Here is a 288,358-nt window from a genome sequence, read left to right as displayed (position 1 = left end):
CTGGCGAGAGAGCCTTACGGAGATGCTAAACAAACTCCGCTGGCAGACGTTACAAGAGAGGCGTTGTGCGTCACGGAAAGATTTACTATTGAAATTCGGAACAGCACTTTTCAGAAGGAGTGACAATATATTTCTTCCCCCCCTCGCGTTCCGCCACGCTACGAGGAGAAAATTCGAGAAATTAGAGCCAATGCAGAGGCTTACAATCAATCATTCTTCCCACGCAATACTCGAGAGTAGAACTGGGTTGGAAGCATCAGATACTGGTAGCGAAAGTACTCTGCGTCACGCACCATTAGATGGCTTGCGGAGTATGAGGTAGATATAGGTGTCGCCTGAGTAATTAATCCATCAGGACAGTTCATCCCTAAAGCTGCCGAAGTCGGCTGTTGGTAACGTGACTGAGCTCTGGATACGCGAAGAAACACCCACAGCTAAACAAAGACCATCAGACCTCACGTACTGACGGCCGGGGTCCGTCGAGAATTGCGGAGGGTGGCTCTAAAAGTCGCAAGAAATCAGCACAAGGAACCACTTCTCAGACCCAAAGCGCTACCAGCTGTCCAGCTAGCACAATAACTGTCAACAAGAAGTTACAAAATAGAGTACAAAGCAGCGATAAATTCCGTAATCAGAGCTAAACGACGTTTTAGATATAAAGAGCGATACCACTGGACCGTCGTGGACTGGAAACGAGTTATTTGGATTGATGAATCACACGGTATAGCCTGTAGCAATCCGATGGAAGAGTTTGGGTTTGATGAATGCCTGGAGAACGTTACGTGCGATCATGTGTAGTGCCAACAGTCGAGTAAGGAGGTGGTTAGCCCGCCCGGCTAGCCGCGCGATCAAACGCGCAGCCTCCCGAGCGGGAGGCGGATTGGTGTCGAGGTCCGGTGTGCCGGCCAGCCTGTGGATAGTTTTTAAGGCGGTTTTCCATCTGCCTCGGCGAATGCGGGCTGGTTCCCTTCATTCCACCTCAGCTACACTGTGTCGGCGATTGCTGCGCAAACACTGTCTCCACATACACGTACACCATAATTAATCTACCACGCAAACATTGGGCTTCCACTGGTCTGGTATGAGACGTTCCCGGGGGATCCACTGGGGGGCCGAACCGCACAATAACATTGGGTTCGGTGTGTGTGTGTGTGGGGGGGGGGGGGGGGGGTGGACTGCTGTGGCCTATTGTGGTGTTGTGAACCACTGAGGACTATCGTGGGACGAAGCGTCTACGTCGTTTCTAGGTCCCTGGTTTAATACACGACACACACAATACAAGGAGTTGGTGGTACGGTATTGGTATTTTTTCGGGTAGGTTTTGGTTCCTTATTGCGGTCAGGAAAACACTATAAGCGAAGGAAATGAACACACATTACAGCATTGTGTACTTTGCACAGTAGAACAACAGTACGAAGACTGCGTCTTTCCACAAAGCAGTATCTGTGAGGCCGTGGTTTGTGGACAGTAAAATTTCTGAAATGAACTAGCTTGAGACCGGCGTCTGTGGCCGAGCGGTTCTAGGCGTTTGTCCGGAACCGCGCTGATGCTACAGTCGTAGGTTCGAGTCCTGCCTCAGACATGGTTGTGTGTGTTGTCCTTAGGTTAGTTAGGTTTAAGTAGTTCTAAGTCTAGGGAACTGATGACCTCAGGTGTTACGTGCCATGGAGCTTAGAGCCATATGAACTAGCTTGTCTGGAATCCCTTCCTCAGCTCTGTAAAACACCTATGGGACGAGTTAGAACGCCACTTTGCTTCAGACCCCAGCGTCAACATGACTATCTTATCTGGTCTCGGTTCTTGAGGAATAATGGGCTACCATTCCTCCAAAGATATCCTTACACCTCTTTGTAAGTGACCCAGTGGAGATAAAGTCGGTAGAAAAGCACATTCCATATTAATATCCAGTAAAAGATGCTCTACCGACTGAGCTACCCAACTCACAGGTCGTGAGTCGTTCTTGAGTAGCTTAGTCGGTGGAGCACTTGCCCGCGAAAGGCAAAGGTCCCGAGGTCGAGTCTCGGTCCGGCACACAGTTTTAATCTGCCAGGAAGTTTCATATCAGCGCACGCAGGAGTGAAAATTCGTTCTGGAAACAATCCCCTAAGCTGTGTGTAAGCTATGTCTCCCGCACTTTTACTTAAAAAAGTGCATCCATTATCGGAAATTTATAAGAGACACCGAAAAGTCGAATAAAAAAAGCCGCAACCAAGAATCGAACACAGACCAGCAGTTTGGTAATCTAACGCGTACGTCGCTCTAGCACGGACCTAGCTCTGCTGGACATTCAGCATGAGTACCCAAGCTACAGCATGAAAACGCAAAAACGCCAATAATTCTAAAATTATTAACTTTCCAACCTATGTTACAAAAATGTTTGTTTTTAGATATTTCTATGTATAATATTGAAAATACGATTTTCCGTCATCAACTTTGATCTCGATTTTCTGAAGAACTAAGGAGTGTCTAACAATAAACCGAAACATGTGTATCCTTCTTTTCAATCCTTTTAAAACTTTCCAAGTCGGCGGACCGCATGTCCGACACTCCACGTGTGAGCCCAGCTATTAGATTTGCTTAAACTAAAAATTTATTTCAATCGAAGTGTGGGTGTTTAATAGTTATTGTATATTCTCAGAGAATTCGCAGCCAGAAATTCTTATTCGACAACACATATATTTTTTCCTTAATTGGAACGTAACTGTTCGTGAATTTCAGAATAACTAATTCCCCAACCACTGAACAGAACACAACTTCCCAGCCCTCCCACTCCCCTCTCCCACACGTTCTCCGAGCGGGACCACTTCTAGGTTCTTATCGTTTATATCTGATTATATTTGCGCAGGGTCAATGGTGGTATTCGAAAAAACGTATAGCAATTAATGGATGAGAGACTGATCTAGCCATAAACGGTTCAGAAATGCAGGCGAACCCGAACGCCACCTACAAAATTTTGGCGTTTGGAGCTTGTTTAGGAATATTCTCAGAGCATTTTGGCAGAAGGGACACGTGGTCACCAGTGACATGTTACAGAGTAATTAAGATTTATTCAGAGTACCTCATACATCTTCTATGAAAAAACCTGTACTATGCAGTCATAAAAACGTACACCACAAATGGACAGTAAATGCAATAAACCCTGAATCAGATGCTAAAGTACTGTGATGTGGTTGCCGTCGCTGTTTAGCATATCACGTTGTGCTGCTGTCCCATTGTGTTGAGTGAACCTACACACGAAGTGCATATCGGCCAACGCTTCATCAGTAAATTTATGCATACTGCAATGTATCACTGTTAACACGAAAGTAAAATAGTCGAAAACCAAACCAAAGACAGGACCGAGCAGTACTGAATGCGAACTTCAGGGCGAAGAGTAAAGTCGGCATTACTGTTGTTCACAACTAGTATCGTGAGTGAATGGAATCATTTTGTTTCCAAACAAAATACAAAGCGCATGCTACCTAGATTTGCACTACTGTCCCGATATTTTCATTGTTACAGATATACAAAGATGGGGTAGGAGGTGGTGGTAAGAAAACAAATGAAGTGCCCAGACTACAGACCTGTCGAGGTGTATTGGAGGCGCAAAATAATTCGTAGAAAGGTTTTTCTCGCATTCTATGAGATTTGACTTCTCTCTCTGTAATAAAGTGGCGTGGTAGAAAGGGACACTAACTTCTTTAGTCATTCTTGGCTCCTATTCTTTTAAATTGACCAAATGTTTTTCCCAAGTAGTGTACATAGATGAGAGGTAACACCAGTTAGTCCAATCCATCTGTATACGCCATGTTCTGAAATCTGCAGTGGGAACTTCGTTCGTGGCGCAGTGCAGCGTACGCAACAATATCATGTCGAGGAGTTTGACACAATGCCGCCTGGCACGGGCGGCGCTAGTGTTCCGTGCCAGCCGCTCCGCGCCAACGGAACCGGAAGTCCTGATTTATCGCTCCCGGTTCCTTTGACGAGGACACCTCACAGAAACGTTTACGTATTTGCTTCCACGACGCTGATATCGCCGCCGCCTCCTCGCGAGATCGGACAGAGACTGTCTTGCAACGTTTATGGCAGTTTCTTAGGATTTTCTTAGACTGCTATTACTGAATCTATGAGGTATAATGGGAAAATGGCGAAATACAGAGATCTGTCGTTTTCTAGCAGATAGGTTTCTTGACTCAAACGCAGATGAAATTGTCACTGGGGCATTGTTAGATAGCGAGGAGCAGATTTTAGATTCTGGATGTTTTTATCAGTTCAGATTGCCTCTTGCCGGCAAGTTTTGATGTAGGGTATTTTCATTTAAGTTTTTGGCCTCATCACAAAGATTATAATCATAAATACAAAAGCAACTTGCTTAATGGGTCCAGTCGTTAATACGAAGAAAGAATCCCCCTTTTTCTTTTTGCTTGTCGAGGACCTAAATGCTAATGGAGGGCAAATGCTGCGTAGATTAACGAGTGAACATCGATCTCTTAAATATTATAGTGTACTTTTGCCGATCGATTATTTCGTTTAAATTACCTACAGCAGACGTAGTAAAAATAAGAGAAATCTGTACAACTTAGTAGTAATACACACAATCAGAATATTTTTGTGTCACACGGTAGACAATCCTTGCTGGGAAGGTTGAACTAAAACGAATAGTTCCTAGCATCCAAACCCCATCGTTTTGTCTGGTAAGACTAAGATAGTCGTATTGGCAGTGAGCAGTTCTTGCATGGTTTAATAAACGGTATAGGCTTTTTCATTACTTGTTAGTGACCTGAAAAAGGTCGCAGTATATCGTTCACACAACCATCAGAATCTGTTTTTTGGTGTGAAAATAGAATGTTTCGATATTCGGTTGCGCAAATTGCTCATCACACAACTGTTTTCATATCATGGAGAGGATTCTGAGGAGACTTGACAAGGATTTTCTATTTGTCCAATGTAGGCTGTTCTTTAGAGTTCACCTAGCCCATTAATGCCGTAATCCTTAATCACAAAAGCACGATCATTTACTCTAGTGCTATATAACAACGTTTCAGTTAGAATACTGGAGTTTACAAGATCAAAAGTATAAGGATGCCTATTACTCGACATTAATTTTCACCTTTACAACGGCTTGAACTCGGCTCAGATGACTTTCAATGATATGTCTGTGGAGGAATGGCAGCCCATTCCTTCCCGCGCACCGACACCCAAGAAGGTAGTGATGTTAGATGCTGGGGTCTGGAGTGAAGTCTACGTCCCGCAGGTATTATATTGCGTTCCAGTCGAGACTCTGGGCAAACTAGTCCATTTCAGGAACGTTACTGTCCAAAAGCTCTTGCGTCACAAATGCTGCTTTATGACATGATGGACTCGCATCAGTCATCGTCTCCGAACTGTTCGTCTCTTGTACACAATACACAATGCCGTAAGATGAGCTCCTTTCCCTCCGAATTTAGCGCCGTCTTAAGCGCAATAAGGGGACCACATCCCAACCATGAAAGAAACCCTCGTATCATAACACTGTATCATCCTCCGTACTTCAGTGTTCCGAAGACACATGATACAGGTAATGTTCTCCATACATTCACCAAACCGGTACCCTTCCATGTGCCACAGGGTATAGCGTGACTCATAATTAAAAATGGCTCGTTTCCGGTCATCCACTGCCCAGTGGCGTCTCTGTTTACACCAGCAAAGCGTAGCCACAAGAACTTGTGGCTTATGAGGAGCTGCTCGATCCTTCTACCCCAGGCATTTTAACTCACTACACACGGTCATTGTGCAGGTATCACTTCGAAACTCGCTAGTGGTTCCTTCGACTGACTTCATCTGCCTTTTTACAACCACTTTCCGCAGTGTTCGGCGGCCCCTGTTGCTTAGTACATGTTGTGTCTAGTCGTGGTTTAGCTACGATGGTTCCTTCGCGTTTTCACTTTAGTCATATTACTAACAGTCGAACTGCGTAGCTTTAGAAAGGTTGAAATGTCCCTCATTAACCAGGTGACATCCAATGACTCGTCCTCGCTCGAAGCCACTGAGCTCTCATGACCGACCCATTCTGCAATACATAGGGCTGTCCAGATACTTTGGATCAGATAGTGTATATACACTCCTGCTTATAAATTAAGGATAACTGCAGAATGTGGTGCCACACAACGTGGCACTACACAGAACTAATAGCATAGGCACATAGGGAACACACAGTATTGGTTACAAGTTGAGAAAACCGTCCCGAAACACGTGTGCTATAAAACGCCACTGTTTCCTGCGCATGTACCCCGACGTCAATATGGGATGTGATCACCATCCACACGAACACAAGCCCTACAACGGGTTGGCATACTCTGGATCAGGTGGTCGAGCAGCTGTTGGAGTACAGCCTCCTCCCATTCTTGCACCAGTGTCTGTCGGAGCTCCTGTAGTGTCGTAGGGGTTTGAAGACGTGCAGCGATACGTCGACCGAGAGCATCCCAGACGTGCTCGATGGGGTTTGTTTGGAGAACAGGCAGACCACTCCATTCGCCTGATATCTTCTGTTTCAAGGTACTCCTCCATGATGGCAGCTCGGTAGGACCGTGAGTTATCAACCATCATGAGGAAGGTAGGACCCACTGCACCCTTGAAAAGGCGGACATACTGGTGCAAAATGACATCCCGATACACCTGACCTGTTAGTTTCTCTGTCAACGACATACAGGGCTGTACGTGGACCAATCATAATCCCACCCCACACCATCAAACCACGACTTCCACACAGGTCCGTTTCAAGGACATTACGGGGTTAGTATCTGGCTTCTGGTTCACGCCAGATGAAAACCCGGTGAGAATCACTGTTCAGACTATACCTGGAGTCGTCCGTGTACATAACCTGGGACCACTGTTCCAGTGACCATGTACTCGACACCAGGCTTTACGGGCTCTCCTGTGACCAGGGGTCAGTGGAATGCACCTTGCAGGTCTCCGGGCGAATAAACCATGTCTGTTCAGTCGTCTGTTGACTGTGTCCGTAGAAAACTGTTCCAGTGGCTGCGGTAAGGTCCCGAGCAAGGCTATCTGCAGCTCTCCGTGGCCGTCTGCGGGCACTGATGGTGAGATATCGGTCTTCTTATTTTGTACACTGTGGACGTCCCGTGCTGTAGCGCCTGGACACGTTTCCTGTCTGTGAAATAGTTGCCATAATCTTGAGATCACACTTTGTGGCACACGGAGGGCCCGTGCTACGACCTGCTGTGTTTGACCACCCTCCAGTCGCCCTAGTATTCTACCCCTCATAACGTCATCAATATGTGTTCTTTGAGCCATTTTCGACACAGTCACGATTAGCACGTCTGAAAACGTCTGCACATTTACTCGCTGCACCATACTCTGACATGTACCAAAACACCTCTGCGTATTGGGACTGCTGCCGGCGCCACCGTGCGACGGCCGCAGGTCAAATGCACCGCAGGGTCATACCCCGAGGTGATTTAAATCCGCAAACCGCCCACCAGAGCGTTGTTTCACCATGTATCACCATTATACTTAATTTATGAGCATGATTATAGAATGCAAGCTCTTAACAATGAGCAGCAGAATTGGAATTAAAGTACTCGTCCATAATTCGTAAATCCAGCGTTATCTAAAAAACATCTGATAATGCAAATGTTATGGCGACAATGCAGCAGATGTATATCACAACACTCCCACACTCGTGATAGCTTGCTGCATTAACTACTATAGGTTAAGGGTTCGAACCTCGTAATTTTCAAAAGGGATGTTTAGATATTTTAATTCTAAGGTTTTTACAACTACAAAATGATGCGGCACTGAACAGTGGCTTACTATTCAGCAGCTAATATTCATGGCAATTGTGGCGTTCGCTGTGTTATTCGGTGGTTTGGTATTTAACTAATTTGTAAATGGAAATGATAATCTTATTTTATTACATTGAGTAATTACTAAATAATTTTTCTCCCGGCTAAAGATTTGGTCAAGTTGCTAAAGAACTCCAAGTTAACGTCGTGTTAAAGTGATGTCTGTAAGTTGTGTAAGTGTCACTAAATCACAGTTCATACAACAGATTCTATACAACTACGGATTATGATGGAAACAGTTATCTTCAGCAAAATGATCATTAAAACCACAGAATATCAGCCGCGCACAACACTGATGTATGTTACCTGAAACAATATTCTTCGCAACTAGTGCGTAATTAATTTCGGCTCCATACATCAGCTAGAAAAGTTTCTTATAAGGATCGTGCGATGAGCACTGTTTTTAAAGAACCAATCTGATTAATTATTTTCATTAAAATGAGTTCGGGACCACCGGTGCACATTTATTTTTACACATTTGTATTACGTTCAGCATTTATGTCTGCAGAGTTGCGTAATTTGAATTTGCCGCTGAGACAATTGTTAAGATGGCGGCAGACAATTGATAGACTTTCTATTGTTAGATCAAATAAGTAAGTATTTGAAATGATTATTAAATTCTATAAACTATACTTTCATATTGTGCACTATTTAGACCTCATCAAGCAAACATTTGATTTGTTTCTAAGGAAAACACACACACACGCGATACAAATCGCTATCATCAATGGCTGCGCTAGTTGCAGCAGAAAGAAATAATTAACACAGATAATACTTACTGAGAGAGGAGTTAAAGTTACAAATAATTATTCACTCATATTTATAATAATAATGAACTCTTTTCAAGTAATTAACAAATAATTACAATTTCTTAACAGACCTCAGTTTGATATGCGTCTTGCGTGCTGAACCTACAAAAGCCAACCAACAAAAGGTAAAAAACAAAGGAAGACAAACGCAGATCATAAAAGGAATTTACAATTATCATTGTCTTTGTATGATACACATCGATATGTCCAATTACATCATAGAATATTATATAAATAATTAATTCACTATTTTTTCATATGCCGAATAGATCTTGTTTATAACTGTTACAGGCATAATTTCCTCTCGTCGCACTGTAGCCAAAAATTTATCACGTGGATGTTACACAATGAATGCAGATTTCGCTAATGAGACCGTCAGCACAGAGCATGCGTCGCCTCGCCGAGTTTAATGACGATCGATTGATGCTGGGCAACACGTGTTCTTGTTTACAGCTACTTGCGTCTTTGGCGCCGCTTTTCTGTTGCATACGTTTAGACAAAAACAAGATTCCCACGTAGCTGCGTGCCTGGCTGCAAGATAGCAGGCGTTTCGAAAGAGTTTCTTTAGTGGGCGTTGGCGCGTATGTAAACACACACTTGGCAGTGACACCACACAAACAAACGTCACACGTCACTCTGTTTCGGAACTGCGTGTTCCACACGTCGGCTGCACTGTCAACAAAGTCTTGCCTGCAATGGACCTGGCGGTTACGTTCAGATATTTTATGCCAATGGCGCGCGTACACTTAGTTTTAGACCGAATTTTTGACATGGACAAAATATAGGAGAGGGAGAGATGTTCATCCTCCTACCATTCCATTGTTTGCAAGAGGATGCAACAAACCACTGCTTAAATACGCTCGAAGACAAAAAAGACTCATCACAAACGAGTTATGCAAATTAGTCACAAACTGATATTTACACAGATATCGACGGAAAACGCAAAATTGTAAACTTTGGCAGCCTATGGGTGAATGTGTGACGATGCAGCGCAATTTCACCGCGCGGCTTGCAAGGATAGTAAACAGGGGTCATGTCGATGCCAGGGCACCAGGTGTTTGCCAGTTTCATTCCGTCTGTCGTAACTACGCCTCGCAGACAGACTCAAATATCAGCATTTGAGAAAGGACGTGTAGTTGCGCTCAAAACAATGGTTGGAGTAATTGTTCAGCCATTGAACAGGGACAATGCCACTATTTGACAATGTTGGCAGCAATGGGTGAACAGTTGCCGAACACTCCTTCAAGAAGGAACCAGTCGACCTAGAGAGACGACGGGACGAGCGTACGGAGCAATCGTCAGAGGCACTAAGAGCCCGGGATTCATGATTATCATCGATCTGACGTGCAACTGGCGCTTCAGTGACCACAGCGTCAACACTGAAGAGCCAAAGGAACTGGTACACCTGCCTAAAACCACAACGCCGCGCGACCTGGCGCAGGCGCGTGTCGCGTCCCAGTCGCGTCCGCGATTTGCGCGGTCCCATTTGAACCTGTGACGTTACAAAAACGCGCGCTGCGCTGCGTCGCCCCACACGCGGTATACGAGTCTCAGTTTGCGCCTAGCCTAATATGGTGTAGGACCTCCGCGAGCACGCCCAAATGCCCCAACGCGTGTACGTGGCATGGACTCGACTAATTTCTGAATCAGTGCTGGAGGGAAGTGGCACCATGAATCCTGCAGGGCTGTCCAGAAATCTGAGTAAGAGATCTCCTCTGAACAGCACCTTGCAAAGCATGCCAGATATGCTCAATAATGTTCATTTCTGGGGGATTTGTTGGCCAGCGGAAGTGTTTAAACTCAAGAAAGTATTCCTGGAGCCACTCTGTAGCAATTCTGGACGTGCGGGGTGTCGCATTGTCCTCTTGGAATTGCCCATGTTCGTTGGCATTCACAATAGACAAGAATGCATGCAGGTGATCAGACAGGATTCTTACGCATGTGTCACTTGTCAGTCGTATCTAGATGTACGAGGGATCCCATATCACTCCAGCTGCACACACTCCACATCATTACAGAGCCTCCACGAGCTTGAACAGTCCCCTGCTGACATGAAGGTTACATGGATTCATGAGGTTGTCTCCATACCAGTACACGTCCATCCGTTCGATACAATTTGAAACGAGAATCGTCCTGCCAGGCAACTTGTTTCCAATCATGAAAGACCAATGTCGATGTTGACGCGTCCAGGCAAGGCGTAAGGCTTTGAGTCGCGCAGCCATAAAAGGGTACACGAGTGGGCCTTCGGCTCCGAAAGCCCATATCGATTGTTGTTGTTGTGGTCTTCAGTCCTGAGACTGGTTTGATGCAGCTCTCCATGCTACTCTATCCTGTGCAAGCTGCTTCATCTCCCAGTACGTACTGCAGCCTACATCCTTCTGAATCTACTTAGTGTATTCATCTCTTGGTCTCCCTCTACGATTTATACCCTCCACGCTGCCCTCCAGTACCAAATTGGTGATCCCTTGATGCCTCAGAACATGTCCTACCAACCGATCCCTTCTTCTAGTCAAATTGTGCCACAAACTCCTCTTCTCCCCAATTCTATTCAATACCTCTTCATTAGTTATGTGATCTACCCATCTAATCTTCAGCATTCATCTGTAGCACCACACTTCGAAAGCTTCTATTCTCTTCTTGTCTAAACTATTTATCGTCCATGTTTCACTTCCATACATGGCTACACTCCATACAAATACTTTCAGAAACAACTTCCTGACACTTAAATCTATACTCGATGTTAACAAATTTCTCTTCTTCAGAAACGATTTCCTTGCCATTACCAGTCTACATTTTATATCCTCTCTACTTCGACCATCATCAGTTATTTTACTCCCCAAATAGCAAAACTCCTTTACTACTTTAAGTGTCTCATTTCCTAATCTAATTCCCTCAGCATCACCCGATTTAATTCGACTACATTCCATTATCCTCGTTTTGCTTTTGTTGATTTTAATCTTATATCCTCCTTTCAAGACACTGTCCAGTCCGTTCAGCTGATCTTCCAAGTCCTTTGCTGTCTCTGACAGAATTACAATATCATCGGCGAACCTGATAGTTTTTAGTCTTCTCCACGGATTTTAATACCTACTCCGAATTTTTCTTTTGTTTCCTTTACTCAAAAGCCAAAATCGCTTAAATACTGTTTACTGGATAACCAGTTTCAACACACTAAAGGTGCCATCATCGGATCTGAATGTAGATTAACTTTTATAAACCTTTCAGATATAACGATACATGAGGCAGGCCAGCTGATATAAAATCGTCACCAAAAAATGAAAAACTACTCTCCTGGTCATACTTTTCCATAACATATGTTAAATTAGTCACAAGATCAAACTGTTTGGTGCATGACCGCTGCTCGACTAACAACGGTCTGTGTGATGCCGACCGTTGTGGCCCAGTAACGTGGCGCATGGTTAACAATAAAAATTAGATCGTCGTTTGGAAACATGATGTCCATGAATGGCTGCAGATGGTCTCAGAGTAGCCAATCCATTATGGTTCAGTTGGACCAGAGGACCGTTATGGAGTCACTATTACCCATCGCAGTCTCTTGTTCACAACCTGGATCCATGGCTTCGTGAGGTCTGCGACACACTTACCAACTGAAATCTGGACGCATCTGATCAGTTTCCCAGTTCTCTAGGATATGGTCACGAGCCCAGAAGAGGCGGTGCAGGAGAAACACCACATTTCTCCGCACTGTGCTAACGGATACGTTCGCCGTGTGACCCACGTTGCTTTCCGTGTTTATTTCAGGCTGGTCTATTCAGCGCTGACATCTCTAAGCAAACGCAGCTGCTCTCGATCGTTTAAGTGAAAGCCGTCGGTCACTGCGCAGTCAGTGGTGACGGATAGTAACTGAAATTTGGTATTCTCGACACACTCTTGACACTATGGATCTATGAATATTGAATTCACTAACGATGGAATGTCCCATGCGTCTAACTCTACCTTTCCGCGTTCAGTCTCTTAATTCCCGTCGAGCGGCCATAGTCACGTTGGTTCCTGCGGATGAGTTACCTGAATACAAATGACAGTTCCGCCACTGCACTACCCTTTTATACCTTGCATACGCGATACTATCGCCATATATGTGCATAATTGCTGTCCCATGACTTCTCACCTCAAGGTATATTTAGGGGCGGCTCGTTCTCACAGCCTTTAACACTGAGCCGCGTCTGACAATGACAATGATTGCCTAACTGCGAATGTAGTTCCTCGTACTTATTGAGCCGCGTGGCGCGGTCGCCATCCGGACGTCTTGTGCCAACCACCTTTGGCTTGAGCGGAGGCAGCAACGGCCGGGTCTTGCTCCGAGAAAGTGTTGTCGCTCGCGCCAGCTCTAAAAAAAGCTTCTTACCTGCGTGTTTGTCTAGAGACGAATCCGTGTGCCAGACGAAAACAAATTCACGTCTGCAGCTAACTGTTCGCTTCCCATTGTCTCGAGTGGTTGATCTCATTGGTACTTGGCAACGGGGTGCGCCTTGTCGTAATGAAGACGAGTGTCCTGGGCAGGCAGTGGGTGATTCTTAATTTCCAGAATGAAGAGCACTGTAGGCGTGACAGAACGCCAAGAATATGTCGTTACAAAAGGCATCGTTTTCTTGCTCATGGGTGGTACTTTTTTTTCACGATGAATACAAACTTTATAACTGAGACACACACAAAAATTATGCAATTACGGATTCCTCGTTCTTTGCAAGAATCGAAGTTTTCAGTGCCTGAGTCCGCAGCTCGTAGTCGTGCGGTAGCGTTCTCACTTCCCACTCCCGGGTTCCCGGGTTCGATTCCCGGCGGGGTCAGGGATTTTCTCTGCCTCGTGATGACTGGGTGTTGTGTGCTGTCCTTAGGTTAGTTAGGTTTAAGTAGTTCTAAAGTTCTAGGGGACTGATGACCATAGATGTTAAGTCCCATAGTGCTCAGATCCATTTGAACCATTTTAGTGCCTGAAAATCGTTTGTAAATGTCATCGCCCTCAACGTATAGATTCACCCATTCCAACGACGAGATTCTTTTTTGCCCGTCACGGTGTTTATAGAATTCAGCTAATTTCGGTGTGAATTTCTTGTTGGGGAAATAAGGCTCTTAGAAGAAGAAAACCAAAAGCGGATATATCTTGTGATCTCTGAGCCTAGAGGATGTCGGCTAATCTGAGTAATATTGTTATGATTTAGGCGTTGTATTAACAATAACGCTCATGTAGAATGAAGAGTGAAAAAACGACTTAACCGCAGTTCAATAGTTATTTGCAGAATGAGGCTCAGTTCAGCAGTAGGATCCTCGTCTTTGAATGAAAATTGCCGACTGTAGGTAAAGGTCGTGGTTAAAGTCCATTTGTGGTGCTCAGTTTTGGTATCCTGAAGTTCCACTCTGCACTGGAGTGTACACTATACGAAAGGTTTCATTCTGATCGGTAGAATTCCTCCTAATTTAACGCTCAGCATTGCTAAAATATTGTGTATAATCTGGAAGCTAGAAAACGTTGGAGCCAACTTCGTGGTATCGATTACACACTTAAGTTTATAGCATTTTTCGTGGAATAGGATCTGATCAGTAATTTTCTGGTTACTGTCTGTGCCGCAAGATTTGGTTGGAGTTTAACTTCCCGTGCAATAAATTGCTTAAAGTATGTTGTGAACCTGTGGCCAGTAACCCAGACATAGCAGGGTGAGGAAATTGTTCCTTGCTAGAATTATCTCTGTCTCATTCCAAGACATAACTTCTGCAGCAGAGGAAGAGGAAAAACTCGGAGCTATGTCAAAATTCTGAAAAAAGGACTCCTGCAGCATGAGAAATCGTAACTTTCATCCTCTTCCCAGTAGCATGTCAGGGCAATTGCTCCGTCATTTGGAACTTTATAGAGGGATTGGTGGAGTAAACCTTGTGGTTTCTGTATGTTTTTGGTATGTAAATGCACTATCAGTAATTCAGCTACTATGCTGGAAGCTGGTAGCAACTTTGAGTGATTATCAGGTGGTTAACGTCATAAGATTGTTTGCTATAAAAACTAAGGGAATAATGATTGGGCCACTCTCAGAATATTTGGTCTCGAGTTTTAAATGCCGGTGAAGACAAATACTTATATCACATAAGTTTTAAGATTTGCAGTACAGTAGCCTTCTCTGAAATCAGTAGTTACGTAAAGGCTTAGTACGAAGTAGTAGATAAAAAGCTAGTGTTAAGAGGAAGAGCAGTGAGTTTTTTCAAAATAAAGTAGCTGTTTCCCTTCAGTAATATCAATGATTTTTTTACGCCTGAATATCTTGCTACATCGCCCTTGGTAGTACGCCTAGATATAAATACAATTTGAATTTGGACTAAATATTTACCTTCCTATTCTGGACAGGCGACAAGAAGTTGATGTGTTTTAGAATTTCGTCCAGCAACCTCAGTACTTAGCCTATTAACTCGCCCCACTGCGTCTGTTTCAAATATTTTAATTCCAGCGTATGTTGTGAGGATGTTACAATGTTTCTCTTACTCAAAGATCTAAACATTCCATTCGATGTCTATACAGCGTCTGATTGTAGAGAACATTACGGAACGGTTGGCGCCAACGCGTCACGTTACTCATCTGTAGGCTTACTAATATTAAAAATACGAAAGCAACTCTGTTGCGTTTTCACGACTGAATCGCTGAACAGATTTTGATGAAATTGTGTATGGAGATAGTTTGAGCGCCGAGAAAGAACATAGGCAAAACTAGAAAGCGTGCAGTTACAGATATTTATTGATTTGAAAGAAATAACACGAAATATAGAATAATGATTACGCTTTGAAAAAAAAAGCGGTTTACTCTTTGATTTTAGAACTTTATCATGCTTGTGAAAATGCATTTATTGTTTGATATGTTCTACAAGATACGATTCAACGCAATGCATAAAATTAGTATACAATCCTCTACGTGTGTAATCCATAAACCATAGATAACATAGACTGTGTATGGCGTCATTTTACTGAAACCACCATCTCACGTAACTCGGGGCATGAAGCCGAGCATGTCACTGCGCATTTGTAGTGCACAATTTATGACACATTTGTTACAGATCAAATGTGCTTTTTAGTAGATGGGGAAGTAAAAGGTCTTCACATATGCCGAGGTTAGTTGTTTTGTAACATTCAGATTAGGTAAAGCGAAGAAAATCTCAGTTGTGTAAGTGAATTACTTCAAAATACTTGCTGAAGTATTTCCATAAGTTCAAAGTTAGTATGAATGTTGGTCCTTTGATCTAAAACGTCGTGAATGACTAAGATTTTGAGACGGCATATCTGTACTGGATTAAGCAAAAGTCAGAAAACATAAGTTTTTAATTTCGTGTAAATACCTGACGTTGTGCACCTAAACGAATTTCCTTTCTTACAAATGCTTAATAAAGCATTTCACACATATTCTTGTGGAACAGTAAGAAAACTAATGCTGCGTTCGAAATTGTTATTTTGTCTTCCACTTCTGTGGAAGCGGCGGCTAACTACAAGAATTCACTGTCTACGTTTTGCATAATTTGGCCGGTTATAGGCGTGCAGCTTCATGTGGCGCTGTGAACAATAGCCTTTTGCGAGGTACCCGATTCAAAATGGCCATTGCATACATTCTTTCTCAATGTTCGGTTGGAAACTGGTTAGGATGGACCTGCATTCGCTGACAGCAGCCGTACCTGTCGGGTTTGACAGACGCGTCACTCGTCTACACTCTGTTTGATAATATTTTTATCACCGCTGTTTTTGTGGCGTGTTACATGGCTGCGAGTAGTACACCATGCCTTCTGGACACGTTGGCTAGTCCGCGTTGATACACGAAGGAATCGTTCAACTTTACTGAGGATGTACTCATGAGCATCCGGCATGATAGCTCCGTTCCGCCACTCTACCACGGTGACCCATCTTACTGGGCTGATTCCGTAAAAGTCACTATCACATACGGGATTTGGGCAGAAATACTGACACTCCGCGAGAAATGCGTGCTTGAACAAAAATGCAGATGCTAGCCAACCGTGCAGGTGGCACTGTTGTATTTGACCACGCCTCCTGTTTTTACATATCCATTGCGTGCGCTTGCGGTGCTGCCTAGTTTAACGTAATCCAAAAGATGATCACATACGGCCGCTTTTTCAACGTTTTTTCGGTATGTGGGGACCCGTTAGCTTACCATACACTGGTACTCCTGGTATCACGAGAGCGTTCTAAGTTGTTTTATGCTGTTTCAAAATTGATATCCACTATATAGCGAAAAATTGCTGAACCTAACCTAGAACGCCAGGTCATTCTACTCTCTTTTTTCTCTCTCTCTTTCTTTTCTTTCTCTCTCTCTCTCTTTCTTTTCTTTCTCTCTCTCTCTCTCTTTCTTTTCTTTCTCTCTCTCTCTTTTTTTTCTTTTCTTTCTCTCTCTCTCTCTTTTTTTTCTTTTCTTTCTCTCTCTCTCTCTTTTTTTTCTTTCTCTCTCTCTCTCTCTCTCTCTCTCTCTCTCTCTCTCTCTCTCTCTCTCTATAACTTCATTTTATTGCTCGCACCTGAAGAGGCAGCTAAAATACTGCGAAACGGGCCGTGTTTACAAATAAAGTACTTACAGCTGACGCGCTTTGATCTTCAAAATGATATATCCAGGCTATGACTGCCCTGACTACAAAGTCTTCTGTATTATAATTAAAGTATTTTATACAATTAAAACGTTCAAAACCCAGAAATATTTTAATGGCCTGTTAGTGTTGTTGCTGTCAACCGTATTCACTGCTCTGCGAAAATGCAATGCATACATTAGATGCAATGGAACCATTTCGTGTTTATTTGGGGAGCAAAATAACTGATGATGGTCGAAGTAGAGAGGATATAAAATGTAGACTGGCAATGGGAAGGAAAGCGTTTCTGAAGAAGAGAAATTAAACATAGAGTTTGGATTGAAGTGTCAGAAAGTCGTTTCTGAAAGTATTTGTATGGAGTGTGGCCATGTGTGGAAGTGAATCATGGACAGTAAGTAGTTTGGACAGGAAGAGAATAGAATCTTTCGAAATGTGGTGCTACAGAAGAATGCTGAAGATTAGATGGGTAGATCACATAACTAATGAGGAGGTATTGAAAAGAATTGGGGAGAAGAGGAGCTTGTGGCACAACTTTACTAGGAGGAGGTATCAAGGGATCACCAGTTTAGTATTGGAGGGCAGCGTGGAGGGTAAAAATCGTAGAGGGAGACGAAGAGATGAATACACTAAGTAGATTCAGAAGGATGTAGGTTGCAGTAAGTACTGGGAGAAGAAGCAGCTTGCACAGTATAGTGTAGCATGGAGAGCTGCATCAAACCCGTCTCAGGACTGAAGGCAACAATAACAACAAGTTTGTGGTCTGGTCTGGCAAGTGGAAGCAACCCTGGAGTCCGTCTTGCATGTTGAAAAATATCCAGAACGCTGTGCTGTTTCGCCGTAACAGAATGCTGTGGACTCATTTTCTTGCTGCATTTTGTATATCGTTCGTAATAGCAAAGTGCGTGCAGCAGAAGATATGTTTGACAGTAGGATGTTGTTCACAGTTCTTAAGATATGCATTTTAGAGTTGACGTTTACTGGACATTTTTTGTCTTGTTTTGGTCCATAGTACCATCTGTCAAAATACGGAATGTATACCCGATCTACATACAGGGTGGCCCAAAAAGGATGGTCACATTTTAAATAACTATAACTCCATCAGTTTTACAAATTAATTTTATTCAATTACGTAACTAAATGCTCCCAGGCACCCAATTACAAGAACTAACCACAAAAAATCATGTACGGAAAATGACTTCCGGAAGATGGTGTCCTTCCTCGGTGATGCATTCCACAAGTCTTTCCTCGAAATTTTCCATCACTTTCACTACTGTTTCTTCTTGAATTGCCATAATTTCCGCACTGATTGCCTCCTTCAGATCAATTAAGTTTCGGGGCTTCTTTACGTAGACTTTTGACTTTAGGTATCCCCAAAGAAAAAAATCACAGGCTGAGAGGTCAGGTGATCTCGCGGGCCAGTGGACATCTCCAAAACGCGAGATGATGTGGTGGGGGAACATCCGCCTTAAAACACACATGGAGTCATTGGCTGTGTGGGCCGTGGCCCCGTCCTGTTGAAACCAAATTCGATCTCGACTTACATGTAACTCTCGCAGTTTCGGCACCAAAAAGCTACGTAGCATGTTAACGTAACGTTTCGAGTTCACTGTGACTGTAGCGTTGTTCTCCTCAAAAAAATAAGGACCAACAATCCCCAATCTTGAAATTCCACACCAGACTGTTACCTTAGCACTATGAAGAGGCTTTTGGTGCAATTCTCTGGGATTCTGCTGCCCAATACCCGCAGTTTTGTTTATTGACATAGCCGTCTAAATGGAAATGGGCTTCATCTGACATAAGAAGCACAACATCATTATTAGAGTACAAAATGTCAAGCATTGATTCACAAAATCGTCTTCGCTGCTCAAAATCACGATCATACAGCTTTTGCGTGATCATAATTTTGTATGAGTGAAACTGTAACTCACGGCTTAAAATACGCTGCAACGAACTACGGCTGAGGCCTAAAGTTTGAGCACGACGCCTAGTGGAACGACGCGGGCTTTGCAGCACTGATGCTCTAACATCATCAATGTTCTGTGGAGTAACTGCCGTACGTGTACGCCCTGTAGATTTACCACTTTTGACAGACCCTGTTGTCCGGAATGCAGTCACCCAACGTGATATGGATCTGCGATCTGGAATGGGTCCATCACGCGCTACACCAAAACGTTGTCGAAACAATCGTTGCACAGTAATAAACGATTCATCATTTCTGAAAAACTGTTCCACAGCAAAAACACGATGCTCGACCGTCCACTGCGCCATCTCGTGGCAAACTGGGTGTAATGGCCGACTTGCAGACGGCCGGCAGTGGTCCCCCCTCCTCACCTTTCAATGGTACTACGCAGTTCAAATCCGACCATCCTTTTTGGGCCACCCAGTACTTCCATCAGCGGTGGAAAGTCACATGGCAGTTTGGCACCAGTTCTACGCTGCACCAAAGCGGCCATTTTGTTCTTTTAAGGGAGTGACTAATATCTTCCTCAGTGAGCATATTTTCTTACGATACTATTTGCAAAGCAACAAACTCGCCGTGAAAGGGCGCCGACGTTATGCGTCTATTACGGAAGGTTATGAATCCATTGCATGTTGTCCGTATTTGAGATCGGTGTTGGCGGTTAAGTGGTTCGTGGCATGATCGCGTGCTGTGAATTAGGACACGCATGTCTGGTTCCCTACAGCGACCTCCTGCTGGATTTTCTTAGACGGAGATAAAATCTGCCTCAACAACACGACATCTAAAAGTTCTAGCAGGGAATGATAGGGGCGCAGAGCAGTCTTTCGATCATTGTAAGTGACCTGAATTCAGCACATCTGCTCCGTCGAACACGGGCTTATCGTGTCAGTGGTTTCGCTCTCCACTTACTTATAGACAAGGCAGGCAATGTTCCTAGCGATATCATCGGCAGTGCTGAAAGACCCTCCGCCACACACCGTATGGTGGCTTGCGGAATATAATGCCCTTAAGCAACAAAAATTTGATTTTCAATATTCTGCGTCAGTTTTGAGCGAGAGAGTTTAGAGAGATAATCTAAAGTGAAAATTTTAACACAATGAGACAAGTATTACTGTTAGAAAGTGTGTGCGTCTTAAGGTAGTGTAACTGACGATGTAGACTAAAATTACCTGGATTTCATTCATTCAGAATTTGAGAGTGAAAGCACTTAGCGAGTACCAACAAACTTTACGAATAATTTCTAACCGTTACGAAACTTCATTGACAACCCCACAATCTGATGAAAGGAAAAAAGTTAATTGCTTACTACATTTTCACTGTTCATGCAGTAAAATTCAGCTCAGATGTGTTTTAATGTATAGCATCTTTGCTACCCGCTCTATTGATAATACATTTTACAGACAGTCCACATATCACCGAATGCACCTGGAAAATTGTATCATTGTAGGACTCATAGTTCAGGCGATACGGCATCGTGAACTTCGAGAAGCGTCACACACTACCTTTTGCTACAACCGGAGCGCAATTACCGGTACTATATTCATCCAGCGTTTCTTAATGAAAACATTTGTCTTCCAACGAACTCAAGTAATTTCGAAACTTTCGTGCTAACATTAACGTCAGATATTAACACAATAACTCGTTTAAAACTAACCATAGGTTTGAAGCTGTTTTATACGTGGAAGCTAGATTCTTAATAAGCCACGGCTGCAAAATACTAACACGAATTCTTTACAGACGAATGAAAAAACTGGTAGAAGCCAACCTCGGGGAAGATCAATTTACATTCCGTAGAAATGTTGGAACACGTGAGACAATACTGACCCTACGTCTTATCTTAGAAAATAGATTAAGGAAAGGCAAACCTACGTTTCTGGCATTTGTAGATTTAGAAAAAGTTTTTAACGATGTTGACTGAAATACTCTATCAAATTCAGAAGGTGGCAGGGGCAAAATACGAAAAGCGAAAGGCTGTTTCTGATTTGTACATAAATCAGATGGCAGTTATGAGTCGAGGGGCATTAAAGGTAAGCAGCGGTTGGGAAGGGAATGAGACAGGGTTGTAGCCTCTCCCCGATGCTGTTGAATCTGTATATTGAGCAAGCAGTAAAGGAAACAAAAGAAAAATTCGGAGTAGGTATTAAAATCCATGGAGAAGAAATAAAAACTTTGAGGTTCGCCGATGACATTGTAATTCTGTCAGAGACCGCAAAGGACCTGGAAGAGCAGCTGAACAGAATGGACAGTGTCTTGAAAGGAGGATATAAGATGAACATCAACAAAAGCAAAACGAGGATAATGGAATGTAGTCAAATTAAATCGGGTGATGCTGAGGGAATTACATGAGGAAATGAGACGCGTAAAGTAGTAAATGATTTTTGGTATTTGGGGAGCAAAATAACTAATGACTGTCGAAGTAGAGACGATATAAAATGTAGACTGGCAAGGAAAGCGTTTCTGAAGAAGAGAAATTTGTTAACATCGAGTATAGATTTAAGTGTCAGGAAGTCGTTTCTGAAAGTATTTGTATGGAGTGTAGCCATGTATGGAAGTGAAATGTGGATGATGAATAGTTTGGACAATAAGAGAATGGCTTTCGAAATGTCGTGCTACAGAAGAATGCTGAAGATTAGATGGGTAGATCACATAACTAACGAGGAGGTTGTTGTTGTTGTTGTTCTGGTGGTCTTCAGTCCTGAGACTGGTTTGATGCAGCTCTCCATGCTTATCTATCCTGTGCAAGCTCCTTCATCTCCCAGTACCTACTGCAACCTACATCCTTCTGAATCTGCTTATTGTATTCTTCTCTTGGTCTCCCTCTACGATTTTTACCCTCCACACTGCCCTCCAATGCTAAATTTGTGATCCCTTGATGCCTCAGTACATGTCCTACCAACCGATTCCTTCTTCTAGTCAAGCTGTGCTACAAACTTCTCTTCTCCCCAATCCTATTCAATACCTTATCATTAGTTATGTGATCCACCCATCTAATCTTCAGCATTCTTCTGTAGCACCACATTTCAAAAGCTTCTACTCTGTTCTTGTCCAGACTATTTATTGTCCATGTTTCACTTCCATACATGGCTACACTCCATACACGTACTTTCAGAAACTACTTCCTGACACTTAAATCCATACTCGATGTTAACAAATTTCTCTTCTTCAGAAACGCTTTCCTTGCCATTGCCAGTCTACATTTTATATCCTCTCTACTTCGACCATCAATTATTTTGCTCCCCAAATAGCAAAACTTTTTTACTACTTTAAGTGTCTCATTTCCTAATCTAATTCCCTCAGCATCACCCGGCTTAATTCGACTACATTCCATTATCCTCGTTTTGCTTTTGTTGATGTTCATCTTATATCCTCCTTTCAAGACACTGTCCATTCCGTTCAACTGCTCTTCCAAGTCCTTTGCTGTCTCTGACAGAATTACAATGTCAACGGCGAACCTAAAAGTTTTTATTTCTTCTCCATGGATACCTACTCAGAACTTTTCTTTTGTTTCCTTTACTGCTTGCTCAATATACAGATTGAATAACATCGAGGAGAGGCTACAACCCTGTCTGACTCCCTTCCCAACCACTGCTTCCCTTTCATGTCCCTCGACTCTTATAACTGCCATCTGGTTTCTGTACAAATTGTAAATAGCCTTTCGCTCCCTGTATTTTACCCCTGCCACCTTTAGGATTTGAAAGAGAGTATTCCAGTCAACATCGTCAAAAGCATTTCTCTAAGTCTACAAATGCTAGAAACGTAGGTTTGACTTTCCTTAATCTTCATTCTAAGATAAGTCGTAAGGTCAGTATTGCCTCACGTGTTCTAACATTTCTACGGAATCGAAACTGATCTTCCCCGAGGTCGGCTTCTACCAGTTTTTCCATTCGTCTGGAAATTATTCGCGTTAGTATTTTGCAGCTGTGACTTATTAAACTGATAGTACGGTAATTTTCACACCCGTCAACACCTGCTTTCTTTGGGAATGGAATTATTATATTCTTCTTGAAGTCTGAGGTATTTCGCCTGTCTCGTACGTCTTGCTCACCAGATGTAGAGTTTTGTCAGGACTGGCTCTCGAGGTATTGAACAGAATTGGGGAGTAGAGGAGTTTGTGGCACAACTTGACCAGAAGAAGGGATCGGTTGGTAGGACATGTTCTGAGGCATGAAGGGATCACAAATTTAGCATTGGAGGGCAGCGTGGAGGGTAAAAATCGTAGAGGGGGAGACCAAGAGATGAATACACTAAGCAGATTCAGAAGGATGTAGGTTGCAGTAGGTACTGGGAGTTGAAGCAGCTTGCACAGGATAGAGTAGCATGGAGAGCTGCATCAAACCAGTCTCTGGACTGAAGACCACAACAACAGATTCTAAAAGAATTTTATTGATTTCTTTGTAATGTCGCTTCTTTGAATCTCTGTTATTTGAAGACTGAAGAAAAGCCTACACGCTACTACGAAAACAATCATAAGTGTTATCACCCTGTACACTATCGAAGCTCCCTTGTTCTGTATTTGCAGTCATAACAGTACAAAATGCAAGTCCTGTTGAAAGTCTGTGCCTAAAAAATGGTCGAAATTCAGCAAGAAAAGGAAACGATTATGGTTGTCCTAAAGTTACAGTGTCGAAACAAAATTAAAATACAAAGAGCAAAACGTGTTTGCACGTGTAACCAGCGTTACTGTACTAAAGAATGCTACAGCTAAAAAGTGCAAGTTCTATGCAGTCTCAGCGAAAGCAAGGCACAGCAGGTCGGGAAACTTAGATAAGGAAGGTCATAACGGCGATAAGACGCTCACGAAATAGTGCCAAAACCTCAAGTAATCTGCTATTATAGGCACATTCGATGCGCTACTTGTTGCGGTTGTATTTGAAGTTAAAAAGGAAATTATCACACTTAGCAGTGCTGATGTGGCGGAATATTCGAATAAACCACGTGCCACATAAACAGGAAACAAGGAACAATTAATCGATAACATATATTTAGGTGGTTCATGGTGTGGGTTCCTGTAGTCATGTCCTAGTTCATTAACCACGGGCAACGTATGAGTGGCCAAGTAAGTGGTCCCGACAGTCGGGATACCAGTTACTTTGGAATAAGGCTGGGCATCTTTGACATATTCTGAGTCGTGGTCACCTTTGTGCTCATACGGCAAAGACTACCAAATCCACCGGTTAGTCCCTCAGCCGTTAGGGGTAAAACCCAATGGGACTCGGGGCAAGTAAGGCCAGCAACCTGCTTCCCTGGTACTTTAAATATGATGCTGGCAACAATCAGAGCAAAATGCCTCGGACCTTTGGAGGTGACGGAGTCCCACCTCTAACTGACAAACCAGGGACTCCTGAGATACGACTTGGCAAACAAATGGTAATGAGATGGGGAGCTATTAATATCAATGGGGGCTACTCTGGGAAGAAGGTAGAGCTGGCGGAGGCTGCAAGTAAGATGGGGCTGGACGTTTTAGCTGTTAGTGACATTCGGGTAAGGGGTGAGAAAGAAGAAGTGGGAGAATACAAGGTCTACTTGTCAGGAGTCTAAGCAGGAATAGCACAATGGGGTGTAGGGCTTTACATGAGGAAAGAAATGGAACCCAGCGTAGTTGCAATAAGGTATGTAAACAAACGACTGATGTGGATAGATTTGCAGTGTCCAGCAAGAATATTAGGATTGTGTCAGTATATTCGCATTGTGAAGGGACTGATCAAGATAAGATGGATAGTTTTTATGAGGCACTCAGTGATGTAGCTGTTAGAGTAAAGGACAAGGACAGTGTTCTGCTCATGGGTGATTTTAACCCCAGGATTGGAAATCGAACAGAAGGGTATGAAAAGGTTATGGGTAAATTTGGAGAGGATATGGAGGCCAACAGGAACGGGCAGCAACTCTTGGATTTCTGTGCCAGTATGGGCTTAGTAATCACAAACTCCTTTTTTAAACATAAGAACATTCACCGATATACTTGGGAAAGCAGGGGAACCAGATCTGTCATTGACTATATAATAACAGATCAGGAATTCAGGAAGACGTGTATTCAGGGGATTCTTTGATGACACGGATCATTATTTAATCTGCAGTGAAATTGGGATTGCGAGGCCGAAAGTGCAGGAGGTCAGGTCCATATGTAGGAGGATAAGAGTGGAGAAACTTCAGGATAAGGAAATCAGGCACAAGTACATAACAGCGATCTCAGAAAGGTACCAGTTAGTTGAATGTAGTCAATTACAGTCATTGGAAAAGGAATGGACAAGGTACAGGGACACAGTACTACAAGTGGCTAAAGAATGTCTTGGAACAGTAGTGTGTAAAAGTAGGAGGAAGCAAACAGCTTGGTGGAATGATACAGTCAAGGCAGCCTGTAACAAGGAAAAAGAAGGCGTATAAAAAATGGCTAATACTAGAACTCAGGTAGACAGAGAAAGTTATGTTGAAGAAAGAAACAAAGCCAAACAGATAATTGCCGCATCCAAGAAGAAATCTTGGGGGAGACTTTGGAAACAGGTTGGAGACATTGGGTCAAGCTGCTGGAAAACCATTCTGGAGTGTAATTAGCAGTCTTCGAAAGGGAGGTAAGAAGGAAATGACAAGTATTTTGGACAGGTCAGGAAAACTGCTGGTGAATTCTGTGGATGCCTTGGGCAGATGGAGGGAATATTTTGAAGAGTTGCTCAATGTAGGTGAAAATGCGATCAGTAATGTCTCAGATTTCGAGGTAGAATGGGATAGGAATGATGATGGAAATAGGATCACATTTGAGGAAGTGGAAAAAATGGTCAATAGATTGCAGTGCAATAAAGCGGCTGGGGTGGATGAAATTAAGTCGGAATTCATCAAGTACAGTGGAATGTCAGGTCTTAAATGGCTACACAGGATAATTGAAATGGCCTGGGAGTCGGGACAGGTTCCATCAGACTAGACAAAAGCAGTAATCACACCAATCTTTAAACATGGAAACAGAAAAGATTGTAACAACTACAGAGGTATCTCTTTAATCAGCATTGTGGGTGAAATCTTCTCAGGTATTGTTGAAAGGAAAGTGCGAGTATTAGTTGAGGACCAATTGGATGAAAATCAGTGTGGGTTTAGGCCTCTTAGAGGTTGTCAGGACCAGATCTTTAGCTTACGGCAAATAATGGAGAAGTTATGAGTGGAACAGGGAATTGTATCTATGCTTTATAGATCTAGAAAAGGCATATGACCGGGTTCCTAGGAGGAAGTTATTGTCTGTTCTACGAGATTAAGGAATAGGAGGCAAACTTTTGCAAGCAATTAAGTCTTTACATGGATAGTCAGGCAGCAGTTAGAGTTGACGGTAAACTGAGTTCATGGTTCAGAGTAGTTTCAGGGGTAAGACAAGGCTGCAACCTGTCTCCACTGTTGTTCATATTATTTATGAATCATATGTTGAAAACAATAGACTGGCTGGGTGAGATTAAGATATGTGAACACAAAATAAGCAGTCTTGCATATGCGGATGACTTAGTTGTGATGGCAGATTCGATTGAAAGTTTGCAAAGTAATATTTCAGAGCTAGATCAGAAATGTAAGGACTATGGTATGAAGATTAGCATCTCCAAAACGAAAGTAATGTCAGTGGGAAAGAAATGTAAACGGATTGAGTGCCAAATAGGAGGAACAAAGTTAGAACAGGTGGACGGTTTCAAGTACTTAGGATGCATATTCTCACAGGATGGCAACATAGTGAAAGAACTGGAAGCGAGGTGTAGCAAGGCTAATGCAGTGAGCGCTCAGCTACGATCTACTCTCTTCTGCAAGAAGGAAGTCAGTACCAAGACTAAGTTATCTGTGCACCGTTCAATCTTTCGACCAACTTTGTTGTATGGGAGCGAAAGCTGGGTGGATTCAGGTTACCTTATCAATAAGGTTGAGGTTACGGATATGAAAGTAGCTAGGATGATTGCAGGTACTAGCAGATGGGAACAATGGCAGGAGGGTGTCCACAATGAGGAAATCAAAAAAAAAAAAAACTGGGAATGAACTCTATAGATGTAGCAGTCAGGGCGAACAGGCTTAGATGGTGGGGTCATGTTACACGCATGGGAGAAGCAAGGTTACCCAAGAGACTCATGGGTTCAGCAGTAGAGGGTAGGAGGAGTCGGGGCAGACCAAGGAGAAGGTACCTGGATTCGGTTAAGAATGATTTTGAAGTAATAGGTTTAACATCAGAAGAGGCACCAATGTTAGCACTGAATAGGGGATCATGGAGGAATTTTATAAGGGGGCTATGCTCCAGACTGAACGCTGAAAGGCATAATCAGTCTTAAATGATGATGATATATTTAGAATTCCGATTCGAGAATTACTGTCGCGCTACCGCAAGGAAATGTATGGGATGTGTGTGATTTCGGGTCACAGATTATTCATAGACAGATTCATTGAAACTACTATAGCTGCAATATATCGAATTATTCTAGATTTGGTTGGAATGCGTTATATGTGGTTATTTCACGTATCCATCGTGCTTTCTCAAAATCTTCCCAGTAGCATTCCACTCACCAACCCCATTATGGTTTTCAAATGCCAGACATTTCACCTTCGTGATAGGCCCCATAAATATAAAATTCTTTCAGTTATGGGTATTATTTTACAGTACACAAGATAAAACTGCTCAGAATAGTTCATTTTCTTAAAATCTGCCAGTGACAACATTTCGTTGTTAACTAAGGAAACGAGGACGACTAGTTCAGTGTCTCGTCCATATCGAAGTCATTAGTGCTGGTACTCTAGTTGCTTTGGACCGTGAATGGAAAAAATACACTTAAATTATAGTTGTTCTAGGAAGAGGGACCGTCCAACATTATCATGAACTGATGTAGACTTGCCGAACTAATGCCCCATAATTTGGGCTCTGCTCCTCTCGAATACAGAGATCAGAGTTAATGCAATGGCCAAGGCATTTGAAATGACGATTGGGAGCGGTGGTCCATCCATTCATATTTACGTCTTTCTTGGTTTTTCCAGATGTGTAAAGGCAAATGTCGGGATGTTTGAGTCGAAAAGGAAACATGGTTTTCCTTCCTCAATCTTGTCAAATCAGAGTTTGTCTTCCATATTTAATGATTTCTAATCTTCCGCTTTCATAATCACCAACACCAGCAGTTAATGGAACTCGTAGTTCAAGCAGCTGGTAATGGTATGAAGTTTCACGTGAACGATATCAAATAACTCTCATTGAACAGTATTTAATAGTATTTTATGAAGCTACAATTAGCTGAAGTAAACCCTCTACACTTCCCGGTTGAGATTGACACACGATTGATCAAAACTGTTGATCAAAACTGCATAACAGGCTGTAAAAACATGTCATAGACCCCAGTTCAGTGCTGCTTTCCACTTACGAGACACTGAGTATGGGAATATTTAGCCTGTGATAGAAAAGGTAAATGGCTTGGAGTAACGGATTACAAAACCACAGGCCTAAAGCTCAGTCCTCAGTCGGTCCTGAGATCCTTTTGTCACCTGCAACTTCTTTCACAACTTTCAATGACTTATATATGAGAAAAACGTCACATCAATTAAACCACGTTGAACTGCAGGTCTCCCTCCAACTGGCTGGATTAGCACTTCAGCGATCCGATGAAGGCAAGGGTACACCATCCACAGTAAGACAACGATGGGTAAGGCATTGTGGTATTCACCAACCAACCCCAAAACTGATGGGTCTTTACCTGTTCAGCCTATCAATGGCAGGACTGTCAAAGTGGGTAAACACAGAGAAAGCATTTGCTATTCGGCTGGACACAGTGGAGACATTCTGACAGCCATGTGGTTTGGCGTTGTCTTTCAGAATATCGCACCACCAGTGTATTATGCACGGGTTTTACGACAGCCAGTTAAGTACTACCGGTTCGTCAGAACTCTAGGGCAGCTTGTTGCAATGTCAGCTAGCTCTGACGGTATAATATGAACTACTAACATTACATCAGTCAGCTTGCAGTTCATGCATGTCTCGCATTGAGGTCTGGTAGCAAGCATCCTTCACAAAACCCCAAAGAAAAAATCTTCTGGGGGGGCTATGTCTGGAGACCTTGGGACCATTTCTGGACGTTCTCACGTAGCTGGATTGGCAAAGTCTTCCTAACGATAGATGTCAAGTAGGAGGGCCCAACCTGCTCCAGCATGATGTGAGGTTGTAGTTTCTCGATTTGTGGAAATGCAAACCCTTCAAGCATGTTCACATAAAGAGTCGAGTCTACTGATGCCTCTGCAAAGAAAAACGGTCCTATCACGAGCTTATGAAGCAGATCTTACCATAGGTTTATCTTTGCTATGTCGCGCGCAATTGATAGTGGGAGTCCTCAGATTCCCAAATCCTAACATTGTGTCGGATTACCTTATCGTACACAATGAACGCAACCTTCATTTGTGAACATCGCCATTCTCAGATAATCCGGGTCATGTCGATGGGACAATTTGCAAATGCTTTGCGGTTTGATCTGCAGTCAGGTTCAGTTTCTTGTGGAGCATCCTGTGCACCGTGGTCGGTGGTAGCTGCAATTGACGAGACGCTAGACGGATGGATTCGGTTGGGCTCGGGAGAATCCTGTTGCGCCCGTTCCACATCTGAATCACTCGTGCTCGGACACCCAGAACTCTTCCTCTTCTTGACGTTTCCGATTTCCTAGACCCCTGTCCCCTGAACTTCGCTCTCAGATTTGATCTGTATTAGCCATTCCACAGATCGTGCCATTTGCTGGTGAGGGCTGCCATCTTCGTCGATAACTACCCTAAAATAAGGGGAAAAAACTAGATGTGGGTGACCATTTCAACCCTTCTATTAACATTTCTGAATTATAAGTGATCGAAGTCGTAAAGATCATTTTGTAACATTTTATTTCCCGAGCAAATAAAACCTGTTTTGAAATGTTTGCATGACACTTCTATTCTTTGTTATCGGCAGTGTGGAGAATCTTATTGATAACATCCATTATGGATTTTGCTATGGTGATTAATAAATTGTATGATCATAGCAAGTTTCTTAATTCTGTTGCTATATTTATCCTTTCTGTAAAAAGGATGGTCATTCATACCCTCTATCTTCAGCCTTCGGGGGCCATACCGCACAGAAAACAGCTTAATTTTATGAAACCGTGTCTGATTACGGCACGTTAGCCTTAACATGTAGCATAGACGACGTGAGCCACGCGGCGACCGTTAATCGTGGTAGTCCTGCCAGTACGCATGTGCTGTTGCCCGCAGCGCGGCCGGCCACTCACAGCCCGCCTCCGGCTAGCGGCGGTGGGGGAAGGTGGCAGTGGCGTGATGCCCGACCTTGCGCCTGTGCGGCGCTGCCGCGTGTATTTATAATCCGCCGGCGCAGCTGGCGCCAGCGCAGGCGGCGTACGCACACTCACATTAGGCGCGGAGACACCACGACTGTTCCCCGGTGCACTGGTGGTTTCCCTCTCCCTTTCAGTGCTGCCTACTGAATTAAGGTGTTATCTTTAGAGGCGTCTCTAGTATGTCAACAATATTGTGCAACATTTCGTATTGTACAATACTATCGCCAGCCTAGGGGCAGCTTTACGTCGGCCTCGATTTCGTCTGCAGTCACGCAATACTTAATACATTTTACAGTAGTGACCGTAACTTCGAGCCAAGTGATCTGCAGTAGTTGTTATAGTACTGTATGTTCAGATTTATTAGGGTTTCCCTCTCGGGTGCACTCGGATACCGGTGTTTGTTTTACGCATCCTTGTAACGTGTTATTAGTCTACTTTTAGCTACGTAATCTCTCTAGGATCGTTTCATAGTGGGACCAAAGAATGTTAGTAGTTTCTCTAACGAAAGACTGTTAAGAGATTCGAAAGATAGCAATACCGGTAGTTCTTGATGTCTTTCAATTAAGATATTCCACCCGTTAAGTTACTCTCCCGGTACGGGACAAATTCGAGGTTCCTTTCTTTGAATAAACTTAACAAAAGTGTTTGCTGAACCATCTCCAAGAACAGAAAACAGATTAAGTGGAGAAACGCAAACAAATAAAATTAAACACGAAAGGAAGATTTAAAAACACCCGAAATAGTAAACGATGAACTTTAGCGCACGATAGGATAATAACCGCATTTTCCTATTTAAAAAATTTGCAACTAAACACGAGTGCTTTCCGTCGATTGTCCAACCATTTTTTTATTTGCTAGTCTTTACGTTTGGCATGATATGGCTTTGGTCATCTTGATTGTACTTTGACATTAGTACGTTGCAAAGGTAACTTTAATTTCCTGGAACTGCATAAAATATCTTAATGTGAAATTGCCTGCATTTCATCGGATCAGCTACAGTACAAAACACTCGGTAACACGTATTTTAATAGTACATTTCAGGAGATCTCTCAAATCATTAAAACTGTGCGTTCGTTCATACTAATTCACATAAAATCACTTCCCGATATAAACTCAAGGAGTGCTATTATAACGTTGTATTTGATACTGCTTGTAGACTGAACTGATATTTCCCCGGTACTGAACATGTAATATTCTAAGTTGCTGCATGAATCCTACACTCGGAAGTTTTTTTCTGCGTGCGTGAGAATATCATCAGTCACATCATGCCATTTCTTTGACGATAATTTTGTGTAGACGTGAGGGGGAAAATACCCATGACCAAAAAGATATCTTTGTTATTGACAAGGTACAATATCGTCGCTAGGCAATGAAAACCTCGTAACTGCATCTGACAATGAAATCCACGTAACTGCATTACCAAATGTAGAAAATTATGCCACATAGGCTGTTGAAACCTTCCTTCTTCGAGTTGAACGGTGTTGCCATCTAGCGGCAATAATGAAAAACTCACATCTCCAGCGATATGTAGTTTGTGCTGAAAACCTCGCATCTCCGATAATTGCCATTGTTAGTGTGCAGTGCGAACACATACTCAGAGATTAAAACGTTTTTTGATGTGATAGTAACTTTTTTGACTGACAGACCCAACACTGCTTTATTGCTACAGGTACGTGTTAGTATTTCTAGGTATTTATGTATTGTATTTTAATATACAGAATTAATAATGACCTCGTTAAATACAATGTTGACTTCGAGTTTTTCATCGCGCGTAAAACAGACTGCACTCGGTACATACGAGGTTCTAATTTCAGAACTGTACAGAATCCTATACATTCTACAGTAACAACTTTGTTTTCAGCTATGTGTAGAAAGAGTAAATTCACTCTTCACCTTGTGAAACAAGCCGACAACGGATCATATCGTATAAAATCACCGGAAGATGATTCTAGTCAGGTTCCTCCTTGTCCTGCACCAAAAGAAAGGGTAGACCTACAAAATGAAGGTAAACCGTAGTTTATATTGTTGTAACTTGAAGTAATATCCTTGTTTGGAAGCTGAGGTGATTCAATTATTTAAATGTTATTGATGACGTTATGGTTTACACTACAGATAATGCGGAAAAAGAAGCCAATAGAGGCGAATTCCACTTCTGAGTTTGGAAGTCTTTTCGAACACAGCAGCGTGGATGATATCTCCAGTGGCAATTGTGATGCGTACGATCCAGATAAAAACAAAAATGACCATAGCAGTAACAACAACACGGAAGAGGACGATTACGAAGTTGATGCGGGAGTAAAAAGTACTAAGCAGCGCCGTAAAAGGAAAAGCAATCAATCACTTCAAACTTTGCAGAAAGAAAAACGTATGAGGGGAAGGATTATTTAGGAATGCAAAAAGATGAGTTTGGCAAAAAGAGACCAACAATGAGCAGAAGTAGGAGGGAAATGAGACCCACGATGTACTTGTAAACATTCTTCCTTAAATCGGAACAGGAATTGCAAGGATATTACAGAAGAGCAGAGACAGCTAATATTTAATCATTTCTGGCAGGATATGTCTTGGGGTGAAAGAAAAATTTTTGTTAGAAGCCATGTCTACTACGTTCTAGTTAAGACGCAGAAATAATTCAGAATCCAATAAAGCTCGCCGTTCTGTCTGCACGACTATGTTTCTGAATAGTTTGTGCTTAGGCGAATGTAGTGTCAGAACATGGGTATCTAGTGCATCAGGAAGAACGCTTGCAGAAGGACCTCAAATGCAGGAGAGACCAACAAAAGTTTCAGGTGGACGACAATCAGCATCAGATTTTTTTGCAGAGTTGCCATAACTGGAATCGCATTACTGCCGTCGTTCTTCCACAAAACTCTATTTGGAACCTAACTGGCAGAGTAAATCAGAACTACATAGGGAATATATACAATTTTGCAAGAAAAGAGGACAAATCCCAGCTGCTTACAAACAGTTCTGCGAGGTATTCGATGAAAATAATCTTAACTTATTTTCCCCTAAAAAGGACCAGTGCGATCTTTGTTGTTCTCACTAGACAGGCAATCTCTCAGACAATGAATACTCTTTGCATATGGCCCGAAAACTGAGGAAAGAGAAGCGAAAAATTGTGATAAATTAATTAGCTAGTGTGTTTACAATGGACCTTCAAGCACTTCTGCTTTCTCCCAGACTAAAAGCCTCTGCACTGTACTATAAAAGCAAACTGAAGGTCCACAACTTTGCCATCTATGATTTAAAAAGTAACGATGGTTGTTACCTTTGGCACGAGAGTGAAGGTGGACTAACAGCTTCGGAATTTGCCAGTATACTCGTGCATTTCATAGAAACGTTCGTCCAAAATCATTCAGAAGCTATTTTCTACAGCGACGGATGCACGTACCAGAATCGAAACTGTCATGAGTAATGCACTGGCTAATCTCGCCAATCAGAAAGGCATTACAACAGTGCAAAAATTTCTGGAGAAAGGTCACATTCAAATGGAGTGTGATTCTATGCACTACACCATAGAAAGGAAGATAAACAGACACATACTCCTGCTGGCTATGTAGAAGTTTGTGCTACCACAAGACAAAGTCCTAGGCCTTATGTTGTCAATTATTTGGACCACACGTTTTGCAAGTCCTATGATAAACTCTCGTTGTATTCGTCTATTCGGCCAGGACCCAAAATTGGGGATCCAACAGTGACTGATATCCGGTGTCTAAAGTATGATCCCTCCGGAAAAATGGAATATAAATTGAAATTCAGCGATACATGGGAACCACTTCCAAGAAGGATGTCAAACATACCCAGCTCATTTACAGTGCCCCCTCTCAACAATTCACCACTAAAGATCAGCGCAGAAAAAGTTTGCGCATTTGCAACAACTAAAGCTGCTCCTTCCTAAGGATGTGCATTCATTTTATGACACACTGCATCACATTTGTACTGAGAGAACATGTCCGTGTCTAAAAAAATGCAGCCGAAAATAAACTTGTTTACAGCCACCTATGACTGTCAGTGTAACAGCAATAGTAACAATAATAAATGTTAATGAACTGCACAAATGTTTACAGTAATAAAAGGTTAATTAAAGCTAACAACATTGTTTCTATGTTTTTTAAACACTGTAATTTGTTAACATCCAGATTCGAATATTTTGATCAATGTGAAATTATTCATTTCACTTTACATCTGTAACAATGTATCGTTACAGATGTTTCATAATACACAAATAATGCAAAATTTAAGTAAGTTTTTTAAAATAAATTCATTTCAATTCTTAACCGTGCACTCGTTACATGCCTCTTATCTCCATCACTACCAAAAAAATAACTGTGAAAGCCTCGTAACTCCAAAAACCGGCAGACAATTTGACGTGCATAATAAAGTCTTATGTACCAATGACCGGATCCATATTGTGTAGAAGAAACCACTAAATTTGACTAATCAGGTCCTCATGTGATTTCTATAATTAGTTTTTTGCTTCTCCTGTAAAATTTGACCAATTTGAGTTACGAGGTTTTCATTGCCTAGCGACGATATTTAAACCACACACATTGCATATGTTTATAGAGTGTAGAACGGAAGCAGAAGCAGTTTTGCAAAGAAGATGATTAGTCGCTGTGTTTCCCTTCGTATCAATCACGCGCTGTAGTGTTTAATTCAGTCGTGAATGGATTTCGCTTATGCTGCAGTAAATGCAGCACGCCCTTTGCGGTCTGCGGTTGGCGCAGTTGGCCACAGCATTGCTGCCTGCCTGCGTTGCGGTTGGGAGCACTGCGACGTACGATGCGTCTCAGCTGCTGCGTCACGCGCGAATTACAAAAGATGGGCGTCATGGAGTTTCGGGCCGGCAGTCAGATAACCAAGATGGCTTAGAAACCACAGTGCTTTTCTAGACATACTGTCATTGTAATTGGTATGGTTCTGCCCGACTCCGACGGGGGAACTAGTTCATTCAGTTCACATATAGTTCATTCACCGTATCTACGCTCACTGTAGGTGATAATAGGCAGAAGTCTTCGGGAGAACGTGCCAGACTCTGCGATTTGCCAACTTTTCCGAAAAAGAATGGGGTTGCAGTAGCAATTTCATTACTAATACATGTGCGTGGGCTAACGCGGTCAGTCAGTTAACATAACGGATTTCCTAAGCACTGAGGCGCGTCATGTTGTAAAATAACTACGGTATCATTGTGTGAATAAAACCGAAATGTTGACTTTTTACCGTTCAGTGACAGTTATGTTAAATTATGACACCGTTCCATACACAGAAAACTTCTGTCAAGTTTAGTGCTGTCCTTGTTGAATGTTTCCTGTTTTTCGTATGTTCTCTCCGTGCAGGACAGTTTGAAAGTGGTGTAATAAAGAGCAAGGCACAATTCTCAGTTCTTGCATTAGATTTCTAACTAGCGTAAGAGGGGTGCGGGGTGTGGCTCTTATTTTGCTCTGCCCCCTTGCGTTTGCATGGGCAGTGACAGTATGGAGAAAAAAAAAATACTGAAATGAAGGCAATTTCTGATACACAAACAGTTATGCAGGATGAAACTTTCGCATTTACAGAACACTGAAATTAACATTTTGTGAAGGAAAATTTTAGGGGCGACTTAGGAGTAACAGTCGAATGCTTGGATTAGAAGTGAGGAAGAATGTAGGCAACGAGTAATGAAAGTTTTTTTTTTTTTTTTTTTTTTTTTTTTTTAAAGACAGAGGTGCTTCTTCATTCTTCTGTTAATGTGGCGAGTTTTTGACGCCCGCCCAGTTTACACATGCATCAGACAATAAAGATCTTTAAAATGCATCTAAGACCCTGCAGGGAACTTCCTCCTTTTTAGTATGTATACGCTGCAGTAATAGTAAATGTTACTGATATGTAATAATTTGTTCGTTACTCACAGATCTAGATTTCTAGATAAACTGCGCGGTTGGTTGAGAGGTCGAGCCTTTTTTGTCCTCGAATTACTCCTGGCACACAAGAAAAACTATTCTAAATTTCAAGCTGCAGTGAGATTTAAATTCCTAATTAAATGGTCACATTGACGCCATTAATGGAGTGCTTAAGGTGAGATCTTACCTCCTTCTAGCTCTTTGCACGCCTAGTAAATACGTACGTTGATTAAACCAAATTTAAAGTTACTAACCACAGAGTTCAGTGCTCTTAAACATATTGTATAATTTGTTCAATGCTGTAGTTCTGATACTTCACTAACTGCAAGAGCACTATCCCGATTCATGTGTGGTTGATATATTAAAAAAGTAACGTATTTACATGTCACCAGGGAGGTCATTTAAGATGCTACCTCTTCCACATCTGATGCCCCCTATGCTGGACTAGAGATATCTGAAATTAATCAGTGTCCACCATCACAAAATCCTTGAAAATTTACAAGCCACACTCCCTTCCCCCCTCCTTCCCCTTGCCTTCAAATATTCTTTCTTGATCATGAAATTTCAATTTGCAAACAGCTTCAAAATACCATTGTCAAAAATCAGCACCACAAAGGCCTTGGCAGCCTAACTGGATTAATTTGACTTTCAGTAGTTGAGCCCTGAAATTTGATTATATCAGTGATATCTTATACCAATCGCAGTTGCCCCATAATCTATACAATATGCTTGTCAAATACTGTGATGTTCCAAAAAGACCACTCCAGCTCATGGTTCCTAACCCTGCAGTTGTTCCTACTGTAAAATCTATCTTAGGCATCCAGCCATATCAAATACTCTGTTCAAATATGATGGAAAATTATGTGCATTAAAGGCATGGCCAAAACTGAAAGTACCTAAGTCATTTCACCAGCTGATATTTATTCACTGCACAGTTTGAGTCTTTGGGATGAGCACTACCAAACAGGCACTGCACACAAATGAAATGTATTTTTGAGACTCAGTATGCTATGCAGCATGACTAAAGGGTGAGCCTGTTACACACCACATAGGCTATTTGGATCCTCCTCCTAAGAGTTTCCCTGAATACAGATAGGGGAACACACTAGTAAACACATTCTCTCATCCTGCCACCTTCATGGGCATAATCTACATTAGTCTGTTTCCTCTTCCTTCTCATTCCTCTGTTGCTGTTGGTTAGAATATTTTCTTTCCTGGTATGTGCCCCTTTCATACTTTCGTTATTTAATCGTCATTAGTTTACATCCACTGCTAAATAAATGTCTCGTCCAGACTTCTCTAGGCATTATGGTTCCAGATGTATTCGTCCATGCTCCTTAACATTTTTTGCCAACAACCCAATTGCCCTGGTCTTAATTCATATTTTGGCATTTCATGACATATTCCCATGATCCATTTGCCTGGCTATTCACTGCCACTTCATTTTTGTTGCAGTCTTAATTACATCTTCAACTCCAGTTTGACCCCTCATCCATCTAAATTTTCTTCCATGTTTTAGTAAAACCAACATGCCTCTCTCGGCAGAGTAACCCTCAGTTTCATGTTCATTGTCCATGTCTTACTGCCATTAAGTTAAATCTGATAATACATATTGATAGTGAACACTGTTTCTTTCTTTCGCTGCCTGTGAAGTTATCAACTGACCCAGATAGAAAAAACTTTTTTACAATTATTCTATTATTTCACTGGTATTTAGATTCAAAGAACAAACCTATTGTTCAGAAAGTTTAAACACCATCATTTTTCAGTAAATGAAATTACTCTGAACCCTTTTAAACAAGAAATAAATGTACAGTGAAGTTCAGGAATTGGCTACTGGTAAATATTTTTGCTTAAAGTATACAGGTTTGAAACATTTACAGAATACCTTTCATGATAGCTTCATATTTAAACGTCTATCTTTTTCACTTTGCAGGATGGAGATTTCATGACTGTTGACCGTAGCACAGACTGGATTTGGGACTGGAGCAGTCGGCCTGACCAAGTACCCCCAAAGTAAGTAATTTATGTATTCAGTATATTCTCTCTCACTCACACACACACACACACACACACACACACACACACACACACACACAGTGTGTTTCAAAAACACTTTTACAATCTTTGAGGACAAGTGCCCTGCATCAAAACAAGGAAAAACCATACATATAAACACATGTCCAAAAATCCTTAGTTTTAGTCTAAGGAAAATCCAGGATGGAATGTAATGATATTATGAAACGGATAGTTGCTACTGACCATATAGTGCTTCAGCTGCCAGATACTGCAATCGCGTGTGCGTGTGCAGCAACTATTCTTTTCACAATATTGCTGCAATCCTTAGTTTTAGTTACTATTAAAAATTTACAATTTAGGTGACTGGAGCTCATCACACAATGTTTAATAAATATTCGAAATGTCCTCTTCTCACTTCTGAACACAAATGCATTCTTTGAATCGTGGATTGCTACATCCTTCCAAATACTCAGATGGAGTTGAATGGTAAATCAAAGGGTTGAAGTTGGGGAATTTGCAGGCCAAGGTATTGGTTTTCCTCTACCTATCCATGTCTCTTGGTAGATACCAGCCACTGCATCTCGAATGCTGAGACTGAAGTCTTCTGGAGTTCCACCATGCACAAACCACATGATTCTTCTTACTTGCAGGTCACACTTTCAAGTACGTCTTGGAGGGTGTTCTGAATAAAGTCCTTGTTGGCAGCTCCTGTAAAACATGCTGGGAGAACCTATGGCCATACCAGTCAGTCGCCTAGAATTCCTGACGCACATTAATCTTAAAGTGATGCTGATGTCTAACAAGAGGATTGTGATCAGCCCATATGTGTTGGTTGTGGACATTTGCTATTCTGTCTCTTCAAAATGTTGCCTCATCTGTAAACAAAACTGAAGAGACAAACAATGGACTGACACCAAAGTTCTCATGTGTTGGGTGATATAAATACAAAAGAGTTGCTCATGCTGAACTTGGAGGTGGGCTCTTCCTTGTCAGGCATATGAGCAACACTTGGTCTTCCTTGATACATGCCGGCCGAAGTGGCCGTGTGGTTCTAGGCACTGCAGTCTGGAGCCGAGTGACCGCTACGGTCACAGGTTCGAATCCTGCCTCGGGTATGGATGTGTGTGATGTCCTTAGGTTAGTTAGGTTTAATTAGTTCTAAGTTCTAGGCGACTGATGACCTCGGAAGTTAAGTCGCATAGTGCTCAGAGCCATTTGAACCTTGATACATAGTCCGGGGTGCTACAGATACTGTCTCAGTAGCACAGTGATATACAGCACCAAAGCTTGGATGATATGGCTGCCTTCTGTCTGGAAACACCATCTGACACAGCTGTGCAGCCTTGTGTCCACTATCATTTGTGCAACTGTTCATAAAAATGTGTGTCTGCTCATGAAATAAATATCTTACCAGTCTGAATGCACTTTTAGTTAACCCACTCATGTACCGTGCTACATGTACACAGCGGACATGTTGAAGACAAAGGTAAACAAGTCTCCATGGCAACACACGATCTACGATAAGAGTCAGTGGATGCACAGATGAGTCACTGAAGATCCACTTCAATTAATAACTTGACAATAAAGGATTTTTGGAAGTATGTTCATAACAAGTTTTTTTTGTTGTAGTCTAAGGAACCTGTCCCTATGTTTCTAGAAATTAGAAGTGTTTTACATGAGAGAGAGAGAGAGAGAGAGAGAGAGAGAGAGAGAGAGAGAGAGAGAGGGGGGGGGGGCTGTCATGATGTGTAAAACAGTCTCTGTGAATCTGTTAATAATAAATAGTGGAGGATATTCAAAATTTCAAATCCTCTGCCTATGAACAGGTGTGCGTGTGCGTGCAACATGTAAACTTCAGATGTAGTCATCAGTTTTTGATGGAAATAAAGTTGCGTCAAAATTTTCATTGATGAGTATGTTTGGGACTGATTAACTTAATCACTGGACCAGACAAGAAGAATGTATGTCAGTAGCTTTAGTGTAAGTGAATTACAAACAAACAAAATAAAAATAATATGTTACTTAAAAATGTGAATGGTGAATCATCTCCCCTATAATTATAATTACACACAAATATTTTATAGTGCATTGCTTCATAAACCAGTTACTTAAAACAATCAGTATCTAATCAACTCGGAGGCATTCAAAAATTTAATCTTAGAGAGACAACTTGTGTATTAAATGAGAAGTAACCTGGGCTCTTTCTTTTATACACATACTTGACAAACTAGTATAATATTATAGTCCAGATCTTGTCAGAGTTGAAGCTAAAAATGATAAAACTGCTTGTGTTCTAGGGACTGGAAATTTAAACATCCCAAGAGAAAAACTTACAGCATTCGCCATGCTAAGGTTGGCAAGAACAGCTTGTTTTCAAAAGAAGTTCTTTACACCCTCTTCCTTACAAACTTCATCTCACTCCTGCTGGGAACAGGTGTTGGGTAAGTACAGCTCTAATGTTATGAAGAGTATTAAACTGAGATGATAAAAGGGCCACAGCAGGAGCTGTGGCGGCTTTTATCAGAGTGAAAGTAATTTAGAACTTATAAGTAACCTCCAATGACTACTTCTACCTATTAATGTCTAACTTCACTCTTTCCACATCCCTGTTAGGGTTTATGGAAACTGATAGAATGAATAAAAAGTAATCCATCTGGAACACAACCTGTGTAACTTTGATTTGTTGTTCAAAGTAGAGTGCCTACTAAAAGTAAAGCTTTGTTTCATGGTTAATTACAGATATAAAGTGTCTTTTTCCAAAATGTTTGTTAAAAATTTGACTTTAATGTTTTAGTGTCTGGCTGAGTCGAAGAGGGATGTTTCTCCCGCGAATTAATTTTGAATGATGGTGCACCACGATGGCGTGTTGCTGCAGCCTGTACCAACAATGGGACCGTAAACTGTCGAGAAGACTGATGGAAATGAGGCATGCAGTTGACATTCTATTTGTGTTGTACGTCTTGTACATCCTCTGCATTCTGTATGTTGTAATTGTTATCAGGCATTACATGCAAGTAGGCTTTATACACAAATCTTTGTGACTAGGTTTTCTTCTCACCACCCATTTTATAAAAGGAGTAGAGATTTGTATAAGTGACACTTAGGCAGGCTATGTTGTTAGAAAGTATCATAAATGTATGTTAAATAGTGTCAGTGTTCTCTGTACTTGTATACATTCATTAAAGTATGCAGCAAATTAAGCAAAACAAAAAAAAAAAACAAAAAAAATCTTGGGAAAGGTGACATAAGCAGGAGTCTTTCAGGTTCATTTAAGTATTAATTACACTAACAACACTTTCTCGCCTGAACAAAAGTAGCATCAAGTGGATGGTTTCACCATATAATTTTCTTACCAAGTTTTTAATGATTGTTAAAGAATACGTGAACAATATTATGAAATAAATTCGATTTTTGTTTAATAATGTGAATTCTTATCACTGTTAACTTAAGTATCAGTAGCAATGTTACCTGAAGAATTGTTGCAACCTTAACAATAAGACCTGTTTCTCCAGACTCCATTTTATTATCTGTTAATGTACTAATATATTTTACGCACATTATATAATCTATATATGTTACAAATATTAGCATTTTAATATATGTGAGAGTTCTGTGATAAAGTAATTTGCAATCATTTCAGCATTTTTGTCCAGGCATCATGCTCATTTCCTTATTTCTCAAATGTTTGTACAGTTTGCATACAGACATTGATCCTACTTATTATTAACTTGTCTTTCTCAGAAAAGGGATCTTGTCAATTAAGTCTCAGTAATGTAAACACTGCTAAGCGAATATTACATTATCTTGGAATGTATGACAATCTGAGGAATGTAATAAAACATCTTGTATAATGTTAAAAACTGTTTCAGAGACATGTTAATGGATGCTGGAAAACAAATAAGTTTTAATAAGTGAATATTGCATCTTCCATTTGATAATTTGTGCAAGTGGTATAGAAATGCATGCCTTTTTATAGCTTTGAATTGGTCAGCATAGTGTTGATCCATATTTATTCATGAAGTTTTGTACACACTGTATCTGAATTGACCTGCAAGTTTAATATCACATAACTCTTTTCAATTTCATATGCAAATACTACCTTAGATATAAGGACACACATGTATATATGTGACAGATTTATAAATTGGCCATCAAAGTATACTCTGTGTGTGTGTGTGTGTGTGTGTGTGTGGGCGCGCAGAGATTATATGTGGAAAAATGATTGATTTAGCAAATGACATCTATAGATCAAACTTTCCATCCATGTTCTTTAAGAATGCATATGGTATTCAATTTAAATATAGTACCACATCCAAATAAAAAATAAAGAAGTCCAACCTTTATTAAAATGCTGATGGCACAATTGTAGAACTCTTTCTGAAGAGTTTCTTTAAATTATCGCTGAAGTTTTTTCATTTGAGACAGCACATTGTCAGTATCACTAGAGGAAAAAGGTGTCTAGTTTATCTGCGAGTAGCCCTCACACTGTACAATAGCTGAATCATATAGTGTGTGTCCTCAAACTTTTTATGCTGTGGTGCACCAGTAATTGAATACTGAACTTATTTGTACAATAACAGTTCAGTCGAGTGAGTTATGACAAAGTTCTACTTTAATTTGCTCTTGCACAGTTTATTCTGTTGGAATTTTCAGTAGAAGACTCATAAGTTGCTACAACTGAAAACATCTGTTTAGAAGTTACGTGCAAATTGATGTATAAAATGATCCAAAGGTGTTGAGATCTAATTAGAACCTGACACACTTCGATATTGACAACCGCAATCTATCTATATACTGTAATGCTAATAAATGAACCATGGGAGAAAGCTTTTTAAATTCACAAGTAAAAATCCTGTGTTTTGGGTAACTTCTGTTTGACGTGGATTTCTTAAGTGTGTGTGTTTTTTCTTTTATGACTGTGTTGCTCTTAATGTAATAGTTTACAGATGAATAAAAATATGAATTAATATTTTATTTGGTTTGTACGTATTCCTGTGATGAAAATAATTTATAGTTATCAATGCAAGCCTTAAATGCCCTTACCTTCAGGAAGACATGCCAAATTTGTTGAATTCTCTTTAATGGCTGCCAAAATAAAGAAACTGGCTCACAATGATGTAGGAACCCAATAAAAATCATGCAATTTGTTATTTAAAACCCACAAACTCAAGACAGAACCTTATACAGCTGAATTCTACATAAAAATTTATAGCTCCTAAAACTTAAAGGGTGTTGATACCTTAACAGCATTTCCAAGTATTTGGAAAACATAAATAAATAGCTAAGCAAATGATAAAATATGTTAACTGGTATGAAGATTTGTTATAATACGCTTCAAAGCAAACCAACTCAAACTCACTGACAAGCAATCAATTATGTCTGCTAAGGAATCAACATCTTGAATATGCTCACAGACTGACATTAACAAAAGTGCAATCAGTCACACGAATTAATTGGTAATGGGCAGAACATTGCCACACAGAATGAAGCCAAACTAAACTTTTTTTTACCAACACCTGCAGGAGCTTGTCATCCTTAAAATTATTTGCACTGGGGAAATTTGTTTCACTAATGTTTCCATTTGTCTTCTGACTTTACTCTGGTGGAATTTCTTGTCTTAGTATTTTATATTCTTTTTGCACCAGTAGCTTTTAGCTCTTCTGGAACATATTTTCTAGGAAGGGGATGGCCCATATGCAAGGTGCCTTCAACGTCCAAAACCAAAACTATGATATTCATTACTAGGCTCAGATTTTTAGGTGCTAATAATCAAAATTGTTTATTTTGTATGGCTTAAGAATACTTGAAGTATGTGACAAAGTAAAATATTCAATTATAATTCAGTTTATTTAAGTGAATATGAATAATATGCAGTACTACCAAATGCTGTGTGTGCTATGCCTCCCTCATTGCTGAAGACCTGCAATCAGTGGCAGCTCAGGCAAAATTTTACCAACGTGCTACAATGTGGTGGCCTCCAGCCTTGTGACTTTCAAGGATATTTATCATAACAGAATTGAGTATATTAATTTTATGTATAATTTTATAATTGAATCGCATACAAACACAACAAAAAGACTGTCACAAATAAGCTTTCAGCCAACAAGGCCTTTGTCAAAACTATGCACACACAGTCTGTTACATTCCATCCTGGATTTTCCATTGTTAAATTTTATAATTACTACTTTAACATTGCAAGGAATAAAATAAAATAACTCCGTGACAGTGGGAATTAAACCTGGGTCCACGAACTGCCAATCTCTGTGCATGTGCGTGTTCGGTATTGTTCATTGTATTTGGTCTGGGTGGATGTCACAAGACATCTGGTTAAGTTGATTGGTGAGTCCTTTACTCAGTTTTTTTATTGCAGAGAACAAGCAGCCCTCTGACCGAACACACTGAGCTACCGTGCCAGCAACCACTTGGCCACGACGCAGTTATGACAACAGCTCCATAAAAATCCCTTATGCTGTACACTTGCAAAATATGATACATGCAGTTTTAAAGAAAACTACTGTCTTGTTGCTGTGAGCAACATAGCACCCATAGTGCTGGATGGTTGACGTCACATGTCGGCATGCGCAGTCGGAAACAAAGCTACAGCCCTTGCCAATAGATTGTAGCATACCTGACCATCATTTCAGCACTCGATACTGGTTTCTAGTTATCGCAAAGAGAGAGCACTACAAAATAGGTTTTAGTCACTTTTATTTGTACACTAGCACACATTTGACAAGAGATGGCGAAATTTCAGTGTGGTTTTTGGCTTGCATTCGAAGAGAAATGGCATAAGTTTAGTGAGATACTTAGTGTGCTGTAGCACATGACTGGTCGCCACTCATTACAATACACAATGGGACCCGTCCTCTAGTTGCCCATTGCAGATGAGTGAAGTTTATCCCAAAATATTGTCTTATGCTGGAAAAATGAACATTCCATGACACCAGATGTTCGACTGGCGCATTTATAGCAGAGCACATTGCTCACATTCACATTAATATTATCTTCTTGATAGTCATCTAACACATTAGAAATTTTGCACATAGTTTGAAACCTACTTTTGTTTTCAAACATGTCTGAATTTAATTTGTAATGTTTATGCTGTAAATCCACTAAGACTGAACAAAATTAGAGCAAGCATGTGCACATTACAATACACTGTTCCAGTTTCTTCACATGGTCAGTGTAAATCATGAGCAACACGTGTAAAATGGATCATTTTAGCTAACAAGACCTATCGCTGCCTTCGTAAATGCTGCAGCGTCTGTTGTTAACACTAAAACATTGTCAAACTTCACACCACCTGGCCACAAAATTTGTATTACTTCATTAAATAATCTTACAACTGTCACACATGGTTCACAGTGGTTATTTCTTGGCTTTGCAGCAGACAATTTTTCTTGAAATTGCATAGTCATATATGAATACCCCAACAATAATATTCCTAACATTCCTGCCAGTAGAGTCAAATTGTTGGTAACAATTTGGAAGATTGTTGAGGAAAAAAAACTGACTCTTTGAATGTCAAGATTTGAATATTTGAAGAAAAACTTCCTTAACACTGGATTCTTTTTTTAGAAAGAGGTAGGTTGGCTGACACAAATGCCCTACATAAATCTTTACAATAAACTGAAAACGTGTCAGGGCCTGCTTGCCCTCCAAGTGTTGTATGACTTGGGATCGCCGTATATGTATTGCTTTCGCACGTCTTTGGCAGAACAGGACACAATTATCTGAACCAAAATTATCCTTAAATTCGGCAACATACTACTGGATACAATAACTTGTTGGTTTTACATGAGGCATTGTAGTGTAGCCTTGGAGTTCACAGCACCAGAAATTAACCACATGTGAGTGAACTGGGGGAAAGGTGAGACATAGTGCAATACAGCTATTGGCAAGGAATCCCCGCTCCTACGATGAGTGTGGCTGATATGATGATAAAAACACAGCTGGAAGTGGATGCAGAAATAGAATAACATACTCTGCATTTAGGGCAATGGATATTTATGTTAAGATTAAGAAGTTCAGGTTTTTCTACGTTTAAGTAACACAGAACAGAAATGAAATAAACTGAGATCCAGTACATTGATAAAAAATGCAAATATTATCTGCTAATATAGAAAAACAGAAATTAATTTAATCAATCAAAAATGTTTAAAATATGTATTTGCAGTAAATATTTATATATCTAAAAATCCAAGCACTAGGCATTACTGTTTAACTCTTCAGTGATGTCATTTGTTATCTGACTTGTATAGTTTTCTATTGAATTTCTTTCCCTCTTATAGCCAACCATTGCCTAATGATCCCTTGGAAAATCTTGGCAACCTCTAGTTCTTTAAATTTGTCCCAAACAGAACTGCCCTTTGTCAAAGCTGCTTATCTCAATGGAAAGGAATACTGCAGACAAATGAGTAGCTTTACAAGATGAAATGGTGAGAGCAGCAGAGGATCAAATAGGTAATAAACAAGGCCTAGTAGGAATCCTTGGATAACAGAACATAGATTGAATTTAATTGATGAAAGGAGAAAATATATAAAATGAAGCACGCAAAAGGGAATATAAACATTTTTAAAAAATCAGTGTGGCAGGAAGTGCAAAAAGGCTAAGCAGGAATGGCTAGGAGGCAAATGTAAAGATTTAGAAGCATATTTCACTTGGGGAAAGATATACCGCAAACAGGAAAATCAAAGAGGCCTTTGGGGAAGAGAGAAGTAGCTGTATGAGTATCAACAGCTCATAAGGAAAACAGTCCCAACCACAGAAGGGAAAACTGAAAGATGGAAGGAATACTCGTGAGCCAAAACATAATGACCACTGCCCACCGTGAAATTGGATGCTGCTTGGTGGCATTGTGGGCACATGATGCAATAACAAAAGTACTTAAGCGGAGCAGACAGACAGGGATCACCCTAGCAAAGATAGGGGGCTGCAAATGGGGAAATCCATTGAGATAAGAAACTCTGACAAAGGGCAGATTATTATTAAGCAGAGCCTGTGAAAGAGTATCTCAAAAATGCCGAAGCTGGTTGACTGTCCACATGCTACTGTTGTGAGCATCTATGGGAAGATGTAAGAGGACAGTGAAACTACCACTAGGTGCTAAATGGTTGGATGTCCATTACTCAAATAACATGGGGTTCAGAGGCTTGTTTGCTCTGTAAAGTAGGATAGATGGTGATCTGTGGCATCTCTGCCAAAAGAGAACAATATTGGTGTACACACAAGTGTATCGGAGCACACCATTCATCAAATATTGTAGAACATGAAGCCACTTAAACAGACTACCCTATGTGTTCACAAGTTGACCCAACGGCATCATAAATTATGATTGCAGTGGGTACAGGACCATTGGGATTTGAGTGTTGATCAATGGAAATGTGTCGGCTGTTTGGGGTGAATCTCATTTTTTGCTACATTAGGCCGATGGTCGTCTCCACAAATGCAGTCATCAAGGTGAATGGCTTAAAACGTGCAGCTTGTCATGGATGCCGACTGGTGGAAGTACTATTATGCAATGGGAGATGTAGGACTTGTGGCAGTAATCAAAGGCAAGCTGACAGCTGCGAACCACCTGCATTCCTTCATGCTTGATGTCTTCCCCAACAGTGATGTTATCCTTCAGTGGTATAACTGCCCACATCTCAGAGCCAGAACCATGCTACAGTGACTTGAGGAGCATTACAACGAACTCAAGTTGATGTCTCGGTTACCAAATTCGTTTACTGAACAAAGCCCATCTGAGTCACTATTGGGCACTATCATCACATACGCAAATCTGTGGCCCACTATTTACGTGTATTACATGACCGGTGAATAGAAATCTAATGCAACATATCTCCACAAACCTACAAATAAAATGTTGGATCTCTGATACACAGAATCAGTAAAGCATTTTGTTCCAAGGATGGACAAGCAGGCTATTAAGCATGTGGTCACAATGTTTTGGCTCACCAGCATATATAGAGGATCTATAAAAAGAGATGAACTTGCAGGGGACATTATAGAAATGGAAGAGGACATAGATGAAAATGAGATGGGAGATATGATACTGCAAGAATAATTTGACAGAGCAATGAAAGATCTAATTTGAAACATAGCCCTGGGAGTAGACGACATTTCACCAAAGCTACTGATAGCCAGCCATCTCTTGAGCAAGATAAATGAAACAGGCAAAATGCCCTCAGATTTCAAAAAGAATGTAATAATTCCAACTCCAAAGAAAGCAGGTGTTGACACATGGGAATATTACCGAACTATTAGTTTAATAAGTCATGGTTGCAAAGTATTGAAATGAATTCTTTACAGAAGAATGTAAAAACTGGCAGAAGCTGACCTTGGGGGGAGACCACTTTGGATTCTGGAGAAAGGTAGGGACATGTGAGGCAATTCTTCTAAGACAAGTTGTTGGGTCAGTAAGGTCAAGGAAAGGTAAACCTACGTTTATGGCATTTGTAGACTTAGAAAAGCTTTTGGTAATGTTTACTGAAATACTCTTTTTGAAATTCTAAGGTAGCAGAGGTAAAATACAGGGAGCGAAGGGTTATTTATAACTTGTACAGAAACCAGACGGCAGTAATAAGTCGAGGGGGCATGAGAGGGAAGCAGTGGTTGAGAAGGCCATGAGACAGGGTTGTAACCTATTCCCAATGTTGTTCAATCTGTACAGTGAGCAAGCAGTAAAGGCAACCAAAGAAAATTTTGGAGTAGGAATTAAAGTTCAGGGAGAAGAAACAAAAACTTTTAGGTCTGCCAATACATTGTAATTCTGTGAGAGACAGCAAAAGACTTGGAAGAGCAGTTGAACAGAATGGACAGTGTCTTGAAAGGAATCAATAACATGAACATCAACAAAAGCAAAACAAGGGTAATGGAATGTAGTCTAATTAAATCAGGTGATGCTGAGGTAATGAGATTAGGAAATGAGACTCTGAAAGTAGTAGATGAATTTTTGCACCAAAATAACTGACAATGGCTGAAGTAGAGGACGTAAAATGTAGACATCCAAAGACACGAAAAGTATTTGTATGGAGTGTAGCCGCATATGGATGTGAAACATGGATGATAAACAGTATAGAAAGATAGAGAGAATAGAAGCTTTTGAATTCAGGATGATGTAGGTTGCGCTAGTTATTCAGAGATAAGGCTCACACAGGATACAGTAACAGGGAGAGCTGCATCAAACCAGTCTTTGGACTGAAGACCACAACAAAAACATAGTATCCAAGATAGAGTGCACTTACTGTATGGGACAGCATACGCATTAGAGGCAAACATATTTGTTGAGATGCAGACCGAGTGTTGTCCTGTCTGCCGAGTGAGTCGTGGGCGCCTCCGCTCCACCTTTACTGTCTGTCTGTGTTTGCCTACTTGCAGCAGCGTCGGCCGCTCCGCTATGACTGCCATGGTTTCCACAAATATTCCACGAAAAGCTTGCAAGCTGCTGCACTGAATATTTTGTGCTCATCACTTCGAGAAGTACCAAGTTTCCATTGCCACAGGTAAGCCACATGAAAATTTGTTATGGCCAGTCACATTATAGTTAGCTTTGCTTTTCAGAGTTTATTATCAGAGTCAGTTTAGGTGAAGTTTATTTCAGATTTCATTTCATAAACAGATAGTTATTCTCAGAGTGCAGTGTTGCATTTGCGTGCATATTATTCTAGATCTGGAATTTTGTTCATTCAGATTCTGTACCTAAATTTTCAAAGCGTCTGTGTAGAAACATTTTTGTTATTTACTCTTTCAAAATTCAATTGGTAATTTTATACAGCATTTTCATTCTGTTAGGTTGTCTGTTAGAATGGCAAGTCAGACACTGTGACGACATGCGTCATAGCACTGCTCACTGTACCGCACAATATAGTTTGCTAATCACTTTAGCAAAGTAAATGAAAAAATACAGTTATAGTTTTGGCTCCTCATTTACTAAATAGTGTTTCCACAATTACACCATTTGTATTGTTCAGCTTTACAACACAGACATACATGAGTATCGAGAATAGCAGTTTAGTTTACTCTAGTTTGAATTCACAAAAGAGCCAGCCGGTGTGGCCGAACAGTTTTAGGCACTTCAGTCTGGAACTGCGTGACCGCTACGGTCGCAGGTTCGAATCCTGCCTCGGGCATGGATGTGTGTGATGTCCTTAGGTTAGTTAGGTTTAAGTAGTTCTAAGTTGTAGGGGACTGATGACCTCAGATGTTAAGTCCCATAGTGCTCAGAGCCATTTTTTTTTGAGATGCAGACTCTTTACAGCAGTACACCACCAATCTCCGAAGTGGCGTCAAATCGAAAGACCTGCACCAGGCGACCGGTCTACCCGACGGGAGGCCCTAGCCACACGACATTTCCATTTTATACCACAGCCTTGACTTTATGTAATTACCCCATCAGCCTAGTTCAAAAGCACATTTCCTGGGACATCACATCCAAATCCGGCACTGCTGATACCTCCAAAGGAAACAACTTAGGTGTACCCCTCTTGTCACTTGATATCATCCTGGTCATGAATCCATTAGTCAACTACTTCAACAAGGCTATCACTTTCTAAAACCACACCCTGAAAAGAGGTCCATTCTGTCAAACATTTTGCCCAACAAACCAAGCAGAGCTTTTTGTTGCTCTCCCAATCTCCGTGATAACCTTGTTGGACACTATGCTCCTTCTGCACCCATTTCCCAAGGCGATGAATCCTGCCCCTCTGACCCCCCTCCAAGGTACGAGGTGCATTCAAGTTCTAAGATATCTGATTTTTTTTCTAATTAACTACTCACCCGAAAACGATGAAACTGGCGTTACTTCTCGACGTAATCGCCCTGCAGACATACACATTTTTCACAGTGCTGACGCCATGATTCCATGGCAGCGGCGAAGGCTTCTTTAGGAGTCTGTTTTGACCACTGGAAAATCGCTGAGGCAATAGCAGCACGGCTGGTGAATGTGCGGCCACGGAGAGTGTCTTTCATTGTTGGAAAAAGCGAAAAGTCACTAGGAGCCAGGTCAGGTGAGTAGGGAGCATGAGGAATCACTTCAAAGTTGTTATCACGAAGAAACTGTTGCGTAACGTTAGCTCAATGTGCAGGTGCGTTGTCTTGGTGAAACAGCACACGCGCAGCCCTTCCCGGACATTTTTGTTGCAGTGCAGGAAGGAATTTGTTCTTCAAAACATTTTCGTAGGATGCACCTGTTACCGTAGTGCCCTTTGGAACGCAATGGGTAAGGATTACGCCCTCGCTGTCCCAGAACATGGACACCATCATTTTTTCAGTGGCGGTGAATCTGTGTGCTTCCATTGAGCTGACTGGCGCTTTGTTTCTAGATTGAAAAATGGCATCCACGTCTCATCCATTGTCACAACCAACGAAAAGAAAGTCCCACTCATGCTGTCGTTGTGTGTCAACATTGCTTGGCAACATGCCACACGGGTAGCCATGCGGTCGTCCGTTAGCATTCGTGGCACCCACCTGGATGACACTTTTCGCATTTTCAGGTCGTCATGCAGGATTGTGTGCACAGAACCCACAGAAATGCCAACTCTGGAGGAGATCTGTTCAACAGTCAATCGGCGATCCCCCAAAACAATTCTCTCCACTTTCTCGATCATGTCGTCAGACCGGCTTGTGCGAGCCCGAGGTTGTTTCGGTTTGTTGTCACATGATGTCCTGCCTTCATTAAACTTTCGCACCCACGAACCCACTTTCAACACATCCATAACTCCATCACCACATGTCTCCTTCAACTGTCGATGAATTTCAATTGGTTTCACACCACGCAAATTCAGAAAACGAATGATTGCACGCTGTTCAAGTAAGGAAAACGTCGCCATTTTAAGTATTTAAAACAGTTCTCATTCTCGCTGCTGGTGGTAAAATTCCATCTGCCGTATGGTGCTGCCATCTCTGAGACTTATTGACAATGAACGCAGCCTCATTTTAAAACAATGCGCATGTTTCTATCTCTTTCCAGTCCGGAGAAAAAAAATAGGAGGCCTTAGAACTTGAATGCACCTCGTACAACCTTCCCTATGCACCCTCCCACCACCATCTGTACCATCCCTGTAACTGGCAAAATATATACTATCAAAGGGAGAGCCACCTGTGAAATGACATGTCCTGTACTAGCTGTTATGTAAACACTGTTTAGCCTTTTACATCAGCATGGCTACTACTAGTTTATCAGTCAGGAGAATGGGCATAGGCGAAGGGTGTATACTGGTAAAGCACAATATCCTGTCGCAAAGCATCCTCTACAACGTGGCATTCATGACCTCCTCAGTATCTGTTTCACCACAAAAGCCATCTGGATTCTTCCACCAGACATCAGCTTCTCAGAAATCCACAGGTGGGAACTAGTGTTACATGTCGTCAGTTCTCGCCACCTGCTTGGCTTTAATTTATGTTAATTTCTTTGGTCTCAACATTTCTTCTATCTTTCATTTTCTGACTTGCCTGTTTTTCATTGCTCCTCCCTCCTCTTACCTCTGTCACATACAAAGCACTTAGCTTTCTGCTGTTATTAACTTGTGTACATTGTTTTGGCAGAAACCTCTGTCTTGGGTGCTATCTTGTCTTCTACCTTTCAGAACTCAGGTTTTCAAATCTTGTCCAGTGCAGTCCCCAACGATAAGTCTTTCCAGTTCATCCCGTCTGAGTCTCCACCAACCCAGAGTTCACAGCAACTTTTTCCAAACTCTCCCCATTTCCTAGACCGCAAGAGCCCTTTTCTTTAACCCCCTCTTCCTTCCTTTTCAATTCTTCTGCCAGAAGGAGCAGCCAATGGCTCCAAAATCTTGCAAATTTTGATACCTTGATATGTGTCTTCTTTCTGCTACCGCTTGGTGAATAGATGTTTTATCTATCCACCAGTTAGTAACAGCTTACTTCAATGTGAAAAATACAGGAGAACATTGAAACTGTGGGCAACTTTCCATCATGACTTTGAAAATGGATTAATGCTCCCATTATTTTAGCTACCAGCTGCAGCTGGCCTGTCTGGGACTGAGTGACCTACTTGGTCCATAAACACTGGGGTGGAGTTTTCATACTGGTTGAATCAGATTCTAGTTGTGCCAGAACTGCACCATTTCTATTCATGATCGAGTCATTGAAGGCAATATTTTGGGAACTTGCCTGTTAATAATAATAATAATAATAATAATAATAATAAAAGAATAGGCCTCCGGTATGTTCTGCCAGTTGTAAAAGGCGACGAAAAGAACAAACCACTAATAGGGCTAACCCCCCTTTTAGTGTGATTACTTGGTTCAGGACAGAACTAAAGAAGCCTCGGACAAGCGCCGTCATGGTCGGGGACGACGCTTGAACCCTATGCCCGCCCACAATGGTAACGACACTGCTAGCCAACTGGAAAATGATTTAAATCCAAATAGAGGTGTTTTGCAGGATATGCTTCCTGCAACCACCCAGAAGGAAAACAAAGACAGAGGATGAGATGGTCAGATGAAGTTAATCGACACCTCATGTTCTGTTATTACCAAGCAACAAACCTAGGAACCAACACAACTGGATACAGATCACAAGTATACACAACATTTATTACCAGATACCCGGAATTAAAATTTTTAACAGAACAACGACTAGCTGATCAGATCCGTGTAATAATAAAAAATAACAGGATACCCCAGTCAGAATTAGAAAACATCAAACAACAAGTACAACAAATACAGGAACAAAATAAAGTGCAATCAGAAGAAGAAGAAGAAGAAAATGCAGTAATGGACTCAAACATCCCAGAGCAAACAAACAAAGACCAACACGCATCAATTAAACAATCAGAGGAAAACGAAATCTTAAGACAGCCACCAGAACAAGCACAAATAGAACACGAAGAGACACACGTGTTAGATATAGAAGAGAAATTTCAGCTGACATATATAGAATACAAAGACACAAATACAGACATCAGACCATTCTTGCATAGACCGCCAAATAACCCACAAGTCGAAACAACAATAAAAACTATCAACACAATCATACACAACAAAATAAATGAAAATACAACTATGGAAGAGTTACAACTACTGGTTTATATAGGAGCACTCACTACACTAAATATACACACTAGGCAGAGATCAGAACCAACCAACACACAGAAGAAACCCACAAAACCAGCATGGCAACACAGGCTACAGATCAAAATAGAAAAACTGAGAAAAGACATCGGGCAGCTAACACAATTTATAAGAAATGAAATCTCAGAAAAAAAACGAAAAAGGTTAGGTAAAATCTCACAACAAGAAGCGACAGAGCAATTAAACGAAAAGGAGCAGAAATTACAAGCATTAGCCAAACGACTCAGAAGATACAAAAAAAGTGAAAATAGAAGGAAACAAAACCAAACATTCAACACAAACCAAAAGAGATTTTACCAAACAATAGATAACACACACATTAAAATAGACAATCCACCAAACATAACAGACATGGAACACTTCTGGAGCAACATATGGTCAAACCCGGTACAACATAACAGGCATGCACGGTGGATACAAGCAGAGACAGACACATACAAGATGATACCACAAATGCCTCAAGTGATAATTTTGCAACATGAAGTCACCCGAGCAATTAATTCTACACACAAATGGAAAGCCCCTGGAAATGATAAGATAGCAAATTACTGGCTAAAGAAGTTCACCTCAACACATTCACATCTAACTAAATTATTTAACAAAGATGAGGTGACTTACCGAACAAAAGCGCTGGCAGGTCGATAGACACACAAACATACACACAAAATTCAAGCTTTCGCGACAAACTGTTGCCTCATCAGGAAAGAGGAAAGGAGAGGGGAAGACGAAAGGAAGTGGGTTTTAAGGGAGAGGGTAAGGAGTCATTCCAATCCCGGGAGCGGAAAGACTTACCTTAGGGGGAAAAAAGGGACTGTCTGCTTGTGTCTATATGTGTGGATGGATATGTGCGTGTGTGCGAGTGTATACCTGTCCCTTTTTTCCCCCTAAGGTAAGTCTTTCCGCTCCCGGGATTGGAATGACTCCTTACCCTCTCCCTTAAAACCCACTTCCTTTCGTCTTCCCCTCTCCTTCCCTCTTTCCTGATGAGGCAACAGTTTGTCGCGAAAGCTTGAATTTTGTGTGTATGTTTGTGTTTGTTTGTGTGTCTATCGACCTGCCAGCGCTTTTGTTCGGTAAGTCACCTCATCTTTGTTTTTATATATAATTTTTCCCACGTGGAATGTTTCCTTCCATTATATAAATTATTTAACAGTTACATTGCAGACCCATACACATTCCCTGATACACTTGCACATGGAATAACCTATCTGAAACCTAAAGATCAAGCAGACACAGCAAACCCAGCTAAATATCGCCCCATAACATGCCTACCAACAATCTACAAAATATTAACTTCAGTCATTACACAGAAATTAATGACACATACAACACAGAACAAAATTATAAATGAAGAACAAAAAGGCTGCTGCAAAGGAGCACGAGGATGTAAAGAGCAACTGACAATAGATGCAGAGGTGACATATCAAGCTAAAACTAAACAAAGGTCGCTACACTACGCATACATTGATTACCAAAAAGCTTTTGATAGTGTACCCCACTCATGGTTATTACAAATATTGGAAATATACAAAGTAGATCCTAAATTGATACAGTTCCTAAACATAGTAATGAAAAATCGGAAAACCACACTTAATATCCAAACAAATTCAAATAATATCACATCACAGCCAATACAGATTAAGCATGGAATATACCAAGGAGACTCATTAAGTCCTTTCTGGTTCTGTCTTGCTCTGAACCCACTATCCAACATGCTAAATAATACAAATTATGAATATAATATTACTGGAACATACCCACACAAAATCACACATTTGCTATACATGGATGATCTAAAACTACTGGCAGCAACCAATCAACAACTCAACCAATTACTAAAGATAACAGAAGTATTCAGCAATGATATAAATATGGCTTTTGGAACAGACAAATGTAAGAAAAATAGCATAGTCAAGGGAAAACACACTAAACAAGAAGATTACATATTGAATAACCACAGTGACTCCATAGAAGCGATGGAAAAAACAGATGCCTATAAATATCTAGGAATAGATAATACAAATATTAAAGAAGAACTAAAAGAAAAATATAGACAAAGACTAACAAAAATACTGAAAACAGAATTGACAGCAAGAAACAACACAAAAGCTATAAATACTTACGCTATACCAATATTGACCTACTCATTTGGAGTAGTGAAATGGAGTAACACAGACCTAGAAGCACTCAATACACTTACACGTTCACAATGCCACAAATATAGAATACATCACATACATTCAGCAACAGAAAGATTCACATTAAGCAGAAAGGAAGGAGGAAGGGGATTCATCGACATAAAAAACCTACATTATGGACAGGTAGACAATTTAAGAAAATTCTTTCTAGAACGAGCAGAAACTAGCAAAATACACAAAGCAATCACTCATATAAATACATCGGCTACACCACTGCAATTTCATAACCACCTTTACAACCCTTTAGATCATGTAACATCAGCAGATACGAAGAAAGTAAATTGGAAAAAGAAAACACTGCATGGCAAGCACCCGTATCATCTAACACAGCCACACATCGATCAAGACGCATCCAACACATGGCTAAGAAAAGGCAATATATACAGTGAGACAGAAGGATTCATGATTGCAATACAGGATCAAACAATAAACACCAGGTATTACAGCAAGCATATTATTAAAGATCCCAATACCACAACGGATAAATGCAGACTTTGTAAACAACAAATAGAAACAGTAGATCACATCACAAGCGGATGTACAATACTAGCAAATACAGAATACCCCAGAAGACATGACAATGTCGCAAAAATAATACATCAACAGCTTGCCTTACAACATAAACTTTTAAAACAACACGTTCCTACATACAAGTATATACCACAAAATATACTGGAGAATGATGAATACAAATTATACTGGAACAGAACCATTATAACAGATAAAACAACGCCACATAACAAACCTGACATCATACTCACCAATAAAAAGAAGAAATTAACACAACTAATCGAAATATCCATACCCAATACAACAAATATACAAAAGAAAACAGGAGAAAAAATTGAAAAATACATCCAACTGGCTGAGGAAGTCAAAGACATGTGGCATCAGGATAAAGTTGACATCATACCAATTATACTATCAACTACAGGAGTCATACCACACAATATCCACCAGTACATCAATGCAATACAGCTACATCCAAACATATATATACAACTACAGAAATCCGTAATTATTGATACATGTTCAATTACCCGAAAGTTCCTAAATGCAATATAACACATGCCGTACAGTTAAAAGGAAGTGACGCTTGATCAAGGTCCGCGTCACTCCATTTTCAACCGGACTTAACGTCTGAGAAAGTGAAGATAATAATAATAGGCCTTAATGAAGCAGGCCTGTGGACATCTCCTCTCTCGGTAAATTCTAAATTACAACTATATATACTAAAATCAACCAACTCTGTACCCGAAGTCACTAATGCATGCATGCATGCTTGCCTAGTTTTAATCCTGATAGTGCAAAATTTTCACTGGCAGTATTTGGCCAATAAGGGGAGAATAGGTGACAAAAAGTTCCTGAAAATCAGTCTTTGTGCCAATATGCTGGATTAAATTTTTAACTTCACCACAGTGTCTCATGGAGTGAGGGCACATGACAATGCTGATGGTGACGTTAGTTTCAGGGAAACCCTTTATGCTATTAGAGAGGAGTAGCCTATGTGCCAGCATTGGGTTTCGCCTCTCCCTTCCCTTCATCCATAACAAGTGCTCATTGCAGTCATCCACATCACATCACATCATACAGATACACACCTCACACTTCATAACACGTCAGAGGAAGCCAACAGCAAACCATCTTCTACTAAGACCTTGTCTAGACGGCTCTTGTTCCTCGAGTATAGGACTACTTTAACTTTGATACAAATTCATGACTTTTGCTCAACAGTAACAGTTTCTCAATCCTTAATATGAGCAGAGATCTGTTTCATGTGATGATAAAGAGGATGTGATTGTGAAAAATAGCTACTTCTCCACACGTTGCAGGCAGTATTGTTCAGATAACTGAGGGTATATTTGCACGAATTTCAGCTACGCCTCACAGACTTGTTTATTCCTTCTTGTTAACTCCTCTATTAGTTTTTTTGTTTTTATAATACAAATTCTGAGCAGTGTTTTCCCTGTTGTTGCTGGCTATTAACCTATTGGAGCCAACGGACACACTAGATATGTTGACTACGTTTTAACCATAAAATCCAACAGACGTTTGTCATATGTTCTTCACTTCCGACTTATTTATTTATGGTTTAAATGTAAGTTTTACAATTGTAAGTGTGAGACGAATTGTTTGGCTTGTCGTAAGTGCATTGTTGATGGTTAGCACATGCCAGTCTCTCGTGAATGGTACCTGTGTTACGAGAACTGTGTGTGTGCGCTCGGAATATTGTTCAAGGTTGTTTTGTTTTATGTCGGCTGCCATGTTCTGCTGCTGTGTGGATCCTTCCCATGTGTAAAAACATATAAATAGTGGATATGGCTAACAAAGGTCACTTGTCAAACTTAGAAATTGAAGAACTCTTAAACAATGGCTCAGAACTTGACTATCTTTCGGACAGCATCGGCGATTTTTCAGAAGATGACGAAGACTCACTTGAACTGGAGAGAGAAACCTGTGCTGCTGATATAAATGATGGTAGTGAGTATGAAGAAGCTAATGCACAAGTTTCTATTAGTCAGGTTTGTCATTCAGTTCAGCAGCCTGCCCTCCATAATGAGTGGCATCATTTTGATGCACTCCCTGAATTACCTCTGTTTGAAGAAACGCGTGGAATTCAGGTTCCTGTTGATACATTAGCAGAACTAGACAGTTTGTTGCAATTTTTTGATCACAGCATGTTTCTGAATGTAAAGCCAGAGACAAACATATATGCTACTGATACTATTTTTGAATTTCACCAGCAGAACAGAAGCAAACCAAAATCTTAATGGAAGAAATTGAGAGCAGTGAGGATACATGAAGTATATCAATTTTTGCAATCGTTTTGCACGTGTGCATTGCAAAGAAACCTAAACTTAGGGATTATTGTCTGAAGACCCTGTGCTTGCTTCACTATTTGCTTCTCCATGTCACGAGACATATTTTTGCCATATTCAGGATGCTGCGTGTGAACAATGTGCTATGGATACCTCAACAAGAACCAGGCCATGACCTTCTGCATAAAATAAGACCTGTTTGGAATCTTTTCACAGAAAGATGCAGAAAAGTCCTTTATCCATCATGAAACCTGACAGTGGATGTAGCAATATGTTCTTTTTGAGGAAGAATTGGATTCCGTGTTTAGATGAAAGACAAACCAGAGAAATACGGGATAAAACTGTATGTTGTAAGTGATGCTCAAACAGGTTACATGTGCTATACTGAAGTTTATACTGGACAAAAAGGAAATTTTGACAATTCTGTCAAATCCCTACTGCTGAGGCTATGCTCCTCTTACTTGGGAAAAGGACATGTGGTATACATGGACAGATTTTATACAAGTTCTGCAGTCCTTGAAGAACTGTGATGAAGAACAAGATACGTTTGCCCTGAGACCTAATAAATCAAAAACTGAAGAAAGGAGAAATGACATTTCATTGCAAAGGACACCTTTTCTACTTGAAATGGAAAGACAAACGTGATGTACACATGTCATCAACACAGCATAAGATGACTACTTCGCATGTCAGTGTAAAATCCAGGAGTGGATATGCTGAGGTAGTAAAGCCAGACATATTGGACTACTACTTGTCTAAAACAGGTGTTGACAGAGGAGGCTAGCTGACGAGTTACTGTCCTTCCAACAAAAGACTGTAAAATCGTGGAAAAAGATTTTCTTCCATATTTTTGAGGGCAGTTTTGAATGTCAACATTATTAACAATATCAAAAAATTGTGCATTAGCAGATTTTATCTGTATCTGTAAATCAATTGGTTCAAAAAGGGGGGGTAGAACTAAATAAAGACACTCATTCTGCATCTGGAGTTGCAAGTACAAACAGATTCACAGCACGTCATTTTCCTGAGAAACTGCCACCAACAGAAAAGAAAACAAACTCGGCTAGAAGATGCAAGGTCTGTTGAGAACAAGGGAAAGCTGTAGCAAAGGTATCGAGGAAAGAGACTAGATACTACTGTAGGCCATGTAACACAGGCCTTTGTGTTCCCCAGTGTTTTGAAAGATTTCATATCTTAATGAAGTCCTCTATTTTGTAAAAATGAGAGAGAAAACATTTCACAGTAATACACTTTACCTATAAATGACACATTTAGTATTTCCTGCTGACAAGTGATTTTAAATCAATAGCCTACCATTCTCTATGACCTGACTTAAGAAAATTTTGAAAAACAGTATCTTTAGATCATACCTACAAACCCCTGTATAATTTATTTGTGCTAAACGTGTACATATTCATAAAGAGGAAGGATGGAAGATTAAGCTGATATACTGCCTAAAGAGGTAAGTGAATTAGTAAATTTTCTCAGGATCCGGGTATTCACTGGATTGCCGACCCGTTAGGCTCCAATGTGTTAAGAGCTGGTTCACTGCTTTCTGTGGTGTTAGTGCCTTTCTTGACACGTAATTCTTATTTTTGGAGCAGGCTGACATCTCCTATTTATCAATGTGTGCATGTAGTTTTATATATTTATGCTGTTACTTTACATTTGAAAACTTTCTTGGCACAAATAATTTATATGCTCTCTCTGGTAGGATGCCCTCATGACCACTATAGTGGTTGCTTGAAACACATCCACTATTGTCACTGTCCTTGGCTTATCTTCAGCAATTATGTATGGGTACTTTTAAAAAAAAAAAATGGTCCCATTTAACTTTTTTGATTAAAGTTTGACTATATGTTTACATGAAAATATGGGTTTAAATTGATTACTAGTATATGAGAGACTCTACTCATTACAGAATCTTCAGTCAGTGTTGTACTCTGTAACTCTTAACCTTTTTTTAATATTAAATAATAATTTTTAACCACAACAAAGCTTCTTGCAAGCCAAGAAACCCAACATCTAACTTAATCCCATTATATATAACTTTATGAGTGTTAAGCAGTGTGCTAGCTGATTTTTACTAGAATGCTGTTTAATACATCACATCACTAGTTACATTCCTACTGTTGTTGGAATATATTCTTGAGGAGTAATACTGAGAACAGATGACTCTGGGGGGAGCTGGATAGGCCAGACAACTACTTACATTATTTATTGCTTTGGAGCCTGGAAGGAAGCTGGATTGATTAGGGTTTAATATCCATTGCTCGAGCCTTGAGACAAATACAGATAAATCAATGAGACTGAATGATGTACGAAAGTGTGTAAAAAGCAAGACAAGTAAACACACAATTTTTAAACAGAAAAAAAAATTGGCTATTGGAAGTACAGGAAGCAGTTGTTGTGGTGGGTTCTTAATTATGCAGTTAAGCGTGACATCATAAACATCAACAGGAATAGTATTTTAATTTTTTGAAGCTATATGAAAGCTCTGGATATCATGTTTTGATAATTCTGTATAACTCTGGAAGTCCCTTACAATACCTATGTGAGTTGGACTAATAAACTACCCTTCAGATGATTGCAACATATTTACATCTGAATTATACAGTACTACGAAAATTGAGTGTAAACACAGCAGCAATGTATGCACAGTTTACTGTACTTTGCCTTTATTATGATGATTTTTCTGAGATTTGTTGACAACACAGTGCAGCCTGGAGAAGAATCATATTAATATTATTCAACCATCAGCATAGCACAAACAACATGGTAATCATCATAATGTTAAAAACGTTACTACTTTCAGATAGCTGTTGGAATACTACTTTCACAACATACTTTTATGTAGCTGATTTATTAAGTTTGTATCTATTGTTTGATATTATTTATGCTACACTGATCTTCTGTAATGAACAAACGATGCAGTGCCCTCAAACTTTTTCTTCTGAAAAGAAAAGAAGAGAAAAGAGAAAAGAAGATGAAAGAGAAAAGAGAAAAGAAAAGAAAACTTAAGTTTTAATTTGTCTATGAAAACAGTCACTGCTCTATTGTGCAAGGTCACATAGACTGCAGATCTATCTTATTTTTGTAATCATTCTTTACAACTGTTACACCTTCTTTATCATCATCTTATAGAAGCTCAACGAATGCTGCCTGGAGCAAACACTTTCACCTGCAAAAGAAAGAGAATACGGTTTAACATTATATTTAAAAAAGAAGCGTTAGTTAATGGTAAGGTCTTTGTTAGTCTTTCCTTGTCTCAGTGCTTTTGCCACATGTAAGTGGACAACAAAAAGGAAAGGAAATGTTCTTTACTTTAGACAGATATTTGTAAATTTACAGAAAATAAAAAGTTATATAAAAACTTTAATGATCAGAGGAGAATGTATATACACCATGGACTTATACCCAACATCAATGTGCCAAGGAGATAACTTGGTGACATTAGTATGTGTAAGCAGTCACCTTCCACGTAGTTACCATGAGAGAACTAGTTTCATCCCAACCTGGGAATGTGGTCAAATATCCATAAAATTCAATGACACTGGAGTTGGAAAATGAGGAGAAACAACTGCACAAGTCCTTCAGAGATATTTAAAGGTATCATTTCATTAAGAAAGAACTAATAGGTGTGAAGGCCAGGATAGTGTCTTGCAACAGCACTAAGAATGTTGTCTCCTGAAAGTAAGTTAAGCTTTTGTTACCATTTTTACTGCCCTTCTCTGTATGCACTTCTCCTTTTATAATCTTAACTGATATGTCCCCTATATCTAAGCAGTATTCAAGAATGGCTTGTATAAGTATTTTGTTCACAGTGATTTTCATTGAGACTCATTAACCCTGCAGTCTAAGGTTTCACAAAGCCAGGCTGGAATAATGGCAATATTGTGAAAGTGGTAGATTGCTACAGACCATGTAGAGGAGATGTTTAGTCACCGACAGGTACAACACAAGAACTGTTATACATTTGAACTTTCAGACAAAAGGCCATTTTTAAAGCAGAAAACACACACACACACACACACACACACACACACACACACACACACACATTGTGTTTTCTACTTTATAAGACCTTTTGCCTGAGAACTCATGAATAGAGTTTCATTACTGATACTTTTAGAATCCTCACTTATTTTCATGATAAGACTATTTTGCTCCAGGCAGATCACAATGTTTGAACTCTGGATATGTTGACGGTTTCTGCTAAAAATGGAAATGATATAGAACATTAGTTCTGCGGATCAATTCTGTTTCTTTTTTTTTTGTTGTTGTTGTTGTTGTTGTTGTTGATGATGATGAGTGTGACATTTGTTCTTTTCAAAAGTGGGAAGCATACATCTGCAGAAGGGATGTGTAGTAAATTATGATGATATAATCGAGAGTGAAGCTAACTTACTTGCAAATTCTATATAGAATCTGGGAGTGACTCAATAAGGCCAGGGAACCTTATTAAATTTTAACTATTTAATCATCTTTACTATGCCACTCATCCACACTAATAGTACAGCTATTAAATGATGGCAATATTGCTTAATTTTTCTTAATGAAGAAACATCTGCAGACAGAATTCAACATTTCTGCTTTTGTTGTACTACTTTTTATTTTGGTTCCTGTCTCATTCACAAGTGTTTAGACACTGATGTTTGTGCCACTGACAGACTTAACTTATGTCTAAAATTTCATACAGTTTTGAGATAGGTACTATGATACAGTGCAAAGGTACAGAGGGTTATAATCTAACATGGGTCACACATTATGAAAAATGTGACAGCACATACTACTTTCATCTTGTCACCTAAATTCATGGCAGATCAGCTGGCATGAATGAAATACACTTTGTTATAATGTTGCTTGGTACTCTCACTCCAGATAATACATAACCTAGTGGTGACTCCATGTCACATACATTCATCTGTAGTGTCACTTCCCTAAATTGTCAGGTATCCTAGTACTCAGCAAAACGAAATAACCTTCCTACACGTCTGTAGGTTAATACAGGAGTGCTGTGTTGCCTAAACTTGTGTATCTACTAAGTTCATACCATCGATAATCAGTAAGTGCATTTCAAATCCACTTACTGAGTCTGAGAGTTTTTCTAGAATTTTGGAGAAGGAACTTAACTGTGACACGGATTGGTAGTTTCATATTTTTTTCAGAAGAACCTTTTTCAGCAGTAGTGAAGCTTTTGCTATTTTAAAAATATCTGGAAATACACCATTTTTTAAAGAGAGGTTGAAAATTTTTTCCATGGGGTTTGCTACGTGGTGAGCACATGCTTTTAATATGAAATTAGGTACTTCATCAAGACCACTTGACATTTTATTGCTTAATGATTTAATTTTACTTATAATTTCATTGGGGTTATGTTCCATAAACATACATAGAAGCAGTCGAGATCACTGACTTGCTGGAGAAACTTGGGACTGGTCCTTGACAGTGTACTTGAATGAGGTCTTCAACTAGTGAAGTGAAGTATTCACTGAATTTTCCCACAACTGAATTTGGGTCTGTGGCTTTTGAGCCTTCTAGTGTTATGATACATTCTTTTTCTTTGGCGCTGAACCACAAGTTTCTTTCTTTATAACTCTCCGTGTGGATCTCACTTTGTTAGATGAGCAAATTGTCATTCTACATAATTTTTGCCTCTTTGACTACTCTACTACAGATTCTTTTGTAGGCTTTTGAATAAAATGCGAATTCTTGGGTTACTTTATATTTCTTACAACAGTACTGCCTCTCACTGGAAATTTGGGATGTACCCTCTGTCATGCACTCCACAGTGGTTTGCAGCATGTAGATATAGAAGGACCATATTCATGATAAATGTTATATGCAACATGTCAGCAAGCATGAAAAACACACACACACACACACACACACACACACACACACACCTATACTATGTTGGCTGAGTGAGCAGTGTCAGTGCTGCATTTTGCTGATAGTTGGTGTTAAGTCAGGTGGGGTGAGTAGAGCGAGAGGGATTCAGGATGGGCAGCTAGCAGCTCTGAAGGTGAAAGGCAGTTTGTTGGCTAGGAATGTGGGAGGGATGAGTGGCAGGTACGTGGGCCAAGCACGTGATGCACGGTTTCCGGAGCCAGTGCGATGCGACACATGCTGGAGTTGATGTGCGGATGTGAACTGGGAGGGGTGAGAGGATGGAGGAAGGGGAACCTGTTGGTTGGAGGGTATGGTTTACCAGAGACTGAGGTCAGAATGATTACGGGAGCAAAGGATGTGTTGCAAGGATAGCTCCCATTTGTGTAGTTCAGAGAAACTGGTGGTGGAGGGAAGATCCAGATGGCCAGGGTTGTGAAGCCACTACTGAAACTGAGTATGTTATGCCCAGGTGCATGCCGTGCCACCAGGTAGTCAACTTAGTCCTTGACAACAATTTGGCAGTGCACATTTGTCCAGTGGACATCTGGTTGAGTAGTCATGCCGATGCAAAAAACTTCACTGTTTGTGGCAGTGTTGGTAAATGACATAGCTGGCTGCTTTCAGAGATGTCCCAGCCTCTGGTGGAGTAGGACTGGAGCAGCAAGTGCTGGCTGCCTGGATTGGGCAAGTCTTGTACCTTGGTCTCTCACAAGGATATGATCCCTGTGGCAAAGACCTGGGAGTGGGAGTGGTATAGAGATGGTGTAGGTTGGGTGGGTGACTGCCTTTGTGGGAGAGGGGGAAGGATCTTGGATAGAATGTCCACCATTTCAAGGCATGATGAGAAATAATCAAAGCTAGGATGAAGAATATAGTTCAGTTATTCTAGTCCAGGGTAATACTGGCTGACAAGGGATGCACACCTTCGTACCTTATTCTTGAGGTAGTGGGTCAACTGGGGGTGTGTGGGATATAGCATGGGAAATCTTTTTGTGGACTAGATTTGGGGGGTAATGTCTGTATGTGAAGGCCTTTGTGGGCAAGGAAGTTCTCATTACTGTACATGCATCATCTATGGGTGGCTAGGCTGTATGGGAAGGATTTTTTGGTGTGAAAGGAATGGCAGTTGTCGAAATGCAGGTGCTGTTGGTAGTTAGAGGGTTTAATGTGGACAGAGGTGTGCACAGAGCCATGAGAGAGGTTGAGGTCAAGGTTGATGTCAATGCAAAGGAACATGGCACATTTGATTGAGGATGACCAGTTGAAGTGAATGGGAGGGAAGGTACTGATGTTGTGAAGTAATGAGGATAGGGCGTCTTGGCCGTGAGCCCAGGTCATGATGACATCATCGATGTACCTGAACTAAACTAGCAGTTGGGAGCTTCGGGAAGCTAGGAAGGTTTCCTCTAGATGGCCCATGGCTTTGCTGTGGATCTGTTTGTATACCTTCCCTTCAAAGGAGTTGTGAGTCAGGATATAGTTAGTAAGGTGCATTTTGTTACATATTTCATTATTTAATGTGTAATCTATTTTATCTACATTCAATAGTTTTTCATGCAATTTTCAATGTAATAATTCCTCTTGCCTTAGTCCTAAATCAAACATTAACAACTGCCATCTTTGGAAACAAACTGTGATACCCTGCACATGTACTAGTTCAAAATCTTTGATCCTACAAAAATTTCACACACACAGATATTTATCTTTCTATATGATGATGGTATAACAGTAAAAAACTGGTTCATAGAAGAAAATAATAACTGTTGTAAAATATTACAAAAGTTTGATGTGTTGTCATTCATAATGTTTAAAACATTCAGGACAGCAATCAATTCAATTGTTTTTCACATTTTTATGTAAATTTTGCCATTGTTTGCATAGGGGTATAGGGGGGGGGGGGGGGGGAGGCAGGGAGTGGTATTTCAGGAGGCATGATCACGATATACACAAGTTTTAAATCAGAGTACCAGTCAGTGCACATACACAAATAATCAGCCACACCCATCCTGTTGGTGAGCACTCTATGCAACAGAACATTAATAACTATGATATTTGTTTCACGTAGATCACTCCAATTAGGGTCAGAGTGTATGAAGTCCAAGGCCAGGCCCCTAAGTATTTGACCACCACATTGATGGATGTAGTCCCTGAGCCAGACACGGTTCCTACTTTACCCTGGGTGGCTGTTTTTGTTAACATAAGATTTCATAGGCTGTTTATTACCAAGCCTCCTGCTGCTGCCCCAGCATCTGGGGATGCCAGCTGCACGAATGTATGGTGTGCAGATCATGGTAATCGCAGCTGCAGTCATAGGCATGTGCATCCACACAGTCATGTGTACATGTGACACTGCTCCTGTATTCCTCCACAATGGGTACTTAGGTCACCATTGAGCCCCTTGACAGCCAGTTCCACTCCAGACCAACCGTCAACTCCTGTGAGTCTACACTTCGGGCAACAATGCCTGCCGCTGCTTCTGCACGACAGACAGCATCACCTCACATCTTTGTAGGATCATCAGCTGCTCCCGCACCTGGACTTGTGTCTTGATGGCCCACAAGCTCAAAGTCTCATGGTGCAGTGTCACTGATCATCCATGGTACCTCCTGGCTCATTACCACTTCCAATGATCATGATCCTTGCCATAGTGGGCACCCATTACACAGCATCAAGTAGGGCTTTTTATGCAGTTGTAGTAAAGTGTGGAATGCTGTCCTCTGAAGCTGTACTGAGTTTAGTTCAAGGTTAATAAACAAACAGTTGTTATTGCAATGTGTGAGTTTAGAGTCCATCAGTCACACCCCTCAGCTAAGGTTACTTCATTGTCACTTTGCAACACCCTTAATGTTACAATGAAACATCCTGCAGGTTAAAATTATGTGCCAATCAAACTTGCACATTTATGTCCTGGGACACAATTTTATTTTGTCATGAAGTTTCAAGCCATCTGCCTGATCTTAATGCACATTTATCTATCTTCCTCTTTTCCTCGGTGTTCTTTGTTACCTATCAGTCAATAAAAGGGATACATTCTGCCTTTTCCAAATTTCCTTTCTGTTATTATATGCAATATGTTTACCTATTTCCTCTCTCTTCATCTCTTTCCTTGCCATTAGTATTGTATGTGCACATATCAAAATTAAAGGTAAAAAAGATGATTGTGTTCAGTGATCAACTTGCATCTCTGGTACAGTATGCATACATCTACACAGATCCTCTGTAAATCAAACTTAAGTACCTGGCAGAGGGTTCATCGAACCACTTTCACAATAATTCTCTATTATTCCACTCTCGAACAAAGTGTGGAACAAACAAACACCTTTATCTTTCCGTACGAGGTCTCATTTCCTTTATTTTATTACGATGATCATTTTTCCCTATATCAGCTAGCATCATGAAAATATTTCTGCATTTGGAGTAAAAAGTTGGTGATTTAAATTTAGTGAGAAGATCACGCTGTAATCAGAATTGCCTACGTGTAAATGATGTCCACATCAAATCCTGTATCACGTCCATGAAACTCTCTCCCCTTTTCTCAATAATACAAAATATGCTGCCCTTCTCAAAGTACTCCTTTAACTATATCAGATAAGGATCCCATACCGCACAGCAGTACTTCGAAAGAGGACGGCCAAGCATAGTGTAGGCAGTCCCCTTAGTAGTAGATATGTTGCATCTTCCAAGCATTCTGCCAATAAAATGCAGTCTTTCGTTCACCTTATAATGGGACATTTTCCTTTAGCGTTACTTTTCCTCAACAGTAGTTGTCAATAACAGTATTATTTTTTGAATTTTGGGCAAGTCAATATTATTCAGTTCCTTTTCTGAAAACTTTCATATAATTTTATACACAGTATGTTATATTTCAAGCTAAAATTTATGAAAAGGAATTACTTTATAAAATATTTTAGTCCCGATGTTATAATCGATAAGTACTAGTTCTAAATGTGCAGTTAAAATTATTTTTTTAGTAACATTTAGAATTATGAATTACTGGCACACTTAAAATTTCTATTATTAATTAAACAATCCTGTACTGTTTACTATATTTATTTCTGGATTCATTTATGAAATAATAATCAAAATTAATAGTTTTAGAGAACTTAGTAGAAATTTATTTGTTAAAACAGTTTGTAAACCCTTTGGAATATTCTTATTTCCGCAGAGTGAGAGAGTCGTAAGCATGCCTCTGATGCGATTGGACGTATTTTTGTGCGAACAATGTAATTTTAGCTTCGTTAATGTGAAAAATCAAAATACTGTATGATATACTAATATGTGAAATAATATATTTACATGAAAAAAAAAAAAAAAAATGCTGCGACAACAATCTTCTGATTTATTTAGTTCAAACCAACTATGAGGACCTTACGTGAGATTTTTTAGCTTCAAGAATCAGACCCCGAAACAAGAACAAATGGAGTCACCTCAACATGACAAGCTAAGTAAACTAGAAAGTTTATTGTCATCTTTGCTCCCCTCATTGCTTAATATGGACAATAGATGGAAGTAGAAAGGAGGGGGGAGATTACAACCTTCCCACAACATTTTCTATGTATTATTTCCAATTTAAGTTGTTCATAATTGTAGTTCCTAGGCATTTAGTTGAATTTAAGGCCTTCAGATTTGACTGATTTTTCATGTAACCAAAGTTTAACGAACTCCTTTTAGGACTCATGTGGATACCACACACTTTTAATTATTTCTCTTTTTTGCTCTGTGAGATACTGAGTTAAAAGTCCCATGAAAATAAACTTGGACATTGTAAATAAATCAGGGTATGTAATTTTTTTCCCTTAGTTTCAGTGTAGGTTTTAGTTCCACAATATAAGATACCACATTCATAAACAGTGATCACATTCCAACACATAAAAATTGGCTGTTCAGAAAGTGACGCTCAAACCCCCCCCCCCCCCCCCCCCCCACACACACACACACACACTCACACACTGTGGCTCTGTAATTCTAACCATGGCAGACTCTCCTTAAACGACACGTACCTTTCGTTGTGGCACAACGATGTACAGCTTGTCCACGATAAGTTGACAATTCATGTGGCGGCTATTGAGAACAGTAGGTGGAATGCATTACCCCCACATTAGGATGACTGAGGGGAGAGAAGTGGTGAGGAGAAGGCAGTGTCAGCTGTTTCCCACAGGACTGGCAACATTACCCATAACAATACCTACAGTACTACTTTGTGTCTAGGGGAAGTGTAATGTTGGTAGCACTCTGAGACATATGAATATCTTTCAAACAGTGACAATTTTCTCTGCTTTTGGCAGCATCAGTAAAATCATCATGTTAGTGTGGACAAGCTGTACATTAACATCGTTGTGTTAAGTAAACAGAGTACAACATATTTTGCAGACTGAAGATGCCTAAACAATCACAAAAACCTCCAAAAATGAAATCTGTTAAACGCTGGAATTAAAGTCATAAGTGAGTTTCATAAAACTTCAACAATGTAATATCATACCTGCCTGTCCATAAGTCTGAAATGGAATGTCTGTGGGGTATCATTTGGTCGTTGTAGATGTCGTATAATTAATGTTCCTGAAACATCAGCACTCACACCAGTACTTAGAGGCAATACTGAAACTGCTGTATCTGATGAATGAATCAGGGCAGCTGCTAGAAGAGATGACAGTGTGTCTGCACCTGCAGCATGTGTGAGAACTGCCATGGATGCCAATTTTAGAGTACGAAGACGGCTCAAGAAACTTATTACTTGCTGCAAATCCCAGCCGACATCAAGCAGCACACTTACATCATCCAATATTAGGCTCAAGTGAGATATACCAGAAACTTGTGCCGCTGAAATGACCTTAATTACCTGTGAAGAAAAATACATGACTTCAGAACTAACTAAAAAAAATTATGATATGTTACCAATATCAATACCAATGTAAACAGAGTACCAGTGATCTTAAAAAGCAAAATCAATTTGAATGAAACTCATTTACGGGTCCAGTTTCTTTATTCTGTAATTTCTTGACTTAATGCTTATATGTCCTATGCTGTACCACAATTCCTGTAGTTAAAATGCTCCAAGTAAATAATGAGAATTTTCAGGATGCCAATGCAATACTGAAGTGCATTTGTCTGCTACCCACTGTTCAATACAAAAAAAATTATTAACTGTCTCTGTGTTACTGTTATTAGATTTTTCTTCTTCTGGTGAAGAATAACACTATTTGACATGGGTTCTATTTCTGATATTAAAGTATGTGCTTCTAGACCATTTTACCATGGGAAATTCAAATATGTAAACAAAATATCGTTGTCAGGGATACTTTTTATGTAATATGTATATACATGTATATTCACAATTCATGGCAAACACAGAGACGTTATGGAGAAATACGGGTATGATGCCGCATCCAGTAGTGATAGAACATGATAATTTCTTGTGCAACAGCAGGTGGGAAGAATCTGACATCATTAGGTTGCCCCCGCCACACCTATGTCATTAAGACAACCTGAAACATCTCATTAACTCGAATGACGACAGCCGGTCGCTGCCTCGGCAGTAAAGCTTCACGCCTCCTAGGGGCAGGTGCATCGAGTTTACAACAGTGGTGTCAGCCGCAATTTGTGTCAGTCTTAAGGAGTGGGTGTTTTGGCTGACATATTTCCAAGCACGGTTGAATTTTTTAGTTCCTGTGTGTAAACTGATTGAGCCTGGTGCTGAAGGTAAAACGACTGCTTGTTTTTACACATCAGCGTTCCTCTAGTTCCCTACTATTAATTTAATACAAGTGTATTACCAAAGTGGTATTTTTAAATTTGCAGGAATGCCACGTCGTCGTCGATGTCGATATAAGCCGGACAACTTCTGCTACATCTGTGGGAAGTTCACTTTTGCCAGAAATAGGAAGAAAATTTCTTCAGTCATAAAGAAAGCATACAAACATTACTTTGCAGTAGAGGTAGGAGACCAAGATAAAGAATGGGCACCACATTTCTGTTGTGCTACATGTTACTGCAAACTAATTCAGTGGTGCAAAGGTAAAGAGAATGCGGCATTGTTTGCTGTTCCCATGGTGTGGAGGGAGCCTAAGGACCATGTTACTGATTGTTATTTCGGTCTAACAAAAATTCAGGGTTTTACAAACAAAAAGTCGAAGAGGCACATTGTTTACCCAGATCTGCCTTCAGCGAGAAAACCAGTGCAGCATTCCAACAACCTTCCAGTTCCTTCAAGAGCTCGAGGTCAAATTCCGAGTGACAGTGAAATAAGTAGTACTGAAGAAATCACAGATGATGATTCAGTACTGAAGAAATCACAGATGATGATTCTTTATATCACTGCACAAGTGAGTCATCGCCACATTTGTTAACACAGGCAGATTTAAATGATTTAGTACGTGATCTAGGAATAAGTAAACAAAAGACGCAGCTGCTTGGTTCGAGACTACAAGAGTATAATCTACTGCACCAAAGTACTAAAATCAGTGTGTTCAGGCACAGAGAACATGCCTTTATTTCTTATTTTTCAACTGACGAAGCACTGACATTTTGCAATGACGTTGCTGGCCTGATGGAAGTGCTGAACTTCACTTATATTTCACAGGCGTGGAGACTTTTCATAGATGCATCGAAAACAAGTCTGAAGGGTGTTTTGCTCCATAACGGAAATAAAATACCCTCTGTTCCAGTAGCTTACGCTAGTTTGACAAAAGAGAATTACAAATTCGTACAAAGGATGCTAAATTCATTAAAATACAATGAACACAAATGGAAAATATGTGCAGATTTCAAGGTAATTGCTATGGTACTGGGAATGCAACAAGGCTACACAAAGTATGCCTGTTTTCTTTGTGAGTGGGATAATCGAGACCGAAATTCTCACTACGTGAAAAGGAAATGGCCTAGGCAAAGATGGAAAGTTGACGAAAAGAATGTACAACGTGAAAGTCTGGTAGCTCCTGAATATATACTACTTCCACTGCTTCACATCAAACTTTGCCCGATGAAAAAATTCGTGAAGGCCATGGATCCAACAGGCTGTGGGTTTGCATATCTAGCTACCAAATTCCCCCATCTTTCAGCTGCAAAAATAAAGGAAGATGTATTTGTGGGCCCACAAATCAGGGAGCTGCAGAAAGATGCATATTTTGAAGCATGTTTAACTGTGATAAAGAAAAAACCGTGTGGGACTGTTTCAAGATGGTGTCGGAAAACTTCCTCAGAAGAAGAAGAGCTACTAACTACAAAGCAATGGTGAAGGATATGATCAAAGCAAATCAGGATTTGGGGTGCAATATGTCTTTGAAGGTACATATGATGGACTCTCATCTGGACTACTTCACAGAGAGTTGTAGTGACGTATCGGATGAACAAAGGGAAAGATTCCATAACGACATTTCTACCATAGAAAGGCGCTATGAAGGGAAGTGGGTACCTTCTATGTTAGCAGATTATTGCTGGAATATCATTCGAGAGAAGAAAGATTCACAATACAAGAGAAAAAAGTGATGTGCATTACAAGGCAGTGCCTCATTGTTTGTCAATTTTCTGTAATTTCTCATGTCAAATAAATGATTCAAAGTGTATACACAAAGGTTACTGTGTTATATGTTAGATCCCACCCTTCATTAATGTGATGAACGTATAACATCATAAAGATGTGCATTTGTTTGTCGAATTTCACCTCACGTTTGCTGCACTATATCAGAAACTGAAAAGAGAAATAAAATTGCGATTACTCATAAACTATCCCTGACAGAAGAAAACCAAAAACAGTTTTCAATTCAGCTCTCAAAATACAACTAGGATCACAATATTTTTTATCAGAAATAGAAAAAAGTTTTTTTTTTTTGTAGAACAGTATCATTACTCCCATGCACTCTAGAATGTAAAAGGCCTAGAAGGGAAGAAGGAGGCACAATGAAACAAAATGACAGTTCCATGGGTTGAGAGGGTATTAATGTTATTTCAGTAATTACAAAATCAAGTCAGATTTACAAAGAATTTAGCACTTTGCATCCAAAAATTTCTACTATTTCCTCAAAAATTCTGTGTGTTGTTGTATTTCTCTCATCCTCCATTCTTCTTAATTGTCTATGAAGTACCTAGTCTGAAATGTACTTTTGACACATCTTCAATGATGATGATGATGATGATGATGATAAATAATGACAGAAAACATTGTATCCCTAGTAAAATGAACATATAGGAACAGTATGATGTATTTGATACCTGTGAGAAAAGGTCATCAGGAGAGCAACCTGAAATGCTGCCCAGCTGTGAAAGGGCATCAACGAAATATAAAGCTGCATGTGTTTCTGGTTTGGGGACACCAAGACGTGCCAACACATTACGGTGGTGCACTGGGGTATGCATCAAGCACACAAGGCAAACAGCACGATCTCCTGACAGCAAGTCTCGTGCAGCCAGACAGTCCAGTACTGTGCATCCTGATCCATCAGAGCCATGTTTCTCTACTACAGCTGTTAAACATTCAGAAACTTCTGGGCCTAGTACTGCACAGACATCAGCTGACATCTGCAAAGAATGAATACATTTGTCCATAAATCCTCCAAAAATGTGAATGAATTATATTTATAAGAGGTTAATAATATGTAACAATAATAGTCATAAAAAGCACTTTCTCACAAATGAACCTCATAAGGTAGTTACACATTATTTATGTCTTTGGTCTCTGAAATTCTCAGCTTTTATGACTCTTAACTGTCAGGTAACTCAGCAAGTGATAGAACACACAACATCGCAATGAGGCCAAAAACGTTCAAACCACTTACAATAAATCTGTAGTAACAAAATGGTTGTGTTAGATCAAGAGGCATTTTTTGCTGCCTGGAGCAGCATAACACAAGCTTTTAATGATGGTATCAATGAGAGCTGAATATAAGTTGCCTTCCACAGCTAGATTAGATTAGATTAGATTAATACTTGTTCCATAGATCATGAGTACGACACTTCGTAATGATGTGGAATGTGTCAGGTTAATAAAAGATGTCTGTACAATATATTACATTACACAAAATATTGCATGACACTAATGTTTAAGTTAGGTTTTTCCCCCTCCCTTAATTTATATCTAAAAATTCAGCCAATGAGTAGAAGGAGTTGTCATCTAGAAATTCTTTTAATTTATTTTTAAATGTTGGTTGACTATCTGTCAGGCTTTTGATGCTGTTTGGTAGGTGACCAAAGACTTTAGTGGCAGCATAAATTACCCCTTTCTGTGCCAAAGTCAGATTTAACCCTGCATAGTGAAGATCATCCTTTCTCCTGGTGTTATAGCTATGGACACTGCTATTACTTTTGAATTGGGTTGGATTATTAACAACAAATTTCAGAAGTGAATATATATACTGTGAGGATCCCTAGATTGTTAAATAGATGTCTGCAGGATGACCGTGGGTGGGCTCCAGCAATTATTCTGATTACACGTTTTTGAGCAATGAATACTTTTCTACTCAACGATGAATTACCCCAGAATATGATGCCATACGAAAGCAATGAATGAAAGTAGGCATAGTATGCTAACTTACTGAGATTCTTATCACCAAAATTTGCAATAACCCTAATAGCATACTTAGCTGAGCTAAGATGTTTCAGCAGACCATCAATGTGTTGCTTCCAGTTTAACCTCTCATCAATGGACACACCTAAAAATTTTGAAAATTCTACCTTAGCTACAGACTTCTGTTCAAAGTCTATATTTGTTACTGGAGTTGTGCCATTTACTGTATGGAACTTTATATACTGTGTTTTATCAAAATTTAAAGAGAGTCCGTTTGCTGAGAACCACTTAATAATTTTGTGAAAAACATCATTTACAATTACATCACTTAGTTCTTGGTTTTTGATTGTTATTACTATACTTGTATCATCAGCAAAAAGAACTAACTTTGCATCTTCATCAATGTGGAATGGTAAGTCATTAATGTATATCAAGAACAGTAAAGGACCTAAGACCGAACCCTGTGGGACCCCGTACTTGATAGTGAGTTTATTATTTTACTGATTTCAGAGGGAGAGGTTGGTGGAAATACAGTTGTTTCAAAATGCACAGGTATGGCCTCTTCTATTAAAAGCCTTGCCTCTTCTAGTGAAGATCTAGATCCTATTTTCTCCACAACATTTAAAAAATGATTATTGAAAATATTTTCAATTTCTGATTGTTTGTTAGGACACTTGTCATTCAGTTTTATGGCACTAAAGTCTTCCTGTGCTCTTGGTTGCCCTGTTTCTCTTTCAATAATATTCCAAATTGCTTTAATTTTATTATCAGAGTTACTGATCTCAGACATGATACACATGCTTCTGGACTTTTTAATAACTTTTCATAGTACCGCACAATAGTTTTTATAATACTGAACAATTTCGGGGTCAGTACTCCCTCTTGCTGTTAGATACAGTTCTCTTTTACGGTTGCAAGATATTCTTATTCCTTTAGTTAGCCAAGGTTTTTTATGTGTTTTCTTGGAATTATGTTTAACTATTTTCTTGGGAAAACAATTTTCAAATACCCTTAAAAATGTATCGTGAAATAAGTTATATTTCAAGTTTGCATCGGGTTCCATATACACTTCATCCCAGTCTAGCTGCTTTAGGCTTTCCCTAAAGTTTGCAATATTTATATTGTTAATTGAGCGCACTACTTTGAAATTCTGATTTGATATACTGCATGGAGCTATGTCATGTACTGTAACTAGCTGTGCACCATGATCTGAAAGACCATTCTCAACAGGATAAGCATTTATGTCATTAAACTTATCTTGGTCTATAAAAAAGTTATCTATCAATGTCCTGCTGTTCTTTGTTGTCCGAGTAGGAAAATCAATGACGGAACTCAAATTGAAAGAACTGAGTAATACTACAAGGTCATTCTTCCTATTACACTCTTTCAGGGAATCAACATTGAAATCCCCACAAATGATAATTTGCTTCCCCCTGTCTGACAGATAGCACAACAAAGCATCCAAGTTTTCTAGAAATAGCTGGAAATTCCCTGAGGGGGACCTATACACTGTTACAATTATGAAAGTGCCATCATTTAGTTTTAGTTCAGTGGCACATGCTTCCATATGTTGCTCTACACAAAAATTTTTAGTATCTAAATTTTTTACACTGTGGAAGCTTTTGACATATATGGCAAGTCCTCCTCTTATCATATTATCTCTACTTACATGTGCAGCTAACCTTTTGTATATCAGTGACAATGTGATGCTCAGACAGGCATAGTACATCTATTACATTCTCAGTTTCTATATCTTCTAAACAAAGCAGAAGCTCATCAATTTTATTCCTCAATCCCCCAATATTTTGATGAAGTATACTAACATTATTTTTCACTTTACTTTTGTGAGTATCTTGAACTTTTTTAACATCTTTAGTACTTGCCTGGCTGAGTTTCCCACTGGACACTGATCTTACACTAAAAAAGAGTTTCCACCATGAGATGTAGTTCCTCCCCCCCTTTAAATTTCCTGCTATCAGCCCAGCCAGTTTACCCTTCCCTTTCTTGTTGAGGTGTGGGCCATGTCTAGTATAGTTCCACCTACAGAGTGAATCAACAGGAACCACACCAATGTGTGACCCCGCACCAGATCCAAGTAGCCGTTCCAACTCCAAATTAACTCTCCTGACAGAAGAGCTCTAATGAGGCTGGTTGTGGCGCTCCAGAACCGACACAAACCCAACACTGGTATGACTCGATGCTGATGCAATCTTTGCCAGGTCACACTCTATGCTGTACCCCGGATCTCTGTCAATACTGTTGCCTGGCCCACCCACAATAACCATGGTATCTTCCTTAGTAAAGCCTCTACATAGTGAACCTAAATCCTCTGTAACCTGCCCCAGTCCAGCACTAGGTTTGAAAAAACTTGTGACCTGGTATTCTGACCCTAATTCATCCTGCAGAAGTTGGCGCACACCCCTAGCATGCGAACTACCTAGCAACAAGACTTTCTTTCTCTTTGCAGACTTCCCTACCTTCTTATTCAATTTGCTGCTGAAAGCTTGTTGAGCCCTGTCTACATCTACTTCTGTGAGAGGCTCATCAGTTTCTGACTGAGGCAACAGGTCAAACCTATTTTGTACATTAATAACAAAGCTGTCAGAAGAATTTCTTGGCCTGTTCCCCATGCCTGTTGCCACTTCCCACCCCTGTTTACCCTTCTCCCCCTTTAACCTGCCCAGTTCTCGCCTAGCCTCATCTAACTCAGACTGAAGGGCAGTGATTTCCCCCTCCTGTTCCACAATCTTTCTATCTCTACTGCATAGCCTACAGAACCACTGATGAGTCTCGCGCATTTTCCCAATTCCCACGCCACTACAATCGCCCCAACGAAAAAAGTTACTACATCCATCACACCAGACCCCGGAGCTAACGATTCTACGGCACTTTACACTCATGGTACAAATCGATTTTAGTGACAGAAAGACAATTAAGTTACTGGAAAACAATGAAAATACGTGTATGAAAAATTAGGCCTACTCGCGACAATGTAAACAATGGTTCAGAAGTTTATTACTGGAAATTACTTAAGAGATGACGATAGTCTACAGATATAAAGGGGCAGCAAACGTATTCAGCACACTAAACTATCAGTAAATGCACTTAAAATTGCGGTATGAAGTTTAATCTGAAAGCTCAAAAGTTTGGCCTGGCCGTGATATGTAAACAAAACAAACTTTACGTGATTACTGTGAAAATGCGCGAGTAAGACAAAAACTTTTAATGGTACGCTTGAAGAGCACTATAATTAATGTAATAAATTAGTTTAAAGTGTTAGAAACAGTTATTACTACTTAAATTACTTATCTTGTACGGGAGCTGTGACTCAAACGTCCGTATAGCAGGCGCAGGGCTATTGCCATTGGGTAAGAATATTGTGGAGGAAGAGTCCAAGCAACAACATGCCACCTGGGAATGTCCCAGTAATAAGCAAAAAATCAAGTATGGGGTCCAATAGGGCCAGTTCTGGGACCTGTCCTATGTCTGCTGTATGTAAATAACCTGGCTGATAAAATACATGATAGAACCACAGTACTCTTTGTAGATGACACTGGTATTCTAATTAAATCACACAATGAGGAAAATCTGCAGGAGACTGCAAAATTGGTTGTGGATAGTTTATTGCAGTGGTTCAGGACCAATAGGCTCATCATACATTCTGAAAAACTGTGATATTTAACATTCACATCACATAAAACCACCATCCTGCAAATCCTGTCTTCACCATTGAAGGAAAAAATGTCTTAAATGTGAGGCCTACAAAATTTTTAGGCATACATATTAAAGAGGATTTGAAATGGGAGACACACTTTAACAATCTAAATAAAAAAATTGAATACACTTAACATGTAATGTTAGAAGTCTCACTGTAAATACAAACTGTTCATGGTAGTATACAGTCACTCCTGATGTATAGAATAATTTTTGGAGGGAAGTGCTCAATTCATAAAAAAATTTAAAATACAGAAAAAGAATGTCTGAGTGATAAAGAAAGCTAAATGCAAGGATTCCTTAGACCCTATTTCCAAAGTCTTAGAATACTGCCCCTGCCTTGTTTGTATATATACGAAATAGTAGTTTTTAGAAAAGGAAGCAGCTTAAGAAAAGAAAAATCTTCAAATATCCTTGAGTTACACACATATGAAACTAAGCAGAAGCTTACCTACACACAAACACAGCAAGTAAGAACTTATACAAAAGATTACTGCACCATACAGGAATTATATTATACATACCACCTGTCTTCTTACTTAAAAACATGCTGACATGAAATACATTTAACGTAAAGTTGAAACAGTTCTTGCTTGACCACTGTTTCTACTCTGTACCTGAATTTCTGGAACAATATCATAAGTAAACTTCATTTGCAAAATATTGTTAATTATGTATTATGTCACTTTATATATTACTTTGATAATGTTGATCCCATTGTCTCACTTAATAATTACTGCAGTCACATGTGGAAGCAATGTAGTATGTTGATTTACGTTATTACATCATGCAGTCACAATGACTACTGTAATCATAAAGTAATTATATTTACTCCTTGTCATATATCATATGAACAAACAATATACTAAAAGATGATTTCATGAACCAAATAAACAAACATGCTCTACAGGATTCCAGCCCTGAGACTGAGTTGATCCCTTTATTCACCTCTTTCTTGGTTGTTTAAAGTATTCATCCGTCAGACAAACCCATGTGGTCAATTGTTGCTGTCTTGTGGCATAAGATTGTCATCTATTGTTTTACTATAAGATGTACCTAAGTACCATGGATGACATCAATGTAGTCCTATACACCAACAGTTCCATGTGGAAAGATATAAAAGTTTGTGAGCCTACCTAAAGATATGACAAACTATACAAAATTATGCTTTGTGTGAATGCCTCTCTTTCACAGATACTCGATGGATAGTAACAGGTTCCTATTTCTAATCACATCAAAGAATAGCTGCTGTTACTTGGGAAGCTAAATCAAGACTTATTTTTAAATAGGATATTTCCTTCCCTCAATTGATCTGCTGTCCAGTGTACATTTTTGGTTATCAACTGCAAATGCTCCTCCTGATGACCAAGCTGTAATATCTGTGATGACCAATCTGTAATACATACATGGCTGATCATTAGGGCTATGATTTTTATAACAAAAAAATCGCCATAATATGCACAAAAAATGTTATGACCAAAAATTGACACAAATATATGACCTAACAACATTAAAATGAGGTAAAATTTCTGTAGTAAAGTAAATTAGTATGTCAGTTTATGATAATGAACTACTTATTTAAGAATGAAATGTTTATGAGAAGCTAGCTAAACTATGGAATTTGACATTGTTGTAAGCTTTTTATAAATATTATCAGAACATAATTAGTCTATGATGTGTTTTCTTACATCCTCATTTTTATTTCAATTTTTGAGCTCTGAGTTATGATATACAATGAATACCTTGTGAAAATTTTCAAGTAAAAATCATTTCCTATTGTCTCCCAACAAAGCCTTGCACTTTCAAAAACATATTCTATAACAGGTGACACAAGAAGAGTGTATTCGAAATGGACAATATAATTTAACACTAAATCTATATGACTAAGACAGAGTTCTTCCCCAACAAAATCATCGAAATGGAACACAGTGGTTGATAACCTTCTTTTCTTTTAACATCTTTCCCATGTTCTTTTCTCACTTTAAGATGAACAGTTTCTAATTTACTCTCAATTTTTTTCATTTGCTCTACTAGAGGCTCATCTTACTGCTCCAAATCAGTTAAGCCAGCAGTAATAAATGGAAAATTTGATTTTATGTACAAAAGTTTGCCTGAAACTTCAGCATTAGAAAATGGTTCTTGGGCTAGTTCAACTGAAGAGTCTCCACTGCTATCAAACAAATCAATGATGATTTTCATGGCATTAAAAATTGGGTAATAATAGTTGCAGACATCAGTCCAGGACCTCCACCTTGTTAATATGGGAGATGGTGGTAAGAAACGCCTGAAACTAACAATTTAAATGCTGCAACGCATGATGGAGCTTTCAAAAATATCTTTTTGACACACCCACTAAATCTGTCAATATCACTGAACTTACTACGAACCATTCTGCAGCTCCATGTAAAGTGGGAGCTAAAAAAAAGTTACATGCACCATTTTACTGTATAATACACAACATAAGGCGCAGCATCCGTTACAAAGAGTAGTACATTGTCTTGCTGTGGACCATGTGGTACACTTATATCTGTCAAACAGTTTACTAATGGAGCAAAAATTTACTTTTTCTAAATGTTCACAGTTTCTTACAAACTTTTTTCTTGGATCATCTTCCAAAGTTCTCACAATGACACTTGAAATATACCTTCCCATGGAGTCTGTGGTTTCATCAGTTGATACCCACATTTTTTTATTTGCAAACCATTGTCTAATTTGTTGCATTGTTTTTTCACAGACTGATTGATGTAGTCCATTCTTAATGTGGAAGAATCATGAAGAGGTGGCTCTGAGCACTATGAGACTTAACATCTGAGGTCATCAGTCCCCAGTCGTGAAGATATTTGACTGTATTTTTCTAAGAATTTAGGATGCTTCAGTTTACTTAATAGAAAGTCGGCACATAGGAAAGCTGCACAAAGTTCTTCACTGGCCGAGATTCCCCTACTCCTACATCGTAAAGTTCACAGTACAGTATTTTACTATCAGTTGAAAATATTCTCTCACCATTTTGAGACAAACTGTTGTAATTTTACTTGAATATTTTGCTTCACTTTAGGTATTTTTTTTCTAAACTACACTGCACACAATTCCAACTTCAACAACATTGGGTAACACAATGAGACACTCGTATGCAGTCCAGGGTCCAGTTCTGCTTAAGTAACCACCTGCTCACAGAGTAACAATAGGCTACATAAACTCTCTGTTGTGTAGGAGTGAAGTTCTCGCTGTTGATTCAAATGAAATAGGGGAGCAAGGTAGATATTTGCCATTCTCCAGGAAACAAAATGAGAGGTGCAATTTGGAGAAATGTAAGACAGAAAACAGAAATTGTATGAGAAAAGCTCTTTACTTTTTGAAAGACTGAAAATATAACAAACATGCCCACTCAGGCTGCTTACTACAATGTACCCTATGCGAGATATATGGCAATATGCAAATATATGACTCAACAACTTGCTGTAATTCGTTTAGTTTTTTCATAACAAGAGTTTATATGTATTTAAGTAAGATGTTGATCTTACTGAAAAATATATACCCTATCACAAAAATCTTGGCCCTACTGATCACGAAGTGTATGTGCGACTACTCCCCCCCCCCCCCCCCCCCCCCCGATGTATGTGCGCACGCAGCCAGAACTTTTCTGTTAATGGTAGATCTGATGATTACATCATAACAGCATATATTCATAACTAGCAACCACTACAGTTATTTAAGATTAACAAGGAAAAAGGTGAAGAACACCGAAGCGATATTGTGACATAATCTCAGTCTCATTTTCTTTGTTATTTATTTGCGTGAAACATGTAATTACTTGCATAGCAATTGGTAGTACAATACGACAGTATACAATCTAATTTTACTTTATAATAGCAACTTAAGAATGTAGTCCAAATTATTTGACATAATAATACTTTATATTTTAGTTTCTACAGTAGGCTATAGAAGCACTGCTCAATGAGCCATGATTTTAGATGTTTTTTGAATGTCTCTCCAGTTCATTTGGCAGTGCATTGAAGTATTTTGCTCCATTAATATATGGACTGCTTGCAGTTTTTTTTTCAGTCTTCTGTGTATCATATGGTAATTTTGTGCTTGTCTAGTATTGTGATCATGAATTTCTGCATTACGACAGGTATATTTCTTATCTTCTACTGTTAATACTACTGTTTCAAACATATACGTCGAATAGATAGTCAGAATTTTAAATTCTATAAACAATCCCTTACATGATGTTCTAGCATCTTTTTTGCCTAATATTCTCAAGGCTCTTTTCTGGAGTTTAAATACTCGGTTTACATGAGTTTTGGAAGCCCCGCCCCCACAAAGCACAACCATATGCTAGAAATGGATGTATTAAACCATTGTTTGCATATTGACATATGGAGCTATCCTTCTTAAAACATATAGGTTAGATGATAGCCTTGCACATACATTGTCAGTTTGTTGTATCCATAGTAGTTTGCTATCTATGCATATACCTAGAAATTTACACTCACCGCAGATTTTCCCTGCAATATTACTATCTTGAGAATCAATAAAATTTGCAAATCACCAACATTGAAGGGGATTAAATTTGTTTTTTGTAAGTTGACATTTAGATTGTCATTTTCAAACTTTTCCTTTGCAATATCTATAAATTTTTTTACCTCTTTGCCGAGATTAAGAATATCATTTCCCCAACAAAGGCCTGAAGTGTCATCTGCATACATTGTAATGAAGGTATCACTTTTTACTATCTCTGGAAAGTCATTGACGTAACATATAAAAAGGAAGGGAACACTTATTGATCCCTGAGGCACACCAAATTTAATATTCCCGACCCTTGATGTATACCTTTTTAATGTTTCTCCATTATTGTGTGAGACTGAGGTACACTGTCTTCTGTTTTTTAAATATGATGTGATGAGGTGCAATAGTTTTCCACTTATGCCATCTATGGCCAGTTTTGACAGAAGTACCTTGATCAACCCTATCAAAAGCCTTTGATAGGTCTAGGAAAACTCCAGCTACTTGCATGCCTTCATCAATTTTGTCAAGAACTCTCAGAATAAATTGAATTGTTGCAGTCATGGTGTTACGACCACTTCTTTAGCAGATGATGCACTTATCTATGAGGAAATTTAATCAGGGAAAAGCTGTAGCCCTGTCTGAAAAGGATTGGAGGCAGAGAGGTGCAGAGATATATGTGGCACCAGATAAACAACCAGAAGTTCAAAAATATCTTTATTATGACTTCCTACTGTGGTTCAATACAGGCAATGGCAGCAATGCTGACGCATCCAGCAGCTTCCAGTGTGTGTCATCGAGCAATGCTAACAAACTGTGGCTTTGGGTGAGCAGTGGTGTGTGATGCAGCTGCCTCTATCAGCGATGACTCTGGCTATGGTGGCCATAGCTAGCTATGGCTGTGAGTGTTTTGGTGAAACAGCTCTGTCCAGCAGGTGGTGGGCAGGTGACGCAATTGCCATAACCCACTGCTCTGTGTGGATGACAGGCAAACTGTTTCCCAGGGCCACTACTGGCCTGATATGACTGGTCCGTGGTTTGTCGCAGAGTCGAACAGCATTCCGGATGGCACCTCATGTGTCACAGCTCCGTGGTTATCTACATCTAAGTGATTACTCTGCTATTCACAATAAAGTGCCTGGCAGAGGGTTCAATGAACAACCTTCATGCTGTCTCTCTACCGTTCCACTCTCGAACGGCACGTGGGAAAAACGAGCACTTAAATTTTTCTGTGCAGGCCCTGATTTCTCTTATTTTATCATGATGATCATTTGTCCCTATGTAGGTGTGTGCCAACAGAATGTTTTTGCAATCGGAGGAGAAAACTGATGATTGAAATTTCATGAGAAGATCCCATCACAACGAAAAACGCCTTTGTTTTAATGATTGCCACTGCAGTTCACGTATCATGTGCCTGCGACCCTATCTCCCCTATTTCGTGATAATACAAAACGAGCTGCCCTTCTTTGTACTTTTTTGATGTCATCCGTCAGTCCCACCTGATGCGGATCCCACACCGCACAGCAATACTCCAGAATAGGGCAGACAAGCGTAGTGTAAGCAGTCTCTTTACCTGTTGCACCTTCTAAGTCTTCTGCCAATGAATCGCAGTCTTTGGTTTGCTCTACTCACAATATTATCTATGTGATCATTCCAATTTAGGTTATTTGTAATTGTAATCCCTAAGTATTTAGTTGAATTTACAGCCCTCAGATTTGTGTGACTTATCACATAATTGAAATTTAGCTCATTTCTTTTAGTACTCATGTGAATAACTTCATACTTTTCTTTATTCAGGGTCAATTGCCACTTTTTGCACCATACAGATATCTTATCTAAATGACAGCATCATCTGCAAACAATCTAAGACAGCTACTCAGATTGTCTCCTATGTCGTTAATATACAGCTCTGGTCCATCTTTTCCCAAGATTAATCATTACATTCTCTTGAGCACTACTTCACCCAAGCTCCTTCCGCTCATTTTAGCTTAACTAACAGTTATAGTTCACTTTACTGCCGCCTAGCCTCTGGGAAACCAATCATTCTGGATCCACACTTCACTTCGTGTACATGTAGACAAGGGCTAAGCTTAGTAGAGTGAGTGTCACTGCAGTACCTGGTGTAATTATGGTCAATGTTGTTTCTCTTTGGTACTGGTTCTCCCTGTATTGATACACATGCTGTCAATGTCTCCACAGAGACTTGTCCTTCCCCCTTGTTAATGAGTTTGTCTATGGATTGAATTAACTCAGGTCCTAAGGTCTAGTTCAGTATTGTCAGATTCACAGCTGGTAACATGTCCATAGGTTTCTCTTACCAATACAATTGAGGCTGTGAAAGGCTCAGATGGGTTATTCACAAAATTGTGGCTGATAGAGGGTAAGTTGGACTCACCATTTCACATATGTCCCATTTATCTACAATCCTCTTCCATCTAGCTCTTACTTTTCACAGCTATGAGCTTCCCCTGTTTGAAACAAGTGGCTACTACTTTGATGACAATCAGTAGCATGGTTCTGGTCCACACTATCTTGTCTCCTGACAGACCTAACCTCCCCCTACAGTCCCCCACTGCCCCGAAGCATTTCATCTCGCCTGAGCTATACCTTATGCTATACTTATTTCTAACAAACACAAAACATAAATCTACTATTTTATTTAGTAAATACACTAGTGGTCACATATAAGTTGTTACTTTCTATTTTTAATTGACTGGTTTCAATATAGTACAGAGATCATCATCAGATCTACATTCCTTGGTGATAGTAGGAATTGCTGGCATGGAGCAGGCCTGTCCATGCTAGCATGGAGAGCGCACCAGCACAGATGGGACTTTATAATGTTACTTAAAATCCGTCTTGATTGCAAATTTTTTATTCATATAACCGGTTTCGGTTCATTCAGAACCATCTTCAGATCTGATATTTCACTTACAGGAGTAACCCGTCCAAATCTAGCAACTTTCACATGCTACGTCACATAAAATTGGTTGGCAGAGTGCACGTCATTTATATTAATTATAACACTATTACCGACAGGTGGTGTCTGGTACATTTGTTCCATTCCATTTGCACTTACTGTATTCAATAGATCTTTCTCATATTAAAAATACTTAATTAAAATATGTAGATGTCAAGGTTAAAATCTGCACTTATCCAAATTAAAAAACAGTAAAATTATCATTTTTATACGATCTAAAAAACATAGGGTAATTTATATATCTATGGTGCTAGTGTGAACTTGTTTTCCTCTACGGTCTGCTTCCGTGGTTCCCGCCATTTCGGTGTTGTGCCGCGGTCCGCTCAGTCGTCTGATGTCCAACGCCGCGGGCAAGAGGGCCGCACAGGAGGGCCCCGTCAACGACGCCAGGCGCTGCACGCGTCTTCCGGCTTCTCCACCGCGCACCATCTCTCATCCCTTGTCCTGGATCTCCACAAGCAACAGTTGTCATGTTAGTAGGTCGTCATAAATGCTAAAATAGGCGTTATGATTGAATTCGCTTTGCTCGTTGAGGATTAAATCTGGATCTTTATTTTTGTGGGTGTATATTTCAATTTCTTCCAAAATGTTAAGAAATCGTCCCTTATGAGCTCTATGCAGGATGTCTAAATTGTGTTCAATGTTCGTGACTGAGTGCTTTGTCGCAGCCATATGCATCCCAAAAGCTGTTTTGTTTTGAGAGTAGGTGTGCTCCCTGAATCTGGTTTCAAAGTTCCTACCAGTCTGCCCTATGTATTGTTTACAGCAGTCATTACATTTGATCTTATATACACCTGAATCCTGAAATTTATTCCTACTATTACATATTCTATGCCGGAGCTTCAATTTTAACGTGTTATTTGTTCGGAACCCTATTTTAACGTCAGATTTACAAAAGCATCTTTCAATTTTATCTGTAATTCTTCCATTGTAAGTGAGAGCTACATATTTTTTCTTGTTGTTCCTCTTAACTGCGACTTGACTTCCTTCTATTTGTTCCATTTGCATCTTCTTTATGTTCCTATAAATATTCATCACCTGCTTACACGTATATCCGTTCGCTACGGCCACTTGTTTTAAAATACTTAACTCCTTTTCTACTTCCTGTTGGCTTAGTGGCAATCTTAGTAGCCTGTATACCATCGAAGTAAAATATGCCCATTTGTATCGCGGTGGGTGACAAGAGCGCTTATTGATAACTAAATCTGTACACGTAGGTTTTCTGAATATGCTAAATTCATGCTTCCCATCTTTTTTCATTAGTGTTAAATCTAAGTAATCTATACGGTTGTTTTCTTCAAATTCCATGGTGAATCAAATTTTTGTGTGTTGAGAGCTCATTTTTTGTGCTAAGTTTTCGATATCATTTTTATCTCCTTTGTATAATAAAATGGAGTCATCAACATATCTCCAGTAATATACAATTTTCTCTGCGATATTAGGATTTTCATCAAAGAATTTGTTTTCTAAGTGATTTACAAAAATGTCAGCCAGGGTCCCAGCTAAACTGTTCCTCATTGCCAGCCCGTCTTTCTGTTGATAAATTTGACCATTGAAAATAAAGTAATTGGACGACAAGGCTTGTTCCAACATTTCCACTAGTTCAATCACTTCCCCCAGTGCCAATTTATCATGAGTGAGGAGATTGTTCTTAATGATCTCAATCGTTTCTTTTACGGGAGTGTTTGTGTACAGATTGGTGATATCCAATGAAGCTAGTGATGCATTCGGAGATATAAGTACATCTTAAACTTGCTCGGCAAATTTGTAGCTGTTGCTAATGTTGAAAGTCCGAAGATATGTCTATGCTGCCTTCAGTCTGTTATTTAGCTCTTTATTTAATTTATAACTTGGGCTGCTGGTATTATTAACGATTGGGCGAATCGATTTTTCAACTTTATGGAGCTTATTTGTGACCGTAATTCGGGGATTCGCGGATTCAATACTTTCAGTTTAAACTTTTCCTCCTCTGTGAATAGAAACACACTGTTATCTATTTGTTTCCTTATTTCTGTTTGAAATTTCTTGGTTGTATTTTTCTTGACTTCTACTATTTCGTTTTCCATAAAGAACTTTTCAGTTTTCTCTATATAGTCTGTATCATGTATTAAAACCATAGTGCCGCCCTTATCTGCCTTTGTGACGATAGCCTTGCAATCAAGACGTATTTTAAGTAACATTATAAAATCACTGATTGCCTTTATCCCATAAGACATTATGTCTGTTTTTGCAAAGTTTGTGCCACGTCAGGCTTCGGGATACATTACAAAGTTCTTACGTATTAGGACAAAGATAATGAAAGAAAACTTGAAAATAAAATTTAACAAAACATGCTTAGATGCAGGGATTACTCCTAATTACCCAAAAGTAAAAGTCAGGAATATGTCAAACATAGCACAAATAGTAAAATGTAAAAGTGAAGTATTATGGGTTAAAACTCAAATTCGAGAAGCATATAAAATGAAAGACAAGTTAAATAGAGAAGCTTTTAATCTTCACTTGATTTTAGGTGACATTTTATCTCCATTACAGTTCACATACGTAAGAGAGAGATTGAAAATAGAATTGACAGGGAGCGAGAATTAACTCTAAACAGACATCAGAAGAAGCTTTTTAACCTAGGTGTAGATTTTAATATTGATAACGAAACAGCGTATAAAAAGTTGCATACTTTTTGTGAGAGGGTCGTGAACTTAACTGAGATAGAATTAACAAAGGATGAGCAGAACCTTTTAAATAAAGGACTGCAATATAACCTAAATCCCGCAATTAACTCAAATACAATAAAAAAGACTGTCGCAGAAATGAAAATTGCATGTGATATCGCAAATATGAATAGATACGAACAGACCAACACGGCAGTTTATGTAAAGAAGTCGATTATAGATGAAATGCACTCTGCCCACAAGAACAGAAATGAACTACTAACTCTTAAGGGCTTGAATAAGAGTTAGAATCACGTAAGGCTATTGTCACAAAGGCAGATAAGGGCGGCACTATGGTTTTAATACATGATACAGACTACATAGAGAAAACTGAAAAGTTCTTTATGGAAAACGGAATAGTAGAAGTCAAGAAAGATCCAACCAAGAAATTTCAAACAGAAATAAGGAAACAAATAGGTAAGTGTGTTTCTATTCACAGAAGAGGAAAAGTTTAAACTGAAAGTAATGAATCCGCGAATCCCCGAATTACGGTCACAGATAAAGCTCCATAAAGTTGAAAAATCGATTCGCCCAATCGTTAATAATACCAGCAGCCCAAGTTATAAATTAAATAAAGAGCTAAATAACAGATTGAAGGCGGCACATACATATCGTCGGACTTTCAACATTAGCAACAGCTACGAATTTGCCGAGCAAATTAAAGATGTACTTATACCTCAGAATGCGTCACTAGCTTCATTGGATATCACCAATCTGTACACAAACACTCCCGTAAAAGAAACGATTGAGATCATTAAGAACAATCTCCTCACTCATGGTAAATTGGCACTGGGGGAAGTGATTGAATTAGTGGAAACATTGGAACAAGCCTTGTCGTTCAATTACTTTACTTTCAATGGTAAAATTTATCAACAGAAAGACGGGCTGGCAATGGGGAGCAGTTTAGCTGGGACCCTGGCTGACATTTTTGTAAATCACTTAGAAAACAAATTCTTTGATGAAAATCCTAATGTCGCAGAGAAAATTGTATATTACAGGAGATATGCTGATGACTCCATTTTATTATACAAAGGAGATAAAAATGATATCGAAAACTTAGCAGAAAAAATGAGCTCCTAACACCCGAAAATTTGATTCACCATGGAATTTGAAGAAAACAACCATATAGATTACTTAGATTTAACACTAATAAAGAAAGATGGGAAGCATGAATTTAGCATATTCAGAAAACCTACGTGTACAGATTTAGTTGTCAATAAGCGCTCTTGTCACCGACCGCGATACAAATGGGCATATTTTACTTCGATGGTACACAGGCTACTAAGATCGCCACTAAGCCAACAGGAAGTAGAAAAGGAGTTAAGTATTTTAAAACAAGTGGCCGTAGCGAATGGATATACGTGTAAGCAGGTGATGAATATTTATAGGAACATAAAGAAGAGGCAAATGGAACAAATAGAAGGAAGTAAAGTCGCAGTTAAGATGAACAACAAGAAAGAATATGTAGCTCTCACTTACAATGGAAGAATTACAGATAAAATTGAAAGATGCTTTTGTAAATCCGACGTTAAAATAGGGTTCCAAACAAATAACACGTTAAAATTGAAGCTCCGGCATAGAATATGTAATAGTAGGAATAAATTTCAGGATTCAGGTGTATATAAGATCAAATGTAATGACTGCTGTAAACAATATATAGGGCAGACTGGTAGGAACTTTGAAACCAAATTCAGGGGGCACACCTACTCTCAAAACAAAACAGCTTTTGGGGCGCATATGGCTGCGACAAAGCACTCAGTCACAAACATTGAACACAATTTAGACATCCTGCATAGTGCTCATAAGGGACGGTTTCTTAACATTTTGGAAAAAATTGAAATATACACCCACAAAAATAAAGATCCGGATTTAATCCTCAACGAGCAAAGCGAATTCAATCATAACGCCTATTTTAGCATTTATGATGACCTACTAAGATGACAACTGTTGCGTGTGGAGATCCAGGCCAAGGGATGAGAGATGGTGCGCGGTGGAGAAGCCGGAAGACGTGTGCAGCGCCTGGCGTCGTTGACGGGGCCCTCTTGTGCGGCCCTCTTGCCCGCGGCAATGGACATCGGACGACTGAGCGGACTGCGGCACAACACCAAAATGGCGGGAACCACGGAGGCAGACCGTAGAGGAAGACAAGTTCACACCAGCACCATAGATATATAAATTGCCCTATGTTTTTTAGATCGTATAAAAATAATAATTTTACTGTTTTTTAATTCGTATAAGTACAGATTTTAACCTTGACATCTACATATTTTAATTAAGTATTTTTAGTATAAAAAAGATCTACTGAATACAGTATGTGCAAATGGAATGGAACAAATGTACCAGACACCACCTGTCGGTAATAGTGTTATAAATTAATACAAATGATGTGCACTCTGCCAACCAATTTTATGTGACGTAGCATGTGAAAGTTGCTAGATTTGGACGGGTTACTCCTGTAACTGAAATATCAGATCTGAAGATGGTTCTGAATGAACCAAAACCAGTCATATGAATAAAAAATTTGCAATCAAGACGGATTTTAAGTAACATTATAAAATCACTGATTGCTGTTATCCCCTAAGACATTATGTCTGTTTTTGCACAGATGGGACTGCTCCACGCCAGCGATTCCTACTATCACCAAGAAATGTAGATCTGGTGATGAATTCTGCAGTATATCAAAACCAGTTATCCTAAAATAAAGTGACAACTTATATGCAGCCACAGCTGTGTTTAATAAATAAATTATAATATTATTAGATCCCTGTTTTCCTGGAACAAAGTTCCAAAAAATTTTTAAAATTATAAATCTAGTCTTATCTTCTAGGCCTTATTGCATATGGACTTCTTCTCATTGGTTCATCTAAACCTTCTCACTTGCTCTTCTGCACCTTCTTTTTCACTCTTCCCTTCTGGTCCAAATCCATAATTCATGGAATAACTTCAGGACCCCCTCAAAATGGTTTCAAATGTCTCACGTGTACAATTGTCATCCTCACTGGCAATTGAATCTTGATGTTCACTGGCGACATCATTTCCACAGCTTGATATGGCCCGACAATTTGCAAAATGTTGTTTTGTCTTCCCCTCTGGAGTATGATAAGTCGATAACATTACCTATCGGCCAACCTTGTATTGCACTATTTTCGCTGTATGGCTCAGTACTTCTTTTTGCTTTTCTAGCCCCTTGGTATTAGCCTTGGGCACTCTGTTCCATATGTCCATTATTACTCTCGCGAACTCTTAACAGATCCTCCTGTCATACCTTTCTTGTTTCTAACATGATGAATGGTGATGGTATCTTACAACCATATACTACCTCATATGGTGACTATTCATTGTGTGCTATTCTGAGTTGTATGCTGAGAGCACATACCTTAAATAAACATCTCAATTGGAACATGTGTGTTCACTTAGTATCCTAGCATCTTCCGTATAGGTCTATGCACTCTTTCTGTTCTTCCATAAGCTTACACAATTCCTCTCACAAATCCATCATAAAGCTGGTTCCCTGTTCCGTTGCTATAGTCTCGGGTATGCCAAAATTCAGTATCCAATTGTTTATTAGTGTTTGCACCACTGTTGCTGCCTATTGGTTGGGCATCACAACCATTTCCACTCGTCTAAAAAAGGTCAATAATTGTGAGTATGTACTTATTCCCTGCAAGTGTTTTATTGAAAGGACCTAAAACATCAATCTCAAGCAAATGAAATGGCGCTGATGCTTCAGGTAACCTCTGGAATGGTACTCTTGTCCAACACAAATCTGCTCTCTATGTGCACTGTATGCAACTCCGTACATATTGGCCCATGCTTGACTTCCTATTCTCCAACTATCTATCCACTACTCTCCTGCTGGTAGACCTACATCTCCTGTGACTTGTTAACATGTGTCTCCTGTAATACTCTAACCCTCAACTTAGCTAACACCATTACTTTCCTACTTAATACATCTGCATTCCCATGTTTTTTCCCTTCTTTAGGTTTGACCTCAAAATCAAACTCACTCAATCATACTGCCCATCGTGTCAACCTAGTACAACTTACTTCAACCCCAGCAACTATTTCAATGCTGCATTATTTGTTATCACTAAAAACTCTAAGCAGGTCATTCCATGGAAGAGGCTCAATCTTTTTCCCACTGTGGTGTAATTTTTCTTGATGTATTCATTTGCCTTGAAGAATTGCATACCAGGTGCCTTCTACCATCTATTCCTTGAGACAACACACAACCAAGTGCAAAGTTGGACACGTCACACAACAGAGTGAATTCCTTATTGAAATTTGGAAACACCAAGATCAGACTAGATGTCAAGGCTTCTTTCAGTTTCTTAAAACCACATTGACAATTCTTTGACCAAACAAAATTTGAACCTTTTTTTTGCCATTGTGTCAAGTGTCTAGCAACACCTCCAAATCCTGTTACAAATCTGCTCCAATAATTCGTAACTCCAAGAAATGATTGTACTTACTGTGCCAATTCAGAAACAGAAAATGTATGTATGGCTTTAACCAGACTCAGGTCTGTCCTGACTCCATCCTTAATAATTATGTGACCAAGGTATGCCACCTCTTCCAACACAAAATTACATTTCTCTGTAATCAAGGTTAAATTCACAGCTCCCAATCTCAGGAACACTTCTCTTAGACGTTGTATGTACTGCTCCTTATCACACACAAAAATTATTATATCATTAAGGTACACCATTATCTGATGTAGTTTCAGGGCTCTGAAAACTCCAACTGACAACCTTTGAAATGTCGCATGTGCATTCTTCAATCCGAAAGGCATCCTCCTGAACTGATAATGCCCCAAGGGTGAAGAAAAGGTTTTTTGGTCAGTACTTCAGCGCGACTTCTAGCTGACTGTAGACACTCCTCGAGTCCATAGTTGACAAATACTTGCACTGGCCTAAAGAGTCTCTGGTTTCCGTAATGTTCGGCAAAGGGTAGGCATCTGTTACAGTCATGGCTTTCAGGTGTTCATAATCTCTCAATTCCAACAATCATTCCCCTTTAGGCACTTCACTTTCCCTTGCATTGAAGTTTCAATGGTGTTTTGTGACTGTCTGTGTCTGACACCCTTTGTGCCCCACTCTTCCTCCTCCACGATATCTACATTAGTAATCAACAATCCCTTTGTTAACCTTAAACCCTTGGCACTAAGATTATCCACAAACACAGGTACCATTTTTCATTATTTACCTCCTGCATGCGTACAACACTTCTTTTCACTAAGCAACCCACCTGATCCAATACTTCATTCACTTCCATCAGTTATACCACACACAACATCCCTACCAATAAGTTAGACTCAAAATTAACCCAAAGTGATTTCCTAGTACACTTAGGTACACAACTGTTTGAAATGAATCTTAGTGTGATTGCTTGTGGTTTAAATGGTTTGTCACACTCGACAGACTCACCTCACAATAATGCTGCAATGGTAGAAGCCCCACCCAACTGAAACATATTTCCATCAAGCTCTCCACCTTGTGTTGCTTAAGACAGATTTTAGCACGCTGACACAAGAAATCCAATGCCAGAATCATGCCACAGCCCTCACTCATGTGGCATAGTCTCTACACATTATCTGAACAGAACTGTACCCAAGCAAAAATCTATGCCCACAAATCCTAACGATGAGACATGTCTATCCCCTACTCCACACAGTCTATACTGCGGTGGGCTTCGTTGCTTATGTTCCACCAGATCTACACTGTCAACCAACATGTGTCCATGTGTCCTAGAAATATCCTACAGTTCTCCTTCCACACTATTCCTCTGACAACACAACTCACCTGTAACATATAATTTTATGAGGAATGCCCATAGGTGAACCTCAGGTTCCCACTGACATTTAATGTCTGCCTCTTTCCCAGTGCCCTACCTCTGAAACTACCATTACCATTATGCTGACCTCTACCTCCTTTTCCACTGTTCTGTGGCTTGTGATACTGCTTCTGTACATGCTGTATCTATCCACATCTAAAACACTTTATATTGGCAGAAAACACCGTCTGTCTGGCTTGCAATTTGGTTGACACATCAAACTCCTCACATTCTACTGCCAATTTGATAGCTGTGCGTAAATCAATCAGAACTTGTCTGTACAGTCCTAGATGTTGTGCAACCCTCTTAAAAATGCTTCAAGTGCCCTCCGCTCAGCCTCCCGTGAAACCACTTCATTTTCCTTGGCGTTCTTCCCCTACTCACATGTACAGCCATTAATCTTTCTTATTCTATCTGAAAATTCTTCAATTGATGCTTCTTCATTACCATGCCCATCTGTTCCCTAAAATGTCTGTTTTGGTTAGTATATTTTTGGACCAATCCTTTCAAACTCTTGAAATGTTCCAGGCCCTTCCCGAGCCTCCGTATAACCAGTATAAGCTTTTGCTTCTCCAGTTAATTTTAATTTTGCCATCATCATAAGTTCTGTGTCACACCTCCCTTCCATCTCTGCCACATTCCTAAGATCCTCCACAAATGCTTGCACATCCCTGGTCGATTTATCTGAGAAGGAAGCAGCTAAACTTGCAGATGCCAAATCTATATTTCACTGTGGCGACTGTGTAACTCTATTATTTGCTGTCAATTATGCTACATTTTCCAATAATATATAAACTTCCTCCAATTCTGATGCTATCTGCATTCCTGACTCTGCCAAATGTTTGCCCTTCTTGGCACTCGTTCTGAAACACCAATAATTGCAAGAGACATAAAATAAAACACATTAACTTAATTCTCACTTTTAATCATGAACCAATTTGATTCTTGGCACTGTCTAGCCACATGACCATAACAATTAGACGTGAAACACATTACTCACACTGGTTCTGTACAAGGTGCTTAATGATCTTTCAAGTTACATTGTATACATCTGGTACGTACTACACAATTGCCCCCCCCCCCCCCCCCCCCAATTACCTCTAAAGTGCAACAAATCTACTGGCTCCTTCCTTTTAACAAAATTCACCATACAAAGAGCACAGCAATCAAGCTTCTATTCCAGACCAAGTCACTTTAATGACAACAATTAAACTTCTTGACTCACTGTACTGTAGGCTGTATGTTCAGATGCGGTGAAAAGGTGATGTCAATACTCTGACACCAGTTGTAATAGTGGGTGCCAAGAGGGGTAGGGGGATGCCATTCAGTACTAAACAAACAGCAAGACGTTCCAAAATGTCTTTTTATGGCTCCCCACTGTGTTTCAGTACAGGCACTGGCAGTGTGGCTGTGAAGTCCAACAGCTTCCTGTGTGTGTTCATCCACCAATGCTGACAGGGGGTGGCATTGGCCTAGCGGTGGTGTGTGACGCAACTGACTCTGGTCCCAGTGCCACAGCAAGCTAAGGCTGTGACTAGCATCCTCAGCGTGGTCCAGCAGGCAGTGGGTGGGTGACATAACAGCTGTGACCCACTCCTCTGTGTTGATGGCCAGTAAACTTTCCCCAAACCGGTGCTGGTCCAATGCGGCAGCAGCTTTAGCCCCCCCACAGTTTCAGAGCAGATTGCCCTCTTGTGATGTACAGATATTGTATTAGTATTAGTGTGTGTGTGTGGGGGGGGGGGGGGGGTGCAGTACCATTGTTAACTCATGATGCCTGATATACCTCTTGTATTAAACACTGCAAATTCCTAACAATGGAAAGAAGGTAGGAAGAACAGAGAGTAACATGCTCCAAATATATGAAATGGTCATTGATACTATGAGTTTATTAAGTGCACTAGTGAATCAATTTAGCTTCCACACTGTCATATTCCTGATGCAAGATTCTTAATTTGTAAAAAGAGAAAATCTACACGAGTTCTCTGTTTTGTATTTTTAATTTGATTTCTCCACATTTTAAGTATAGTTTCTTAGTACATTTTACATTGTCAAAATCCATCATTATTAACATTATACAGGAATAATAAATTGTTGAACAAAAAAGAGATGCAATGGAGTGATTTACAGTCAGCTTGTCCCTAGTTCATGCAGTAATTACTCCACAAATTCTAGCTTGGAAGTCTAAGCACACTTCCAGTTAATTTTGTGACATTTCTTTTAACAAACCTACACTTGTTTTCCTTTACTACACAGGGGTGAAAAAAGTCATAGTATTGTGCTATGCACATATACGGATGATGATAATACTGTGTGCACGAGACATAAAATGGCAGTGCACTGGCAGAGCTGTCATTTGTACTCAGGTGATTCACGTGAAAAGGTTTCTGATGTGAATATTGCTGCATGACAGAAATTAACAGACTCTGAACAAGGAATGGTACCTGAAGCTAGATATGTGGGACATTCTGTTTCAGTTATCATTAGGGAATTCAATATTCCCTGGTAAACAGTGTCAAGGGTGTGCTGAGAAGATCAAATTTCAGGCATTGCCTCTCACCAGGAACAACACACTTAACAACCGAGAGCAGCGATGTTTGTACAGAGCTGTCAGTGCTAACAGACAAACAACAATTTGTAAAATAGCCGCAGAATCAATTTGGGACATACGACTAATATATCCGATAGGACAGTGCAGCAAAATATGGCATTAATGGGCTATGGCAGCAGATGACCAATGTGAGTGCCTTTGTTAATAGCACATCACTGCAGGACCTCTTCTGGGCTCATGACCATATTGGTTGGACTAAATGATGGAAAACCATGGTCTGGTCAGGTGAGTCCTGATTTCAGTTGGTAAGAGCTGATGGTAGTGTTCAAATGTGGCACAGACCCAGAAAGCCATGAATCCAAGTTGCGAACAAAGCACTGTGCAAGCTGGTGAAAGCTCCATAATGGTGTGGGCTGTGTTTACAGGAAATGGACTGGGCCCCTGGCCCGATCATTGACTGGCAATTGTTGCGTTTGGCTACTTGGAGATTGTATGAAACCATTCATGAACAAACAAACGATGTGCCATGTCACTGGGCCACAACTGTTCATGACGGATCTGAAGAACATTCGCGACAATTTGAGCAAATGATCTGGCCACCCAAATCGCCTGTCATGAAACCTATAAAACATTTATGGGACACAATCGAGATGTCAATTTGTGCACAAAATCCTGCACCACCAATACTTTCACATTTATGAAAGACTATAGAGGCAACATGGCTCAGTATTTCTGCTGGGGACTTCCAACAACTTTTTGAGTCCATGTCACACTGAGCTGCTACACTACATCCAGCAAAAGGAGGTCCAACATGATACTAGGAGATATCCCATGACTCATCACTTCGGTGTATAATAGGTAAAACTGAACAATCTCTGTATTGCTAGCAACTTTGCTATCAATGAAGTATTAACCATTCCTGATCTCGGAATAACTGTACGGGGAGAAATACTGATCACTCATCACAGTCATAATGACAAAATCCTATTTGAAGCAGCAGTTACCAGCTATCAACAGGAAAATCTTTATAGTGTTGTAAAGTAACTCAACTGCATAAATCAGAATAATTAGGAATTTTCCAGAAGAAAATATGTCAATATGCACCTGCTGTGGTTAAGTAAGGGAGAATAAATGGAGACAGCAATAAATTAACTTGACTATGACATAATTTGACTACCAGATCTGGTACAATCTCCCCCATGCTCAATGCAAGTCCTCCAGCGCTTACAAAGTGCATAAATTCCTTTAGAAAAAAAATTCTTTTGGTAGTTTGCGCAACCACTCATGCACCGCGTGGTATACCTCTTCATCAGAATAGACCCATGGCTAATCTGTAAACATGCTGCAATGTCATTCAGTGTCACTCGGCGATTTTCCTTCACTATAGTTTCAACTGCTGCAATGTTCTGTGAAGTCACAACTCGTTGTGCCTGACCTGGGCGAGGAGCATCTACTCTAAAGTCACACCATTTGCAAACTTCCTACTCCATTCGTAGACTTTCTGCTGTGACAAACATGCATCACCGTACTGACCCTTCATTCGTCAATGAATTTCAATAGGTGTCACACCTTCACTACGCAAAAACCGAATAACAGAACGCTGTTCTTCCCTGGTGCAAGTCGCAAGTGGGGCGGCCATCTTTATACTGATATTGCGACGGTATGTGTGCATCTGCACTATGCTGCCACCTGCAGGCCATTCTTCATGCTGTTTGTAGCACACTTACCCACTTACAGGACAACGGCGCGAAATTTCGATTTGTTATTACAAATTTAAGGTTTTCATTTGACTCACCCTCGTAAATCAACACCATTACCTGTGGAGCCATTTTCATCACTAAGCAACTATCATCACCTCAATCAAAGAATGCGATTGCTACCCTACTTCTAGCAAGAATGCAAACTTATAAAACAGGTACTAGACATACACAGTCATCTGGATTACTCTGAGAACCCAGTAATAATAGGATACTAAAGATAACAAGAATGAACTATTTCATTGACCAAAAGAGGCATCATGTACACTCCTAAACTCCTAGCCATCGACAGAGCATTAAGTTATGGCGTGACCATCTTGTCATCTTCAGTGACTAGCTCTCCATGACGAAAAAACTTATTTAATTGGTAAGATAGAGGAGGGTGTTACCTTCCATAATGAACAGCTGCTTCTGTATTGGAGCTGTACTGAACCAATTAGGGAGTCACATTAGTGTGGATCAAACAACCATGCTGGGGTTGTGGGAAATGAAAAAGCAAATCAACTGGCTAAGGACATGATGATGACTAACACACAAGAGCAATGCATTCCTGCAGAAGATCTCATTGTTGTGGTTACAAGCTAGATCAAAAGTGAATGCAATGAGACATGGGAGACTGAAGTTCTACACTAGAGCCCCTAGTACAGGTGAATCCATCCATATTTACCAGTGACACAGTGATATGTTGCAAAAGGGGGTTCCTGAACTGCAACCTACTGTATAGGGATGGCAAGAGGATCATCGTCAGGTCGAAATTCAAGCGCGGCTGCCATGGAAAACATCTTTATAGGCTCTACTTCATACCATTGTCATATTGCGAGTATGGGAGGTCCACAACAATAATCACATCTTCATTGAGTGCCCTCGATACACAAGAGAATCCGACTGGCTGATTACGGAGCTGGTCCACCTGCCTCAACCTCTTCCTTGTCATGTGTAAATCCTCTTGTTTATGAATAGTTTATACATTTATAAGTTATTAGCAGCATTTGTTAAGTTGTTTGTGATGGAGGAGAGTGGAGAGCACCCCGACTGGTTATTTCCTTTCCTGTTCCACTCGCAATTAAAGCAAGGAAAAAAGACTATCTATATGACTTCTTAAGTGCCCTAATTTCTCTTGTCTTATCTTCATGGTCCTTACATGCAAGCAGTAGAATCATTCTGCAGTCAGCTTCAAATGCTGGTCCTCTAAATTTTCTCAATAGTATTTCATGAAAAGAACATCATCTTCCCTCCAGGGACGTCAATTCACAAAATATCTCTGTAATAATCACCTGTTGATTGAACTTATCGATAACATATCTGACCTGGTGGAGGATCCCAAATGCTCAAGCAGTACTCATGAACTGGTCACACTAGCATTCTGTAAGAAGTCTACTTTATAGAAGAGCTACATTTTACAAAAATTCTCCCAATAAAGCGAAGCTGACCATTCGCCTTCCCTACTATCACTCTTGCATGGTTGTTCATATCAAATCTCTTTACAACATCATGCCTGGAAATTTAATCACCATAACTGTGTCAAGCAGCACATTAACAATACTGTATTTAAAAATTATGAGATTGTTTTTCCAATTCAGCTGCAGTAACTTACATTTTTCTACATTCAGAGCGAGCTGCCATTCATCACACCAACTACAAATATTGCCTAAGTCATTCTGTATCCTCCTACAGCCACTCAACTATGACGCACCACAGCATCATCAGTAAACAGCCACAGATTGCTGCTCACAGAGTCCATCAGATCATTTTGTATACAGATGTATTGATTTCAGTATTATTCTAAGACAACACAAATTTGGACTGGCTGTATGGGTACAACCGAAAGGGGGGGGGGGGGGGGGGGGGGTTACTGATTCATATGTCCTCTTCTCTAAAACATTATTTAAGCATTACCATCCTTGTGGTTAATTGTGGAATGAACAAATAAAAGGTTTTAAAATTTTGAGACAGAATTGATGGACAGTATTTACCTTCAGGAGACAAAATTTCAGTACTGCTGACAGGCACACAGGAAAGTACATACACTGTCCTAGCTTTCAGAAGTAATAGTTCCTTCCTTGGTATGGAGACAGGGGTGGGAGGGGGGGGGGGGTGGCAGGGGTACAGGTTGGGGAAGGTTAAAAAATGGCCCCCCTAATACCGGGTTCTGAGTGACCTGCCCTTCCTTTTTAATCTTCTCCAACTTATCCCTCTCTCCTCCCGAGGAAAGAACTATTAGTTCCACAAGCTAGGATAGTGTGTCTACTTTTATTTGTATAGCTGTAGTACTAAAATATTGCCTCCTCAAGGTAAGCGTTGGCCAGTAAGTCTGTCTTGTAATTTTTTATATTTCTCTGGTGAATCTGTCTTCTAATATAAGCAAAAGGACTAGGTACTTAAGTGTGATATATGTAGTTCCTTCCCCATTGATTCTGTTTATATGGCTTGTGCAGATGAAGTGTATGTCTAACAATGGAGGTACCACTGTGCTGTGTTTTATTGTAAAATGTAAGACAGTGAGTTATTTTAAGTACTCAGTGCAAATCGAAAGTGGAACAGTAGCGATAATCTTTCACAGTTGGCATTATACTTCAATTAAAATTACTTTGTGATTTGAGGTTTCAGTGAGCCCAGTGGTTGTGGACAACTGCTGTCAAATTTTAATTCTTTCTAAAGCGCCATGTGATCACTGCGTTGCCTGTCTTGCAGATACACACAGACCCTTCTGTTCTGAAGCTTAGTTGGCTGTATGTTGGGAACACTGCCCTCCACATCCCCCCCCCCCCCCCCCCCCCCTACTGCATTGATAGTTGGTTGGTTTGTGGGGGTTGAAGGGACAAGACTACATAGGCCATCGGTCCCTTTTTCCCCAATCATGAAAACCCATAAGCAATAAAAATATCAATGGAGGTGACAAGGGATGACACAGAATAAGAAAGACACAGACAAAGACCAGAAAACAAGGAATTAAAAGCACACAGATTTTTACAGTGGTTGGCTGACCATGGAAACAAATAAGGAAAAGCCAACCTCCAAGAGACACATCAAAAACTCCAATCTAAAACCGAAGGCCAAGGGCCAGACTCAACACAAAAAAAAGGCACAAACCCTCAGATCGAGTGATAAAAGCCCCCTGCGCGAATAAAATGCAAAATTAAGCCTGCCATGGCAGCATCATCTGTTAAAAGTACAGGGAGCATATGAGGCAGTGAAAACTGCTGCCTGAGTGCAGTTAAAAGTTGACAGTCTAACAAGATGTGGACCACTGTCAACGCTGATCCACAGTGACACAGAGACGGGTCCTTGCAACGCAATAAATGCCCGTGCATCAGCCATGTACGGCCAATGCGCAGCCGGCAGGGCACAACTGAAAGAGGCTCACAAGGAGGAGCACCACACACCAGTAGTTTCCTTGATAACCTGAAGTTTGTTGGGTGAAGGTAGGGCGCGCCATTCATCACTCCAGGTACCAAGGACCTTCTGCTGCAAAACTGACTGGAGATCATACTCCGAAAGGCCAATCTCCAGGGTCGGTGCATCGACAGCCTGTTTTGCCAGCGTGTCAACCCGTTCATTACCCGGGATGTTGACATGACCCAGGCTCCACACAAAGACCACAGAGCAGCCGCAACGGACAAGAGTATGGAGGGACTCCTGGATAGCCATCACCAGACGAGAGCGAGAAAAACACTGGTCAATAGCTCGTAAACCACTGAGGGAGTCACTACAGATAACGAAGGACTCACCTGAGCAGTAGCGGATATACTCTATAGTGTGAGAGATGGTGATGAGCTCTGCAATGAAAACACTGCAGCCATCCAGCAATGAGCATTGTTCAGATTGTTCCCCAAGAGTAACAGATACCCAACTCCACCAGGAACCATCAAACCATTGGTGTAGACTATGGTAGAGCCGGGAAATGCGGCAAGGATGGAAAGAAAGCGTCGGCAGAGGGTCTCAGGAGGGCCTGAGTCTTTCGGGCCTTGTGCAAAATTCAGCTGAAGGCATGGACAGGGCACAAACCATGGGGGTAGATATAGATGGGTCCGGAAAAGAGGTGGGAGAGGGAAAAACTCAAGCCCAGAGAGAAGAGTCTGGACGCGAACCGCAATCGTACACCCTGACCGGGGCCACCATTCTGGAAGATGGACGACCGAGTTGAGGAACAGGAGGCGGTAATTTGGATGCCTGGGCAAGCTACAAACATGTACAGCATAAGCAGCCAGTAGTCATTGGCACTGGAATCCACAATGAAGGGACACCAGCCTCCACAAGGATGCTGTTTACAGGGCTTGTGCGGAAAGTGTCAGTCGTGAGTCGGATCCCGCATTGAAGAATGGGGTCAAGCAACCGCAACACGGAAGGCGATGCCAAATCGTTAGCCAAACTCTCATAATCGAGATGGGACTGAATCAATGCATGATAAAGCCGTAGAAGGGTAGACCGGTCGGCACCCCAGCTGGTGTGACTCAAGCGGCACCAGCACACTTGTTTAAGCTGTCAAATATGAGGGAGTCATGTCAAACGGGCATCAAAAAGCAATCCCAAAAACCGATGCATCTCCACCACAGCAAGAGGTTCACTGTCACGATAAAGCTGTGGGTGGCTCAGGGCGAACAGTGTGACGCTGGCAGAAATGCATGGTGCAAGTCTTGACGGCCGAAAACTGGAAGTTGCGCGATATGGCCCAAAACTGTGCCTGCGCCCTGCAGCTGCTGTTCAGCAACTGCAATGCCAGTGAAGCTGTAGTACAGGCAAAAGTCATCAGCATACAAAGATGCATTCCGACAGCTGCAGTGAGCCCATTGATAGCAACTAAAAAGACACAGACACTCAAGACAGAGCCTTGCAGGACCCCATTCTCCTGGACTCAGGAGGAACTATGGGAGGGGCCAACTTGCACGCAGAAGGAACGAATCAACAGAAAATTCTAAATAAAAATCGAGAGCGGGCCCCTAAGACCCCACCCATGAAGTGTGGTGAGGATGTGATGTTGCCATGTTGTATCATATGCCTTCCGCATGTCAAAAAAGACTGTAACCAGATGCTGTCGGCGGGCAAATGCCGTACGGATCGCAGACTCCAGGCAGACCAGATTATCGGTGGCAGAGCGGCCCTTACGGAACCCACCCTGGGATGGAGCCAGAAGGCCCCGCGACTCAAGTAGCCAACTCAACCTCCAGCTCACCATGCGTTCGAGCAATTTGCACAGAACGTTGGTGAGGCTACTGGGGCGGTAGGTGTCCACCTCCAGTGGGTTCTTACCAGGTTTCAACACGGGGAGGACGATGCTTTCCCGCCACTGTGACGGGAACCCACCCTCAACCCAGATACAATTGAAAAGGTCTAGGGGGCATCGCTGGCAGTTCACTGAGAGGTGTTTGAGCATCTGATAGTGGATGCGATCTGGCCCGGGAGCTGTATCAGGACAAGCAGCTAGGGCACTTTGGAATTCCCAATCACTGAATGGAGCATTATACGATTTAGGGTGGTGCATATGGAATGAAAGGCACCGATGTTCAGGGAGCAGAAGGCCTGTGGGTAATTCGTAGAAGCGTAACACAGGGCATCATGCTCTGCTAAGAGTTCTGCAATCATGTCATAGTCAGTACAGTCTGCTCCATTCAGGGAAAACCCAGGTAGGCCGACGGGGGTCCAATATCCATAGAGTCACCTAATCTTGGCCCAAGCCTGTGATGGAGAGGTACGGATGCCAATGGTGGAGACATACCTTTCCCAGCACACCTGCTTCCGTTGGTGAATAAGGCGTTGGGCTCGGACACGGAGCTGCTTAAATTTAATTGGGCAGTCCAGTGACTGGTGCTGCTTATGACATTGGAGGGGCCGCCTGCGATCACAAATCGCCTCGGCAATCTCTGGTGACTACCAAGGCACAGTCCTTCGCCGAGGAGACCCAGAAGAACAGAGAATTACAGATTCCGCTGCAGAAACAATGCCGATGGTGACTGTGTGAACCACCACATCAATGGCGTCATGAGAAAGAGGCTCAATAGTGGCAATGGAGGCGATCAAGTCCCAGTCAGCCTTATTCACAGCCCACCTGGGGAGGCACCCAGGTGAGTGACGCTGGGGCTGTGACAGAAAGATTGGAAAGTGGTCACTACCACACAAGTTGTCATGCACACTCCATTGGACAAACAGTAGAAGGCCAGGGCTGCCAACCGAAAGGTCTATGGTTGAGTACGTGCCATGCGCCACACTTAAATGTGTGGAGGCATCATCATTTAAAAGAGAAAGGTCGAGCTGTGCCAACACTTGCTCAACGTCAGTTGCCACCAATCCACCCCACAAAGGGTTATAGATGTTGAGGCTGCCAGTAACAGAAAAGGTAGCGGCAGTCGTGCTATCAGCGCAGCCAATACATCCTGTGGGTCATCACCATCTGGCAGAAGATATATATTGCAGGTGGTAACAGCCTGTGGCGTCCACACCCTAACAGCGACAGCATCTATAGGTGTTTGAAGAGGGACACACTCGCTGTAAAGAGAGTTAAGGGCGTAGACGCAGACTCCACCAGGTACCCTCTCACAAGCTGTCTGATTCTTATAATAGCCGGCCGTTGTGACCGAGCGGTTCTAGGTGCTTCAGTCTCGAACCGCGCGATCACAACGGTTGCAGGTTCGAATCCTGCCTCGGGCACGGATGTGTGTGATGTCCTTAGGTTAGTTAGGTTTAAGTAGTTCTAGGTTCTAGGGGACTGATGACCTCAGATGTTAAGTCCCATAGTGCTCAGAGCCATTCGAACCATTCTTATAATAACCCTGATAGCCACAGAAGGGGTGGGTTCGCAACGCTTGAAACCAAGTTTCCTGGAGAGCAATGCAAAAGAGAGGGTGAAGGCTGAGAAGTTGTCTGAGCTCAGCAAGGTGGTGGAAAAAACTGCTGCAATTCCACTGGAGAATGACATTGTCGGCGGCCGAAAAAGGTGTGAAGGGACCGAGGAGGCAGATTACACCACTGGGTCATCTACCGCCACCAACGGAGAGTCTGAATCGAGAACCACTGTGTCTGAGGAAGAGGTGAGATTGAGGTCTTTGGGGGATGTCAAAATCTGCAAATCATCCTCAGATTCAGAGCTGGTAGTAACAGGTGGCACAGAGGCAGCCTGAACCTCTTCCGCCATACCCATCTTTTTCTTCTTCTTCCTCTCCTCCTCCCGCTGTTCCTTAGGAGCAAACTGGGAGGGAGTCTCAGAAGGAGGGCCAGGGACAGACGAAGAGCAGGAAGCTCTGCGATCTGCTGCTCCCGGCGCCTTGAGCCACTGACTGATGTCAGCTGTCGTGCTGGAGAATGCCTTAGAAGGTAGACTTCCAAGGGACCCTTTCCGTGCGAGAGGAGGCTGGTGTGCCTGAGGGAGGAGGGGGGGGGGGGGGGGAGGGAGGTAGGAGGGGTCCGATATCCCTGTCAATTTGGTGGGTTGATCTTCCAAACGAGGTACCTTGGGAGCACCAGTAGAAGCAGTGTCCCCCATCACAGACAAGGGGTAAGAGCCAGGGCTGCCCGAAGGCCCACTGGAGGCTTAACAACCGCAGGGACAGCCATCACCATGGGGGGCAATGAAGTCGCAGTCACAGCGTACGAGGCAGTCATCTGCATAGGATGAAGCCATTCATATTTCTTCTTCGTATCCTGATAGATGAGCCTGTCCAGTGTTTTTATTTCCACAATTCACCGCTCCTTATGGAGAACAGGGCAGTCAGGTGAGCATGGGGAGTGGTGCTACCCACAATTAACACAAGTGGGAGGAGGCACACATTGAGCGCCCGGGTGCAGAGGACGACTGCAATCCCTCCATGTGGCGCTGGAGGTACAGTGAGATGACATGTGGCCAAACCTTCAGCACTTGAAGCACTGCATAGGAGGAGGGATGTATGGTTTCACATCACAACGGTAAACCACCACCTTGACCTTTTCAGGCAACGAGTCACCCTCAAAAGCCAAGATGAAAGCACTGGTAGCAACCCTGTTTTCTTTGGGTCCCCTATGCACGCACCGGATGAAGTTGGCATGTAGCTCCTCATCCGACTGCAAAAGGAGGTTGCAATGGAAAATAAGACCCTGGACCAAGTTAAGGCTTTTATTGGGCATAACTGAGACAGGGATGTCACCCAGCTTGTCACAGGCGAGCAACGCCAGCAACTGGGCTGGGGAGGCTGCCTGGATCAAAATCGCCACACCGCAGATTTTAGACAACGCCGCCACTTCGCCAAACCTATATTCGAGGTGGTCTACAAAAAACTGGGGCTTCATTGCCTGAAAGGTCTCTCCATCAGTCCTGCAGCAAACTAGGTACCAAGGTGAATATGAGACCGAGTCCTCCCAAGGCGTGTCCAGGGAGGGGAATGATTGGGAATCATAGGTCACAGCATCAAATTCATTTTGTATGCACTTAGAGACTGATTTGGTTTAACCTGTCTCATTGCGAGTCATCTGCCCTGATGCCACCCACTCTGACCAGGGACTCTCCCCATGGGTGCCATCAAACCTCAGCAAGGGCCACCTGGCGGGATGGCCATTGCCGGGAGTCCTGGCGCCCCAGAAGGATGGGCACCTACTCCTTGGCATACGTGGGGTGGTCTCAGCTTTGGCATCAGCAGTGCGATCCCTGTGTTGTAATGGGGTTACCACCAACAGGGTACATGACAACCCCACCAGGACGGACTGGCTACTGTGCTGGATTTCGGGTGCCAAAATGGTCCAGGACTGTCATGGGTGTGAAGGATGTTATGGCACAGGAGACGAGAAGTAGGCAACCCATAAGACATTGGGTGAAAAGCCCGCTACACAACAATAAGCAGCATGCAAATTCTTGGTGCAGGATGGACAAACAAAAAACACCATGTAAGGCGTCCTTCCCCAAATGGCATGCACTAGCAACAGAAATTTGGAAAGGATGAAGGTCAAAAGATTCTGTTTAGTCGCCTCTTACAACAGGCAGGAATACCATGGGCCTATTCTAACCCCCAGACCTACAGGGGTGCCACTGCATTGTGTCAATCATACCTGTCACTGCCTTCTGTCAATCACAAAGTAATTTTAATCGGCGTATGCAAGGCATGTCTGAAAAGTTATGTGAAAATAAAAGTTATGTGAAGGACCAAGTGTCACAAACAAAATATATTTATTGGCCCTCAAAGTAATCACCATTAGCTACAACACAGTTTGTAAGCTGTTGGAAACTGTCAGCAAATGCTCCTTGTGGCATCGCTTGAAGCACCATGGTACATGTTGTTGAATATTTGCATCGCCTGTGAATGTACATGAAGAGCAGTGCTTACATTGTCTTCACTTATCTTCAACTCTTGTGATATTATTCTCAAAGACAGCTGTCAATCATCTGCAAACATATGCCACACTCATTTGAAGATATCTGTGACTAAGTATGATGAAATGAACACGGCCATCCTTGACACCATCATTTCTGTCTCAAAAGTGTTTACACCACTCAAAGACACAATTTTTACTCACTTCTTCAAACCTTACACATGCACTAATATTCCATGAGTCTCCATTGCCTTTTTCCCTAATTTAAAGCAAAACTTCATTAACATGTTGCGCCATTTTGCAATGCCACAAGTGCAATGGCAGATGCTTGTGGACAATCAATGGCTGTCTTTAAGAATGAGACCAGATGGGATGAAGATAAGCAAAGACAGTGTAAGCACAACTGGTCATGAATATTCGCAAGCATTGCCAATATTCTATAACACGTGAGCATGGTGCTTTGAGCAATTCTACAAGAAGTGTTTGCTGACACTTTTCAACAGATTTAAAACTGATGTCTGAAGTGTGTAGCAGCTAAGAGTTATTACAACTGAAGAGTGAACAGGAATACAACTGAAGAGTGAACATTTACTTTTGGAATACTGAGGGCCGTGAAGAAATATTTTATGAACAAAATACACAGTAATAATAAAATAAGCTCTTTCATTCTTAACCCTTCAGCCGTGGGCAATGGAGATGTGTGCATTCAGTACTGCCATCTGCAGGCAGATTTGGGGGCCGGGGGCGCGCAATTATTGTGTCAGACGTCATTTCTGCTGTTTGCACAGTAATGGGGCAAAACTGGATGAGAAATTGGAGCAGAAGTCAGAGCCCACAACTGCAATGAGGCCGAAGGTAGACAGCATATCAGCCATGAGTGCCAAAATCAGACTATAAGTCATGGACATCGGCTGCAGCCGGCCATCGCTCCTGCTTCATCAATATCTCTCAATGGCAGCAAGACTTTCGTGACACCGTCCTGGGTGTCAATGCTCTGGGCCAGCCTTCAAAAAGCCACTCTGGCTCAACTGATTTCCACGTCATCGACAATTACGCCAGACCCCGATCATTGTCCTGTTCCAGATGGTTCGCTGTGGCCCACAAATGCAGCCCTTCCATCAATTCAGAGCCAGGAACCAGCATTTAAATGCTGACCTAGCCGAGTACAACATATTCGGCCACAACAGGCTGTGAACTCTGCCACCACTGGTCCGCAAAGGACGGACCCCTGCCTGTCTGCCAAGTCCGAACAGGCAATACTGTGCCATCTGCCTACCCCTGTTCCTCATTGTCTAGACTTTGACTCAGGGCACTGCCACTGCCATGCCACTGAAATGATTCAACCTTCCACATTTAGAGAAGATATGGTGGCCACTCGTGGCTGTAGTATGGCCACGTCCTGCTGTCACTGGCTTCCTTGCACACCAATCTCACCCTTTACCTTGGTGTCAGATGGACTGTTGAAGATGGACATGAAGACAGTCAACTTGGAAGAGAGGAGCTTTCCGAAGGGAAAAGGGAAGTCAATAGACAGAAGACAGAGTTCTTGAGAATATGGAACAGCAAGATATGTAAGTAATGGCACAAAACTTTTTTTCTTTCACTCATGGGATACCCCATACCTTTTGGTTTGACCTTTCCCTACTTTTTTCCATATTGTCAGTGTTGGATACCGTTTGGGAAAGGACCGAGGACTAAACCATTAACTCCAGTAATAAGCACCCAGTGCAATTTACCAGGGCATTCCGCCCCATGCACAGAGTCACATCCTGTAGTAGGTTGGGATCGTCATAAAAAAGGGCAATATGCCAGCTAGTGCAGAGTGTCCTTGCCTGAGGCTTGGATAACCTTGGGTACCACGTAAACTTCAGTGATTTTTTAAGGCGAAGCCAGAAGAGACGTAAGAATTATTGCAGTAAATACAGAATTGTATACAGTAAATGTTTTAGGATGAGAATGGATGGTAGGAGTAACATGTATACTAGTATTTAAAGATAGGCATAATGTAGGATTCAAGATCATGGCTAATTAGGAGATGTAATCGGGAGAATGTGATGCCCAAGGAAAACAGTTACCAGGTACCACTTAGTTTGTTGAGATAAGTTTAAGCCATGGTATAGTGCTGATGGATTCGAACTAGATTAATGAGTCGCAACAGTATTGTTTGCTTAGGTTTCACTGTCTTCATATCATACGGCAATCTCAAAACAGCCAAAGTGCTAAGATACCACACGGACACGAGATGTATCATTGGCCGTGATATCATCAGTTAAAGCACTCCTGGTCCCTTGAGAAACAATGTTTATATTAGCGGCAAAACCATTAGCAACAGCCCAGCAAGTGAAAGCAGTGACATAGCGGGAAAATCTGTCAGATGTTGTAAGAGATGTGCATGTAAAAGAATTAAAGGTTTTTTTATTCTATGACACAGGTGGGGTTGATATAGTGCCTGAGGCTAGGAAAATGTTAAGTTTGGGTACATCACAGGTGCACCTGTTATACCACCTGTAGCTGGGTCAGTGGGATCAGAGAGCTCTTGAAGCAAGGCCACTGGATTACTTGTTTTCTCTCAGAATGAGAGGTATTTGTTTGTGAAGTTATTGAGGTTTATTGTGCTGTATTGGAGAAGTTAGAATTATAAGTATCACCTAAGTATATTGACGTATTTTGAGGATGTAAGTTCAGATAGATTAGTGAACTAATGAGAACAGATGGACTCAGTGGTTGCTAGTAAAGGCAAATAATGCCCCATGAGCTACCATGAGTGGAGACTCTAAATATGAAATATAAAACTGTAAATTATCTAGTCTTTTCACTTCAGTAAAATTCGAGGGTGAAGTTTCTTTGCAAAGGCGAGGAGATTGTACCAGGAAAAAACTATAGGACAACTAGGAGCAGAAATCAGAGCACAGAAATGCAACGAGGCCGCAGCCAGACAACAGATGTTGGTCACTGAACTGCGTGATCAGCTCCCTTGTCATTGGAACATAAGTGCCGAAATCAGGCCACAAGCGATGGACATCGGCAACAGCCAGCTGTCACACCTGCTTCATTAGTGTCCCCCAGCAGCAGCAGCAGCAGCAGCAGCAAGACTTCCGTGACATTGTCCCGGGAGTCAACACCCTGGGTCAACCTTCAAGAAGCTACTCCGGCTTGGCTGACTTCCGGGTCATCAACAATTATGCCAGACCCCAGTCATTGTCCTGTTCCAGATGGTTTGCCATGGCCAAATTCAGCCTTTCCGCGAATTCACTGCCAGGAACCGGCATTTAAACACTGGCCCAGCCAAGTACGACTTTTGGGCATAGCAGGGCCACACCCGGCAACTGCTGTGTCAGCCAGGATTCCTTGCTGTGAGCTCTGCCACCACTGATCCATGAAGGAGGGACCACTGCCTACCTGCCTGGGCAGGCAACAGCATGCCATCCACCTGCCCTTAATCCTCATTATTGTTTCAGATTTTGACTCCGGGCACTGCCATCGTTGTGTCACTGGAACGACACGACCTTCCGCATTAGAGAATTAGAGAGGACCTAGTGCCTGCACGTGACTGTAGCAAGGTCGCATCTTGCTATCCCAACTCGCCTCGGATACCGGAGACGCCAGTGCAACACTCTGTCTCCTGAGCAGCGTGTGCACACTGCCGGCCATATGTCAACACTCACAGCTACAACATGGGAATGTTATGAAGGAACTCTGGACTATACCAGAGAATGGAGCACAATCAGAAGAGTGCCTAAACTGTATGAATTAGTGAAGACCTAATAAAGAATAGTATCTTTAACAGGACCCACCGCTGCTACTGCCCACATCTCCTATTCAACAGAGAACCCAGCCTACACCCAGACAGCCTCTCTTTCACCTTTACATTGGTGTACCTTTCGCCTTCACAGCACATCGGAAATCACAGTATTCCTTCCAAATACTTTGCTGTTGCTCTGGAATATCGTAGGCTGCTATTTTCCCATCAAATCTTTTTCTGTGCTCTGAAATATTGGAAAATTTCCTGCGGTCAGAGGGTTAAGCAAATCTATTTGGTGCATTGCGCTAGTTGATAATTTAACCCCAGAGGCAGAAAGTGTTCTGTTACTAGCACAGTTTTGTCACATAAGAACTTTTTTTCCTCTATTTGAAAACCCCTCCTCATTACTACTGCTTACAATTATTGATGCACTTGCTCATATCTTCTTTAGGTCTAATTATTTTGTTAACTGGAATTGGTGTACTTTCCTGGCATATGTGACACTTTCTATGTCACATTACTAATCTTGTAAATCATATTCCTAAGCATCACTAATTCAGTGAAACAAATTTCATAGCCTTGTGCAAAGGTACACCTAATTTGAGACAATTAGTCCATTGTTGGCATAAAGTTTTATTCATTGTGAGTGAATTGTCTTCCATTCTGAAAGCCACTGTCAAAACTATATTTCTATGTAAAGTTTTCTGTTTTGTGCATATTGATATAATTATTCATTGCTACTGATCAAATACCAGTAGCTGATAAAAAAATGTTATACTAGTAAAGTGGGAGTAATTGATTTAAAAAAATGAGCCATCATCACACCTGGCACACACATTGCTTTTCCAAGCTTTACAATCCAAGTCTCACTTTCCTGGACCTCAGACGTTCAAACTATGGGCAAACTATTTTACCTGTTTCACTATTTCCCAGCTTCTGTAACTAAAGTGTATTTCACCACATCATTGTTGACTATGTTTCATGTTATAAATTATCAGAAGAAAACTCTGTGTAAATCAAAGAACATTTTATAGCAGGTACCAATCAAAAGAGGTGGTGCAGCTGTTATGACAATGACCTCATATGCGAAATAATGGGGTTCACACTGTCTGGCCGTCTTGATCTGAGTCTTCTGTGGTTCTCTTACATCAGTTCAAGTATATGCCAAAATAGTTTCTTTGCCATGGTCATGGCTGACCATCTGTCCTATCCTTATAGAGCATACTTACGTGTTCTGTGTATATTGTGCTAACAAGTTTATTGTATTACCACAACAAGTCCTGTATCATTGTGGAACGATCCTAGCATAAATAAAAAATATCTCTAATTTTAGTTTCGTAAAGACTGATACACAGTATCAGTACAAACAGAACCGTATGTACAAAATTTCAACTTCAATTAGAGAAAAAACCATACGAAAAGGATACATTGCAGTATTTACAGCTCCATAATTTTTTTATTTTAGTTTTTACACTTTTCACAATGTGTGTGTAAAAGCCAGCAAGTTATACCTTTGTTTGGTTTCCACGTTAGACCTAGAAGTTCCCTTATGACTGGTTAGCGAAATCGGTTCATGAATGAATGAAGGCATGTGGATACCTCAGTCAAATTGGATCGTGTCTGGATTAGATCTACCTGTAGTATTTGATACAACTCAAAACCAAAACGTCAAACCGACCAAAACTTTGGGGTTCACTACAAATCAGTCTCTCACATTACCTCACCTTCCAAATTAATCCAGGATTCGCAATAGATCAGTCCGTCACAACAATCTACATTCCAAAAGCTAACAGAGGAGAAAAAATTGTTTCTGCGCTCGTTTCTCTGTTTGTGTGTCTATGACGCCAAACGCCACATCGGCATTACATTACGATTCGCAGAAGACAACCGTTATAGGTAGGTTCAGTTGAACTCATTCCTGGTACTTTGGTGTTAAAACAAATTTCTCGGCTGACAGCTGTATTTGCCGCAATCTTACCGTTTGTCAATGTTCCAAGCAAAGTGCATATTTACTGACTATAAACGGAAAAATCTTGCATAATGGGCTCATATATTTATGAAACCCCAGTTGATTCTGCAGACTGATGCAAGGGGAACTGAAATTATTAGTATTTCTAAGCGTGATTGATTTGTAACACATGTACCGGTACAAGGCATCTGAAAGTTAATTTTCGAGGTCATTTCTGTAGATTGTTGGTCGTTGATAATATTATCGAAAGTCTACGATAAATTATTTCACGCTTACTTTTAAGTTTCTGCGAGAATATTCACATTTTCACACTCTGCACTCTTCCTTTAACTTTGTAACGCGCAGTTATAAGTACTTTAAAAATGACAATCTGAGGTATTCATTTGCTCACCGTTCATCACATTAGCTGAATAATACATCGACACAATACATTACCTTAGATCCCTTTTCTTATTTTTTTCCTTTTTATTGGATTCTATCACACAAACTTTTTAGCCACTACAAATAAATGTACTGGCACACATAACAAGGTAATATTATTTCTTCGTAGTACATACTGTTTAGGGCATACATTCATATGTTTTCAGATCAAAATTATTGTAATCAGATTGCAAAACACAGTTGACTGCTAAAAATTTATTTATTAATTAAGTTCAATTCATTTCAGATTTTTGTTTTCTTTCGCTAGAAACCGGGATATGACATCGTCTGTTTATAATTAAAACGTAAACCGAATGAAAACTTACTATCTTTGATTTGCGTTCCCTCATTAACATCTCTGCACAAAGCAGTTAGTGAATTGTGACTGTACTGTAAGGTGGTTGTCATAACCTCCTTGCTGTACTGTCAAGGAAAACAAAAGCAATGCAATCTTGTCATGTTTTGCCTACATTTCAAGGATTCGTTTAATTCGGAGATATAACTGTCAGGTGGTACTTTCACAAGATTGATTGAACAGTTAAACCAGCGGAGACTTGTCTTTCTCAGCCAGTGAGCGCGAGGCATCTGCATGCAAGGTTATTGCTATTCCTAACGTCCTGTTTCACAAAGGCAATATACGCGTTGTTTAGTTTGTTTAAACGCATAGATAGGTCTAAAATAGCAGGCTAAAGCTTAACACTGATATTACGTATTTTTCACTGAGGACGGAGGCAAATATCGTTTTGTGGATTCGTGCCAGCAGTTTGATGTATGGAGGAAAAAAATTCCCATTTTTTACAATTGCGAAGGAATTATAATTTCCTTACTGTGTGGCAACAAGACAGAACGAATGTGCAACACCAGGTGCTTTGTGTACTAAATCTGTGTCTGTTGACATTGCCGTATAGTTCTCGCGAAAGTTTTACATTTGAGTCAAGTTCATTTCTGCTATCGTTAGAAAGAGTATTTCATTGTCCTGTGTGGTAAATATATTTATATGTATGATGTGCACACTCTCCTCCCTTTCTCCCCCACCCCATATGATGTCGTGAGAACTATGTTATATTTGAGACGTGATATCACTTACAGAATCTGCGATCATATTTGGCACTAATTAAATTAATCTTGTCTTGGTCACCAGTATTTGTGTTTTACTCCTTGTGATGCGTTTTACTCTCAGCATCATCAGCTCTGTGATAGAAAATATTACATGAGAAAAGATTGAAAACGATTTTGTGTACAATGACACAATATGCAAAACGTAATGTAAGACTAGGTGGGAAACAGTTGCCTGTACATGATGCAATGAGTTCAGTTACACACCTTAATGGATACACAGTATCAAGTCAGTTATAAATTTTCTTTCTTAACATGAGTGTCCAAGGTGGGATACACAGTATCAAGTCAGTTATAAATTTTCTTTCTTAACTTGAGTGTCCAAGGTGGTCCATACAATTAGGCATATCACAAATTAAACATCTTTTGCCAAAGATGGCATCAGAGACATCATCTGCACCGGACCACAGAATGTGTGTGACTTGTGAACACCTAATTACACTCAATTTGCGAGTCATTGTTATGTATTCTACAGTATTTAAATAATGGATCACATTTTTCAAGAGGTACATAGACATGTACATATGAATCTGTATGGATTATGTAGCTGTCATTGATATCAGATATTTAAAAAATACAGTGTTCCCCCTAAGACATCAAGATATACAAATTTAGTAATATTCAATAAAAAAAGAAGGAACCTTTATTAAAACAGTCTATATTGTTAGCCAAATAGTGAGGCAACAGGAACCTTTATGATGGTAACCTGTAAAGAAGGTGTTTTTTCTTTCTTTGTACCATTGTCAGTGCTAAACATAAATTATCATGTAGTCGCAGGGCAACTTTTGCTTTGTTCCATAGAAGAGGCATATTTTCGTAATGTTCTATCCAATAGACTTTTTGTATTACTGTTCATTACCACGGTTTTATTGTAATGCACATATTCATTACATGTGCTTGTTCATTTTATTTATTCATCCATAGACCATTTAGTACAATAGCATTGAACATGTCAGATACATTACAGAAGTAATATATGTGTATATGAATCATTAACAAAGTAAGATGGTATATGGAGAACCCAAGTCAGGATGGCTGGCAGAGAAATAAACCCCGCCTCCCGAATGCAAGTCCTCTACTTTAAGACTGGTGTAGCCACCTCACTCGATAAATCATTGGAAGGGGAATCACAAATACAAAGACTACATTGTGATTGCAACAAGCACAAGAAGTAAAACAGTGAACAAGAAATTTTGAAAATAAAAGCAATGCTTAAAAAATGAAAACACGTTAAACAACTCTGCTGAAAAGTACAACATGCATAATAAGTAAATCAGTGATGTAGCTAAATCATGAAACATCAATATAAAACACCCCTGAAAAAATAAAAACACATGAACACATTTTACAGTGCCATTGAAAAGTATAATGCATGAACAAATGGAAACGTGCCAACACTATATCCATACCAACTATGCTAGCATCACATCCCATCTCTGAGGGCATGTATTACACTGCATCTGAAATGGGAGAGACAGAAAACAAACAACAAACAATCTTTGCAATGAAAACACAGCATAGGTGGTACATCAGTTAATAGAATCAAAAGAACTCCACAAGTGAGAGCGTAGTATTCCTGTAAGCTAACATATTCGTTTATGTTGTTGAAACACCTCTCAACAAGAAATGATTTTAACATTGCTCTAAAAGCCACTTCTATCTCCAACCTCTTTATGTATATTGGTTTTGGCAGTGCATTTTAAAGAATGACATTAAAGTGGTTCACGTGTATTTCAGTTCAATCTATTCTAACTTGTACTATATGGAGGGATCCAAAGCTGTGAGTGTTATAACTGCAGTAATTGTGATAAATGTGTCCAATTGCTGGAAGAAAGAAGAGGTTGCACCCATTTACAATAAGGGTAATAACCACAAAACTACAAGGGACATATTCTGATATCAAACATAGTGAGGAGGTATCTCAGACAGAACAACTTCCTCTGTGCCACCCATCATGGATTCTGAAAACATCGATGATGTGAAACTCAACTCACACCTTTCTCGCACAAAAGCTTTATACTAAGGCAGTCAGATAGATGCAGAATTTCTTGATTTCTGAAAAGCATTTGACTCGCTACCACATCTATGCTTATTGTCAAAAGTATGATCATATTCATGTGAAATTTATGACATGACAGGATTTTTTGGTAGGTAGGGCACAGCAGGTTATCTTAGAAGGAAGGAAGTGTGTTGAGACCCTTGTATTGTATATTAATGACCTTGCAGACAATATTAATAATAAACTTGACTTTTTGCAGATGATGCTGTTATCTATAATGAAGTTCTGTCCAAAAGAAGCAGCATAAGTATTGAGTCAGATCTTGCTAAGATTTCAAAGTGGTGCAAAAATTGTTAACTTGCTTTAAATGTTCAGAAATCTAAAACTGTGCTCTTCACAAACAAAAACACTTAGTATCCTATGACTATAATATCAATAAGTCAGTGTTGGAATCGACCAACTCTCAAATACCTGGGTGTAACACTTTGTAGGTATATTATATGGAATGATCACTTAGGCTCATTCATGGGTATAGTAGGTGGTAGACTTTGGTTCATTGGTAGAATACTGGGGAATGGAGACAGTCTACAAAGGAAATACCTTACAAATAACTCGTGCGACCCATTCTAGAATGTTGCACAAGTGTGTAGGACCTGTACCAGATACGATTATTCTGGGATACTGAATGTATATAGGTTTGTCTAACCATGGAAGAGTGTCACAGAGATGCTGAAGAAACTGCAGGAAGATTTTTGATGGCAGATGTAATCTCTCTCGAGAAAGCATACACACAAAGTTTCAAGAATCATCTTTACTTGATGACTAGGAATATACTACAACCTCTATGTCTTTTTCTCATAGGGACCATGAGGACAAGATTACAATAATTATGGCACATACACAGGGGCATTTAGTAATAATGCTGCCTGCGCTCCATATGTGACTGGAAAGAAACAAACTCTAATAACTTGTGCAATTGGATGTACACTCTGCCATGCATTTCACAGTGGTTTGCAGAGTATAGATGTAGAGGAGTTGGTTTGCAGGTCAGAGAGTCTGGCTCTTGTCCTCAAGACACATTTGTATAAGTACAAGGAGCGTATACAGTAATCAAACATGACTTTTTAAATAGGGGCTCGCAGTAAACCCTAGCAGAGCTATTTGGCAAGAATTGAATACCCTTTTTCTGTAATGTAAAAATTTGATTTAATTGACTATTAATCTAACTCCAGAAAACCATTCCATAAGCCACAAAGGACTATGAATAACTATAATAAACAATTCTAGCACCATCTGAAAAGCAAACTTTAGAAATAATTCTCAGAGCAGAACACACAGAACTGAGTTGCTGGAAGAATTTAGTTACACGGTTTTTCCAGTTTAAGTCTTGGTCAACGTACATTCCAAAACATATTTTCCATCATACCCTTTTAACTCATTTCTGCCCAGTACCAGATGGCGATATTGGTTTTGACTGATCTATCCAAATAATATAATTATAGTTTATTTTCTTTATATTAAGGCTCGGCCTATTGGCGTAAAACAAAGACTGCAATAACTTGAGGACTTGACCGGTTGTATTGGACAGAGAGTCCTTAACATCACTTACTACCGCACTAGTGTCATCTGCAAACAGAATTATCATGGTTGCAGTTTCTGAGGTGTGTGTCATTTATGTAAATAAGGAACAGAAGGAGGCCTAACACACTAACCTGGAGTATGCCTATTTTGACTTCCCTTGCATCACGTAATAATCTGATTTTGTGATTAGCATGAGCTGATGTGAGCTCCACAACTTATGATCTATTTTGCAAATATGATTGATAATACTTGTTTTCTATTCTACATCTACATACATACTCTGCAATCGACCATACGGTGCGTGGCAGAGGGTACCTCGTACCACAACTAGCATCTTCTCTCCCTGTTCCACTCCCAACAGAACGAGGGAAAAATGACTGCCTATATGCCTTTTATCTCCATTAATTCCAACTCGTGCAAAAGAATTTCATGACAAACCATATCAAAAGCTTTCAAAAGATGTAAATTAACTCCTACAACACTATTGTTGTAATCCATACTTGTAACCAATTCATCAGTGTAATCATATATCACTGTTGCTGTACTTCTACGTCTTCGAAAGCCATGCTGATTATTATTCAGTAGGCTGTAGACATCTAAGTACTGGGCAATTCATTGTTTCAAAAATCTGGCATTTGCTTTACAGAATACTGAGAGGAGTTGGTAATTTTCAACTTTATGTCTATTCCCACTCTTGAATAAAGGTAGGTCTATCACTTTTGATATTTTTAATCTTTGGGGGAACCCCCTGTCAGTGAATGATAAATTCAGAATGTGAGCGAACGGCTTTGATTTGTGAAGCAGTACAGATTATAAGTGACACTAGCACATCTACACCTGCTGACATTATGCATTTGAGGCTTTTAATCACCTTCACTGCTTCATGTTCATTAGTTGGAACTAAGCACATGCTGTATGCTGATATGCACAACCCAAGTTTATCCTGATTTGTGAAATCTAAACCAAGTTTTTGAGAAGCATTTATAAAGTAATCATTTATGTAATTTGGCAAGTCTTTTTTGCCAATATTGACATAATCAGTATTTGTAATTGTTATTTCCCATTCTTCATATATCTTCCCTGTTTCACTTTTTACAATGTCCCATGCAGATTTTGATTTTTTGCCCAATATTCTTATGATGTCATCATGTCTATGTAGCGTTGCCTTTGCAATTACCTGTCAGTATATTTTCTCTCAAGTCTTTAAATGTTCTATAAACTGAGGATCTGTGGATGTGTTCAATTGAGAACTAAGCATTTTTAAAGTCCTGCAGGAAATCTTAATCCCTGACACAGTCCCATAACTAGATTTAGTGATCTGACATGAATGGACTGTAATCAATATTTTAGGCAAACACATTTCAAAATTGGACATGAGTATTGAGGAGAAAGCACTATTAGTACGTGAGTGTGAAAGCACTTCTAACCCAAATTCATTACTGAGACTACCAACAAAACTAGCAAAATTTTTCACAGAATATCAAAATGTTATGAAAAGGATGACTCGCTATTGACCATAAAGATGCCACATAGAGTTACAGATTAGCATGACTAAAAGACTGTTACATATAAGCTTTCAGCCAAATCCTTCTCCAGAAAACAAAAACATGCCCACATTCACATGAACAAGCATACCTCACACACATGACTGTTATCTCTGGCCACTCCATCCAGAAAGATTGTGTGTAATAGTCTTTTTTTGTGCCTATCCACAATTCAATATGTCATCTTTATGGAGAGTGCAATCTATCCTTTTCATAATGTTAAAGAAGTACGTTCCTTTCTTTCACTGGTGTAGCTGGAATTTTAAGGATGATGGCATTATAATTGGATAGCCCTAAGTCAGTATTAATAATTTCTAGATCTGTGTTGTTCACATTTGAAAGTATATTGTCTATAAGACTTTCTGTTCTGTTTTTGAAAGAATAATGTAACTAGGCAGATAGAAAAAATACTCACCAAATGGTAACAGGAGAACACACATGTAAAGATATTGAAATTTGCAAGCCTTCGGAGCCAGTGGCTCCTCCTCCTCCTGCACCTCAGCAGTTCTTTTCCTTCATCTCTCATCCTTCCCCCCTCAACCCTTGTGCCAGAAGAAGGAACCACTGGCTCTGAAAGCTTGCAAATTCCAGTATTTTTATATGTGTTTTCTCTTATTGCCATCTCGTGGATAAGTTTTGTTATCTATCCAGTCACATTATATTTTCAAAAATTAATTATTTTGATATATTTTTCCATTCTATTTGTTGTTCTTGTGGGGTTATGTTAAAGCACAACGGTGATGGTCATCACTAAACTACCAATGACAAATAAGTTACTCAGCAGTTTCTAATCTGTAAAAATTGCGTTATGATAATCTGTTCAATTTTTAGTCTGGTACAGATGTTGCCTCTGATGCCATCTTGTGGCAAAAGACATTAATTTTGTAACATGCTGGATGGTGTGACCCAATTTGGCCGCCGTTTGCAGTTGGCTAGATACTATGTAGCAGCTGAAGTATATAACAGAACTCAATGCTTCATGTACAAACAATTGTTCCTCCAACTAATTTTAGGTGGTATTTTGCAAATTGCATCATTGTACAGAAAATTGTTTTCCATATTTTTTCATGGAATATTTTATACCACAGATCTGATGATACTAAGAGCAAAACTTATCAAAAGAAGTAAAAAAATAAAAAGAATTATTGTCAACCAAGACAAGAGTAATTTATTAGAGAAGGAAAGTTGCTACTCACCATATAGCAAAGATGTTGAGTCGCGATAGGCACAACAAATGATTCACACAATTATAGCTTTCAGCCATTAAGGCCTTTGTCAGCAATTGCTGACAAAGGCCTTAATAGCTATAATTGTTTGAATCTTTTTGTTGTGCCTATCGTGACTCAGCATCTCCACTATATGGTGAGTAGCAACTTTACTTCTCTAATATTGTTGCATTCCATCCTGGGTTTTCCACTGTAGTCTTGCGGCATCATGACATTAAAATGTATGGCATATGTTGTTGAAATCAGTATGATTTATTTTTGAAAAAATCAAACATTTTACTTCATATGTCAATATATAACAAGATATTGTTAAACAGGAATAATTACTGGACATTTAGTTTGGGGGGCAAAAAAAAAAAAAAAAAAAAAAAAAAAAAAAAAAAAAAAAAAAAAAAAAAAAAAAAAACAACTGTTACTCTTCCTATACTACTCTTACTATCTAATACTTGAAACAAAGCATTTTAACTTTACATATACCACTATTGGGTGTATACATACTGGTAAAACCAAGATCTATCTGATACAAATGTTAAGAGCTAGGCAGAATTTATATTCCTCCGTAATTTAGCCACTTTGACTTATTTTGTTGGACAAATAACACTACTCACCGACTCCTTTTAATGTTTCATTCTCCTAACCTAATTCCTTCAGCATCAACTGATTTAATCTGATTACATTTCATTGCCCTTGTTTTACTTTTGTTGTTGTTCACCTTATAACCACTTTCAAGACATTATTCATCTCTTTCAGGTGCTGTTCCAAGTATTTTTCCACCTCCTTGGTAAGCCTCAAAAATTTTATTTCTTCTCCCTGAATCTTAATTCCCATTTCCAAAATTTCTCCTTTGTTTTCCTTATTGTGTGTTCAACGTACAGAGTAAGACTGGGGATAGGATACAACCATATCTTATTCCATTCTCAATTACTGCTTCATTTCATGTCCTTCAACCCTTATAACTGCAGTCTGGGTTCTGTACACATTGTAAATGACCTTTCACATCCCGTATTTTATCCCCGCTATGTCCAAAAGTGTAATCCATTCAACATTGTCAATAACTTTCCTTTCTTTAAATCGATAAATGCTACAAGCATAGATTTGCATTTCCTTAACACATCTTCTGAAGTAAGTCATAGGCCCAGTACTGCCTAGTCTTTTTCTCAAATTCTCCAGAATCCAAACAGATCTGTCCTGAGGTCCGCTTCTACTAGTGTTCCTGTTCTTCTGTATATAATCTGTGTCACAATTTTACAACTGTGGGCATAATAAAGTAATAGTTTGGTAGCATTCACACCTGTCAGCACTTGCTCCCTTTGGAATTGGAATTATTACACTTGATTGAAGCTCAAGGGTATTTTCCCTGTCTTGTATCTTGTATATCAGGTGCAATATTTTTTTTTTCATGGCTGGCTCTCCCAAGTATCTCAGTAGAGGGAATGTCATCTACTCCAGGGGCTGTGCTTCAGTTTGGGTCATTCAGTATTCTTGCAGTGCTATTATCACCCATATCATCTTTATTTACTTTCTCTTCCCTTTCTATATTAGTCTTTAAGTTCATTTCTCTTGTATAACCATTCTATTTATTACTTTCACTTGTCACCTTTCCCTTCTTTACTTATTTCTGGCTTGCCGTCAGAACTTCTGATATATAGCTACATCTCCTTTCCCAAAAGGTCTCTTTTTAATTTTCTTGTTGGTAGCATCTCTTTTCCCGTAGTCATACATGCTTAGACGACTGTACTTCTTTCCTCTAGCAGTTCCTGTTTTGCCATTTTTCACTTTCTATCACACTCATTTTTTAGATGTATGTATTCGCTTTTGGATGCTTCATTTTCAGCATCTTTATATGTTCTGCTTTTGTCAGTTACATTAAATACCTTGTGTTTTATCAGATGATTTCTAGTGGACATTATCTTTTTGCCTATTTAATCCTCTACTGCCTTATCTGTTTCATTTCTGAAAGCCACTCATTCCTCTTCTATTGTATTTCTGTCACCTGAAATAGCCAGTCATTGCCTAATGCTCCCTTTGAAACTCTTAACAATCTCTGGTTACTTCGATTTATCCAAGTCCCATATCCCAATTTTTCTACATTTCTCTCCTTAATTTCCTACATTTCTGCAATTTCTTCAGTTTTAATCTCTAGTTCATAACTAGTAAATTGACCAGATACCATATCTACCCCTAGAAATGTTTTGCAGTTAAAATGTGTTTTCAAAGTCTCTGCCATGCCATTATATAATCTATCTGAAACCTTCCATCATCTCCAGACCTCTTCATCATATACAACCTTTCATTATTCTTAAATTAAGTGTTACCAGTCACAATTAAATTTTTGTCTCATTTGATCACTTGAAGAATTTCTTTCATCTCATCATAAAATCTTTCAGTCCTTCATATTCTGCTGAGTTAGCGTGTATATATATTTGTAGGTCTACTGTTGTCATAGGTGTTGCCTTTGTGTCTAAAATGAATCCGATGATAAAAGGTATGTAGTGGACCCCCTTGCACTTTTTGTGCTTTATGTAGGGTATATGTACTTAATATACATGAAAACAATCGTTGGCAACTCGAATGTATGAGGTTTGGAACTTAAATAGTGGCAACTATTTATTCACAACTGATACAAAAGAGTTACATGTTTGCACCTAGTACTGTCCTTCAAAGTAATCACCAACAGTCCGCAGCTTGTGGTCGTGCGGTAGCGTTCTCGCTTCGCACGCCCGGGTTCCCGGGTTCGATTCCCGGCGGGGTCAGGGATTTTCTCTGCCTCGTGATGACTGCGTGTTGTGTGATGTCCTTAGGTTAGTTAGGTTTAAGTAATTCTAAGTTCTAGGGGACTGATGACCATAGATGTTAAGTCCCATAGTGCTCAGAGCCATTTTTTTAATTACCAACATTGTGCAGAACCTGTTGCCAGCGATGTGGAAGGCGTAGTATACCGTTAGCAGACCCTGTTCTGTTGATGGTGCGAATGGAGTGGTCTACTGCCTGTCGAATCCCTGGAACATCTCTGAAGCGAATGCCACGAAGTGGTTCCTTCATCTTCAGAATAAAATCAAAGTCACAAGGACTTAAGTCCGGGGAGCATGGTGGATGGTACAGTACTTCCCAGTCCCATTGACTGAACAGAGCAGCCACAGCTTGCACTGTATGTGCCCGCGCATTGTCGTGAAAAATGATGTGTGGGTTGCGCTGAAAGTGTCACCGCTTCTTTCGCAAAGCTGGTCGCAGGTGATGCTCCAAAAATGAACAGTAATGCTGCGCATTGATGGTCTGTCATGGAGAAAAGTAATGCATTAGGATAACACCATCACAGTCATATATGAGAATCACCATAACTTTCAATCGCTCCATTCGCACCGTCAACAGAACAGGCTCTGCTAACGGTATACTACACCTTCCACATTGCTGGCAATGAGTTCTACACAACACTGGTGACTACTTTGAAGGACAGTAACAGGTGCAAACATGTAACTCTTTTGTATCGGTTGTGAATAAGTAGTTGCCACTATTTAAGTTCCAATCCTCCTATGTTATTTGAAAATTTATCGTGCAGCTTCAGTTATTATGATGAAAAGTGCATTAAATATGGTACAAATGTGAAAATTATGCTACACTTAAGGTCAGTTGCTACCACAACTTTTATTTGGCGTTCACATTTGTTGATTTTACAATCAAATTATTGCCTTTGAACCTAACCTAGACCTCGGACTACACTACTGATCAATCTGTCACCATATCCAAAATTTCTTAAGGGAGGGTTAATATCACACTTTAGCTAAATACGATACATTCTGAAATCATTGTTTTTTTTTCTATCAGCTTCAGCATAAAAAAAGAAACATAAGATTATTTCATTCACAAATGTGTTCCTTGAATTCCATCATGAAGGATATGGAATGAGTCAAGTTGTACATTTACAGGTGGAAGCAGCCATGTAGGTTACATGTGTAATGTAGGTCTATACAGTCAACAAGTTATGATCAGTGCTAATCTGCTTGTACTAATATATAAAGCCACTGCTCCTCTTCTGTTACTAAGAGGCTGCTGTTTTCATGTACTACTCCACATGAAGCATTTATGTAACTGATTTCACAGAGCACATACCAACCGCCTATAGATCTACTGCAAAAATTAAAAATTTGATGTGAAATTGAATTTATATCCCCCTGCTGAAATATCCTGAAAATAATATTCTTGCTGATAATGTTCTCTTTTACCGTGTTTTGGAGTATTTGTAGGTTTACAATTTCTTGCTTAATGTCGAAGGGTAACCTGTATAGGCTTTTATTCATTTATTCATCTATTTGTGTATTTACTGTTTATTTAGTCTGACTAGATTAGTGCCTTAAGGCCCTCTTTTGCATCTGACCAAGAGCAACACATACCAAAAATTTTACAAAACCTTGGCAATACTAATAGTACTGATGACGATGATAATGATGACATTAATAATAATAATAATAATAGGAGGTGGTGGTGGTGGTGATGGTGGTGGTGGTGGTAGTGTAGTAGTAAAGGACATTTAAAGTGATATAAACTAGCTTAGCACATTTGAAGCCATGTTAAGTGTTATCAGAAGTGGAGTGGGTAAAGGAACAGGAGAAGATTGAAATGACAGTGACCATGGTTGTTAGAAAATAACAGAATATAAACAGAGAACTCTGCAAAAAAAGGGGTAAGGGAAAGTTATGGGGGAGGAGGACTGAAAAGAATGAGCTGCAAAGAATGTAGGGGAGAAGGCTATTGTGATAGAAGATGGTCCATTAACATAGTCTTTTGAAGTTTGGAAGGAATTTAATTTCTCTAATGTTCTGAGGAAGATTGTTCCAAAGTCAGATTTCTAATACAGGGAATGATTTAGAAAACATGGCAGTGCTATGTGATGGTACAGAAACAATTTTACTTTCTTGAGAATGAGTATTTCTGCTGTGTGTCCAGATAGTGGAGTTAAGGGTTGAAGACAAATAAGAGGGAGCACAGTGGTTGAGAAGACAATAGAGCAAACATAGAATATAATAATTCTACCACTTATTGGCATGTAGCTGTGATAACGGCTTGTAGACTGGTGTGATATGGTCAGAGAAATATATGCCACATATGTATCATACACAGGCATCGTCAACAGTTTTGGCTTGCATGAGCTTTCATATAAAAGTACTTGGAGAATGGCATCACTATAGTCAAGTATGGGAAGTATTAGTGTCTCTATGAGCTTCTTTTTAAGCATGAAAGGAAATAATTTTTTATATTTCTTTAGCAAGTAAAGCAACACTGACTCCTTGTTGTAGATTGCAGTTGGATGTTCAGTCCAGTGTAAATGATGGTCCAGAATTATCCCCAAATTCCTTGCAGAAGGAGAAAAAATTATTTTGGGATTAATGGCTTTTGCACCTAAACACAAAACTCCACTCTGAATCTTTAGCCAGCTCCCATAACCTATACAGAAATTAGTTTCATTTATAGTATTATGGTCTTTAATTGCACAGTTCGTCCTGAATTTGCTCTTGTTACTAACCACAAGTACTATTAGGTAGTCTGTATGTTGGCATATAAGTGTATGAAAACTAAGGTCCGCAAAGAGACTTCTGCAATATGGTATAAAATTGACTTAATGTTGAATATAGGGCTCGTACATCTGCTGCTCAATCACATAGATCAGATCCCACAATATGTCTTTGAGGCAACTGTTCGACATCATCAGGTGGTTACTATTGGAAAGTAGCACATGCGAACAACTATTGTGAGGTGGTCTTCTATGCCAGCTCTTCCTGGAAGTCAAGCACAGGCAGTTGGGCAGCTTCCAGATGGATGATGGTAGTGCGTTCACGGCCTACCACATGTACTCTGGGTCATTGATGGTGCTGCAGCTGGGTAATACTGGCTGGGAATGAAATCAAAATTGGTAGCTAGGTGGGTCCTGCATTATGCTTCTGAGGGGCTCTTGTTTTCCTATATATCCAGGCTCTAGTTTGTTGGAAATGCAAGTTCCAGAATTTATACACATATTTGCACGTTGGTACTGTTATAAATACTGTCACATTGTAAACAGACTCACAAGTTCAAATATGAAAGCAGTGTTATCAGTGAAGTACACCACTGAAAGCATGTTTATTGTGAACACCATTGTACAGCCAGAACAGAGCTGAATTTGTGGAGAACATTGCTGCTTATACAGACATCAAATATTTCAGAATATACAAATATTACAAACACTAGAAATTTTGAGAACCTTCCAGAAGTGATTAATACCAAATAACTGCTGATAATCAGGTTTGAACTGGTGACCTGCAGCCTGCCAGTTAGCATTGCTCCTTCTCCTGGAGAAACAGTGACCCACTGTTTCAGAAGTTTTTATTGACGCCAACTACAGCACCTTGGATGTAGGTGTTACCAACGGTCCTCTGTGTGGCAGCACTGGCAGAGTTTAAATTTTAGTCATGTCGTCACATCATTTTTCACTATGATGAGCATTAGAAATAGCCACTCCTGTTGAAGCTTCTTGATCACTGAGGAGATCTTTAGTTTCCATGAATGAGAAACTGCTGTCATTGATCTACATCTACATCTACATCTATACTCCGCGAGCCACCTTACGGTGTGTGGCGGAGGGTACTTATTGTACCACTATCTGATCCCCCCTTCCCTGTTCCATTCACGAATTGTGCGTGGGAAGAACGACTGCTTGTAAGTCTCCGTATTTGCTCTAATTTCTCAGATCTTTTCGTTGTGATCATTACGCGAGATATATGTGGGCGGTAGTAATATGTTGCCCATCTCTTCCCGGAATGTGCTCTCTCGTAATTTCGATAATAAACCTCTCCGTATTGCGTAACGCCTTTCTTGAAGTGTCCGCCACTGGAGCTTGTTCAGCATCTCCATAACGCTCTCGCGCTGACTAAATGTCCCCATGACGAATCGCGCTGCTTTTCGCTGGATCATGTCTATCTCTTCTATTAATCCAACCTGGTAAGGGTCCCATACTGATGAGCAATACTCAAGAATCGGACGAACAAGCGTTTTGTAAGCTACCTCTTTCGTCGATGAGTCACATTTTCTTAGAATTCTTCCTATGAATCTCAACCTGGCACCTGCTTTTCCCACTATTTGTTTTATGTGATCATTCCACTTCAGATCGCTCCGGATAGTAACTCCTAAGTATTTTACGGTCGTTACCGCTTCCAATGATTTACCACCTATGGCATAATCGTACTGGAATGGATTTCTGCCCCTATGTATGCGCATTATATTACATTTATCTACGTTTAGGGAAAGCTGCCAGCTGTCGCACCATGCATTAATCCTCTGCAGGTCCTCCTGGAGTACGTACGAGTCTTCTGATGTTGCTACTATCTTGTAGACAACCGTGTCATCTGCAAATAGCCTCACGGAGCTACCGATGTTGTCAACTAAGTCATTTATGTATATTGTAAACAATAAAGGTCCTATCACGCTTCCCTGCGGTACTCCCGAAATTACCTCTACATCTGCAGATTTTGAACCGTTAAGAATGACATGTTGTGTTCTTTCTTCTAGGAAATCCTGAATCCAATCACAAACCTGGTCCGATATTCCGTAAGCTCATATTTTTTTCACTAAACGTAAGTGCGGAACTGTATCAAATGCCTTCCTGAAGTCCAGGAATACGGCATCAATCTGCTCGCCAGTGTCTACGGCACTGTGAATTTCTTGGGCAAATAGGGCGAGCTGAGTTTCACATGATCTCTCTTTGCGGAATCGATGTTGGTTATGATGAAGGAGATTTGTATTATCTAAGAACGTCATAATACGAGAACACAAAACATGTTCCATTATTCTACAACAGATTGACGTAAGCGAAATAGGCCTATAATTATTCGCATCTGATTTATGACCCTTCTTGAAAATGGGAACGACCTGCGCTTTCTTCCAGTCGCTAGGTACTTTACGTTCTTCCAGCGATCTACGATAAATTGCTGATAGAAAGGGGGCAAGTTCTTTAGTAGCATAATCACTGTAGAATCTTAAGGGTATCTCGTCTGGTCCGGATGCTTTTCCGCTACTAAGTGATAGCAGTTGTTTTTCAATTCCGATATCGTTTATTTCAATATTTTCCATTTTGCCGTCCGTGCGACGGCTGAAGTCAGGGACCGTGTTACGATTTTCCGCAGTGAAACAGTTTCGGAACACTGAATTCAGTTGATTTGCATCTCTGGACTGTAGTAAGGCTTCATATGAGGAACATGTATAATGTCTCTGCACTTTTATCTTCTTGACGAAGGGCCATAATACTCAACTTCATAAGCGATGTCCGACTAGTGACAAAGGAGCAACTTTTCCAATTGTCCCACTTTGTGCATATGTGTAAAACCAATTCCAAGTCTCCAGGACTATATGCCACTGCTTGGTGCTTGGTGTTGTAGTGCCCTCGGTCTTTCTCCTAGGTGCCCAAAATGCGTATAAGCACCAGCTGTCTTGCATCTTTGGTCCTGGTGATGATGAGTTTCACCTAATCATTCTGAGTGTCATACGGTTGAAATGGGAATGTGGTATCCATTGTTGTTTCAGCCTCATGGCCATGGAGCAGAAAGAATGGTATGAAGCCTGTAGTGTCTTGCTTCACTGTGTAGTATGTGAAGTTATAACAAACAGTATTGTATGCCAGTCCCTCTGTTCATCATCAACATACAATGAGAGCTTATTGCCAACATCTTATTAAAGTTCTCATTTGAGCCCCTACAGTTTCATGAAGTTCTGATAGGTGGCAGCACTATATGTAACCTTCAAAATGGTGCCTGTAATGGAGATGGGTTCGAAGCAGAAAGCTGTCATTGAGTTTCTTTTCGCGGAAACCAGAGCATTGCAGATATTAGGAGGTGCTTGCAGAAGTCTGTAGAGACCTGCCAGTGAACAAAAGTGTGGTGAGTTGTTGGCCAACAAGGTTATGCAAACCTGTCCGATCTCCCATGTGCCAGCTGGCCGCACACAGCTATGACTCCTGCAATATTGGAATGTGCAGAAACTCCCATTTGAGGTGACTGCAGGTCACAGTCAAACACCTCACTGGTCAACTGGATGTCTCTGTTGGTAGTGCCGACGGATCTGTCCACCAGTTGGAGTACTTAAAGGTGTGTGACCACTGGCTTCCTCGCTGCATAACAGAATATCATAAAGAGCTACAAAGGACCACCTGCAAAGGACTTCTTGTGCTTTACGAGGGTGATCATGAAGTTTTTTTGTCGAACATTGTCAAATGTGATGAAGTATCAGTTCACTTCGAAGCAGAAACAAAATTGCAATCCATGTAGTGGTGTTCTAACACCTCTCCTCCAAAGAAAGAGTTCAAAGCCACTCCCTCAGATGCTAAAATCATGGCAACTGTCTTCTGAGACTGTGAAGGAGTTATTCTGTTTGATGTTCTCCCTAATGGTGCAATATCAACTCTGAAGTATATTGTGCTAACCTCAGGAAATTTAAGAAATTATTTCAGCACGTTTGTTGCCACAAAAATGCAAACAAACTTCTCCTTGTCCATGACAGTGCAAGGCCTCACTCAAGTCTGTGCACCTGAGAGCAGCTCACAAAACTTCATTGGGCTGTTCTTCCTCATCCACTCTACAGCCCAGATCTCACACCATCCAATTTCCATTTGTTTAGTCCAGTGAAGGACACACTCCATGAGAAGCAGTACATGGATGATTGGGAGGTTATTGAAGCAGCAAGACATTGGCTGTCATCAACCAGTAGAGGGGTACCATGTGGGCATACAGGCCCTCTCATTAAGGCAGCACTAGGCTGTCACATTGAATGGAGATTAAGTTAAGAAATAGAGTTTGGTAGCCAAAAGAGTGGGGAATAATATGGTGTCTTGGAATCCTGAATAAAACCAACCTGCTTTCAGAAAAAAAAGGTTCTGCATTATTTATGGTATGCTTCTTGTACAATACTCCTTTCAAGCAGTCTTGGGTGTCATCAATGTGTGGAAATGAGTAGAAATCTTCCTTCATGATTTTGTGTCATTGGTGGTCGATGCATATATGTCAGGTGTCATCCTTCTTCACAAAGACCATGGGAGAGGACCAAGGACACATTGGATGTTCAGTGACATCATCTTGTAGCATCTTCTACACTTCTTCCATTATTGTCCGATGTCAGCCTGCAACACCCTGCACAAGCGCTGGCTAATTGGTGGACGATTTCCACTGTTGATATGGTGTTTTAGCACTTGGTTTGACTTTTCTCCACACCTGATTTGAAAGAATTCGAAAATTGGTGCAGAACACGTATCACTCGCTGGTGCTGTTCCTCAGTCAGGCCTGGTCCTATTGACAGCTTGATAGCAACTTCCTCCAATTGCAAAATCACTTAGACACTACATCTGTTGGTGCAATAAGTGGCAATTGACTCTTAAAGGTAGTGTGAGGTTATCCACATGAGTACTAGAAGAAATATGTTAAATGTTTTTTACATAATAGATCATACAAATCTAAAGGCTGTTAATTCAACTAAATATCTAGGAATGAAAATTATGAACAACTTAAACTGAAGCAGTCACATATATAATGTTGTGGGGAAGGCAAATCAAAGTCTGCATTGTTTTGGCTGAACACTTAGAAGATGCAACAGGTGTACTAAAGAAACTGCCTATACTGTGCTTGTCTGTCCTGTGCTAAAGTATTGCTATGCTCTATGGGATCCTTACCAGATAGCACTGAAGGAGGACATCAAAAAAGTCCAAAGAATGATGGCTAATTTTGTATTATTGCAAAATAGGGGAGAGAGTGTCGCAGGTATGTAGTTGTAGTGATAATCATTAAAACAAAGGCATCTTTTGTTGATGTGAGTTCTTCTCACAAAATTTTGTTCACCAGCTTTTTCCTCTGAATGCAAAAATATTTTATTGGTGCCAACCTACATAGGGAGAAATGATCATCTTAATAAAATAAGAAGTATCAGAGCTCCTACAAAAAGATTTAAGTATTCATATTTACTAAGCACTGAAAAGAGTGGAGCAGTAGAGAAAAGTATGAACCCTCTGTCAGGCACAGAAGTGTGAATTGCAGAGTGGTACATGTTGGCATTCTAGTTCCTTCCCACACACTGCCTTCCCTTCCCCTTCCCCACCCTCTCTAGCTGCTGCTTCCGTTCCACATGATAGTTGCATTCTGGTCCGAACTGCCAGGGTTGGCGGTCATGTGTGCACGAGATGTGTTTGCTTATGTGAACGAATGGTGCATGTTTCTCTTTTTTTTCTGATGAAGGTTATGACTGAAAGCTTATGTGTCAGTGTCTTTTAATTGTGCTTGTCTTCAACTTAACTTGTCATCTTTATGGCAAGTAGCAATCTATCTTTTCTTATATTGTTGATATTCCAACCTGTTGTTTCCATTGTTTTATCTTGTAAACTGACTCATTACACATCATTTTGATAAAAGAATGATTCAGATGATCTGCGGAACATGTAAATAATTAACCAGGATGTGATATTAGGGCAATATAGACAAAATGAGCCACTGGCTATGGGCATAACAAAAATAATACTGCAAAGGAAGTAGTGCATCAAGACTTACTGTTTTAGGAATTTGCATTCAGGGACAAACAACCCAGTCTACAAGATATGTGTGTCGGAATTGCAGCTGAAAGATAAGTTTAATGGACTGGGATTGCTACTTTGTCTCCCAGCATGTGGTTAAAACGTATTTCTCTCTGAATTGACAATTGCTACAGAACATCAGATAGTCATTTTCAGCCCATTTAGTAACAAATTCTCTGGAAGCAGTAGCATCAAGTGTATACTTGGAGCAGGTTTGCATGCCATAAACTTACTGATTCATTCAGCACAGTACCTAAGTTCCAGTGTTCAGAGGCACCAACAGTGAATTGTGGAGGTCTGTGAATGTTATTTGGTAAGGCATATCATGTTATGCCTATATGTGAGTGATATATGGCGTCATATTTGCTGCGGACAAACTATGTAAATTTTTTTGGAAGGACTGCATACAAATGTTGGTGGTAACTAGTGATGGGTCTGTGATGTCCTTTAGGGTCTTTTAATTAAAGAGAAGTGGGACCATCATTTGAGTTGATTAGTGTTTTCAGATGGAACAGCTACAATGAGCTGCTGGACAACCAAGTTATGCAATTTGCTCTCTATTTTAATCAGCAACAAAACGGTACCAGATGCTGCCCACTCCACTCTAATCTACTCTCCTGTTCCAACACAAACAATCCATGGATTTGAACCTCATTGAAAATCTTTCGTATTGTATGGAATATTGAGAGTGTGCCAAACACCTGGGTCAACATTGAGGTTTAGCTGTCTTGCATTAGTTGTGACTGAAAATAATGTTTGGACATAATGTTTATTAAATCCAGTCGATATCACAATGAACTGTTACATGGCCCAAGTTTGTGGAAGGGCCACATCTTGTTAGGACAAAAATTACTACTTTGGTGAGATTATAGCACACACAATTTCACCTGTGCTGATGACCTTACACTTTCTTCCCAAAGTGAGACCTTTGAACAAGAGGAACAAAATCTTGATGTTGTTTTGAAGGAGTAAGATAAATACCACTGTAAGAACCAGTTAAAACCAAATCCCAGAAAAGCACAAGTGTGCACATTCCATCTGAGGAACAGATAGAACCACAGGAAACTTCTAGTGACATGGAGAAGAGTGCAGTTGGGGCAAAGTTTCCAGCTCAAGTACCTTGGTGTCATTCTTAACCACGCCTTGACTTTCAGGCAGTTCATTGGAAAATCTAGTTGCTGGTTTCACTGAAGAATGTCCCTGTGGAAAACTCTGAACAGGCTCAGAACAGGGATTGCAAGTTCAAAGGATAGTTTGCAGAAATTAGGTTATTCCATGACATTAACCTTTTGTGACTGTAGAATTCAGCAAAAGAGCAGCATTTATGCCAGTGTAGCTTATGTCCTGCAAGATGTACCATTGACAATCTGAAGCTGTAGTGATTGCCAAATACTGTACTAAAGTTGCTCAGATTGTTATCCTTATTTCTTTTGTTTCAACATTCATGTAATGTCTCTCAAAATTCCAACTTAGAATTAGTTCATAAGTGAATGTGACTGTGTTCAACAAACAATACCAACCCTTTCTAGTTTAAATGAGTACCACAGTGACTTAAACATCATATATTTTATCTGGTGCACCAACAGTTATGAAACTAATTTTTCTTTCCTTGATGTTGACCATCTTCTTTCATCTGTCCATATAGTGATGTGCTTTCTGACCTTTTCCTGAAAACCCCTGAACTTCCTAATCTTGTTTCGAAAAGTGGGCCTGTATATAATTTCTGCTTTCATAACATTAATTTCTGCTAAGTCCTTTTTTACTTCCCCGAAACTACTGATTTGTGTTTTGGGATTTTTGTCAAAATGTTCAGATATTATTTTAGTCAGTCTTTCCAGATTTATTTGAGCCAGGTGACCATAAAATGAAATTCTGCTTTTTCTGAAAGCATCTGATACTTTTACCATTTGGGTGTAGATTTCTTCGTTACCTTTTTGTGGCCACATACTCCCAACTTTTTTTGGACTGAGTATTTACTGTAATACCTTCCTTTCTCTTTTCTCCAACTCTTCAGATTTTACACTGTTGCTAAAGTCTTAAATTCCAGTGCATAAAGGGACTCTGGCTTCATGACAGTGCTGTAGTATTGGATTTTTGTTTTTACTTAAAGTAATTTTATTACTGTAAATGTCCTTCATGAATTGATAAGCCACTTCCACTTTCTGGGCTCTGGTTTTCTTTTCCTCCTTTGTGTAGATTATTTGGCTATATTAATCCTCCTAATTACTTATATTTATTCCTTTTTTGACTCTACCGTGTCTTGTGCTGAGGAATTTTGGAGTATTTTTAATGTGTGTTACCTAATCGTCTTCTAAAATGAAATTTATTATCGAGCCTTTCCTACCATCTATTTCAACAGTGATTTACTCAGGTGCTGTATTGATAATTTTGAAGATATTACTAACTCATCTGCAGAGTCTAGACAATTGAGTTTGACATTCAAGTTCTTATATCCCATTCTGATTTCTTGAAGTCTAAAATTCCTTCCCTTATCATCTTTTCCAAAATACAATTGAAGAACATTGGGGTGAGGCCTTACATCTACTGCATTTTTCTCGGTGGTCATTGAAGCAGTTCCCATAGTTTGTTAGTGCCCAAAATTTCCTCATATCTATTCTATAAGACAGTTAAAATTGTATTTTACATCTCATTATGTGAGAAACATTACGATTTTATACATTGTGATTCCCAGTATGAAAGTCTTAGAAACAAGTAAGGCTGTTAGTCTTCATTCATCATTAGCTTCCAAATTTTGTAAATGTTTATGTTTGTTGCTAGTAGATATTCACACTTTCAGTTCCTTCCATTTTGTACTGGCCACTTTCTAATATTAATTTGCTGTTAATTTGATGAACTAGTGGACACAGAGCAATATAGCACAATATTAATGTAAAATTTTCTTATATATACAAATACAAATAAATGTCTTAAATTTAGATGTAGTTGTACATATAATAAACAGATATTGTTGATAGTCCCACAGGAAATACTGCAGTGTATTGCTAGCAATAACTTAAATTTGTTTATTTTAAGAATAATTCTATTTGTTTCATTGTAGTTCATCACATTTAGAGATTTTGTTTTACATATCAAAAAACCTTTTATTGTTGCACAGTACTTATTAAATAATGTTTAATATGGATTTTTTCAATTTTTTCACAGATTTATCATCACATCCAGATATGCATTAGTTTTACTTTGGTTCTGTTTTGTGACTGAGGGGAATGTGAATGCAACATGAGTTCTCCAAAAAAAGGAAATGCAAGACATTTATCCAAAACAACTGAACTTTCTGGTCCTGTACAGAACAGCACTCAGATTGAAAACCCTGACAGCCCAAAGAAAGAGAAGGACAGTATGCATACACAGATCAAAAATCCACTGAAGTCACCAGACAATATTTCTGATATAGAGCATAACCACAAATTGCCCATTAAAACAGAAAAATCATGCTTTCAGACATCTTCCTGCATTGTTTCCAAGGAAGCATCACACCAGGACGAACCTGATTCACCTATTTCGTCTTGTGGACATGTGGAAAGTACTCAGTCTGAGCTCTCCGACATAAGCTATACAAAGAAAACAATAAGACAAAAAAACCAATATAGCCAAGAATCCCTCAAAGAACATACTACCAAAAATCTCCCAAAAGGAAAAGAGGAAAATACTGGCCAGTTGAACAGTCACGTACCTTATGAAACCAAAAATGCTGAAGAGAATAACTGCAAATTTCAAACGACAACAGAATTGCCATTAAACACCACTGCTGATTCCTCCACTGGTAGTTCTGTAGACAAGAAGAAGGAGAGAAGGAAGATAGTGAAGAAACTTGCCAAAGATGAAAAAAGAAAGCAACGTGAGCTTGAATACAAAAAGAATCTTCAGTACCCAAAGGGACAAAGGATTCAGGTTATTGATCACAACACATTCCACAAAATTTTGAAGGATTCTGGATCTTTGCAAAGTGAAAATAAGAGATCATTACTCAATTCTGAAGAATTTCCAGCATTAAATGTATTGAAACGTAATGACAGATTTCCTGTAATGACTTGCCAAAATTCATCAATGCAGTCTGAAAGTGAAAAATCAAGGGTGCAAGATAAGGCTACTAACAACATGGGAAAGTGTACGAAAATATCAGAGACTCACCCTGTTGTTAATGAAGAAATGATAAACAAGGTGGGAAAGAAATTTTGTGTTCCAAGTAAACTAAATCCTAAAGGTTCCCTGAAGAAAATAGGAAAGTTACCAAAGAAACGTGATCCCATACAAATTGACATTCTACAGTGTATAAAGGTGAGTTCTAGGATTTAAGCATTTGATTGTATTTTCAATTAATTTTCAGTGTATGAATTCGGAACATATTATTCAGGTATACTTCACCAAAGTGTTTAGTTGAGAATATTACATTCATTTTATTCTCTCACATAGAAAATATTTTTTTTAAAAGATGTACGTATGAAATACAACAATTATCCTATTATAGCTTGTAGCATATCTTCGGGATTGGTGTTTGTTTGTTTTATAAACAGGTGTAGATCAGACTGCAGCATGACTACATTACAGTTTTTGGCATTTTGTGTACTTTTAACAGTTAAAATAAATTATGTTGTATTCTCCCACATTGAAAATATTTTTTTGTAAGATGTACATATGAAATACAACAAATATCCTATTATAGCTTGTAGCATATCTTCGGGATTGGTGTTTGTTTGTTTTATAAACAGGTGTAGATCAGACTGCAGCATGACTACATTACAGTATTTGGGATTTTGTGTACTTTTAACAGTTAAAATAAATTATGTTTTGTTGTCACCTTTGATTCACCCACATTATCTGAATTCACCGAGGCTGGTTTGTTACACCATAGAGTCTGCTTGTATGTCCCCAGTTCAGTGTACTGCTTTCAATGCCAGAGATTTGGGCACACTGTCCCAGCACGCAAAGGGAAGCCAACCTGTGGTGGAAGTAATGGTTTAGATACTCATGATCCATGCTAACTAGGTATTAATTGCTTAGGTACATAGCCAGTCTGGTCAAAGGAATTTACTGTCTATGTACAGGAACAGAAAATTCAGGAATTTTAGATCAGAAGCCAGTTACCATACATGGAAACTAAAAAGATTTACAAGACTATGCAACCTTCAATGTTTGCAGCCTCATTCTTTACCCTCATAAGCAACCAGTTGGAAAATCTGGTGCCTCAAAGCACATCTGCCGTCGTGCAGCAACCAGCAGCCAGGTCTGATTGCTCGACACTAACTGCCAGTGTAGATGCCAGCACATCCACCTGTGCTCGTAGCTGCACTTGTCAAGGCACTGCTGCAATTATTAGCTTTGCTCCAAAAACTAATGTCTTGTTGCAAGATATCTACATCTGCTTTACCACACTGCCCGCACAAAGGGAAACCAATGTCCAGTAACAGCTGATCTAAAAAGCACAATGTCAAACCCTTTAACTGTAGTGCTTCAATAACATCTGATGGGGAAGGCTGTTCAATGTACCTAGATATATTTGGATGACCTGCCAAGCCTAACTATTCCTCCTCTAGCATTTTGAACTCCCATCCTAGGCTGCAGGATTTAACAGTACATAAATCCAGTGGTTAAAATGGCTCCCATCCTTCGATGGAATGTTGACAGTTGTAGGTCACATTCAGAGAAATTATACTGAGGTGACGGAAGTCATGGAATAGCAATATGCACATACATAGATGATGGTAGTATCGTGTGCACATGCTATAAAAGGGCAGTGGGTTGGTGAAGCTGTCATTTATACTCAGGTGATTCATGTGAAAAGGTTTCTGACATGATTATGGCCTCACAGTAGGAATTAACAGACTTTGAACATGGAATGTTAGTTGGAGTTAGATGCAAGGGACATTTCATTTTGGAAATCATTAGGGAATTCAGTACTCCACAATCCACAATGTCAAGAGTGTGCCGAGAATACTGCATTTCAGGCATTACCTCTCACCACAGACAATGCAGTGGCTGATGGTCTTCAGTTAACGACTGAGAGCAGCGGCCTTCGCATAGACGTGTCAGTGTTAACAGGCAAGCAGCACTGCATGAAATAACTGCAGAAATTGATGTGTGAGGTATGACAAACTTATTCACTAGAACAGTGTGGCAAAACATGGCACCAGAAGGCTATGGCAGCAGACTACCGATGCGAGTGCCTTTGCTGACAGCACAACATCACCTGTAGTGCCTCTCCTGGGCTTGTGACCATATTGGTTGGACCCCAAGTGAGTGGGAAATCATGGCCTAGTCAGATCAGTGTCAATTTCATTTGGTAAGAGCTGATGGCTTGGTTTGATTGTGACACAGACCCCACAAAGCCATGGACCCGAGTTGTCAACAAGACACTGTACAAGCTGGTGGTGGCTCCATAATGGTGTGGGCTGTGTTTACATGTAATGGACTGGGTTCTGTGGTCCAGCTGAACTGGCCATTGGCTGGAAATGGTTATGTTCAGCTACTTGGAGACCATTTGCAACCATTCATGGATGTCATATTTCCAAACAATGATGGAATTTTTATGGATGACAATGTGCTATGTCACTGGGCCACAGTTGTTCGCGATTGGTTGAAGAACATTCTGGACAGTTCAAGTGAATGATTTGGGTATCCAGATTGTCAGACATGAATCCCATCGAACATTTATGACACAAAATTGAACAGGTAGTTCGTGCACAAAACCCTGTACCAGCAACACTCGTAATTGTGCTCAACTATAGAGCAGCATGTCTTAATATTTATGCAGGAGGCTTCCAACGACTTGTTCAGTCCAAACGATGTTGAGTTACTACACTACGCCAGGCAAAAGGTGGTCCGACACAATATTAGTAGGTATCCAATGACTTTTCTCATCTCAGTGTAAGACTCCTGGTAGAAGAGAAGTCTATGTGCATATGCCTCCAGGAGACATACTTCAAGGCCACAGATATTCCATTGTTGGTAGTATTTAACCTTCATGGGAAGGATGACCTAAATTGTGAGTAAGGAAAGGGTGATGTAGCCGTGTTCATTGACAAAGCTCACAACTACTTGCCCATCACCCTCGCCACAGTGTTATAAGGTGTTGCAGTAGCAGTTTATGCAACATCTCAGCTAATAGAATGCTATGTGTAAATTTCACTGCAGGAACCCTTTGATGGTGTGACACTTACTGATCTCATGTGATAACTCCCCTGCCCATCCTTGTTAATTGGTGTCATGAGTGCACACCATGTGCTCTTGGGCTCTTCTACCGTTTGCTCCAGAGGTTGCGCAGCTGAGAGGCTATTGGTGTCAGAGGTTATCTGCATATGTAATATTGGTGAAATGACATACTTCTGCGTGACTGCTTGCTTAATCTCTGCTAAAGAGCTTACCCAATGCTCTCCTGCCCATGCAGATACCATTATGTGGGAAATGGATAATGATTGATGCTCAAGTGACCAATTTCTCATTGGCTTCACCTAGCTGCATCTAAAATGCCTGAACAGCGGCCACCTAAAAAGATGTTCATCAGAGCAAACTGGCCACTGTACTGCTGAGTATTCCAACTCTGTGACAGCACCCAGGAGATGGTGGACCACATCATGAATGTGATGCACCATGCTGCTGATTTCCCCATTCCTTTATCTTCTACCCAGCCTAGAAGGAATGTCAGATGGCAATTCGAGACAGATGTGCTGCGTTACATCGGTTCAGAAGCAGACCAAGTGGAGACAATCTCACAGCATTTTGGTAAGCTCATTGTGTTATCACAGACTGGAAACAAAATGTATGGAGAGATTTTTGAACATCCCTCAACATTCCACATTAGCAAGAAAGGTATTGGCGTCAGTTTGGAAGACATCAGGGACTAGAAGTCCAGGCTGAGTATCTGCCATATTGAACAATGATGTCTTCCAAGCAGCACTAAGGAAAATAGTGCAGACAATGGCGAAACACTTTTGGGATTTGCCCTCCATCTACTACATCAATTATTGATTCCACCAACATAGGGAGAAAAACAGACTAGACTTTTTGTTTAACAACTCTGAGTCATATAACTACCTTTTCTTCTTGCGGGAACTATGGGTGTGTGCTGATTGCTGTGCTTGACACTGCTCCAGGACCCAAAAGGATTCAATGTGGGATCCAAAGGCACTCAGCCATGGAGGCAAAAGTAGTCGTCCTATGCCTCTTCAACAAAATATGGGTTGAAGGCTACTATCTGGATCCATTGTGGTGGGCAATTCTGATACCACTTCTCAAACCAGGGAAGGGCAGGTTGTCTTTAGATAACTACAGGAATTTTGTGGTGCTCACTAGCTGTACAGGATAGATCCATGAGCAGATGATAAACTAGCACCTATTGTGCACTCTCAAAATCAAGGGATTTCTCAGTTTTTTCCAGTCTGTAGTTTGGAAATATAGGTTCACACTTGACTATCTCCTCCAATTAGAGTGTGTAATACAGGAGTCATTCCTGTCCAAAGAGCAGTTTATTGGTATCTTCTTCAATCTGGAGAAAGGATATGATACCAGCTGTAAACACAGTATCGTTGGCCAGCTGCATAACTGGGTATTTCGTGGGTGTCTCATCATCTTGTTGCAGTCCTTCCTTACTCAGTGATTTTTCCGGTACTGAGCTGGAGTTACATACTCCGACCGATTCCCTCAACAGAACGGTGTTCCTGAGGCTTGCATTCTGAATGCCACTCTTTTCATTGTTGCAATCAGTAGTATCTCGTCCACAATAAGGAGCCAAGTCAAATATTCCTTATTTGTGGACGACCTTGCAGTATTCTGTTCTTCCTCCAGTTTCACAAATACTGGTCACCAGTTAAAGCTGACCCTTAAGAGGCTGGAGAATTAGGTTGATATAACTGGCTTTAAATTCTCTACAGAAAAAAACTGTTAGTGTTTATTTTAATTGTTGATGCCAATCCTTTACTTGCCCAGAATGCTGGCTGTGGGTGACTGTCTTCGATTTTAAGACCTTGTTGCAGTTCTTGGGCCTCATCTTTGATCAGAGGTTAACATGGTTGCCACACCTCCATGATATGACATGTAGGTGTCTGAAGGCTCTAAACATCTTAGAATATCTTGGCAGTAATAATTATGGAGCAGATCGGTCCAATTTGTTGGCATTTTATAGGACCTTCATCTGCTCATGGCTTGACTATGGCAGCATAATCTATGGCTCAGTTAGATCTTCCTATTTAAAGATATTGGATGATGTATACCATGCAGGCATTAGACTGGCTACAGGAGCCTACCAAACAAGTCTCATACCTAGGCTCTGTGCAGAAGCTGGTGAGTTGTCTCTTACCGTCTGGTGAGAACTACTCATGGTGCAACAAGTATACAAAGTGAGGACTATCTTGGGCAACTTGGTGTAGCAAGTGCATCAGTTCTTAAATAGGGATGGAACAAATACCTTTGTGAGTGATTGATAGGCCCACTCTTAATTTGGATATGATGGATTACAACAAATCACCACTCCAGCTACAGTTATAAAAAGTATTTTTAACTGATTTTTTTGGAGTGTCACAAGCACATGTTGGTTTTCATCAATGGTTCCAAGCAAGGGGACAATTTGGGTGTTCTCTTATCTTCTCAGATTTTATCATTAAAATCAGCCAAAAGTCACTTCTCAGTGAGCTGTGGGCATTCAAGAAGGCACCGGAGACCAATGCGACTTCTTTGCAGAGGCAAGTTTCTTGCTTGCACGGACTCTCTGAGTGCTCTGCAGGCTATTTGGAAAATTTTCCTAGTAGATAGGATAGTTCAGATGGCCCAGGACACTATCCATCTTCTACACAGGCAGAAGAAAGAGCTGGTCTTCTCCTGGATTCCTGGACACATGAGAATTGAGGGGAATAGGGAAACTGGCAGAGCAGTGAAAGCTATCTGTCAGGAAAATACCACTGTTCACCTTACTGTCCACCTACTGGCTGTAATGTTATCCCTCTAAGGCTGTGATGTCACAGGTGACAAAGAAAGTGTTGGCTAATTAAGAAAGATAGTGACCAGAAGGTGCCAATAACATGCTGTGATTGGTCAAACCATCTATTTAACCATTGTGCACTTCCTTTTGATCTCTGAGAAGAGCGGAAATGGCCCTGGCTCACCTTCATATCAGACACTGCCCAATGTTGGGTACTTATTTCTTGCAGCACGAGGATCCACAGGAATGCAGCGTGGTCTACTTAGGAACTTCCCCTCAGTTTTAGGTGGTCATGAAACACTATTAGGAAAATTTTTGATGTTATTTGTGGCATCAGGACTCCTGCCCAATTTAACTCTACAAAGCTTTTCAAGTTTTTTAGTGTGGCTGGCTCACTGTATTAGTTTCACGGTCAGTCAGCCATCTGGATGCCATTCACTGTTTTATTAATACTATTAACATATGACAAGGGTATGAATGGATACACATATACATCTACATGAATACTCTGCAAATCACACTTAAGTGCCTGGCAGAGGGTTCATTGAACCACCTTCACAGTAATTCTCTGTTATTCCACCCTCAAACAGTGTGTAGAAAAAATGAACACTTATATCTTTCCTTGTGAGCTCTGATTGCCCTTATTTTATTATGATGATAGTTTCTCCCTATGTAGGTTGGTGTCAACAAAATATTTTTGCATTTGGAGGGGAAAGTTGGTGACTTAAATTCCGTGAGAAGATTCCACCGCAACGAAAAATGCCTTCATTTTAATGGTGTCATTCCCAAATCCTGTATCATGTCTGTGACACTCTTTCCCCTATTTCATGATAATACAAAATGTGATACTCTTCATTGAACTTTCTCGATGTACTCCATTAATCCTGTCTGGTAAGGATCCCAGGTTGTGCAGCAGTACTCCGAAAGAGGACAGACAAACATAGTGTAACTGGTCTGTTTAGTAGATCTGTTACATTTTCTAAGTGTTCTGTCAATAAAATGCAGTTTTTGGTTAGCGTTTCCCACAACATTTTCTACATGTTCTTTCCAATTTAAATTGTTCATAATCATAATTCCAAGGTATTTAGTCGAATTTAAAGCCTTTAGACTCATTTATCATGTAACTGAAGTTACTTGCAACTCACATGATTTCCATTCTCATATATTCACTGTCTCCCATCATCACATGCCTGAATAATAACAGCCTGCCCTTAATCATTTGTCAGCAGACTCTCTGCTAGCCAAAGAATCAACCTCAGATCATCATGTATGTCACATCTGATATGGTAGAATTTCTGTCCTCCTATCTTATGTCACAGTTTGCTGGTAATTTATGCTTAAAATTTATCCCATTTGTGTATCATAGATTGATATAAGACATGTTCCCTCAATGAATGCACCTGATTTACGTTTACATCTATGCTCTGCATACCACTGTGAAGTACATGGCAGAGGGTACTCCTATTGAACTACTTATTAGGGTTACTTCCCATTCTACTCATGTATTAAGTCCAGGAAGAATGGTTGTTTAAATTCATTGGTAAATACCATATTTAGTCTAATCTTGTCTTCACTGTTCCTATAGGAGTAATTCATGTGGGGTGTGGTAGATTCCAAGTTTCCTTGCTTATAGCTGTTTCTTGAAACTTGGTAAGTAGTTTTTCATGGGATGGTTTACATAACCAGTTTAGGTTTTTCAGTATCTTCATGATGCTCTCCCAGGGATCAAATGAACATCTGACCATTCTTGCTGACCTTGTTTGTGTATGTTAAATATTCCCTGTTAGTCCTATTTTGCGAACTTCCCAAACATTCAAACAGTATTCTCAGATGGGTTGCATGAATGTTTTGTAAGCAATATCCTTTGTCAACTGATTACATTTTCCCAACATCTACCAGTGAACCGAAGTCTGCCATACCTATGACAGAGATCTTTTCATTTTATGTCCCTACAAAGTGTTACACCAGGTACTTGTATGAGTTGACTAATTCCAGTTGTGACTCACTGATATTGTAGTCATAGGAAACTACAACTTTTCCTTTAGTGCAGTACACAATTTGAAGTTTCTGAACATTTAAAGTAATCAAGATCTGACTGATTATTTGTGCAGCTTTTTTCAGGTAGTTCTTCATTATAGACAAGTGCATCAAGTCAAGAACAAGTTAAGAAATACTGCGTTTACTTGATGGTCTGATCTGCAGGATGTCATGAAAAAAACGCGATTTAAGTTTAGCATGTCTAATGATTTTTGAATCCATGCTGGTTGGCATGTTGGTTATGAACTGTAGATTAAAACTGAAGAAATTGCAAAAAGGTGGGAATTTAAGGAGATGGGACCTGGATAAACTGACTAAACCAGAGGTTGTGCAGAGTTTCAGGGAGAGCATAAGGGAACAATTGACAGGAATGGGGGAAAGAAGTACAGTAGAAGAAGAATGGGTAGCTCTGAGGGATGAAGTAGTGAAGACAGCAGAGGATCAAGTAGGTAAAAAGACAAGGGCTAGTAAAAATCCTTGGGTAACAGAAGAAATATTGAATTTAATTGATGAAAGGAGAAAATATAAAAATGCAGTAAATGAAGCAGGCAAAAAGGAATACAAACGTCTCAAAAATGAGATCGACAAGAAGTGCAAAATGGCTAAGCAGGGATAGCTAGAGGACAAATGTAAGGATGTAGAGGCTTATCTCACTAGGGGTAAGATAGATACTCCATACAGGAAAATTAAAGAGACCTTTGGAGAGAAGAGAACCACTTGTGTGAATATCAAGAGCTCAGATGGAAACCCAGTTCTAAGCAAAGAAGGGAAAGCAGAATGGTGGAAGGAGTATATAGAGGGTCTATACAAAGGCGATGTAGTTGAGGACAATATTATGGAAATGGAAGATGATGTATATGAAGATGAAATGGGAGAGTTTGACAGAGCACTGAAAGACCTAAGTCGAAACAAGGCCACAGGAGTAGACAACACTCCATTAGAACTACTGACGGCCTTGGGAGGGCCAGTCCTGACGAAACTCTACCATCTAGTGAGCCTTAGTATGTTGCTTTCACTGATAAAATCAATTGTCTGTTGTTCAGGTAGTATTCAAGAGTTTGTAGAATACCATATGATTTTAGCTTGCTGATCAAGGCCTTAAGTGGAATACAACTGAATGCCTTACTAAGGTGACAGAATAGCAATGCTAATACACTCCTTGTCTACAGAACCCAGATATATATTTGTAAGTAAGTCATGCCATGTTGCATATCATAATAGGTTATTTCCTTCAAAACAACCTAAAAGCTGATCTTTCATTACCTACTCTATCATTAGCTAGCACTGATATTATATGTATGGGCCTGTAGCTCAGTATTTCATGTGGATATCTTTTTTGCAAACTATGGTAGTAGTCAGCTGCAAAATGCCAACGCGAATTCTTTACAGACGAATGGAAAATCTAGTAGAAGCCGACCTCGGGGAAGATCAGTTTGGATTCCGTAGAAATGTTGGGACACGTGGGGCAATACTGACCCTACGACTTATCTTAGAAGAAAGATTAAGGAAAGGCAAACCTACATTTCTAGCATTTGTAGACTTAGAGAAAGCTTTTGACAATGTTGACTGGAATACTCTCTTTCAAATTCTAAAGATGGCAGGGGTAAAATACAGGGAGCGAAAGGCTATTTACAATTTGTACAGAAAGCAGTGGCAGTTATAAGAGTCAAGGGACATGAAATGGAAGCAGTGGTTGGGAAGGGAGTGAGACAGGGTTGTAGCCTCTACCCGATGCTATTCAATCTGTGTATTGAGCAAGCAGTAAAGGAAACAAAAGAAAAGTTCTGAGTAGGTATCCATGGAGAAGAAATAAAAACTTTTAGGTTCGCCGTTGACATTGTAATTCTGTCAGAGACAGCAAAGGACTTGGAAGAGCAGTTGAACGGAATGGACAGTGTCTTGAAAGGAGGATATAAGATGAACATCAACAAAAGCAAAACGAGGATAATGAAATGTATTCGAATTAAGTTGGGTGATGCTGAGGGAATTAGATTAAGAAATGAGACACTTAAAGTAGTAAAGGAGTTGTGCTATTTTGGGGAGCAAAATAACTTGATGATGGTCGAAGGAGAGAGGATATAAAATGTAGACTGGCAATGGCAAGGAAAACGTTTCTGAAGAAGAGAAATTTGTTAACATCGAGTATGGATTGAAGTGTCAGGAAGTTGTTTCTGAAGGTATTTGTATGGAGTGTAGCCATGTATGGAAGTGAAACATGGACTATAAATAGTTGGTACAAGAAGAGAATAGAAGCTTTTGAAATGTGGTGCTACAGAAGAATGCTGAAGATTAGATGTGTGGATCACATAGCTAATGAGGAGGTATTGAATAGAATTGGGGAGAAGAGGAGTTTGTGGCACAACTTGACAAGAAGAAGGGACCGGTTGGTAGGACATGTTCTGAGGCATCAAGGGATCACAAATTTAGCATTGGAGGGCAGCGTGGAGGGTAAAAATCGTAGAGGGAGACCAAGAGATGAATACACTAAGCAGATTCAGAGGGATGTAGGATGCAGTAAGTACTGGGAGATGAAGAAGCTTGCACAGGATAGGGTAGCATGGAGAGCAGCATCAAACCAGTCTCAGGACTGAAGACCACAGAAACAACAATGACTGATGATTTTTGAATCCATGCTGGTTGGCATAAATGAGATCATTCTGTTTGAGGTCCTGTTTATTTTTGAATTTAGAATATGTTCTAAGATTCTGCAGCAAATGAATATCAAGGACATTGGATGGTATTTTTGTGTATTGTGTCTGCTACCCTTGTAACAGTTCAGATATACACAGTTTTATATTCCTTGCTAAAATATTAAGTTCAAATAAATGATTTTTGAAAATGTGTGTTTTATGTGGTTAGCAAAGAACTTCCAAGCTGCCACCCAGCTTTGTTCCAGGGAATTCAATATTCCGAAGACTTATGTGTGTGCGGTGGAGGGTAGGACAATGGGCCAGAAGGCATTGAGTCCACAACCTGCTGTTGCCATGCAGAAACAAGAATCTGATTATACCAGTCAGTCTTTGCATTTTATCCACTTTAGACTGATATGTTTGTACTTCCACCAGGCTTGAGCTATAGCAGTTTGCATTCTTATTTTAAAAGACTCTTAAAAAGTTTAATGGCTGGCGCAGTGCTGGTAGTATCATTTCAAGAATGTATTCTGTTTTGTTCTCAGCATTGTGTCATTTCCTTTACAATGTGAACTGAACTGAAAATACTCTAATTTTTTTCCAGTAATTTAGTACAGTGTGCAGTTATTTATCGCTGCATTAATCTGAGACAGTTACTTTAGCATTGTTTTGTCATGTAGTACTCTTTGGTGGTTTTCGGTGTTGGGAGTGGTGGAACATTATCGAAAGCAATCAGATGCATATTCCAAGGCACTAGCTATGTTTTTTGTGCTGGTAAATTAATTTTTTCGGGGGATTTTTACTTTAAGCCACTTAAGGTGGTGGTTCACCCAGGACAGATTATAACAACAGAAATTATATGAACTTTAATGACAGGTATTCATTCAACAGTTTTTTTTAGGAATTGTAGCCATCACACCGTTATTGTAGATGGGTGTGACCTGTGCTTTTTCTAATTAGCAACCAAATTTTATGTTTGTGGACTTTATGGTATATTTTAGTTAAAAGAGGAGCAACAAATCTGCGAATTCTGTATAGAATCTTACAGGGATTTGTTCAGGCTCTGGAGCTGTGTTCTATTTTAGCAATTTCAGCTGTTTCTGAGTGCTGCTGTCACTAATACCTATACCATTCGGCTGTGTGGTGGTGCGCGAGATTGAACTGGGGCAGTACCTGTGGATGTTCCTTTTTAAAGTTACATTTGAAAATGGAGTTCAGTATTTATGCTGTAGCTTTGTTATTCTCAGTTTCAGTTCCTACATCACACATGAGCCTCTGGACAACAACTTAGGTGCCACAGATAGCCCCTACATCTGACCATAATTTCGTTTGTATTTTTGAAAGGTCTTTTGAAAAGTTCTGCTATAGTAGTCCTTGAAGGCTTCACAAATTTCCCTTTTGACAGCCAAATGTTTTTCTTTTTGCATTTTTTACGTGTAGGTTTATGCTGTGTTTTACACTTATTATGCAAAAGTTGCTGCTTCCCTACAGTGTGTAGACTATAGTGTATACCCCCCAACAAAAACTGTTCTGCTAGGTAAATATGAAGAGTGGAATTTGTTTCAAAAATTAGTTTCAGTGCCATTCTGTCCTCAGTACTCTGTTGCATATTGCTAGACATATTTTAAGTGTTAAATCATGGAGAAAATGTTTCAAGCATTCATTACGAGACGGTGCACGGTCTTTGTCCCAAGCAATGTTTCTGTCGGAAGTTTCTAATGTCATTCCCAATGCATAAAATTGACTTCTTTTGTTTTTAGAAATGCTGCTGAAACATTGTCATCAATGCAGTCAAGTAAGATCTCCAAATGTAGTACAATCAAAATGTCTCATACCCATCCGCCTCAAATAACTATTAAACATTCTTATACTCAAAACAGAGGAACAGAAGAGTGTCAGTGTGTTCAAAAGAAGAAAGACCATGGCAGATCTATGTTATGCCATTCTTCATATAAAAGATCAGCCACATTTTAGAAATATCTGTTGGTGATTATGCCATTTCTTCCTCAACAGCTCAGGGAATTTTACAGTAAACTTTCCAGCATCTGATTGCAGGAATGGATGTGTGTAAGAAACAGAAGTCAATACTGAGAGATTTTTTTCCATGAATTTAATTTTATTATTCTCTTCTCAAGAAAGGTTTTGTTGACAACATTTGTACTGTGAGACCCAAGTTTCTCCTGGTATATGCAATGTTCAGATAACTTACAGGAATGCAGCCGGGTGACATTGTCAACAATCGCTGGTATTTCAACAGTTGCACACATTGTCACTTCAAGGCAAAACTGCAGCAAGTAAGTGCTGTGCACCATCTCACAACCAGAGGTGAGCGACATCAGAAATTATAAATAGTGAAAATTAATAACCAATGGGTGAGTTAGCATTAAGTCTGCCCCTTTGTTTTTTGACAAATGAGAGAGCAGGATTCCACGCAAAATTTGAACAAAACCCCCACCTCTGTTCATAAGGTTACTTTCTAATTTAATAGCACCATCCCTATAGCTGGAAGTGCATGCCAGAATATATATCCTAGGATGATCAGTGCCAAGACAATGTTCTGCAATAGCAGATTTATTTGGCTGTTGTAAGTGTGGACAACACTTATATTCAGTACACCAGTCCTCTGCAGTCCTTATATGACATCCCACAACTGCAAGGAATACAGTAGACACCCATCTTATGCAAACCAAGATCATCTTTTATGGAACCTAAAAGGACCTTAATCTTAGATGATGATCGAAAAATACATTTCACATATTTCTGCAAAATATGAATATTCCTGTTAGAAATACTCCCTGTGTAAGGCAAAGAAGCCATAGACTTTGGTGCCACCTCAGTAGTACTGTCACTCGCCTGGTGCACAGCTGGTCACTAGTGCGATGCTCATTTGATCTGCCTTCCACTGTAATCATTCCGATGAAAGGTGATCTCAAGGTGAGCTAACTCAACTGACAAACTCTCAGGGTCCGAGATAATGTGCGTCTGGTGAACACAGGTATAAAGTACACCATCGTGCTGAGCCAGGTGGTGACAGCTGTCAAGCTGTAGATGCAAGTTGGTGTGAGTAGGCTTCTTGTAAATGGCAGGTTCCAATGTAGCAGCAACCTTCCTCCTGACCATTACATCAATGAAGGGAAGGGAGCTATCCTTTTCACCTCCATCATGAAACAAGTATTCAGGTGGATTGAATTCAGATGTTTTAAAAAGTTGTTAAAATTCTAACTGCCTTGAGGCCATACAACAAAAGTATCCCGTACGTATCTGAAAAACCTGCAGTTTTCAAAGCCAGTGACTTCAAACCATTTTCCTCAAAGTCTTCCATAAACAAATTGGCAATAACAGGTAACAAATGGCTTCCAATTGCAACTCCATCTGTTTGCTCATGGTACTGAATACATTCTCAGGTCTCACACTGTTTACCTCTGTGGAAGTAAATGTCTTGTTGCTTGCAAATGTTGGATAAACCCCGCAGTAGTAGAGTAAGAGGGCAATGTGAATTATAGTTTTTCTGGAGGTGTCATGATCAAGCTATTGTTCAAGTGTTTGCCAGTTATGCATCATATTAATTCTCCTGCCATCAATAGCATCAAACAATGCACTGGCCTAGCTCTTGTTTGTGAAGGTATCCATTACACTTGTCGACAATTGGATTTTTTCCCCAAGGACTTCATTCAGCTACATTTAATAACTGCTTCAAAAATTTCAGCTTTTTATTGAGATTTGCTGGATGTTGCTTCATGATTGCAGTCTGATGGGAATTAGGTGCTGTAACTGCCTGGTGTTTGGTGAAGTTGGAATGTTTCTGTGGCTTGGAGTCTAATACTGTATCTCAACGATCTGTGATAAATCTCATTTGACACACAGCTTTATCCATGCTAGGGAAAGGTGTAAATTTTACACCAGCATCCAAGCTTGGTCTGTGGTTTGTTTTATTAGCTCTGTTGAGCAGGCTATTTTTAAACTAATTCCTGATGTTGCAGAGAAGGCTAGGTGGGAGACATGCCGTGTGTTGACTGGGTCATATCCATCCAAGAGTAATATAACAGCAACTGAAAAGGCTGCTTTACATTGACTTAAAGTTGATTTGGATGTTTTTATTTTACCTGCGGGCAAAGGCAATGCTGCAGTTGTTTTGGACAAGCAGGATTACGTTCAGAAGATGCAGTGCTTACTGTCCGATTCAGCATATTACAGGATTGTAGCTGACCCCACTAAAAGTGTGGAGAGAAAAACTAACAACCTTCTGAAGAAAAGTCTTTTTTTAACAGGAGAGTATCAAGACTCTTAATTCTTATTGTGCTGTTTTCCCTAGTTTATCTGGCCTTCCGAAGATCCACAAGGAAGTTGTTCTTCATAGGCTTATTGTGAGTAATACTAGTGCTCAAATATGTCATGTAGCAAAACACCTTGCTACTCTGATGAGCCCACTATTAGGTCAGTCTGAGCATTACATTAAGAACTTGGCAGATTTCTTACATCGATTATAGGGAATGCGTATGAATGACCCTGATATTCTAGTAAGCTTTGATGTGGTCTCTCTCTCTTCACTCATGTTCTTCTTTCTGATTCATTACAGTTAATTGAGCCTAGGTGTGGTGTTGTACTAATGAACTTATTTCAGCATGTGTTGACTTCCACTTACTACCAGTACTATGAACAGATAGATGGAATTGTGGTGGGAAGCCCATTGTCACATATTATTCCCAATTTTTTTATGGAAGACTTCGAGGAACATGCCTTGGCATTGATAGCTTCAAAAACTGCGTGTACTTCGAATATGTAGACGAGACTTTTGTTTTTCGGCCTCATGGCAGTTAGAATTTGAATGACTTTTTAGAACACTTGAATTAAATACACCTGGATATTTTTTTCATGTTGGAGGTGGAAAAGAATGATCCCTTTCCTTTCCTTGATGTGGTGGTCAGGAGGAACGTTGATGGTACATTGGGACCTGCCATTTATAGGAAGCCTACTCGGACTGACTTGTATCTACAGGCTGATACACTCCTGGAAATGGAAAAAAGAACACATTGACACCGGTGTGTCAGACCCACCATACTTGCTCCGTACACTGCGAGAGGGCTGTACAAGCAATGATCACACGCACGGCACAGCGGACACACCAGGAACCGCGGTGTTGGCCGTCAAATGGCGCTAGCTGCGCAGCATTTGTGCACCGCCGCCGTCAGTGTCAGCCAGTTTGCCGTGGCATACGGAGCTCCATCGCAGTCTTTAACACTGGTAGCATGCCGCGACAGCGTGGACGTGAACCGTATGTGCAGTTGACGGACTTTGAGCGAGGGCGTATAGTGGGCATGCGGGAGGCCTGGTGGACGTATCGCCGAATTGCTCAACACGTGGGGCGTGAGGTCTCCACAGTACATCGATGTTGTCGCCAGTGGTCGGCGGAAGGTGCACGTGCCCGTCGACCTGGGACCGGACCGCAGCGACGCACGGATGCACGCCAAGACCGTAGGATCCTACGCAGTGCCGTAGGGGACCGCACCGCCACTTCCCAGCAAATTAGGGACACTGTTGCTCCTGGGGTATCGGCGAGCACCATTCGCAACCGTCTCCATGAAGCTGGGCTACGGTCCCGCACACCGTTAGGCCGTCTTCCCCTCACGCCCCAACATCATGCAGCCCGCCTCCAGTGGTGTCGCGACAGGCGTGAATGGAGGGACGAATGGAGACGTGTCGTCTTCAGCGATGAGAGTCGCTTCTGCCTTGGTGCCAATGATGGTCGTATGCGTGTTTGGCGCCATGCAGGTGAGCGCCACAATCAGGACTGCATACGACCGAGGCACACAGGGCCAACACCCGGCATCATGGTGTGGGGAGCGATCTCCTACACTGGCCGTACACCACTGGTGATCGTCGAGGGGACACTGAATAGTGCACGGTACATCCAAACCGTCATCGAACCCATCGTTCCTAGACCGGCAAGGGAACTTGCTGTTCCAACAGGACAATGCACGTCGGCATGTATCCCGTGCCACCCAACGTGCTCTAGAAGGTGTAAGTCAACTACCCTGGCCAGCAAGATCTCCGGATCTGTCCCCCATTGAGCATGTTTGGGACTGGATGAAGCGTCGTCTCACGCGGTCTGCACGTCCAGCACGAACGCTGGTCCAACTGAGGCGTGAGGTGGAAATGGCATGGCAAGCCGTTCCACAGGACTACATCCAGCATCTCTACGATCGTCTCCATGGGAGAATAGCAGCCTGCATTGCTGCGAAAGGTGGATATACACTGTACTAGTGCCGACATTGTGCATGCTCTGTTGCCTGTGTCTATGTGCCTGTGGTTCTGTCAGTGTGATCATGTGATGTATCTGACCCCAGGAATGTGTCAATAAAGTTTCCCCTTCCTGGGACAATGAATTCACGGTGTTCTTATTTCAATTTCCAGGAGTGTAGTTGTCACCATCTGGCTCAGGCTGATTGTTGTCACCATCTGGCTCAGCCTGAAAGAGTATTTTGTTCCTTGGTTCACAGGCCCCACATTATCCCAGACCCTGAGAGCTTGAGTCACTTTTTGTAAGAATGATTATAGTGAAAGACAAATCAGACATGTATTGTGTTATTGACCAACTGTGCACGGTATGAGTGATAGTAACACCAAGTTGGCACAAAATTCTATGGCTTTTTTGCCTTATGCAGGGGCATTTGTAACAGGAATATTCAGATTTTGCAGAAATATGATGTTAAATGTATTTTTCGACCACCATCTAAGATTAAGGTCCTTTTAGGTTCTGTAAGGATAATCTTGATTTCCATAAGATTGGTGTTTACTGTATTCCTTGCATTTGTGGCATGTTCCATATAATGGTCAGGTTATAAGAACTGTAGAAGACTCGTGTACTCAGCACAAGTGTTGCACCACACTTACAACAGCTGAGTGAATCTACTATTGCAGAACATTGTCTTGGCTCTCGTCATCGTATGGAAACATTAAATTATTAAGTAACCTTATGAACAATGTGGGAAAAGACAGATTTCTGCTTACTGTAAAGAAGACGCATTAAGTTGCAGACAGGCACATTTAAAAGGCACTTATATAAAACTTACGGCCAAAACTTTCATCAATAAAAGAGAGAAACACATCATTCATATACACAAACAAGCACACCTCATGCACACAACTGCCAACTCCAGCGTCTCAGGTTGGATTCTTTATGAAAGTATCCTTTAATTGTGCCTGTCTGCAACTTAATATGTCTTCTTTATGGTAATATGTCATTTTCCTACAGTGTTGATATTCCTGCTGGAGTTTCTATTGTTTTAGTAACCATATATATAAAGAAGGAGGTTTTTGTTTAAGTTCTGTGTGGAATCCTGCTCTCTCCCTTGTCAAAAAACAACACTGACCCATTGGTTATTAGTTTTCAGCATTGATAATTTCTGATGCCAGTCATCTTTGGATGTGTTATGATGCTAAATACTGTGTGTGTGTGTGTGTGTGTGTGTGTGTGTGTGTGTTTAATCTCTTCGGAATTGCTTTACAAAGTGAGATTTTAAATTCCTGGCACAGCTCATACTTGCTGAACTTTTGCCTTGAAGTGACAGAGTGTGCATCTGTATAAATATTTGCAGCTATTGTCTATGTCCTCTGACTGCATTCCTGTAATTTATTTGTACATTTTTACTGTTTAAAATATTTTTCCTTTTTTCTGTAATTGTATTATAAGAAAAAAGTAGTAATAAGTTTCCTTTAATTTACATCTATGATCACAATCTTTTTGTGTAACAGATTACCGGCTTCAGTCTTTAATGACCATCATCAGATCTGTTTCATAAAAACAAAGTCTTTGTTGTTATGAAACAGATCTGATGATGGTCATTAAAGGTCGAAACCGGTAATGTGTTACTCGAAAAGATTTTGACCATAGATGTAAATTAAAGGAAACTTATTACATATACGGGTCACTGTGTTTTTTCGGGACGATGTTGCAGCTTGTGAAAAAAGTAGTACTTGCGTATTAATGGCACTTGGAATAAAAACTTTCTTTTTGGCACTTAAAACTAATCAGTTTGCTGGTATGGCATTTAGAACATTCTTAATAAATTATTTATTTTCTAATTTGTCTAATTTTTTGCAGTGCTAATGTGGGCAGCATAATTTTGTGATATCAGAATAGTTTCTCAATTTTTGTGATAAAATAAGTTATGTAGAAAAAAATTCATTCATTTTTACCCCCTACTGACAAATGTGAGATTTGGTGTTTAGAGCATTCACCACTTTCACTCTTCATATGTGTGCGGAGTTTGGCCAAATTTCAGATTTGTTTGTTGCCACTAGATCTAATACATTTCCATTATGAAGAGACTTCTGAACAATCTGTTCTATGCATACTTGTGAGAGCTGAGGTTTTCTCAAAAGTGTTTGGTTACATTTGAGGATGGAGGGGGCAGGCCATCCTTTACACTGAGTTTTGCCCAAACACTCTCACTTGCAGCATCAGATATTTTCACATAATCATTAACTATGTGCTTTTTATGCACTATGTTCTCCCTCTTGTTTTCACTGATTTTCGGCTTCTGTCTTCCAACAGCTCCCAGACATCCTTTTATTGCCCTTCACTAGCTTTAAGTAATATTCCTGAAGATAATTGAAATCCGAATATACAGAATATAGTTTTCATATAACAGCTCATCTCTAAGTTTTTTTTAATGCTACATCTACTTTTGTATATATCAACACATTTTATCTCTCTGTGATACAAATGCAAAATACCTTTGCTTTTACTTCTTAAATTAAATCAGACTAGTTCATTGGAAGTCATATTTGTTTTAAAGTTTCTGACATTTGTCAGATAAATATTCAATTAATTAAGCATCTTGGAAACATCATTGTTGGTTAAATCATCATACTAATAACATTATTTTCAAAATAATGTTTCACTATAATTTTTATTGTTAATGAAGTGAGTTAAATGTATCAGTAGTGAAACATAAGATTGCTTTGCTCTGAGGACAACATTCTTGGAGTTTTTGAGTTTGTCATTGCAGTGGCCATTAAGTTTCACACATGCATTTCTTTGTCATGTGGCTGTTATTGCCTTGTCTTGTGGCTGTTATGTTCATGCTATATGTCACCTCATTTTTGTAGGTTTGTTGTCTAATGGTCCTGTGGAAGAAACACTAGATAAGCAATCATCCTGCCATCTTCTCAAATATAGCTTCACGAATTAAATCCTGCTGCCAGCAATTGATTTTGAATTAAAAAGTTATGAAATTCTGTGCTATGTAGAAAAACTTTTAAAAATGCCAAGGTATGCAGCCAAAAGACGTACTTTCATAGTACACATTCAGAATGCTTCCCGCCGAGAATTATGTGACGTAACTGACGTTGTTCTACATCAGCAGAGGGCACTTGATAACAATGTTGTTTGCCTTCAGTCCAGTTCTATTCACTAGTCTCACACAGATTTAATAATTTGCTTGTATACCTTTATAAGTACACTACTTATTTTGATGTTAACATTGTGATTCTTGAGAAACCGGTATAAAAGTGGGAAGAAGGCAAAGAAGAATGTGCGATGTGTTTTGTTAGGCTTGTTCTTGAAAACAGATCTTTAATAGAATGAGATTTTCGCTCTGCAGCGGAGTGTGCACTGATATGAAACTTCCTGGCAGATTAAAACTGTTTGCTGGACCGAGATTCGAATTCGGGACCTTTACCTTTCGTGGGCAAGTGCTCTACCATCTGAGCTACCCAGGCTCGACTCACGCCCTGTCCTCACAGCTTTACTTCTGCCAGTATCTCAACTCCTACCTTCCAAACTTTACAGAAGCTCACCTGCGAACCGTACAGAACTAGCACTCCTGAAAGAAAGGATATTGCAGAGACATGGCTTAGCCACAGCCTGGGGGATGTTTTCAGAATGAGATTTTCACTCTGCAGCAGAGTGTGCGCTGATATGAATCTGCCAGGAAGTTTCATATCAGCGCACACTCCGCTGTAGAGTGAAAATCTCATTCTGGAAACATCCACCAGGCTGTGGCTAACCCATGTTCCGCAATATCCTTTCTTTCAGGAGTGCTAGTTATGCAAGGTTCGCAGGTTAGCTTCTGTAAAGTTTGGAAGGCAGGAGATGAGATACTGGCAGAAGTAAAGCTGTGAGGACAGGGCGTGAGTCGAGGTTGGGTAGTTCAGATGGTAGAGCACTTGCCTGCAAAAGGCAAAGGTCCTGAGTTCGAGTCTCGGTCCGGCACACAGTTTTAATCTGCCAGAAAGTTTCATATCAGCGCACACTCTGCTGCAGAGTGAAAATCTCCTTCTGGAAACATCCCCCAGGCTGTGGCTAAGCCATGTCTCTGCAATATCCTTTCTTCTAGGAGTGCTAGTTCTACAAGGTTCACAGGTGAGCTTCTGTAAAGTTTGGAAGGTAGGAGACGAGATACTGGCAGAAGTAAAGCTGTGAGGACGGGGCGTGAGTGGAGCTTGGGTAGCTCAGATGGTAGAGCACGTGCCCGTGAAAGGCAAAGGTCCCGAGTTCGAGTCTCAGTCTGGCACACAGTTTTAATCTGCCAGGAAGCTTCAGATCTTTAATATTTGAGAAGTATCCTGTTCTGTTATACAGTGCTGCAGCTCTAGTGTTTTATGTTGCAGTTTGTTGTGTGTCTTTGTAATGCTCATGTCCTGATTTAATTAACCCAGTACTGCTGGTAATTTCATATTCTGCTCTTTCTATTGTATCCTGTCCATATAATATGACATATGTTGCTTCTCAACATCCTAGCATTAATGGTAATAAATATTCACGGACCACCGACTGCATTCTATATGATTTTCCTTGATGCTAAATCAATTTGTTATCGATCAACAAAATTAAATTATGTTGCTTATCTTTGGAAATCTTCACTGTTCCAGTTCCAGTTCCAAAAGTGTTTGTGACATTCTCTCTCCACAAGTCATAATTATTTGTCTATTTTTCCTGTGTCTCTCCCATAATTCTCCAAACATTCTCTATTGGGGAGAGACCTAACGATGTTGTGGATCAAGGTAGGATTTGGCAAGCATGAAGACAAATAGTAGAAACTCTCACCATGTATGGGCAGACATTATTTACTGAAATGTAAGCCCAGGATGCCTTGCCGTGAAGAGCAACAAAACGAGGCATTGAATATCATTGACATCCACTGTACTGTATTTTGAGGATGACAACCAAAAGGGTCCTGCTATGAAAAGAAATGGCACTCAGACCATCACTCACGTTGTATGATGGCTGACAGTCAGGTTGGTATCCCTTTGCTGTCTGTGGCATCTCCAGACACATCTTTGCTGAATATCAGGGCTCAATTTGAAGTGGGACTCATCACTATTGAAGACAATTCTATTCCAGTCAATGAGATTCCAGGCCAAAGACACGTCTGAAGATGACCTGGAGCCCAAAGGCATACCAAAGTGACTGTCGCCCACCGTACAGCCCAACAACCAGGAGTGATGTTCTGGGGTGCCATTTCTTTTCATAGCAGGACCCCTTCGGTTGTCATCTGTGGCATCCTTACAGTGCAGTGGTATGTCGACTATACTCAATACCCCGTGTTGTTTTCCTTTATGGCAAACCATCCTGGGTTTACATTTCAGCAAAATAATGCCCGTTGCACACAGTGAGAATGTGTATTGCTCGTCTTTGTGCTTGCCAAACCCTACCTTGGCCAGCAAATTCACCAGATATCCCACCACTTAAGAACTTTTGGAGCATTACGGGCAGGGCCCTCCGGCCATCTTAGGATTCTTACGATCTAACCCACCAGTTGTACAGAATTTGGCAGGATATCCCTCAGGAGGACATTCAACAACTCTATCAATGCCAAGCTGAATAACTGCTTGCGTATAGGCCAGAGATTGACCAACATGTTATTGACTTCCTCAATTTGTGAAGCTCTCTCTCTTGAATAAATCATCCATTTATTCTAAAATAGTAATCTTTTATTTGTCTGTACACATACATCACATCTACCAAGTTCCACCTCATTCAGATAATTCCTTTGCGATGCACCACCATTTTCTTTTTCCCTTAGAATTATTTATGACTTATTAACTAATCTCTCAATCATTTTCAAATTATGAACTTTTATGTCTTTCATCCATGTTTTTTTACTGATTTCACTCTGTCATTCGGCAGTGTTTATCTTGTAAGGGATTGTGAGTGACTTTTCCACCCAGTTCTTTGAAATTCCTATTTTCTTGAACCTCCTCTTTTATTGGATATATAAGACTCTGGTTTCCGTTACCCTTTCTGCAAATGTATTTATGTGCTGTCTTTTGGCAAAAATCACTGCACAGCTTTTTATGTCAGTATGGCAACCAACTAGCTGTCCACCAGAATGAATAGCCACTGCAGGTGGTCAAGAACATAATAGACCACTCTCCCTGTGGTGTCGGAGGCTAGAATAGACTTGCAACCCTTCCTTGTCTGTTGTAAGAGGTGACTGATAGGAGTCCTTTTTTTAATTGGGACAATATTTTTATCTTGGTCTTGTGACTGTTCTTCAGACCTTTGAAGGTTTTTCACTTTTTTAACACCTTTTCTCCTCACCTTTTTTGGCTTTTTAAATTTTGGTTCCAGTTTTGGATTTGACCTTCACTTTCCAACTTTTACCAAAGTGTGATGTATTAACTCTCCACTGTGTGCTGTTATCTTTTGCACTTACCTATCAAGTGGATCTACCTCTGCACCCAAAATCCAGCATGGTAGCCAGTCCATCATGATGGGGTTGTCATTTACATTCTCGGTTGTAGCCCCCTGACAGTGTAGGGATCACACTGCTTCATTCCTGAGCTGTAACCTCCCTGTGTCAGCCAAGGTGCCTGTTCACTTTGGGGTATGGCTACTGTGCCAGGTGGCTTTTGCCTTGGCGGGGTGGTGCCCATGGGGAGTCTCCGATAGGAATGAGTGTCATCGTGCTGGATGATTCGCAGTGAAATAGATCAAACTTCATGGAGGCCATGCCAGCATGGCCATCCTTCAATCCAGAACAATGATTTTAATGCGGAAGTTTACAGTCCAACGCCATTTCTGTCATTGACTGTTCCTCAAGATGAGAGCCAGACAATGAGAAATGGAAGTGGGCAGTTTGTCAATTTCTTTGTTTGTTCCCGCACTAATGGCAGATCTTTCACTACAATGAGACCAATGCTTTTCATTGAAAATATTGAAGATCGGTTTGGGGAGGTTGAGCCACTAGAGAAGATAAGAAATGGATCTTTGCTGATCAAAACATTGCACGCTAACCAATCATGGCCACTTCAGGCTGGTGTCAAGTTAGGAGAAATACCAGTCACTATGTCTCCTCATAACAGGCTCAGTAGAATTCCAGTTGTTATCTTCCATTGGAACCTAACACTACGAACTGATGAAGAGCTGTGTACTAATCTAGTGCAGCATGGAGTCCATTTTGTTTGCTGCATCTAGAAGGGACCCAAGGATAATAGAATGGACACTGGAGCTTTTATCCTAGCCTTCAGTGGCATTATTTTAGCTCAGAGAATTAAGGTCATGGTTTATAGGCATTATGTCAGGCCTTATTTTCCTCCTCTGATCAGATGTTTTAAGTACTAGAGGTTCAGACACATGTCCTCCCACCATCCTAATGATGCTATCTGTAAGGTGTGCCAACAGCCATCCCATGAGGGCAGCCCTTGTGACCAACCCCGTTAGTGTATCAACTGTTTGGAACCACACTCTCCTTGTTCACTGCAATGCTAAGTGTTCAAGAGCGAGAAGAATTCAAGAGTATAAAACACTTGACTGCCTGACTTATCTAGCTGCAAGGAAAAAGTTTGAAAGACTTCATCCAACTAAGATGGTCTCCAATTTTGCAACTGTCATGTCACAGTCCACACCCTATGCAATGACAAGGACTCACACGACACCTTCTTGCCCTGGTCATATTCCAGGGCCTGCCCTACAGTTGAGAGTGAGCTCCCTCATCCCCTGCACCTATAGTACTGGCAGTTCCCACACCATTGGTGCGGCCAGAGATGCCTAGTCATCCTCTGGCCTTAGGACAAGGGCCAGCAGCCAGCAAGAAAAGTACGGTCCTCTTTGCTCCTGGAAGATAAAATGGGGAAATCTTCACAGAAATTGATGTTTGAGAAGGATAAGTAGAAAGATAAACTGCTTTCTGAGGCTTCAGATGTTTCATTCCCCAGCCCTACAGCAGTCGAGCCTATGCACACGGACAACACATTCAGGTGGACCATAACCTGGTAATGAAGTAATCGCACCCATCTTTCCCATTCGCCACTTTCCCAGACCTGACTCCAACAGACCTTCAACAGCACTGTAATGGTTGTTGTTGCCATTTGGCCAAACTCTTTCATTCAGTGGCTACTTACTTCATAATTGGCATAGTGCTTCAGGAAATAGTTTCTGGTAACACACCTCCCTGCTCGGAAAAACTACAAGTCCTACTGCACCAATTGCATTAATGTCAAGGAAGCATCTGGTGTGGTCTGTTATTTTCAGTGAGTAGGTGCCCCTTACCACTGCATTGGAGGCCTGGCCACTAGAGTCTACCTATCAGTTTAGATGACAATATGTAATGTTTGTCTACCCCCAGACAGACCTTTCCATGATCACGAGGTGTTCAAGTTAGTGGCACAGCTCCCTGCCCCCTTCCTCTTATTGGGGGACTTCAGTGTTCATAATCCACTGTGGGGTGGTGACACTATTTCTCAGAGAGGCCGAGTACTGGAACACTTCTTTTCAGAAATGGTCATCTGCATATTCAACACTGGAGCTAGAGCCCATTTCAGAGTAGCCCGTGGAATGTTTTCAGTTATTGATCTCACTGTTTGCATCCCCCTGATTTAGTGATGCATCCATGTCGATCTCTGTGACAGCAACTATTTTCCACTTGTTCTCTCCCTCTCCACTCACTGACATCTGGAACATGCTCCATGTTGGTCACTTTGCAAAGCTGATTGGCAGGCTTTCTCCTCTACAGTTACTATTTCAGCCAGTCGAGTGACAGGTATCGACACATTGGTACAGGATACTATTGGTACTATTATTCATGCTGCAGCAGTGATGATATGCTACTCCTTCAGCTCATTCTGATGACCTCTGGTGCCATGGTATTCTGAACATATAGTCATAGCTGTTATGAATGCTGCAGAGCTCATCAACAGCACAAGCACCATCCCCCTATGGATAATTTAATGGCATTCGAGAGACTTTGGGAGAAGCTCAGTTTTTAATAAAGAAGAGGAAGCAGGAATGTTGGGAGCAAAATGTCTCAACTGTGTGATTCAATACCCCATTGTTTCAAGTATGGACTAAACTCAACCGCATTTATGGCCATCCATCACCCTCCCCAGTTCCTGGCATCCTTGTCAGTGACAACACCTGCATTGATCCTGTGGTACTTGCCAAATGTTTTATGGCACACTTCACTGAAGTGTCCACTTGCAGTAATTACCATGCTCATTTTCTGACCCAGAAACACCTTATTGAGCGCCGCCCACTATCTTTTCATGCACACAGCTGTCTGTCATATAATGTCCCATTTAGTGAATGAGAGCCTTGCAACACTTCGGAAGAGTATAGAGATATCACCCCTGAAACCAACAAAATCCACAACCAAATGCTCACACATCTTCATGCCAACAGAATGAAATATGTCCTCAGTCTTTTTAAGCGCATCTAATGGGAGGGAGTATTTTCCTCACAATTGTGGGAAGGTATTATTATTCCTATCCTGAAACTGAGAAAGGACCCATATATTTTAACTAACTACCAGTCAATCTCTCTGATGAATAGGCTATCTATACTATTCAAATGAATGGTCAACTGCTGTTTTGTTGATGCCTTAGAGTTGGAGGGCATATATCATGATTCCAAAGTGGCTTTCAGGCTTTCTGGTCCACGTCACATCACTTGATTCATTCAGAATCTGTAGTACGCAATGCTTTTGTGCATTGCCAACAACTGAGTGCTGTGTTCTTTGATCTACAGAAGGCGTACAATGTAACCTGGTGACATAACATCCTATCTGTGCTGTATGAGTGGGGCTTCAAGGGCAGTTTACCCATTTTTATCCAGAATTTCCTATCTCTCTGACATTTTCGAACTGGGTAGGTTTGACTCTCAACAACCAATATGTATGGGAAACTGGAGTCCTTCAGGGTTCAGTTCTGAGCATAATACGGTTCAGTATTGTCATCAATGGTATTGTAAATGCAGTGGGCCCCACAGTCTCCTCTTTACTGTATGTGGACACTGAGCACCAACTTCTGGAGGCTGTCTGGAGAGTCCATGACTGGACCCTGAATCACAGCTATCAATTTTCTCATATAAAATCACAAGTTATTCATTTTTGTTGACTCTGGACTGTGCACTCGTACCCAGAAATTTATCTTGGTGACCAGTTACTTGAAGTCATTGAAACTTTTCAATTCCTGTGTGTTTCATTTGACAACAAGATAACTTTGCTGCTACATGTCTGCCAGCTCAAGGCAACTTTCATGAAGAAGCTGAATGCTCTCCATTTTCTTCATCACTCCTCATGGGGTGCAGACCACACAGTTCTTCTGAGATTTTACAAAGTGCTGATTGTATCCTGCTTGGATTATGGATGCGTTGCCTTTGGTTCTGTAACACTGTCCATACTGAGCTTGCTTGACCCTGTTCACTATACTGGCATATGGTTGGCAACAAGGGCCTTCGATATGAGCTCTGTCGACAGCCGCCTGACGGACGCCGGTGTCCCACCACTGCGGGTTAGATGACAACAGCTTTACACAAGTTATGCAGTCACAGTCGGTCAGATGCCTGCCCACCCATGTCACTCAGCACTGTTTCAAAAGCAGCAATTCAGACTGTTTGCACGTTGTCCAAAACTATGTAGACCAGTTGGGATCTAGCTTGATAGTCTACTGAAGGACCACCAGCAGCCTCCGTTAGTATGTGTTCGTAGAGCTCCCTCTTGACAACCCCACCCCAACCCCCATCCCTCGTCCCATAGTCTGTGCCCTGTCCTGTGCTACGGATGGACCTCTTTTGAGACTCCAAGAAGGATGCTGACCCTGCCCTTCTCTGACACCTGTTTCTTTCGATCCTCCATGATTATTCTAATTCGGTATGCATCTACACAGATGGAACAAAAGTCAGCTATAGGGTCAGTTACACCTTTGCACATGCAGGGAGACACGAGAAGCACTTTCTGCCAAGTGCCTGCAGTGTGTACACTGCAGAATTGGTTGCCATATCTCAGGTAATGTGGTACATCAAATCCCAGGCAACGACAAATCTAATGATCTCTAGTGATTCCATGAGTTGCTTAAAATGCATAACCCTGTGCTGTCCCAAAAATCTTTTGGTCACCAATACCCAGGACCTAGTGGTCGACCACTACAGCTCTGGAAAGACAGTGACTTTCATCTGGACACTGAGCCACATAGGCATTCCAGGAAGTGAACTCACTGGCTGCCTAGCTAAAGATACACTGACTTAAGATTACAACTTCGACGCAATATTTTTAGGCTTTGAAAATTGGAATGGCAGGCTACTATGACCCAAAACAAGTTGAGAGCGATTAAAGGGTTCACTAAGGTGTGATGTACATCTTTCCAGGCCTCTCTGGAAGATGCCATAGTGTTGTTCTGACTATGTGTTGGCCACAGGAGACTCACCCAATAGTTCCTTCTGCATGGGGCAGATTCTCCTCACTGCAGCTGCAGTAGTCTTCTGACAATAGCGTATGTTCTTATTGAGTGCACCCCACTTGCTAATATGTGGCTTGCTCTCAGCTTGCCTACTTCACCATCTCAGATGCTTGCAGATGACAAGACAGCCACTACCAAATGTTACATATCCTGAGGGAGAGCAGATTTTGCACTAAGCTGTAATACTCCTCCACTTCCAATGTTAGGACTGGCTGTAGGGAGCCGCCTCCTGTGACGGGTAACCCCCCCCCCCCCCCCCTCCCCCATGTGACTGCAGGATACTTTCTTCCCTTAAGATCCTCTTGTACAAGATGCTGCCTTGCTTATCCCTATTTTCTTTTACTTATCAGGTTACAACTACTGCCATGCCCTTTTAAACTCTTTGACTTACTTTTATAGCCAAGTCTCCATTTTTTTCACTTTTTACCTTTGTACACATTGCTCTCAAGATAAGGAAGGTCTGATGACTCAGTAGTTTAATCCCTTTAAACACATAATAATAATAATAATAATAATAATAATAATAGACAATCCAGTGGCATAACTTGAGCACAATGTGCTGATAAGCACAACCTGCTGGATTTCAATGGCTGTTTCACGAACCGGGCCGTCTAGGTCCTTCCCTCCACCACCAGCTTTTTTGAACTACACAGATGGCAGTTATCCTTGCAACTTCTCCTTCGTTCTTGGAATATCCTGGCCTCAGTCTCCATTAGCTAACTGTCCCAACACCCTTCACGCAACAACTCTCCTTTATCTGTCCATCACCCTCTCCCAGTTCACCTTTCCTCATCACCTCCATCTTGCACTGCTCCCCCCTGGCACTGACACCCATGTATCACATGCCTCATCCATGCACATGCCATCTCTCTCTCTCACTCATTCCTAGCCAGTAAACCAGCTGCTTCCATCCAAGCCACTAGCTATCCATGTTTGTCCTCTCTTCCTGCCTCTTGCCGTCCCCCGCGCTCTCTCTCTCTCTCTCTCTCTCTCTCTCTCTCTCTCTCTCTCTCTCTCTCTCATGTCTCATGTGCGCATGATGTGTGTATGTGTGTGCATCCACATGAGGACCTGTGCGAACTCTAACTCGAGGAGGGATTACTCTGAAAGCTAGCAGGTTTTCTGCTTTTGTTGTATGTGTCTGTCAATGAACAATGTAATATCTTTCTTGATTTAGTTCATTCCTAGGTACTATCCTGATAACTTTAACAAACCTTGTTTGAAAACAAAATTTGTTATATAATTCTTCACACGCATAAATTCTGATCCTTCAGGCATATTGCTTCTGAATTACAAGCTGTACTTTTAGTATTATGAAATTCTACAATAATATGATAATGCAATATTTTGTAATGTTATTATTTCAGATGGTAAAATCGAAAGATGCTGTGGTAGAACCAAGGAAAAAAGTGACTGCTTTGGAGAGGAAGAATGATAATTCATTGCTTGGTGGCAATGAATTGGATTCATCAAATCCTCAACGTAGTCGGGGGAAAAAGAGAGAAAAACCAAAAAAGAAGAGGCCAACAAGACTGAAACTTGTTATTCTTCATGAACGTCAGCTGAAAAATCAGCTGAAGAAGTTACAGGAATCAGATTTACTTCAAGCAGAGAAAGTGTGTTTTGGCACAGAAAAAACGATAAATTTACTAACAACAGAGGGCGAAAAGTTAAAACAAGTGGAACGTATTACCAATGTGTCAGACAAGGAATCAAAAAATTTACCAGCAACAGGGAGCATAAAGCTGGAACGTGTGGAACCTGCTGCTAATGTGCCAGACAGTGAAATTGTTAAAACTGTGCCGGAATCAATGTATTTACCAACAACAGTGGGCCTAAAGTTAGAACAGGTAAAACATCTTTGTAACTGTTCAGACAGTGAAGGTGTTGGAACCGTTCCCGTATCAGCGAATTTGCTAACAACAAGGTGCATAAAAATAGAAAAGCTGGAACCTGTTACTAATATCTCAGACAACAAAGTTATTGAAACAGTGCCAGGATCAACAAATTTACTAGCAACAGGAGGCATAAAGCTGAACCATGTGGAACCTGCTGCTAATGTGGCGGACAATGGAATTGGTAAAACAGTGCCAGGGTCAATGTGTTTACCAACAGCAGGGGGTCTAAAGTTAGAACAGTTAGAACATCTTAGTAAGATGCCAGACAATGAAGCTGTTGAAACAGTTCCAGGATCAAGGAATTTACTAACAACAGGGTGCAAAAAATTAGAAAAGCTGGAATGTGTTACTAATATGTTAGACAGTGAAGTTGTTGAAACTGTGCCAGGATTCATGAATCTGTTAACAGAAGGGGGCATAAAATTAGAAAAGATAGAATCAGTTACTGATGTGCCAGACAATGGAATTATTGAAGCAATGTCAGGAGAAACAGCTATGTCAAAAGAAGGCAGATATAAGTGTGAGGCGCCATCCTCTGATAGCAGGACTGCAGCAGCAAGTACGAATCAGTTTTCGAATGCTGAAGATGACAGTCAGACCTACACGCTAAGCAGTCTACACATAAACAATAATCAACCATACGCAAATGAAAGAGGAAGAGTTCCTGATCTTATGCCATCTTTATTGTACTCTGCAACAGAGATTCTGAAGAAAGAAAAGCAAGAATTCATTAGTTTAGTGAAGGAAAGTAGTTGCATTGTAAATTTGAAGCAAGGCCAGCATTCTGTAGCCACTGCTGGTGACGACATTAAACCTACACACATTTCATCAAATGCCATAAAATGTGAAATTATACTTAGCTCACCGAATGAGCATTGTACAGGTAGTGTGGAAAATGTCAGTTTTACAGATTCAGATACATCTAACAAGCTACATCAGATCAAATGCATAAAGTTTCCCAAAGGTGAAGATTGTGATAGTCCCTCACACCATGAAAAAACAATACAGAAGACTGAAATTCACAGCAGAAAATTCAGGCCGTAAGTATATAATTACTTTTGTCTTCATACAGTATATGACGTGTACAGCTGACATTTTTGATTTGTCATCACTTATAAGTGAAACTGGATTTATAAGGTATACTGCATTTCTTCTCAAAAATATATTATAACACTGAAAAGATTTTTGTGATTTACCAAGTCAGGCAGACTTATAGTAGAGAGGAATAGACTTCTAATCCTAATCTGATTATCCTGATTTAGGTTTTCTGTGGTTTCAACAACTTTTGTAACTGTAACATTCTGTTACCCACCATTAAACTCTCCTTCAGAGTTGCCTAAATTAATTGGTGAACTTCTGCTAAGCTAATTAGATCCTGACATTAAGTAATTAAAACACCACACCCCCATGAGCTACTGAACACCACTTAACCCTGCTTTCAGCCAAATTTGGTGTGCCAGTGGCCCGCATTCCTGCGATTCTCAGTTGAGAAACTGCACTATATCTCACTGAAGTGAAGACATGCTACATGCTTCAAATAGGCATTCATACTGGTGTCCACTGAAGTCTTGCATACATGCAGAACCAACTTGTGATAAAGTGGCCCAGTTATTTCCAGATCATGGAGAGCATTAAGAGACTGCACATTGAGTTATTACTTGTAGAAAGAGTTTCAGTGAAGCAAGTTACTAAACTTCTGAAACAAAAACAACTTGGTGCAGTATCCATTGCTGTGAAGTTCATCATATCCATAATTAAAATAAAGGCATGGTAACATGTAATAACTTCATGCATATAAATACTTATATCTTCAGGAGGAGTGGGGAAACAAAGGGATTGCTGAAGTGCAAGATATAGCATAATGCACAAAAGTTCTCTGGAAAAAATATCTGCATTTTCATTGACATATGGCTTTTCAGTGTTACCGGATTGTGTGACAACAATAGTAACTGACGTCAAAGTAGGACTACACATCTCATACTCTGTGGCGTGTTACAACTGCATGGAATGGGGGTGCACCACAGTCCATGCTAAAGGTCAAATAATGTGTGAGAAATGTATTGCGGCTGCACATTTGACAGGAATGACAAGCTCCTCACCTGACATCTATGGCAATTGCTTAGGTAGTCAGGTGAATAGACCCATATGATTGCTGAAGTGAAAAAGATGTAAAATGTCCCTTATACGATTAATAATAAACGTAATTGGTTTGTGTGTGTGTGTGTGTGTTTTACAGTATAATCAGCTGTGAGTGTAAAGTTCAGTTTCACATGTAATTAGATTCAATCATGTTGTTAAATAGTTTAGACTAACTGGTCAAAGTGATCTGCTCTAAATCCATTGGACCATGTAGCCATGGTCCTGTTTGATAGACTGACATGACCATACTATCGCCAGTATGGACATTGACATTTGGGACTGAGGGAACGAGTGAGTCCCTCAAGTGACACTCCCCACCCCATCCACTACTGTGGTCTCCCCACCATGGCAGAAAGACAAGGGGAAAGACAGAAGATGACCTCGACATTAAAGTGTCTTCTATACTGCAGTGGAACTTGAATGGTTTCAGGACATGTGTAGAGGAACTACTTCTATTAACTCAGGGCAGACCAATGTGTGTCTGTCTTTAAGACACACATTTTAAATTCTCTGAGCTATGTGGTTACTTTCTTAAAAAAAAGGACGACCACAGTAGAGAGAGAGAGAGCTGAAGGAGGAGTGACTATTTTCATCAACAAGGTCTACCAATCCTCCATTCTCTCCCTCACAACCAGCCTGCAAGCTGTTGCTGTACCAGTACATGTACGTCATCAGTTGATGATATGTTTACTTTATCTGCCCCCATATTCGGTGCTCGATTAAGAGACTCTCCATGATCACCTTACTCAGCTCCCCCACCCCTTCATGTGTTGTGGTGATTTGAATGCAGATAATATGCTTTGTAGCTCTGCAACAACATGCACCCAGGGGCAGAGTGATTGAGAGCCTTCTCTCATCCTCACGTGCATCTCCATCAAACATGGGGTTGAAAATGCACTTCTCCACTCTTTCAGGGTCATTCACTGCTATTTATCTCTTAGTAGACTCCACAGCCCTTGCACATACAACTCAATGGGAAGTTTTTGATGACCTACACTCAAGTGACCACTTCCCAGTCTGGATTCACCGGCCAGACAAAGTGATGCCCAAAGGACATCTACCACAGCGGATGCTTCATAGGGCAGACTGGACACTTTACAGCCAACTTGCTGTGTTTGAACAACATGACAGTGTCCAGGAATAACTTGATCATATTATCCAAATGGTCCACCACACCGCTGAAGCATCCTTTCCACAGTCTACAGACCAGCTGAAAAGGCAAGTGGTACATTGGTGGAGAAATGCTTGGTGCACTCCAGTCAGGTCCAGGCAGGTGGCTCTATGTCAGTTCAAGTGCTGTCCAATTGGGAAGAACCTCACAACCTTCAGCTAGTGAGGGTGAAACATTGCTGCATTATTAGGGAGAACAAGAAGATATTGTGGCAACAGTTCCTGATCACCATAAACCATTCTACTAAAAGAACAGCTGTATGGGATGTCATCAGGAGGATTTTTGGGAGAGGAGGGTGGTGCCCAGTGGCTGCCGTAACAGGGAATGGAAATCTGCAAACCACTCTATGAGATATTGCCATGACTATGGTGGCTCATATTGCCCCAGTTACCACCACCACCACCACCACCACCACCACCACCAGTCAGGATCCAGATTTCTGGCACCACAGAGTTGCTGCTGAGAGGGGCAATTGTGACATGTGGTCCACCACTGATGAAGAATACAGCTGATCCATTTCCATGTGGAAGCTGGAGTCTGCACTGTTTGTGGCTCATGACATGGCCTTGGTTATGACAGAATCCATTATAGTATGCTATGGTACCTGACAGAGAGAAGCAAAGATATTCTCCACGCCATTGTAATGTCGTTTGTGCGCCAGGTCACTTTCCTGACTCTTGGCAAAGAGACAATTTTAATTTCTCTTTCAAAACCTGGGAAAGACTGCATGTGCCCAAGTAGTTAAGCAGTGTTGCCCTCACTAGCTTCATTGGGAATACCTTGTAGTGGATGATCAATTGCTGTCTTGTCTGGATCTTAGAATCCAGGCAGTACCTTAATCGCTTTCACCTACATCTACATCTGTACTGTGCAAACCACCGTGAGGTGCATGGTGTTGGGTACATCCCATTATCCCAATTACTAGGGTTTTTTCCCCATCCCATTCACATATGGAGTGTGGGAAGAATGACTGTAAGCCCCTGTGCATGCAGTAATTGTTCTAATCTTGTCCTCATGATCCCTATGTGAGTGATATGTATGGGATTGTAGTATATTCCCAGAGGCATCATTTAAAGCCTGTTCTTGAAACTTGGTAATAGACTTTCTCAGGATAGTTTACATGTTTTTTCAAGAGTATGACAGTTCAGTTTCTTCAATATCTCTGTGACACTCTCCCATGGATCAAACCAACCTGTGACCATTCACACTGCCCTTCTCTGTACAAGTTTAATACTCCCTCTTAGTCCTATTTGGTATGGGTCTCACACACTTGAGCAATATTCCAGAATTGCTTGCACGAGTGATTTGTAAGCAATCTTCTTTGTAAACTGATTGTACTTCCCCAGTATTCTACCAATAAACCGAGTACTGTATGAGTTGACCATTTCCAATGGTGACTCATTGATATTATTGACACAGGATACTATACTTTTTTGTTTTGTGAAGTGCACAATTTCACATTTATGAACATTTAAAGTAAATTGCCAATCTTTGTACCACTTTGATATGTTATCAGAATCTGACTGAATGCTTATGCAGCTTCTTTCAGATAGTACTTCTTTATAGATAACTGTTTCATCTGCAAAAAGTCCGAGGTTACTAGTAATATTTTCTGCAAGGTCTGTAATATACAACGTGAATAGCAAGGGCCCAATACACTTCCATGGGGCACAACTGAAGTTACTTCTCCAGCTGACAATGACTCTCCATCCGAGATAACATGCTGTGTTCACTCTACCAAAATGTCCTCAAACCAATTACAAATTTCACTTGAACCCTGTATGATTGTACGTTTTGCAATATGCATAGGTGTGGTACTAAGTGAAATGCTTTTCAGAAATCAGAAAATACTGTAGCTACCTAACTGCCTTGGTCCAAATCTTTCAATATGTCAATCTGAGAAAAGTGCAAGTTGCATTCCACATGATCACTGTTTTCGGAATCCATGCTGTTTGGCATGGAGAAGGTCATCCTGTTCAAGAGCCCTCATTGAGCTCAGAATATGTCCTAATATTCTACAACAAATCGACATCAAGGATATTGGACAGTTGTTTCACGGATCACTTCTGCTACACTTCTTGTAGATTAGTGTGACCTGTGCTTTCTTCCAAGAACTGGGCACAGAGATTTATGATAGATAATAGTTAGAAGTAACTCAGCCACAAATTTCAGTATAATCTGACAGGGATTACATCGGCCCTGGAGCTTTGTTTTAGTTTTAATGATGTCAACTGTTTCTCAATACCACTGTCACCAATACTTATTTCATTCATCTTTTCAGTGGTACGAGCTTTAAATGGGAGCAATTCTCCAGGGTATTTCTTAGTAAAGGGACATTTGAAAATGGAATTAAGCATTTCAGCTTTTGCTTTGTTACCCTCAGTTTCAGCTCCTGTTTCATTTTCTATTGAGTGGATACTAACTTTGGTGCTGCCAACAGTCTTTACATACAGCCAGAACTTCTTTGGGTTTTGTGAAATATCATGTGACAATATTCTGTTGCAATTGTCATGGAAGACATCATGCATTGCTCTCTTGAGAGCCAAACATGTTTCATTCTGCATCTCTCTATCAATAGCCCTATGCTTCATTTTGCAGCTATTGTGCAATAACCTCTGTTTCCTTAGAAGTGTCTTTATGGTGATTGTATACCATGGAGGTTCCCTACGATTATGAACTATTCTACTGGGTACATACCTGTCCAGTGCATGGTCAGCTATTCTTTTATACTGGAGCCCCAGAGTTCATCTACATGTTACTGCCCCGTGCTGAAAGATTCAAGTTCCTCATTGAGATATGACACTACTGATTTTTTTTTTTTTTTTTTTTTTTTTTGTGTAGTTTACTGAACATTTATATTTTTCTTTTTGTTTTAGCTGTCCATTGTACTTTGGTAATCACTGTTGCCACAACCGCATCATGGTCACTGATTCCAATTTCAAAGTGGGTATTATCAAAGAGGTCAGGTCTATTTGTTGCCGTTAGATACAATATATTTCCATTACGAGCAGGGTTCCTAACTATCTGTTCTAGGTAGTTTTCAGAGAAGGCATTTAGTAATGTTTCACAAGATATCCTTCCACATCCACCACTAACAAACTGTAATTATCACAATTAATTGTTGGATAATTAAGGTCTCCACCAATGATAAAGGGTGATTGAGGAACTTAAGCGAGCTGAGGTTTCTGTAAAATTTTTGGTTACATCAGGAGATGAGTCTGGTGAGTCTTGCCCAAACAATCTCACATGAAGCTTCATTTTCTGTCAGTGGATTTGAGTTTCTTATCTACTATGACACATACACCACCTCCATTTCCAATTTGCGTATCCTTTCGATATACACTAAAATTTCCTCCGAAAATATCTCTGCTGTCAGTTTCAGATTTCTACCATCTCTCTCCTTTTCATTAGCACTTCAAACTCTGGCATTTTGTTGAGAATGTTTCTGCAGTTTGCCATTAGGATTTTAATACCCTCATCTGTGGGAGGCATTTCTTTTGATCGTACACTGATACTTCCATGTTCCCCACAGCTATTATTATCTGAATTGGATGGAGAGTAACACCTAATTTAAAAACCCTTGGGTGCACCCCCACACACAGTCAGCTATTTGAATAGTAGCTTCTCATGTGTATTGCACGTGTGACCCATTTAGAGGGATCCTACAGTTCTCAACCCTATGATGCAAGTCCAGGAAGTTGCAGCCTAGCTTGTCACAGAACCTTTGAAGTCTCTGGTTCAGTCCTTCCACTTGACTTGGAACAAAAGGGCCACAATCAGTTCCTGGGATAATGCTGCAGATTGCGAGCTTCATTGAAACTCCATGCACAAGGCTGGTCTTCTCAACCTTCTCTGCCATTCACTGGAATGACACAAATATAACCTGAGAGCTCAGATGATAGGCATAATTGATTCCCACATGCACAACTATCTGCAGTTGGTTGCATCTTGGTCCCTCAGTGGCTACACCTGGTGTCCTTTCCTGTCCCTTGCAGCCATTTCCCTAAGGGATCCCATTATTTGCCATACGTTTGAACTCCCAACAATTTATAGATCCCTACCCATTTGATTTTGTCTCCTCTTGACACCAAACAAAACTGTGTGGGTTCGGGAAGTATCACTCCACCTTTGATAACCTGGCCTTCCTGGAGGTGGCCATACAAAAGGTTTCCCTGTGCTGGCATCACCTTTTGGGTATATTTTTTGACATTTAGAAAGTCTACAATACTACTTGGAGGCATCTGATCCTTGGTCAGCTCCGTGAATTTTTTTTATGTCTTCTCATTTTTATTTGATCCTTCTTCTTGCCACACTATTTTCAATATCAAGTCATTGACATCCTCTCTGGTTTGAGCAGGAGAAAGATGTCCCTCACGGTAGTGTTTAAATGTGACTGTCAGTGCCATTGCTATTAATAGTATTATGTCAAACTTAATTGTTGTTTCCAGTTTTCCTTCTTCATAGATGACTTCTCTGTCTATTGTTCCTCTTCAAGGCTTGCAACGACAACACATCAGTCGCAACTAACTCTTCAACAGTTGTAAGAATGATCAGGGAAGAGAGGTTTTAAGTTTTCAACCAAAAAGTCTGTGTGCATTTTTCTTAACCATTCCCAGTCTCTTTTAAACTTCCCTGAGTTGAGGACGAGGGACACTGTTTTTACTTTTAAAGCAAAGTGAGATTTTGGGCCTCTTATTTTACTGGAAACTTCGTGGTTACCACACCTTAAAGATCTGAAAAGATGGTCCCTTGAATCAATGAGTATTTTCAAAATGTCTTAGCCACAATTCATGGGGGGCAGAAAGGACTTTTCTGCTTCAATTTGATGGAGCCTTCGTTCGATCTTGGCCTGATTATGGGTGCACGATATATAGGTTTGCAAGACCATGTTATTTAAAGGTATTGGATGTGGTGCACCATGCAGGGATTTGGCTGGACACTGGAGTGTAGCAAACGTGTCCCATACTGGGCCCTTGCACTGAGGCTGCTGAGCCACCACTTCGCCTCAGGTGACAGTTGCTCATTGTGTGCCAGGCATATAAAATGCTGTCCATGCCATACGTACCTGCATACTATACTGTTACTCCATCTCGAATTGAAAGGCTTTTTTGTCATCAGCAATTAGTGATGAGACCCAAAGGGATTTTCATGAAGGACTGCATTTTAGAGATTGGTGTTGCTGATTTTAACATTTTACAGCAAGGTTGGAGCAGATCTCCACGTTGGCTTCTACAGAGGCCCAGAATTGTTTTACATTTGATGAATTTTAAGAAAGATTGCGCTCTCAGATTTACCTTCCAATTTGTGTTCTTTAACATTTTAGACAGAAATCACAGTTTTACAATTGTGTATACAGATGGCTCCCAACGAAGGGACTCCCTTGGCTGTTTCACTGTCTTCCCAAATGTGTGTTCAGGATTCGCCTTCCCCTTACCCACACTGTATTTTCTGGAGAGCTCCATGTGATCCTGAAGGCATTGGAGCAGATGAGGCATTTTCAGGGCAAAAAATTTCTCATCTTCTCTGATTCACTTAGTACCCTACAGTCATTGCGGCAATTGTACCCAGCAGAGAAATTGGTGCAGCTCGTACACAACTGACTACTTTCTACACCAGTGGGGGACAGAGTGTCATTCTGCTGGGTACATCTACATCTACATCTACATTTATACTCCGCAAGCCACCCAACGGTGTGTGGCGGAGGGCACTTTACGTGCCACTGTCATTACCTCCCTTTCCTGTTCCAGTCGCGTACAGTTCGCGGGAAGAACGACTGTCTGAAAGCCTCCGTGCGTGCTCTAATCTCTCTAATTTTATATTCGTGATCTCCTCGGGAGGTATAAGTAGGGGGAAGCAATATATTCGATACCTCATCCAGAAACGCACCCTCTCGAAACCTGGCGAGCAAGCTACACCGCGATGCAGAGCGCCTCTCTTGCAGAGTCTGCCACTTGAGTTTATTAAACATCTCCGTAACGCTATCATGGTTACCAAATAACCCTGTGACGAAACGCGCCGCTCTTCTTTGGATCTTCTCTATCTCCTCCGTCAAACCGATCTGGTACGGATCCCACACTGATGAGCAATACTCAAGTATAGGTGGAACGAGTGTTTTGTAAGCCACCTCCTTTGTTGATGGACTACATTTTCTAAGCACTCTCCCAATGAATCTCAACCTGGTACCCGCGTTACCAACAATTAATTTTATATGATCATTCCACTTCAAATCGTTCCGCACGCATACTCCCAGATATTTTACAGAAGTAACTGCTACCAGTGTTTGTTGCGCTATCATATAATCATACAATAAAGGATCCTTCTTTCTATGTATTCGCAATACATTAGATTTGTCTATGTTAAGGGACAGTTGCCACTCCCTGCACCAAGTGCCTATCCGCTGCAGATCTTCCTGCATTTCGCTACAATTTTCTAATGCTGCAACTTCTCTGTATACTACAGCATCATCCGTGAAAAGCCGCATGGAACTTCCGACACTATCTACTAGGTCATTTATATATATTGTGAAAAGCAATGGTCCCATAACACTCCCCTGTGGCACGCCAGAGGTTACTTTAACGTCTGTAGACGTCTCTCCATTGATAACAACATGCCATGTTCTGTTTGCTAAAAACTCTTCAATCCAGCCACACAGCTGGTCTGATATTCCGTAGGCTCTTACTTTGTTTATCAGGCGACAGTGCGGAACTGTATCGAACGCCTTCCGGAAGTCAAGAAAAATAGCATCTACCTGGGAGCCTGTATCTAATATTTTCTGGGTCTCATGAACAAATAAAGCGAGTTGGGTCTCACATGATCGCTGTTTCCGGAATCCATGTTGATTCCTACATAGTAGATTCTGGGTTTCCAAAAATGACATGATACTCGAGCAAAAAACATGTTCTAAAATTCTACAACACATCGACGTCAGAGATATAGGTCTATAGTTTTGCGCATCTGCTCGACGACCCTTCTTGAAGACTGGGACTACCTGTGCTCTTTTCCAATCATTTGGAACCCTCCGTTCCTCTAGAGACTTGCAGTACACGCCTGTTAGAAGGGGGGCAAGTTCTTTCGCGTACTCTGTGTAGAATCGAATTGGTATCCCGTCAGGTCCAGTGGACTTTCCTCTATTGAGTGATTCCAGTTGCTTTTCTATTCCTTGGACACTTATTTCGATGTCAGCCATTTTTTCGTTTGTGCAAGGATTTAGAGAAGGAACTGCAGTGCGGTCTTCCTCTGTGAAACAGCTTTGGAAAAAGGTGTTTAGTATTTCAGCTTTACGCGTGTCATCCTCTGTTTCAATGCCATCATCATCCCGGAGTGTCTGGATATGCTGTTTCGAGCCACTTACTGATTTAACGTAAGACCAAAACTTCCTAGGATTTTCTGTCGAGTCGGTACATAGAATTTTACTTTCGAATTCACTGAACGCTTCACGCATAGCCCTCCTTACGCTAACTTTGACATCGTTTAGCTTCTGTTTGCCTGAGAGGTTTTGGCTGCGTTTAAACTTGGAGTGAAGCTCTCTTTGCTTTCGCAGTAGTTTCCTAACAATGGCATGTGGAAATTTTGGGAAATAAACAGGCCAATAGAGCCACCAATCAGGTTTGCAGGAACATACCATCACAGTATGTGCCATTCCCTTGCAAGCTGTCATGTCACTGGTGGGTCACAAATTCATGCAGTTGTGCAAAGGAGGATTGACTGACAGTGACAGACAGTAAGCAGCTGTTGGTGAAGCCAACTATCCGGCCATGGCGATACTCATGCAGGTTGCTCTGGTGAGATGAGGTGATCCTGACCTGCCTCCATATTGGGCATTGTCCCCTCACACATGGCTGTTTACTCCAGTGAGAGAATGCCTGTCGGCGATGTCAGTGGCTTATAAGTCAGTATATGCCACATGTTAACTGAGTACTTTTTATTTTGTGCAAGCTGTCAGATGTAAATTTGAGTGAAATCTGCCCTCTATTTTATATGATGAAACGATTGTGGTGTAGCTGTTAAAATTTTGTGGTATGTCTGGCAGAGTGGCTGGTTCAAAAACTTCTCTTCTAGTGATCAGCCAGCCACATGTGTCTGCTGTCTTCTTTTAATGCTTCGCACTGCTTTTTCCCTTTTTTGCCGTGCATTGGATTTAGCAATGTGATGTGTGTGTTTTCAAGTTTTACAAGTCTTTCTTTATGTTTTAATTCACAGTTCTCATTTTAATCATTTTCTGATATTCCTCCACACTTATTTCATTATGTTTTATTATGGGTACTAAAGACCTTGCTGTTGAATCAATAAACTGAAAAGTGAGCGGCGCTTGTGATGGGGGAAGTCACCATTCCTGGAAGAAAACTACAACGGCCATACAGGATGACTAAGACTCAATTTCCCCTGTAGCAGTGTAGAACAGTGTGCAGAGATTTACATAGGATCTCTCCATATGTTTTTCTTGTGTTTATGTTATTAGCATCTCATAACTGTATTTAGTAGTGTTTACATATTTTGTGGAAAATAAAAACCCCAACCTTCCCCTCCCGCTCCCCAGAAGTGTCTGCACACTGCATTGCCAGTGATTCTAAAGGTGAATAGTGGAAGAGTCAGTATAACTTCATGAAATTCTGTGTAGTTATTTTTCTGAGGAATTACGGTAGAGAGAATAGGGAATTGCCTGCTCACTCTTCATTTTACAGACCTAGGGAACTCTATGACAACCATTCAGTGACCTACCTTTCTTTCCTTACACTTCTAACCTCTACCCATGCCTTTCCAGCCTGTTTCACCTCGGGAACACAATTTATCCTTTAATATTGTTCTGCTGCTTTTAGCTGCAGTACACAAAAGTAATATTTGTTCTTAACGCACTTCATTTAACAATAATACCAATTTAATACCATTAAAATACTGTTTTTGATAAACTGTGGTTTTCCTCCCCTGCAACACATAAACTATTAGTCCAAGAGGGAAAACTAATAGAACGATTTTTGTAGGAAATTTAATGTATTTTAATTTTGTACTGGAAATATTTTCACTAGACACTGCAACTTTACACGCTTCCCTGCCCCATGCTTGCACCCCACTGGTCTGGAGTTTTAGTGTTTCATTCTTGACTCCACCTATCACTGTACGAAGATGAAGGTGTAGTTGGTTCTACATGAGTGTCCACTTACAGCTCAATGCTACGAGGTCATGCTGAAAAGTAATGCCTCCAAATTTTTGATGTGAGTACTCTTACAGCTTTTCAAATAAAACAAATGTTATTAATATTCTATACCTTTACTCTTCATGGCTACATATTTGCAGCCCTCTGCCATTAGAAGGCTCTGAATTGTAGTGTGGAACATGGCGGTGTGTAACATAACTATGCAGGTGCATGAGAAAGTTCACTGTAATCGAGTTTCGAATTTGAAGAGTTAGTCCAAATATGGAGAACCCTCTCCATTTAGAATGACTATGCTGACCACACGCAAGTGTCTCGGCATCTGCAATGATCCAAAGTGTTGAGTTCTCTGTCATCGATTGCCATCCACACAGTCCTGACTTTGCACCATCCGATTTTCATCTATTTCCAAAACTTGAAGAGCACATTTGAGGACTTCACTTTGATAGTAATGAAACAATGCAGGCAGAGGTTTGGTAGCCACATTAACAAACTCAAACATTCTGTATTGACGGTATCATCAAACTGGTCTCTCATTGGGATAAATGAGTTCATTGCCAGGGTGAACGTGTTGAGAAAGAAATATGTAGACCTGAAGAATAAAGATGTAGACTTAATAACATTTGTTTTATTTAAAAAGCTTTAATAGTTTGCATAAAATGTTCAGAGGTATTACTTTTCAGCATATGCTCATATCTAGATACTGTTTGCAGAGGATGACACATGGTCAGTTGGTAATGAGTTGTCCACAAGGCCTGATCATGTAATTATTTTATTTTATCACCCCCTCCCCACACCTACCTCCTATATTTGCAATAAATTTGGATTTAGCTTTAGCAGAATAATAGAAGGAAAATTCAAAGTGGAATTGATGCATGCATTAAAACACGAAGCTTTCATGCACATGAAACCACAAAAGTGGGTTAGTTATACTCATACCTGTTGCTGATTGCATATCAGCTTCTGCAGCGAGAGCACAACTGAGAGGGAAACAATCAAGCTACTGTGTGCCACCAACCTAAGTAAGATGCATTCAACCAATAAGAGAAAACTGTGTGTTAACAACAATTATATATTAAGAAAACAGAGCTGAAACAAGTGGACCACGAGAACATTTGACCTCAGATGAATATGACCTTGCCATATTATAGGTAGTGAGGTTTGCTTGAGTGGACTGTCAAGCCCTGTGAGCTATACATTCTTGTTTCAGTTCCCCAACTTGAAAAAAAGAAAGGGGAGACAAGAACTTCACTGATAAATGACTTCTATACTGCTGTGGAACATGAACAGGATCATAATGTGTGTGGAGGAAATGAAATGGTCTATCTTGTGACTATAGAGGGGACTTCTAAATATGAAAATACTCCTGTGTTCAGTGAATACAATCCTTAAAAGTGAATGAGTTCAATGAGTACGAGGCTAGTGCCTTATTACCAATGTTGCGCAACTTGTATGTCAAAGAAGCACTGAAGTAAGTGGAAGAGGAATAAAAATAGCAGGGGAACAGAAGGTTCATAGAGGGCATAGCATATCTGACTAATTGCAAAGAAAACACAAGAGACCTATTGAAAAGAATGTCTCAAGAATAAATAGAGAAAAAACAAAAGTCATGAAGAGTAGTAGAAAGAATAATAACAAGTTGCTATTAGTAATAAGCATCCCTGGTGTAGAGAAACAACTGAAAGATTTGAAAGCAAATAAATCACTAGGTCTGGATGGAATCCCAGTGCGATTTTACAAATAATACTCTAAGGCATTGGCCCCTTACCTAGCTTGCATTTATTGTGAATCTCTCGCCCAGTGCAAGTCCCAAGTGACTGGAAAAGGCACAGGTGACCCCTGCACGAAAGAAGGGCAAAAGAACAAACCCACAAAATTACATACCAATATTGCTATTCTGTTTGCTGCAGATTCCTTGAACATATTCTCAGTTCTACTATAATAAACGTTCTTGAGACTAGTAAGCTTATAGAATGGGATTTTCACTCTGCTGCAGAGTGTGCACTAATATGAAACTTTCTGGCAGATTAAAACTGTGTGCCAGACAGAGACTCAAACTCTGTACCTTTGGCTTTCACGGGCAAGTACTGTACCACTGAGCTACCCAAGCATGACTCATGCCCTGTCCTCACAGGTTTACTTCTGCCTGTATCTTGTCTCCTACCTTCCAAACTTCACAGAAGCTCTCCTGAAGCTCTCATTCTGGAAACATCCTCCAGGCTGTGGCCAATCCATGTCTCCGCAATATCCTTTCTTCTAGGAGTGCTAGTTCTGCAAGGTTCGCAGGAGAGCTTCTGTGAAGTTTTGGAAGTTAGGAGACGAGGTACTGGCAGAAGTAAAGCTGTGAGGATGGGGCATGAGTCGAGCTTGGGTAGATCAGTGGTAGAGCACTAGCTTGTGAAAGGCAAAGATCCCGAGTTCGAGTCTCGGTCCGGCCCACAGTTTTAATCTGCCAGAAAGTTTCACAGTAACCTCATGTTCATGAATCAGCATGGTTTTAGAAGGCATCACTTGTCAGAAACTCAGCTTGCCCATCTCTCGCATATTACACTGCAATCTATGGATGAAGGACAACAGGCAGATTCCATATTTCTAGATTTCTGGAAAGCATTTGACACGGTGCCCCACTGCAGGCTGTTAATGAAGGTACGAGCATATGGAATACGTTCACAGATATGTAAGTGGCTCGAAGACTTCTCAAGTAATAGAACCCAGTATGTTGTCTTCAACAGCGAGTTTTCACAGCTCGTGGTCTCACGGTCGCGTTCTCACTTCTCAAGCACGGGGTCCCAGGTTCGATTCCCGGCGGGGTCAGGGATTTTCACCTGTCTCGAGATGACTGGGTGTTTGTGTTGTCCTCATCATTTCATCATTTATGAAAGTGGCGATATTGGGCTGAGAAAAGGTTGGGAATTTGTACGGGCACTGATAATCACACAGTTGAGTGCCCCAAAAACCAATAATCACCATCATCATCATAATCATCGACAGCGAGTGTTCATCAGAGACAAGGGTATCATCAGGAGTGACCCACGGAAGCGTGATAGGACCACTGTCATCATCTATATACATAAATAATTCGACAGATAAGGTGGGCAGCAATTTGTTGTTGTTTGGTGGGCAGCAATTTGTGGTTGTTTGATGATGTTGCATGGTGTATGGTAAAGTGTTGAAGTTGAGTGACTGTAGGAAGATATAAGACGATGTAGACAAAATTTTCAGTTGGTATGATGAATGATAGTTAGCCCTAAATGTGGAAAAATGTAAGTTAATGCAGATGAGTAGGAAGAACAAACCTGTAATGTTTGGCTACAGTATTACTTGTGTCCTGCTTGACACAGTCAAGTCATTTAAATATCTGGACATAACATTGCAAAGCGATATGAGATGGAACGATCATGTGAGAACTATGGTAGGGAAGGTGATGGTTGACTTCAGTTTCCTGGGAGAATTTTAGGAAAGGGTGGTTCATATTGGATTGAAAGAAGACATCGAAGCATTTCAGAGGCAGGCTGATGGATTTGTTACTGGTAGGTTTGAACAACACATAAGGCGATGCTTCAGAAACTCAAATGGGAATCCCTGGAGGGATGGTCACATTCTTTTTGAGAGAGACTGGTGAGAAAATTTAGAGAACTGGAATTTGAAGCTGACTGCTGAACGATTCTACTGCTGCTAACATACATTGTGCATAAGAACCACGAAGTTAAGATATGAGAAATTAGGGGTCATACGGAGGCATGTAGATGGTCATTTTTCCCTTACTCTGTTTGTGAGTGGAACAGGAAAGGAAATTAGTAGTAGTGGTACAGGGTACCCTCCAGGACGCACAGTATGCTGACTTACAGAGTATCTGTGTAGATGTAGATGCTTTACATCAAAATTGAGTATGGCACATTAGTGGAAGAAGTAAAAGATTATTATGCCTACGAAGCAAGTTTACACAGGATGGCTGTAACAAGGAAGATATCCAAAGTAGATTGGCGTAGCAATGAGAAAAGAGCTGTAGTGATATAGATATGGAACTCGGCAAGAAATTCCTGAAAGCATACACCCCAAGCACAGATAGTATGGAAATGAAACATGTATCATCAGAAATTACGAGAAAAGAAAACTGGAATATTTTGAAATGTGATGTTATCAAAGAATGTTAAAAATTAAATGGACAGCTTGCAACATTCCTCTTACTATGGTACAACAAACCTCCAAATTTCAGGTTCCAATACTGTGTCTTCAGTATTCAGATTTGTGTCATTTTGATGCATATCATAAGAGTACATGTTCAGTTAAATAATTTCCTAATCAGTAACTCAACTCATTATATGCTGACTCCATAGTCTTCTTCCGTGGTGATAAATGTTGACTCAGTTTTGAATTATGAACAAACTGCAATTATCTTTAAAAAATCATTGTGGATCATGCAGGTAGTATCAGTAATTAAAACAAGCTGCCACTTTTTTCTTTTAAGTTGCCTATTATGTATTTTTGACTTCAAAATAAGCTTCTAAACCAAAATACATTTTGTCTTGACAACAATTATGTTACAAATTCTTTACAGAAAAATAAACGCCCAACTGCCTATTACCAGATACTAACTCAAACTGTGAACTCAGACTCCATTATGCCAATCATGACATGAACATAAATATTGGCTAAATGATGCTTTCTTCAAAATTAATTGTTACAGTGCAATTTATTTTACAGTTAATTGTTATAAGCAAAACATTATTGGTAAATAAATTAGTAATTACTTTTCTATAAATTTTACACAAAAATATAAAAGTTGAAGAAAATATTATACAAGTTCTGTTGTAAGTTTTATAAAATGTCATTTCCAAGTTACTAGTTATCATAATTATTTAATCCTTAACAAATACATACATACTTGAAAATGAATTTACATTCATTTTCATTTTTCTACTGTAATTGTTGGCACCCAATAGTATCAGAAGGTTTTGGATTTCTCTTCTGTAGTTTTTGATACCTAATGATATCATTTTGAATTCACAGTGCCCGGCAGCAATCTGAAGTTGTTGAATGACTATATATGTACCAGGTGGTTATAATGAAAGTGCAGCTGCTTACAGAAGTCCAGTGTGGACTGTAATTATTGTATGACAGTGAAACTTGGTAGTTATTGTAATGTATTAATGCATAACTAATTAATATGGGAAAAAAGTCAGTTCTAATTTCGGCCACTAGGTGTGAATACCAGAAAGATGTATAGAAATATTTCCATATGTAATGGATCAGGGACAGGACAAGGGTAGAAAAGGTCAAACAAGTGAGAAAGGCATAATGTTGATTTTATTATTAACCATCGCTTTTACAGTTTGTTCAATATGACCACTGGGGATGTCGACAAGGTGCTGTATGGTGCCAGATTTTCACCTTGTGGCTAATATTGGAACTAATTTTTTCCCATATACAAAAGTTCTGCATTGACACATTAACATACTGCTTAGTTTTGCTGCCATATGATAATTACGGCCCACACTGGGCCTCTGTGAGTAGCTGCAATATAATTATAACCACCCAGTATAACACTGATGTAAGAAAAGTCATTGGATACCACCTAACTTCGTATCAGGCCTCCTTTTGCCCAGAGTAGTGCAGCATTTCTACACGGCATGGACTCAACAAGTCATTGGGAGTCCCCTGCAGAAATATTGAGCCATGCGGACTCTATAGCCATCCAGAATTGCGAAAGTGTTCCTGGTGCTGAATTTTGTGCACAAACTGATCTTCCAGTTATGTCCCATAAGTGTTTGATGATATTCAAGTTGTGTGATCTGGGTGGCCATATCATTCACTCAAATTGTCCATAATGTTCTTCAAACAATCACAAACAATTGTGACCCAGTGACATTCCATTGTTGTTTGGTAACATGAAGTTCATGAATACCTGCAAATAGTCTCCAAGCAGCTGAACGTAACTATTTCCAGTCATTGATCTGGTTCATTTGGACCAGAGGACCCAGTCCATTCCATGTAATCACAGCTCATACCATTATGGAGCCAACAGAGCTTTTACAGTGCCTTATTGACAACTTGGGTCCATGGCTTCATGGGGTCTGCATTACACTCAAACCCTGCCATCAACTCTTGCTGTTGTTGTTGTGGTCTTCAGTCCTGAGACTAGTTTGTTGCAGTTCTCCATGCTACTCTATCCTGTGCAAGCTTCTTCATCTCCCAGTACCTACTGCAGCCTACATCCTTCTGAATCTGCTTAGTGTATTCATATATTGATCTCTCTCTACGATTTTTACCCTCCATGCTGCCCTCCAGTACTAAATTGGTGATCCCTTGATGCCTCAGAGCATGTCCTACCAACCGATCCCTTCTTCTAGTCAAGTTGTGCCACAGACTCCTCTTCTCCCCAACTCTATTCAATACCTCCTCATTAGTTATGTGATCTATGTTGTGTCTAGACAAGACAGCCTAGACACAATGAGAGGAAGCCGAAAGGCACGCACTACGCTCACGCAGATGGGCGTGAGGTCTGAAACAGGATACGTAATGAATGCTATAAAGAAAAGTACGTAGCTTCTGTAATACTTAACTTTAATCCATCCTTTTGGTACATCTGGAGATTGTGGCGATACAAGTGAGACTGTTTAGATACATGCAATGTTACTAATGGCACCTTGCTAGGTCGTAGCCATGGACTTAGCTGAAGGCTATTCTAACTATCTGCTCGGCAAAGGAGCGAGGCTTCGTCAGTGTAGTCGCTAGCTACGTCGTCCGTACAACTGGGTCGAGTGCTAGTCCGTATCTCGAGACCTGCCTTGTGGTGGCGCTCGGTCTGCGATCACACAGTGGCGACACGCGGGTCTGACATGTACTAATGGACCGCGGCCGATTTAAAACTACCACCTAGCAAGTGTGGTGTCTGGCAGTGACACCACATTCCTCCCCCGCAAATCAGTGAACGGTCATGTTATAAGGCTTCCGCCCGCCGTGGGGAGGACCCCATGTTGACGTATGCGATGAGGTGGGGAGCCTAACAACAGGCGAGGCTGTGCCACCCACACCCGGCCATTCGGTCCGAGGGGATCTAGGAAACGCCTGAAAACCTAGTCCAGGGTGCACGTCAACATGCGGTGTATGCGCCCGTAAAGAGACAGGAGGGGCCGAAGGGTCGACCTCCATTGCGTCGGGGTACCCGACGCGCGAAGACGCCATGTGGTCCGGAGCGGGCAAGAGTTCCATGGCGGAGGACGGCTGGTCACGGGAAGCAATTGGCGGCGCGTGACCCAGGGAGGCGCTCGGCGGCTGCAGCGAGGCGTCCACTGCGGGCGGCGCCGGCGGGAGGACAGGCGGCGGCGGCGGAGGCGGCGGCGGCGCGTCGTCATGGGGCAAAATGGAAGGCATCGTCGGTAACACCTGGGGATGAGGCGAACCAGTAGATGGGTCCCCTGGGCGCTGACCGGATGGCACCGTCGCTGAAAGCAGACGGGGAGCGGCAGAACCCGTGCGACAACAGAGGCGCAGCTGATTGAGATGCCGACGCACCTCACCAGAGGCCCCCAAAACCAAATACATCGCGCGGCCGAGGCAGCGAAGAATGCGCCCTGCGAGCCAACGCCGTGAACCTCGGTAGTTGCGATAAAATACAACGTCGCCTGGAGCAAAAGCAGAAGTCTGCCGCTGCACAGGAACCTGATGCGGCGGGTGCAGCAAAGACATCAAAGTTCGATGAGAACGACCGTGGAGCAACTCAGCCGGCGAGCGAACATCTCGGGGCTGAGAGCGATACGATGACAAAAAGAGCAACAACGCGTCCTCCCGAGAGTGCGACTCTTTCAACTTCAACATCTGTGACTTGAAAGTCCGGACCAATCGTTCAGGGGCACCATTTGACTGAGGCGAAAACGGCATGGATGTCAGATGTTGAATACCATTGGCCTGGCAGAATGACTGAAATTCTGCGGACATGAATTGTGGGCCATTGTCGGAAACAATAGTCTGCGGAAGACCTTCAATGCAAAAGATAGCAGACAACGCTTGGATGGTGGCAGATGACGTCGTGGAAGACATCCGGACAACAAAAGGAAAATTACTGAAGGCACTACCAGAACCAACCATCGAGCATTCCAGAATGGACCAGCAAAATCGATGTGCAAGCGTTGCCAAGGGGAAGTGGCTTTTGGCCATGCAAAGACTTTTCGCAGCGGTGCGGATTGTTGTTCGGCACACGCCATGCAAGAACAACACATTTTCATAATCGCAGCATCGATTCCGAACCAAGTACAGTGCTGACGAGCAAGTTGTTTCGTTCGCACTATACCCCAATGTCCTTGGTGAAGAAGCCGTAAAACAGAGGACTGTAACGAACATGGTACCACGACTCTGGACTGATCATTATCAGAACGCAACAACAAAACACCACGTCGAACAAAAAGTCTCTCCTTGTGAGCAAAAAATCGGCGAACCAACGGATCCTCGATCCGAGACTTTGCCAAAGGCCATTGCGTAGCAACAAAACGCAAAACGGTAGCAAGGACCAGGTCAGCAGCTGTGGCTGTAGCTACACGACGAAAATCAATCGGAAACGATTTGACCACGTCATCGGTTTCCGAATCAGTGAACGTACAAGCAAGTTCGGAAGAATCGAATGCTCTATCCTCAGCAACAGGCAAACGGGACAACGCATCGGCGTTTCCGTGCTTAGCAGTGGACCGATACAAGATATCGTAGCGGTACTGCGAGAGGAAAATAGACCAGCGAATGAATTTCTGCGCTGCACGCGGAGGTAGAGGCTTGTTCGGATGAAAAAGCGACGTCAAAGGTTTGTGGTCTGTAATGATGGTAAAGTGACGAGCATACAAGAAATCATGGAACTTAGTAACACCAAACACGAGAGCCAAAGCTTCTTTCTCTATCTGTGAATAATTTCTTTGCGCAGACGAGAGTAATTTGGACGCAAAGGCAATAGGGCGATCATGCGACCCATCTTTGTGCGCAAGCACAGCACCGATCCCGAAATCCGATGCATCTACCATCAACAAAAGGGGTTTCTGGGGATCGAATGGCGTAAGGCAAGCATTAGAAAGCAACGCCGATTTCAACTGGCGAAAGGCGCGGTCGCATTCCATCGTCCAGACGAACAGAACACCTTTACGGCGTAAGCTATGAAGCGGAGCTGAAATGGAAGAGGCATTGCGCAGAAAGCGATGATAATAGTTAATTTTACCCAACACACTCTGGAGCTGCTTCAGACAAAGTCTGCGGCGAAGGCAAGTCTTGTATGGCACGGAGGTGCTCGGGACTGGGATGTATGCCTTGGGCATTGATTACATGTCCCAGATATGGTAAGTCACGAGCAAAAAACACACATTTGTCCTTCCGCAAGCGAAGACCATTTTGTCGCAATACCTGAAATAATGTTCGTAGGTGTGCTAAATGTTCGTCTGCTGTCTTTCCGGAGATCACAATATCGTCCAGATAGTTTGCTGCAGTAGGGACCGACGCACAAACAGTTTGTAAATATTGCTGAAACAATGCAGGGGCGGAGGCACACCCGAATGGCAGTCTTTTGAATCGGTACAAACCAAGATGCGTGTTAACCACCAAAACGCGCTGGGATTCGGCGTCCACTGGGATTTGTAAGTACGCATCTGCTAGGTCCAACTTCGAAAAGTATTTACCCGGGCACAGTTTATCAAAAAGATCTTCCGGGCGGGGTAAGGGAAAAGTTGCAATCACGAGCTGTGGATTCACTGTTGCCTTGAAGTCCACACAAAGTCTCAGTTTTCCGGAAGGTTTTGGCAAAATTACTAAGGGTGAGGCCCAGAGAGAAGCTTGCACACGTTCAATTACACCTTGTGATTCTAAATCGTGTAATGTTCTTGCGACCTCATCACGTAATGCGTGAGGAACATTGCGCGCTCTGAAAAATTTCGGTTGTGCGTTGACTTTCAGTTCCAAATGTGCTTCATAGTTCTGAGCGCAACCTAAGCCCGGTGCAAAAATGTCTGCAAATTCTTCACACAGACGAGAAACACTGTCTGAAGGCACAGTCTGATTCACTGATAGGACCTGATTTACTATAGACATGTTAAACAACTGAAATAAATCTAAACCAAACAAGTTCACTGCAGTAGAAGAACGAAGAACGTAAAATGACACAAGTTTTGTTTGTCCCTTGTATGTTGCAAGAAGAGTGCACTGTCCTAACACAGGGATATTCTGACCCGAATAACTATTTAACTGAACATTTGCGGCACGCAACGGAGGTTTGCCCAGTTGTTTGTATGTGTCATGACTGATCAATGAAACAGCAGCTCCGGTATCGAGCTGGGATGCTATCACATGGCCATGAATGTCCAAATCTACAAAAAGTTTATTGTCCTGCTGACGACAAGAGCGACTGTCTCGTGCAATTTGAACTGATACAGGTACAGCATCACTGGCTAATTGACGTGATTTCCGGCGACGTCGACGCACAGTATTTGTGGGACGAACACAGTCACTGTTAGAGACAGTGGCACTGGACGAAGTGGAATTAACTACATGAATGTCCATGGGCGAAGGTTCACGAGCCTGAGTATTCTTGGTTCGATTCCGGCGCGAAGCAAAGGGCCTGGAATGAATAAGAGTGTCTGATTTGAGCTTTTTCTGGCAAACACTTTGAACATGTCCTTTCTGATTACAGAAAAAGCAAATAGCTTGGCATGACGGGCAATTTTCACGCGAATGTCTAGTAGCACACCGCGGGCATGATTTCACTGCATTTGTGTGCTGTCGCGGCACACCTGGGTTAGAGCGTGGCGGCAGCTGCGTGGACGTGCGCGAGGGCAGTTGACCGGTCCGCACAGTGCGCCCGGCGGGCCGGTTAGTGTTACACATGGCTGGCGAAGTTGCAAATGATTCCTGAGCAAAGTCAAGCGTGTCTTGTCTATCCAATATGTCTATCACTTGTTGAAGGGAGGGATTAACTAGTTTCAAAATCTGTTCCCGTATGCGAACATCAGAAACGTTCTGTGCTATTGCATCACGTACCATAGTATCTGAATAAGGGAGTCCACATTCACACTCAAAAGCACAATCCCTAGTAAGGCCTTGCAATGTTGCAACCCACTCCCTATTAGTTTGACCGGCCGTACGTTTTGTACGAAAGAAAGTATACCTCTTTGCAACTACATTGACTGTTTATTTGAAATAGGCATCTAAAGCAGACAAAATTTCTTCGTAGGACAGAGTTGCTACGTCGCGTCGGGGAAATAATTTCACTATCACACGGTACGTTTGCACGCCGACACAAGGCAATAAGTGAGGCTGCCGCTCGTTACCTTGAATTCTGTAGGCGGCGAGATGAAATCCAAACTGGCGTGACCACTCCGTCCATGTTTCCGTAGCTGGGTCAAACAGCCTAAAAGGCGGTGCAACTGCGAGTTGTGGCTGCGGTAGCGGTGGAGCGGCAGCTGCCGCATCATTTTGCAGTGCACATTGACCCTGGACGAGTTGTCCAAGGGCATCCAATAACGCCTGCGTCTGCTGATTCTGCAAGCGATAAAATTCGGACAGTACATCTGGCGAAGCCATGACACAAGTAAATGTAAGCAATTAGAAAGAACAAGACCCTTTGTTGACACGTCCCCAAAAATTGTTGTGTCTAGACAAGACAGCCTAGACACAATGAGAGGAAGTCGAAAGGCACGCGCTACGCTCACGCAGATGAGCGTGAAGTCTGAAACAGGATACGTAATGAATGCTATAAAGAAAAGTACATAGCTTCTGTAATACTTAACTTTAATCCATCCTTTTGGTACATCTGGAGATTGTGGCGATACAAGTGAGACTCTTTAGATACATGCAATGTTACTAATGGTGCCTTGCTAGGTCGTAGCCATGGACTTAGCTGAAGGCTATTCTAACTATCTGCTTGGCAAAGGAGCGAGGCTTCGTCAGTGTAGTCGCTAGCTACGTCGTCCGTACAACTGGGTCGAGTGCTAGTCCGTATCTCGAGACCTGCCTTGTGGTGGCGCTCGGTCTGCGATCACACAGTGGCGACACGCGGGTCTGACATGTACTAATGGACCGCGGCCGATTTAAAACTACCACCTAGCAAGTGTGGTGTCTGGCAGTGACACCACAATCTACCCATCTAATCTTACCAACTGAAATTGGGACGCATCTAACCAGGCCACAGTTTTCCAGTCCTCTAGTGTCCAACCAATATGGTCATGAGCCCACAAGAGGCGCTGCAAGCAATGTCATGCTGTTAACAAAGGTACTCGCATCGGTCATCTGCTGCTGTAGCCCATTAATGCCAGATTTCATTGCACTGACCTAACAGATACATTCATCATACATCTCACATTGATTAGTGTGTTTATTTGTGCAGTGTTGCTTGTCCCTTAGCACGGACAACTCTACACAAACACCACTGCTCTCAGCCATTAAGTGAAGCCTGTCAGCTAATGTGTTATCCATGATGTGAGGTAATGCGTGAAATTTGGTATTCGCAGCACACTCTTGACAGTGTGGATCTTGGAATATTGAATTCCCTAATGATTCCCGAAGTGAAATGTCCCATGCATCTAGCTCCAACTACCATTCCAGTTTTGAAATTTGTTAATTCCCATCATGTGGCCATAATCACGTCAGAAATCTTTTCACATGAATTACCTTAGTACAAATGACAGCTCCACCAATGCACTGCCCTTTTATACCTTGAGCACTTGATACTACTGTCATTGGCATATGTGCATATTGCTATTCCATGACTTTTGTCACCTCAGTGTATACACAAGGCCATTCAGAAAGTAAGTGTACTGTCACCATAACAGGCTGCAGCCTTTTTTTTTTTCTTAAGGGTTGGCAAGACTGAGTGGTAGAGGAGGATCTCCTGACTCGAGCGACCATTGCACGAACGTGGTAATACGTAAACTCATGTTGTAGTTCCATTTGTGTGAAAGATATTGGTAAGAAATCCCACCAAGTGTGAGCCAAGTGCTGTGATCCATTTCCTACTTTCAGAAGGAATAACACCTACAGAAATTTTTTCACAAATCAAAATAGTTTATGGTGAAAGTGTTATGAACAGAATGAATACATTTAAGTGATTTAGGAAGTTTAGTGAAGGCAGAACAAATGTTCATGATAAACAGAGGAGTGGAAGACCTTCCATTCTGACTGATGAGTTGGTGGAAAATATCAAGGAAACTTTTCATGAAGACAACCAGTTGACAGCAGCGAAATTTCTGCATTGTGTCCACAACCCCCCAGAACTCTCATTTACAGTCACAAATACACTGGAATACTGGAAACTGTGCACAAGATGGGTCCCAAAGTGGCTGATAGAGTAATACAAGAAAAATCAGGCCAGTAGTGCCTGCGAGTTTCTTGAGCAACTTGAATTGGAAAATGAGGATTTTCTGAGCTCTCTTGTGACTGGGGACAAAACATGGTTGACTCATTACATGCATGTGATGAAAAAGCAGTCATCACAGTGGCATCAGACCAGTTCCCCATCTGCTAAAAAATTCAAAATCAGAATTTCAGGCAAAAAAATCATGACCTCAGTATTTTGGGACTTTGGGACTGAAAAGGCATCATTTTAGTTGAATTTCCACGTTGGGGGAGACCATCAATGGCAATGATATTGCAAAACCCTAAAAAACTCAAAAAGAACATTAAAAAATGGTGGGGGTGGGGGGTTGTGGGGGAAATGCTGATGAGAAGAAAGTGCTTGTTGCATGACAGCTCCCATCCTCAAACAGCTTTAGCCACAAAGGCAGTCTTGGACTCATTTGTTGGGGTGTTCTGAACCCCCATCTCCCCCCCCCCCCCTCCACCCCCTTTGCATTCCCCTAACTTGGCGCCATCAGATTATCATCTTTTCACCTCACTGAAGGCACATGCGAGTGGAGTTAAATTGTCAAACTGTGAGCAGGTGCTGAAAGAGGTTCTGAAGTGTGGGAAGGAACTGGTGGGAAAGTTCTTTGAGCAGGGCATAAAAAAAAAAAAAAAAACCTTGTGTCACAGTTCACCATATACACTGACTGGGATGGCGATTATGTGGAAAAATAGTTGACAAGAGTATGAACAATATCCTGTAATTTTTCTCAGGTACACTTTTTCTAACAAAATATAAAAATCTAGTACACTTACTTTCTGGCTTTGCCTTGTATATAACTTGATTAAATCGTGAGATACAGTATCAAGTGAAAAATACTAAAAAAAGGGGTGGGAGTGGAGTCCTGTACAAAACACTTTCAAGAAGAAAGATCAATGCACAATATTGTGATATTGTGATGCTACAACATCCAGTAATAGTTACCTTGGCCCTGGAAGGAGTTATAGATGGGAAAAACAGTGGAGGTATAAAAGGGATCGAATATGCAAAACAGATTACAAAGAATATTATAGATTTTTTTTCCATCTCAGCTTTCTTAATAATTTGATGCGGCCCACCATGACTTACTCTCCTGTGCCAACCACTTAATCTCGGAGCAGTGCTTGTATCCAACATCAATTTCAGAGTAGCACTTGTATCCAATATCTTTGATTGTTTGTTGGATGTATTCCAATCTTTGCTTTTCCCAACAATTTTTTTCCTCTGTGTCTCCCTCTAATACCACAGAAATTATTCCCTGATGTCTCGTTGCATGTCTTACCAACCTGTCCATTCTTATAGTCAGTGTTTTCTGTGTACCCCTTTCCTTGCCAGCATTGTTGAGGAGTTCTCCATTTCTTATAATTTTAGTCCATTGAACTTTTTGCATCCTTCTGTAACACCATGTCTTAAAAACACTACAACTGTCTTCTTTTTTTTTGATTTTTCCACAGACCATGACTCACTTCCATACAATGCTGTGCTCCAGTCGTACATTCTCAGAAGTCTCTTTGCCATGCCTTTTGTTAGTTGTAAAACTTTGTTGGCTTCTGTCATATTTGGGTTAACACTGTGACAGTGCCAGAACCTTCTGTATATATGACTGTGCCGTCGGCTCCTGGTGCTGGGCTCTGTTCTTCAGTTGTTGTTCTGCTATGTGGACCTGCTGCTGGTTATCAACAAAGGTTTTCTTAATTTCCACTTGACATTTGTCACAAGTCTTGAGCTTTTCCTCACTGTTCTCAAACTGTTGCTGGGCTATACCACCCAAGTAAAAGTAGGCACTGGGAAAAAAAAAAAAAAAAAAAAAAAATCACCCCACCTTTTGTATTTAGTAGTATGCTCGAGTGTCTTTAGCTATTTGTTCAGATCCTGGCCAGAATCTCTTCCTTAAAAAGAAAGAAAAGGTGTATACCTGATGTTCACCTGATTCACCTATACTTTTGTAACCATTGGTACTTCGAAAGTGTGGACTGTAGGAGTAATGTACTGTTTGTACCTGAGTTTCTGCCTCTCTACGTGACAGCTTTTGCTTAGTGTTACTGGAGCCACAGTGATGGTTTTGTAGATACCTGGAGTCTCCACCAAACTATGTCATGTAGAATGCAGAACGAAGTACCTGTTATGAGAGGATGGTCATTAACAATAACTAACACTTCATACTGAAAGCACATTTATTAAACACATACAAAGTACATGCAGAGCTTATTTGGCCCACTCAGAAGATTGTGGTCCTATTTCTATATACATAGAACTTTCTAGGAAATTACAATATTCCATAGTAATGTGTCTCAGGACACTCTAGAAATCACAAAATTAAATGATAAATAAATTCAGAAAGCGGGCTACCAGCCAGTGACTAAAACAACTGCAATATGATGAACGAGACACAGCAGAAACAAGGCGAATTGATGATCTTATATAATTTTTTACCTTTAAAATGTTGGCACAGATATGATGTGGAAGAGTCTCTGTCATCGTTGGGAGTATAGAATTTTGTAAAAGTTGGCACCAATTGTGATGTGGCTGACAAACCATCACGCTGTTATGGTGACAGTATTGGCAGCTGTTGCTGCTGAAGAATTACCATTATTGCACTGTGTGTTGTAGTTACTGTTGGTGGTGGTGTCGCTACTGTTGTGCTGTGGGCAATGTTCACTGCATCCATGTTACTTGATGAGCCGCATGCAGATCCTGGCATTTGACAATTGGTGAGTGCCTCAGGGAAATCAGCCATTATACTGAATGTGGGTTCCTGAGCTTAGGGCTGGTGGGCACTGTACACTCATAAAATGCCTCAGTGACCATCCTGCAGCCTGCCAGTGGAATCTTGTGGAGTGGAGAGAATAGGGATCTAGAGCAAAAAATGCAATTCAGTGATGACACAAACCTAGATGTACTACATGCAGATGGTGTTGATAGCTCTTTATGTGAAACAATTGCTGGCATTTAACCTAAGGGGTGCCAGCTACACCTCAGTTGTATTGAGCTAGTCTAAATAATGCAGAGTTCTGTCTGAATCAACCTTTATTTCCCCTCCTGCTCAGGGAAACATGGCTTCTAATTCATCATAAAAAAGAAAAAAGCTCACAACAAGATGGGTGCACTGCCTGGGAGCCTTATTATTCACACAACAAAGTTGGGAACAGACAGGCCACCATGAGCATCAGCATAAAAAAGAATTACATTCAGTAGGCCTCCAAGAGCATCAGCATAAAAAAGAATTGCATTCAGTAACAGGGCACAGAATGTATCACAGAATGTTATTCTTATCCTTTGAAATGAAATGAGAGAGATGGGAGGTACCACTTAAGTATATCAAGTGCTTGAGGAATTGCATTGCCTTTTGACAAAAACAGCTGTGTTGATGCAGATCAAACAGAAAGTGCATAGAGGCATGGTGATACTTACTGTGAGAATATAATCAAGAAGAAAGGTACTCAAATGGAAAGCAGCTTGGGGGTATAATTGGATACTGTGCAATATTCTACCAAAAAACATGTAAACAAAGCATCAAGTCTGTCAGTGAAATATTACGGACATTTCCACTTCATTAGCCATGATTACAAACACTTATTGTGAATAACGTAATGCACATTTTCAGAATGACTCTTCCACATAAAAGCTTATTTGATCTCCCGTGGGACATATCTATTTTTCTTACTGTTTTTTGGAAATAAAAATTATGGGAATACTTTTAAGTACACGCATTCCGTGAGAAATACTCATTTAGCAGTGGGTCTCAAAAATAGTGTGAATAAAATCTGTTTATGAAAATGTTAAAGTACAGAAGCAGATAGAGTAGCTACATAAGGTGCTGACACCGAAGAAAGATGCAATAAAATCAAGTTAGGAGTGTTAATTTCATTTTTTCCCCATCAAATGTCATTTACAAACATCTAAACACAAAAAATTAAGTGCTAGACAATATGCTCCCAAAACAAACAGCTGTCATTGGAGGAGCTTCTATCATCTAACAATCTTTTGAGGTAACTACAGTTTTGTAAGTGGTGGGCATGATATGACTTGCTGCAAAACAGTACTATATGCTTTCTCTGAAAACAACTTAGAACAGGTAGCTTGGAAGCCCATTCATAATGGAAATATATTAAGATCTAAAGACACCACACAAATGAGACCTCTTTAATGATGTCCACATTGAAACTATCAATTACCATAAAACAATTCGAACAACAATGGTTTACCAAAGTACAAAGGGCAACTGATATAAGAGAAAGATGTATGTGCTCAGTGAACTAGATAAAAAGGCAGTAGAGCTATGTCTCAGTGAGGAACTCCACATTTAGCTCATATATGCTGAATGAAATGTGGAGCTTTTATAAGGGCAATACCTGTTGGCTTTGGTGTCTTCTCATCATAAGATCAACACAAAGCTCAAAGAGATTCTTGTTATATGTGAAGGCTGTCAGAGGCACCAAATAAATAAATGCCTAGACCTTCAAGGATGACACATGAACTAAAATTGAGGGTAGCACAGCAAAAGGACAAGTAATGAACTGAGTTTTCAAATTTTCTTTTACAAAGGAAGGTATAGAAGTGGTGCCCCAGTTTAATTCTTTCACTACTGCAAAAGATGGGTGGTATATGTGGTAGTGCCAGTGGCTTTGGGAAACACCTGAAATTGCTAAAATCAACAAAGCTTCAAAGCCAGTTGGAATTCTGTCGGAGTCTATACAGAATTTGCAGCTGAGTTAACTATAATGTAGGCCTCCTGCAGATCCCACAAACATCATCTACATCTACACCTACACCTACTCTGCTATTCACAATTAAGTGCCTTCAAGCTGTCCCTCTACCGTTCCACTCTCAAATGGTGCGTGGGAAAAACTAGCACTTAAATTTTTCTGTGCGAGCCCTGATTTCTCTTATTTTATCCTGATGATCATCTCTCCCTATGTAGGTGGGTGCAATCAGAGGGGAAAACTGGTGATTGCACCTAATGATTGGAAGAAAGTGCAGGTCACACCCATCTCCAAGAAGTTATCCATAATACTACTGTTCAATATCTTTGACATTTATTTGTTACAGTATCTTGGAATATGTTCTGAGCTCACCTTAATTAGATACCTTGACCTCATCCATGCCAGCCAGTATGGATTTTGGGAACTTTGGTCATGCTTAACACAACTCGCACTTTTCTCACATGACATTCTGAAATCAATGGAGCTATGGAATTGGGAATATTCAGTATTTCTTGGCTTCTAAAAAGCATTTGACTCAGTACTACATCAGTGCTTATTAACAAACATATGATCATATTGGATATGAAATGAAATTAGTGACTGAAGTGAGGATTTTGTGGTAGGGAAGGTACATCATGTAATGTTAGATTGAGAGTCATAAACAGATATAAATAACTTCAAAATGTGCCCCAGAGATGAGTGGTCAGAACATTGCTGTTCATGTTGTACAGGCGTTGGACAAAAATAGGGCAACACTGGTGAGAAACCCAATTTTAAACATATGAGTAAATGCAGGTGCTAGCGAAGACTACAGGTTTTGCTGTTGTATTTGATCATGTATGCACTTGTGGAATGTGTTGCAAATATCAAACATGTCAGAACAGTGTTCTGTGTAGTTGTGAGTGCATTATATCAGAGCTAAGTGAATTTGAACACAGGCAAATTGTGGTGTCATGGGTGCTTGTGGTTGTGACAGATGGTCATTGAAAATGATTGTGACAAAAACTAAGAGGGCAACAGCTGCAAAAACCACTGCAGAACTGAATGTCACACTTGTAAACCCTGTAGGCACTAAAATAACATGAAGAGAACTCCATGAGCGGGGAACTGCAGGACAAGGTTGAATTCCAAAACCACTCATCAGTTATGCAATTGCTAGTAACAGGAAAATGTGGTGCATAAACTGTGAAACCTTCCCTATGGAGCAATGAAAGAAAGTTGTTTTGTCAGATGAGTATTGTTTCACACTGTTTCCAACTCCTGTCTGAGTTTACATCCCAGAAGTAAAACATGGGGGGGGGGGGGGGGGGGGGTTGTCAGTGGTGATTTTGGTATCCCATGGTTACAGTGCAAGGTTGTGTTACAGCAGAGAATTACGTGGCCCTTTTGGCTGATCCCATGGTATGTTGTTTTTTTCCCCAATGGTGATGCTGTGTTACAGAAAGACAAGCCCTCTATTCACACAGCTCACATTTTCTGGGACTGGTTTTGTGAGCAGAAGAATGAATTGTTGCATTTGCTCATGGCACCACAGTCATCAGATCTCAGTATTATTGAGCCTTTTTTAACTACTTTGGAGAGAAGGGTAGGTGACTGATATCCGCCTCCATCATCCTTACGTACTTTGCAGGAAGCATGGTATAAGACTTCCTGAAAAGCCATACAGGACCTGTGAAAACCGTACAGGGGTTGTATTAATTTATTCCAAGATGACTGGAAGCAGTTTTGAAAGCCAACTGTTTTCATACTCGTATTAGACATGGTAATGTGTTGTGGTTTTGATGTTTCCATATTTTTGTCCAACCCCTGTATATTAGTGACCTGGTAGGCAGTATAAATAGAACCCTTAGACTTTTGCACATGATGCATACCTATATTAAAATAGAATCTTTAAAATGCTACACAGATATCAATCCAATTCTTGTTACTAATTCAGAGTAGCTGCACAGGATAGCTGTGCGGTCTAAGGTGCCTTGCCACAGTCTCTCTCTCTCCCCCCCCCCCCCCCCCCCCCACCCCCCCCCCCAACCCCGTTGGAGGTTCGAGTTCTCCTTGGGGCATGTGTGTGTGTGTGTGTGTGTTAGTGTAAATTAGTTTGTTAGATTAAGTAGGGTGTAAGCCTAGAAACCGATGGCCTTAGCAGTTTGGTCCCATAGGAACTTACCACTACCTCCATTTCAGAGTGGTGGAATGTTCAGAACTGTAAACTTATTCTGTGACTGACCTATTGATGAGTTATAGTTGGAATCACTTAACTCACACTAATGCTTGAGTGTAACAGTTTCTTGGCATATCAACCGAAATGATCTCATCGCCTCAATCATAGATGAAACAGTTGGCAGACTGTGAATCAGTGGTAAGATGCTGGGAAAAATCAATCTTCTAAGGTGACTACTTTCAAAACCCTCAAGCATCCTCTCCTAGAGTATCACTCAAATGTTTAGGACCCATACCAAAAAGAATCAAAGGTGAATATTGAATGTATACAAGAAGGGACAGAATGAATGGCTTTAGTTTTGTTTGGTTCCAGGGAGAGAACCGCAGAAATGCTGAAAAACCTGAATTGGCAGATGCTTGAAAATAGATGCCAATTATCTCATGAAAGCCTACTTACAAAGTTTCAACATCAGTGTTAATTGAAGGATTTAGAAATATACTTCAGTCCCCTACATACTGTGCCCTTAGGGACTGTGAAGACAAGCGTGGAATAATTACAGCATGCATATAGGCAAATAAGCAGTCATTCTATTTAAACTCCATATGCGAATGAAATGGCAAGGAACTCTAACATGTGGTACAATGGGTATTAACCTCTGCCATGTCGTCCTTTGTGATTTACAGAGTAGTGATGTATGTGTGCATATGAATGTAGAAATCTGTAACATGTGATTAATTGCAATTTCTGTTTCTAGGTACACAGAGGTATTTTTCAACATTAAGTTATATGTATTATCTCCCCTTACCCCCTCTCCCTTCCCCATCTTCTCATGTTATTGACCAAGGTGTGTCTTGCTTTGTACAAACTTGAAATAATTCTATACTTTTTCCTCTGGGTTTTTCTGTATATTTCATTTATTGTTCCTCCTGGTTTTTCATGTCGTTTATACTTGTTTATGATGATGTATCACTGCAAAGAACACTATTCCTGTTTTATTAAGGTGAGATGGGAAATTGTTTATGTTTAGTGACAACATGAGTGTTCCAGTACTGGAATTAAGGAACACCAGTAGTAATTTGTCCCCTCTCAGAAGAAGATTCATCATAAAAATTGCAGAGCATGCCCCTTTGCTTTCTGTCAGATGGATATTAAGTGAACCGCTCGCTCATTGTATCTTGAAAGCCCTAAACTTATGATTTGCGCATTTGAATGCCTTAGATCCATAAATATCCTGGTAGGTATTAAACCTTGCCACTCTTAGGAGTTTTAATACATTCTTAGGGAAATGTACATCCTGCAGGCAGTCTTGTTTGTGAAACTAAATTGAGTACACAATCAAGTGAACAGTAATGTATTCTGCAAGGCAACACATGGGGAAGCGAAAAGTTTCACAGAATTACAGGTAATAAAATGGCTGCAGACTGTAGTCCACATACATGGGAGAGCAATTTTTTACTGTATACTATCATCTGATTTTAAGATATGTAATTCAAATAAAGAAATGCTTTTATCCAGTAGAAGATTTTAGATTGTAATGCCCTCTTGTAAAACCGTTAGTAGATATGAGCCACATGTGATGGTAGGTAATTTCTGACCCTCACTTTTTATATCAATGTATGCATTTGTCTTTTACTGGTAAGAGAAGCACAATTAGTACAACTTTGTGTCACACCATACCTATAAGATAAAGCTATGAAAACGTCTGAAAGCTGATTGTGATATGGAGAGCAAATAAATAAATAGTAGATGGGATTTTCAGTGGAGAGGCCATTCTGGAATCCTAAATGTGCTTGATTCAAAGTCTAATATTTTCAATCATGCTCAACCATTCCATAGTAAATGACAATTTTCTAAACTTTTGAGTGTGAAGCTAATAGCAAAAGTCTCTGTTATTAATAGCTGTCCTAATATCTTTGTTAAATGGGCATTTATCAATGGCATACTTTAGTCTCACTGGAAAGATACTTTATGCAGTTGAGAATTATTAGTTTGTTACCAATTCTATGTCATTCACTTGCTTTGATTGGACAGGCAGTGTGCTGTTTACAATAATATAACCACAACAGAATGTTGCGGTGTCCATCATGCTTTGTCTTTAAATACGTCTGCTTGTGTCTGTATATGTGTGGATGGATATGTGTGTGTGTGCGAGTGTATACCCGTCCTTTTTTCCTTGGATGTGGGTTCATCCCTATGAAATCCCCAAACCCCACACATATATGTGTCTGTATATGTGTGGATGGATATGTGTGTGTGTGTGCGAGTGTATACCCGTCCTTTTTTCCCCCAAGGTAAGTCTTTCCGCTCCTGGGATTGGAATGACTCCTTACCCTCTCCCTTAAAACCCACATCTTTTCGTCTTTCCCTCTCCTTCCCTCTTTCCTGATGAGGCAACAGTTTGTTGCGAAAGCTTGAATTTTGTGTGTATGTTTGTGTTTGTTTGTGTGTCTATCGACCTGCCAGCGCTTTCGTTTGGTAAGTCACATCATCTTTGTTTTTAGATATATTTTTGCCCACGTGGAATGTTTCCCTCTATTATATATATATATATGGGCCTGTATCTCAGTATTTCATGTGGATATCTTTTTTGCAAACTATGGCAGTAGTGTGTGGGTCATTTTCAGGAAGTCTGAAAATTCTCTGGCATGAAGGTTTTTTTATTATTATTATTACTGTCACTGGTTGTGCAAGTTCACAGATTATAGTTTTTAATATGGTACAGGACATGGCATAAATGTCAGTGCTTCTGGATTATAGTTCTTGTATTATTTTTATTATGTATTTTAGACAAACTTTCTTCTGCAATACCATGCTGCAATTATTTCCGATTTTCACATCAACTGCAGGATCTGTTCCAAAGTTGGATTTTACGACTTGTTCTTTGGGTACAGATTTAAATCTATACACTCGCAAACTGGAGGTAAAGTACTGCACACTGTCTAGGCCATACCAAGTTGTCAACAGGAGAAGTTTTAAGTCTGAAGTATTAAACCAATCGAAACAGCACAAAAGCTAGAAATGTCAACAGCACACACAACATGTCAAGAGAGCAAACAAGCAGCCATATATTATTAGCCCATCCAGCTTCTAAACTAGCAGATGTGCCGAGTAGGCACCTTGTCACCTCGGACACCAAAGAAGCTTAAAAGTACAAACGGTGCAGGCACACCCTGTTGGTGGCTGCTGTAGCCAATTCGATGGCTGCCAGCTTCATTGGTCTACATTGTTTGTTGCCATGGCACTATTGGCAGGTGCAGATACCAAATTCCTCCTGTCATTAATGGGCATGTAAGGGTGAAAGTGTCCAAGTCTGTGTCTTATGTGTCTTAAAAGATTAGGGAGGGGGGAGAGAGAGAGAGAGAGAGAGAGAGAGAGAGAGAGAGAGAGAGAGAGAGAGAGATATGCCAGAAGTCCAGTCAGCAGTTCCATATGGACATCAGTATCCTCAACTGTGGCTGCTCCCCTTCTGGTCCGGGGGTTAGAATAGGCCCGAGGTATTCCTGCCTGTTGTAAGAGGTGACTAAAAGGAGTCTCGCATGTTTCAGCCTTTATATGGTGGTCCCCTGTGATGGTCCCGAAGAGCAAGCGTATTGGGGAAGGGCGCCTTACATGGTGCATAGTGTCCATCATGCTCTGAGACCTCTCACATCCTTCATTGATGGGGATCTGCACTTCCGCTTATTCCCCAGCTGTTGGGCGAGGTCACCCTTCTGGGTGCGTTTTGCTCCATCCTCTGTGCAGTATCACTTTCTGCGCTGTCAACGATGATGGAATTCTTAGCTCATTTGCGCCTGATATCCAGCACGGTAGCCATTCTGTTGTGGTGGGGCCACCATGTACCCTGTTGGCTGTAGCCCCCTAACCATACGGGAATTGCTATACTGATGCCTGTGCCATTAACTCCCACGTATGCCAAGGAGAAGATGCCCGTCACCCTGGGGCATCAGGACTCCCAGCATTGACCATCCTGCCAGGTGGCCTTTGCTGCGGCTGGGTGGCATCCGTTGGGAGGGCTCCTGGTCAGAGTGGGTGCCATCAGGGTGGAGGACACGCCATAAAGCATAGTATGTCATCTCTTGCTGGTGGTCAAACACCAGCAGTCTCTAAGCAGTCAAGATCTAACTTCAATGCTAAGAAATATGACCCCAAATCGTTCCCCCCTCCCTGGCCATACCATGGGAGGAACGCCAGGCTAAGGATGGCAGCAAAGCTTTTTCACCCCGGTACGAGAGTTGATGGGGAATCTTTCTTGTCAATGAAACCTCTGCGTTTTTTTGTTTTTTTTTTTTTTGTTTTTTTTTTTGGGGGGGGGGGGGGAGGACAAGTTTGGGGAAGTGGAGAGTTTGTCCAAAATGTGGTCAGGATTGTTCTTGATTAAAACAACATCCTCTGCCCAGTCACAGGCACTACTCACCTGTGACAAGCTGGGGGATGTTTCTGTTTCCATCACACTCCATAGAGCTTAAATATGATTCAGGATATCCGTTGGGAGAGCTCCTGGTCAGAGTGGGTGCCATCAGGGTGGAGGACACACCATAAAGCATAGTATGTCATCTCTTGCTGGTGGTCAAACACCAGCAGTCTCTAAGCAGTCAAGATCTAACTTCAATGCTAAGAAATATGACCCCAAATCGTTCCCCCCTCCCTGGCCATACCATGGGAGGAACGCCAGGCTAAGGATGGCAGCAAAGCTTTTTCACCCCGGTACGAGAGTTGATGGGGACTCTTTCTTGTCAATGAAACCTCAGCGTTTTTTTTTTGTTTTTTTTTTTGGGGGGGGGAGGACAAGTTTGGGGAAGTGGAGAGTTTGTCCAAAATTTGGTCAGGATTGTTCTTGATTAAAACAACATCCTCTGCCCAGTCACAGGCACTACTCACCTGTGACAAGCTGGGGGATGTTTCTGTTTCCATCACACTCCATAGAGCTTAAATATGATTCAGGATATCATATTACATAGGGACTTTCTTTTGCAGTCTGACGATGAGCAGCATGTCAATTTAGAGTGGCGAGGTATCCATTTTGTCTGGTGCGTCCACCAGGTCTGAGGGATAACAGGTTGCCACCAGTGCCTTCATCTTGGTCTTCGAGGGTGGCACATTACCCGAGAAGGTCAAGGTGATGGTCTTCCGCTGTGACGTAAAGCCATATATCCCTCCCCCGATGCACTGCTTTAAATGCTGGAAGTTCGGCCACATGTCTTCCCAATGTACTTCCAGTCACCTGTCGGGATTGTGGACGCCCTTCACATCCCAATACTCCCTGTACCCTGCCTCCCATCTGTGTCAACTGCTGAGAGCACCATTCACCTTGCTCGCCAGATTGCAGGATTCTCCAGAAAGAAAGAAAAATAATGGAAGTACAAGATCCTGGACTGACTGACCTACACTGAGGCTAAGAGAAAATATGAGAGGCTACATCCTGTGTGTATGACCTCAACCTACACCGCTGCTATGGCAACGGTTCTACCATCTTTTGTTCCGTCGCATACATTTGGCTCTCACAGCTGTCAGATTCCATCTGCCCCCTTGATGATGGGGGCACTTCCCTCCCTGTTGCTCCTGCACAACCTACTTCAGGAGCAACACCCCCCCAACCATCGGGGACGTCAGTCCCCACTTCTCAGCCAGAGAAGCGTAAGTCTTCTTCGGCTCTTCTTGTCATGAAGGGATCCCTTGGGTCACTCCCTTCCCAGGTTCATAACAGTGGCGAAGCTGACACCCGCCAGCGGCTGAAGCAATCACAGGTAGCTGGTCATAGGGCTTCACGGTCCTCCTCAGTCCATGAGACTGAATCAGTGAAGCCCTACCAGCCGGACAAACGTAAGGAGCAGTGAGAGAAACCTATAAAGAAAAAGATCCCCAAGAACCAAAGCACTGCGATGACACCCACATCTACAAGCTCTGTGTCTGAGGATGAGGTGGAGATTCTGGCATCCACTGAGGATCTAGATCTCGCTAGGCCCTCAGACACAATGGATGTCAATCACGCAGGTACTCATCTGGTAGCAGCAGGTGAGCCTGAGGCATAGACTGCCTCATTGAGTGTTTCATGCCTTCCCAGTCTCATGATCATGTAATCCCTCAGTGGAATTGCGGCGGTTTTTTCCACCACCTTGCTGAGCTACGCCAACTGTTAAGCTCTACACCTGCTTTCTGCATTGCTGTCCAGGAAACGTGGTTCCTGGCAATGCAGTCTCCTGCCCTCCATGGCTATAAGGTATATTACAGGAGCCGTAGTGACTATAATATAGTGTCAGGTGGAGTTTGCGTCTCTGTCCTGAACTCAGTATGTAGTGAACCCGTGTCCCTTAAAACGCCTCTTGAAGCTGTGGCTGTCAGGATAAGAATGACGCAAGAAACAACTTTCGGCAATGTATATCTTCCTCCAGATGGTGCAATACCCCTGAACGTATTGGCTACACTGATTGATCGACTCCCTAAACCTTTCCTACTTTTGGGAGATTTTAACATGCATAACCCCTTGTGGGGTGGCGTCATGCTTACTGGTCAAGGTTGGGAGGTCGAAAATTTACTGTCACAACTTGACCTGTACCTCTTAAATACAGGTGCCCCCACACATTTCAGTGTGGCACATGGCACACATTCAGCCATTGATCTCGCGGTTTGCAGTCCTGGCCTTCTTCCATCTATCCACTGGAGAGCACATGACAACCTGTGTGTTAGTGACCACTTCCCCATCTTCCTGTAATTCCCCGGCATCATGCCCACGGATGCCTACCCAGATGGCCTTTGAACAAGGCAGACTGGGAAGCCTTCACCTTTGCTGTCACTGTTGAATCTTCCCCACCTAGTGCCATCGATGTTGTCATTGAGCAGGTCATACAACAATTGTTTCTTCGGTGGAAAATGCAATCCCTCTTTCTTTAGGGTGCCCCTGGCGAAAGGCAGTCCCTTGGTGGTCTTCGGAAGTCACTGAGGCAATTAAAGAGTGTTGGCAAGCTCTACAGCAACAGAAGCGGCATCCTTGCCCAGGGCACCTAATAGACTTTAAGCGGCTGCATGCCTGCATTCGCCAGCTTATAAAACAATGGAAACAGGATTGTTGGGAGAGGTACGTGTCGACCATTGGGTGTCATACGTCACCTTCTCAAGTCTGGACGAAGATCAGACGTCTTTTTGGGTACCTGATCCCTACAGGTGTCCCTGGCATTAACATCAGTGGTGTGTTATCTACTGACACAAATGCAATTGCTAAGAACTATGTTCGAGTCTCTGCGTCAGAGAACTATCCCAGCCTCTCGCATCCTCAAATAGTGTATGGAAAGGAAAGTTCTCTTGTTCACTACATGCCACAGTGAACCCTATAATGCCCCATAAACAGAGTGGAAGCTCCTCAGCGTCCTTGCACATTGCCCCAATGCAGGTCCTGGGCCAGGTTGGATACACAGTCAGATGATTAAACATCTCTCGTCTGACTGCAAGTGTCATATCATCATCATCATCATCATCAACCGGATCTGGTGCGATGATATCTTTCCTTTGCAATGGCAGGAGAGCACCATCATTGCAGTGCTCAAACCCAGTCAAAACCCACTTGATGTGGATAGCTACCAGCCCAACTTTCTTTGTAAGCTGCTGGAACATATTGTGTGTCGGCGGTTGGGCTGGGTTCTGGAGTCATGTGGCCTACTGGCTCCACGTCGGGGTGGCTTCCGCCAGGGTCACTTTACCACTGATAATCTTGTGTTCCTCTAGTCTGCCATCCAAACAGCCTTTTCCAGATACCAACATCTGGTTGTTGTCTTTTTTGACAAAGCATACAAAATGACCTGGTGACATCATATCCTTGCCACATTGTATGAGTGGGGTCTCCGAGGCCCGCTCCTGATTTTTATCCAAAACTTCCAGTTGCTCCGTACTTTCTGTGTCCAAGTTGGTGCCTCCCATAGTTCCCCCTGTATTCAGGAGAATGTCATTCCACAGGGCTCCATATTGAGTGTCTCTCTCTATTTTTAGTGGCTAGTAACGGTCTAGCAGCAGCTGTAGGGCAGTTGGTCTCACCTTCTCTGTATGTGTATGGCTTCTGCATTATGTACTGCTACTCCAGTACTGGTGTTGCTGAGTGGCCCCTACAGGGAGCTGTTCACAAGGTGCAGTCATGGGCTCTAGCCAACAGCTTCCAGTTTTCAGTCGCAGGACTGGTTTTCGACACCCGATTGACTTGGCTACCTCACCTTCGTCAGCTTAAGTGGAAGTACTGGCAGCACCTCAGTGCCCTGCACTGCCTGAGCAACACCAACTGGGGTGCAGATCGCTCTACACTGCTGCAGCTGTGCAGAGCCCTTGTTCAATCCTGCCTTGACTATGGGAGCTTTTAGAATGAGTCCGGTGACCAGTGTCCTGGTGGAGGCCGCAGTCCCTCCATTGAGGGTTAGGCATGCACAAATGCTCACCAGTTACATTGCATACATTCATAGTTCTCCTGCACATCCGAATTACAGTCTTCTTTTCCCAACCATGGCGCTTCATCTCCCACATCGCTGGCCCAGTTCAGGGCTTATGATTGCAGTTTGCGTCTGGTCCCTTCTGTCTGAACTGGAGTCCTTCCTGTTACCACCTCTCCTCGAGGTCCAGTCACGTACATCTCCATGGTGTACACTTAGGAAGCAGATTCTTCTGGACCTTTTGCATGATCCTAATCCCTGTTAACCCTGCAGCTCTCCACTATCCCTTCCTCAACATTCTCAACACCTACCGGGGCCATGAAGTGGTTTACACCAACAGCTTGATGGCTGATGGTCACGTAGGCTTTGCGTATGTTCATGAAGGACATATTGAACAGCACTCCTTGCCAGATGGCTGCAGTGTTTTCACTGCACAGCTGGCGGCCATATCTCATGCTCTTGAGCACATCCACTCATCTCTGGCAAGTCATTTCTCCTGTGTACTGACTCCTTGAGCAGCCTACAAGCTATTGACCAGTGCTACCCTCGCCATCCTTTGGTAGTGTCAATCCAAGAGTCCATCTATGCCCTGGAATGGTCCCATCATTCAGTGGTGTTTGTGTGGACCCAGGACATGTTGGAATCCCAGGCAATGAACTTGCAGACAGGCTGGCCAAACAGGCTATGCAGAAAACACTTCTGAAGATGGGCATCTCTGAAACCGATCTGCATTCTGTCGTATGCCGCAGGGGTTTTCAGCTTTGGGAGATGGAATGGCATAACAGTACGCACAACAAACTGTTTCTCATCAAGGAGACTACGAATGTGTGGAAGTCTTCCATGCAGTCCTCACGCAGGGAGTCATTTGTCCTCTCCAGCTCCGCATTGGCCATACATGGCTAACGCATGGTCACCTCCTCCATCGCTAGGATACACCTCGGTGTTGCTGTGGCTCACAAATGATGGTTGTGCACCTCTTGCTGGACTGTCCACTTTTAGCCGCTGCGTGGCGGACTTTCCCAGCACCCTACCTTCGGTGTTGGGTGACAATGCTTCAACAGCAGCTTTAGTTTCATATTTGATTCGTAAGGGTGGGTTTTATCATTTGATATAAGTTTTAGCGCATATCCTTTGTCGCTCTGTGTCCTCCACCCTAGTGCTTTTAGGGTGGAGGTTTTAATGTGTTGCAGAGTGCTGGCTTCTCCTTTTTATTCTCATTTCCAGCCAGTCATGGTAATCTGCTCTCTTGTTTTGATCTCTTCTACATGTTTCTTGCATCTCTCTATGGTTTCCTTGCCCAATTTTGTCCATTTTAGTTTTTGTTGCCCTTCTGTCATTCTTGTGGTTTTCTCCTTTCTTCCAGCTGTGTTTTGTATGTCTCGATTACTTTACTCCCAGCCTTGTGGAATTATTTTAATCAGAGCGAGGGACTGATGACCTAGCAGTTTGGTCCCCCCATCCCCTCTTTTAAACCAACCAACCAACCAACTGTGGCTGCCAGGGTCAAGAATGGCTCAAAATACAACAACTCTTCTTCATCATGTTTAATAGGCTGGTAAGGTAGTATTGGAGGAGTGGCTCAACCTCCATTTGTTGCTTTACCCGCACTGTGGAAGTTCAACAGTGTATGATCTTAAGTAATAATCAAGGTGCAGGGAGACAGGTTCTGTGCCATAGATGCTGAGGGGAAAATACGGACTTCATTGTTTATGGTTCTAGGCCCCAGAGGTGGCTCCTGAGGTGGTGGCTTGCTATGCTTACATTGAACTCGTAATTGGCTCCTGTGTCTCTTACACCTATAGCATCTGATCGAGACCTCAAAAAGTTACAGACCCTTGTGTTGGACTATCACCCCTTCTATCCACCCTGGTTGACATCCAAATATGTGGGCCCAAACTAAGACACCCTTCTGGAAACAGGGTGTAAAACCTGACTGCTGGGCCCAGCGAAGAGGAGGGGATTAGGTCGCAAGAGCTCCAACGATGTATGGGACAGTTGTCCATGCAAAAGCTCTGCCGGACTACACCCATTAACTAGGGTGGTGGGTTACATGGTTAAGAAGTGCAAAAGACTATCATCTACTGGCACAGTTTGCACCACCTTCCTCATTTGGGTCTTGAATGACGAGACCATATGCTCCACCATGGAGTTGGAGTTGGAGCTGGACGGAAGGGGGAAGGGAGCGGAGGTTAGTGCTGGACACTATTGTGGTGCCAGAAGGCCTGAAACTATGAGTGAGTGTCCTTTTGTCAGTTTCCTCCTCACTGCGTGACATCAATTTTAGCCATTTTATCTGCATTAGTTTCTTTTAAAATGTGTATGGGTGCTGAGCCCCCCACCCCCCGCACACACACACACACACACACACACACACACACACACACACACACCTGAAACTCTGACAGTGTAAGCTAGAGACCATTATCAGATACCAGCATGCCTGGCACACCCTCTATTGCAAATATTCGTGAGCTCCTTGATAATTGATCTCACTGTTGTGTTATGTAGTGGAACTTGGACTGGGTATCCACCAATATCAACTACATTTCTACAAAAAACGAGATCCATGAAATCCACATGTACTGTGGTGATTGAGGCCATGTCAATACCATTTGGGTTGGGGCCACTTGGTTCTACAAACAGGCATGACACGGCCTCACTGCACATTCGATATGGGTGCTTATCGCAGACCAGTATACTGGCTGTCAAGCTAATGTTTTGATGTTAGACATCCCCCAGTGAGAAGAATGCACCAAATGGAGGATGTGTTAATGAAATGAAGGCAGAAGTACAATGTGGCACTCATCATCCTTTGTTGTAAGCAACAATAATCCCTGATGCACGTTGAACTGCTGTTTCATAGTGCAATAAGATCAAAAATTGTGATGGGCACCCTTAAGAAGTTGTGCAGTCCATCCTGGTTAAACTGCTGAAACAATGCTGTGCAACACTAGGTCATGGCTTGTGCTTACTGCTACTTCTTTGGTGGTATGGGAAACTTTTGCAGTGTTGTTTCTGAATTATTGTCAGTTGCAAAACAAACTGTTTCTTCACATTAAATTCCACATCGGGACCCATGGGCGACCTGGACAATGCGTAAGCATGAGCATGTTGTGTGGTGGACCAAAAATGTTGCAGATGAATGATGTCCAGTTCTGTAGTCTCTGCACCATCTTGCCAGGGAGTTTGGAAACCGATGGTTTATTATCCATGACCAATGAAATTTAGAGCAATACAAGAAAACATGAAAATTTTGAACATCATACATGATAACCAGCCCCTCTTTCTCTATCTGGGAGTAGTTATTTTGCGTGGATGACAGGGTCTTAGATGTGAAAGCAATTGGTTGTTCTGATCCTTCTGGATTTCTATGGGACAGTATAGTGACAATCCTATACTCCGATGTGTCAGTTGCCAGTGTTAAGTTTTTCTTTGGATCAAAGATAACAAGCAAGGGGCAGTGGCTAAACAATGTTTCAGCCACAAAAAAGCCTGCTGACAAGTGTCTGATCAAACAAATTTCATACCTTTCTTACAAAGCTGATTGAGAGGGTGTGAAACCTCCAGTGCATTTGGTATGAATTTGTTGTAATAGTTTACCTTGCCCAGGAACGACTACAGCTCCTGCAAGTTTCGAGGGGTGGGCAACTTATCAATTGCTGTGAAGTGGTCATTGAGTGGTTTAATGACCTCCTCACTTAAGACAAGCCCTAAGTACTTGACACTGGGTGCAAAAACACACACTTTTCCAGCTTACATTGCAGACCACTGCCTTTTGTAAATTTTGCGAACATTTGGCCCTTGTGGCACCAGTGACAGTTAAATCATACAGATAAGTTGCACATTTTGGGATATGGCAAACTCTCTGCTTGATAAAATGCTGATAAATTTCTGGGGCTGACACAACACGAAAAGGCAATTTGGTAAAATTGTAGAGGCCAAATGGCACATTAATAATGAGCAACTGCTGCAAACCAGCATCATGGGGCAACAGCAGATAGGCATCGCTCAAATCATTCTTCAAAAAATAGTGTTCACCAGTCAGTCTTGTCAATAACTCTTTGGTGTGAGGAATTGCATAAACTTCCACCTCACTCTGGGTGTTGATTGTGGCTTTAAAATCACTTTACAACTGTATTGCCCCATTGGATTTTTTGATCACCACTAATGGTATTGCATAAGAAGGTGAAATAACCCCTAATTCCTGTGATGATCTGCCTAATTCAGCTTTAACTGCATCTTTCATACCAAAAGGCAAAGAGTGAACTTAGTGAAATTTAGGGGTCTCAGATACATTAAGCTGAATATGAGTTGGAAAATCCCTTGCTTTGCCCAATGTTGACTCAAACAACTGTTGATAGGACTGCAAAAGTGACTCAGGGTCATGAAAGAAAATGGCTTGTGACACTAAATTAATGTGATCAATGACTTGGAAATTGAAGTCTGTAAAAGTGTTCTGTCCAAAAATATTTGATGCCGAAATAGAATCAAACACTAATAACATTACCTGGTGCTCCACATTCTTATATTTTGCCACCACAACTAGTTGACTCGTGAACGGAATTCATTGGTGACTGTATGAGCCAGTGTTTTGTTAACTGATTGTAACAGGGAGCTACCCAGCTAATGATATGTTGCTAAATTGATCGAGGCCATAGCCTCACTGTCAAGCTGAAACCCAGCCAAGTGTTCCAAAATAGATAATTGCAGCACAAGCTAATGAGCATGTGGCAGATATAAGAGCTGGGCGGAGATAGCACATTAATAGACAACCGTTCAACATTGAAAACATTACACTGCAAAGCACAGACAGCAGTGATGTGACTCCTGTGGTTGCACTTGAAACAAACTTTATTTAAATGTGGATATTTCTGCCACTTATGTTGAGTGTGGCAACCGGGGCAAGCCCTGCAATTTAAGGAACTTTCCATTGCCAAGGGTGGATAGCCATTACTGTCTGCTGTACTGGACCAGGAATTGTGATGACCTCTGCGCCTTTTGTGTGAAGGCTGATCCAACAGTGGGTAAAGCTGATTCCTAGTATCTGCCGTATTAAGTTGCTTAACAGACTGGTGGCAAGACTACTTTTTGACAACTAAGAGTACCTGGGGGCATTGGACTCTAGGGAATGAGATCGTTATCTGACAGTGTGCTGTGGGGAGAACTGCAGTTCATTGTTCTACTTGATGCTCATTGACAAAGGTTTCCTGGGCTGCTGCAAACTGCTCACATGGCCATGCTAAATGTACCACACCAACTAGAGAGGTATTAGATGACTCTTAAGGCTTTCATTTAAAACAACTTAACTGGAGCTAATCACATAGTTATATCACAAATAATGAAACCACGTATGATAAGTCACACCAACTACCATCAAACTTACAACAGCCAGAAAAATCTGGTAACCCTGCTATTCATTCCACATACAACTTGTTAAAGTGCTTTCATCATTGATTTCACTTGAGGTGCACTGCCACAACATTCAATTTAGTTGGCTCTGTACAAAACTCATCAAAGAAGGGTCCAGGCATAGACAAAGGTTTCATACCAAACTGTAGAGAGAGGAACTAGTAGAAACGAAGAGTGCACTCAGTGAATGCTCAACGTCGCTCTGTTGAAAGACTCCTCTTGTTGCTTGCCATTAAACAAATTGTCATTCAATGGCACACATCAACAACAGGAACATTTGGGGAACACTACAAGAAAGCCAAGACACGAATCCGCAAGATGCGAACTTGGAGATCAAGTTGACAATATACCAATTAATGGTGAACACACACACGCGACCACAGGCAGATTCAAATCATCAAATGGTGAGCGTCGCTCTACCAGGAGGCAATCTCACTGGTGCAATCTTGTGGGCAGCAAAATAAATAGCAAACAACCGGCACATACTAGCAACCAAGGGTCTAGTCTGCGTGAGGCAGCTACAAATACCAATGGCGACAGTTTCACAGACCAACAGCGACAGTTTAAACCACCACGCCCTCCTTAAGGGGGGGATGAAATACATAAGGAACGAGCAATCTTACCACAAGAAGCCAGGAACTCGATAATACAAATGGCAGAACATCCTGCCTCCAGGCACATCACCTCACCGCCCTTCTGGATGAGTCACAACCGAAACCACGACGAGGCCTGGCTTCCCATCTCTTAACAGCTGACTGTATGATACAATCCCGCTCACGAAAAATGTCCGTCCGCGCGGATCACCTTCCACCAATTGTGCGTACACTAGGTTGTCCTCTCTCTCTGAAAGCCGCCAGCGATTGCACACTAAGCACCGTGACCCCCTCTGGCAAGGCGGCAGAGGAAGGAGAGCATGGATCAGCACCTTTTGACACAGTTGCTCTTGTTATGCCATCACTCACAAAAGCTCAGAATACTGCAGCAGCTGCTGCTGCTGCTGCTGCCATAATTCCGTAAACCAGTCATCCGTGATGATGCAGCATCATCCGTGATGATGCAGCACGATTGATACATGAGTGACACAGACTTGTCATCACTTTTACACATTACCATGCTGCATTTATTCCCAAATTTCACAGCAACTCCAGGCCCTGTTCCAAATTCAGGTTTAACAACTTGTTCCAGTAATAAGAGTTTAAAAGTATAAACTCGGAAACTGTAGAGAAAAAACCACACACTGTCTGGGCCGTGCCAAATTTTCAACAGTGAGAGTTCAAACATCAAAAGAAATAACCCAACTGAAACCATACAGATGCCAGAAACATCAACAGCACACATAGTATATCAAGAGAGCAAACCCAGAGGGAGATACCTGTAAACAAGCAACCATCTACATGTGGTAGAATATCAGCAATTATGGCTTCTAAACTAAAATACACACAAGTGCACTGAGTCAGCGGCCACCTTGCCTTGTCACCTCGGACACCAGAGGCTCTTTCCACTGAAACCAGTTCGCTAGCTGCCAGCATCATTGGTTCCGCGTCCTTCATTGTCATGGCATTATCGGCAGACATGGATTCCAAATCAAGAATTTCACCTACTGTGCTTAGCACTATGCATAGAATATATTCATGAAATTCATATGGACTACAAGAATTAGAACAAGATCTGGGCTTTTGCCTGTTTTCATTAACCAGATCTCATGCTCCCTTGCAATGATTGTGTCTGTCGTCAATAAATTTGGCATCGCTCTCCTTCTGTGCCTCCTGTTCTTCTTTTCTGCACATCCTTTTTATCTGTAAATAATTACAGTATTGTCTATGTTTAATGCCAATATCTTTAGCTGCTTTGACTTTAATAGTTATACTACGTATTTTATTTAACTTATCGAGGGGTATACTACTTGTTTACTTTGATTGTTTTCTGTGTGTATTTTGATTTGGCAGTTCAATATCTCTTGGATCTTAGTGGAAAATTTTCAGCAAATTTCACTTTTAAGATTTGGAACATGGTACTGAATGTACCATTTGGTGCCAATTCTTCAGACATTTGGTGCCAATCTGTAGAAGACACTGTAGTTTTTAAATCATGTCTTTGTAATAATCCAATTTCTGGACCAATTTGAATGCCAGCTGGGAATTTGTTGTGTACTTACTGCAGATTGCATTTCAGACCTTCATATTGTAATGCTCAGAATAATGTGGAGATTTTCCAAGGGTTTTTTGGTGGTATCTTCTGTCACGATAAGTCATCAAGTTAGTTGATGCAACAAAGGATGTTTCCTGTTAGCTGCTCCAAAAATCACTGGAATAAAATATCACATGAGGATATATCCACAACCAACACCTGTTGGGACTCTTCGTCCAGCAGAAGTTGTAGGTATATGTCAGCCAATATATGTTGGAAAAATATTTTCCACATGTCAATTGTGCTATTAAGCTCATCTGTCCACGGTATGGGTTAAGAGTCGATTTGTGACTGAGCATTGATCATCATTTTAAAATCAGTGCATAGGTGTAATTTGCCTTTCAGTTCCTTTGTGATAACCAATGGTGTTGCCCATTGGTTGGAGGAAATGAGTTTGATTACACTGACCTCTGTCAAGTTATATAACTTCCTTAACTTGGTCATGGAGTGCTATTGGCACTGGATGTGCTCAGTGGCATTGAGGCTGCACCGAAGGCTTCAATGTGACAGGTGTTGCAATTTTTTTTTGTTTCGTTTGTCAAGACTGGCAAAAAAAGTCCTTAAATTCATTGCACATTGCATCCAGGCTCTGAAATGCCACTTGTTGAGATACTAAATTTACCACGTCGGTGATAGTGAAACCAAAAGCATTGGATGCATCGAAACTAAAGAGATTTTCTACTGTACTGCTGTTCACTACAAGGAAGGTTAGCTGCTGTACCACATTTTTGTATTTAGTTTCTGCAGTGAATTGTCCATTGATGGTGCCCTACCGCATTGACTGAAAGTGAGTTAAACAGTTTGTCAGGCACTGCTGAGTGCATCATATTAATGTCCATCTTTGTTCCCTTCATTGCCATGAGCAAGATGTGGTAGATTTACACACTGCTGAGATGTTGATATGTGCCCAGCCTTGCTACATTTATTACAGACTGACCATTGATGGGACAATCTTCCTGTGAACACTTTTTGAAACACGCAGGCCAGAGAGGAAGCGGGTGCCATGTGGGCTGTTTTCCTGTAGCACTGGTTGCCACATTAGGGATTGTTTGTGATACTGTCTTGCAATGTCAGCCACAGCAGAGGCATGACAATAACCACCTGCTATGTGATGTGTTAACTGCAGCAATATCTGTCCAATTTTCAAGCGCTGCTTCCTTGCTGCTCATGATACCTTGAAAGCTTGTGCCCAAGATAAGACATGTTCTAGTGATGTATATCAAATTGTAGGGCCTGTTGTTGTACCTCTTTGTTGGGAGCTGATTGGATAATTACATCTCTCACCATTGCATTTGCATATGCTTCACCATACTTAGTTCTGAAAAATCTTCATTACCTGCAAAGTCCTTGCAGTTCTGCAACCTAAGCTCTGTAGGATTGATTTGGGAATTTTTTTGAACTAGTAGAACTCAACACGAGATACTATGACATATACATGCATATGATGATATGCAAACTATAGTTTCAATGGTTTAGTCGAGGTGGCCACGCTACTTTTGCGGCTTAATCCATTTCAAAACTAAAGCTTTAATTGTATCATTGTTAGTTGCCTGAAACACTGATATGCTGCCTCAGACACTTCTCATAGAATTCACATTCCTCAGTTGCCTCATTGTAGGATGGGAACAGAGGTGGATGTAGCACCAGTGGGGCCTATGGCCTGTTTACATGCCCCAACAATGCCTTTTGTAGCATAGAGTTGTTTTCTTCTTGAATGTGCTCAAGGTGAGGCTTGTTGTCCATTTGGCACTGCAGAATTGTTTGCAGCACTGCTTCTTTGGAAGTGACGTGTCTTCCATGATCATAGCACCAATGGCACTGTTTGTAGAACAGGGGTAAACACTCTTCATGTCACTTGTTTGCAGAACGTATGTTCACTGTCTGCAGCACTGTTTGTAGAACAGAAGTTCGTGTTACACACAGTGAGGTCAACCAAATTGTTGCAAATTGTTTAGTGATTGCTACACAATAATGAGATGGCATGCAACAGTTAACACTTTTTTTATTGACAAAGTGCAAGACTTACACAGGTGATTGATATACACAAAGTCCAAGTAGTAGTGATCCAAGAACAAAGTCCAATGGCAAGTCTAGGTAAACCTTTGAGTGTAAGTACTGTGATGAGTCATATCAGGGTTGACAATCAAGAGTGATTTGTGGAAGCAGGAGCGGTGGCACATATAGTCACCCGAGGTTCTAAGGGTTGAAACAGCATGCGCAGCAAGTGTCATAAGCTTGCAACAGCAGCAACTTTGCTGCACTAAGCAGTGTATTGCTTGGTCAGCAGGTAGTGAGTCCCTATAGCCAGCGCATGGTGCCAGTGCGTCAGGGGAGAAGAGCCTTATGTGGAGCAGCTGTCGACCTCTAAGGAGCTGGGGGCTTAACATCTCCTGTGGAACAAATGTGGTGATAATGTGGGAGCATTACCACATTGTCCTAAGGCACTGCACATTTGCACTGGCTGTAACTGAGCTTGTGTTGTTTCAGTGGTGACATTTCCTGTCCTACTGAAATATGCTTGGTCCTGGGGGAACTGAGTATCCTCCAAAATAAAAAAAATCTTATCAAATATTCTTAAGCCATACATTATTGTCCATTATTTTATTTTTAAGTCAAAATCAACACCAATTTTTGAAGCTATTATTTAATCCCTTCATTTCCTTTTTTTCAACTGTAGAACTGTTGTGGCTTGGGAAAGTGTTTTGTAAGAAGTTAGTTACAGTTTTAGTTTTGAGGACACCTCTTTAGTTGTGAGCAGTTCAGTTTTTTGCTTCACTACCATCGAATTTTTCTGCCTCCCTAGTTGTTGTTCACTTCCTGCCAATCTGTACTTTTGCCTTTTGTACTTCCACAGCATGTTTACATCTGTATTTTGTTCGTTTTCAATGCTAGATTTTGTTTCACTAACACCCTTGTTGCTTACACTTGAGCTGCACAGTGATGCAGCAATATTTGGATCTTCCTCAACATTATTTCTTGTTGAAAAATTATCACCTGATGGTTTCACAGATCTTTAACCACTGTTTTGATTGGTGGTACTGGCAGGTGCTACTTCTCTTAAGTGCTTCAGTCTTGCATTTGGATTTTTGCCTCAGATTAGTGATGTTTATCCGTTCAATTTTGGTCATAATATGTTACATTTCTGGCCAAGTAAAATAGTTATGTGAAAGGAACGAGCTTATAATATATTACTGAAGCCAAACGTCATGGAAGAGATGGTAATCTTAATGTAGTTTACTAAATAAATATTTTTAAAATGAAAATTTTTAATGCCTATTACATTACTATAACTAATTTCAGTCGCTGTCTATAAGGGGCATTCAAAAAGAAATGAGCCAGAGGCATAATTACAGAAACCAGTAACTGTATGTTAGAAGTATTGACCCCGGCTCTTGAGACACTTGTCCCACTGTGACACAAGGCGGTGAATGACTGTCTCATAAAGTTCCCAGGGCTGCAATGTTAATCAGTTCTGCACGTACAGCTGGACGTCATCGTACGAGGTGAATCATTTGCCCTTCAGAACCTTTTTAAGGGGACCAAGATGGCCCCCTTCTGATTCATTTCCAGCACCATGGGACAACAGTAAATGCCCAGTGTTACTTGCATACCTTGACCGCTCTTCACCAATCACTCAAATCAGAATGATCAGGCAGTCTCACCCATGGGGTCATTCTGCTCCATGACAATGCAAAGCCTCATATGGCCAACACAGTCACGACACTCCTGCAAAAATTCAAATGGCAGGTTCTCGGCCACCCTCCATACAGTCCGGACTTCTCTCCCTGTAATTACACCATTTGTGGTCCCCTTAAAAAATATGAGTTGGAACGGCTAACAAGGCTTTGCAGTGCGTATTCACCACTTTGTTACATTTTGAACAATCTGAAGATGGCTGTAGATAGCTACTAAAACTAGTTATAATACCTTAATTATAATAGGAAAATTGAGGTCTAGGCATTAAAAGTTATTTACTTTAAATTTTTTTATTTCATAAAATACTTTTTAATATATTGCTTGAAATGTTAACAACCCTATCAAAATTTTTACTTTTAGTTCTGTGTTGGATTGGTGTGACATGTTCTTCAAATTTAAGAATGAAACTGAAATTATGTCTTATCATTCAAGTGACTGTCAAACTATAATATGCAAATTTGTACTTAATGAGGAAGTATTAAAAAATAAATACATAATGGAACATCTGTCGGCAGCCTCCTCGGGCAATCAACACCTGAACGCACCAAGTTGCATATTGCACATGCAAATGTCCAATCTCTGCCAGCTCACTTCGACGAGTTCAAATATATATTTCAAACTAATGATATACACGTAATACTTTTGTCGAGACTTGGCTCAAACCAAGTATTCCTACAACTTCCGTAAACCTAGATGGCTGTATCTTTCTGAGGCACGACAGATGCAACAGCGAGGGGGTGGAGTAAGGGTGTACATACACTCTTATTTATCACCTACTGTACTACATACATCCGACAACAATGTAGATAAACAAGGCGAATATATGTTCATAGAGATCAAATCCCATAACAGAAAGTGCTTAATATGTGTCCTTTACAAACCTCCTAAAGTAGGTGGGTTTGCCTGCTTCGAAACTGCCCTCCCTAGTCTCAGATCGTCATATGAACATGTAATTATAGCAGGTGACACTGACATTAATTTTCTCCGCAATAGTCCTTCCACTGGGAAATTTAAGAGGATGCTTTCTTCCTCAAATATGACGCTACTTCAGCTGGCACCTACTCATCACACGACTACCAGTCACACTTTCATATATATATTTGCAACGAAATCTCCAAACAGAATAATCTACGCCTCTCAAATATCTGCACCTGGCATGTCTGCCCATGACATCATTTTCATGACGTATTCACTAGAATGTCCTAGAAAGAAACAAAAACTGTCTACATACCGAGACTTCAAATGCATAAATTTGCCTGAACTCGAAACTGAGGCACAAGAAATAGTTTGGGGGATGACCTCTACTCCCCTCATGGTCCTAAACGACAAATTCCAGGATTTCACTAACAAAATTACTCAACTATATGACAAATATGCTCCAATAAAGACCAGAAAATTAAAAAGGAAACCTGCACCTTGGCTGACTGATGAACTAAAACAGCTCATGAATCTCAGAGACGCTGCACATTGAGCATACAAGATACACCCCACACCTGAAAAGCATACTGTATACAAGAAGAAACGAAACATAGTCAGTCAAGCGGTGAGAAACGCTAAGCTCAGGCATGCCCATACATTAGCTGACAGTAGATGTAGACCAGCTGTCCTGTGGAAAAATCTCCGTAGTCTCAGTTTAGGCAAAATAAAAGTTGCAGAAAATCCCATGGTCCCAGCTGAAGAACTAAACCGATTCTTCACATTACCTACAACCACAATTGAACTGCCAAAAAAAATCATTTATTACTTCATGGGGATAAATGGCTGTAGCAAAGAAAAATTCTATCTACAGCACATCACTTGCAATACTGTCAAGAAAGCCATAATGCGGATTATATCAGCATCTACTGGACATGATAGCATCACTACCCAGATGGTAAAACTTATTATTGATCAACTACTGCCCTCTATAACAGACATTTTCAACGATTCATTAATTGCAAGTGTTTTCCATGAGGCCTGGAAACTGGGACAAATTAAGCCACTGCCTAAAAAGGACATTGCCACAGCACCCTCTGACTACCGCCCCATCTGCCTTCTTCCTGCACTATCAAAGGGCTTGGAATATATAGTCCATGACCAGCTCACGATCTACCTAACTACTAACAACCTACTAGACGAATACCAATCAGATTTCCGTAAACATCGAAGCACAACATCCGCACTGATAAAGGTGACAGATGACCTGAAACTTGCCATGGACAGAAAAGAAGCGACTATCATTTGCTTTTTAGATTTCAGCAAAGCACTTGATACTGTCGACTTCGACATCTTACTAGCCAAACTTAGTGGTCTAAATTTCTCACCAAGTGCAGTGCAATGGTTTCGGTCATACATGACGTCTCATCAGCAACGCGTCTTGTCCGGGAATATAAAATCACAATGGCGGCAGGTAGTGTCAGGAGTTCCCCAAGGCTCAGTATTAGGTCCTATACTCTTCTCTCTGTATGTCAATGATGTGTCATCGGTTCTGACCTATTGCAAATATCATATGTATCTTGATGACCTACAGTTGTATCTAAGTGCGAAACCAAGCAATCTTAAGAAAGCTATTGAAAATTTCAATACTTACCTCAATGCACTGTAAAAATGGGCAGAGGACATAGGACTAAAACTAAACCCATCTAAAACCCAAGCGGTACTTGTTGGTCACTCTAAGCTCATTAGCCCAAAACATCGGGAATCCATACCATCTCTTATCCTAAATGGAACAAATATTAGCTTCTCTCCCTCAGCAAAGAGTTTGGGATTAATAATAGATGAAAATCTAAATTGGACAGAGCACGTAACTGCAGTGTGCAAAAAAGCATCAGCATCCCTTCATGTCCTACAAAAATATAAAAAACTCTTCCCTTTCAATCTGCAAAAGAAATTAGTACAAATGCTTATACTCCCAACCATTGACTACAGCGATATTATCATACAAGGCCTCTCTCAGGAAAATTCGCGATGTCTGGAACTGGTCATGAACGCCTGCGTCTGATATATCTGTGACGTTCTACTTTTTGATCACATTTCACCAGCATATGCAAAATTGTCCTGGCTGTGTGCAGACAAATGCAGAGATTTCCATACACTCTGTCTCATCTACTGCCTTATAAATGTACACTGTCCCTCATATCTCTCCTCGTCCTTAACACTTATATCGGAACAGCATGACAGAAACACACGTTCCCATCACAATAAAATCCTCTCTGTTCCACTGCATCGCTCAGTCACCTTCTCCAAGTCCTTTACAGTAGTGGGAACCCGACTCTGGAATAACCTCCCTCATTATGTTAGAGAACTTAAAAACATGTTCAGCTTCAAAAAACAGTTAATGACGTGACGTATCTACTTAAGCAACAGTAATGCCTTCACCTCATTACTTCCCTCTTTCCCCCTCCTTAAATCTCCCTTCTCAAAAACTCGCTACACTAGTAAACATCTACTTTACACACCAAGATATTAATGTACATCTGCCCAAATCTTCATTACTATTGCCAATTTTTCTCATGTTTATCGTTATTATTTGATTTTTTTACTGTTATTATTATTGCTTTTATCATAATTTGTATGTATAGCACCTGTTGTAAAAATACTGCCAGCATTTACTTTATTAGGTCTTAGTCATTACACTTTATTCATATTGTCACTAGAGTAATCTAATTTTCTTATTTAAACTATTGTCATGATGTAACTCTGATGTGTGAAATGCTGCATGTGTGGAACACTGGTCCGATGTAAGAGAGGGCCAGACGGCCCTAATCTGATCGGGTTAAATAAATAAATAAATAAGGGGTCAAGGAATAAACTCCATGGTACTAGAGGGAACTTCAGAGGATAAAAACTGTAGTGAAGGTCAGAGAGTGGGATACTTCCAACAAATAATTGACAACATAGGGTGCAAGTACTACTCTGAAATGAAGAGGTCGGCACAGGAGAGGAATTCATGGCAGGCTGCGTCAAATTGGTCAGAAGAATGATGGAAAAAAAAGTCATGCAGTTTCGTTTTGTTGCAACGTCAAGTTTAACAAATATATTTCAGAATGACACAACACATATGTCACAGAGTAAGTTGACAAGCAAGACATGTGTACACATTAGCATTCGAATGAGCACTGAGTCCCAGTCTAGCGGCCGCTGCTCGGCTGGCCACTTAGGTGGCGCAGCTGCTGCATGGCTAGCAGACAGCGCCGCACGTAGAGGACGTGCGTAATTGCGCGGCGGCGCTTTGAATGATCGGCGAGTCACAACACTTTTCCTCTCTTTGAAATTGTTGCACTGGTCTTGATGGAGGTGTCTTGGAGATGGCTAACGTCCATAGCTGTTGTTTGACTCGCCGTAAAGTCTCGAGGAGGAGGCTTCCCGTACGGACGGAAGTGTCCCTGATGATAACGGGTCGAGATGACAGGAGAGGTAGGGGTCGAATCTGCTACGGCCCCCTGCACCAATCTGCCCATTGCGGCAAGTCCAGTTGATATAACAGGAGACATGGGCGATGTGTCGGCGTCCGTTGGAGGAGGTGGCGAGTAGATTTGCTCTGTCAGAGGATGGTCATCCGGTTCCTGCATGGGCACGTCTTCTGGTGGCATCCGTTCTTGCGCTGGCATCGCGATGACGGTGAGAAGGCTGTGTTGTGAGTATTGAGAGATGCCAAGATCCGAGCGTCAGGTGGGGTCAAAAGCGGTGTAGCGGCATTCGGAACAGGCGTTGCTGGCACACGAGGCCGAAGCTGGTCCAAATGACGCACTGCAACACCCGCGTTCCGTCTGTATTTCATACAGGCATCTGCCACGGTGTCTTAAGATGAGGCCCGGGCTCCATTTTGGCCGCCTGCCATATCCCCGTACCCAGACGAGGTCGTCGGCGGTGAACCGGCCGAGTGGAGGCACCCGTGGCCGTGAGGTGGAAGGCCGCAGAAGATGAAGTAGCATGCGGGGCTGTCGGCCATGTAAGAGCTCAGCCGGCCTGTGGTCGCCCATGGGGGTGAAACGGTAAGACGCCAGAAACTGGAGAAGCTTATCATCAGCAGCAGAAGAAGTCAGAAGTTTCCACATCTGAGTCTTAAATGTACGGACCAGTCGTTCAGCCTCACCGTTGGATTGTGGATGGAACGGCGGGGCCGTGATATGCATAACTCCGTGATGAGCACAAAAATCCGCAAATTTGGAAGAGGCAAATTGCGGACCATTATCAGTAACAAGAGTAGAAGGGAGGCCTTCCAAAAAAAAAATGCAGGTGAGAGCACTGGTGGTTGCCGCGGTGGTAGGCGACGTGCAACGGACAATGAAAGGAAACTTAGCGTAGGCGTCAATTACGAGGAGCCAATAAGTACCTAAAAAGAGTCCTGCGAAGTCAGCATGAATGCGCTCCCAAGGCTTCTCAGGCGAAGGCCACGGTGACAAAGATGACTTCGGGGCAGCGGCCTGTGACGCACAAGGGCCGCAGGCAGTGACCATGTGTGCTATTTCAGAGTCGATGCCAGGCCAGTACACATGACGCCGCGCCAGAAATTTTGTGCGAGACACACCCTAGTGCCCTTGGTGAAGGAGGCGCAAGACCGAAGCACGTAAAGACGCAGGTACCACAACACGCGGCGAAGCATTGTCAGTGGAGAGGAGGATAACACCATCCCTAGCCGTGAGGCAGTAGCGCAAAGTGTAGTAGTTCCGCAATGGATCAGAAGTCTTAGCAGATGGGCGATCTGGCCAGCCCTTCTGAATTCAGCGTAAAACCTGGGAGAGGGTATTGTCAGAACCCGTAGCAGCCGCTAGCCTGTCCCCAGTGATGGGGAACCCGTCCACAACCCACTGCTCGGCAACATCCAGGTGGAAACACAAAAGTTCATCCCTATCGAATGCCTGATCAGAACCCATGGGAAGGCGAGACAGAGCATCAGCATTTTCATGTTGAGCTGTTGGCTGGAAATGAATCTCATAATTGAAACGAGACAACTAAAGAGCCCAACGCTGGAGGCAGTGTGCAGCCTTGTCGGGAAGTGACGTTGATGGATGAAACAAGGAAACAAGTGGTTTGTGATCTGTAACAAGATGAAATTTTGAGCCATAGAGAAAAACACGAAACTTATGAAGAGCATAAATAATGGCCAAAGCTTCTTTTTCAATTTGAGAATACTTTTGTTGGGCATCCGTGAGCGTTTTGGAGGCATAAGCAATGGGTTGTTCCGAACCGTCAGAAAAACGGTACGCAAGGACTGCACCGACCCCGTATTGAGAGGCGTCTGTGGCAAGAACAAGATGTTGGCCAGGTCGATAAGTAGCCAGGCATGGGGCATTTCAGCATAGTCTTCATTTTCTGGAAAGCAGCTTCGCATGATGCGGACCAGTGAAAAGGCACGTTTTTATGCAACAGGCGATGCAACGGCTGAGCCACCGAAGCCGCAGATGGTAAAAACTTGTGATAGTATGCTGTTTTCCCCAAGAAGGCCTGCAGTTCCTTAACAGATGTAGGGTGAGGAAGGGCATTGATCGCAGCGACAGTTTGCTGAAGCGGACGAATACCATCCCGAGAGAGTTGAAACCCCAAGTACGTGATAGATGCATGAAAAAATTGTGATTTCTGAAGATTACACTTAAGACCGGCAGTCTGTAAGACATGAAAAAGTGTGCGGAGATTTTGAAGATGTTCTTCAGTGGTGGAGTCAGTGACAACAATGTCGTCCATGTAATTGGTACACCCAGGGACAGGGAGCAATAATTGTTCCAAGAATCGCTGAAAGAGAGCAGGGAGCTAGCAACCCCGAATGGCAAGCGTTTTGGTATTGATAGAGGCCGAAAGGTGTGTTAAGGACCAGGAACTGCCGGGAAGCAGTGTCGAGAGGACGTTGATGATAAGCTTCTGACAGGTCAATTTTAGAAAAATACTGGCCTCCAGCAAGTTTAGTGAACAGTTCTTCAGGACGGCGCATAAGGTAAGTGTCGATGAGGCATTGAGCGTTTACAGTGGCTTTGAAATCGCCACAGAGACGAATATCACCATTGGGCTTAGCAACGACAACGACAGGAGAGGACCACTCGCTGGAAGTGACAGGAAGCAAGACTCCTGAAGCAGTGAGACGATCCAGCTCCCATTTGACCCGATCATGAAGGGCCACAGGAATGGGCCGAGCCCGAAAAAACTTAGGCCGAGTTGTGGGTTTGAGTGTGATATGAGCTTCAAAGTCGTTTGCACGGCCTAACCCAGGAGAAAAAAGGGACGAAAATGTCGTTGACAAGGAATCCAGTTGAGCATAAGGAATAGCATCAGAGACAATTTTGACAGAGTCATCTATGGAGAACCCAAAAACGCAAAAGGCATTGAAACCAAAAAGATTTTCTGCGTTGCTCTGGTCGACCACAAATATGGGAACAGTGCGAATGATGGATTTGTAAGATACCTCAGCATTAAATTGTCCCAAGAGAGAAATCTTCTGTTTATTGTACATCCGTAATTGCCGAGTGACAGGTGACAGGAGTGGAGAACCCAACTGAAGATACGTCTGAGAATTAATTATAGGGGCAGCAGAACCGGTATCCACTTGCATGCAAACATGTCGACCAAGGATTTGGACAGTGAGGAATAACTTCCCTGAAAGGGAAGAAGTGCAATTGACAGACAACACAGAATCAGAATTAGCGTCTTGTTCATGAACATCATGTATGCGGTCGGATTTGCAAACGGAAGACACATGTCCTTTCTTTTTGCAATTGTGACACACAGCCCAACGTTGGGGACAATCCTCGCGTGAATGTTTCGTAAAACACCGCGGACATGAAGGAAGTTGCCGGGGGTTTTGCTGCAGTTTCTTAGCGGGTTGTTTACGGCTAGGCCGAGGCTGCACGTCGGAGCGCACTGCAGCTACGTCGGCCGGCGGGGCAGGGACGCGCCGCACGCGTCGTCAACAGCGCACAGAGGTTGTATTTCCTCGACATCACCCCACGCCTCTATTTGCGCCCCAGCGGCGTGAGAAATTTCAAAAGACTGCGCAATGGAGAGAACTTCATGTAGAGTCGGATTCGCCAACTGAAGGGCACGTTGCCAAACTACTTTGTCAGGCGCCGACCGGATAATAGCATCCCGTACCATGGAATCGGCATAGGATTTTTTGTGAACGTCAGTAACAAATTGGCACTTTTGACTGAGGCCGTGAAGTTCAGCAGCCCAAGCGCAATAGGATTGATGTGGCTGTTTTTGACAATGATAAAAGGCAACATGAGAGGCTACCACATGTGTTTGCTTTTGAAAATAGACAGACAGAAGTGAGCACATTTCAGCAAAGGACAAAGATGCAGGATCCTTCAAAGGTGCCAATTGCGACAACAACCGATACATTTGAGGTGAAATCCAGGAAAGGAACAGAGACTTACATGGTTGTTCGTCCGTGACATGAAATGCCAAGAAGTGCTGTCGAAGACGTTTTTCATAATCAGACCAGTCTTTTGCCGTCTCGTCATAAGGAGGAAAAGGAGGTACAGCCAATGACGAGAAACACCCCGCATATGACGCCACGACGAAATCGCAAATTGCCGCTGTTAGAAGCGTTTGCTGTTCAAGGAGATTTTGCAATAGTTGCTCGCCAGTAGCCATGGAACCCTGTGGGTCAACGGTGAAAAGGAAAACTCCACTACCCCGTCGCCAATTGTTGTAACGTCAAGTTTAACAAATATATTTCAGAACGACACAACACATATAAGTCACAGAGTAAGTTGACAAGCAAGACATGTGTACGCGTTAGCATTCTAATGAGCACTGAGTCCCTGTCTAGCGGCCGCTGCTCGGCTGGCCGCTTAGGTGGCGCAGCTGCTGCATGGCTGGCAGACAGCGCCGCACGTAGAGGACGCGCATAATTGCGCGGCGGCGCTTTGAATGATCAGCGAGTCACAACAGGTTTTTAGTAATGTACATCTTATTTTTGTACTAAGAAATTATAAAAAATTTTACTTACTTCCTTCTTATTATACTCCATGTTCCACCTTCTGGTTATGAATTTCAATATACTCACAGCATACACACTGTAGATTAATCTCTGGAACAATGAAGAAATAATTGTCTCACTGTGTCATATATATGGAACTCACATCTTGTAATTTTTCTCCTGGAGGGCTAAGGAAGTGGTTATTGTGCCTATTGAGAACAACAGAAAGGTGCGGCATTGTTTCACAGTGCTGTTGGTCACTAACTGCCACAAGCTTCTTACAGTGGTCGGAGAGTGGAAATGTTACTGTAGAGTTATGTGCAACTTGTTTAATGATCAGTTGTCTAAATTTTGTGAGACAGGTGCATGGAATAGAACTCAGCATCGAAGCAAATTTTATTCCATTTTCAGGAAATCTATATGGACGTTACCTTGTGTAGTCCAGTAAATTCAGTTTCTGTAATTTCAGTTCTTAAATATATTTGATGTTCAAGGGCACTCACATCTAAAATAATCTAGCCTTCAAACATAAGCTGGGGATAAATTTTTTAGGCTTCAACATAATTTTATTTTAAACTTGATTATTGTACACAGTTTCTGCTTTGAAATGAGTAGTTTGTTGTCATGTCTTCATTGGTATTTACTTATGCACATGCAACAAATGAGTTTCCACTTCTTTTTTAAGAGTCTCATGATTTAATTTGACTTGTTCTGTTCAGTTCTTCACATACAGATACTCCATTTCTTTGCAGTTACTAACTAATCATGTACAGGTGTTATTTTATAGTGTCTAAAAACATTAGCTCATAATGAATGTTAGGAGTGTGTATTATTTTGTTGCAGGTACTGTGACCACTTCATAACACCTGAGATTAACAGCTCTGTCACCACTTTGCTTCAAGATGTAGTTAAATTTCATGATCGCCAATTTGAAAGGGATCCTGTAAAGGCTAATGCTAGACGCAGGCATGTCTCCGGTCTCCGTGAGGTTCTCAAGTACCTGAATCTTAAAAGGTTGAAGCTGATCATAATAGCACCAGATATGGAACTCGTTGAGGGCAAAGGTGAGATGCTGGCAACAGCTAAGCAAATAGCAATTGAGAGGTTTGTTTATTTAGTAGATTACCCAGCATCATCTATATACTCATTTATCCCCCCGGTCTCCTGTCAGTGCCCATTTACAAAATGTTTCTGTTTGTATGAATATAAATAGAGGATGGAATAATTTTTCAGTACGTAAAGATACAGGAAAACGATTTCTTGTATGTTTAGTTCCTTTTAGATCATTCTGCAAGGTCCTGTTTCTTTCTAAACATTGTCCTAAGTTTCTACTGAGTTTAATTCATTTTGTTTAACTGAACTAGTACTTGAACATCATAAGGACTGTCATCATTCAGTCTAGTGACCTCAAACACATTGACACTAATATCGTTCAATTTTTTCTACTTTTATGTTTCATCCCTGTCCCCCACTCACACCTAACTCTGGGATACTAGGGGTGTCTAATCCTTACAGTATTTTATCCAGACAATAAATCTTGTGTGTGCAAAGTTTGATTGTAAAAAGCAAGTTATGGTTCAGATCTTTTGTCCATTCTAACCAAGCACCATTTATGAAGTTCTGTGTTTACTGACTATATTACTTTGAGCAAAAAACAAGAGTATATATTTTTGTTAAAAAAGGTCATAAAGGTTCTATTAATAGCAGTAACTACGAAAGTGAATTGCCATAAGGAAAGCATTGTTGTTGTAGTCAGAGCTAACGCTTTTTTGATACAGTACTTACACCATATAAAAATAGTTATGTGCTAACAATAGGATAAGACTTCGACAGCTAGAGCATAGACAGTTTGGTAGGAGCAATGCAGCAGGAGGAGTAGGAGCAGGAGTAAGAGGAGATTCCCTTTCAAAGGAACCATCTAGTCATTTGCATGAAGCAGTTTAAGGAAATTGCAAAAAATCTAAAACTGGGTTTAAACTGTCATCATCCTGAATGCAAATGCATTGTACTAACCACTATGCCACCTCACTCAGTGAAATTCAGCAGAAGATGAAGAATGTGGACACTGACAGTAGGTGTAGGACTTTTTATTAGGGAGGACACAGCATGTTATCTTGGATGGAGAGTCATCGTCAGATGAAGAAGTAACTTTAGGTGTGTCTGAGGGGAGTGTGTTGGTACCCTTGCTGGTCATGTTGTATATTAATAACCTTGCAGACAATATTAATAGTAAAAACACGCTTTTTGCAGATAATGTATTTATCTATAATGAAGTACTATCTGAGAGAAGCTGCATACATATTCAGTCAGATCTTAATAAGATTTCAATATGGTGCAGAGATTGGCAACCTGCTCTAAATGTTCAGAAATGTAAAATTGTGTACTTCATGAAAATTAAAAAATATAGTATCCGAAGACTATAATATCAGTGAGTCACTATTGAAATCGGTCAGCTCATACAAATACCTGAGTGTAACACTTTGTAGGGATGTGAAATGCTGTGATCACACAGATTCAGTTATGGGTAAAGCATGTGGTAGACTGATTTATTGGTAGAATACTCAGAAAGTGCAATCAGTCTACTAAAGAGATTCCTTACAAATCACTCATGCAACCCATCCTAGAATATTCCTCAAATATGTAGGACCCGTACCAGATAGGACTAATAGGGGATATTGATTGTATACAGAGAAGGGTAGCATGAATGCTCAAAGGTTTGTTTAATCGAGGGGAGAGTCTCACAGAGATATTGAAGGAACTGAAATGGTAGACTCTTGAAGACAGATGTAAACTATCGTGAGAAAGTCTATTAACAAAGTTTCAAGAACAGGCTTTAAATGATTGCTCTGGGGATATACTACAACACCCTACATATCACTCACACAGGAATCGTGAAGATAAGATTAGAATAAGTACTGCATGCACAGAAGCCTTCAAACAATCATTCTTCCAGCACTACATACGTGAATAGAACAGGAGGAAACCCCAATAATTGGTACAATGGACATATGCTCTGCCATGCACCTCACAGTGGTTTGTAGAGTATAGATGTACAAAGGAAGAGAGAGCTAAAAAGAAACTGGCAAAGAAATTATTTGGCACTGTACGCAATGCAATGAGTTGCATGTATTGATGATGTTGATGAAGGTGTAGAAGTATGTATTAGCATTTTTCATTCAGAATTTTTTGCAAGACTCCACCCAAAATTCTCACATTAAAAATTGATCTTCATATTTCTTCAATATTTGACACATCAACAGTAAATGTTTTTTGTTATACTGCAACAAATTTCCCCATACCTCCTGTCAGTTACAATTTTGAATAATATGTACTTCATCTTGTTTATCATCTGACAATAATGTCTTGCAAAGGCCTCTCATTTGCTAACATAAATTCTAACGTAATAAACGTAAATAAGAAGGTAATTGTGATGTTCTTTCTCCCACCAGTTTGTTGGTACTTTCTTTGTAGAGTTGTTTTATTTACTTTGTGGACCTCTCATATACATTTTTAAGATGACTGCTTTCCTGCTACACTGAAAATTTAATATGCAAGTACAAGAATACTGTTTCATTGCATGATGGAGATAATGTGATATCATTTAAATATTGTGTGTCTTATATTGGTACATATTATAAAATATTGTAAGTTGAGCGTCAAAATGTTCTGTAGAATATGTGTGGCACTTTCAAATAATTGTGTCATAAAAGTATTCATAAATTGGAAGACTATGCTATCTGTGTATTTGTTGTGGACAGTTCAACATCAGATTGCCATGATGAGGTGACTTTCATGCTCAACAAAAAAGAAGCTGAACTATACATGCAACCATGTTAGATGGGTATCTGAAGAGCACGAACTAACACACAGCTCTTCAAGAGGAGCGGCAGCCCTCTGTCAAAGTCACTTATGCAAGTGGATTTCCCACTTTGTTACCCATATTTTGGTTAGAATGATTTCCAGATTGTCTCTGCTCCACTTATATACTTTCCTTACTGTGTAATGTGCCTGCCACGCAAACAGGTGATATCCAGTTTTGAGGAGGGCAGGGATCATAATGTTTCTGCTCCTCTGCATGCTTACATTCTTGGTGGCACTAGAAGGTGCCAGATAGGTTATGTAATGATTAGACAGGGATTTTTTAACATGCAACACAGTTCCAGGAGAAGATGTGCTCACTGACCATAATTCATCAGCTTTAAAACACATATTTCAAATGAAGAAATTGCAGACAGTTAGGTTATTGAGGTGAAAGTACTTGATAGTTTTACAGGGAGCATTAGAAGAAAAAAAGGGGAAGTATCCAACAGAAGATGAATGGGCCACGTCAACAGATCAAATAGTGAAAGGCAACAAAGGAATTCTAGTGACAAAAACCGGTGGAAATCTCTGGATAACACCTGAGATATTAAATTAAATTAATGAAAAGAGAAAATAAAAATGCGGCAGATAGCTAAAGAATGATATTTACAGAAAGTTCCTAGTGGCAAAACAGAAATGTCTTGAAGAGAACTGTAAAGTTTAAAAAGTGTGAATGACTGTAAGAAAAATAGATTCCACTTATAGAAAAACTAGCTCAGTACTTGGTGTTGTCCAAATACGTATTTTTATGTCATTCAGTTACCACCCCACCCCTGCCAGTATGTGTGAAATGTCAGTGGGCTGTTGCCAGCCAGCCAGCCAGCCGATGACCTCAAAACCCTTTGTATATAACACTAATATCAGTCCCTTTTTTGTCAGTTTTCATGTCACCCCCTTCCCATCTCTACTGAATCCCTAGGAGTGAAATGTTGCGAGCAGAACTGTCAGCAATCAGTCTAGCTACCCCAAAAACTATAGATATTATTTTGAAAAGGACAGAGCTTTGTGAAGGAAGGAGAAATTCAGTGAAGATGAGAAGTGTTGTGATTCTGCAAGACAAATTTGATAGGGCTTCGAAAGACATAATTCAGAAGACATTTTGCTCAGAAATATTGAGATTCATAACAAAACTGTTCCGTTTGCTGTATATTAGATAGGCAAGATACATTTAGGACGGGGGTTCTCAAACATTTCCTCCGATAGTATACTTTGAGAATCCTGGTACTCTGATGGAACATCTTGTTTATTTTGAAGACTGGAAGAGTGCAGAAAGTTGAAATAAGTAGTTCTCATAACATGCAAAGATCAGCACATTCCTCAAACTGGGGAACTATCAAGAATGGGGTTCCACAAGGGTCAGTCTTGGGTCCTTTGTTGTTCTTATTATATATTAATGACTTGCCATTCTATATTCATGAAGAGGCAAAGTTAGTTCTCTTTGCTGATGATACAAGTATAGTAATCACACCTGAGAAACAAGAATTAACTGATGAAATTGTCAATACTGTCTTTCAGAAAATTACTAAGTGGTTCCTTGTAAATGGACTCTCACTGAATTTTGATAAGACACAGTACATACAGTTCCGTACAGTGAATGGTATGACGCCATTAATAAATATAGACCTTAATCAGAAGCATATAGCTAAGGTAGAATATTCCAAATTTTTAGGTATGTCCATTGATGAGAGATTAAATTGGAAGAAACACATTGATGATCTGCTGAAACGTTTGAGTTCAGCTACTTATGCAATAAGGGTCATTGCAAATTTTGGTGATAAACATCTTAGTAAATTAGCTTACTACGCCTATTTTCACTCATTGCTTTCATATGGCATCATATTTTGGGGTAATTCATCACTGAGGAATAAAGTATTTATTGCACAGAAGCGTGTAATCAGAATAATAGCTGGAGTCCACCCAAGATCATCCTGCAGACATTTATTTAAGGATCTAGGGATATTCACAGTAGCTTCTCAGTATATATACTCTCTTATGAAATTTGTTATTAACAACCAAACCCAATTCAAAAGTAATAGCAGTGTGCATAACTACAATACTAGGAGAAAGGACGATCTTCACTATTCAAGATTAAATCTAACTTTGGCACAGAAAGGGGCACTGGCACTGGCACTAAAGTCTTTGGTCACTTACCAAATAGTATCAAAAGTCTGACAGATAACCAACAAGTATTTAAGAAGAAATTAAAAGAATTTCTGAATGACAACTCCTTCTACTCCATAGAGGAATTTTTAGATATAAATTAAGAAAAAAAATATTTAAAAAAAATAAAAAAATAAAAATAAAAAAAACACAAAAAAATAAAGTTGTTATATTAACTTAAGTATGTTGTTAAATTAACCTAATTATGTCATGTATTGGAAAATTTGACTCGTTCCACATCATTACGAAATATCGTATTCATGATCCATGGAACTAGTATTAATCTAATCTAATCTAATCTAATAAAATTAGAGTGGTAGAGTTATTTATTGCAGCACCTTCTATGATTCAGTATTTTTATTGTAATTGTTGATTATCTTAATTAAACTGGCTTGATTTCCTCCTGTTTCTATAGGTAGCAAGTATACACAATAATTTGTATCAATTTTATTTCATTCTCTTGATTTATTCCTGTAAAATCAGTTCTTGTTTACGTTTTGCATATTTTCTTAGGGAACCAGGAGGAAGTGCATATGTCGTCTGATATATTTTTCTTTTTTCTTCTGAACTGTGAGTGTTAATTCTTGGATGAAACACTGATTATTAATTTTATGACATAACACTGATAGTTTTTAGTGTTTGTACAGACACAGTCACTTGATCTGAATCCACTGCTGCCATTTCCATTTAATATACGGTTGGTCCTCCAGGTGCCTTTATCACCACTTTGCATTGTGTAGGCACTGAGAGATTTAACTTTTTAATGTATCTTTCACTCAGTTCATGAAACCACACACACACACACACACACACACACACACACACACACACACACACACACAGGCTTCCGTGGCCATTGTCACAGTCAATAAAATTCTTCCGTGTTTGAGGCTGCATTGTCATCTGTAAAATTCCGATATTTTGGCGATTGTTGCAAGGCGCCTTCTTCAGGGTGTATTTCTAACTGCAGTTAGCAATACACCCTGAGCAAAGGCTCCTTGCAACAGTCGCCGAAAAGTCAGAATTTTACAGATGACAATGCAGCCTCAAACCCAGAAGAATTTTATTGACCATCTCCAAACAGGTCTCTTATTGCAGTCATAAGCTTCCTTTCCAGAATGCTGATGTACACATTTGAACTGACTGTGCCATTTATGAAAACCAGTTGACCTACTCTGTAAGTAGAAATGCATCACCATATGATCTGTCTTGCCATGTCTTCAATGCATGAACACTTTGCTGTTGGAGCCGTGCAGATTGTACTTAGAATCATCATCATATAGACTCTACATCTCTGACATCCATGTCACATGTGCTTTTGCCCATTTTAGCAGTTGTCAATAAAAGGCTCCTTTCTAGGTCTAATGGTTGCTGAGATGCCACAAATTTCTTTGCAGTCTCACTTTAGGTCAGTTGATGAAAGGCGACGATCCAGGCGAGAAATTCTTTTCAATATGCTATCGTATGTGATAGTGCTTTACCTGCAATTCATTCTATGTGATTATTTAATTTTATATCCCCACAAATTGTTCTGACCCCCAGGGGCTCAGCGTTCATTTGCTGAGTACGGGCTTGGCGACCCCGGGGTCCTGAGCTGGGGACTGGTCAGCGCCGCCAGTCTCCTGTCACCGTAACCCCCGGACATGCCTCAGCGACCACCGTATGGTGCGGCGGTGGAATGTTGTGTGCTGCGGGTAATGGTAATCTTGGCTTGACCACCTGGATTGCGAGGAAGGTAAACCTCTATAAAAAACCCTCAATCTTACGGTGTCCTGCGCGCCTATAAGATGCATGGCTGTTGGGGTGGAACAGTCGCAAGCGGGCAACCTCTGGGGCACCTGCCGCACCCCGGTTGTATACGGCTTACTCAGGCACACGGGGCTCTGTCTGAGCGGACCTTTAGTTCCCTAGCTGCTCGTGGGACCGCAATGGACCCTTCGACCTCTACATTTCCCCCTACCAGTGGATTGGGTGGGCCACTGGTAGGAAAACACACCCCATCGAAAAAGCGACTTCGTGCTGCGAGTCCTCCAGCTCCTGGTGTTGGTAGAGATTTATCAGACTGTCGTAACAGAGCACATGCTGAAAATCAGAATGTGTTTTTGATTATTAAACGGAAGGAGGGTAGCTTTGAGAGGGTTTCTCCCTTTTACATCCACAAGGGTCTTGAGGGAATTGCAGGTACACTGAAATCTGTTAAGCGACTGCGCAATGGTACTCTCTTAGTTGAGACTTCTAGTTCCCGTCAAGTCGCTTCTCTTCGGAAAGCACCCAGTCTCGGAGAGTACGCTATCGAGACCGAGCTCCACTCCACACTCAACTATAGTAAGGGTGTTGTGACATGTAGGGACTTGGTGGATATCTCCACAGACGAGTTGAAATCTGAGTGGACTGACGAAGGTATTGTTGACGTGCAGAATATTATGAAGCGAGTCGATGGGGACCTAGTAAAATCCGACTCGTTTATTCTCACGTTCAGTTGCCCGAGACTTCCAGAGCATGTTAAAGCAGGGTTCTTACGTTTGCCAGTACGACCATATTTCCCCAACCCAATGCGCTGCTTTAAATGTCAGCGCTTTGGGCTTACTACATTGGGGTGCAATGGGATAGCCACTTGTGAATTGCTTTGGGAGTCACCCTGTCTGGAGCCGGGTCTGCCCCATCTATCTTGAGGAACGGAAGATACAGGAGATCAAAACATCTAAGCGCATCCCCTATGGTGAGGCCAAGAATCTCTTTAAGGCCATGCAACCTCCTGTGTTTACGACATCTTTCGCTTCCGCCCTGAAAAAACCAGTACAAATGGCCACTGTTGCTACGCAAACGGAGGTTGCTAGTGTTAGCACTAATACCTGCGTTTGCCAGTGCACTTGTGCTGCTGCGGTTGTTTTGCAACCTGCGGCTCTCCCCGCAACGTCGGACAAGGCCGTGGTTGCTGACGTTGGGGTACTTCCTGCCTCTTCCCCTATGGCGCCTTCTGCCCAGGCGAGTAAAGCTCCAACTGCTGACAAGGCTCTGCATTCTAAGCCCCCTAAGACAAAGATGCCGAAGGTGAAGATTTTGCCACCTGAGGAGACTGGTCAGGGTCGGTCCGATGATGAGGCCATCGTACTGTCTGACATCTCCCGTGGGTCGTCATCGGAGCTGATGGACATTGATGTCGACCGGGGGCGCTCTTCTCGCCCCAGGAATAAATCTCCGGCCAGTACGGGCTCTCCTCCAAAACACAGAGGCAGGGTGAAAGTTCAGCCACCCTGATCACTGGCTCCCATATTACAGTGGAACCTGAATGGGTTTAGGACGCATGTGGCTGAACTACAACTCCTTGTACGTGAGTTCCCTTTGTGCTTATGTCTCCAAGAGACACATTTTCGGGCCACTGATGCTCCTTCTTTACGGGGCTATACCGTCTATCGGAAAGATGATCTGACGGGGGAAAGGGCAATGGGTGGTGTTGCGGTTTTTGTCCGTGACATGCACCCCTCATCTGAGCTCCCTCTCGTTACAGACTTGCAAGCAGTTGCAGTTGACCTTCTTGTGGGTCGGAGGCTCACAGTCTGTTCACTTTACTTACCCCCTCAGGATGCGATAGACTCTGAGTCTCTCACAGACCTTATTAGCCAACTTCCCCGCCCATTTCCTCTTCTGGGGGACTTCAATGCTCATAATGTCTTATGGGGCTCTTCGACTACTTGCCCCAGGGGTCGCATTCTGGAAAGCCTCATGATGTCTGAAGAACTGTGCATCCTCAACTCTGATGCTCCCACTCATTTCTGTACTGCTTCTGGGTTGTCATCAGCTATTGACCTTTCCTTTTGCTCTCCAGCACTCGCGGATTCTGCTCTGTGGGAGGTTGCTGCTGACCTCCATTCTAGTGACCACTTCCCCCTTTGAATTCGCCTCCTGGATGAGACTATGGCATTTCCGGTACCGCCCCGGTGGCACCTCTGCAGGGCTGACTGGACACTTTTCAGCCAACTGGCTGTTTTGGAACACCGTGCCAGCGTCCACGAATGGGTAGACCATGTTACAGCCGTGATCTCCCATGCTGCTGAATTGTCAATCCCATGGTCATCTGGTCATCCCAAGAGGCGTCCTGTCCCTTGGTGGACCACTGAGTGCCGCTCAGCTATTCGAGCCCGCCGTGCAGCTCTGCGCCGCTTCAAGTGCCGTCCCTCAGCTGACAATCTTGCGGCCTTTCGGGTGGCAAGGGCCAAGGCGCGGCGAGTGATTAAAGAGAGCAAACAACGGTCATGGCAATCGTTCTTGAACTCCATCTCCCACTCCACTAGTTCTACGAAAGTATGGGAAGCCATCAGGAGGATTTCCGGGAAACTCGGCCAGCTACCTGTCACGGCATTGCTGCCGCTATTAACTGTGATCCAGATTTCTGCCGCTACCACACTGCCATCGAAAGGGTCACTTGGACTTCCGGTCTCCTAATTCTGAACCCTACAACTGCCCCTTCACAATGTGGGAACTGGATTCGGCGCTGTCTGTGGCTCATGATACTGCGCCTGGTCATGATCAAATCCGGTATAGCATGCTGCAGCACTTGTTACTGCCTTCCAAGGAAGTTCTCCTGAATTGTTTTAATATGATATGGTTATCCGGCACATACCCTGACTCGTGGAGGGAGGCGATTTTGATACCCCTCCTCAAACCAGGGAAGGACCGAACGCATCCCAATAGTTAGACAACTTGACCCTGCTTGAGGCGGCCATCGAACAGGCCTTCCTGCGTAACCAGCAATGTCTAGGCGTCTTCTTTGACATTCATAAGGCGTATGACACTACTTGGTGCCGCCATATCCTCAATCAACGCCATGAGTGGGGCTTTCGTGGCCGTCTCCCCATCTTCATTCGGTCCTTTCTTTCCCACCGCCTCTTTCGCTATAGGGTTGGTAATGTGCTATCTGATTTGTATGTGCAGGAGAATGGTGTTCCTCAGGGAAGCGTTTTAAGTGTCACCCTCTTTGCCGTCGCCATTAACAGTATCACGTCCACTATCCGGAGTCCTGCCCAATGCTCCTTGTTTGTGGACGATTTTGTTGTTTTCTGTTCTTCCTCCAGTCTTGTCACTGCTAGTCGGCAGTTGCAGCTTACGATACAGCGATTAGAGGCATGGACTGCGAAGACGGGTTTTACCTTTTCTGCAGACAAATGTGTGTGTGTTCATTTTAATCGTTCTCGACATCTTTTTACCTCCCCTGAATTGCGTCTGAGGGACACCATTCTTCCTTTTAGCGACACTGTGCGGTTCCTGGGCCTCACTTTTGATTCAAAGTTGTCGTGGTTGCCTCACCTTAAAGACCTCAAGGTGCGGGCCCTGAAGGCACTGAACATTTTGAAGTGTCTGAGCCATCGGTCCTGGGGAGCAGATCGGTCGCGTCTGCTGCAGTTTTATAGGGCTTTCGTCCGATCGCGTCTTGACTATGGTTGCACCGTGTATGGGTCAGCAAGGCCTTCGTATCTGAAGATTCTTGACGCAGTACACCATGAGGGTATCAGGCTGGCCACTGGTGCCTTCCGTACTAGTCCCATCCCCAGCCTGTGTGCTGAGGCAGGGGAACCGCCGCTCGCCATCTGGCGGAAACTCCTCATGGTGCGACGGGTGTGTCAATTCCTTGCCTGTCCTACCTCCCCTGCGTACCCTACCGTTGCCCGACCGCCTATGGAACGTCTCTTTTCCAGTCGTACCAGGGCAACGAGACCATTTGGGATTCGTGCCAAGCATTTGCTTGAGTCCCTTGGTGTGGAGCGTGTGGCCCCCCAACGGCAAGGTTTTCCTCGCCTGCCTCCCTGGTTGCTCCAGAGGCCCAGCGTCCTTTGAGACTTGTCGGACTACCAGAGGAGCTGTACTCCTGCGTTTGTTTTTACCTCCTTATTTTATGATATTTTAAACCAGCATCCCGACCATTTACCAGTATTTACGGGTGGCACTAAACAGGGGGACTCTGTTGGTTGTGCTGTTGTTTTCCCTGATCGACTCGTCAAGTTGCGGCTTCCTGCGGCGTTTGCCATTTTTGGTGCCGAATTGTTTGCGATCTTGCGAGCATTGGAGCAGATGAGGTGTGTCCCCAGTCGTAAGTTCCTCATCTGTTCTGACTCCCTGAGTGCCCTTCAGACCATGCAACACTTGTACCCAGCGGATACGGTCGTCCAGAACATCCATGATGCCCTACTCCACCTGCAGTGGCAGGGGAAGGAGGTTTCCTTCTGCTGGGTGCCGGGGCACGTGGATATTAGGGGAAACGAGCTGGCGGATGTGGCTGCCAAAGATGCATGTTCCCTCCCTCACGTTGTTGAATGTGCCGTCCCCCTCCATGCTGTTACCTCCCTCCTGCGTTTTCGCGTTCTGCGTCAGTGGGAAGAGGAGTGGCTGGCAGTCGGTAAAATAAGCTGCGTCTGGTCAAGGCCACCACACGGCCATGGCGTACGTCCTACCAGTCATGCAGGCGGGATGAGGTTCTCCTCACTCGCCTCCGCATCGGGCACAGTCCCTTCACACATGGTTTCTTACTCCGGCGGGAGGATCCCCCAATCTGCAGTGCTTGTGGCATCCAGATTACTGTCCGCCACATTTTACTTGACTGTCTTTTATTCTCTGACCAGAGGGCGGTGGTTTCTTTGCCACCGGATTTGCCCTCTATTTTGAAAGACGACGCATCGTCTCATCGTCTGTGGTTAAGGTTTTACGGTTTTGTGTCCTGTCCAATATGTTGCCACGGATTTTAGGGAGAGGGTTTTAATGTGCTGCTGGATGACTGGCTCACCCAGATTTTAGGTAAGAGGTCCGCCAGTCACGAATACCTCCTTGTTTCCCTTCGGTTTCTGTCGTCCCTCCCTTGTGTTTCCTTTCCTTTTTTAGTGCACTCCTTCTCCTCTTGTTTTGCTTCTGTATGTGAGGATTTGGAACTGCGTCAGGTCTGCGTCTTTTAGCTGTTCCCCTTGTTCGCTGTTCGTCTTAGTCCCTTCACTGCATGTGTTCCTGTTTTTATGCGTTTGGGCGCTGATGACCCCGCTGTTTAGCGCCCGTAAACCTCAAACACACACACAAAAATTGTTCTGGCCAGATATTTGTATGACTTGACTGAATCCAATTACGACACATGATATTGTAATCCTAAGATGCTCTGTAAGCACACAGTTTTACATTTCGGAACAGTTAAAGCAAGTTACCAATCTTTGCATTTCTTTGAAATATTATCAGGATTTGAATGAATATTTGTGCTAAATTTTTTGTAGTATGTCATGAATATGCAACATGAACATAATGGTCCTGATACACCTCCCTGTGGTAACATCTGAAGTTCGTTGTACTTCTGTGCAATTATCTACAGAAGAACAGAATGACAGGTAGGACCCAACATGGGGAAAGCTCATTTGGAGTTCAGGAGAAAGGAGGAAAATAAAGTTGATAAGTAGAATAGATAGTATCATGAAATCATTTTACAAGATTAACATTAATAAAAGTAAATGAAGGTTAATGCAATGTAGTTGAATTAGATCATGCCCTGCTGAGAGAACTAGATTAGGAAAGGAGACTAAAAAATTTGCTTAAATATTTTGCTATTGCAACAGCAAAATAACTTAACAGTAGCAGGAGTAAAGAAGATATAAAGTGTAGAATGAGAATAACCAAAAAATTTTTACTAAAATAGTGAAGTATGTTAACATCAAATATAAATTTCTATGTTAGGAACTCTTCTTTTAAAGTATTTGTCAAGAATGTAAAATTATATAGAAGTGAAACTGGATGATAAACAGTGAAGATAAGAAGATAACAGAAGCTTCTGAAATGTGATTACAGGAAAATGCAGAAGATGAGATGTGTAAATCAAGTAATTAAAGACTACCTACTGCTTCAAATTGGAGAGAAAAGATCTTTATGACAAAACTAGACCAAATGGAAACACCAGATGATTTGAGCTAGCTATGAACACTTATGCAAGACATGTATGTAATACTGTATTGTTTGATCATATCGGTGCTTCCAGTGCTCAGTTAGGAAGGGTGCGACCAAATACATTATGTGTTTTTCACACACTCTGATATATTTGTCATTTTCATAGCCACTGGTGTCCTCAATCCCTCTCCTCACATATCAGATACCTATTTTCTTTCTATAATTGCATTACTACATTGGATGCATTCAGTATCTTGGCAGTAGCTCTGCATAACACAAGATCTTTCTCTGCGTCATCGTCCATCTCAGCTGTATGAATCCGGAACAAACCACCTGGTAACATGCATCTCAACTAAAACTACTATGCATAGCTACCTATCATCATATCGTACTCATTTTTCTTCTGTCCAGCAGTGAACCAGTATCTTTGAATATTGTCAATATTATCCATGTTTTTCTAATCACTACCCATCTATGTTTTCTTCCTTCCATTTTACCTGCTAACCTTATCCCATTATTTCTTGCTCTTCCTCTGACCTGTCAACTTCTCCACATCAGATTTCTTTTGTAATATTGCCATATATTCCTTTTAGGTGTAATTACATTTGACAAAAACATAATGAGGAAATTGCTTAACACAATATTAATAAGACTGACATTTCTTAAAATCCTGTCATCGTCATCATCATGTATTGCTAATATACTATACATATTGTAATACAGTAGTTATGCAGACATGAAGAGGCTTGCCCAGAATAGGCTAGTAAGGAGTGCAGCATCAAACCACCCTTCAATGCATAAAATAAATAAAAGAAGGAGTAGGGTGTAGGATACTTCATGATGTGTCAAGAAATAGTTAATTTGGGGTTAAATTGACCTGGTAAAAATACAAATGTTGGCTTGGTTCCTGCTTTCATGGGGTATGATAGCCCCAATTGAACAGCTCTGTTAGGAGGGTCAATATGGAGCTAGATCAGCTGCTTCAGGCAGCTACTTTGTCAGGCATAGGTTTGGTTCCTGTTGATGGTATTGATAGGTGGGATTTTGCAAGACATGGCCTGCATCCCTATAGGAAAGGGAAGGGTAAATTGGCTGGGATGATAGCAGAATATTTAAGAGGGGGGGGGGGGGATGGGGCACTGAAACTTATGGGAGTACTTCTTTTTAGGCTAAGATCAGTATCCAATCATCCAACATTGATTGAAATTAAGCTTAATGATAAACTCAGACAGGCAGGTTACTGGAGATGTTAAAATATTACAAGATTCTCATAACAGAACAGTGAAAAATAATGTTAGTATGTCACAAGATTCTCATAAAAGCACAGTGAAAAATAATGTTAGTATATTGCATCAGAATATCAGAGGATTAAAAAAAAAAGTAGATGGGCTTCTTGCTTGTTTAGAAGATTTAGAAACTGAGGGTGGAATAGATGTACTATGCCTCTTTGAACATCATATAGTCACAGGTACAGAAATGGTAAATGTAGGTTGATGTAAGCTTTCAGCGCATGTAAGTAGAGACACTATGGAGAGAGGAGTTACCATATATGTTAAAATCTGTCATAGTGTGAAAAATTTGGGACCCAAAAATTTTGTGTAGAACAACATATAGAAGCACGTGCATGTGAGCTTAAACAAAATAATGGTACTTTTATAACTGTAACTGTGTATAGATCCCCATTGGGAAATTTTCAACTATTTTTGAGAAACTCAGATTCTTTATTGTGCCATCTGTCAGACAGAGGGAAGAAAATTATTGTTTGTGGGGGTTTCCGTGTAGATTTTCTAAAAGAGTCAGAAAGCTTGACCTTGATGTATTATTTGTTTCTTTCAATTTGACATCAGTTATTGATTTTCCTACTCACGTGGTACAGGAAAGCAGCACACTGATAGGTAATGTTTTTATAGACCAAGATAAATTTAATCAAATTAAAACTTTTCCTGTGAAGAATGGTCTGTCTGATTTTAGGGAAAGCTTGCAACAGTTAGACTGGGATGAGGTGTACAGGGAACCTGATGCTAATTTAAAATTTAACTTATTTCATGATACCTTTGTGAGTATATTTGGAAACAGTTTCCCTAAGAAAACAGTGAAATGTGATTGTAAGAAACCATCTAAAAGTCCACAGCTTACTAAAGGGATAAAAATATCTGAAAACGGAAATGTATCATATAGCTAGGAGGAGTAATGATCCAGAAACAGTGAAACAGTTTAAAAACTACTGCACTGTATTAAGAAAAGTTATTAAAAAGTCCAGAAGTAAGTGCATTATGTCTGAGATTACCACATCTGATAATAAAATTAAAACAATTTGAAAAATTGTTAAAAGGGAAACAGCGCAACTGAGAGCACAGGAAGACTATTGCTGTCAGACTCAATGAAAAGTTTGTTAACAGGAAGTCAGAAGTAGAACACATTTTTAATAATCATTTTCAAGTGTTGTAGAGAAAGTAGGATCCAGCTATTCATTAGAAAATGCAGGGCAATATATGGAAGAGGCAATACCTATGCAATTTGATAAAATTGAAAGTCAACCCACTTCCCCTACTGAAATTAGGAAAATAATAAATTTACTCAAAAGTAAAAGCTCACATGGAATTGAAGGCATTTCCAACAGAGTACTAAAAGCTTGTTCCTGACAGATACACTATATGATTGAAAGTATCCGGATGCCTGGCTGAAAATGACTTAAAAGTTCATGATGCCTCCACCGGTAATGCTGGAATTCAATATGCTGTTGGCCCACCCTTAGCCTTGATGACAACTTCCACTCCGCAGGCATACATTCAGTCAGTTGCTGAAAGGTTTCTTGGGGAATGGCAGCCCATTCTTAATGGAGTGCTGCACTGAAGAGAGGTATCGATGTCGGTTGGTGAGGCCTGGCACAAAGTTGGCGTTCCAAAACATACCAAAGGTGCTCTATAGGATTCAAGTCTGGACTCTGTGCAGGCCAGTCCATTACAGGAATGTGCATTATGAACAGGTGCTCGATCATGTTGAAAGACGCAATCGCCATCCCTGAATTGCTCTTCAACAGTGGGAAACAAGAAGGTGCTTACAACATCTATGTAGGCATGTGCTGTGATAGTACCATGCAAAAGAACCGGGGGTGCGAGCCTCCTCCATAAAAAACACGACCACACCATAACACCACCGCCTTCGAATTTTACTGTTGGTACTAACACGCTGGCAGATTACGTTCACCAGGCATTTGCCATACTGACACCCTGTCAACGGATAATCACATTGTGTACCATGATTTGTCAGTCCACACAACACTTTTCCACTGTTCAGTCATCCATTGTTTACACTCCTTACACCAAGCGAGGCGTTGTTTGGCATTTACCGGCATGATGTGTGACTTATGAGCAGCCACTCGACCATGAAATCCAAGTTTTCTCACCTCCCACCTAACTGTCATAGTACTTGCAGTTTGGAATTCCTGTGCGATGGTCTGGATAGATGTTCGCCTATTACACATTACAACTCTCTTCAACTGTTAGCGTTCTCTGTCAGTCAACAGACAAGGTCGGCCTGTATGCTTTTGTGCTGTTCATGTCCTTTCACATTTCCACTTCACTATCATATTGGGAACAGTGAACCTAGGGATGTTTAGGAGTGTGGAGAAATCATGTACAGAGGTATGACACCAGTGACTCCCAATTGCCTGACTATGTTCAAAGTCCGCGAGTTCTGAGAAGCGACCCACACTGCTCTCTCACGATGTCTAATGACTACTGATGTCGCTGATATGGAGTACCTGGCAGTAAGTGGCAGCTCAATGCGTGTAATATGAAAAATGTATGTTTTTGGAGGTGTCAGGATATTTTTGATCACATAGTGTAAGTAGGATCCTCAGCCACGTATGTAATAGATCCCTGCAACAGGGGATTTTTCCAGATAGACTGAAATACGCTATTGTTAAACTATTGCATAAAAAATGGGATAGGTTTGATGCTAACAACTACCACCCAATCTAACATCTGACAGCTTTATCCAAAACTCTTGAAAAAGTAATGTATTCAAGAGTAGCATGACATATTTGTAAAAATGAAGTACTAACAAATGTCAGTTTGGTTTTCAGAAAGGCTTTTCAACAGAAAATGCTATATATGCTTTCACTGACCAAATATTAAATGCAATGAATAACTGAGCATCACCCATTGGGATATTTTGTGATCTCTCAAAGGCTTTTGATTGTATGAATCATGAAATTCTTCTAGATAAGGTTAAGTATTGTGGTATGAGTGGGACAAGGCAGAGATGGTTTAGTTCATATTTAACTGGAAGATTGCAGAAGGTTCAAATTAACAGTACAGATAGCCTGCAAATATCAGCAGAGTCCTTTCACTGGGGAGGTATCAATAATGGTGTCCCACAGGGACATTTGGTATTTTCTGTGACCTATCTAAGGCATTTGACTGTGTGAATCACAATATTTTTCTAGATAAACTGATGTTTATGGAATTGATAATGTCTCATCTAACCAAAAGAATGCAGAAAGTTGTTCTTAGTAATTCAAGCATTATAACTGTTGGAGCTGCTTCAGACTGGGGAGAAAACATGTATAGGATACCCCAAGGTTCAACCCTAGGTATGCCATTGTTCCCCATATATGTAAACAATCTTCCTCTAGTATACAAGAAGTAGAAATGGTTCTGGCTGCAGATAACATTAGTATTGTAATCAATCCAAGCATACATAACAGCAACAGAAGAAATGGTCAACAGTGTTTTTAAAAGTGTCATTGACTGATTTTCTGCAAGTGGTCTCACTCTCAGTTTTAAAAATACACAACATGTAGAGCTACTTAGCAGTGGAAGGTGTAACACATGGGGATAAAATAATAAATAGTGTGGAAATTCAAAAATTTTAGGTGCCCATGTTGATGATAATTTAAATTGGAAAAAGCACATTTTGAAACTCCTAAAACAACCTAGTCCAGCCCCATTTGCACTTAAGAATCACTGTAAATCGTGATGAGAGACAAATCAGTAGGTTGACATAATTTGCTTATTTTCATTCAGTAATGTCATATGGAATAATGTTCTGAGGTAACTCATCGTTATAGAAGAAAGTCATCATTGCTTAAAAATGTGCTGTGAGAATAATATGTGGCGCTCTCCCATGGCCCTCTTGTAGACATCTGTTTAAGAAATGGGGCATTTTGACTACTGCTTCACGATATATTTTTATTCCATCATGAAGTTTGTTGTAAATATCCACTGCAGTTCAAATGGACTAATGATGTGCATAATTAGTACCAGAAGAAAAAATGACATTCATTATGCCATTAAGGTTGTCTTTAGCTCAAAAGTGGGTACACAATGCTACAAGTAAAATTTTTGACCACTTACCTAGTGATATAAAACGTCTGACAAAAAGCAAAGTAAAATTTGAAAAAAAAAAAAAAACTGAAAAAGTTTCTGCTTGGACAACTCTTCCTATTCTGTAGAGGAATTTCTATTATTGTAATGTGTCAAAGTTGATGGTTAGGAATTAGTAACTCCAATTTGTATATTAAAAATATAAATAAATAATTTAAAGGATGGGTTAGTGGGGAATAGAGATGATGTATTCAGTGCAGCAGATAAAAAACTCAAATCCATCAAGGTAGACATTAAAGCTACATGTGAGATTGTTTGAGCAAGACTCAATATCAGGGGTGGGCATAAACTTACAACTGGATCCTTCTTTTGATCAACAGACTCACCCCTAGATGTAACTGAAGCTCCTAGAGGAAATCTGAGCTTGCTGGTACATATGTTCCCCAATCATGTTGTCTTCAGTGCAGAAAATTTTGGTGAGCCAACAATTGATTGGGATAGTTAAATTTTCTAAATGGTGCATGTAATAAGACTTCCTTTGAAACAATACTACATACATTCCCTCAAAACTACTTAGAACAGATAGATTAGGTATCCGCTTATAATGGAAATGTGTTAGATATAATGCCGCTAAATAGCCCTGATATCTTACAAGATGTTCATGTTGAAAATAGTATCTATGGTCATGAAGCAGTTGCAACAACAGTGATGATCAAAGCACAAACAGCAACTGTAATAAATAGGAAGATTTACAGGTTCAGCAAACTAAATAAAGACACAGTAGTGTCGTACCTCAAGGAGAAACTTGAAGATGTTAACACACCTTTAAGTGATTGCTTATATAGTGCCACAACAGTTGCTCACATTTCTTTTGCTAACTTGGTCCTCAATATATTTCTAATGATTCATAACATCAGAGTATGTTAGCACATTTTTTGCAATATGCATCTTTTGGTATAAAAAGTTCATATTAATATTACAGAAAGTACACTGAATCAGTACATCAAATGGTCAGCCATCTGCAAGAAAATATTTTGAAAATGGTTTGTCCATAATACTGATCTGTTGAAAGAATATTTCATTTGTAATTTGTGTACACTATCATGTAAATAATTTGTAAAGTGACATTGAAGTAGATGTATATGGATTTGACACACCAGAGGGCATACTTGTATGATCTTGTTTTGACCCATTACAGGTGGACAAGATATTTTAATAAGATATATATGTATTTTAAACATCTCTACAGTTTTATTGAAAAATATTGGTGTTTCATTAAAACATATTTATGGAAAAGACAATTCTGTTGGTACATAACCAATTCAAAACTACTTGTCATTCCATTCAACAGTCTGGTTAGCACTAACATCATTAATATTATTTTGCACTGTTTTTTTGACAAAATATTTTTGACTCTGTAATTCTGTGTTTTATTTACTTTAAATTTCTGTATGAGCTATTGTCTTCCACTGTACGAACAACTACTCTGTATTATAAATATATTCAATAAAGAGAGCACTGATGACATCCACTGCAAACATGGAGCTTAACTGCGTAGGTTTTTGTTAACAGATGGCTCAGTTTGGCATGTCCTTGACTATGAACACTGATGTTTGAAGTTATATTTTGTGCAAAATTGTTAACGCTTTTGTGGCCACTTGTTGACAAACTGCCTGTTTGCTTCTGTCTTGGGTTCTGCGGACAATGTTCGTCTGATGATTTTTCAAACATGATTATCAGTCCACTGGACTTTAGTCTTATCGTGCAAAACTCAATGTTCTCCATTGAAAACTGATAGTTGAGGTTTAACTTTGTGTGTTTTATTTTAGCACTTGAAGATGGTCACTTAGTGATTGAAATCAATATGCAAAATAAAAAATTGTTTTAAATCTATATGACCAGTACTGGAGTTTCCCTTGTTTGCAATACTAATAAAAATACATGAGTGTAAAACTTTGTGAGGATATGAAATGGAATGGTCACATGCGTTCATTTGTAGATAGAGTGTGTGGCAGACTTCTTTTCTTTGGTAGGATTTTGAGATACTGATTGAAGTACAGAGGAGACTACTTACAAAATTCTTGTGTGACCCATCCTTGAATATTGCTCAATTGTATAGGACCCATACCAAATATGAGTAACAGATGATATTGAAGGAAAATTAAATCCTCGCTGGCTAGTGCTAAACTTTAAGAGACGAAATGTGTAGTTTTGCTGACAGACATGTATGAAATTAAAAGTGACACATTATCCTAGCTTTTGTAACTAGTAGTTCCTTCCTTGGGGAGAAGAGAGAGACAGGTTAAATAACGTTATAAGGAAAAGGCAAGTCACTAAAACCCCAGAATGAGAGGACACCCCCCCCCCCAACCCATGCCCTGTAGTGAATGAGTAGATTAACATTTATCATAATTTGTTGTTAAGGTACTTACAGAAGTAGCCTCCAGTGGCAGCTTGTGCTTATTAATATGGAACTTGTTCCACTTCCACAAAGCTCTCCTTCATGTGGGTATTTGTGGAACATGATGTGTGAATGAATGAATGAAAATGTAAGTACATTTAATATGTAACTGTTGATATTTTCTTTGCTAGCAGATTGGCTGTTTTATTTTCCAAAATCAGAGTAGCAAAGAAAAAGAAAAATGAAATAAGGGAAAGAGGAGAAGAACAAAAAGGAGAAAAAAGAAAGGCAAATGCAATGTGGAAAAATGAGAGCTAAGCATACGGGTAGAGAAAAAACTGCAAAGTACACAGGCTAAATGAGTTTCACCATAATGCATTTACTCTTCTGTAACAACCTTTCTAATGTACACTTTCTTGTCACACTTTATGTAGTACTGCAGATTTTGAGTACTGGTGATGGAAGAAATTTTCATCACCAGTATATAGCCAGCAAGGGAAAGAGATGTGTGGTGTTTTGCTGATGTCTTTGATTAAATTACAAATGTTTCCATGGGGTCTCATGGAGAAAGAGTATTTGGCAGTGTAACTGTGAGTAATCCATTGGTTGGAAACATTAAGGTTGGAGGTCCACTTAGCACTATGTGCTGTCTGTCTGTTTATTCCATTTCTAACGACCTCTTTAAACTCGAATCTTTCTTCTCTTTTCTCTGCCTCATTGTCAACAAAATGAACAAATTATAACACTTCTCATATACTTCATATTTCATTAATAAAAGGTATTAGTGTGTGTGGAGGAAAAAAAATCTCTTTGTCTAGACTGCATAACGTATCCCTTCGGCACTCCAGGCTGTAAAGCCATATAAGTTTACTTTGCCTTATCATTAAATACATTCATTAGCATAAGATTCTCCGTGTGTGTGTGTGTGTGTGTGTGTGTGTGTGTGTGTGTGTGTGTTTGTGTGTGTGTGTGTGTGTGTGTGTAAAAAATACTTTGAACTTGCTATTTACTGTTACCTGTATATTTTTTTTATTTATTTAGGGGGAATATGTGATATTGTGGAACAGCTTAAGGAAGGTGCACGGAAACAGGAGATACCATATGTGTTTGCCCTACAAAGGAGGTCACTTGGGAAAATCACATTCAAAAAAGTCCCTGTGAGTTGCATTGGTATCATTAACTATGATGGAACTGAGGTAAAGAAGACTTTTCAGAAAGTATTTTTTCATTTTGATTTTGTGTATTTATTATGAATAGGTATCGCTTACTTCAAACTTTTATTTTTTTTATCTATATCAGCAATAACTTTTATGTATAACAAATTTATCAGTTACGCTTAACCAATAAACTTCATGTTTTTTAGTATTGCTTCCCTCTGCCATGCACTTCACAGCACTTTGCAGAGCAGAGATGTATATGTATTTGTCTTTTGTGATTTCTATCTGCTTAAAGCTTTTTAGCAATTTTCAACTAGTTTTTGTTTATTTCCCAAGTCTATTATCCGTACTATCAAAGGAGATAAGAAAGTATGGAAATGAAAGTTCACAATACAGACAGTGTGACTTTGGCTTTCTCTTAATTTTTTCCATTATGGATTCATTTACAGTTGTTCTAAAGGAATTATTAAGTTTCAATATGATATCAAATTTTAGGAGTGGGTGTGTCATTTGTAATTATTATTTACTTTGATGGCTGTGTACATTTACCCACTCAGTGCCTAAGAAACGAGAAACAAAACTGCATGGCAAGCAACATGATATTTATTAATTTTATCTCTTTTCAAGAATGTGTAGTGTCCTACAAATCTAAAGTAATTATTTATCCATTTTATATTTCTCTCTGTCTGTCTTCACTTTGTTACTTCTCTTGAGAAAGAGGATTTTGCTTAGGGTTTATGAGAGATATTCCATGGCAGTCTTACTGTTCTGGGAAATGAAGGAACATACCAGAACCACTTTTTGCTGTTGACATTACGTTATTTGTCTTTTGTGCAGATAAACTTCAACAAATAAACAGTGACGTAATAGTGTAAGTTTGAAAATCAATATGAATGAGGAGACGATGCAAAAAGGTGTTAAAGGAGATACAGTATTTTTTCAATGCTTTGCACAAACTTAGGATGAACAAATCACCTGGCACTAATGAAATGCCAGTGTAATTCCAAAGGACAGAACAAGATCTCAAATGAAATTTATATAATTGGGGAAAGAACATAATTATTGCAATTCCAAAGAGAGCAGGAGCAGATATATGTGAAAATTATCATCTGATCAACCTAGTATCAAATGCATCCAAGGGGGCCCATACCTTGGGACAATTGTGGGGGGGGGGGGGGGGGCTATTCCCTCCCACCTTGATGGGAAAGGAAAAAATAAAGGGCTTACTGCAAAAATGCGTTAACTGTATTTTATGAAGTATTGAGAGAACTGAACTTTTAATTTCGTTTTCAAGCCACAAATAATTCTGTCATCACAGGGATTGTCCACAGCAGTAATTAATTAATGATGCTTTTTTTTTATAAAAGCTTGATGCACAACTGGCTAGTTAATGGATTTTTTTAAACAATCAACAGAAAAAAACAAATATTGCTGTGTTTATGTGGTTTTGGCAGATATCATTCAAATTATTTATCGACTTGAGAACAGTTATATTAAAAACACATCATTAAAGAACTGGAATCAGTATAACCAGTCATTTTACTGGTTCATTAAATGATTATAAAACACTAAAGAAGTTATGTTTTCCTGCACTTTATACATCTGCGTCACTGCTATCACTGTCTTCTATACGAGGTTCAGGAACTTTGCTGGTGGCTGCAGTTGAAGTAGGGAGAGACTTATACCAGTGTGAAATCTCTCAGGAATGTACCTCTTTTTGCATAACTGTGTCAGGTATTTCTTTTTCTTTCCACTTATTGGAAGAATTTTAGGATGAAGATCTTGTAAGTCAATATTTTTCATATTTAAATATGAATGTGTGTACTTCCTTATAATGTTATGAATGACTGTATCTGTACTCTTATCACACCTGACTTGCGTTTTTGGCAGCAAAAACATTTCACTTTTAGCCAGTTAACTTTATTTCCCAAACTGTCAGTACTTCTGTTTTTAATGATAGATGCAGAAAGTTTAGATAAATCCTTGGATTCTGCATGTTTCAATTCATGTACTGCATAAGGTGAATGTTGTGACTCGCCGATCTTTCAAAGTGCCGCTGCGCAGTTACGCGTGTCCTCTACATGCTGCGCTGTCTGCCAGCCACGCAGCAGCTGCGTCACCTAAGCGGCCAGCCAGCCAGCAGCCGCTAGACTTGGACTCAGTTCTGATTTCACTGTTACAGTGTACACACGTTTTACTTTGTTTACTTGATCTGTGACTTGCATGTATTGTGTCGTCCTTGAAATATATTTGTTTAACTTGACGTTATAACAGTTGGTGATGAGGTAGTGGACTTTTCTTTTTCGTCATTCACCCACGGGTTTCCATGGCTATTTTAGAGCAACTATTGCAAGGTCTCATTGAACAGCAAACGCTTCTCACACATACGATTCGTGATTTCCTCACGGCATCCAATGCGGGGCGTCTCTCATCGTTGTTGCTCCCTCCTTTCCCTCCTTACGACGAGATGGCGGAAGACTGGTCTGATTACGAAAAACGTCTTCGACAGCACTTCTTAGCATTTCATGTTGCGGATGACCAAACATGTAAGTCTCTGTTCCTTTCATGGATTTCACCTCAAGTGTATCAGTTGTTGTCGCAATTGGCTCCTTTGAAAGATCCTACGTCTTTGTCCTTTGCTGAAATGTGCTCACTTCTGTTCGTATATTTTCAGGAGCATATGCATGTAGTAGCCTCTCGTGTTGCCTTTTATCGTTGTCAAAAACAACCGAATCAATCCTATCACGCTTGGGCTGCTGAACTTCACGGCCTCAGTCCAAAGCGTCAATTTGTTACTGATGTTCACAAAGAATCCTATGCCGATTCCATGGTACGGGATGCTATTATCCGGTCGGTGCCCGACAAAGAAGTTAGGCAACGTGCCCTTCAGTTGGCAAATCCGACTCTACATGAAGTCCTATCCATCGCTCAGTCTTTTGACCTTTCGCACGCTGCTGGAGTGCAAATAGAGGCAGGGGGTGACGTCGGGGACTTACAACCTCTGTGCACTGTTGACGAAGCATGTGGCGTGTCCCCGCCTGCCGACGTGGCCGCAGTGCGCTCCCAAGCACAGCCTCGGCCTAACTATAAACAAACCTCTAAGAAACTGCAGCAAAACCCACGGCAACTTCCTTCATGTCCGCGGTGTTTTATGAAACATTCACGGGAGGATTGTCCCCAACGTTGGGCCGTGTTTTACAAATGCAAAAAGAAGGGTCATGTGTCCTCCATTTGCAAATCCGACCGCATACCTGACATTCATGAACGTGACGCTGATTCTGCTTCTGTGTTGTCTGCCAATGGTAATTCTTCCCTTTCAGGGAAGTTATTCCTCACTGTCCAAATCCTTTGTCGGGACGTTCGCATGCAGGTGGATACTGGTTCTGCTGCCACTATCATCAATTCTCAGACGTATCTTCAGTTGGGTTCTCCAATCTTATCACCTGTCACTAGGCAATTATGGACATACAATAAACAGAAGATTTCTCCCTTGGGACAATTAAATGCTGAGGTATCTTACAAATCCATCGTTCACACTGTTTCCATATTTGTGGTCGACCATAGTAATGTGAAGAGTCTTTTTGGTTTCGACGCCTTTTGCGTTTTTGGGTTCTCCATAGATGACTCTGTCAATATTGTCTCCGATGCTATTCCTTATGCTCAATTGGATTCCTTGTCAACGACATTTTCATCCCTTTTGTCTCCTGGGTTAGGCCGTGCAAACTACTTTGAAGCTCATATCACACTCAAACCCATTGCTCGGCCTAAGTTTTTTCGGGCTCGGCCCATTCCTGTGGCCCTTCATGATCGGGTCAAATGGGAGCTGGGTCGTCTCACTGCTTCAGGAGTCTTGCTTCCTGTCACTTCCAGCGAGTGGTCCTCTCCTGTCGTTGTCGTTGCTAAGCCCAATGGTGATATTCGTCTCTGTGGCGATTTCAAAGCCACTGTAAATGCTCAATGCCTCATCTACACATACCCTATGCCCCGACCTGAAGAATTGTTCACTAAACTTGCTGGAGGCCAGTATTTTTCTAAACTTGACTTGTCAGAAGCTTATCATCAACGTCCTCTCGACGCTGCTTCCCGGCAGTTCCTGGTCCTTAACACACCTTTCGGCCTCTATCAATATCAACGATTGCCATTTGGGGTTGCCAGCGCCCCTGCTCTCTTTCAGTGATTCTTGGAACAATTATTGCTCCCTGTCCCTGGGTGTATAAATTACATGGATGACATTGTTGTCACTGGCTCCACCACTGAAGAACATCTTCAGAATCTCCACACACTTTTTCATGTCTTACAGACTGCCAGTCTTAAGTGTAATCTTCAGAAATCAAAATTTTTTCAGGCCTCTATCATGTACTTGGGGTTTCAACTCTCTCGGGATGGTATTCGTCTGCTTCAGCAAACTGTCGCTGCGATTGATGCCCTTCCTCACCTTACGTCTGTTAAGGAACTGCAGGCCTTCTTGGGGAAAACAGCATACTATCACAGGTTTTTACCATCTGCGGTTTCGGTGGCTACGCCGTTGCATCGCCTGTTGCATAAAAACGTGCCCTTTCACTGGTCCTCATCATGCGAAGCTGCTTTCCAGAAATTGAAGACTATGCTGAAATGCCCTGTGCCTGGCTACTTATCGACCTGGCCAACATCTTGTTCTTGCCACGGACGCCTCGCAATAAGGGGTTGATGCAGTCCTTGCGCACCATTTTTCTGACAGTTCTGAACAACCCATTGCTTATGCCTCCAAAACGCTCACAGGTGCCCAGCAAAAATACTCTCAAATTGAAAAAGAAGCTTCGGCCATTATTTATGCTCTTCATAAGTTTGGTGTTTTTCTCTATGGATCCAAATATCATCTTGTTACGGACCACAAACCACTTGTTTCCTTGTTTCATCCATCAGTGTCGCTTCCCGACAAGGCTGCACACTGCCTCCAACATGCGAATGCTGATGCACTGTCTCACCTTCCCATGGATCCTGATCTGGTATTTGATAAGGACGAACTTTTGTGTTTCCACCTGGATGTTGCCAAGCAGCGAGTTGTGGACGGGTTCCCCATCACCGGGGACCGGCTGGCAGCTGCTACGGGTTCTGATCCTACCCTCTCCCAGGTTTTACGCTGTATTCAGAAGGGTTGGCCAGATCGTCCGTCCGCTAAGACTTCTGATCTGTTGCGGAACTACTACGCTTTGCGTTACCGCCTCATGGCTAGGGATGGTGTTATCCTCCTTTCCATCAACAATGCTTCGCCGTGTGTTGTGGTACCTGCATCTTTGCGTGCTTCGGTCTTGCACCTCCTTCACCAAGGGCACTGGGGTGTCTCTCGCACAAAATCTCTGGCGCGCCGTCATGTGTACTGGCCCGGCATCAACTCTGAAACCGTACACATAGTCCCTGCCTGTGGCCCTTGTGCGTCACAGGCCGCCCCCCTGAAATGATCTTTGTCACTGTGGCCTTCGCTGGAGAAGCCCTGGGAGCGTATTCATGCTGACTTCGGGGTACCTTTTTTAGGTACTTATTGGCTTCTCGTTATTGACGCCTACTCTACCTTCCCTTTCATTGTCCGTTGCACGTCGCCTACCACCGCGGCAAGCACCAATGCTCTAGCTCGCATTTTCTCTTTGGAAGGCCTTTCCTCTGCTCTTGTTACTGATAATGGTCCGCAACTTGCCTCTTCCGATTTTGCGGATTTTTGTGCCCGTCACGGTGTCATGCATGTAATGGCCCCTCCGTTCCATCCACAGTCAAACGGTGAGGCTGAACGACTGGTCCGCACATTTAGGCTCACATGAGGAAACTCCTGACTTCTTCTGCTGCTGATCATGTGCTTCTCCAATTTCTGGCTTCATTATAACATTGAACCTTTCTTGTGACTGCAGCGCTCAAATGATAACAACAAAACCAGTGGCTGTATTTAATTACTGCTGATTTTGTTATCATTACTCAAGTGCATGAAGGTCTTGTCTACTTTACATTTTTCTTCATCAGCAGATTTTGCTTGATTGCCATTTTTTCTTGCAATATGCTCATTATACTATGTTGCCAACACTTTGTTTTCTTCATAACTCTTTGCTTTCTCACACATTTTGACATTGATTCTTTTTAGGTTTGTAGAAGACAAGATTGTAGTTTTGACAAAATATTTTTCTTTGAGTTATTCAGACTGTAAATTTTAGGTATACTTAGTTTGGGGTCTTAGTACAGTCATTTTGTGGATTTCCTTGAATAGTGAGACTCCAATGTATGAAAATTTTCTATGGCTGCGTCTTTCTGGACTTGTGCTGTAGGGTTGAGAACTGTAAGGTTTCCCTAAATAGGAGTGCACTACACATCAGAGGCTGCTGTGGAGGGGTGTACACAAGGTTTTTTTTAGATTAGGTGACTCTCCATCCAATCCAGATAATGTTAGCTGTAGGAAACCCAGAAGTATCAGTGTAAGATCAAAAGAAATACCTCCCACAGGTGAGAGTATTAAAATCATAATGGTAGACTGCTGAAGCTGTCCCAATGAACTGCCAGAGTTTGAAGTGCTCATGAAAAGCAATGAAGCTCACATAATACTTTGTACAGAAAGCTGTTTGAAACCTGAAATTGACAGAAGTAAGATTTTTGGGTAAAATTTAAATGTATATCAAAAGGATAGGCAAATGGAAAATGGTGGTGGTGTATTTGTTGCAGAAGACAAGAAACTCAAATCCACCAAGGTAGAAATTGAAGCTGCATGTGAGATTGTTTGGGTAAGACTCAGTGTCACGGGTGGGCACAAAATGATTATAAGATCCTCCTATTGCCCATCAGATTCATCTCCTGATGTAACCTAAAACTTTAGAGAAAACCTCATTTCACTTGTACCCAAGTTCTCTAGTTATACTGTAGTCGTTGGTGGAGACTTTAATCATCCAACAATTAATTGAGAAAATTACAATTTTTATAGTGGTGAGCATGATAAGACATTCTATGAAACTTTGCTAAATGCCTTCTCTGAAAACTACCTATAACAGATAGTTAGAAATCCCACTCATGGTGAAAATATATTGGATCTAATGGCAACAAACAGACCTGAGCTCTTTGAGGATATCACCTTCAAAACTGAAATCAGTGAACATGATGTGGCAGTGGCAACAATTATTACAAAAATATAAAGGACAGCTAAAACAATCAGAAAGATATGTATATGTTTAGTAAACTAGATAAAAAATCAATGGTGCCATATCTCAGTGAGGAACTTGGAACTTTCAGCACAGGACAGGAGCATGTAGAGGAACTCAGGCTCCAGGTTAAAAGAATAGCTGACCAGTCACTCGATAGATATGTACCCAGTAGAACAGTTCATAATGTTAGGGAACCTCCATTGTATATAGTCACTGTAAAGAAACTTGAGCGAGAGATGCTGAATGAAACAAATTGGCTGTCAAGAGAGCAATGTGTGAAGCCTTAAGTAACTACAGTAGCAGAATATTGTCAAGTGATCTTGCACAGAACCCAAAGAAATTCTGGTCATATGTAAAGGCTCTTAGTAGCACCAAAGTTGGTATGCAGTCCCTAGTGAATGAGACAGGAACTGAAGTTGATGGTAACAAAGCAAAAGTTTCACTCCATTCTCAAATGTTCCTTTGCAAAGGAAAACCCAGGAGGGTTGCCCCAATTTAATCCTCTTACCACTGAAAAGGTGAGTGAAATAAGTATTAGTGTCAGTGGTGTTGAGAAACAGCTGAAATCGTTAAAACTGAACAGGCCTTGAAGTAACCCCTGTCAGATTCTATACTGAATTTGTGGCTGAGTTAGTGCCTCTTCTAACTACAATCTATCATAGATCCCTTGACAAAAATACCCTGTGCCCAGTTCTTGGAAAAAAGCACAGGTCACACCTGTCTACAGGAAGGGTAGTAGAAGTGATCCACAAAAATACTGTCCAGTATCCTTGACACTGATTTGTTGTAGAATCTTAGAACATATTCTGAGTTCAAACATAATGATGTATCTTGAACAGAATGAGCTTCTCAGTGCCTACCAGCATGGATTTCAAAAACATCAATCATGTGAAACCCAACTTGACTTTTATCACAGACATACTGAAAGCTTTGGATCAAGACAACCAGGTAGATGCAGTATTTCTTGATTTCTGGAAAGTATTTGATGCAGTACCACACCTACACTTATAGACAAAAATACAATCATAAAGCCTGTCACGTGAAATCTGTGACTGCATTGAGAACTTTTTGGCAGGGAGGACACAGCATATTATCTCAGATGGAGAGTCATCGCCAGGTGTGCCCCAATGAAGTGTGTTCGGGCCCTTATTGTTCATGTTGTGTACTAATTACTTTGCAGACAATATTAATAATAACCTCAGACTCTAATGAAGTACTATCTTAAAGGAGCTGCATAAATACTCAATCAGATCTTGATAAGATTTCAGAGTGGTGCAGAGACTGTCAGTTTGCTTTAAATGTTTGTAAATGTTAAATCGTACACTTCACAAAACGAAAAAACGTGGTATCTTATGACTATAATATCAAGGAGTCACTGTTGGAATTGCCCAGTGTGCGATTTGCAGGGGAGGATGGCGGGGATTTCCCCCCCTTTGCATCAGACCATCTCCTCCTCTGGTTTTAGTTTATGCATCTCAACCTGGGATGTTTATTTCCCACTCACTGGAGTAAAACTTTACATATAATTTAAATTTGTGGAGCCGAACACTGAAAGTTTTTAATAAGTCTTACTGTTAATACTTTTAATATGTTTCAGTTTTCTATCATCAGAATAAGTACAGCTTTTCACAAATGTGCCTCTACTTTTTGAATTCCTCTCTTATACCTGTATATAAATGATTTTGTAAATAAGCTTTACCTATAATATACGTTTAAAAGATATTGCATACGCGTGAATAGTGAGTTTCGCCATTAACATCTATTTATAATTAGCTGTTTAACCATGTGTAACGCCATGGTCCAAGCTAGTAACATACATAATTCTACTAACCCCCTAAGACATCCACCCCCCCCCCCCCCCCCCCCACTGGTAAAAGCACAAATCGCAAATCGCACCTTGGAGTTGCCCAACTCATACAAATACCTGTTTCAAAAAATGGAAGCACTATGGGACTTAACAGCTGAGGTCATCAGTCCCCTAGAACTTAGAACTACTTAAACCTAACTAACCTAAGGACATCACACACATCCATGCCCGAGGCAGGATTCGAACCTGCGACCGTGGCGGTCGTGCGGTTCCAGACTGTAGTGCCTAGAACCACTGTGCCACAAATACCTGTTTGTAGCACTTTGTAGGGCTATGACATGGAATGATCACATGGGCTCAGTTGTGGGTAAAGCAAGTGGTAGACTTAAGTTCATTGGTAGAATATGGGGAAAGTGTAATCAGAGTGCTTACAAATCACTCGTGTCACTGGTTCTATAATATTGTTCAAGTTTGTGGCACCCATACCAAATAGGACTAACAGGGGATATTGAACATATACAGAAAAGGGCAGGCTGAATTGTCACAGGATTGTTTGATCTGTGTGAGAGTGTCATGGAGAAACTGAAGAAATTGATCTGGCAGACTCTTGAAGATTGACATCAAGTGTCCCAAGAAAGACTACTACCAAAGTTCCAAGAACTGGCTTTAAATAATGGCTCTAAGAATATACTACAAACCCCTACAAATCACTCACATAGGGATAGTGAGGATAAGATTAGAATAATTACTGCTTCCAGGGAACAGGGAGAAACCCTAATAAGGAGAAATCCTAATAACTGGTACAATGGGACGTACCCTCAGCCATGCACCTCACAATGGTTTGCAGAATATAGATGTAAATGTATATGTAGAACCTGGTTTGTAGCCAGGATCCTTGCTAGAGCAATCAGAGTCAAAATCAATCTCTTCTGCACTGTGCTTTACCATTTCACTAAAAGCACCCCCCTCCTCCCACCACCTGGGCTTACCTTACACAGTTTCTGCTTAGGTTTATTTTGTATCTTCATCTGTGTGGGGACTTCGCCATATGTTCTGTTTGGATCATCTGCTCTGCTTCCAATTGATGCATTTTCTTAAAATAAAAATATGAAATAAAATTATTTCATGCACTTTAAAATGTCAGTGCATTGTAAGAATTAAGTTTATGTTTGGAGTGTCATTTTATTGCTTATCTGTTCTTTCGTCTTCTGTGGGTGTCTTTTCTTGGCCAATGGCACAAGTAGTGCACTTCTTGTAAACATTTTTTTAGAATTAAACTCACCGTAGTCAACTGGCACAATGTTACTGCACTCACAGCAGCTTCTGCTACAATGGGCATTAATCTATTCATGCATCTCAGTTACAGTAATTGACTATAATACAGATGTCACATTTTGAGGTAAGGTGATGTTGCTAGAGGCCAACATTGAATCACTAGCATTGATACCGGTGTTGAGAATAATACTAAATACAGACTTACCACACTCCTCCAACAAATTTATCTTCAATATGTTTCATCTAATGGACAATAATATTCACGTCACACAGTTCACAGTAATATAATTGTACACCAACGTTAGATCACTTTTCTGGTAGCTGAAGCTAAGAAACATAAGCATACCACAAAGTATTTATAAAATTTGTCTCCAATATATCATATACATCTTTCTGCTGGAATTCATTAAGTGAACTTGATGGATTATTGTTTTTTAAATAATGTCACCAAGCCCATTGACAAAGTGCAGGAAAAATCATTTAAGTACACCTGAATGATGCACTATGAGCTTAACAGATTTCAGCCACATATGTTTTAACTTCTTAGAGTGAGAACTGCACTTAATTGGCTTCTCCAGATGAAAGATATTGATTTTCTGATGCAGAATGCATACATAACTCAAAAATGACAAAATCAGCACTTAATGGGTTTTTGCAGTATGCCCACAAATTTTAGTGTGATCATAGGTTTCTCTTTCAAGAGAATTATTTAAAAGTCAGAATTATGCAGGTTTTTACAGGATCAGAACTGAAACTGCTTTTATTTCTACTTACAAGTCACCACATGTCTTCCAAAATGTTAGCCCCCCCCCCCTGCTTCCACAAACTATCACCCTTGCAGGCATCAGTAATATTCACAAGAGGATATTACTGAAGAATGAAAGGGAAAATTTGAAAGTAAATTAGGAGATGGCCAATTTTGTTTTAGAAGAAACAAGAGCAATTTTAATGCTAAGGTTAATAATAGAGGGCAAAGTTAGAAAAAATAAGGAAATAAACATTGCATTCATGGGTTTCAAGAAAGCTTTTTATAATGGAAAGTGGAACAGAATGTTTTCCATTATTAGGTAGTGTTGTGTCAACTGGAGATATAGAACAGTAATCCCCTTTCTTTCTGTGAAGCAGACTATAATCAGCAAGACAAAATAATACAAGATATCAAAACATACAAGAGGTCAAAATTGGGAAAGGTGTAAGGCAGGGTTTCTCATTTTGACCACTGTTATTTCATTTGTATATTGATGAGTCAATGAGGAAAGTAAAGGACTGTTTTGATTTGTATGTTGTATGATGTGGAAAAAAAATCCGCATGATCCAGTTCATATACACTGAAAAATACACTGTTGTGACGAAAAACTTACAAAAATATGCACAATAACATAAAATATGTGACCTAATTGTATTGAAATGAGATAAAATTTCTGTTGTAATGATAATGTACTTTTTATTTAAGAATAAAATGTTCACGAGAAGCAAGCTAAACTATGAAATTTGATGTAACATGCTTTATAGTGACATCATTAGAACTTTATGAAATCTGAGTTGCAATATATAGTGAGTGCCCTGTGCCTATTTTCAAATAAAGATGGTCCCCTACTGTCAGCCAGCAAAACCTGTACTTAAAAAAACTTTTTTGACTAGTAATGGAAAATATCATGTGAATCAAAATCTAAATGATTAAGAGAGATCTTTCTTCCCAACAAAATCACTGAAATGGAACACAATGTATTATAGATACCCTTCATTATCTTCTGACACCTTTTCCATTTTCTCTGACAATTCTTTTACCACTTTACCACAAACAGCTTCTAATTTAATCACTTTTTTTTACTTGTTTATCTGCTTTACCAGTGGCACTTCTAATTTCCCCAAAGCATTTAAGGCAGCAGGAATAAATCCAGTATTTTGTTTTATGTCTGAAAGCTGCCTGAAATTTCAGCATTAGAAATTGATTCATTTGAGAGCACTAAAGCGCGCCCAAAAATATGATGCTTTTCACAAAGTTGAAGTTTTGTGGGCATCAGTCTAGGATCCCTATCTTGTCAAAATGTGAAATGACAGTAATGAAGAAAATGACAGGAAGGAAATGACACTTAAATGCTGCAACACATGAAGAGGCTGTCAAAAGTGCCTCTTTGTCATACCCAATAAATTTGTCAACATAAATGAATTCATTATGAATCTCTTCTGTAACTGTCTGTAAGACATAAGCACTATTTTAATGCATAATGCTGTTAGTGAATTACCATCTTTCCCATATAGCATGCAGCATACATTATGAAGAGCTGTACTTTGGCACTAGCCAAACATTAACCTGAAGTAGTTTAGGGAAATCGCAGAAGAATTAAATCTGAATGGTAAAATTACATATACTACTACTTTTCCTTAAAGTACTTCTTCAGTTGTGTTTGCAAGGCTGAATGGACCATACTTCATCATTCCCACCTAGCAGGAAGCACTTGAAACTAGGTCTTGTATATGGCAATCTGATATACTGACCATGAAAGGTGATAAGTGATGACATTTTGATAATAGAACTTTTTCTTTTTTACTGTGTCTGCTGGCACACTGTGCCAATGTGTTGTATATTTTGACATCATTTTCATATAGAAAATCTATACAGAGCATCATTGTTTCTGTCTGCCCAAGCACTATCATTTTAGGTATTATGAACTTACTCATATGTAATAAAAAAAAAGAGTTGAATAATGCATTCCATTTATCTCTAAACTATTCAACTTATATGTAGAGTGGATGGCTGCTCTGTTCACTATTTGACATTATATTTACCAATATACAGCATTTATATCTTTTTTACAGAAAAATTTTCATTCTTTGGTGGCGGCATTGCAGGTTGCAAGACTTCAATACCAAGAAGCATTAACAGATGTATGTTTCAAGGTTAGTAGCTTTTTCATCACTTGAATTACATTCAGTTTTAGAAAGTATTCAGTGGTACTTATTACAATATGTGAAATACAGTTGTACTCTAAAAATGGGTGTTTGTGTACGGGAATATCTCTCTCTCTCTCTCTCTCTCTCTCTCTCTCTCTCTCTCTCTGTGTGTGTGTGTGTGTGTGTGTGTGTGTGTGTGTGTGTGTGTGTGTGTGTGAGAGAGAGAGAGAGAGAGAGAGAGAGAGAGAGAGAGAGAGAGATGTTTAATTAATTGTAAAGAAAAGAGCCATAAAATATGCAGTTATGAATGTAATAATATAAATTGAAATAAGGAGAACAGAACAGAATTACTGTGTGTTGGCTCATTTCAGTTGCCAGTGCTAAAATTTTAGCCAAACTTATATATAACAAAGCCAGTGAAGAATCATGTATCCATCTCCTTTCTGGGTTATTTTTGAGACATTTTAAAATGTTCACGGATGGCTAAATAAATAAAAGAACATAAAGAATTAATGTGCTAAGGTCTTAATTCTATGAGTGAATATTACTTTGTTTTATTATTGTAAAATAGGAGAGATTTTGTTGGATTGTCTACTTTCACAGTAAAACACAGAAGTTATACTGTTCAGTATTTGAGGCCCAATCTGTACAGTGAGTGCTGATTTACTTTTACGGTGGTTGCAATTATATGACAGTCAGTGTTTTATGTGCACAATTACTGACCACAGCTTTGTTAAATTGCATTTATTTTGCTTGTAAATAACTATTGTGAACATAATATTTCTATTATTACAGGAAACACAGTCAGAGGAAGTGGATATAAACAAACAAGTGATTGAAGCTGCACTTTCAAGACTAACAGAAAATAGTTCAACATCATGTTTGGAACAGAGGCACTTATGTGCAGAAACAGATCAGGAATGGGAGGAATAAGTTTTTATATTCTGTATTGGGTGTAAAAGTTTGTATTACAGAATTGAAATAATGGAACATAATATTATTTTTTGTATATAAAATATGTGTACGATACAGTAATTAAATTCCTATCTTATAATTAAAGTACTGTGCAGGTACCAGCAATTCCCTTTCCTTTACACCTGACATGAAATATTTGTACACAAACTGAGAGAGACAGTTCTATGGCAAGGCAAGAGGAAGAGAAGGATAGGAGTGGGGGAAGAGTTAGAATTGCAAATGAAAAAGTGAGATATTTGTTCAAACCGTCACTCATTGCTACTTTTGTTAAGTGAATAGTTACTGTTCTTTCTTCCCTTTTTCATTTCATAAGTTGTGCATTACAGATATCATTAACTCAAACAAGATGTTATACATGGACCAGAAATGTATTTCATTTGTTTTAGGTATTATGTTTAAATAACACAATATCACTTTTGTTTAAACTTATCAGTCAGCATGCAGCATATATGCTACATCCACCTTTTCATTTTCTGTGCCCAATTGCAGCATATACTTTCCACCATGTGCTTTCTGCACGTCGCCTGTTTTTGTTTCTGCATGTTCCCAGATGGTGGTAGTATGTGCTGGAAGAAAGCTGTTTATCACAGTTGTCATGTCCTGCAAGCAGTCTAGACACTCAGTGACACTAGACACTGGAGAAGGTCCATTGAGTCAGCTAACATGGAGTTGGCTAACTGAAAATTTGAATGACAGGGTGTATATGCGGACAAGAAAAAAAAATTCCCATCTTTCCCAGTTAAAAATACACATTCTTCCAGGTGAAAATACACTTTTTCCATGTTAAGTGACAGTATACTTTTCCTTGGAACTGTAAAACATATCAATCCATTGGATCGTTATGGTTTTATACACCGGCTAAGAATTTCCCGACACAATACTTAGGGGAGAAAAGCAAGATCTGTGATGTGCAGCAACCTGTATGCTGCATATTTTCATATTAGGAAAGTATAAATTCGAATTCCACCAAACGCCACACGTTACTTTCTGAAGCATTGAAATTGAGATTGTGATGCGCTTTTGTAAGAACATGTCACGTGATCTCGCCAGCCGATGATGGCGGATATTCAGAGTGTAGGACATGTGATGTAGTCAGCCAATAGCAACACCTCTGTTAAGCTTTGTGACCACACAAACAGGAAAAGTTAAAGGTTTAAATTAATGTAAATAGTGTTCTACAAGAAAAGAAAAGCTTTCACATATAATATTTGTCTCTAAGATCACATATAATGTTGATCATTTTTCCATGTGTTACGCTTTAAATACATCACAAAAATGTGTCTGTAAAATTTTTAATAACGACATAAATGTCTGATCATTTGGGCTCGAAATTCTTCTAATGGTCATTCTCAAAGAGTTGATTTTTAAATGAGAGCCAAACACTATGTGATTCAAGAAATTCATCGTACATTCTCACGCATAGTTCATCTTGCATAAAAGTAAACTTACTTTGAAAGTAACACTTTCCAAACCATCACTCACAATATTTTCCCACAACCTGTTAGAAATACTGTAGGTTCATTTCAACAATTGCCAGAGAGAGCGCCAGATAACAGGCGTCACCACACTTGCGCAGCTACGATGACACAGGAAGGCCGTATGTTCGTACATGTAAAATATTAAAAGATCTTACATTATGTCATAAAAGAAACAAGACATCAGAGGATACTGCAAGAGCATCGGAATTTAGTGAACCATACTAAAATGCATAATTCGGCTTAAAGTGCACATTCATATGTTCAGACTTGGATGTAAATTTTCTTGGAGTATCAGTACTGTATTATCTCATGTTTGTTTCTTTAATATGGCATAATGCCATAAGTGCTAGAAGATGAAAATGTGCACTTGAAATGCAGCGAACAGTTGAAAGCAGCCAGTAGTGTGGAATTAAACACTTCGTTTCAAATACATTGACTGCCTCATAAGAAAAGAGTAATAAAAGCCAAATTTCTTTAGCAAACTGGCAAAAATAACTTCGTTGTTCTGCAAGATGATTAATGCTTGACTATCAAAGGTGGAAATAAAATAAAAATCTAGACCTAATAACTTATTTTAGCCTTTCATAATTACCTGAATGTATTTTAATTCACTTGATAGCTCCCGGTGACAGAAATCCATTTTGTTTTCATTTGACATGAGAGCAATAAACGAAGAGGAAACAGCAAAATCACCAAACGTAAACATGGGTCACGTGGAGACTACCCACCTCCCCACCACAACTCAGACTGCTCTGTGTATCAGTCCCAGATCTAAGATATTTCTGAACCAGAACAATACTCTCTCCAGCATTTGAGGTAGGAGGCCAAAAATTAAATCGACTTTTCAAAAAGTGTTCACTTTGTAGCGCACATCTTTCTGAAAAGTCTGATACGTAAAACGTGTCTTCGAGGAAATGTAAGACATGTTATTTGGTCTTAAGTGTACCATGCCTCTTCACACAGAATTCGTCTATCGCACGCCACTGAATTTCGCTCTGTCAAAAAAAAAAAAGAATGAAATTATTTGTAACTGAGAGAACAAGAACTCTTCAGAAAATTTGCACTCTTTATTGCCTATTAGCTAATAATTTGCTGCTGTTTTGTCCGACATAAAATTAAATATAGGCTACATAAAACCAGTAATGACAAGAGACAAGTAAGACAGTACTCATTTCTTCAATCCTTAAGTCCTAGCATTTTTTTCTCTCTAATCTTGATATGGGTTTACATGGCATGCTTTCCTTTCTGGGAAAGAACCTATTACCTCATTAAAGTTCGTCAAACGTTTTGCTACATGAAAAACATAAATGTAGTTGTCTAATACTGAAAAACCTCTTAATACAAATAGTACCTAGGACTGGTGTGATTTCTCAAGCTGATTATGTGTATTTTGTCACTGTCTTCTAGATAAAATAAAATAGACCTTTCTAATATTGCAGCAGTTGTCATACACACCAAATAAATGAGACTTTTTTGGAACCAATGGTAATTTTTATGGCACGACAGAATATAATCCACGAAGGACCAATATCAAATGCATATCAGGCCTACTATAAGCAAACAGCTTTATGTTAGGAAATAGTTTCACATTTCATTTATAAGCTCCAGCTTCTCAAGCATGAGATCGAAAAGTAGTAGTACAAAATTTTTATATAAGTTTGGGACCTTCATATTCTTCCATAACTGTTTCTTCTTCTTTCTCGTTCTAACAAACACTTGCCATGACTAATTCTGTAACTATTCCTCCCAGTGTCAAATCTTATTCTCCTGTTAACTTCACTGACCCTGCCACAATCACCGGTTTAGTTATCCCGCATTTATTCTCCGGTTAGGCATTACTACCTGTTCATAAAATACATTTCCTGTGCTACTCCCAGAATAGAACTTAAGCTAGCTGGGGACAGTACAACTGGCCCTTACTAGTGTAGTGTTCTGGCCAAAAACTTTCTGTCAAAATTTCATTTTCTTTGATACATCGAGAAGATAACACATAATCTTTCTTACCTGTTATTCCTGTTAGTCATTTATTTCCACTGTGCTAGTAATATAACAATGCTGATCATTCGCAAACTCATTCAAACACATAAACAAAGAGCGATTGGCATTCACCTGTTCGGCTTTATTCTGCTCAGCTCATATACAGGGTGTCCCAGCTATCTTGTCCACCCAAAATATCTCTGGAACAATAACAGCTATTGGAAAATGACTTTCACCGGTATCAATGTAGGGCTGGGGCCCATGAATGTACATATTTGGAAACATTCTAAAACGAAAGCATATGTGTTTTTTAACACAAACTTACGTTTTTTTTTAAATGGACCTCCTATATTTTTTCTTCAGCAATCCATAGCATGACAAAGCACATACACAATGGCATTTATTGCATCGCAATATTCCTATTACGTCCCGAGATATTTAGACGCGAAGTTGACGCTTGAAACACCCGACATGCGCTGCTAAAGCACGTCCTGAGGCTCAGGCGTGAACCCCATGCTGCCCGTAATTGCGATGTGATTGACATGTGTAATCACACCTCCATACTTATCAAGAGTCCCGAAATCAATAATACGGTCTGCTGCCATCAATTCTCATAAGCACATAATGGTTTCCCTCTTGCACATTTTACGTATCTACGTACACAATATGAACCGGTACCGATCGGTGTACACCCGTCAGGTTGTCTTATTTATCCTGCACACCCAAAATAAGGTTTATCTAATGCATTATATGACCCATTGTGCCTGTCGCGCAGGGCCTGGCTCTACCTAGTCAAGTGTCCAACGTAGTTCCCACTACTGCCACAGTTACCACTTCGCCTTGTTTATGATTTGCGACCCATGCAAACTCCTGTACTCCACCACCCTCCAAGCATCCCATTTGTTGTTGCTTTGGCGTGCAGTACACCGCTTGCCAGTGTAGTCGTGCATCAGAGTAATCTAGTGACGGCACGGAGGTAGTAGACATTGTGAATAAACATTGTGTTGTAGAACTTACACTGTACAGTATGATGTACACACATGAAGATATGGTAGAAATGCTGCTGATCTATGGAGAATGTACGTTTGCTTGTTTTTTGATAGTATTGTTAGCGAACATTATGATTATTAAGTTAATATGTCTGTTCTCTACCCTACTCTACATACCCTGTACTGTACCCTGTTGTAGGTGGACGAAATGCGGTTCAGGCAGAACGACTGTACAGAAGACGATTCCCTGACAAGCCATCGCCTTCGCGCCGGATGTTTGGTCGTCTCACATCTCGTCTACGTGAAACGGGAAGCTTAAATCCAAGACCTCGACATCATCCTAGAACACGCACAGAAGAACGTGCTGAAGTTGCTGTGCTCGCTAACATAGCTGTGAATCGTCAAATCAGCACACATCAAATTGAATATGATGTTGGTGTGCCGAAATCAAGTGCACAGCGTATTCTTAAACGTCATAAATTTCATCCTTACCATGTTCATTTACACCAGAACCTTCATGAAAATGATTTCCGCAATAGGGTAACATTTTGTCGGTGGGCTCAGCAAATACTTCTGACTAATCTAAATTTTTTTGCAGATGTTCTCTTTACCGATGAGGCATCATTCTCCAACAAAGGAATTGTCAATATGAGGAATATGCATTATTGGTTTGCAGACAATTCAAAATGGCTCCATCAGGTTGAGCATCAACGTCCGTGGAAAGTTACTGTTTGGTGTGGGATTATTGGAGATACCATTATCGGACCTTTCTTTATAAATGGCATCCAAAATGGCAGACAATACTCCAGATTTATACGACACAATCTTCCTGTTCTCTTGGACACCATACCTCTGAACCGGAGAATGGTCATGTGGTATCAGCGTGACGGATGCCCTGCACATAACGCCTTACGAGCACGACGACTTCTGAACCGTAAGTTCCCTGGTAGGTGGATTGGACGAGGTGGCCCAGTTAGGTGGCCTGCCCGATCTCCGGACCTTACACCGCTGGATTATTTTCTTTGGGGAGCAGTGAAGGATGCTATTTACCAACATGAACCAACAACACCAGAGGACATGAAGCAACGCATTATTGATGCTTGTACAGCCATCAAGGAGAAAACAGTAGCACGAAGTAAGGCATCCTTCATCCGCAGAGTGACCCTATGTATGCAAGCCAATGGGCATCACTTTGAGCATGCGATGTGAACGTTATGTTTAGTATGTAGTGCTGGTATCACAGTGGAAGTTTCTACAAAGGGCCATTTTACCCAGTGATGTTAAGAAATATTTGTTTGCAACAATTTGTCATTTAACGCATTAGATAAACAAAACATTGATAATTATGTGATAATAAAACTAATTGGTTAAACATGTTTACATTCATCTTCTATGTCCTACCTGAACTTCCCAAATCAAAACTTTTTTTTCTAAACAACGGTAAAACTTTTAGTCCACTTGCTCGTTTCACCAAAACCATCAACATGAATTTTACTACTACGAGTGAATGATTAACTGTCACTTGCGCTAGATCTACAGTAAAGTAAAGTTAGCGTTGAACGGCATTACCTTTTTAGTAACGGATTAATGATAAGCGAAGTTAACTTTGTGACTAACGTTGTGGTACACAGATATGTTACAGAACCGCATCACCCCTAGCTTATGGGATAAATACCTGTTGGAATGTACGACGTTAATGCAGGATGGCAGCAGACCATGTTATTCGTTTCTGACCTCTTGATAAGTATGGAAGTGTGATTACACATGTCAATCACATCGGAATTACGGGCAGCATGGGGTTCACGCCTGAGCCTCAGGACGTGCGCTGCAGCGCATGTCGGGTGTTTCAAGCGTCAACTTCGCGTCTTAATATCTTGGGATGTAATGGGAATATTGCGATTCAATCAATGCCATTGTGTATGTACTTTGTCATGCTATGGATTACTGAAGAAAAAATGTAGGAGGTCCATTTAAAAAAAACATAAGTTTGTGTTAAAAAACACACATATGCTTTCGTTTTAGAATGATTCCAAATATGTGCATTCATGGGCCCCAGCCCTACATTGATACTGGTGAAAGTCGTTTTCCAATAGCTGTTATTGTTCTAGAGATATTTTGGGTGGACAAGATAGCTGGGACACCCTGTATATAGCCCCTTCCCCTTTTATCTGAAGGAAAGTTTATTTGCTGGCCAGAGTGGCCGAGCAGTTCTAGGTGCTCCAGTCTGGAACCGCGTGACCTCTACGGTCGCAGGTTCAAATCTTGCCTCGGGCATGGATGTGTGTGATGTCCTTAGGGTAGTTAGGTTTAAGTAGTTCTAAGTTCTAGGTGACTGATGACCTCAGATGTTAAGTCCCATAGTGCTCAGAGCCATTTGAAGCAAAGTTTATTTCTAGATGTGTGGGGATTCCCCTGGCAGAGACATCATGTACACTATGCACGCATTCAGAAATAAACTTAGGATTCCTTCAGAAATCAACTTAAAATGTGTTCAAAAACCAAGAGGGATGCATTTCAAAATCATATGAATAATGATAGTCCAACGTGTGCTGGATGCTATGCACTTTATGAAACAAAGTTTTTTTTTCTTTTTTTCCAACAAGAACATGAATTTGGTGCTCCCCCCCTCCCATCCTGAAATTACAACCCGGGGCAGATACACTGGTTTGCCCCCACCCCACAGATCTGGGACTGTTGCACTTGTGTGAATCTGGCAGCCAGTAAAATTTTTCCAGGTAGCATCTGGCTGCTTGCTGCTACTGCTTATACAGCTAACAGCCACACTTCTGTAACCAGAATTGGGAGGAGATACTTACTCACATGCGACTCAACTACGCTTGTGCATGATCCCGCCTGCTACTGCTCAAACAAATCTAATGTAAACAGTTGTGACGTCATGGTCATCAGAGGAAATTTGTTGTTCTGAGGCATTACATAGTCTTCCTAATGCCTTTGACACATTTTGCTGTTGGCAGACGCTTGTATGAGCACTGTGTTTCATTGTTGTATTTGGTGCATTTGCTTTGTAACTTAATTTTTATTTTCTTTCTTTTTCTCTCATTAATGTTTTATTGCTGCAGTATTATTCTGCAGTACTGGGATACAGTAATATCCTTTGTTAGAATATTGGTTCTACCAGCCAAAACTACAAAAATCTAACTGAATACTTAAACAATGAAAAATTGCTGGAATTCCAAAAAATTCCTGGGTTTTTCCCGGTTTTCTCCCAGTTGAAAAAATTCCCGTGTTTTTCCTGGATCTCCCAGTTGTCCTGGGTTGTATACACCTGAATGAGTTATGGAACTTGGATGGGAAATAATTGAACAAAGACAAGACCTGAATAACTACAATCTTTAATTGCTTGTCTGAGCAAGAACTGTATAATGACTTCAATGAAAGTACAATACTCCTGATTGAAAAATCCCATGGAGGGAGGAACATGACTAATTATGAGTGCGAGCAGAGCCGGAGGGAATACCACAGATCCAGGTCCTGAACCTGACCTACACAGACATTTATCCTGGACTGCTGTCTGTACTGAACTCTCTTGTGGCCTTCTGTGCAGCAGACTGCGTCACCCCTTCCGTGTTGGTGCTTCTGTACACAACCCTGCGGGGCTTCGTGTGACCGTATATGGCCACTGTCAATGCAATGCCATGCCTTGCAACTCTCCTTTGGGCTCACGTGATAGCTCATAAGACTACGTAACATTTCTGGCCAACACCCATCCTGTTGCACCTCCTTTGTAGTCCAAATACTTCTTAGAAAACTTATTTGTTCTGGCTGCTGTTCTGTTGTCTTTCAGGTGTTGCAGCTGCTTCTCCCCCCCCCCCCCCCCCCCCCCTCCCGCCCACCTCTCCCCATCGGGGGAAATTTGTGGGTGCTGTCCTCAGCAACAATAAATTTTTATACAAGGTTTTTTTCACAAATTTTATTCCATTAATGGGAAAACACACACATTTAGTTTACAGTGACGTTCAAAAGGCACACACAATTGCTTTACAGTTGCCCATGACAGAAATACAAATAAATTGATATTTTCCTGTTAGAAAAACAGTTACATTTTTACATTTCACACTTAATATCAATGTTATATATTCTAATACCTGGAATCTGGAATAAGATACGTTTTATTTTGCAATATGAGACATTTCATATTATCTACCAATTCTATTTTCTGGTAGGATGGGTACATATACTAGTTTACAATCAACTTTACAATGAGTTACACTTGATACATGATGTATGCATACAACATAATTACAGTTTCAGTACATGAAAGAAAAAACACTTCACACTAGTTTTTATTTTCATTCTTCCTGCCAGTGTTCTCATTCTTCAGCGTTTGTCCATTTATGTCTTAACATTTTGATAAACACCAGTTCCAACTTCACTTTTAACATTGTAGGGTGACAGAAAAACATTATTTAATAATCTTCGCCTGAAAACTGTTTTTGCAGTCAGCCAAAAAGTGATGGAGAACATACTGACCATAATTTCGAGTCTACAAGTCTACATTATTTTTGTGCTCACTACAGATTCACACACACAGTATATAATATCTCTAATGATAGTAATAATATCACTATTGGAAACACCACTGTTAACATTTCAGAGGTACCCTCTATGGGAAGTTCCAAATAAAGTGGTCCATTACCCTGACTTGTAATCACCAAAAGTTAATTCCTCATCTTAAAAGTGTTAAATAATCTCACCACTAACCATGCGTTTTTGTCAGTATTACAGGTGGCACCCAAACAGCTACTTCTGTGAAATATAAGCAATCCAGGATGGTGTACAGTCCTCAAGAGTTCACTCCCTACTCTTACCAAAACAGCATTTGGTAGCTGCCTGGCTGTGATTTCACCTTAGACACCACACACACCAGTATTTGACTGTCGCAGACAGATTGATATCTTGGAGCAAAGTTTCTCCTCCAACTCTCTCATTGGCTGTATTTATATATGGGTGCAGCAGGCCACCAAAAGGAACATCTGCTGTAACCACTTTAGGCACAGATAGCAGCAACTACTAAGTGGCCCCCTTCTCGGACACATATTAATTAATATCTCTGTCATTTAATCTTTTATAATCTTCTTAATTTTTATATAATTGGAGTTAATTTGGCTTTAGTTGCTGAAAAAGTTTTAGCTCAACTGTGTTTAAATGTTGCTGGCTAGAATTTTTGTAACGGAATCAATAACAAACATGACCTCTGAACCGCCTCTTAAGATTAATCGTAATGATTATTATTTACAATAAAGTCTTGAAATTTGATACAACTTTATTATTTCATCAATGTAAATCGAGTGCTATAATTAGAACTTTCTATAACAAATACAAATCATACTTAATCTATTATGAATAGGGACGATATCATTCCAAATTTAGTTTTAGAACATAACTTGAAAACTAATAGAGGTAGCTTAATGGAGCCACATAGTTAATGTTTTGATATCACTGAGGCTACATACAAGTTATCATTTTTCTGAGTCTTAATATTTAGTGCCTTCAGTTTTTCATAAAAATGCCAATTTTGAAAAAATATTGCACCGATCAAGTTGAGAATCGTAACTTTTGATTGTGACATACATTTGCACATTCTGAACGATTTTTGGGCTTCTAGTTTCATTATTTAGTACCACTTTTTTCTTTGCAATAATATATTTAGGAAACTTGCTTATCTGATCATTCTGAGATTTAACAGTTTTAACATGAATATACTGAAGCATACCCTTACATTGTTTGGAAAGGTTTTTTTATTTTTTATTTCATTATTATAATATGGTGCAATATTTTGTATGTTGCACACAGGCGCTAGTAATAGTGAACAGGGATAAGTCCCAGCACACATGCTCGCCTCTGTATCTCTCTCAATGTTACAGTGCATGTTTTGCCACAAGGTTTCTAGCAGGCACTAGAGATCTGTCAAACATAATCTCGTCACTGTCTCTAGATCTGCTTCTCATAGGACGATACAACCCTCTCTGGGCATTGATTTACAGTAATGTTTTTAACATATTTTTCTACAACAATATTTACTCATTGTTTTGCACATAAAACAATCTTGGCAGCATTTACAATATCTGCATAGACAACATGATATTACTACAATTATTACACCAGAGCCCATGAAACCTCAGAAAAAGAGATGACTTGATGAGAATTTGCTGAAAGCACTTGTCTCCTGGCACAGCTTAAGTTCACATATATTCTTCCTCTCATTATTCAGTATGCAGCAATCTATTTCCATGCTTAAATTCAGCACAATATCATTACTAGGGACATTAGTTTGTATTTTATATTCAGACTTTATCACCACCTGAGCCATATACCAAGGACATTTACCCCAAAAATTTTATCTTCCCTGTGCCATGGAGCATGATATCTGTGGGACTTCCATCATGACAGATGATTGTAATACCTTCACCTTCCAGGGCAACAAACAGCCATTCTTTATGACGTAATTGTGTCCACAGACTTTCATGTAACACTATTAGCTTCTGTATACAATCCTTTGGAACATCTTGCATTTTAGCCTCACACTTCTCATGGCCACATGTAGACAAAAGTATAAATTCCTGCTTGCGTATTCTGAGCCTCTGATCTACCGTCTTACACTGTAACTTCTCATTATTTAACTTCACATACCATTTCATATCATCAATTACCTCTTTCTCTGTGGCAATATATGTAAATAAAGGTCTCATTCCAGCCACTTCTGATGGTAGTGGTAGTATTTTGTAAGGTTATACACATTGTTCTCTGCTAGCAGGACATCTAACATGTAAGTTGTTTCCAGCAACGAAAATATCCAGATCAATGATTCGATTAATTGGTATCCTATGTCTGTCTCAAGGTCGATAGGGAACTGCTAGCCTTTGATGTCATCTTTTATAGTTCTATATACTTTACTATCTGAACTGGATTGACCAGGTGCAATGGCGATCAAAATTATGGCTCTCTGTAAATGTTTTTGAGTACTGTTCTCAAATTCTACTATGTGTCAGCTTAACTGCTTCATTCTACACGTGATAATTCCTTCAGTTTTCACTATGGAGTTTACCTTTTCATTAAAACTAGTCAAGGTTGCTTTATCTATTGTCACTTGTTCCTTTGAAAGTTGGAGTAGCTGTTCCTGTTCTCCTTCTAAGACATCTATGCCTTCAAGTACATGGCATCACCTTCATCTAGATGTCTGAACAGAATCTTACTAATCTCCCCCACAAAGCTTAAAATTCCTCAATTCTTTATACAATATTCATGCTGTGCCAATTGACCAATCAGACCCAACGTCTTTTCTACACTGAAGAGGCAAAGAAGCTGGTTCACCTGCCTAAAATTGTGTAGGGCCCCCATGAGCACGCAGAAGTGCCGCAACACAATGTGGCATGGACTCAACTAACATCTGAAGTAGTGCTGGAGGGAACTGACACCATAAATCCTGCAGGGCTGTCCATAAATCCATAAGAGTATGAACAGCACATTGCAAGGTATCCCAGATATGCTCAATGATGTTCATGTTTTGGGAGTTTGGTAGCCAGCAGAAGTGTTTAAACACAGAAGAGGGTTCCTGGAGCCACTCTGTATCAATTCTGGATGTGTGGGGTGTCGCAATGTTCTGCTGGAGTTGCCCAAGTCCATGGGAATGCACAAAGGACAAGAATGGATGCAAGTGATCAGACAGGGTACTTATGTATGTGTCACCTGTCAGAATCGTATCGAGATGTATCAGGGGTCCCATATCACTCCAACTGCACGAGCCCCACACCATTACAGAACCTCCAGCAGCTTGAATAATCCCCTGCTGACATGCAGGGTCCATGGTTTCATGAGGTTGTCTCCATACCCGAACACGTTCATCTGCTCAATACAAATCGAAATGAGACTTGTCCGACTAGGAAACATCTTTCCAGTCATCAACAGTCCAACATTTATGTTGATGGGCACACACAAAGCGTAAAGGTTTGTGTTGTGCAATCATCAAGGACACTCCAGCTTCAAAATCCCATATCAATGATGTTTCATTGAATGGTTTGCACGCCAACACTTTGTTGATGGCCCAGCATTGAAATCTGCAGCAATTTGTGGAAGGGTTGCACTTCTGTCATGTTGATCAATTCTCTTCAATTGTCATTGGTCCTGTTCTTGCAGGACCTTTTTCTGGCTGCAGCAATGTTGGAAATTTGATGTTTTTCCAGATTCCTGATATTCGCAGTACACTTGTGAAATGGTCGTACGAGAAAACCCCCACTACATTGCCACCTCGTATACGCTGTGCCCCATTACTCATGCGCTGACTATAACACCACGTTCAAGCTCACTTAACTCTTGAAAACATGCCATTGTGGCAGCAGTAACTGATCTAACAATTGCACCAGACACTAGTTGTCTTATATAGGTGCTGCCGACTGCAGTGCCATATTCTGCCTGTTTACATAACTCTGTATTTGAATATATGCCTATACCAGTTTCTGTGGTGCTTCAGTGTATTTTTCCTACACTTAAGTGGCACATATGTTCTGCTCTTCTGCATTCATACTACAAGACTTCAAATAGAAAAACTCCTTCAGCCTGCTGGCATGAACAATAAGACGTTTATTTTGTTTCACACAGATTACAACATTAGGCCCCTTTGTTCATACCACCATGTACGGACCTTGCCTTGATGTACATAACTTGATCTGCCTCGTCATATGCTCTCTTCAAGCAACAGAACCTTGTCCCCACAACGGATTCCTTTGGATTCTGGGTCCTATCATAATATTCTTTATTTTTTATCTTACATTGCACATTATGTGTTCTTGCACATTGGTGCATTCTCTTGCATGCACTCATTTAACTCTGCCATACAATTGTCAAAATTATACTTCATTTGAGCTGGATCTTTCTGTAGTATCCCTTCAATGTTACATGTTCTTCCAAAGAACAGTCCATGTGGCATATAACCTGTCGCACTATGCAATGTTGTGTTATATAAAAAAAATGTGAATGGAACCCAACTGTCCCAGTTTGTCTGTGCTCTGTTTAAATAGTGTCACAACATCTCCATTAATGTTTGATGCAAACTCTCTAATGTTCTGTTTGTTTGAGGGTGGTAACTTGCTGTCTGTATCTTCTTGGTACACACTAGTATACATACTATTTTCATAGTCTCACTCAGAATTACTTCCCATGTCACTTAACAATATTGGCAGTATTCCATACCTCAAAATAATTTTTTCAGCTAGCACCCTTGGTACTGTGTCGACATCTTGCTTTTCAATGGGTTCAGCTACCACAAACTTCATCAGCACAATCTGAAACGTAAGGATATACATGTTCCCTCTGTCCGCCTGGTTTAATGGACCTACTGTGTCAATGTCACACATTTCAAAAATGTGTTCAGTTGTCTTTACGATCTCTAGAGGCACCTTTTAAACATTGCCTAGTGAGCTTATTCTTTTGACAACTTTTGCATTGCTGGATATATTCTTCTACATCTTTCTTCATACCGTTCCACACTTGGTTCTTTTTTTATTCACTCATAGGTTCTTTCTATGGCCTGGTGTCTTCCAGTGGGAGAATTGTGAAACTGTTTTAATATTGCAGCTTTTTCAGTCACACTTATTTATTCTGACTTTTCCAACTCAACTGTCTCTTGTTTCTGGATATACCTTTTTATATCCCTGATGAAGTTTTCACATTCCTGAATAATATCTTTCCTGAATAAGATCTTTTACTGATCTCGGATCAGCTGTTTTGTGTCCTATGCAGTCTTGAGCTGTATGCAACAGGTAAGTCATATCCTATTTTTCCTGATTTAAAACTGCTCCAATACTTGACTCGCTAGTGTCCATGGTAATTATGAAGTCCTTTTCAAAGTCCAGGTATTGTAGCATAGGTGGACAGATCAGCCTCTCTTTCAAATGCTGAAAAGCATTTTCTTGCTCGACACACCAGAAGTAAGGCACTTCTTTCTTCAAGCATTCACGTATCAACTCCACGAGTTTGCTGAAGGTGCTTATAAAATGCCGTTAGTATCCCACAATGCCTAAATATGCATTTAACTGCTTCATTGTTTTGGGTAGTGGATACTCCTTTATCACCTTGCCCTTCTGTGGATATAACCTCAAGCCCTGGGTCCATAAGGTATGACCCAAATAGCACACCTCCTTTTTCAAAAACTCGCACTTGTCCACTGGTAGCTTTAAATTGTGGAGTCTAAGCCTTTCAAATACCTCCATCAACTGCAAATTACGTTCCTTTAAGGAGAAGCCAAATATTACCATGTCACGAAATAGATGAACAATATGTCACCTTGTAGCCCTGTCAAAACAAGAGTTCATTAACTTCTGAAATGTAGTAGGAGCCGTTTTAAGACCCATGGGCATTCGTTTGTATTCATAATGCCCATATGGCATACTGAAAGCCATCTCTTTTTGTTCCTGTTTATCTAACGAGGGTTGAGGGTCAAGAAGTACTTTGCCTTTCCTAGACCCTCAATAATTTTGTCTATTCTTGGAAATGGAAACAATGAATTTAGGGAGCTCTCATTAAGCCACCTATAGTGCACTACTATTCACCACTTTTGCTTTCCATTGGCATCCCCATTTTTTGGAATTGAAGTCAAGGGAAAATTCCAGCCACTTTTACTTGGTACTATCCTCTGACATCTTTTCAATTTCCTGCTGGAGCACTTCCTTTTGTGCTTGCGGTATTCTGTAGGGTCGTGAACATACCACCCTATCTTCTGCTTCTGATAGCAGTTTACTTTCATGCCTGATACTATCCGTGTATGATAATACATCTCCAGGCAAATGGAAAACATTGCTGTACATGATGCATAACTCTATGAGTGCTGCCTTTTCTTCCACATTCAAATGGCTCATGCAGATGTTCTTCTTAAGTACACTTATTCTTGATTTGAGCTGTGTCTTATTTTTATGGACACGGTTCACACTGAATGACTGCCATAACAATGCCTACTCTGGAACTGCTTCTACTACCACCCATACTCTACATTTACTAATGCCTCAGACAAATACATGTCCTTGGTGATTTCCTGATTTGGAATGATAGCCTCTAACATTCTATTTGCCTATATTTTTATTCGAAATGTCTGTCCCTCCCTGCGTCTTATTTTTAATGGTGAAACAATTTGTTTGCACTCTTTCTGCTTCTCTCCATCATTAAGTGTTGCCAATCTCTGTTGCACTCCAACAGTTAATGAGTTTCTGTCACTACTTGCTCTCACTTTTTTACGTTTCTCACTTTGTGCTTAAGTGTCCCTTGCAAGAGCCTTCTATTTACATTGAATGTGCTATGCGGATCTCATCCTGTGACTCTGTCTTCCTTTCCTTACACACCTTTCACTCCATCTCTGAAGTTTCTCTAAAAGAGCCTCTCTTTCTTGTACATGCACAACCATACTAGCAAGTTTCTGACTTCTGATACCAATCTGTACTGTGTGGAGCTCACACTCTTGCTCCATCTTCATTCTGTTCCATTCCTTGTGGATCCATAATTGATTGCAACTCCAGGTTCTTTGAAAAAGTCTCTGCCCACCAGCCTGCCAGACAGAAGAACCACATCTTCCCTGATTATGTGGAAACAATGCCTCACTTGCATTCTATTTCTCGTGCATAATTCGAGAGTTACAGTTCCCTCTGATCTTGCAACTGTATTTGCGATTCCCCGAATCCTAATACATTTGGCTGGTTTATACTTTCTCAAAGTACTTCTCCTAACTAGGCTTATCTATGCATCACTATCCATGATAAACCTCCGGCAATTAGTAATGTCATCCTGCAGCTCCAATTGTATAAACCCATTTTTACTTTTACAGTCGACTGTTAATATCTTTCCAGGTAAGACATAAGGTGACTGCTTTCTTACATCGTTACTTAGTTTTCCTGGCTTTTAGTTCTCTTGTATGCATTCTGTGCATGGCAAATGCTTTCTTACCTGTCTCTCATGTATGACCATTTTGTTTACATTTAAAACATGTTATGGATTTCAGATGCACACATGGGACTTTCTTTATGACTTGTGAGCACCTCACTACTTGTGATTGGTCCATTTCCCTGCCATTTCTTAGTGCAACTGGCCCCACCTTTCTTATTCTTTTATCTGCATGACTCTCAGGCAGAGGCTATTGTGCTCTCCTCTGTCAGACCTATCTCTGTAGCCTCTGCTAGCGTTAGCTGCTCACTGTGTGCATGCACTGCTGTTTTTATCGTGTCACCGTAAGTCCCTTGAATAAACACTGATTGGCTCGATTTCCAAATGAGAGCAAGGCTGATGTCTAACGCCAATTTTCATAAGGTACTTCTGATTGCTTTCCTGAAATGGTGCTGCATGGTATCCAGTCTCAAGCCCCTCTGAGATATATACTTTCCCCACATTCTTGCTGACTCGCAAACAGCTGATATGCGTAGAAGTCAAGTGTCCTTTTACTAGCATAGTTGGTACTAATACAGCTCATGAAGTGGCACTTAGATCTCTGGCTAATAACTTGCTACTGGCTGGGCCCATTAATTTAGTTTTACCAAATTTCAAAAAGGCCTCATACTTCTCTGGGTCTGTAAGTTAAAATGCAAGCTCACAATTGTGAATGAACTCAGTTAGGGTGTTCTAAATGCAATCAAATGATTGGGGTATTAATTTTAACAGCCCTCACAAACTAATGAACTGCCTACTTTGTGACTCAGGTGCATCAGTGCCAACATCAGAACCATTATCTACATCTTGTGACATGCCTTCTAGTCTTTTAACTCTCTGCTGGAATTCTCATTGCTGCCATTGCATTTGTGTGCTGTCTGCTGTGAAGCGTTGCCCTTGCACTGCTGTCCATTATTCCTGCCACCACTACTGCTGCTGTCTGCCTTCCACTGTCTCACAACACTGCTTGTGATCTGGTACATGTGTCTGCACTATAGCCATTGCTGGCTGTTCTCACACCATGTGTTATCTGTGCCACTGTCTGTCATTGCTGATGCCAGTGCACTTCCTCTGTGGTGTCTGTGACTCCACGCTGTCCTGCACAGCCTCTGCACACCATCCAGTGACCCCTTGCTGCCGATCGTGGCTGCCGGCTGGCCTTGCACCATCGTCCACATCCTTGTGCTGCTGTTGACCAACCATGACCACTTTCTGGGATGTCCTTCTCAACTCCAGGTGCTGTCCATCAACTGCTCCTGTGGTTGCACCACCCCTGGCCACCTTCCAGGATGTCCTCCTTGACCCCAGGCATTGGCTGTTGTTGGGCTAGTCCCAGGCCCTTGTTTCTTCAGGCACCTTCTCCTCAAAACTGAGAGACGAACTCTCTTTCCTTTGTGTCCTGGCTCCTGGTTCTGCCACTGGCCTCTGTACATGTTATTCACCTAATGCGAAAGGGGTTCTGAAAGCCGTTCCATTGTGAAGTCGGGCTGAGTGGGTTTGATATTCCAAAGAGAGGTGACCTATTCCTATAACTTGTGGCATGATAACTGCACACTAATCCACGACCAAGCCCACTCCTGGCACCAGAAAAAAATATCTCTATGTCATGTCCTGTGAGCAGTCTAGATGCTCAATGACACTGGAGACTGGAGAAGATCCGCCCAGTCAGCTAACATGGAGATGGCTGACTGGAGGTTTAAAAGAGTAATGGATCTCGGTTGGGGAATAATCGAACAAAGACACAAGACCTGATTAACTACAATCTTTAATTGATCTTCTCGACCAGAACTGGATAGTGACTTGAATGATAGTACACTACTCCTGAATGCAAAATCCTGTGAAGGGAGGTACATGAGTAAGTATGAATGTGACCAGAGCTAGTGCGAATACTAGAAGTCCAGACCCCGCCTTGACCTACACAAATGTTTCTCCAAACCGCTGTCTGTGCCAAACTCTCTTGCAGGCTATGCCACCCCCAACTTTTATCAGTGTGGCAGGCTGCATCGCCTCTTCCATGTTGGAGCTTTTGGACCGCACTGCAGGGCCTCGTGTGACCATATAAAATCACCACCAATGCGTTGCCGTGCCTCGTGGCTCTCCATGTGAGCCCACATGATGCCTCATGAGTTTATATAACATTTCTGGTCAATGCCCAAACCAGCGCCCTTCCTGTGGTGTTTTCTTTGTACTCCAAGTACTCTCTAGAAACTTATTTGTTCTGGCTGCTGGGGTTGCCTTTCGGGCATTGCATTTTTTAAATATTTGACACAGTGTCAACATGTCTTTGAGAAATAAAGTTAATTACTGGTTGTTTCTAGTGCTTTAAGACTAGATTGTTTTTATATGTATATAAAAGAACTCTGTGTCTACATTTGGTAGTGACCTATACTTTCCCATCCTAGTGACAATGTTTTCATAATCTCAGGTGTTTGACATTGAATTTTTTAAACATTACTCATATTTCTATTGTTTCCCACATAAACTGTATTCAGACGTCCTAAAATTTGAATTAATCCCATTTTTTTTATTTTTAATTGACTGAAGGCGTTACGTAGAAGAGTGTATCATTATGTATCTGAACTTTTGAAATGTTAAAGGAAAGGAAATGATGTGTTTTTCTGCTCCCATAGAAGATTTGTCCATGTTATCTAACATATCCTTAAATGTCTACTCAGGCTATTCACATGTTGAGAGGATCTCAGGAGTAAAATGTAACATTCAGTATGTGCTTGACATTTACAGATACTTTATATGCACTTTAGTACATCAGTCTCTTGTATCTAGTTCCACTATAGCCACCAACATTATTTGCCACTGTAGCCACCAACATTACTTGCTTTAAGTGCAGTGGTGACAGAAAGCTGATAGCAACAGTTAGCACAGCTCAAGATGCAGTGGCAGAATTATTGCTACAGCTCGTTTAGAAAACTGAACTACGATAGTGTCATCTAAATTGTCTGAAATATCCAAGAGATGCTGCAAATATGATAGCATTAAATCTAAGACAATTTCAATGCCTACAGTGATTTAAAGGTTGTGGTTAAAGAAATATGGACAATAGAACAATCTAACAGTGCAGGAAGTAAAGTGCAATTTAAGGATTTAAAGGAATGAGATATAAATCAATAAAATCTTATTGCTAGGTATTAACCATGGAAGTGGAGTGGGGGATACCAGAAATGGTAATAATACTTTGATTAATGACTGGCACCTAGCTTACATTTGTAAGCCAAGTGATCTCGCCTATGCTTTCTGTAGTTTAGGGAAATATCTTGATATTTTGGGTTGCAACCTCAATTATACAATATAGGATGACATCGAACATACAGCTGTGGATGCTTCTCACACAAGTATGATGATGGAAAGCACATTTTTAGAGTTCCAACTGTAATGGGACACCCTCTTCTAACATTACCTCTTTTTTATGCATAGAAGTAGCCGATACCAGGATTAATCCTGAATCTGGTATAGGTGAACATTCTCGGTTGTTTCACTGAAAGAATTTCATTTGATTTTGTATACGATGTATTATATTTCATACTAAAAAGTACAAAAAATAAATTAATTTGTTACATTTTGTATGTACGGTTAAAATTATTATTCTTTTAGAAATAATTGAAATTACGAAATTTCTGACATACTTAAAATTCATATTATTAATTGCACAATCTAACGCAAATTTTAAGTTTATTTCTGGAATCATTTATAAAATAATGATATAATTTAGTAAAGATTCTTCTTTAGTCAAGAAACTTTGTAAACTCTTTGGAATGTTGTGAGTACTGCAGAATGTAGGTAGTAGTGGGCATGCCTCTGACAGAAGTGCATGTGTTTTTTAATTTTGTTTACAACAATGTAAATGATGGTTGTATCAAAATGGAGATTGTGAGGTCAGTGTGATATAGAAGAATGGGATAAAATAAGAGAAACTCACAGCAACAGATAGTGCATCATCAGTTATTTAGTCATCTGGAACCCAGTAAGTCAAAATTTCATTCACAAGAATGTGCCCCTAGATGCAAGAACTGAAGCCACAACAAGAGAAAATGAAGACAAGTAAAAAGTTTTTCTTTTGTATATCTTATGCCTCACGAAGCTTTCAAAACTTTTGCAGAGACAGAAAATTTTAATGGTGGTATGTGGGAGGATAAGATTACAAGTGTGGGTGTCAGTCGGGATCTATTGACTGATAACAAAGTTTTGTCTGTTTCAGAAGAGGAGAGGTCAATTATTTGTGTATTTGCAGTTTTTATATAAATGAACTTATTCACTTGACAAAGCAAGACCCGAAAGCTGCACAACAAGGTCCAGTGATGAGATAATACCAACAATGATGGACTGCATGAACTGAGAGATGACTTTACAACTATGACGAGCGACATCAATAAGAAAAAAGATAAGTACAGACTCTTTGTGAAATTATTATTTTTGGTGAACTCGTGTGATTACTATGAAAATGGATAGAGACGAGGGTAGTGGTGATGAAATGAAAGCTGTAGAATGTAGCCTAGACATGGTCGAACGAAGCGAAAGTGTAGTTAGCAAAGAAACAGTTAAAACTGGCGTTATGCAGTTGATTTTGGCAAAATTGAATACAGTTACTGATCAGTAAACGGAAATATAGACTGATAACATATGGACAGGGTACAGTACCAAATAGACCAAATTAGTAATCAAATACTAACAAAGAGATAGAGGGGCTGGCCAGTACTTACCTCAGCTCAGTACAGCCGATAGATACACATAAAACAGAACTGAAAATTTACATTCCTAGCTTTCGGAACTTTGTTCCTTCATCAGGGAGGAGAGAGGGGAAAAAAGGGAAGAAGGGAAAGTGGATTCAGTTACTCACAACCCAGGTTATGAAGCAACAGGGAAAGGTAAACAGGGAGGGTAGCAAGGATGGAGGCATGGTTGTCAGAGGGAAGCCAAAGATATTCTACTGTAAGTACTGTGCCAGCTTCAAACCAAAGAGGATGCATACAGAAGTAAAGAGGTATATAGTATAAAGATAAACACCACTATGTAGGATGAAAAGATGCGTGAATGGCTAAAGAGGAAAGGGAAAGAGGAGAAGACTGAAGAGTGAATGGGAGTGAGGTTGTTTAACGTAGGTTCAGTCCAGGGGGGTGGCGGGATGAAAGGATGTGTTGGAGTGCAAGTTCCCATCTCTGCAGTTCAGAGGGACTGGTGTTGGGTGGGAGAAGCCAAATGGCACATACGGTGTAGCAGGTTCTTAGGTCCCTAGAATTATGCTGGAGGGCATGCTCTGCTACTGGGTATTGGGCATCTCCTAGGCG

General features: G+C 40.8%; 3 protein-coding genes across 7 annotated transcripts in view; 2 read left to right on the top strand and 1 right to left on the bottom strand.

Moving 5' to 3' along the window:
* The window catches only part of LOC124613190 (BCL2/adenovirus E1B 19 kDa protein-interacting protein 3), a 307,270-nt gene extending 263,927 nt beyond the window's left edge, over positions 1-43,343 (top strand). For both annotated transcript variants that reach the window (XM_047141841.1, XM_047141843.1), the window contains 3 exons: positions 38,287-38,366; positions 40,667-40,810; positions 41,164-43,343. In XM_047141841.1, the coding sequence (XP_046997797.1) occupies positions 38,287-38,366; positions 40,667-40,810; positions 41,164-41,215 (276 nt within the window). In that variant the 3' untranslated portion in view covers positions 41,216-43,343. The remainder of the gene's footprint in view (positions 1-38,286; positions 38,367-40,666; positions 40,811-41,163) is intronic.
* Positions 43,344-62,478: 19,135 nt separating this feature from the next.
* Positions 62,479-115,475, bottom strand: LOC124613044. 3 transcript variants are annotated; one of them, XM_047141616.1, is made up of 4 exons: positions 115,327-115,475; positions 74,578-74,883; positions 70,853-71,209; positions 62,479-62,662 (listed from the first exon to the last, which is right to left on the bottom strand). In XM_047141616.1, exons 2-4 carry the CDS (start codon positions 74,881-74,883, stop codon positions 62,630-62,632), a joined length of 696 nt encoding a protein of 231 aa, XP_046997572.1. In that variant the 5' UTR covers positions 115,327-115,475; the 3' UTR covers positions 62,479-62,629. The 3 variants fall into 3 exon arrangements, with proteins under 3 accessions (XP_046997572.1, XP_046997573.1, XP_046997571.1); XM_047141617.1 differs by lacking the exon at positions 115,327-115,475 and adding an exon at positions 115,283-115,306; XM_047141615.1 differs by lacking the exon at positions 115,327-115,475 and adding an exon at positions 115,168-115,297.
* Positions 115,476-115,716: 241 nt separating this feature from the next.
* Positions 115,717-266,776, top strand: LOC124613050 (selenocysteine insertion sequence-binding protein 2). Of its 2 annotated transcripts, XM_047141626.1 has the most exons (8): positions 115,717-115,907; positions 123,528-123,558; positions 137,512-138,645; positions 167,991-169,561; positions 230,616-230,836; positions 252,474-252,628; positions 265,643-265,723; positions 266,513-266,776. In XM_047141626.1, the coding sequence occupies exons 3-8, from the start codon at positions 137,587-137,589 to the stop codon at positions 266,648-266,650; spliced, it is 3,225 nt and encodes a 1,074-aa protein (XP_046997582.1). In that variant the 5' UTR covers positions 115,717-115,907; positions 123,528-123,558; positions 137,512-137,586; the 3' UTR covers positions 266,651-266,776. The 2 variants fall into 2 exon arrangements, with proteins under 2 accessions (XP_046997582.1, XP_046997581.1); XM_047141625.1 differs by lacking the exon at positions 123,528-123,558.
* Positions 266,777-288,358: the final 21,582 nt, after the last annotated feature.

The sequence above is a fragment of the Schistocerca americana genome, chromosome 4 (assembly GCF_021461395.2).
Source record: "Schistocerca americana isolate TAMUIC-IGC-003095 chromosome 4, iqSchAmer2.1, whole genome shotgun sequence".
NCBI lineage: Eukaryota > Metazoa > Arthropoda > Insecta > Orthoptera > Acrididae > Schistocerca > Schistocerca americana.
This window is presented reverse-complemented; position numbering and strand designations above follow the sequence as displayed.

What these genes read in the sequence shown, in the direction of transcription:
- LOC124613044 (XM_047141616.1), bottom strand. Translation starts at nt 74,883, where the DNA reads ATGTCAGCTGATGTCTGTGCAGTACTAGGCCCAGAAGTTTCTGAATGT. An exon ending in CTGATGACCTTTTCTCACAG is followed by an intron (nt 71,210 to 74,577) that starts GTATCAAATACA and finishes TTTTCTTCACAG; the next exon opens with GTAATTAAGGTCATTTCAGC. An exon ending in TCAGACTTATGGACAGGCAG is followed by an intron (nt 62,663 to 70,852) that starts GTATGATATTAC and finishes TTTCTTTTGCAG; the next exon opens with GTGAAAGTGTTTGCTCCAGG.
- LOC124613050 (XM_047141625.1), top strand. Translation starts at nt 137,587, where the DNA reads ATGAGTTCTCCAAAAAAAGGAAATGCAAGACATTTATCCAAAACAACT. An exon ending in ACATTCTACAGTGTATAAAG is followed by an intron (nt 138,646 to 167,990) that starts GTGAGTTCTAGG and finishes TTATTATTTCAG; the next exon opens with ATGGTAAAATCGAAAGATGC. An exon ending in CACAGCAGAAAATTCAGGCC is followed by an intron (nt 169,562 to 230,615) that starts GTAAGTATATAA and finishes ATTTTGTTGCAG; the next exon opens with GTACTGTGACCACTTCATAA.